This window comes from Leucopleurus acutus, assembly GCF_964270905.1.
Source record: "Leucopleurus acutus genome assembly, chromosome: 11".
In the NCBI taxonomy this organism is placed as follows: Eukaryota; Metazoa; Chordata; class Mammalia; order Artiodactyla; family Delphinidae; genus Leucopleurus; species Leucopleurus acutus.
In genome coordinates, this window is record NC_139152.1 from 72,078,584 (window position 1) to 72,366,941 (window position 288,358).

General features: G+C 35.4%; 3 protein-coding genes across 4 annotated transcripts; 2 read left to right on the forward strand and 1 right to left on the reverse strand.

Annotated features, from left to right (window-relative positions):
* Positions 1–3,187: 3,187 nt before the first annotated feature.
* RLIG1 (RNA 5'-phosphate and 3'-OH ligase 1) lies at positions 3,188–14,772 on the forward strand. The gene is made up of 7 exons (XM_082849410.1): positions 3,188–3,419; positions 6,471–6,588; positions 9,199–9,294; positions 10,074–10,190; positions 11,825–12,022; positions 13,101–13,270; positions 14,568–14,772. Exons 1-7 carry the CDS (start codon positions 3,330–3,332, stop codon positions 14,754–14,756), a joined length of 978 nt encoding a protein of 325 aa, XP_082705536.1. The 5' UTR covers positions 3,188–3,329; the 3' UTR covers positions 14,757–14,772.
* Positions 14,773–15,487: 715 nt separating this feature from the next.
* CEP290 (centrosomal protein 290) lies at positions 15,488–118,793 on the reverse strand. Of its 2 annotated transcripts, none has more exons than XM_082849407.1 (53): positions 118,638–118,793; positions 117,975–118,104; positions 117,746–117,823; positions 116,692–116,761; positions 116,280–116,326; positions 114,442–114,585; positions 110,226–110,279; positions 109,336–109,485; positions 108,759–108,941; positions 108,033–108,122; positions 105,165–105,287; positions 104,095–104,218; positions 99,827–99,999; positions 98,935–99,097; positions 97,332–97,432; positions 97,172–97,259; positions 95,346–95,458; positions 93,705–93,789; positions 93,019–93,161; positions 73,494–73,658; positions 72,948–73,097; positions 71,242–71,357; positions 69,654–69,756; positions 69,333–69,563; positions 65,504–65,677; positions 61,287–61,398; positions 57,403–57,608; positions 56,315–56,466; positions 54,614–54,725; positions 53,546–54,001; positions 52,579–52,743; positions 51,507–51,614; positions 51,153–51,287; positions 49,673–49,939; positions 48,952–49,059; positions 48,095–48,294; positions 45,508–45,721; positions 44,420–44,557; positions 42,269–42,490; positions 41,797–41,919; positions 37,711–37,856; positions 37,223–37,378; positions 34,532–34,655; positions 30,030–30,164; positions 28,548–28,634; positions 27,697–27,861; positions 27,058–27,180; positions 24,866–25,038; positions 21,555–21,696; positions 20,339–20,412; positions 19,675–19,769; positions 16,718–16,797; positions 15,488–15,751 (listed from the first exon to the last, which is right to left on the reverse strand). In XM_082849407.1, the coding sequence occupies exons 2-53, from the start codon at positions 118,074–118,076 to the stop codon at positions 15,506–15,508; spliced, it is 7,434 nt and encodes a 2,477-aa protein (XP_082705533.1). In that variant the 5' UTR covers positions 118,077–118,104; positions 118,638–118,793; the 3' UTR covers positions 15,488–15,505. The 2 variants fall into 2 exon arrangements, with proteins under 2 accessions (XP_082705533.1, XP_082705534.1); XM_082849408.1 differs by lacking the exon at positions 118,638–118,793 and adding an exon at positions 118,376–118,395.
* Positions 118,794–119,073: 280 nt separating this feature from the next.
* Positions 119,074–183,859, forward strand: TMTC3 (transmembrane O-mannosyltransferase targeting cadherins 3). Its single transcript, XM_082849409.1, has 14 exons — positions 119,074–119,224; positions 132,892–133,108; positions 135,749–135,967; positions 137,323–137,422; positions 142,402–142,517; positions 142,969–143,141; positions 149,219–149,471; positions 154,586–154,734; positions 163,500–163,620; positions 165,078–165,189; positions 172,796–172,899; positions 174,182–174,351; positions 176,282–176,508; positions 179,669–183,859. Exons 2-14 carry the CDS (start codon positions 132,920–132,922, stop codon positions 180,481–180,483), a joined length of 2,748 nt encoding a protein of 915 aa, XP_082705535.1. The 5' UTR covers positions 119,074–119,224; positions 132,892–132,919; the 3' UTR covers positions 180,484–183,859.
* Positions 183,860–288,358: the final 104,499 nt, after the last annotated feature.

Below are 288,358 nucleotides of genomic sequence, written 5' to 3' on the forward strand. Positions count from 1 at the left end.
CATAATTAAGAAGTATTAAGTATTTCACAAGTAAATATTTTCTAAACTCTTATTTCTATACATGATTTGGAAACAAAACTAAAAATTTTAAATAGGTAAATATACTAATCTATATTTCAAGATAAAAGTAAAATTATTTAATTATGTACTCACCGCTATCCACTGATTTGAAAAAAATCATTCAGATTGTGATATTTAATAGATGCCTGAAAATAAATTGGACTACTTATTCATCTTGTAGCTATATTCCATTCACTCTTCATCCATCATTAAAAGGGGAATAGCTTCTTCCTATAGCAGAAAGATTCCAGAATGCTTGCAAATTTTGAGAATTTGTTGAAAGCAAAATGAAGTACTCTGATTCCCAGAATGAGACATTTCAATCAGTAGTTACTGAGGTCTTCATCTTAGTATCTTTACTAAAAGAACTAGAACCTAGCAGAAATTAATAAAAATATCCATAGAAGGTAACTTAGAAAATGCCATAGAGAAGACAAATTACAGTAGGTCAAAATATATTTTTAAATTGCAGTGTACTTTTAATTGTAAATTTAAAAGATCAAGACATATAGATTTTCATTTTGGTTAAGTAAAAAAGACTAAGTTGGTATGAACTTTTTGAATACACTGCTTTAGGATAAAAATCTAGGAAATAAGCTAAAATTTAGAAAAGAGTTATTCACCTATAACTGTAAATAAAAGAAAATAATAAAAAGAACTGTGCATTAGAAGTAAATCAAGTAGAGAATAAAGACTTGACTAAAACCTTGGAAATAATAGCAATGATATATAGAAAAATCTAATATCTCAACTTTTGTTTTGCCCTACCTTCTAACTCTAGAATAACAATGTACCCATCTTAAGCACATAGGTTACTGGGAGAAACACCCCTAAGAAATAGCTTTAAGTGGTCTTTGCCTCCAGATAACCTTCCTCTCCACCTATGAACTTTTAGCTGCATTGGACTATTTTCAAATACTGTTACCAAACACCATTGTTGCATGATTACATTAACATCATGATTAAAGCCATTGTGAGAACCCATGTTTTACACAGGGGAAAGCCTGAAGAAATGCTTTTACCTCTTGAAGTTAGTTTTGAACAATTATGTTCCATTAGAAACAGCAAAAACACATCAAACCCAGAAGGGAATTTTTTTTTTTTTTTTGCCATTGTAAATAGATCTGTGCATTTTGGTAGTGTCTAGAATGCCTGGAACCCTAATTTCTTCTTTTTTTCCAACTCTCTTTTCCTTTCCTTTCTTTCTACCCTTCCTCTCCCCCGCCACACACACCTTTTCCTTATTCTCTTCACTCCTTTCCTGTTGTGAAATTCATTCTAGTTTTTCAGGGAAAGCTATGACTATACCCAGGACGATTTTTTTCTCCCTGTAATGAGTAAAGAAGAGTTATGAGAAATTTGCCTGGACAGTTCATGGTAGGCCTGAAAATTCTGTGTTTTTGTGTTGGCCAGAGTACACTCTGCACTGAATCTTTCATTTTGGGTTCATGTCAGAACACTAACACATGAGAGAAAAAAGGCTTTCTTCCAGTTTGTGTTAACACCACTTTAAGTACTGGGGCTGGTAGTCACTCCTTGCTGACTCTTCAGACTTATGAGAATTGGGCAAAGGGGTTGGCTGCTACCCATCAGAGAGAGTAGGAGTCCAGACTGTAACTGTGAATGGGTTCTGTGGCTGTCCCCTGTGTTGGACTCCCCTGCTTCTGCCAGAAGCTTTTTGCTCCAGGCACTGATGAAATCAAAGCACTAGAAATAGAGTGCTTCCTAAAAAATGGTTAGCTTTGCTGCTACTTTCAAACAGCAAGTGGAATGTTTTGCAAGATGATCTTTTCTCAGAAATGATAGAATGTTGGAACTAAAAGACTGTGGCAGTTTGGGAAATGACAGTTGAGAGTTGTGACGGTTATTTAATTGTTGTCTCCTTGAGACCAATGAAACAAGCTGCTTTTTAGGATGCTTCTGGAGGAACAAAGTCACTGGTTTTTGACTACAAAATGCTAAGACGTTTCTGGTCCCAGGATCTCACATCAGGTGTTTTCGCCCCCAACTCCCTTATTTATTTATTTAGTTTATTTTTCCTATGAGAAAATCAAAGACAGCAGAAGAGAAAGTAAATACTTTTATGCAGCAAATCTCTTCCATCCCTCCCCTCTGAATCCAGCAATCAAAAACCAGTGAATTTTTCGGAGGGTTATTTTATTCTTTGGGAATTTCCTTATACATGGAACACTCCAAGTGAGATATAGTCGTTTAATTTCATGAGGGCTAAATCAGGAAACTGCTGGGCAGTCTGATACCTGCAGATAAGACAATTATAGGAATGAGACCTGGGCATTGTCCAGACACATAAAAGATGGCAGTAATCAAAACTCTCCTACTAGGGACTACTAGCTTCAATGAGATAGAAAGGCTACTATTACTAAATACTGAATATTTATTAATTTTTATTCAGTCATTGACTGTCATTACTTACCCTCCAAAGTTCTTTTGAGCAATAAGTCAAAGCTGTTTTTACCTCTGCAGGTGATTGACGACAGGTACTCAAGCCATTCGGACTCTGTTGGAGCTCATACTTAACTAAGGTAAATGAGGTTCCTATGAAAGATGGAGATTGAAAGCTGAATGTTGGTATTCGTGTGGTTTTGGATTGGTCTAAGGCTACACTTTGCATTCACTCTGGAAAAGACACCAGAACCAATTATGACCATATTATGCCGCACAATGAGGCGTAATACAAACGGTAATTTTTCTTTTTTGGGAGGGTCCTAGATGTTTTAATTGTAGCGTTTTCTAACATTTTTCCAGGGGAATTACTTTTCATTTCGCCTTGAGATGTCTCCGGATATTTCTAAGCTTCTACAGTGCTTCTCCCAGGAACATATTAAAGGGAACAGGCAAATCGGTTTCATCAAAATGGTGTTAAATCGCCACCTAAAATCACTCATTACTTATCACTTCATACATTTAATTTTCATAAATATCATCGGCTACTAATACACACACACCAGAAACGGATCTTTGTGTTTTCAATGTCATCACAACCCTGAGGGACGCTCGCGAGAGCACACACGGAGGTACCTTTTGTTTCCGCACTACAACTTCCAGAAGGCTCCGCGGCCAGGAGGCCGCTTCCGGGCGTGCGTCCCGGCCCACCTCGGTGCCGGGGGACGCGGGAGCGCGGCCGTTGGGCCAGCGCGCGGAACGTGCGTGGCTTGAGCAACTCGGCTGACTGCTGTGGATGTTGTCCTGGTACGGACCCGGCGCTGTTCGTAAGCGCGCTTTCCACTCGCACTGCCTGTGGACCCACCATGAGGCGCCTGGGCTCGGTGCAGCGGAAAATGCCGTGTGTGTTTGTGACGGAGGTGAAAGAGGAGCCTTCCACCAAAAGGGAGCATCAGGTACCGAGGAGCGCGGGGCCCGCGGGGCGGCCACGGGTGGGCTGCTCCCCGCGGCGCGGGCTGCGTTTGAATTCGGAGAGGGCTCCCAGGCGCGGTGGAGCCGCCCTGTAGACTGGGGGCGGGGGCGGGGGCGGTTTGCAGGTTTCGCTGGGGCGGTCTAGGGTACGGGTCTTCTACGCCCCGAGCTCCAGGTTCTTGTACCTTCTTAGTTGCAAGGGAGGGAATCTGCGGGAGAATTTTTCTGATCCGGCGATTCAAACTTGCCATCGCATGGAAATTGAAAACCCGCATCTTAAATAATGTTCCTTTCTTCTTGGGTTACCACCTTTTGAGGAAAGTCTCTTAAGTAGTCGTATAGTCACCGCAAAACAAGCTTTCCTACTTTTCACGAGTGTGGTGTCAAAGTGGAGATTTTAGAAGACTTGCTTCACCTGTTCAAACCTGGGAACCGATGACAGTGTTGACAACTAACCTAAACAGGTCACTAAAGATCAGACCTCGTGTATTGTTACCAGTAATTAACTACTTGATTCTAATTTTGGTGTTTCTATCTCAAGGTTTTCTATTCTCGCAGCAACGTGTTTTACACATGGAGAGGGCCCTTAATAAATACTGGTGAATGGTCCTGTATCAGGATAACTCTTTAATACATAGTAAAGTCCTTGATAGCAAAATCACCACTTATCGGTTGGGTGCTTCAATTCATCATACAAAATCAGCATGTGCATTTGACTCCACCTCCACTTCCCGTTAACATCGTTCACACTGGCCTTCTTGTCTCCCAGGCTAAAAGACTTTTAAGGCCAAGACTGCTGTGTTATTTCTAGTCCCAGTTTTTAGGACCTGACACATGGTAGGCACTGGATAAACCCTGGTGTCATTTCATGCCAGCTTTCCATTTACCTTGATGCTTTTTACCTTATAACATCTCACTGCCACCGCTATTATAGTTCTTAATATTTTACGCCCTTCTTGCACTAAATTGTTCTTTCTTGCCACTGAGAATGATCATCATTATTCTTTCCTAGTCAAAACCCTGCAGTTACTACTAAATGTCTGTAGCAGTAGTTGTCAAGATTTTATTTTTTAAGCCCTAACAAACTTAATTCATACGAAACAATGGCATCCTGAATAGTGGTTCGCTCTAGCTGTGATCCTCAACTTTGTATGTTGTGGGTGGGAGGCGAGTAGTTTGTAAAAGCACTCTCCGCCAGGAAAATAAGCCCCTTCTCTTGTCCCTCTGCAGTCAAGTATAGCTTATAGTGTTGTTTATAGCATAGCATTCAAATTCTTAACTGCAATTCAAGGATTCTCATTAATCAGGCCCAGTCGTAAAGTGCCTGTTAGGCCCACAGTGAGGTGCCTGAGCTCAGTGTAGTGAAAAATGCCATGTGTGTTTGTGACAGAGGTGCCTACTTAAAGTGACATATCTGTTCTAGCAAAGTCTGTTTCATCCTGTGAACATAGCAAGCACAATCCTGTCTCTATGCTCAGGCTACGCACCCTGCCTGGATCACTTCCAGGATTTTAAAAATTTGGAATCAGAAGTTCTCTATGAAATCTTTCATCAGCTTACTTATTCTAGTGATTTCCCCTACCAAGAAATTGTAGAGGATCACTCAGTTGATACTAGCTATTACTTTTTATACACACATGCCTTCTGTTTCCAGTCAGAGTTTAAAGATTTAAGTGACAGAGAAGGAGAACTTTGCGTACCCCTTGGTATCTTATGCTGTCCTTTGGACATGTCAGTAGCATGGAGTGGTAGGTAATTCATTCTTATGGAAGGGATATTTGTCCTTATCAAGAACTCCATAAAGTCATCTCCTCCCTAGAATCTTTAATAAATTTAAACACACACACACGCGCGGAGAGCTATTGGGCCAAACCTTGGTCCTACTGCCACAGGTTAAATTGATATCCTCTGAACCAGTGTTATAAGTTACTGATAAATCCCTAACCATTCAGCTTTATCTTAAAAATACTGAATCAGTACCAGAGTGGGGCTAATTTCCTAAGTTTGCCAGACTCTGAAACAGTACTTCATTTTTTAGTCTTAAGCCTATCACACCAGTATGTTTATATTTTACAGTGTTTTTTCACATTATGTAAGGTGAGTATTACTTCAGATAATTTAGACTGTAAAACAGTGGCATAGTCTTTTCTCATAAATGAAAATAAATTACAGATAAAAAGTTGGTAGGAATCCTAGAAAATGTCTTTTCCTCCATTCTTGATACTCTTGGCTTGTCTTCCTGACAGTAGAAAAACCGTAAGTTAAATATGCAAACAGTTCACTACTGATAAAGCTGAAAGGGCCCCCATTTGTTTTTCTCCTCAGCACTTACCATAGCTAACATTGTACTATATACATTTTGTTGCTGTTATCATCTCCCTCCTTAAAATGAACCTTCCACCAAAGGCAGGTCCTTTTTTGTTCACCTCTATCCCAGTGCTGAGGACAATACTTAACCCATAGGAGGCATTTAGCAAATAATTGTCAAGTAAATGACTGAACACACTTAACACCTGTGCTAGGGATGCAGCTCTGCATAGGACATGGTTCCTGGTGTCAGGCTTATTATGGTGGATAAAGAAACATGTGAATACAGTTGACCCATGAGCAATGCCAGGGTTAGGGGCTTGGATCATACAGCAGTGGAAAATCCGAGTATAACTTGTGGTTGGCCCTCATATTCGAGTTTCCTCCATAACCAGGGCTCTGCATCCAGGATTCAACCAACCTTGAATGTGTAGTACTGCAGTATTTACTATTGAAAAAAAAATCTGCATATAAGTGGTCTCATGCAGTTCAAACCTGTGTTGTTCAAGTCGACTCTGATTACAAATCTGTGTGGAAAAACATGTATTGCTATGATAGCATAGAAGGGGAGTGGGTGATTTGTAAGAACTTCACAGGAGAAATATTTTGAAGGATAAACTGGTGATCATCCCTTAGAGCTAGTGAAATTAAGAACTTCCAGGTAAGAGTGTGTGTGAAGGTATAGAGGCTATTTATCTTAAACCAGTTTTCTCTTTCTCTTTTTTAAGCCATTTAAAGTTTTGGCAACTGAAACTATAAGTCACAAGGCATTAGAGGCAGATATACACAGTGCAATTCCAACAGAAAAAGTGGATGGAACATGTTGTTATGTTACTACTTACAAAGGTAATATAAAACTGTACTACAAATATTACTTATTTTTCTTAGTCACTTAAACTATATATATCTGAAATGGGGCATTGCTCTTCATAAACCCTTGGAAACCTAAGTATAATAGGAAAATAATAAAATCACAATTGGTACATTATACTTATTATATCATTGTATCTTTCTCTTGGGGGAAGAAGGAAAGATAACTAATATTTACTTAATACCCATTAAGGGCCAGACAGTATGATAAATGCTTTATATGTGTTATCTCTAATTTGCACAATAAGCCTCTCCATTTCACAGAAACGGAAACTGAAGCTCAGAGAACGTAAATAATTTGTTCGAGACCATATAATTAATGAAGGCTCAACTGGTAATAGAGTTTATCTGACCCTAAAGCTTGTTCTTATTCCACTGGTCCCAGTGCTGATTCCATTGTTTTTATTACTATTGGCAATGTCTCTAATTTATTTCATTTTAATGTACTTTAAACTCAAATAGAAATTGTCAACTATGTTAAGGAAAAAAATGCATTGAAAAGAGAGAAATAATCTTTGTGATTTTTTTCTGGATAGTGAAATTACCTCTCAATTCCAGCAAGAGAAATAGAACAGTTAAATGCATATTGAACACATTCTTTATATCAGGAAATCTCTTCTGAAGTGCATCTTTTGTCATGTTTAATTGTGATAAAATACATATGACATAAAATTTACCATGTTAACCATTTTTAAGTGTACAGTTCAGTGGTGTGTACAGTTCTCATCGTTGTGCTGCTATCGACACATCCATCTCCAGAACTCTTTTCATCTTGCAAAACTGAAACTTCCTACCCATTAAACAACTCAGCATCCCCACCTTCTTCCAGACACCATTCTACTTTGTCTGTAGGGTTTTGACTACTCTAGGTAACTCATATAAGTGGAGTCTTAACAGTAGTTGTCTTTTTGTGGCTGGCTTATTTCACTTAGCATATTGTCCTCAAGAGTCATCCATGTTGAAGTACATGTCAGAATTTCCTTCCTTTATAAAAGGATGAATAATATTTCATTGTATGTATATACCACAAGTTTGTATATACTACATAATTGTGTGTATATACCATTCATCCATCAGTGTGTACTTGGGATGCTTCCATCTGTTGGCTGTTGGGAACAGTGGTGCTGTGAACATGGTGTACAAATATCTGAGTCCCTGCTTTCAATTCTTTGGGGTATGTATCAAAAAATGGAATTCCTGGATCATACACTAATTCTTTTTAAAATTTTTTGAGGAACCGTCATACTGTTTTCTGTAGCAGCTGCAGTATTTACATTCCTAGCAGGACTTCAGAAGGGTTCCAGCTTCTCCATATCCTCACCAACACTTGTTTCTTTCTATTTTTTTGATAGTAGCCATCTTAATGGGTGTGAGTGCAATGCGTTCTTTTATGTTTATTGTGAAAAGAACAAAAGGTCCATTCAACAGAAATGACAATGTAGTTTTAATCTGGTTCTTCATATTATTTATTGGTATAGCTAATGAGTAATATATAGTGCCTAAACCAAACTTTAATCAGTAATTTTTAAGATAAGTCTCTGATTTATATGTTTGAAGAAACTAAAAGATTTTTTTAGACTTAATTAAGAAACTTCAGTGTGCATCATATGTGTAATCATGTATAATGGTAGCAGTTAAACAAGATTGGATTGCTAAAGAGAACTTACAGAACCCAGAGTGACAGTGCTTGCAGATTCACAGTTTATTACAGGTAAAGGATAGGCAGTGCAGCAAAGGCATTAAAAGGATGCGCGTCACAACTAAAGACTCTCTCACAGCAAAGCGTCTGGTGAGACCAGGTGAAAGCTTCTATGGTCCCCCGCCCCGACTCCTCCCCCACCTTCCTGACAAATCCAGGCAGGACACACTTTCTTAAAGCAGGGACCACCACTGATATAGACAGGGAACACCTCAGAAACCGGGAATCTGAAATGGAGTCTCAGCTGGGGATTTTTATATTTTGCTGGCCCTGAAGGTATCTTCCTGCTAAGTAACCAGCCTCAACATCAGCCCTCCAGGAGTCTCACTGAGACCAGGTGCAACTCATTAGCCTCACTGTTGTCAATAAAGAGTGCTGGCACCCGCCCTGAAACTTCTCAGATCCCTGACTGTAAAGCATTGCTATTAATCAATGTTCCTTGCCTTGACCCCAGGGGTCAGAGCCATGCAAAACAGTTTAGCCTCACTCCACATTTTTGGGAATTAACCCTCATAGCACATAGTTCGGTTTCAGGGGAAGTGTGAATACAATATTCTGGTTATGTTTCCATTTAGTATAGAGGTAGCTTCAGTTTCTCACAATTGCTAGTTTCTAATAAAATATGGCTGTGGAATGTCCTTATGAAAGTCACATTTGCTTTTCATCTCATCCCCATCACTCTCTAACCAAAGACTTAAGTCTTATACATCAGGTACTGTTAGGTAGGATGTCTGTTATACTGCTTATCTCCCTTTGTCTTCTGGGTTGCTTCTCTTAGAGGAGATGACTCCTACTGTTTATTGAAAAATTTTATACGGAAATGTCTTTCAAGATAAATTTTATTGTTTGCCTCTTAAACTTTTTTTTTTCCTTTCATTATTTTTTAGGTCAGCCATACCTTTGGGCTCGGCTAGATAGAAAACCTAACAAACTAGCTGAGAAAAGGTTTAAAAATTTTCTACATTCAAAACAAAACTCTAAAGGTTAGTGGGTCCTTTTTTTTCTTTTTTTTTAAAGCTTTTCATGATTTAAGTTGAAATTTTTGGCTTATTTCTTGCTATGGTGTTCTTTATATTATATGCTTCTTTACAATTTAAGCACTTTGGGAAAAGAAAAAATTATAATTGAATATCTTTATATGTAAAAGCATATTCTTGAAAAATATTTCAAAATATTTTCCTAACACTTCTGTGACTCTTCATTGTAGCATGTCCATTTTATTAAAACATACAAATTATTGTGTGTGTGTATATATACATATATACACACACACATATATATATATAATGAGTGACACATTTTGGTTTTGTCTACCTAAGAGACAAATGGGTAATTTTATAAATCAGGCACAAATCTCAAAGGATTATTAATATTTTTAATTATTACAGTAGATACTTCTAAATATTATATAAGTAGATACATACATTTATTGTTATATATCCACTCATTCATACATATAATCTTTATATATTTATATTCATAGTGCATTAAAAATTTACCATAAATCACACATGCTGGAACATTGGTTGCTTTAGTTAGACTGTTACTACTGTTACAGATAGTGGTGGGTTCAAAATTGAAAATTTAAAGTGTTAGTACCTTAACCCTGAGAAGTAGTCACATTGTGGTGGTAGTGAATGGAGACTAATTATATGATACCTGGCATTATGGGGTTCATTAGCTGTTCCCACTTTGAATTTGTTCAGTGTTATATGTATTTTTTTAAAGTATCGCCACACATAAGATTATTTAACTCTTTTAGAATTTTTTTGGAATGTTGAGGAGGACTTCAAACCTGTTCCAGAGTGCTGGATACCAGCGAAGGAAATAGAACAATTAAATGGGAATCCAATGCCTGATGAAAATGGACACATTCCTGGTATTATTATACATTCAATTGGAAATTACAGAACTTAATTTTAATATGGTTCTTCATGGTATTTATCTGTATAGCACAAATTTTCTAAGTCTAATTTAAGTTTAACGATACCAAAGATGTTTCATATCAAGAACGTCCTCTCAAGTTTAGAATCTTTTCTCAGGTGGACAGTTTACTACCTGTAGTCTGTGAAGATTAATAAAGCATTGAGTGTGGGAATAGCCTTGAAGTGTTGTCACGATGACGGTATGTTCTAATCTGAAATGGGATATTAAGCTTTTTACTTTTTAGACTGGGGATAACAATATGTATATATTTTTTGCAAAGATCCTAGAAGACTGTCTTGAAGGGAAGTGAAAATAGGTGTCTCACAGTAGTTTTTCTGGAGATGAGAAAATTTTGCAGAAGTGTGCTGAGTAGAAGGATAACTCCAGATTAAAAGAGCCTATAATGTGCAAAGTACTCTTTGATTCTGGTAATGCAAAAGTGAGGAGGATCAGAACCTTTATCCTTGATGATCTTTGATGATCTTTTAGACAATAGGAAAAATCTACCAATAATAGTATGATTTAAGAACTAAAAGGAAATAATACACAGGGTACAATTGGAGAAAAGAGGAAGAACTCCTAGTTCAACCTGTGGTGGCTAGAGGAGGCTTCCAAGGAGAGTGGACATTGAAACTGAAGCTTAAGAACCAGGAAGTTAGTTGGCGAAGGAAGGGAGAAGGTCAGCTTAGGCAAACTCCCACGAAGGGGAGAGATCATGGAGTCTTTGAAAAATTTTAAATAACACCTTATTGTGGCTGGAATGTTTAGAGTGTATGACACTTGAAGCTATAAAAGTAGAGGCTGGAGATGTGGAATGGGCTCAGATCTTAAAGGGGTTTATATTCCATCTGAAGAAGTTTGAAATTTATCCTGAAGATGATTAGTAAGCAGAGCTACAGCAGAACTAAATTTAAATTCTTGAAATAGAATTACAAGGGAGATAGTAGATCAGCAAAGAGGTTATTATAGTAATCTGGGTGAATAATGAATGCCAAAGATGTGACGGTCATAATAGTGTTTATGCCCTAGTTTGTCTTTTTTTTTTTTTTTTTTTTTTTTTTGGTAAGGAATTCTCCACAACAAAGAAGCCTAATCTGCCATCAGTAGTTAGGAAGGGAATAGCAGTAACATTCAATAAATGTAGAATCAATAAATTGTTCAATAAATACTGGAACAATACAGTAAATTGCAGAACACTTGCATCTGTCTATCGTCCCTGAAACTGGAGAGAAGGTAGAGAGAAAACTTAATTTAAAAAAAGGTTTTGGTGCTGTGTCTTAGAATGGTGCTCAATTCTTATTGAAAATGTGAATTTTCTATTAAAATAATGCTGAGTGCTCTGAAGTGACTAATCAAACAGGTTAATTCCTCAGCAGAATCAAGAATGAGACCTTATGATTAAAGAAAAAGATTACGATTTACAAAGTAGTAAAACTGCTAACATTTCCACTGATGTTAAAAGTGATACCTATGTGTGATAGAACATCCAGAAAATACAGAGAATTTGCAACAAAAATTAAAATTACCTTAGGTCTTAATCCAAAGAAAAACAGTGCAATAAAAAACACTTCTTTCTTTAAATGATAGGTTGGGTACCAGTGGAGAAAAACAACAAACAGTATTGCTGGCATTCCTCTGTAGTAAATTATGAATTTGAAATCGCCCTGATACTGAGGCATCATTCTGATGATCCTGGTCTTTTGGAAATTAGTGCAGTGCCACTCTCAGATCTGTTAGAACAAACACTGGAGCTTATAGGAACCAATATTAATGGAAACCCATATGGTGAGTAAAGCCTTTTTCTTGTTTAGTTACAGTAGTCATTTTTAAAGAAAACTTCCTAGGTTCAACTGAAAAGAAAATACACACTAAAGAAATGACTAATAAACTTGAGTTATTTGTTTTGGTTTTTAGATTCCATATATAAGTGAAATCATACAGTATTTGTCTTTTTCTTCTTTCATTTAGCATAATATCCTTTAGGTCTATCCATGTTGTTGCAATTGGCAGGATTTCATTCTTTTTTTATGGCTGAGTTTTATTCCATTTTCTGTGTGTGTGTGTGTGTGTGTGTGTGTGTGTGTGTGTGTACACACACCCCATATCTTTATCCATTCATCTATTGATGGGCACTTAGGTTCCTTTTCATGGCTAGGTAATTAGTTTAGCATTAATTAACAGCTAGGAGTAAAGTAAATAAAAGAATTAGCAATGAATAGCATATCAAGCATTAGAATATATACCATGATGATTTGAGTACAAGTCCTGAGGGCACTATGGAGTATTGTTAACCCAGGGATGAAGACAGACCCAAGGTCATTAAAGCTGGAATAGCAAAATCCTATATAGAGATCAGAAGCAGACTGATTGGCAGGTGAAAAGAATCTAAGACAGTAATTATACAAGTTATCAGATACAGCGTGGCTGTTTGGTAAATACTGAATGATAGTTGAATTGTGGCTAATGGTGTAGAGCGGCAGTTGGTGGACTTTTCTATAAAAGGCTAGACAGTAAATATTTAGGATTTTGGGGCCGTATCTCTGAAACAGGCCATAGAGAGTACTTAAATGAATGGGTTGGCTGTGTTCCATTGAAACAATTTACAAAAACAGGCACCTGGCTGGGTTTAGTCGAAGGTCATAGTTTGCCAATTCCTGGTATAGAGCACACAAAGGTGGAATTTAGATTGAATGGGATAAGGTGCCGACTTTTGAGTGAGGGCACCTGTCTCTGTTCAAGGAGTTAAACTTTTTGGTAAATTTATTCCTCAGTGTTTTAGAGGCTTTTTTTAATTTGGAGGGAGAAATTTCCTCATTCTTTTTGAAACTTCTGTATGGCTAATGGCAAAGTTTTACAATTTTAGGGTTAGGAAGCAAGAAGCATCCGTTACATCTTCTTATACCACATGGAGCATTTCAAATAAGAAATCTACCTACTTTGAAGCACAATGATCTGTTGTCCTGGTTTGAAGGTTGCAGAGAGGGTAAAATTGAAGGAATAGTGTGGCACTGCAGTGATGGCTGTTTAATCAAGGTAATGGCAGAAAATAATTAGTGGGATTATGTCATTTTATGTTCTTAAAGTAGAAGTGGCACTAAAATGCTCTACAAATTGCAGTAATTCTGATATGCAGTAATTTAATTTCTTCATCTCACATGCCACCATCTTTATATGATAAAGTTGTGTTTCCCAATATGTATTTATTCTGTGGGGCGTTGGTTCGTCTAGATGTGCTTCAGAATTAAAGTGATGAAAATGTCCGGAAAACCCTGCATACTATGTATTGCCTTCTTGGAAATTCATGTTGAACATTAGTGTTCTCTAAGACATCTGTACTAATAACTTAGTTTAACGCAGCATTTCTCAAAGGTACCTGATTATAGAATTCGTTGAGTTAAAAGAGTGCCAAGGTGACTGTTAATATATACAGAATGAATTATTTTACCCTTTGCACCCTTTCTGTCTCCTGGACTTGTCTGTTTGATTTCACATAGATTCTAGTTTGTAATGTTCAAAACTGGACCCTAGTCCAGTTTGGACCAACCCCAACTCCAAACAATTCACTGAAGCCAAAAACTTAGATATCATTTTTAACCCCTCTCTCCATCACTTCCTACATCCAATTATCAGTTCTAAAAGAGTCTCATCTCTTGCATCTGTGTACTTCTTACCAACCAGTTGGCTGTTGATTTTAATTTAAAACAAGATTCATGCCTGAATTATTTTGTCACCCTCCTCAGCGTTATCTTTCAGTCTTATCCCTGTCCTGTCCATGCTTCACAAATGAATGAGAATACTACTTCCCTGCGTAAAAGTGTTCAGTGACATTAAGATTTTTCATGATCTGGCCCCAGCTCAAACTTCCAGAACTCTTTACCCCCATCTCCCAAACACACCCACGCTGTATATGTTCTTAACTAAATGCAACCAGAGCAAAAACACGATTCTATCACATGATATTTCTTTTGGTTAGAATGCCTTCCGCCCACATTTTTCAATTGGCTAACTTCTGCACTCAGCAATAGATTCTATTATTCATTACATTTTTATGGAGCCCCTGATTATGTTCCTGGCATGTTTCCAGGTGCTGGAAATAGAGTCAACAAAACAATGTCTGTGCCTTCATGAAGCTTACATTCTAATGGGGAAGATAGACAATAAGCAAGTAAATATGTAATATGTCAGGAGAACAGCTATGAAAAAAAAAAAAGGGTAAGATGACATGGAGCCTTAAATAGTGCCTGGGAGATAGTAGGCACTCAAAAGATTTGTAAGTGAATGAAGATAATACAGGCTAAAAGCTAATGCCCTTTTTTGTTTTTCTTTGCAGGTCCATCGCCATCATCTTGGTTTATGCTGGCCAATCCCAGATACCTATATGAATTCAAAACCAGTTATTATCAACATGAATCTGAACAATTATGTGTATGCCTTTGATGCTAAGTGTTTATTTAATCACTTTTCAAAAATAGATAATCAGAAATTTGGTAGGCTCAAAGATATAATACTCAATGTATAAACTGGAAATGCAATTACAAACCAGCTTCTTTGTTATTATATTTCAATATTGAATACTCTGCCATGTTTAGAAGGTAAAAATATCTGAGTTTCTATTTATTGTTCTCTGTCTAATATAGCATCATGTCTTCTAGCATTTGAAGAAATGAATTTCCCACCTGCAAATATCTATTCAAAATTTTATTGAGAAACAGCAAGTGAGTTTTTAACCTCTGGAATTTAAAATATAATAGTAAGCTGCCCAGCTTGTACAAAGGTTAGATTCAGTCCATTATACATGGGTAGTAGCATAAAGACAAACCAACAATTCTGGACTGTTTACTTTAAAAATTAGTTTAAGCTGAATTTAATATTGCTAGACATTTAAGAAAACTTATGGCTCAACTTCATAATGTATTTTTATCTATATATACACACACACACACATATATAATTTGAGACTATGTAAGTATATATAAAACCCCAGTTTTAAATGTTTAAGAAACTTAAAACATTATGAATGTATAGGAATTCACCATAGATCATTGCCTATTTGACAGATATAACTTATCCTAAAAGTCTTCAAAAATACACTTTTCTAATACGTTGAAATTTTCGTATAATTTTATTTACTAAAAATTCCAATTTAGGTAAAGGTACAAGGTATTGGGAAGGAAATCATGTAGGTCAGAGACTTGCCTGATTTCCAGATGGAACTTCCAGATGGAATTTTAACTTATAAAGTTAATAAACAGTTAAATAAAACTATAGTTAGAGGTGGCCCTTAGTATATGGGAAATTAACAGGATTTTCCTCCTCTTCATCTTCAAACTCTTCAGAAGCAGCAACAGGACTAGTTAATTCAACTCCAAATTGTTCAGAAAGCTTTTTTAACTTCTCTTCTAAGAGAATATTTTTTTTCACTTCTTCTTTGTAATTATACTTCAGATCTTCGATTTCTTCAAAAAATGAAGGATCAAAATTTTCCAGTTCTTTTTTCAGCTTTTTTATTTCCTCCTAATAAGAACATATTATCTTTAAAAGGTATATATAGGAAAAAATATATTCCTTAGGTGTGAACTAAAGAGATTAATTACAAACATGAAAGCCAAAGTAACCTGAATAGTCAAATACATGGCAGAAGTATTTTCTTAAGATTTTATTAATAAGGTTTCATTGTACAGTGTAAGTACCTAACTTGTTAACTGTCAAATTATTTGTTCTCTAAGTTATGTCCTGGTCTTGGACTAAAATTTATCAGCTCTTAAATCAGAGGGGATTTAATCTTTCTTCAGAAGAATATTAAGATACTCTCAATGAGGCAATCAAAAAACTTGGCTATTCACAACATTGAAGTTATTTTGGTTAAGATTCTTTGGTTAGGCTTTACTTGTATTTTCTTTACAAATATCTAATTTTCAATGAATAATGGTCACTTGTTGTAAATATATTTATGATCAGGTAAACTGTTGGGCTTCTGCCTGGCTAAAAGTTAGGCATCTGGTAAAGGAACAATTTGAGCTTTAATGACCATGTAGAATAGCCAGTGATCACTAGTTAATTTTCATATTTATGCTCTTTTGTTCTGTTTACAGATTCTTAAAGAGATAAAGCATATCAAATATCTTTCTTTAAGGGAACTATTCCTGAAAAGAATTTCTAAAGGAAATAAAAGACACTTCCCAATGTGACCCAAAACTTAGAAAAATATTAAAATAATGAGCTATATTTGTGACAATTAAAAATAATTTACTCTTTAATCCTATTTGTCTCAATTTTTTGATGGTTCTGTTTTAATAAATATTTTTAATACAGTCAGATGAATATAATCAACTTTGTAATATCAAGGTTAAATGTAAGTATAAAATGTGATCCCAGGAATATTTAGGATACATACTTAAAACTCAGAGATGGTGAGCATAAAAACAGTTTTCAACAGCTGTTTTCACAAAACATTTATAATACTATAATTAAAATAGTTACCTTCAAATGCTGCTTTTCTAGATCTGAGGTTTTGAGCTGTGTCTCTAGATCTTTGACCTTTTCCTTTAGTTGATCAGGATCTGCCTCCAAAAAAGTGAAAATTAGACTAAGCTTTTCCTACTCTGAATGAGGTCAAGATAAAGGACTTATTTTAGAGGATAAGGAGGAAATTTATGAAACTAGAGCCTGGAAAATGTTGTCTTTTATGGTCGAAACACTTTTCAGGCTGTGAATTCTATATGCTACCTCTATATCAGGTATTATAATTCCATAAGCAGACAAAGAGAAGAGGCATACGTTAGATGTTTGTTAGAAGTATAGATCCAGGTTGATTTTTTACATGGAAGAAACCATTATTTTCAGAGAAAAATTCTAGAACCGAGAAAATTTGTTAGGTGCTAATAGTACAACATTAGAATAAGTAGACTGTTAGGGAAGGGGCTACAACCATAAGGTGGCCAAATGCTCCTGTTACCCAACAGCTTTGACTATTCCGTGTACTTCAGTGCGTATTTACTGTAATTATTGGGTTGGCCAAAAAGTTCATTTGGGTTTTTCCGTAAGATGTTATAGAAAAACCTGAACGAACTTTTTGGCCAACCCAATACTATGTGAAAAATGTGCTGGGCAGGATGGATAACACAAAGATGAATAAGTCCTGATATTTTGGTAGGAAAACATAAAAAGCACAAGGGCTTTAATTTATTGATTTCCCCCAGAGTTAACATATCTCTAACTTTATAATGAGAATCAATGGGCAATAGTATTTTTGCTTTAATTGCCATCTTTGCTAGAAACATACTTTCTTTAAACTGCATATAATGTGTCATGTGGTCATATTTTACATCCATTGAGGGGTAAAATTTTTAAAATAATGCTGAATTTTGAGAAAATAATGGTCAGCAAATACATTTTCATGAATGGGACAGGAAGCATATTCTATTAAGGTGACCTTGGAATGGTCCTCCAATTACTGTAAGTTGGAGACAGATATTTTCCTCATACTTTTCAAAGCTTCCCTCACCTCTGCAGAAAGTACTCATGATTTTTTTACAGAGTTGATTTTTGATCACTGGAGTGCTATATTGAGTTGTCTTAATCAGTGGGATGCTATATATTACATAGCTTGGTAATGAAATTATGCAGTAAAAGTGATTATTATGTATAGCACTTTCCAAAAGTTAGCTTAATGATCACGTATACTTAAATAGTGCTGTAAAATTTCCAAAAAAGTTTTGGTTTGATTTTGAGCCTTAACAGTCTTTGGTAGATATCCTTATTTTTATATAGAAGATGAGGAAATGAGGGTTCAGAAATTCCTTCTCGGGAAACTGAGGTTTAGAAAGAGAACTTGCCTAACATCAACAGCATTAACTGCTCTTTGGTGCTGTGTCTGGTTTAGTACACCAAGCTGGCTGCTGGAGATGTTATCAAGAGAGGTTTACGTATGTACTTCTAGTCACCAAGAGAGGAGGCAGTCTAATGGTCAATAGCAGGAAATGGCAAGGAGCTTTGGAGTTTCACAGATTTAGGCTTCATCCTGCCTCTGCCACTTCCTAGCTGCTTTGAATCTGTTTAACACAGGTAGAATGGAGACAGAGGTACTCAAAATTCAGGGCTATAAGAATTAAATTATAAAACGCTTGTAAAGCATTTAGCACAGTGTCTGGAATGACTCATACATGACAGCCTTAATACAAAGTAGCAACAAGACTACTTGGTAGGATATGGAAAAGCTATGTGAAATAGTCAAAAACTGTTTAGATATAAATTAGTATAACCCTTTGGAACAGAATTTGGCATTTTCATAAAAGCTATCAAATACAATATGCATACAAACAATCGATTCTTATTATTTGCAGTAGTTATGTTCTATAAAGTCAACATGAACAATGAATTAGTGAATACTGAACCACTGCTCTTAGGGAAAATAAACCTACATACACATACATCTCACATAGATTTCATAATCTTAAATCCTGGAAACAACTCATCCTGGTAGGTCCTATTTTCTTTGTTATACAGGAGAGAACAAGGTTCGGAAGTATCAAGTGACTCCTGAGGCTGCCCTAATGACAGGCATCAGAGCTGAAATTTAAACCCAGTCCAGCTGGTCCCAGAACCAGAGGTTCCTGCCCTGTGCAGCAGTGCCGCCTGTTGTCTCTTCCTCTGGTCATCCTTGTATGAGAGCTGAAACAATGCAGAGCATCACCTTGCTGAATCTCATCTAGGAAAGTGTGGATCATAGAACTTAAATTTTTCACTGCTCTGTGTGTATGTCTGCAAAAGTACCACACAGTACTGATTTGGGGTTACAAGTAAATTTACTGAGTAGGTGAATATGCAAATACAGAATCTGCAAATAATAAGGATCAACTATTCACTGTATGTGTGTTCATGCATATACATATACATTACATACCTATGTGTATATGTGCATACCTATGCACACAGGAACAGGGGAATGATTAGTAATCACTTTTGAATGCAAATGGAAGAGGGTAGGATAGACTTTTTTACTTTGTAAAAGGAAAAAAGAAAGGATATAGGCAATGTTTACTTATATACATTTAGTTTTTAAATTAATAACAAGATGAAAGTAACATTTAGAAGAAAATGTTCAAAGGGCTTAAAAGGGCCTATACTGAGAAACTGGAAGCAACAGACCCAATATTTATTACTTAGCATTGTATCATGGTTGAATCCGTAACATCCAGATGGAATACAAGGAGAAAGACACTTGAATACTTGCTACTCAATATTACAGACAACTCAAAGGGCTCAATGGGAATATTGTTTTGTGGAAGACAGAGACAGCTTTAAAAACTTAAATCAAGGATTTGATTTTATAAAAGGAAGACAGTTATCAGAAATGTGTGAACAAACAAGAAAGGCAAACCCTAATTCAAAAACTTGGGTTATCTAACATGCTATGAGTGTGTTAAAAAATATACTACCGGGTATGGTGCTTTGAGGTCCATTCTGGTCTTTGTTAACTTCTATCTGATGGATTAATTCTTCTTTTTCTTTTTCCAGCTGTCTGTTAGCTAATCTAGAACACAATGATAATGTGTTAAAAAAAGGCCAGACATTGCTCCACAAAATACATGAGCATTTCTTTAATTGTGTGATGTACAGTGCTTAGAACTTGCTGATATTTATAAAGGTAAACATTTGTCCATTTACTCTCCCTGCTGCAATGCTACCATTCTCAGAGTTCAGAGAATCAAAATCCTTCATGTTCTTAAAATCTGATCTGATGTCATTTTCAAGAGTAGTTTTTCTCTTGCAGGGAGGAGCCTCACAAAAGTATGCTACACAGAGCCTTGGAAGAATTTTTTTTCCTCATTTCAATTAACATTTGCCTTTGGAAGCTAAGGTTTAATATATTCTACGCGATTAAGAAAGTTTAAATTACAAACTTGACACCTATATTAAGATCTGGTTTACCCTTTTTTTAGCATCCATTATATAAAAGAGTGATTGGCATTAGAAGGATGAAATAAGGCTGAAAAACCTATTAGGCAGCAAGGTTGAAAAATCTTAACTGTCTAGATATAGCAAATGTGGTTATATTAAAAAATAATTTTTAAAAAGTAGTCATATGAACAAATAATATACCTAAGAACTTGAAGCTCCCATTGAAGGCCTTGCTCTGTTTCATCACCTTCAGGAACATGTTTGAGAATCTCAATCTTTGGGCACAATGAAAAGTTAGAAGACAAAGTTTGACATGGAAATATGAGGTTTTATAAAGATACTTTCAATGAAGCATAATTTTAAAAGTTGAGTTTTCAAAAGTTCATATGATTGTACATCTATGGTGATCTATCCACTATTTATTCAACAATTATTTATTGAGGAACTACTGCATGCCAGGCATTGTCCTAGGCACACTGGATAGCAGTGAATAAGCAAAATCCCTTCCTTCATGATCCTGTGGTCCTTACATTTTTAGTGGGGGAAGACAAACAGTGAGCATGTGATGTGACTTGATAACACTTCAAGATGGTGGGAAGGGCTATTAAGAAAAATAACCTAGGGTAAGAGGACAGAGTGATGGAAAGTAGTATAGGTTTGGGAGGGTCTGAGGAGCTTGCATTTAAGCAGAGACATGAAGTGCAGAGGTGAGCTATGAGAATATTTGGGTAAACAGTATTCTAAACAAGGGAAACAAAAGCAAGGCCCAGAAGTTTGGATGAGTTTGGTTTTCCCGAGGATTGAAAGAATGTCAGCGTGGCTAGAGCACTATGAGTGCTGGAGAAAGTAAAGGTGAGGCTAGAGAGGAAACCAGATGCCATACCATGTAGGTCTTTGCAGGCTATGAAAAGAACTTTAGGATTTTGTTCTGGGGTAATGGGAACCACTGGAAGATTCTAAGGATGAGACTGCTATGATTTGCTTTATACCTTTAAAAGGATTACTTGGCAACTATGTGGAAAATAGGTCAGGGATAAGGAGAAGGTGAAACAAGGCAAGAGCGGAAGCAGGGAGACCAGTTAGGAAATTACTGCTATTCAGGTGTGAGAGAATAGCTTAGACTAGACTGGCAGTGTTGGAGGTGCTGAGACATCATCAGATTTGGGATACATCTGAAATAGAGCTGACAGGATTTAATGAAAAAGACACGGGGTATGAGTGAAAAGAAAGGAGTCTATGATCCAAGGTTTTTGACTTAAACAAATAGGTGAATGGTGGGGCCATTCACTTAGATGGAACTTGTAGGAGAGGAATTAGTCCAGAGTTCATTTTTACCTACATAAGACAATGAATGCCGAGGGGTGGTTTGAAATACGATGCATTATTTTATCACATAAAGAAAAATGACATTACTTGCCTGTTGCTCAAGATCTTCCGTGTATTTCTTAACTTTTTGTTCCCTCTCTGTTGCTTGTCTTACAAGCTGTTTAAGATCAGTAAGGCTTTTAGTTTTGTTGGCAATATCAGTTTCCAATTCTTTCAACTTGGTTTCATACATTCTAAAAGTATAAAGAAAAAAAATGGTGTAGACGTGGAAAATAATTTCTCTAATTCATTTAAAAGCTAGTTCAAGTTACTGCACTAAAAATAAAGAATATCTTATTATACTGTGTCTTCTAGTCAAATCTTTTCCTACATATTTACTTAGCATTAGGTGACAGCAAGGGATAAGTACCCCTAATTAACAGGCCAATTAAATAGAGGATTTAGATGTTTCCCAAAGTTATAACAAGGATGGAACCTGAATTTTACCACTGTCAAAGATTAAAATCAATACCTTTTTCAATCACAAATAGAAATTAAATTCATAAGAATATAAAATTCTGTATTATTGAATATTCTTAGGAATATACTTAGAGATAACAAACTAAAGCATTTAATACACACACACACACACACACACACACATATACACACACGTAGGAGGTATCCAGGTAGAGCAAAACCAAAAGAACACTGCTGGGAGAGGGAAAAGAATGTGTAAAAGCAGGGGTAAGAAAAATGGCATAAGATGCGGGAGGGATGAAGCTTGTAAAAATCTAAATAGATTTGTAAATTTTCAAGAAATGATCAATAGTTCAAAAAAAAAATCCAGACTCCAAAAGAAACTTCTAAAACACTGAGCCAAAATGGCTTTACAAACCCATCATACCACCTTAAAGGAGACAATGCTTATAACATTCAAATTTTTTCAGAGAAAAGGAAAGAAGGAACACTTTGGCAACAAAATCAGGTAAGGACAGGATAAAGAAGGAAAATTATTATCTCAGTATTACAACAAAATAATACAATTATTATCAAAGAGCTTGTGATAAACCTTAGGAACCTAGATTAGAAGGCAACGTTCTTAACCTGACAAAAGCCATCGAAGTGGTGCAATATCTGAAGCTCACTCTGTCATTCAATTCCCAGCTCTAAATGCCACCCGGTCAGAGAGGCCTTCTCTGACCACCCTATCTAAAACAGCTCCTGCATCACCCCGGCCTGTCTCAGCAGTCAGTACTATAAAGCTGGATGTGGAATAGATGTTATCAGTTTGTTGAATAAATAACAGAGCAACTATAAAGATTTCAGTGTGAACATAATGGTTAATGGGTACCAAAAGATTATCTCCAAACCACTTTACCAAACTGGGTGTCTAATCCCATCTGCAGACTTTAGCAATTTTTTTGGTGGATTTAGAGAGGCTTGAGGCCAAAGATCAGAATTAGCCTTCTGTCAAGTGGATTCTACTAGGACTTAGTTGTTTTAAAAAATGCTTACTGAAGGCCTACTCTATACTCAGTTATCTGTACAGTTCTCAGATGAAAAACACATAAATGATCTAAAGGGCAAAGTCATTTTCAGTTATGGTTAAATCTCATCACCCCTTCAAATATTTATAAACTTTATAAACCCTTTTCACATTAATAATCTTTTCTGCAGCCCCAAAGAGCCCTTTTTTAGAAAAGAAGAGGACAGGGATTATCATTTCCACAGCTTTAAAAAACCTTAAATTCACAGAAGAACTGTAATTTACTTAAGGGCATAGTGAGAAATAGGTATTTCTAAGCCCTGGAAGCTACCTGGCTCTCTGAAGGAACCTAGTCAAAGCAGGCCTTTTAGAAATACATCTAGGGCTTCCCTGGTGGCGCAGTGGTTGAGAGTCTGCCTGCCGATGCAGGGGACACGGGTTTGTGCCCCGGTCTGGGAAGATCCCATATGCCGCGGAGCAGCTGGGCTCGTGAGCCATGGCCGCTGAGCCTGCGCGTCCAGAGCCTGTGCTCCACAATGGGAGAGGCCACAACAGTGAGAGGCCCGCATACCGCAAAAAAAAAACATAAAGCAGAGTCTGGCATGCAGCAGGTACTGAGTAAATACCTGCTGGATAAATACATCTCGAAGCAACTCAAAATTCTTTGAGTCCACGTGTGATTGTAGAAGGAAATAAAGGGCCAACCAGGAAATCAACTGATAGGGATGCTGGTTGAGAGCCTCTGCTGGAGTCCAAGCAGGCAAAAGAAGACCCCTTCTCCCCTTTATACTATCACACATATTATTTCATTTAGCCCTCACACCAGCCCTCTGACAGAATTAAGAAACAGTTATGGGGGAAGAGTAGATTCTGAGTACTCTCAGTATGATGTTGGGACAGGAACCAAGGACCCTTCTCCAAGACTGCCTGGCCACCTGGGCCTTCTAATCTACCTGCAAAACCTTTCTCTTTTCTCCTTAGACTTGTCTGACAGGGTCAAGTGAGTGCAACAGGCCCACTATGGGACCTGCTGTAGCCTCACAGCGCTAAGATTGCCATCCCAGCTGTAGTGATGGTGACTGCCAATCCACATCAAGTCCATTCTAAGCAGCAGGTAGATATCCAAGGGGATACTGAGATGCACAGACAGAAGGAACTCTAGGAATATGGTAAAATAAAGATATGTTTGCCTTCTGAAATGGGGCCAGTAGATGTCAAGAACACCCCTTCATACAGGATGACTTTATTGGGACAGGACATGGGCAGGATGTCACTGGTCTCTGGCTTCTACATATACTCCTTGAAGCAGCTGCTTAACGTTGGAAGTGAGAATGACACCAAAGCCTTTTACTGACTCATCGGAGTTATGATGAACCACCTCTGGGGACAGTGACAATGAACATATGAATGTTTACTAGTGAATTCCTATCACCTCTTTCATAGCCACAAAGTTGATTTGACAGGCAGGAATTCCACATACTTTCAGAAAAGGCTCAAGGGATGGGAGAAAATCAAGTGCCAGAAAGCAGAGGCCAGTAAGACATTAAAACTGTTTGCTGAATTCATCTGTTGAGGCTATTTGAAGAGCAAGATGCCCAGAACATAACTCCAAAATTGCAGTTGTAGCTGGAGAAAAGCAGCACCCGGGAGAAGCTGGGCACCATCAGTCCAGGCTCATGGCTGACAGCAGCTTCACGATGCCTACCCAGCTCCAACACCCTTAGCCCAGCCCCAGCTCTCCTCTGTCCCATGCCGACACCCCAATTAGTTAAATATTTTAAGGAAGAAAAAGTGAGGATCATGTTAAAACAAACAACCAAACAGTTCTTTATGAAAGAACTAAGTGAATCACAATACTGTCATATTCTTTAAAAACAATAATGGCAGAATTAGAGCTCATTAAACTGTGCAAATTTTAAACTGTTTGTTCCTACCTTGTAACAACAATTGATTTCCATCTCTTGCTGTCAGCACCTTCAAGCTGTGGACCTCTACTTTCTGCCAACAGTAATCTCTTACCAGTCTCTTCTAGTTGAACTGTCATCTTCTCATTTAATATCTCCAAATTATTCTTAGCTATCCGTAATTTTTCTGCAGCTTCAGTTTCCTATCATTAAAAGCTAATTAGTATATTATGCCAAAATGTAATATTGTTCTCATGGATATAGTATATTCAAAATTATCAATCACTACAAACTAGAAAGAAAATAACCTGGAGTTCTAAATGCTGATTAAAATTCCAACAAAAATCCAATGTTTCTTTTACTCTAAAACAGCAATATGGCCATAATAATTAGAACAGATCATGTAAATGAGGTTAGAAAAATACATTTACAATATTTTACTCTAGTGGTTACTTTAAATTTGTCACATTTGTAATAGTTAGAGAAAATGGGATAGTTTATGTCTTTAGATTTTTTTCATCATTCACTGAGTATTTTAATTTCAATACCATTACCCAAACATAATTTTTCTAAGTATTTAAATAAATTCATAAGGTACATATATCCAGTTAATTAGTTAATGGGATTAGATTTCAAGTTGTTTTAAAATGCCGTGGGGGAAATGTCTTTAGATTTTTAAAAGATGTTTTGACTTTTTAGTACCTGAGAGACATAACTGTAAGTATAAACTATGTGTAATTACCACAGATTATTTCCACTATTAAACATCCACATTCACAGCACAGTATCACTCTGGCCTCACAATACATTCATATACCACTGTAACTAGTTTAAAAATATAATTGCAATTTATTCACTGGATCATCCATATAAATAACAACACCTATTTTTCTGGGGCAAGGAATATATTTTGCCACTTAAATAGAAAGGAATCTTACTGTTTAACAAAATAGTTTCATATACTCTTTTTTTTTTTTTTGCGGTATGCTGGCCTCTCACTGCTGTGGCCTCTCCCGTTGCAGAGCACAGGCTCCGGACGCGCAGGCTCAGCGGCCATGGCTCACGGGCCCAGGCACTGCGCGGCATGTGGGATCTTCCCGGACCGGGGCAAGTACCCGCATCCCCTGCATCGGCAGGCGGACTCTCAACCACTGCGCCACCAGGGAAGCACCATATACTCTTTACTGTACATCAAGCATTATTCTAAGACATGTGCATAAATATTAACTTATTTAAAGCCTGTAGCAGCTCTGTGAAATATACTCAATATTCCCAGTTTTACAGATGAGGAAATTGAGAGGAGAGGGAATAGTAGATTCCCCTAGCTCCCACAGTTAAGAAGTAATAAAGCAGGCTTCCCTGGTGGCGCAGTGGTTAAGAATCCACCTGCCTATGCAGGGGACACGGGTTCAAGCCCTGGTCCAGGAAGATCCCACATGCCACGGAGCAACTAAGCCCATGAGCCACAACTACTGAGCCTGCTCTCTAGAGCCCACGAGCCACAACTACTGAGCCCACGCGCCACATCTACTGAAGTCCACGCGCTCTAGAGCCTGTGCTCTGCAACAAGAGAAGCCACCGCAATGAAAAGCCCGCGCACCACAACAAAGAGTAGCCCCCGCTCACTGCAACTAGAGAAAGCCCGCGCACAGCAACAAAGACCGAACACAGCCAAAAATAAGTAAATTTATTTTTAAAAAAAAAAGAAGTAATAAAGCTAGAATTTGAATACTGGCTATGTGGCTTCTACATTATACTGCCTCTGAATTTATTAATTTTTTATTTTCAATGTTCCTCATAGTGAAAGGATGGTGGGCATAAAAACACAATTCCTGGATGAATTGGGAGATTGGGATTGACATATATACACTAATATGTATAAAATAGATAACTAATGAGAACCTGCTGTATAGCACAGGGAACTCTTACTCAGTGCTCTGTGGTGACCTAAATGGGAAGGAAATCCAAAAAAGAGGGGATATATGTACACATATAGCTGCTTCACTTCGCTGTACAGCAGAAATTAACATAACATTGTAAAGCAACTATACTCCAATTAAAAAATAAATAAATAAAAACCAAACAAAACAAAACAGCACAATTCCTAAATCTCTTAATACCTACTCTGAGTAGGTACTCTCATCAACTTTTTCATTCTGTTTTCCCAAAATGTAGCAGTTAATTAACATAAAAATAAGTATAGTCAATAATGAAAGCCATACTTTTTTAAGTTCTTTACGAAGCCTTTCATTTTCAGCAACAATTTTCTCTGTGCCTTTGGTCTTGGATTCATAGTGCATGCTCAACTGACGTCCAAAATGAACTCTGAGTTTTTCTGATTCAGCCTAGTAATTAAAAAAACCCTACATTATCAAAACAAGGAAATTAACGATGATCTTGTAAACTCATAAAACTTAGTTTAATGTGGTTTTAGAGACCATATTTGATATAATTAGAATTAAATTCTTCCCTTTAATACTGGTCATCTAGAGTAGAGGTTCCCAATCTTGGCTTAGAATGAGCTGATGACTTTAAAAAAGAATCACAATACCAATGGTAGGACCAATCCCAAAATAATCTGATCAATCTCAAAATTGGGGGCTTAGGCAGATGTATTTTTGAAAATAGATACAGTTAATTATTTTATGCTGCCAGATTGAGAAGCAATGGTCTGGAAATAATAAAATGACCAAGTGGTGCTACTCTAACTACTCTTAGCCTTGTCTCCAACATTTTTTTTTCTGTATGTGTAAAATATCTACTGCATCCATTAAAGCCACTTTATACACTATATTTTAAATTGTCTTTAAAAATTATATCAGTAAAACATTCTGTACAAATGACCACATTAAGAATATTACCTTCAGTTTTTCGTTTTCCATTTCAATATTAGCCATTTTTTCACTGGTTAACATTCCTGATGCTTTTTTCAGCTGTTCATTTTCCCTTTGGACTTTTTCAACTACTTTTTTCATTAAACCAATGGTTTTTTCTAGTTCTGGGATTGTCTTTCCACTTCTACCAGACTAGGAAAAAATGTTAACTTTTTATTTAATCAAATATTTTAGAGAGTATAACATAAAGTACCAAGAATATAAGAGGTTTATTATTAAACTCATTGTTGATTCCTAACATTTGAAGCCAAGGCTTGTACAACTTCAACTCGTTATAATAACCCTGTGAAAGAGGAATTACCCTTACTTTGCATATAAGAAAATCAAGACTCAGAGAATTTGATATTCCTAAAGTCATGCAGCTAATAAGTAACACCTTAAACCCTAGTATACTGGAAAGAACATTAGTATAGTAGCATTATAACTAGGAAGCTGCCATGGATATCATAAAAAAATAATTATAAAATGTTAGAATCAGACCAAGGAGCAGTTAGCGGTTACCTCAATGAACAGATGGAAGATTCCTGGAAGTTAAATGTTTTCAAGGTGTAGAGGGATATGCAATGAAAAAAGAGATGGTATAGAGTCCAAGTGGGATAAAAAGCATGTAAGATGAGACAGATGATAAAATACATTAACTTGAGACAGAGAAAGCTTAATGATGTTTTACATTATAGATGCAGTGGAATAAAATTGAAACTAGAGGCACTAGTAAAGGCATATCAATACTGTTATGACATATCCAAACTTTTTTTTTCATTTCCAGCTTATCACTTCTGAAGCCAAAACAAACATATGGCATATTCTCACATACTCACCCCTCTAACGTGGCCAAGTTTCCTCTCTACTTCTGCTTTTTCTTTCTTAAGAAATTCACACATTTCCTTCAAATCCCTTACCTGATTCTAAAAAATTAAAGAAAACATGTAACAATTTAACATAGCTATAGCCATTGAAAAGGAAAGGCAAACAATTCATCTGAACTACCAGTCTCTTCAACTGTATAGCTGAATTAAACAAGTGGGTCTTTACACCAATGAGGAGGATTTTGAACCATGACATATGCTGAGTTAATACAACAGCATTTTGTATATGAATTTCAAGAAATATCTCCTGCATTATTGCCTTAGTATACAATAGAAATTTGAGTTTAGAACTCCTGATTTCAACTCTCCCAGAGACTACATATGTAGAACCTTACCCACATAGTACAGAGAAAGAGACAACTGATCTTCTGACACTGGTTCTAAGTGTAAAAATCAGAATGAGAGAAGCAGGATATAGCTTAATTATACTGTTACCAGTGGAATTAACAGATTGCTGATATTCTAAGTTAAAAAACACAAATGAAACAGTCAGTCAAGAGAAAAGGACTCCCTTAAATAGGATAAGATTTGGAAAACCAAAAATAAACTTATTATAAACATCAAAATAAATTTCTAAAAGAGACAATTATCCTAAAATATTTCAATTTAAAGACTATATTTTTAGAGCTATCCTAATATTTTAAAGTGTGACAACTGTTAATTAAATACACCAACCATCATCTTGCCACATACATGACATTTGAACTTGCTATTTCTGTTGCCTGGAACTCTTTTTCTAGTATCTGTATGACCTACTTCCTTACCTGTCCCCTAGCTCTCTGCTAAAATATCACTTTATTAACGAAGCCTCCCCTTACTACCCTATTTTAAAGAGCAATCCCATATTCAGTTGACCCTTGAACAATGTGGAGGTATAACTTATAGTTGGTCCTCTATATCTGCAGTTCCTTTGCATCCGTGGGTTCAACCAACCACAGAAAAGGCAGTACAGCAGTATCTACTACTGAAAAATATCCCCATGTAAGTGGACCCTCGCAGTTCAAGGGTCAGCTATACCCCTATGCAACACACACATACACACACACACACACACACACACACACACACACACACACACACACACACACCCTTCACACTAACTGTGCTTTTTCTTCTTAGCATTTTAACATCAGCTGACATACTACATATTGACTTGCTTACCTATTATGAGCCTTCCCTTACTGGAATGTAAGCTCTACAAGTGCAAGAATTTTTTTGATTGCTGTTTACCAGCACCTAGAAGAGTACCTCACACAAAAAAGGCCCTCAACAAATAACTGTTAAATGAGCAAATGTAGAAAGTATAACACTACCATGATATTTTATGAATATGAGTTTCTGACTTCTTCATAAGCTAACATGGTAAACATAACAATTAAGTAGGGAGAAAAAGGCATTAGATTTCCTAACTATAATAAAGAATATTAAATTTACCTTTAATCTTGGCAAATCTTTATTTGCTTGTTCAAGCTGAAATTTTAATTCAATATTTTCAGATGACAACTTCAAGTTTTCCCTCTGGAGCTCCTGTTCTCTTTGATAATGATCATCTGACTCTATTCCTGAAGTCTTCAGGAAAATGAAGTTAGGAATATTTTTAAGGTGTAACAAATAAAAGCTACGCTGAAACACTACGCTGAAAGGGAACATTTTTCCTCAAAGGAATGAGAAAATTGGAGAGCTCTAGAGAAAACAACCATAAACGAACAAACAAACTCACATGAGAAAAGGTAATCAGTCTGTTGTAATTAATACAGAAAGCAAAGTCAGTGTGATTTAATAATGTCCACACATATAATGCCTCCATATATACTCTCATAATGACTAAACGAATTTGTAGTGGTCCTTCCATCCAAAAATAAAGTACTGTTACCTGTTACAGATTGTCTCATGCCCCAACCCCTACCCAGCCCCAAATTCATATGTGAAGTCCTAACTCTCAGTACCTCAGAATGACCTTATTTGAGGATAGGGCCTTTTCAGAGATAACTAAGTTAAAACAGGGTCATTAGGGTGGGCCTTAATCCAACAAGGTCTGATGTTCTTATACCAAAGGGAAATGTGAACATACAGACATACATAGAAGGGAGACACTGTAGAGACGGGGAGAAGCTAGCCATCTATGAGCCAAGGAGAGAGGCCTGGAACAGATCCTTCCCCCAAGGCCTAAAGAAGCAATCAACTCTGCCGATACCTTGATTTTGGACTTCCGCCTTTCAGAAGTGAGAGAATACATTTCTGTTGTTTAAGCCATCAACTCCGTGGTGTTTTGTTACGGTGGCCCTAGCAAACAAATCTACAAGCCTACAAAAAGTGCCTCAATTCCTCCTCCTTTAGAAAGCTATTCATCATTCCTTGAGCTAAAGTAATCACTCCCTCCTCTGAAATCCAGTAACACTTTATTTGCATTTCTTTTGGCATGAATCCACCTTGGGTTATTATTTATGTTCAATTTCAGTTCTCATTCTAAGCTATAGATTATTTGAAAGAGAAATCTGTGCTTGGTTACTTTTTCCTATAAAGTGGGTAGAATACCCCTTACCCTCATAAACTTGTTAAGAGCATTATATGAGATAATTTTGTGAAAGCACTCAGAACAGCTTTAGTTTTTTTCTCCCCCATTCCATTCTCTATTGGCTTGATTGACGATCAACTCAATAACTCCACAGACATTATGATGATTATCATATTATTATATAATGTATTTATATATTACACATTACATTATTATTAAAGTATAATATTCTATAAATACATTTATTATACATGGCTCTGTAACATCCTTTTAGTTAGCAGTAGGTTAAATACATTCTGACATATTCACCATTAGGTTAAAAAAAAAGTAAAAAAAAGAAAAAGTTTTCTTAGGTAAAACGCAGTAAAAGTAAAGAAATTAGAAAATAGGAGACAGAAATGTAAAGAAATTCTGGGCTGACCTTTTATTCTGACCTGAGGGCATACACTGCATGTATCTACCTGATTTCTAACTGTTTGAGGGAATGTGTGTGTGTATGAACATATACAGTGGCAAGAAAAAGAAGACGGACATATTTCATGGTGTCAGTAAACTATAGCAATATGTTCCTACTTATTCTCTGTCAGATAACCCAAGTATACATTCTGATTCTACTACTATTAAGGTTAACCCTAGGCAAATCATGCCACTTGCAACATCCTCTGTTTTTTGTTGTTTTTGTTTTTTTTGCGGTACGTGGGCCTCTCCCGTTGCGGACCCCAGGCTCCGGACGCGCAGGCTCAGCGGCCATGGCTCACGGGCCCAGCCGCTCCGCGGCACGTGGGAATCTTCCCAGACCGGGGCACGAACCCATGTCCCCTGCATCGGCAGGCGGACTCTCAACCACCAGGGAAGCCCCCGGGTCCTCTGTTTTTGCATCTTACAAATGAAGGCACTAGACAGGATGATTTTTAAGGTCTCTTCAGACATGGAAATCTATAGTTCCCTATCCCTGAGCTCTTCTGTCTCCCTTACTTCACCTCTTCAGTCTATGATAGCTATTTAATAAGTGATAATAAGTACCCCTAACTGATAGATATAAAATGTACTAAATTTCATTCACAGAAGAGAATAATTCTATCTGATGATATTACATGAACTGCTGAATGTTTTCAACAGTTCTCCTCACTAAAATATGGATGCAATTCTTTGTGTAAGTGAATGTGGATCATTTTTTTCCTCCTATTCTCAGAAAACAAAACTAAAAGTATTAGTTGAGATTGTCCAAATTTTTGGAAAATAAATTCTAGTGAAACTTCTATAAAAGTAAAATAAATAACATTCTTGTGTAATCAATTTTGGGGGGACTTCCAAATTGCTCTATAGAAGAAGAATCCTGTTAAAAGGTATACACTGCCAAAAGTCAAATTCTTAGTGGATGAGAGTTAGTGATAACACACAGTGGAAGTCTCAAATTCTCAATTACTTATTATCAAGTGAAAAAAAGAAGCATTATGTACCTGGATAAGGAAACGAAATAAGAATTAAGACATTTTCATCCATTTTCTCTTAATTTAAATGTCTGATTTAATGAGAATGAGGACTTAGGTGACTAGAATATCTGAAGTGGAAAGGAATGAATGAATGAATGAATGCTATTTGATTTCAACTGGGAACAAACTTCTTATTCTGTTGAATAAATTGACCAAACTTAGTGTGTGTATGTAGAAAGTTCATAAACTGTAGAATCAGACCTCCATTTAAATCCTGGTTCTGCATCTTCTTGATCACTAGAGATGTTACTTATTCTCCAAGCTTCCCACATAAAGTAGAAATAATTCTCTGCAGAGTATTGTGAAAACTATACCTAGGCAATACATGTAAGCTTCCTTTTCTCATTATAAAAAAGTATCTGTTACAAGGCAAAAAGACCATTAAAGGAACTTGCTATATATGTTAGAATGTTACACAGCATCATAACAGATTTTTACTGATATTATTCATTGTCGTGAAATTTTACTCGCAGTGAGATTTTTACAGCATGCTGAAGTAGGAATTTCTAAGGCAAAACGAACTCATCTAAAGTGCCTTATTTTCGTTATTCTGTTACCTAATCTAATACTTGGTAAAACAGTGAGTACTAATGGTAATACCAATACCAATGGTAAAACAGTGAGTACTAAAATGAATCGGGAAATGTACAACCACTAAGTTTTTGTAGGAACTAGTCAAATATTAGGGTTTAAGGAGAAGTTTATTAACAATTAATATTCTTTACAAATCCTACACAATTTGTTTCCATTTGCACCATATATGTACACCACTTGCTATGAGAAAACTCAGCCAAGAGAGAAATAAAGGACTGCCATGTACTCAAACCTGGGACGCTTCATTTCTTGGCTGGACTGACACATCAGTTTCAGAGTTTGCCTGTGCATCCTCCTCAGCACACTGCCTCACTGCAGCAGCACTTGTGGCGTAACCACAGTCCTCCCCAGCAGATTCTTCTGGATCCATGTGGTTGTTGTGACTCACATCTTCAGCTATGTGTCCCTTTTCTTTCTCATTCTTGCCTAGCTCATTCTCTTCCTTGTTTTTAGATTCCTGTTTATTATTTTCACAACAGTCTTGATTAATTTTTTCAACTTTACAATCTGGTTCCTTTTCAAAATTGGAGTTAAAATCCGTCAAGGTACCATTAGTTGACCTAAATGGACTTGATTTATTATTTGGTCTTGACTCAGATTTATTTAACTCCGTAGGATCTACAATATCTTCTGCTTTGTGTTTTTCTTCATTACTGTAACACTGTAGAATATTCCTAGGTACCTGATGATATAAGTTGTCCCTAACATCTATTCCTTTCCTATTTTTAATTCTGAGTACTGTTATGGGTTTTTTTTGGTTCCTGTGTAAATTGTTCTTTTTGTGAAAAATATTATGCCTGTATTTATTAACACTGGTAGCAAGAGGAGAAAGCGTAGCTGCATCACATAACAGATTCTGCTTGAAGCAGACGAAAGAGAAGAAACAGGAAAAGAAAAGGAAAAAAAAATAATAAAAATATACACATGAATGTTTTAAAATAAGATACAACAAATAATTCTACATTAATGAGACTTTATAAAGAAAAATGAGAAATGTATCACATATTTGAATGGAAATAATGTTATAACATACCTTCCTATTTTATCTAACTATATGTTCTTGTCACAGCAAAACTCATAACTACATTTAAAAATCTCCAGAAATCATTTGTAATGATATTTTATGCAAAGCATAAGAATCATAAGTTTACCATTATTATGTAAAAAGGATTATAGAAGTTAACATACATCATTACCTAGTAAAAATAAAAGTTGGATTTATTGCATTAATATGAATGAGAAGGATCTACTGTTTTTAGCTAGCTAAAGGTAGAAGTTGCTTTCACTTTTAAACTTTAGAATACAAAAAATGAAAAGAAAAGATGTGCACTTACTGAAGGCCTAGAATATGCATCCTTTGAAAACTGTTTTTCTAAAGCATGAAGTTTTTCTTGGAGGTATTTATTTTGTAAACGTAAATCTTCTATAACAGAATCTCGAGGAAGAGCCTGATGGGTCCTATGAACAACAATCACAGACTCTTTACTGTTCAAACTTCCAACTTTTTACTGTTTTATCATATTAAAAAATAGAAAAAAATATTTTAACACTGTATTTCTTTTAAATTCTACAAAACTTGAAAACTTTACAAAATTAAATTAAAACATGACTATATTATAAACTGATCCTCTACAGAGGATTCACGGCTGGCCTCCTTTAAACTATGAATTAAAAAGGGTATTTTGATTTTAAAAAAATACATTAATATATGTAAAGAACATGCATCTATTTTGGGGACTGTGTAAAATAGCTGAATAAAAATACCTACTATTTTTAAAACATTATATAATAATTTCATAACATCCATGCACTTCTCAAGATGGTCAAGCATTTTATAAGGTTCTTAGTGGAGCCAGATAATAATCTATTTCTTCAATCTATACTACTCACCTGCATGGCCTACAAGGCCCTCCGCTATCTGGCACAAGCACACCTGTTCAGCACATTTGTCCAGGACTCTTCCCTTACTTTGGCAAATAAATCCACTCTTACCCACACATGAAAGATTCACTCCTGCCACTATGTCTCTGCTAGGGTTCTGCTTTCTCGGAATGTCCCTTCCACCTTTAAAATCTAGATCTGATTCATAAAATTCGGAAATTCACATTTGAACTGAGAAGACAAGTTCAATCTCTTTTATAAAGTCTTCTCCAATTACTTCAGCCTCCACAGATTCATATTAGAAAAACAGCTATTAACGAAATTGAGTCATTTGTAGTGAGGTGGATGGACCTAGAGTCTGTCATACAGAGTGAAGTAAGTCAGAAAGAGAAAAACAAATACCGTATGCTAACACATATATATGGAATCTGAAAAAAAACAAAAGGTTCTGAAGAACCTAGGGGCAAGATGGGAATAAAGACACAGACCTACTAGAGAATGGACTTGAGGATGTGGGGAGGGGGAAGGGTAAGCTGTGACAAAGTGAGAGAATGGCATGGACATATATACACTACCAAACGTAAAATAGCTAGCTAGTGGGAAGCAGCCGCATAGCACAGGGAGATCAGCTCCATGCTTTGTGACCACCTAGAGGGGTGGGATAGGGAGGGTGGGAGGGAGGGAGACGCAAGAGGGAAGAGATATGGGAATATATGTATATGTATAACTGATTCACTTTGTTATAAAGCAGAAACTAACACACCATTGTAAAGTAATTATACTCCAATAAAGATGTTTAAAAAAAGCTATTAAATATCTAAAAGTATTAGAAGGTTTCAAAACTAAAATATTTTGATCCTTGAGAAAACTGCAAAGGAGAATAAAAGGATTCGGTTTTATTCTGAACATATGTTTAGACTAAGAAAAACAGGGAGGCTAGGACCAGACAGTAGCTATAAATAGATGTCAAAACAAAGAAAAATGTTTCATTTTGTTCTTCTCCATCAAGGAAAATTCTGAAGAATTTAAGAAACAATGACTTAGAAGGAAATGAGATGGAACGTAGGTTGAAAGCTCACAAGGACCTTGAAAAGTAAATATTTTATAGATTGGGACAAAACACGAGAATCTGAAATATCAGCAAACAGGTGGTAAATTTACCTTTTCCTTTCCTCTAGTATTTCCTGACCTGAACACAACACAGCTTGAAACCTGAAGATGAGCCTCAGCACAGAGGGAGAGAGCTCCACAGGCAAGGCTTAAAGTTCTAGCTCCAGTAAGGAGAAAGGGTGCTTAACAACTCTCACAGACAGTGCAAAAATCCCTCTTATTTTTCTCTCCTATGCATTCTCTCATATCCCAACCCTCAGGCAATTCCAAGGCAGTGGTGGCAGAGGCTGCAAGGGGAACTCACAGGAGCCAAAATTTTTAGGGAGAGGAATCTTCTTCTCCAATTGGTAGAGCTGTAATTAATAAGGTGGGAAGGCAAAGTAGTGCCCCTCCCCCTCCGCCACCTCCCCTTTCTGCCCTCCAGCTGCTGGCTTAGCTGCAGACAAGATCACAATAGCTGAAGTGCACGGCGCAACAGGTCAACAGATTTGGTTCGAAGTACCAGAAAGGGGAGTCCGAGAGAAACCAAATGTATCAGGGAGATCACAGAAGGAAAGGAGCTCAAGAAAGGAACCTTATAAAGTTGCTTATGATCTTCTGGGCTCACCCCTGAGCATGAATGTATGGATCTGATCCTAATCAGAATATTAAAGAGTCTGAGAACTGAATAGAAGACAGCCCACATAGCAGACTGTCAATAGGGAGTTGCATAGGCAGAACAGAGCCAAAGAGCATTGTAAAAGCTTTGAAAATAATACCGGAACCATAGCCCACATAAAGCAGGTTAGCACACGGGGCCTGAACCTATCCAGACTTGCTAAAACAAAAATATATCTGCATTTTCCATACAATTTAACCAAGATCCAGAGTCACAGAATATAATATTCAAAAGTTCAAGAATATAATCCATATTCATGTGGCATAAAAAGAAGCAGGAATATCTCAACTCACATAGGAAAAGAATCACCAGAACGCAAGCTTAAGATGACACACATTTATTATATCAGTTTCTATATTTCCACGTATTAGCTTACCTCATATATGATATGTCATTTTCTAGGTCAAGATTTCTCTTTTTTAATTCTTCTAACTCTTTTTCTGACTCCAATGCTCGCACTTCCATAACATGATCAACAGTCATGCCAGTTGTTTTTAGTTTCCTCTGCAAAGTAAGTTTCTCTTTATCAGCTCTGTGGGATTTAATACAGAATCATGAAAATATACCATTCACTGTTTGGCTCGTTCAATTTATTAAATTGCAGCTTCCTTATTGTAAGGCCAATATACAAAAATTGGATCATTCTGTATTTGCTATGAGCTAACTTATTTCAAAATTATAGGAAACTACACTTATAAATTGTTAAAATATATTTAATACACATTTTAAAGAAAATAAAAATTGAACTATAGATAATAAATGATAATTAAAACTAAAAAATTTTTCATATTATCAAAAAACTAACTTCCAGGTCAATTAAAGACTATACATAATTAATTAGGTTTACATTAAATTTAAACTCACTTGGCAAAAAGATCCTTCAAAGTATTCAATTGCTTTGTTAGAATACAGACTTCCCCCTCTTTCTCTTTTAACCTGTTTCGAATTCCCTCTATTTTGGTTTGCCATTTTTTACCTTCTTCCCACCTAATTACTTCTTCTCTGGCACCCTGTAAATAATAATAAAGGAGGAAGAAAATTACCAATATTGTTTCTTAGAATGATCAATTACAATTTACTAGAACAATGGTAAACCAATACTTCCTAAAGAATATGTAAACAGGTTCATTTTGCTATGTCACTTCTAGAATCTTTAGGCCTGCTAAGCTGTAAGCAAAAATGCCCTTCAGTCTAAGATTCTGTATTCTATAACTTGACAGATAAAATTCTGGGGAACAGTCTGGACTAATGGCAACACTCCTAAAGGAGTCTAATACAAATGGATGATGACTAACGTAAACTTCCAACAAAAAATGTATATGTATAAATGACCAACCCGATCTTGTCAGCCCATAGCAATCTCCTAGTATCACAACTCCTTCAAATCTTCAATGCACATTATTTCTCTTATTCAACAGATATTTACTCAGCATGAATCATGCACCAGGTACTACTCTAAGTACTAGGAATAGAAACAATGAATAAACCAGACAAAAAAGGCTTATCTTCATGGGTATTACAGTCTAGTTTACGTTGGTTGGTTGGTTGGTTGGCTGGATTAGGGGAAGGGAGCAAAATACAGACAAAGAACAAGAAAAAAAATTTTTTGAAGTATGTTAGCTGGTGATAAGTGCTTTAAAAAAAAAAAAGGGGGGAAGGAACTAGGATACTTCAGGGCTAGGTGTTATGGTTTGTTATAATTGAGATAAGGTGTCCAAGGAAAGTCTATGTAATGCAGAACAGTCCCATGTACTGAAGAAATATCAAGTGTCCTACTGAACATTCATATAGTTAAAAATTCTGTTCACAATTGTCTGAGCTAAGAATTTATGTCCTTTCCACCAAGCAATTTTTTAATGGTTTTATTATGTACTGAATTTTCTAGGAATACAGCAGTCTTATAAAAGTAAAGACTACAGACGTCATTTTGCTGAGAACTACAGAAACAACTGTTTACCATTTTGGAAATCAAATTAACAAATGGCAATGCCTTTGTGACATGTGGGGAGCCAACAGACCACATTTGTATTAGCCTGCATTTGTAGCTCTGAATTCACATCGATGTTTCCAAAAGGTGGAAGCACATGACTATTTCATTATGTTTTCTATGAAGCATTTACATGGTGAATTATGAAAAATATATTAATATGTTTATTATTTTTATAAATTATTTTCCTTCTATGTTTCTCCTTCATATTTCATTTAGGGCATTTACGGTGAAATTTTGAAATTATGCACGTAGGTAGTTTATATTAACTAAAAATTTCATTTGGAATAGTAAAGGGGACACTATGAAACACTGTATTTACTATAAAAGAGAATGTTGGGGCTGAAAGGATTAAAAGCCACAGTTTAAAGTCAAATACCCAACTAAGATAAGTAGCCCTATCAAAACGATCTTCTCCCATACTGGCCAATTTTTTACCTTATTTATCTAGTTCAGCTAACATGTATCCTTTAAAAAAATGTAAAAAACTTCAGTAAGTGTTTGATAGTTATTAACTTCTATTTTTTCTAAAATACGTACAAGGAATTTTGTGTATTTCCAGAAATGTAAGTATTAGTTGAGGGCAAAAGGTATATGTAAACAATTCTGCAGCATGGTGTATTCTGTAGAGATTGGGGAGTTCTATCCCATCTGATATTATTCTCTGAAGTAGGAGTGAAGTAGGGAAACAAGACTGAAGTAATTTAAAAATAAACAGAAAAACCACAAAGGCAAATGTCACCAATGGTCTGATCTTGACTGGGGGAGAAAAGAGGAGAAGAGAGGACGAGAAGTTCTCTTTTTGTATTTTCTGTACCAATAGCTTCTTATCATAAATTTCAGGATAATGTTATTGCATTTTAAAATTTTCATTCATCCAACGAATACTGAACATCTACTACATGACAGGGACTGTTCCCGTGGCTGAGGATACAAAAATAAACAAAACCAGCAAAGTTCCTGCCATCAAAGTTAACAGTCCAAAAGATGAACACATGGATAAGTAAATTTCTAGTATGTCAGATAGTAATAAATGCTACAGAGACAAGCAGAGAAGTGTAAGAAACACAGGAATGCAAGGACTGGGGGTGGGTTTTGTTACCTTATATAGATAGGCCTCAAACATTGTTTCTTTTTAAAATTAATTAATTAATTTTTAAATTAATTAATTTTTAAATTAATTAGTTTATTTTTGGCTGCGTTGGGTCTTCGTTGCTGCGTGCGGGCTTTCTCTAGCTGTGGCGAGCAGGGGCTACTCTTCGTTGCACTGTGTGGGTTTCTCATTGCAGTGGCTTCTCTTGTTGCGGAGCACGGGCTCTAGGTGCGCAGGTTTCAGTAGTTGTGGCACGCAGGCTCTAGAGCACAGCCTCAGTAGTTGTGGCACACAGGCTTAGTTGCTCCATGGCATGTGGGATCTTTGCGGACCAGAGCTCGAACCCGTGTCTCCTGCATTGGCAGGTGGATTCTTTAACCACTGCGCAACCAGGGAAGCCCCTCAAACATTGTTTACAGAGAAAAAGGTGTTGAAATTTCAATATGAAACCATTTTTTGAGTAAAAAAAAATTAGAAATGACCAGTGCTGTGGAATCCGAAAGAATAGTCTCATCAAATTCCTGAATATAGATTGTAATGTTATTGTAGCTCTCTGTGTTCTCATTCTTTTTCTAATATCATACCCTCGTATAGACTTGATGGCTTACAAAGACTTTCATATATTATTTCATTTCATGTCAAAATAATCTTGAGAAGCTGGAATTACAAATAGTATTATTTCTATTTTAAGGAGAAATAAACTGAAGCACAGAAGTTAGAGGTCTAGTCAAAGCCACAAGGCTACTGAGGTATTTTGATAGGAATCAGGTTAGGAACTAGTACCCAAGGATTAGACTTATGGCCAAGAAGGGAGGCAGCAAAGAAAGCAATCCTGAAGAGTAAGGACATTTTGACCTTGCAGTTTTCACCAGCAAAGCTTCTGACAAGTATGTTGTGGTTCCATGTATATAAATGCAAACATTTAGATCAAAATTATACTGACAATGATAAATTTTCATAAGGAAAATGTTTTTCTAGAATATATCCTACTAAAACATTTTAATCCCATTACCTATTTTCTATTCAGTGCCATTAAAGATACTTAATTTTCTTTCATGTTATTGAAATTATCTTATAGATATGAATATTTTCTGGGTAAACATTACAATAAAAATTCTTCCTAACTATGGCTCCTCCACTGAGATTTTCTTCAGGGGCAAACATTACTACTAACACCAATATTTCCAAGGTCACTTTTGATCTTTTCAATGCTACTTATATCTTGTCTCCAGTTTATTATTTACAACATATTTAATTATGTGGATTTTAGCCAGTTTTAGTTTTTCCTTGGGTAATGTCTATCAGTAATTTTTATTACAAAATAGCTTACTAGTTAACTTGTAAGAAAATTTTAAGCTATTTTTCTCACATTACAGAATCAATTTATGAGTGGGTTGGTTATTGATTATTACTGCAAATATTGAATATACTCCAAGTCACTTTGTTTACCCTGAAATAATAGTCCAGTTCATTGAAGGATTAAAAAGGACACATGTGGGTCAAGATAGTAGAATAAAAATGCCCAGTTTTCTTTCCCAAAGGTCTATATAAACCAATCTATATAAACAATTATATTGAGAAAAGTGATAAATACAGCTGGGTATGTATGGTATGAAGGGATTTGGGATGTACTGTAACGTCAGGAAGATGATATAGTAATTTCTGAATAAGAGTTACATTATTGGTGTCTCTTCAAGCAGACCTGTAAATTCCTAAAGGACTGAAACTTGTCTTAAACTTCTCTATGTTATCCAGTACCATTTATGGTATATGTATCAGGTCCTCAGATCAATGAATTATCTGTTCTTCAATTACATATTTAACTAAGTCTATCACTACCTTAAACATATCAGTACATTTCTTCACGTACCTTTTCTTTCATAGGTTTTATTTCTACCTCATCCACCTTTTTTTCCAGTTGGCTTTCTAGCTTTTTAATTTTCTTTTGGAGTTCTTCAATTAAACTTTGTTTGTTATCTATCAGAGCTTTGCCCTGAAAAATAAGATGTATTTTTACATTTTACAAATAAAAAAGTATCAAACAAAATACACAACAAATACTCCAGTTGTAGAAACTTTCTGAGACTACAGCTAACCATGCTTTCTAAATGACACTATTGATATTTAAGAATAACATAGTAGCTACTTCTGTATTTTAATAAGATATGCTACCCTGAAACTACAAATACAGTAAAGGTCACTGAGAGAATTAGCAACTACATTAATCAAAGTGATTTGAAAGCTAGTTTCAGCAAATATTATAGACAGAATTAAAAAGTGGGAATAAACTACTACCTGTATATTATAAATCAAAACATTATCACAATTAAATATAAAATTACCTGTAATCCACTGGTTAATCGTTTAATTTGCCTTTTCAGTTCATCATTCTCTTGATCAATTCCATCTTTCTCTCTAAGCATTTTATTATAGGCTTTTTGGTTTTTTTGTAGTTCACTGGTTAGGTCATTCAAATTATCAGTTAGTAAGTTCTCTCTGTTTTTACTTGTTTTAAGAGCTTCTTTAAGTTTTAAAATTTTTTCACATAAATCTTCAACTTGTGACTAATACAAGATAAAGAAAGGTTTAATTCATGAATCTTCAGCAAGTATCAATGATAAAAGCAACAATAATAGAGAAAGTACACCATTAATACTTACTAAAAAGAAAGTTTCAGTCTAAATTTTTAAGTACATACATGCAAAAAAAACCACCACAAACTACATACATTTTTCTAGCTTCATTTCAAATAAACCAAGTTTACTTTGAGGGGAAAAAAAAAAAAAAACATGAAGAAGCTGTCTAAAGCAATTCATCTTTAACAAACACCTAGAACCAAAATTTTATCCAATAAGCAAATGTTTCATTATGGCTGAATTAATTTATTAGAAAAACAAGTACATATCAACGTACACAGCAATTTCTTTTTTGAACACTGAAGCATAAGAGTAGTATAAAACAAAATCTTTTACTCTAAGTAGTTTCTAATCTACTTTGTAAAGACAAGACATAAAAGGGTAGCTCACAATACTAGACAGTATATATAAGCCACTAGAAAGGAGTTCTTAGCTGTCCCATATAGTAACATTGATGGGAATACTGGTACTTATTATACATCTTGTTGAATAAATTATTACAGGCCAAAAGGGATTACCAATAGCACTAATAGGAAACTAGTAGTATTATAGTGCAGTTACGAGACAAACAAACTCTCCTGGAGAGTCAAAAAAGGCTTCAAGAAAAATGACTGGAAGAATGTAAAGAATTCAGAGAAGAAATTTCAGGCAAAGAGAAAGGTACTGAAGAAGACATCATCAAAGGGCTATACCTATTTATAAATTTATTACTGAATGGATTTTTACTGTCAACTATGCTAATAATCTTGACAGGCACAAGAGATTTTAAAAATCTGACTAAAATCCAGTCCTTACATGGTTTAATGGCAATGAAGGGTATATGGTTTAATGGCGATGAAGGGTATATACAAATAAACCAAGAGCAAATAAAAATTACAAACAAAACATATACAAAGTAGATTTTTCATTTTACTCAAAATATACTATATGAAACTTTATGTGAAGAAATTTGAAAATCATCATTAAATGTATACGTTTTGGAGAAAAAATTTTATACAGTTCCAAACGTAACAACTGGGTAAGAAAATAATAAAATACATTGTCAAAAAATAATAAATAACTTCAAAAAAAGGCTTTAAAGTTAGACAGCTCTGTAGATTAAATGTCAAGGACCACATGATTTCCATAAACTATTTCAGGGGCTAAAAAGGGAAAGCTAACTAACTCATATTATGAACTTAGCAAAAACTAAATGGAAAATTCTGAAAAGGCAAAAGAAATAAACAAAACAAAGGAATCTGTACACCTATCTTGCTTATCAATATAGAATTTAAAATCCTAAGAAAAATGTTTCTTAAATTTAATTCTGTTAGGAGAAATAGCTTATAATGGCCTATCTTTGCTAATCCCCAAGATGCTATTCAGTGAGTACAATAAACATGCTTAGTGTTCAAAACTGTGTGTAGGATTTCCCTGGTGGCGCAGTGGTTAAGAATCTGCCTGCCAATGCAGGGGACACAGGTTTGATCCCTGGTCTGGGAAGATCGCACATGCCACAGAGCAACTAAGCCCGTGCACCACAACTACTGAAGCCCTTGCGCCTAGAGCCCATGCTCCACAACAAGAGAAGCCACTGCAATGAGAAGTCTGCGCACTGCAACGAAGAGTGGCCCCTGCTCACTGCAACTAGAGAAAGCCTGCCCACAGCAATGAAAACCCAAGCAGTCAAAATTAAATAAATAAAATAAATGAATTTATTTTAAAAAACCCCAACTGTGTGGACATGTGTATATCCACCAATAATTCATTAGAATAAATTCCCTATTCATTTTTAAAATTATTATATATCCAAGTGGATTCTCTTCCAATGGGAATTAGCAGGAATTCTGTTATATTAACGCACATGTCGATACTCACCTTTAGCTCTTTAGTATGTTGATCAACAATCTGTTGAACATTGAGATTTGCCTCTTTCTGAGAAGTCGTGGAAATAATACGTTCTTCAGCTGCTGCTGTCATTTCTGCCCGAAGTTCCAAAAGTGCCCGACTAAGGGCCTAAAAGTTACAACATACGTAATATTTTTAAAAAATTGGTATTTCATATAAGCAATACAAAATATACATAAGCTTTATTACTTTAAACTGTTTTCCTAAAATACCATGTGTTTAATCAAACAGAATTCACAAACTAACAACCCAACTTTTTCAAATGAATTTCCTTTAGTAAGTGAATTCAATTCTTTCCAAATTGAGTGTGAATTCAAAATCTTGATAATAATAATTGTGAGAACCCAGCATCGAATCAAGCAATCTGTACTACAAAACCCAGGCATGTTTTGTTTTCAAACTTCCAAGTTGAAATATTTATTTAAATTACTCACTTAGTACATACTTCCATGTGAAATTAATTGAATGTAAGTAGACAAGGAAAGTTACAAGATGAGAAGACTTAAAATTTGCCAATAAATTTCATGAGCTAGCACAGAAAAAAAGCAGCACCTTCTAAAACAGTTAAGTATATAAAATGAGATAAATACAAAAACTAATAAATCTGTTAATCCACTGACCAACTCCTTTTCATAACACTATCTCTGCGATCTCCTTCTTTAATCTTTCCTCCTCTTATCCTAACTCCCTCTTAATCCCCAGAGTTACTTAAAATTTTTCAATTATTCAAATTGTTCAAAATAGCCTCAGTAACATACAATCCTAATAGGAAAGGAGAGAAAATAAATAATGTAATGAAGATTTCCCTTTATTTCCTACAGCTAACCCACAAATCAGGTTGAAAACATAAAAAGATAAATTAGACTATATCTGAACTTAAAAACAACCCCTATCTATAAAGCTATTTAAAAGAATTATAAAAACCCAACCCTGCTCAAGATAAGGCTTATACTTTTTATTACGAGAGAGATACATGCTATCATCTTCTACAAATCTTTTGTAAAAGCAATCTACCACATGTTTTTCTTAAATACTGATAATTTTCTATTGTTACTTACTTTTTGTTGTTTCTCTTTCAAGGCTAATTGGCTCTTCAGCCTTTCTACTAGATTCCTCATTGTAGTTGTTGGAGCTCTTGAATTTGCTTCTTTTTGAGCCTGAAGTTCAGATTTTAAATTCTGCGACTCTTTTTGTGACTGGGCCAGAAGACACCTCAAATCCTCTACTTGTGCTTTTATTTGTTTCACTTCATCTGCATGATTTTCTTGGAGCCTAATATAAAGCAAACATATGTACTTAATAGAGTAGTTGCTGCAATTAACAATTTGATTGACACAAATTTTACAAAGAACAAATGTTTGGTCCTCAGCATCCTTAAAATCTAAGATTTGATCCAAATCCAAAAGATGAACAATTCTTTATTCTACTTAACTACTCTTAAACTTAACATAAAATAGAGTTTTTTCTTCCAGTTTCTACTATTTTTTGCAGCAATTGCATCAAGTAATTTGTGGCTCTAGATGAAATAATATAGAGAATGAACAAAATAACACTTTAAATATTATGGTTCCTGCGAGATGTGACTGCTTCCTTTGTATCAGGGATTTCTCAACCATGGCACTATTGACATTTCTGACTGGATAATTCTTTATTGGGGCGGGGGTTACTGTCCTATGCATTTTATTTTATTTTATTTTATTTTATTTTATTTTATTTTTTGCGGTACACGGGCCTCTCACTGTTGTGGCCTCTCCCGTTGCGGAGCACAGGCTCTGGACGCGCAGGCTCAGCGGCCATGGCTCACAGGACCAGCCGCTCCGCGGCATGTGGGATCTTCACGGACTGGGGCACGAACCCGTGTCCCCTGCATCGGCAGGCGGACTCTCAACCACTGCGCCACCAGGGAAGCCCTGTCCTATGCATTTTAAAGCATATTTAGCAGCATTCCTTGCTTCTACCAACCAGATGCCAGTAGTACCTCCTAGTTGTTCATCAAAAATGTCTACAGACAATAACAAATGTCCCTGGAGCGGGGAGAGGAGAGCAAAATTACTTCCGCTTGAGAACCACTGCCCTATAACAACATGTTACAAAGACAAAATGTAAACCTTCACAGAAATCACATGTATTATGGTTCTAAAGTCACTAGTATTGTATCTATAACTCTATCTATAGCTGTATACTATATAGAAGTAGATACTATCAAAAGACTTAGTTAATTCAATTAATCCTACTGCTCAGTCAGTATTAATTACCCTTATAAACTGAATTATATCCAGTTCACTGTGCCTATATAGACACTGCATTAATAAGGTCACCAATATGGAGATTCAAATGATTAAACTTTGATCAGTGAGAGGAAGGTCTGTTAAACCACGAACAGGTATTAAACACTCTGAGACTTGTTGCTTATAGCAAAAACTTAAGTCACTTTAAATAATCATCAAAGTGTAAAAATACAAGCTTTCACTAAAAAAATGACAAAGAACTATAATTTCTTAAGACACATTAAAATATGTATGCCAATGTGCACACAGAGAATAGAAGTATAATTTTAGGCTAAAATGACATGGTAAGGTACAAAACAACAACTTCAAGTATTTCATGTGGCAAAAAATTATATATACAAGGTAATGTCAAAAAAATGATTATTTTCTACATCCAGGAATTAGATTCAAAATGCAAGAAATTTTATGCTCTAAAATATGACAGAAACTTACTATATCAAAAATAGCATCTCATGTATAAAATTTAACAGAATGGGGAAAATTAGATTGAAAATATACCATATGCTATTGCTAATTCTCTTTTCTCTTAGAGAATAACTTATTTAAAGTAGCAGCTTCTTAAGCACAAATAGTGTTAGTTTTGTCAGAAGCATCTTGGATAAATGAAAAAAGAAGCAAAGGTTCTAATAAGGGCTTCAGAGATGGAATGGAATTATAAGTCAAGTAGTTAGCTTTCTTATTTTTTTCAGATACGAAACTGAGCCTCAGAGAGATAGTTCTACAATGATTACAAAATACCTAAATATAAACCTATTTTAGTTTAAAAATACACATTCTGATAAATGGTTGAACAATGTTTAGAATCTCTAACATAGAGAATGCTGTGAGCCCTCTACCGTCACTGTGGTTAATAAAAAAGATTGGTTAATTTTTCATTCAACAAATATTTGAGCCTTTAACGTATGCCAGAAACTGTTATAGGTATGTAAATAAAAGTTTTATATTTATATGTTACTTTACAATTTTCAAATTACTTCCACATACATCATCATTTGGCCTTTATATAACCACCTTGAAAGAGCCAGGGTAAGTACTGTCATTTCACTTTTTAGATAATAAAATGGAAATTTAAAAAGGTTAAAGATGAGATTCTATATAAGAATCTGAGTTGGCTCTTGAGTCAGACTGACTAGATTCAAATCGTGGCTTTCCCATCTTCTCCTAGGCATGTAACTGAGGCTTCCTATAGCCTAGTTTCCTAACTGCAAAATGGAGTGAATATGCTATGTCACAAGTAGTATAAAATGAGATAATATATTCAACATTTTTAGAACAGTGCATGACATAACAAATGCTTACATTTATCTTTATTATATCATTATTCCCATTTGCCAATATCTACACTTCTAAGACTTACCGTAATTTGATATTTTCAAACTCTTTGACTTTTAATTCAGTGACTTCTCTTTGTCTCTCTAAATCCTGAGATACATTTTTTAGTTTGATCACAAGTGAGGAGAGAGAGTCATCTTGTTCTGCTACTCTCTGTTCCATCTCAGCCAAATGAATAAAATGCTTGTTGGTAGGAACTGGAGTAGGAGACTGTTTTATTAAATCCTATGAAATATGGTTGGTTATATTAGCCATGAGCAGGTACAATGCAATGCCATACTTACTCCATAATTTTAACTTGGTTCCTTAAATGATCAAAATATAATATCAAATCTAAAATGTAATGATTTAATAGGTAATGAAGGCTTAAAGAAGATAGGAAATATAGATCTTATTCTTTGTTTTCCCAGTATATGGCAAAGTGCCTACATGTAGTGGGGGATCAATAAATAAATGTTGATTGAATTAATGAGTTAAGGCTTGAGGAAGCTAATGTTTGCTTAAGGTCATTTCGCACATATAGAATACAATGATCAAAAGAGGCAAGAATGAACTGAATTCAGAACATGGAAAGCAGTTAGACACAGGTAAACTTAATGTGCAGATTTGAAAAGAAAGATTGAGGTCAGATCATGGAAGGCTTTGAGTACGTGGCTAAGAAACATAAACATGATTTTGTAGGCAGCAGTAAGCTACTAACAAATGTCGGTTTAGGGAAAAAAATGATTACAGCTGTGTCTTCAGAAGATTATTCTGGCAAAAAAAAAAAAAAAAGGTAGGATGGCTTCTAGTCCAAAAAAAAAAAAAAAAAGGAGAGCTAAATTTTCAATTGCACGGTCTCAAAAATCAATAAAGAATAGAACAAAGTTCTTAGAATCTTACCCAAGTTGCTTCTTTGAATTTACTGAGTGAACTATCAGCCTGTAGTTCTAATTTATGATGAAGAATATGAAGTTCCTCTTCATGTTTCTTAACAATTTCTCTTTGTTCCTGTTTTACAAGAAATCAAAACTATATCTTATGATTCAAATAAATTCACATTCTAAAGGTCTTAAATATTTTCTTATCTTTACCTTCTAAAATCCTTATGAGATAGGGAAGGAACAACATCTGCATGTATTTATTTATACCTGTATACATTTCCCCTAGCACATGTTCAAACTGACAAGCCCAGCCTTAGAGAATAATTTATTGTTAATATTAGAATAATATGTATCCATCAGCTTTTAACTTGTTTCTAGCAAATTTTTAAATGTCAGATTTTTTTCCCCTCCAAGTTCTAACAAATTTGATTTCCGCTGATACCTGTGTGACAGATTTCATTCTAACTTACTGCCTCAGTCTTTACCTATTAACTCAAATGATATTTTTCAAAATCACACAGTTTCACCATGAAAGCCTAATTTAGCAATTTAGGCGGTCCATAACACAACTGCCAGTTTTACTGACAGATCTGTAATCCAATCACGTGAAAGTAACAATACCTGAATAGAATCATTTGAAAACAAGAAATGAAATACCACTTCAGGGCAGAACAGTATTTGGCATTTGTCTAAAAAACATCATAATAAATAAAAGAGCATAACATAATATAATAAAATACCTCTCTGGCTTTTTCTAGAAGATGTTGATACTTCTTTAACACTTCTTCCTTTTGATTTAACCTTGCTTGCATGTTTGCAATGGTCTGATGAGCAAGTTTCAATGTGTGATGAGATTTTGGTTCCACCTCTTTTCTTCCTAGCTCAGCTATAAGCTTTTCTCGTTCTGCAGTGGCAGGCAATCGAAGCCTCAGTTCATTAATTACTTTGTCTCTTGACAGAATATTTTCCTCTGCTAACCGTAAAGCAGATTCTTTTTTTTTTAGCTTCTGCAATGATCAAATCATAAAAAAATACATTTTTATTTTAAAAATGCTTCATCTGAATTTTAGTCAGATTAGCTATAAGCAAGGAAAGGAGTTTCATTTTATTTTTCACATCATACTTATAATAGCCAAATGATACTTAATAAGGTTAATCGACTGTATTTCTATGCGACAGCAGTTATCTACATGTATATTTTACTTATTTGTAAGATTATCACATGTGTTAGAAATTTCACTGTTATGATGAAAATGAAATTTACTTACAGTACTTTATTTAGGTCTTATAGATTTAGAACTAGAAATGTGTGGTGGTGATAGATTTAGAAAGAAAATGTAATAAACCATTCCTTTTATTTTAGTCCACTGACTATTAAAGCACTAGAAGAGTAACCTATAAAGTCAACAAAGTATAAAAATTGGAATTTTAGTGGCCTGAGTCAATGGGTCACCATTATAAAATCTGCAGCTTATCAAAACAAAACAGAAGAAAGTGTGTTCTCCTCAACAGAATTAAGGCAGATATTTAAAATCTAGTAACTCAGTGGCAATACACATAAACAACAAATTTACAATTACAGAAGACAATCTAAGTTTCCTCAGTTGGTTTAAAAGTGCACAATATAAAAAATTATTTTAAATGTATTTACAGTTAATATGGTTTTCATTTTAGTTGACATCTAAACATACTCGGTTTATACTATTTTCTGTAGAATTTAATAAATAAGACAGATCTAATCATCTATTAACCAAATTTAAGACCTAGATTAAACTAAGAAATAATTTCTAATTTACCTTCAAGTCCTTTAACTATCTACAAAAAGGAATAAACTGAAAATTGATTCAGAGTATAAAACATGCACTTCAAAATAAAACATAAAAATAAACAAGGATGAAAACAATTCTTCATCATGGAGAGGAAAGAAATACATTGCTCATAAAGCTACAGTCAAATGCTCTTTTTGTTTCCTTTCACACTAGCAACTGAAGAACATGCCCAAAAGTGGCAAATAATGATTAAAAGGAGAGTAATTTCAAATTAGCCATATCTGCTGTTCTTTATCAGCTACTAGAAACATTATAGGAGAATAAAAAAGGAGAACAGAATAAGCAACAGATTCATCATTTTATGCTTCATCCTCATTTAAAAATATTACTTAGAAAATGCCACAAGCATACCTAATAATGCACTAATCAAAATGCAAATTCTTCTAATTACCTCTTCTAGTGATTTGCACGTTGCCTGTGTTTCTAGGATTATTCGAATATTCTCCTTAATTTTTCTTAGCGCAATCTCAAGTTGATTTGGAAGGGGCAAACTAGGGTCTGGCATTGATCCTGTAGCCTCTTCAAACTATTGAGAAATAGAATTTTTTTAAAAAAGCATTTGCAGCATTGAGAAGAACAATATTAATTTCTACAACTATATGACATGATATGGTTAAACTCCACTTACAGTTGAAACATAAAAAGATACCATCAATTAAAATTTCATCTGACCTTAGAAAATATTTCTATTTGTTAACATTATAGGCCGTGCTACAGAGTAGCAAACAAGACTAATCATTCATACCTTTTGTGCTGCATTTAGTATTTCATTTTGCTGACGGTCAAAAACATCTAGTTGACGTTCTAGCTCAACTTCTCTCTGATCCCAGGCCATTTGTCTTTCTTCGTGAAACTGAAAAAGACAGTTTGGGTCAGACACACACAGAGATACTCACCAGGAATTTTTACACACATTTTTCTTATTTAATCCTCACAACAACCCTTTGAGGTCACTATTATTTTCATTTTATGGAAAAAGGAAGTAAATTCAGAGATGAAGTGATTTGCCTAAGATCACAGAGACAGGCAGATATGGAGTCAGGATTTCAATCCATCCATATACCCATCCATCCATTCATCCAAAACATGTTTAATGACACATTCTGTGTGGCAAGCACTATTCAAGACAATGAGAACGCAGCAGTGAACAAAACCAAGTACCTTTCACTACAGAACTTACACACTAGTGAGGGGGAGAGAGTCAATAAACAAGTAAGTATGTAATATGTCAGAGGGTGATGAGTGCTATGGAGTAAAATGAAACTAGGTAATCCCTATTCAGGGAATCTTGATGATAAGATTTACTGTTGTAGACTGAGTGGCTAGTGAAGGCCTCACTGATAAGGTAAGACATTTGAGCTAAGACCAGAAGGCAATGAAAGCATTATCAATACTGTTATCTGGGGTAAGAACAATCTAAGCAGAAGGAACAACAGAATTTCTGAAGCAAGCAAGCATGTGCTTAGTGAATATCATCTGCCTCCAAAGCCTTTGTGCTTTATTCTACACCAAGCTGCCTTCTCCTATTCCATCAGTGAGAGCCAGTAGAAACTTGTAAACATGAAAAGTCAAATAACTAATATTGAAATAAAAATTAACTTACCAAATAAGTTTGCTTATGAATTATTCCTTTTAAGACTATTAATGCAACTAAATAAATATGTATTTTTAGAATAGTTTAAAAAATAAGAAACAGAATATTTTATAACAATAATAATGGGAACTACACTCAATTAGGAAAATAATGTAGTCACCCATGCAATGTTGTTATGTTAAAAATCTTAGCAACAAATACGAAAGTAAATATAACATGAAACCTTATTCTGCTGCACAATATCTTCCTCCAGACTACTGATTGTATGCTCATATTCAGAAATTATATTATTCAAATATTTTATTTCTTCTTTATCTTTGACTAATTCTCGACTGAGTTTAAGCTCTTGAAGACGGAGTTCTTCTATCTTCGTATGCCAAATGATTACCTGAAGATTTACAAATTATACATACAAATGTAAATACTATATAAACAAATATTTCTCCACTGATCTTAATGATTTTAATTCAAATTAATGGACATTCTATAACAAAATAAGATACAAAATTATCCTTGGTTGTTCCACAAGGAAAAGTTTATTTAGAATTTCCAGACTTTTCTAATATGTGGGATCTTAACATAAAACATTTTTCAAATGATGTTGGAATGGATATCACTAACATTCACTTTCATTTATTCATTTACTTTCATATATTTACTGGGTCCTTAGTGTATGTATGTAATCGCAACATTCATTTTACTTTCATAAATAAAAATCCTAAATGTTTCTAGCCTAGAGAATAAAATTTAATTTCAAAATAATTATTTTTCGTTTAATTCCTTCCAAATGAGGGCAAAAACAAATTTATATTAAAAAATAAATGTGGGCCTACTACTTGTAAATAATTTTAAACATAATAATTATGAAGAGTAGAATTCAACTAATCACTATAATGTTTAAGAATAATTATAATTAGTATTTAATTAATATATAAACTTTCCTAGAGTGTTTAAAATTCTTTGATATTATACAATCTAAGCATTTCTATTGAAACCATGGCTTAGAGGAGTCTCATTTTATTTATAAAAAGATATCCAAATAGCCCAAACTCCTAATTTATAAAACCTGAATTAATAAATTATACATGGAATTTTGTTCATATATTAAGCATTATTCACATAGGCACATATTAACTCAAAGTTATTACATAACTCTTTTGAAAATACTGAACTTAAAATCAATGTTTTACCTTTTGGGCTCCCCTGGCATCCTTTAAAGTGCTTATTAACTCTTCCAGCCCCTTTAACTTTAATTCCATCTCCAGTGTTTTGTTCTTCATATTTCTATGTTCTTGTTGAGAATTTTTCATTTCTTGCATTATCTTCAGTTTGTCGTTTTGTAACTGAATCATTGTTTTAGAGAACGTTTCCTGCTGTGCCAAGGGTAAAGCTCCACTAAATTGCTGTCGTAGAGACTGAATTGTTTGGCGCAGATGTGTCGCTCTGTTTCTCCCCTCCAAACGGGCAGAATAGAGAGCTTGTTCTTTTTCATCAAGTTTCTGCTCTAAGCGCAAATTATGGGCCTCCATCTTCTGCAGCTTAGACGTAACCGACTCCAACTTACCAAGAGCGGTAGCCTCACTAACTTGAAGAGAGACAACGTGTTGGTGCAGCTTGGCAATTAGTGCCTTTTCATCAGACTGTGCCTAATATAAAAAATATATGTTTGTAGGAAGTTTCAAGTTTTCCCAATGAAACTTATCATGGTTTTAAAATCACAATTTACTAAATAAAATTTAAAACAGGGTGCTACATGAGATCCTACAAAAATCTAACCTTGTTTTAATTGCAAAAGTGTAGAAACCTAGAATCAAACTTATTTAAAATCTAAATCTGGCATCTAACAGTTGGAATATTACTATTTTTTTGAAAACTTCCATATGTTAATAACAGTATTGATAATAATACTAATGCAGACAATGTGGGGTTTTTTAATCCTAAAAGAACTTATAATGTGAGAATATGTGAAAAACTATATATAAATACAAGAGAAAATATTGTTATGAAAGACATGTTTCTCCTCACTGTCTGGACTTTGATCAGCAGCCAGCACAATGCATCTGTAAGCATTTAAATGCTTTTCTGTGTTATGAATGGCATTTCAAATTAACGAGTTTTTCTAATCAACTTACAACTAACAAAAATAGGAGTCTCTATCTGATATATCCTCTGATTAAAACTACAAAATCATCCCAATATCTAATGTAAATTTAGGAAAAAGAAAAGAATCTATATAGAAGAGTTAATACTGCACATACCTGATAGTCTAACAGCTGCATTCTGAAGGACTCTACTTCCTTTTCCCTGGACTGTTGTTGTGCATTCAAAATTTCAACTTGCCTTTTGGCAATGTCAGAAATCTCTTTTAGTCTAGGAAGTGATAAGATACTTCAGATGCAACTGGGTACATTTTCTAAGTAAATAAATATTAAAATTTCAAATTTCTAGACCCTTGGAAAAGCCATTAGTTTGCAGCATCTCTTCTTTGTATGAAATACTGAAGTTTCCTGAACTGTTTCATGAAACATAATTCCATGAGGAGTTAACAAATGTTCTGTAAAAAATACTCCATTCCCAACATTCCTCTCCCTTGAAGACTCATATACATATCATATCAAATGCTCTGAGAAGTTCTAGAGTAAAAAATTATTTCAACCTGTACATTTTTTGCATTTTCCAAATGTATATGGTCAAAGAAGTCCTCTCTCACACTTTTTTTCATGAGATGCTTATTATCATGGTTTGGTATAGACGGAATAAGGTATTAAGTAGGCTTACTTGATAAACTGTACAGTTAAGAATACAGAAATTTAAAATTGCCAGGTTCCCTAGATCAATTAATGTATGTTTTGATTTGCTTTAATTTGCTAGTTACCAGAAATGTGAAAAAGAGATTACACAATTACTACAATTGCAAAAAAAGGGTGGAGCTTGATGGTAAGTTATTAAATTTCCTATATGACTATTTTGATAAGATTAAACAGGTAAAATAAAATGCATTTTACTTTGGGCTGGAATAATTTTAGTTCAGCGTAACAGATAAGTCAGGTTTCCTCATATTGATTAGAAGCTCTTACCGCCAGTTATGTAAGTTTTCACCAATTAAAATATAACAAAATGAGTAATTATAAATTAGTTTACTTCAAAAGATGAAGTACATGAGGTGAAAGGAAGAATAAAAAATGGGGTCATTCATAGTGAAAAGGGCTGGGAATAACTGATATTCTCAAAAGGACTATCAAGACTCTAAAACAATGGCTATAACTTTATGGGTAAGCCATAAACCCTTTTTACTAATTATCTGTGCTAGACAGATCAACTCAGGGATCCTCATACTTTTCTAATGAAGTAACACATAATTACAAAAGAGTGATTAGACAGCATCTACCTGGTATACACAGTATTTCCTCCTTACATATATTGATACTTTGAATTCTAAGAGAATAAACTGTTTCCTTATGTAAAATGAAAACAATACTGTTATCAGGGTTATTAAGTGTAATTAGATGAGTCAGTATATGTTTAATAGATGTAAACTGAATCAAAATCTGTATTTTATTTCTATTTTTACAGCAACCTTATGAAATAAGTATTATTACTCCCTTAATAAATTAAGTTTAAACAAATTAAATGGCCACAACCCTTCCCTCCAAAAACATATTAGTATGTGGAAAAACTAGATCTCAGAGAGTCTTGATTTCAAGTTCAGTATTTCCTGTAATACTATTCCTGGGCGCTGAAAAATGTAAATCTTGAGAAGTTATTTCCTCTTCAATATTATTACTTATGCTAGTTAAAAATCAATCTTGTTAATATTGTTTAACCCTGTTCTAATAAAAAGAAACCAGTAACAATTGCCACTAAGGATACTACCCCTTTACCACTGTAATTAGAGTTCATAAACACAAATTAGAGTAGACACAGCTAACCAAATGACTAAAAACTCCACATGAACTTACTTTGATACTTCAACTTTTAGTTCCATTTCACTCTTCTCTAATTCTAGAATATGTTGCCTATCAGCGTCACTTACTGTCTTGCTCACACTATCAGCTAATTCATCTCTTAACATCTGTTCCACTTTCTGCGCTTCCAAATTGATTTTGGTAAGCTGAGAAAAAGTAACAAAAACCGTTCAGAAACGTTAGTTTTTGGTGACATTTTCCTTTTATTATACCTTTCAGCACACTGCAGTCCTCTTTACTTTGCATTAGTCCAGATACTGCATTGGGTGTGAAGTATTAAGAATAGATTGACAAAGATAAGGGGAGAAAAAGCCAGGAACAAATTATGAAAATTCTAGTTGTATGTCAACCCACCCAAAGTCATTTATATTAATCAACTCACAATCTAATAAGATATGAATCTCTGATATTCTTAATTTACTTGAAATGCCATATGCTCATTATATTTTACTTCAACTATATCATCTATAAATAAATCTAAATAGTTAATAAAATCTTATTAATATATAATGACATTTAAAATAAACAAAATAACATGAATGATTTGAGAAATACACATTCTCAAGGTAAAGGAATATTATGAGTGCTACTTCATCATAAATTATTGAATATTTGCAAACTATATTATTGCCAGCCAATTTAGTAATTTTGACCATATCAAAAGTCTAAAACTTCCTATTAGAATGAAGTCCCTGAAAGGAGAGATTACTGTCTATTTTATTTCATGCTATAACTCCAGTTCCCATACAGCATCTGGCATGTACTAGGCACTCAGAAATAATAACTGTTAAATGAAGGGATGGTAGTGGAAGGCAATTCCATTATTAGGCAAATAACATCTTTTTGCACATTAAATCTAATAATGTAATGCTGGTGAGAAATAAAAACTCAATCACAAAAATACCTGCTTTCTTTTTAAACATTTCAGATTTAAAAATATATTATTTACCCATTACATGAAACACAAGCACTATATTAATATGCTACTTCAGAGTTACAAACAAACCTCTTCCAATAATACAATGGCTACCATGACTAATTTTTTACTCTCTAACTGCATGAAAAAGATTATAATATCAAACCTCAGCAAATTTGGTTTCCAATTCAAAATTACGTTCTTCCACTTGCTTCAATGAAGTCTTCACATGTTCATACATTTTTTGAGAATGTTCGGCCCGCTGCCTTTCATTTAATTCCTTCATCTCCAGCATAGTGATTTTTTTTGAAATAGAAACAATCTCACTATTGGTTATTGATTTCTTTGCCTTATCCATGTTAGATTCATTTCCTAAATGCAACAATACTTCAGTAAATCTCACGCTGTTCTTATCTAAAGTTTATCCCAGATATTTTAGACATTGTATGTAAGGAGGCAATATTGTTCTGCAGAAAACACACGAGCCTTTTGAATTATGACAGACCTGCACTCTAGTCTCAGCTCTGTTACTTCTTATCCGTATGCTGCCTATCCTAATCTCTCTGGGATTTACATGTTTCGTCAATCAAATGATAACACAAATTATTCTTCATAGGATTACAGGCATACCTTGTTTCATTGTGCTTTGCTTTATGGAGCTTCGCAAATACTGCATTTTTTTGTTTTTGTTTGTTTTTAAATTGAAGGTCTGTGGCAAACAACCCTGAGTCAAGCAAGTCTGTCAGTGCCATGTTTCCAACAGCATTTGCTCACTTCATGTCTCTGTGTCACACTGGTAATCCTCACAATATTTCAAACTTTTTTATTATATTTGTTATGGTATCTATGATCAGTGATCTTTGATGTTAATATTAAGACAAAATGAAGGTTCAGATGATGGCTAGCATTTTTTAGCAATAAAGTATTTTAAAATTAAGGTATGTACTTTTTTTTTTAGACATAATACTGTTGCACACTAATAGACTATAGTATAGTGTAAACATAACTTTTATAGGTACTGGGAGACCAAAAAATTCCTGTGACTCATTTATTGCAGTATTTGTTTTGTTGTGCCAATCTGGAGCCAAACGTGCAATATGTCCAAGGTATGCCTGAACTGAAATAACAATGTAAAAGATGTAGTGTAGGAGGTGTCACATGTAGATAGTCAAAAAAGGGCAAATAAATATATTTTGTTAACTGAAAGGAGATAAACTGTATTAAGAGGCAATACAGTGAAGCAACACTACTTTGTGAATACAAGTGCAATGACTCAGAGTAAAAAAGTAAAATCTGAAGCCATGTGATTTAGGGATTTTGCCAAGTATCTTCTTTAACCCTGACCTTTATCTGGCCTTTGTATACATCTAATATCAAATATTTTACTTTAAATTACCCTTATCTCATATATGCAGTTGTATAGCTTATCTTTGGACACATGTGGTTAAATGAAAAGAGAACGAAAGCCCCCTCATTGACCATGAAAAGGCATCACGTAGGATTATCATTAGTTAGTCACCTTTTAAGAAGAGAAAACTAATACTTTTGCTTTGCATAACAGACATGCTCCAGGAAAAAAAATGTGGTAGTTTTATTTTTTTTTAGAGAGTCAATTAACCATATGTTCAGGGAAGTCAATTATTTTAAGGAACTAATAAGCAGTGATTTACTCTGTAAACAGTCGTAACACCAATAATGCCACGTCCTATCTTTCTAGCTTCACAAGCTTGAGTTTTATAACTGAGTTTGCTCAAAGAAATATATATATTTTTGAAACTAAACTGTTTTGGTGTCTGTCTCAGCTTTAAGAAGTGCTTCATTTTGTTCTGTGTCTTTAAATAGTATATGATTTTAGAATAGCTGCTGCAAGCAGTGATCAAATAGCTAACAGTAATGTTACTGAAAGAAGCTAAAAGTGTTAGGAAACCATTATGGTACAGAGATTCATTCAGGCAACCCTAAGCACCATGAAGGAAAGAAAAAAAAATTGTAGTAAATACAGATATACTAGGAACATAAAAACTCTTCTCCATTCTCTTTAGTGCTAAACTTTGATAATGAAAAGAGGCACATCACAGGGGCTGCAATAGACACTAGTCTACTCTATATTCTTGTGTTTGGAGTGTCCTAGAGAGAGGGTAACAGCCCAACACCAATCAATTCCCGCATGGAAAAAGCTAAAAAAGTGACACTTTTAAACAAAGATATAAGGGCACCAGGAAATAAAAGCTTTTAAACTTCAGTGATGTACTGTGGAGTTCCAGAATTTGGACCGAATCTTCTCATGTCTCTGTTCAGAATTGAGGGGTTGACATTCGAACCTTGGCTTTGGAAGACAGGCAATGGTGAGGTCATTCCAAGATAAGGAAACAACTTAAACAAAGGTATTTAAACCACCTCAGAGCTGCCTCTCCACAGGACGTTGCTGGAGGCTGTACTCCTTCTCTGGCTTGTCACAGAGCACTACAGGATGCATTCAGTGTGCTTTTCTGGCAGCCCAGTTAACCTTTATTTTTCCTCTATAAGATTTGGACCCTGGAGCCAAACCAGGGAGCTAGCAAGAATAAGGCATGCTTGTAAAATTATAGCCATGTGCAGCTGTACAACAACAGTACTACCACTAGCAGCTGTGTTAAAGTATTTATAGAGAGAAAACTTCAGAACTAAGCTGAGTAATGTAGTGGATAAATATCTGTGAAAAAATTTATTTTTTACTTATTTTTTCTGAGAAGGATCGAAACTGTAAGCCTCATCTGATGGAAGATATGAATAATTCACCTATGCATGTTTGAGGTTGACAGACTTGTAAAATCTTTTAAAAAATAAAGCTAGACTTTATATTAAAAAAAAAACTTCAGTGCTATAAAGCCATGTATCGGAGAGATTAAGGTATTTGAAAATTAAGTAATTTCTATAGGGAATTCAGCACTTATTAAAGAAACACAGGATAGAATGAACAAAGAACTTACTAAAACTGTATATAATATCCTTTTCTATATCTTAGTTAAAATGGTATCTTCTTTTATGTAAGAGCTACATGGAAGTCAATTCACTTTTAATCTCTTAATGAATTAAAAAGTACATTTCTAAGAGTAGCTTATTTTAGACTTCCCAATGTTAAGCCTCTCTAAGCTACATGTCTCAGTTACCAATTTAATAGTAACAGAAACGTTGAATAGCATTAGCACTCTAAGGTCTAGAAAACAAATTAAAACATTTTATCCAAAGGGGCAAATTTATTTGAAAATTATAAAGCATAATGCTAGTGAGATAAAGTTATTTAAATGTTGTGAACTAGGATAACCATTTGAAAAACTAATATGGAAAATCCTAGCAGAAGCCACAAAGATTTTAATACCGTTTAAGACAATATCTCTGTTAGATGTAAATGAAGATGTTCACTGCAGCACTATAAGCAATAGCAAAAATTAGAAAAGCTAGTGATTTAATCACCCAAACACAGTAACTTACTGCATGAATATTTATAAGTATGATGAATAAAAAATGAAATATTTTGATATCTACTAAATATAGCATATAATGTTTATTATAATTTAAAGTATATAAAATGTATAAGCATGTATAAGGTCATACAAAAAAATGATACAGTAGTGGAACTATGAGCAATATAAATTCTTCTCAAATTTTTCTGATGTTCTAGGTGATCTTTTAATTTAAAAATATAAAATGATATATTCCTAATATAACTCTATACAGTGAAAAAACTCATAATACTATCATTAAAATACAGGTATTTCAAAATTATCATCAGTCTTAATTGTTAAATGGTTCAGTATAGCTAATGCTCAGTCATACATTTTTAACATATGATTTCATTAGAAACAAATCCAATTTAATAACTAAAAACCTAACTTTGGTAAAGGTTAGTATAAGATATTATTCATCAACTGCCTGTTAAATTAAACTGTTAGGCAGAGAGTGAATTTTTATCAAAATATTTCCTTTTTATCTGGTACAGAAAGGCACTTTAAATGAAAAATATTCACTATTGGATCTTAATCATTTTATATTATGAGTCATAATACTTACCTAATTTAGTTTCTTGTTCCCAGGCTTGTTCAATAGTGTGAAGTTTTTCCTTGGTAATCTCCAGCTCTTTACTTACAGACTCCATTTGTTCTTTTAGGGATGCATTTTCACACTGAATAAAATAGAAACATCACTGAGCAACTACATTGTAATTCAGATTAATACCACAGATGTGACACTGTCTGAACTTTATATAATAATCTCCTAAAGCTCACAATCTAGTTTTTTTTAACAAATGTAGAAGTTCCTCTGCATGTAATACAGATAGACATACACATAACATATATGTTGTATACACACACATATATTATTTTAAAATAATCATCAAAACCTTGTATATCCGATATGTGGCCCTAAACTCCTGAGTATTAGCTTCTGCCATGTTCACTTTGGCCAACGTGGAACACTCCAGAGTCTCACAATCTTCATAAACCAGTGCTTACTTCCCTCATTCATACCAAGGGTTACTGAGCATCCACAGCATGCCATCGGTGACAGGTACTGTATGTTCATGATAAAAAGAAACAGACAAACTTCTGGCCTTCATAGGCCTCACCATTTGGTGTCTGTGGATATATGTGTGGTAGGAGTTGGGGAGAGTGTGGAATGCAGCAGAATGTGAACAGATAATCAAAGAAAAAAATTCACTAAACAGGTCAAGATCTAGAAAGAAACAGAGTACAAAATGAAAGAATAATAAAAAGTAGCATATCCAGATAGAGTGCTTAAAGAAAGTATTAACCACTGAAGAGGTGGTATTTAAGCTGAAACTGATGGTAAGAGAAGGAGCCAATCTTGACAAGAAACCAGCCATGGAAAGAACTGATATACTACTGGTAAACCCAGATGCTCCAAAGCAGGAAAGAGTCTGGAGTATTAGAGGACTTGAACACAGTGAGCAACAATCAGAGTGAAGAGGAATAAAAAAAAAAAGTTGGAGAGATAATAGGGGGCCATACCAGGCAAGGCATGGTATGTCAAGACAAGTAACTGGAATGTAACTTAATGTATAATAGGAAATCATTTAAAGATTTAAAGGAAGAAGTTTTAACAAATCATTCTGAATAAAATGTGGAGAATCAATAAAGGGGTAAATAGAGAAATGAGAAATTAGTCAGGAAGATACTGTAAAGTCCAGATGAGAGATGACACTGGTTTAGATTACAGTTATAGCAGGGAAGATGGAGAAAAGAGGACACATAAGAATTAATTACATTTGGGTGGAAAATGATAAAGGAAAGGAATGACTAGAGAATAATTCTAAGATATCTGCCTTAACTAAATGAGTATATAATAGTGGCATACACGGAAACAGAAACAACTATGAGAGAAATAGACATCAGGAATTAAATTTGGACACGTTAAATTAAAGATCACCTTGAAACATGAGTTGTTAAGTAGGTAATTCCATACAGAAGAACAGAGTTCTGAGAAGTCAGGCTGGAAACATAAAATGTAGGAGTTGGCACATAAGTATAATATTTTAAGCTCATTTATTCTTCATTTTAACAAATAGAATGTCTACTACATGCCAGGTATTCTAAGCACTGGACTGCAATGGTAAACAAATTCCATCCTAAAACTTGTATTTTAATGGAGCAATTTGAAAATAAGCCAATATATAACATACTGTCAGGTAATAACCATTATGAAGAAAAATAAAACAGGGTAATGAAATTTTTTTTAAAATAAATTTATTTATTTATTTTTGGCTAGGTTGGATCCTCGTTGCTGCATACAGGCTTTCTCTAGTTGCGATGAGCGGAGGCTACTCTTTGTTGCAGTCCACGGGCTTACTCATTGTGGTGACTTCTCTTGTTGCAGAGCACCGGCTCTAAGCGCACGGGCTTCAATAGTTGTGGCGCACGGGCTTAGCTGCTCCACAGCACGTGGGATCTTCCCGGACCAGAGCTCGAACCCGTGTCCCCTGCATTAGCAGGTGGATTCTTAACCACTGCGCCACCAGGGAAGTCCCGAGATTTTTTTTTTTTTTGAAGGGCGATGTTATAATGAAAAGGAAGATAAGGGAATAAAACATGACTCTCTGGTAACATGCACAATTACAGCCCAGTTCCTAGGTACTGTAAATTCGTAGGAGAAAAACAAAAAAGGGCTTAAGGTGTTTTAAATATCTTGCTACCCTTTTTGCTTCTCTTACTTCCAGACACTTTCAAAGGATAACTGTGGCCTTGCTCCATATCCCATTTTCATACCCCTGCCCTGGTACTGCACCCTCATTTATTACCACTCTTACCTCTAATATTCAATCATTCTCTCCCCTTTAGCTCTAAATTTTCTTTTCCTCTCCTCTCAAACTTCATTGGTCTCCTTATTAAAAAAATTTTTTTGAAAAAACACAGCAAATCCTCTTCTTAATTTTACCTTAGTCCATATCTATTTCTCTTGTCTGCTATTATCAAAATTTCCATTTTTTTAATTGCCTTATCACCCATTCGGTTTTTGTATTTCTTTACCACCCACTCTGTTTTTCATCTTCTAAAATTTGATTTTCATCACCTTTATTCAATCCCTGAAGTTAACATCTATTAGCTCTAACTCTGTGCCAAACAGCAGGTACCAAACCCACAAAAATGAACTAAGTAGAGTTTCTGATATCCAGAGGCTTATATTCCTGTAGGAGAGGCACACATATAAACACATATAATATGATGTGATATAAATAGCAGAACTAGGTACAAAATATAGAAATAACAGAGAGGGTGAGTTTTTTCTATAAAGAAGGATGCTACAGAAAAAAAGGTAGTGTCTGAAAAAAGTTTTGAAACATGAATAGAAATTCACTGAGCAGAAAAACTGGGAGAGGAGGAAGGGCTTTCTAAACAAAGAAAACTGCATGTACAGAAGAACATACGAAACACTGTGGTGGAGAAAACTGGTAGTTCACTTTCTAAAACATTAATTGTGAAACTCCTTAGAATGTCACAGTAGATGACATGAGTTATGTGCGAGCTAATCACAAAAGTCACTTATTCTTTAAGTGACTGGCAACTTTTGAGAGGTTTTAAGCAAGGGAAGGACATGGTCAGATGCAGGTTTAGAATGATCACTTTGGTGGCAGCAAGGAGGATACAACACTGGAGGTAATGGTATGGGTAATGGTCACCACAGTGAAGATAATAAAGAATAAAACTAAGACATTGCCAACAGATAGAGACATATGTTCAGAATTATAACTGAGATACAGGAAGTAAAGGAGAGAAAAGGATATAATACAGAGACAAAATTTTTTAAGGTTTGAGTAGAGATGAAAAATATTATCTGGGAAAATAAGTTTTAAAAGTTAAAAATTACTCATTGATACGCTACCTGCAGGAGATTTCTTATCTATGATTGTCTAATGCTAGAGAAGAGAAGACAACAGACATGAAAGATGGGAAAAAATAAATTTTTATCACACTTAAATATTTATAATTTTCCATAAAAATTAACATAATCATCTCTCTTCAAAAATAATAAAAAGTAAACTGATCATGATTATTTCTAGTTAATATTAATAAATAATGACTCAGATAATTTTGTAGGAGTCATTGAAAGCTATTCAGAATGTTTTCTTGAACGTGTCCCCCTAAGCAAGTGAGAGCTTTTGAGCCAAAAGAATTATATCTCCTTCCATTCCAATGAGAGGATCATAAAAGAGAATGAACCAAAAGACATAAGCCTTTATTTTTCATAAAGATAAACAAAATCAGGAGTTTGTTTTGCCTGCTGTAAAAGGTACGAAGGTCGAGTGGCTAGAAGACAATTACAAAGGGTCTGGGCCACATTCATAGACTCCTTTAATTAAACTAATGATACTCCATCCTATTCTTCTCTCTCTCTACAGTAAGAAAGGATAGGGATTTGCAGAACTCATCCAAGGTCCAGGAAGAACCATGGATATCTCATCTACTCTCTGCTACATCCACCCCAAAGAGCCATGGACCATGAGGGAATAATTTACACTGGGATCAGGGCAAGAGAAAGGAATGGGTACTTAATAATGCTTCCTCTTCTGACTACATTATCCTATCTGTTCCATGTTCTTTTTTCTTTTTTAAGTACCTGATGGAAAGAGATTTCATTCAGCTAAATCACACAAGTGGGCTAAGGAAGATAACCTGGAAGAAGTCATCCAGAAGTCATTTTGCACCTATAGATAAGATATCACCAAAGAAGAATGGCTAAAATCACAAGGTTTAAGGATCACACATACTTACCTCTAGGTGTTCCAAGTTATTTGTTCTTTGAACAAGCATATTATCTTTTTGCAAGATGTCTCTGTACTTAGCAGTCAGTTCATTGTATTGTTTATTGGCCAGTGCTAGTTCAGACAGAGAGACACTATTATCTATAACTTTTTGGAGTGCTGCAATCTTGAAAACAGCCATTTCCTATGTAAATAAAGATACACTGGATTAAGGTGGTGTATTTTTTTCTGGTAAAGGCACTAGCCACTTATGAGGATAAGATAATATAGCTGAAAGCAAAACAGATTTTAGAATAATTTAAAAAATTAGATTTCTCAAGAATTGCATATATTGCATATATTACAATATATTACAATAACTATTAAATACTTTCATACAAGAAATAATATTTGGAAATTTTAAATCATAATAAAAATACAGTGAATCCTTTTATAACTCCTGTCATAGTTAAATGAAATTCAGTTAATTTGAGAAACACATAATATACAGCAGCAAAAAAACATATCACTTAGAATATATCTTTGGATGGCTTTTCTAAATTTCATAAGATTAAAAAAAAACTTGTCTTTTAAATGGCAAAATTTGCATCATCACAGGTAACATTTCCAACTTTGCTATTTCTGCTTATTTATAATTAATAACAAACTAGCTTTATAATAAAAGAAAATTTTTTGTTCACAGGAAAGAAACATTATTTAGGGAAAAAAAACTTCTCTGCATCATAGCTATCTGTAACAAATAATATCAAAGGCTTTAAATTACTCGGTTCATCTTCAACTCTTTAGCTACAGAGCTATAAGAGTCACTATTCAAAGACACTGTATTAACACCAAAAAGAAATGACTGAACATAAAACCAAATTTATGAAATGAGGAAGATAAGGAATTTATGAGTTCCCTGGAGGACTCATAAATTGGTTAGGACTCAGTGCTTTCACTGTGGTGGCCTGGGTTCAATCCCCGGTCGGGGAACTATGATCCTGCAAACTGTGCGGCTTGGCCAAAAAATTTTTTAAATAAAAAAATTTAAAAAAAAATAAAAAGAATTTATGGTTATAATTCATTCTGAAGTAGAGTAATGAGGGGAAAATATTTGTAATAGTGCTTCAGATCTCAATTTGAAAACTTCTCTATATAAATAAATACACCCTAGTCTACCTTACCCTTGGGATTCAGTTTCAATTTTGCTTTGTGGTAAGGGAAATCATGTTTCCCATCCTTAAAAATATCCCTTTTTTTGGCTTTCCAATTGTTGCAAAAACAAACAAAAAATCCAGGTTGAACAATCAGGTTGAAGAGGAAGAAGATTCTAGTTCTTTCTTCCCTTCTATCTCAAACATTAGCTATATTTGTAATACTCTAAGAAAAGTACATTCTACAAAATCTAACACAAAATAAAAACAAGAACATTTCATATTGAAAATAGGTTTATTAGCATGACAATTTCACCCATTATTATATTTAAAAGGGGGTAGCAAGGAACTCAAGTTCATTCTAATTTTACTTTGAATTCTTCTATTTACATGCTCCTATGTAAATTTAGACATGTCAAATGAACATATACATGCTTAAATAAGATCTGATCAGATGTAAAGCAAGGTGCAGAAGAGTTGCATGGCATGCAACTTTTTGTGTCTTTGTTAATCACTTGCAAAAGGAAACATTAGAAGGATTATCAGTTACCTAAAGGGGGTGAAAGGATGAAGTAGAATGAAGTGAAAGGTACAAGGACAGACATAAGATTTCTCTGCTGACATCTTTTGTACATGTGAATGTTTTATATATTCAAATTTAATTTTTTAAAAAGTTATCCCTAAAACTGAAAACAAATGTAAAATAAATGAACCTAACTATATAGCAATTGTATAGCATAACCACACAAAGAGGAGAATTACTTCAAGTCACTATAGAATATGTTACCATGATGATACATCCCTAGTGAGAGATATTCTAAAGAAAATAAGAACTGTAAAGAAACTTTATATCTAGTAGCACTGGTATTGTTATTGTTAATACCAATACAAGATTACTGTTTTCAAATTAATGTATGAATATTGTAGTATAAAAAAATATTATTTTAATGTTATTTTAATAGATTTCCATGTTAAAAAAATAAAGTACAAAATCAAAGGTTAGTAAAAACTCCATACTCTTACTTATCCTAAAATGTTAAATTTGAATTAAAAATAACAATATGAACTCATGATTTAAATCTATACATATTTTCCTAACTGGACTAGTAGCAATGACACTCCAAGAGCAATGACACCTAGGACTGGTTTTTGGTATCTAAATGCTGTCCTCACTAAAAAGAACCAGGGCTCTTTAGAGAAATGGCTTATTCCAAGCCTGCCTAAGAAGTATACAAGGTACATCTTGGACATATGTTGTTCCAGAAAACAAACTAAGTTTTGCAGCTTGGTTCAAAGACTAACGTATTTCTGTCAAATAGGATACAAGAACCTTCTTTAAAGGGCTCTCACTGGCCAAAGTTGAGACAAAAGAATAATGACTACACCTGAGTAAAACACACTGAATATTTAAAAGTGTGTGAGTCTGTTATGATACTTAAAGAAGAGAAAGCTGGAGGGTGCAGTGGGTGGGAGGGGATAGGCAGAAGCAGACTATACAAACTCTGTATTCTGAAAACTGGTCATTAAAAGGAAAGAATGACCAGTTTTTATCTTGCCTTTCTAGTTAGGAACCATACTTCAAGATAACCAAAGAGCTTGGGCTAATGAGGAGAAGCTCTTTATTTTATAAAGAATACCTGCTAGTAAATGAAGAGAACATAATATAATTAGAAAACCATGATTTTTGCAACTCTTAATGAAATAATTGGGTCAGGCAACAACAATCACCAGTGGACACTAAAACCATTAGGAGAAATGATGAAGAACTGGTTATTTGCATGGTATCAAAATATCACCAAAGAATTAACTAAATCACTTAATAATAGAGATATATGGCTGTCTCCCCCTTAACAAAGTAATCAATCATGAAACATGGGACTACCAGACATTCCATCTCTTGAAGTGATACACTATAAAGTATTACTTATAAAGTACAAAACATTACTTATGAAGTGTTCTTGCCAAAAATGTTTAACCTTAATATAACCAAGGCGTCAAAGCTAACTTTTAGTAAATACAATGGATACAGGAACAAGTAAAATTATCAAAGAAAATAATCAGATAAATATTCATTATTTTTCAGAGAGAGGAGGAAAAAAAGGGGGAGATTCTATATTTAAAAGACTTAGGACATGTAACATCTAAATACAATGCAGGGTCCTTGACTGGATCCTGGGACAACTGAGGAAATGTGAATATGATCTGGACGTTAGATAATATAAGGTATTGTTGTCAATTTTGTTAAGTGTGATAAAGTTATTGTGGTTATGTAAACAGAAAAAGACTTTTTTAGAGATGCACACTAAAATATTTAGGGGAGAAATGTCTGCAATTAAAATATTCTTACAAAAAAACAGATGAAGCAATTAGAGTGGAATGTTAATAAATGTTAACTATTAATCCAGGTGATGGGTATTCATCATACTATCCTTTCTTCTTTTTTTTTTTTTTTTTTTTTTGCGGTATGTGGGCCTCTCACTGTTGTGGCCTCTCCTGTTGCAGAGCACAGGCTCCAGACGCGCAGGCTCAGTGGCCATGGCTCACGGGCCCAGCTGTTCCGCGGCATGTGGGATCCTCCTGGACCGGGGCACGAACCCGTGTACCCTGCATCGGCAGGCGGACTCTCAACCACTGCGCCACCAGGGAAGCCCTATACTTTCTTCTTCACATTTGAAAATTTTCAGAGTTGAAAAAAATCAGACGTACCTTAAAACGTTGCAAACGTCCAATTTTTTCACCAACTTCAGCCTCCATTGATATCAATTCATTCTTCTGTTTCCAATTTTCTTTCCTAAGCTGTCTCTCCATTTCTACTAAAGTAGTATATTGCCTTATGAGTGACTTTTCATTCACTTGTAAGACTGTGAGCTTTCTGCTATTTTCTGAAAGTGTTTTTTTCATTTCATCTGAATCCATCTGAAGAGCACTGAGCAAATTCTGCACAAAGTCACATTTATATTACTTGTTAAATCTAGCTATCTTAGTTTGTACAGTATTATATATTGATCTTAAAAGTGCTTTACTTACATTATATTCTTTTATTTTTATAGCATCTTGTTGGATTTGATCCTCAAGTTTTCTCTTTTCCTCTTTCATTGTTTCAGATTCTGTTTTCCAGGTCTTCTTTTCACTTAAAAAAATAAAAATGACAATACAGTAAACCTAATAAAATATTTAACTATAGGAAGAGATAGCTATAGATTATGGAAATTTAGTTTCTATAAAATAAGAGAAATCATAACTAGTCAATATCTGATAACATAAGTAGAAATGCCACTTGAAAGGATTTATCCTGAAAGTTATATTTTTATTTAATAAATGAAAGGTAAAGAAATTATTTTATCAAATTATTTCATTAATCTACAAATTGTTACTTTACAATTGTTACAATATAACAATTGCAGCTGAATCTTATAAACATTTTATTAAAAACAGAAAACAATTAAGAAAATAATCAATACCCCAAACTAATTCTGGAAATCAAGTCTCAGTATTCTGACCCTACTCTTATAGTAAAATTCTTTTTTTTTTTTTGGTACACGGGCCCCTCACTGTTGTGGCCTCTCCCGTTGCGGACCACAGGCTCCGGACATGCAGGCTCAGCGGCCATGGCCCATGGGCCCAGCCGCTCCGCAGCATGTGGGATCCTCCCAGACTGGGGCACGAACCCGTGTCGTGTCCCCTGCATCGGCAGGCGGACTCTCAACCACTGCGCCACCAGGAAAGCCCCTGACTGTACTCTTAAATTTGAGTGTTAAATACTTATAAAATATCTAGAATACAAACAAAATGAGAAATAATTAGACTTAAAAGAAGGTGTATAAGACATTGTTGCCTACCCAGACCTGCAATCTGCTTGGCATAAACCAATTATGGTGTCAGCATTCTCTTTGAACTGAATGATTCAAACCTGGACATATGACTTGGACAGCTCATTAACCCAATTCTGACTAATGAGATCTAAGTCTGCCAGCAGCCTCTGGAAAAAATTTCATGTAAAAATAAAAAGTTATGTGAAAAAAAAAATGCCCCTCTTCTTCAATGGTCATGGTTCCATCTTCCTTGAACTCCTTCCTTCAGCTATTTTATAACCAACATAGGAGATAATATGACCTATACTATAAGACTCCCAAACATGACCTACCCTATAATTAGCTTTGGTTTTCTTGTTAGATCAAATTGTAGTCACTCTTAGTGTTTAAATCACTTTTAATCAGGTATTCTAACTATTACTAAGGATGTTAGTCCATTGGTACAGATGAGATGGCAGAGATAAGCACAAACAGGTTAGTTCCCCATGAAAATATATGAATAATGATGATGGTGATGATGAAGAATGATGCTAACAGCTGACATTTATAAACAGTTCATATGTGCTATAATATTCACAAAATGCTCATATCTGGGCATTTTCACATAATTCATTTAAGTTTCATAATAACCCTATGAAAAAGTATTACTATCACAGAATTTTATAGATAAGGAACTAAGACACAAAGCGGAGGTGAAGAGGCAGGAAGAAAAAGTAAAAGAAAATATCTAAATATTTTTTGTTACTTAGCTTTAACACGAATATTCTTCAATTATATTTATAAAGTTTTGCTAACACCTATACCTTAGGTATTCTTTATATAATAAGCTCTGTTGATGACGAATTACTGCAAATTTTCTGTTATAGTCTTCAAGAGAATCTTCTAAATTCTTTAACTTATTTTCTTTATATTCTAGTTCCTAAAAATTGGTTTAAAAATGAGAATGAAAAAAGCATCAGGATATATTTTAAATTTGAAGGTATAAATTCATATTCTGACAAGATTATAGAAAAATATACAAAAGATAATAGCAAATCCATAAGCAGCATAGGTCATTTCTATGATTATTCTGAATACCTTATGGCATATGGAATGAGGTAATATGTGTAAATGAGAAGTGCTATGAAACAGATAAAATTATTTTCATCATACAGAATAGTTACAGTAACCATACAAATGATCAGATACAGTGGTTACAAACTTACCTTTAGCCACTCAGTCCCACATACCCTTTAATGAACATATGCATTCATAGCTCCAGTCAAATTGTCCTTTCCAATTATTTCATTTTGAAGATGAAGAAACTTGAGACTTAGAAAGATCAAGTAACTTACTCAACATTAAAAAACTCATTAATACTACCCTTGGTAACCATTTTCTAAGCACACATGCCAAGCTCAGTGCCAGGTGCTTTACATATTGCAGATCTAACACTTGCAGTCAGGTCTGGCTGACTCCAAAGACCTTGCTACTTCTATCACTCTATGCTGCCTTAGGATTGGGAGTCCAAGTACTTGTTTTGCCACTTTGAACAGGTTTTCAGATTCCAAATTGGTTCTCTAATCTACCACAATGCTTCTCATGTGTTTTTTATATAAAGATGAAAAAAATGAATCTTATCACAAGTAACATGACAATGCAATACTTCTATCACTTATTGACAATGTTCCTGTATTGAAGAAGAATAAATTCATGAAGAATGCTAAAATTATAAATTTAAAAGTAATGATATAACATGAATTATAATGTTCTAATAAGTAAATTCTAATACTCAAAAAATGATTAATATAATATACAAATACAAGCATCTGATAATCATAACTCAAGTATATTCACAAATGGATTATTTAGGAAAGGGAAACAGCAGTGCTTATAATCAAAAACTTACTTTCATTGATTCTGAACACATTTTTGTGATTATATTTGCAATGTATGTGATATTACGGGTATTCACACTCAAATGAAATAATGAAAAGCATCCCTCATTATGCCATTCATAATGACTGTAATATAGACAGCAAAACTGAGAAACAAACACAAGGCAAGCAGTATCCTTTCTAATTTGCTAACAGATTAACTAATACCTTACAGGGTAAAGGGAAGAAAGAGATAAAAGACATTTTGTTTAAAAGTTTCTTCTTGTAGTTAACACACAAAAAAAGGAACGATTCTAATCACTACACAAAAAGCTGTGTCAGACTTTATTCATGTGAATTGCTTTTCCAACCAGCAATAAATAAAAGAGCTCACCTTATTTATACATTACTACCTCATAGTAGCTGCATGTTATTCTATCTGTCAATCATATATTTCATATGAATGGCACATATGCTTCTCATTCAGATGAATGGAATAAACTACTTTTATTCATAACATTCCATCTAATATCAAAATCATTAAAAAAACATTTCACTGTTAATATTCTAAGAACACAAAGGAATATATGATGATTAAATTATAAAACATACTATCAACTATTTTTGTTACTCACATATAAAATTTTCAGTACCTGTAAGATATGTATTAAATATTTATTCTGAGAATTAATGATATTGGCACTAGATGGTGCTACCCCATCAGGTAAGTCTACTCCTTTAAACACAACATTTGATCCTTCTGATTGTCGTAAAAGACTGGTCTCTTTTTCAAGATGATCTATCTGCAAACGAACAGTTCAGAAATGAGAATCTCATCTCTTACACCCAAAGAAAGACAAATTTAAAAGCAGTAACTAACACTTCCTACTGAATGTCTTGAACAAGTAGATATATGAATGCTCTGCCAAGTATTAATTAAATTATAATTTAATTTATAATTACTACTACTTAGAAATGTCTAGGAATATATTTAGAATTTTTGTATCCTTTTATGTTACACAGTACTTATTTTTCCACTAATTTAACTTAAAATTTCAAGCAGAAGGTTTCCGAATGTTGAAAGAATTAATTCAAGGGGCATTTTCTCATTAAATAGTCATTTAAAAAAAAATTAAATGTTTCACATTAAATCTTCATTCATATGCTTAGCATTTTCTTTTATATAATAAAATTCTCACCTTTAAATTTGCTTTTGTCAACTGCTGAGAATAATTTATAGCCTCCTTCCGAGATTCCCTGAGCTCCTGTCTTAATTCTTCATTCCTTCCAGTAAGTTGATCAACTTGGGCTTTTAAATGCAGATTGGCATCAAATATTCCTTCTGCATTCTTTGATTCTATAGCCTAATATATTTAAATTATATAGAAGAAATGTGAAGAAAAACACTAAAGTCATAGTAAAATATCTATGTTTAAGTCAAATTCACATTTAAGCATTTTACTATTCCCATGTATAATAAAATATACCAAATCTATCTCTTATTTATAAATTTAAATTTATAAAATACCAGTTTAACCTACAACAGTATTACCAAGCATACTAATCACTTCCTTCTAACAATTAACAATATCTAGCTAATCCAAATAGACTGGTAGATCAGAAAAACAACTAGACAGGAACAACATGACTAGGGTTGAAATATTAACCAATCTCTTATTTGCTGGGCAAGTGACTTGAAATTCCTTATACCTTAGCTTCCTTAACTCTAAAGAAGAGGAAATAATGTTAGCTCTGTCAACTTCACAAGGTTTTTATACAGTCAAAATGAGATAATTTATATGTAAATGCTTTGAAACCATGAAGCATCTGAATTTAAAGCATGAGCAAAGGAACGAAATAGCTACTACATTTAATTAATTAAATTTTTCATTGCTTCCTCTCCAGTTGAAGCATACATAATAACAAAGGCAAAGTATGATACAATAGTGTTATCCAAGAGTGCTGGATAAGCAAAAATAATCTGTCAAATATTAAAATACTATCCAAGAGGCTTCACTGCTCCTAATTCCCCAATAATGGCATATATAAATATACCTACCCCCATGTACACATATACACAATACATACGTACCAATAGATCTGGACTTTATGGAACAAAACTGTTAAATGCAAAGTAAAGCTTCAGAAATTAAGGCAGAAGACAAAGAAAGTAAGATGAGTAAAATCATATGTAATATCCTATTCAGGAGGGTGATCTGGGATTTAACTCAAGGCAGTAGGTCTGTAAGAGTAAGCCTTTACCCTAAGGAGATGAGAGCAGGCCATGTGGAGTAATAATTCATACTAATTCAAAGGGGATAGCAGAAAGAAGTAGGCAGAAGGAGGTATTCTGACAGATGACAAAGTAGTCTAGTTAGTTGTCTTGCTGAAAAATAGCAACATGTTATCTATAAATCCTTGTGGTAAAATGAGATTGAATTAGATGATGATTAGAGGCCCTGAAAAACACCCTATAGCAATAAAAAGTGAACTAAAGTGCAGAAGCCGGAATTATCTGATCTAAAGTGTCATTGATTCTGATGATTTCTTAGAGGACGTAGTGTTAGGTCATTCAGATGGGGCATATCAATCAGAAAAAAAAATGATAACCCAGAAGAGAAGCAGACAAAATCGACAGAAACAAGAATCCTAGGAAGGCCACAGGCTGTCAATTAAAATAAAAAAATTTAAAAAACAAAAATAAAAAAACGTAGAATCTTTCTGGGCTATTATTCTGTTTCTATTTGGTCACTAAATAGAGTTTCCCTTGTAGAACAGTGTTTGATCTGAGTATTAGTAGCGGGCAGCATCTCAGACAAAAGATGTTCACATAAGAAAGTATGAAGAATCATTTTAGATACTTAAAATAGTGGAGAAAAAACAAAGTCACCAACCAGAGAAGAAAAGTCAGAATTATAAAGGGATATATAGGGAACAAAGGGAATCAAAAGGGTTTCATAAATTTTGTTAAATGATTTTCTACCTCAGAAAGATTTTAACATACTAGTATCACTCTCTGCTAATAAAATGGTATTATTATAAAAAAAAAAACATTGCATGCAAATGGGAATCAAAAGAAAGCTGGAGTAGCAATACTCATATCAGATAAAATAGACTTTAAAATAAAGAATGTTACAAGAGACAAGGAAGGACACCACATAATGATCAAGGGATCAATCCAAGAAGTAGATATAACAATTAGAAATATATATGCACCCAACATAGGAGCACCTCAATACATAAGGCAACAGCTAACAGCTATAAAAGAGGAAATCGAGAGTAACACAATAATAGTGGGGGACTTAAACACCTCACTTCACCAATGGACAGATCATCCAGACAGAAAATTAATAAGGAAAGACAAGCTTTAAATGACACAATAGACCAGTTAGATTTAATTGATATTTGTAGGACATTCCATCCAAAAACAGCAGATTACACTTTCTTCTCAAGTGCACACAGAACATTCTCCAGGATGGATCACATCTTGGGTCACAAATCAAGCCTCAGTAAATTTAAGAAAATTGAAATCATATCAAACATCTTTTCCGACCACAATACTATGAGATTAGAAGTCAATTACAAAGAAAAGAACATAAAAAACACAAACACATGGAGGCTAAACAATATGTTACTAAATAACCAAGAGATCACTGAAGAAATCAAAGACAAAATCAGAAAATACCTAGAGACAAATGACAATGAAAACACGATGATCCAAAACCTATGGGATGCAGCAAAAACAGTTCTAAGAGGGAAGTTTAGAGCAATACAAGCCTCAAGAAACCTCAAGAAACAAGAAAAATCTCAAATAAACAATCTAACCTTACACCTAAAGGAACTAGAGAAAGAAGAACAAACAAAACCGAAAGTTAGTAGAAGGAAAGAAATAATAAAGATTAGAGCAGACATCAATGAAACAGAAACAAAGAAAACAATAGCAAAGATCAATAAAACTAAAAGCTGGTTCTTTAAGAAGATAAACAAAATTGATAAACCTTTAGCCAGACTCATCAAGAAAAAGAGAGAGAGGACTCAAATCAATAAAATTAGAAACGAAAATGGAGAAGTTACAACTGACACTGCAGAAATACAAAGCATCCTAAGAGACTACTACAAGCAACTCTATGCCAATAAAATGGACAACCTTGAAGAAACAGACAAATTCTTAGAAAGGTATAACCTTCCAAGACTGAACCAGGAAAAAATAGAAAATATGAAGAGACCAATCACAAGCACTGAAATTGAAACTGTGATTAAAAATCTTCCAACAAACAAAAGTTCCAGGATCAGATGGCTTCACAGGTGAATTCTATCAAACATTTAGAGAAGAGGTAACACCAATTTTCTCAAACTCTTCCAAAAAATTGAAGAAGGAACACCCCCAAACTTATTCTATGAGGCCATCATCACCCTGATACCAAAACCAGACAAAGATACTACAAAAAAAGAAAATTACAGACCAGTATCACTGATGAATATAGATGCAAAAATCCTCAACAAAACACTAGCAAACAGAATCCAACAACACATTAAAAGGATCATACACCATGATCAAGTGGGATTTATCCAGGATACGCAAGGATTCTTCAATATACGCAAATCAATCAATGTGATACACCATATTAACAAATTGAAGAAGAAAAACCATATGATCATCTCAATAGATGCAGAAAAGGCTTTTGACAAAATTCAACATCCCATTTATGATAAAAACTCTCCAGAAAGTAGGCACAGAGGGAACCTACCTCAACATCATAAAGGCCATATACGACAAACCCACAGCAAACATCATTCTCAATGGTAAAAAACTGAAAGCCCTTCCTCTAAGATCAGGAAAAAGACAAGGATTTCCACTCTCGTCACTATTATTCAACATACTTTGTAAGTCCTAGCCACGGCAATCAGAGAAGGAAAACAAATAAAAGGAATACAAATTAGAAAAGAAGAAGTAAAACTGTCACTGTTTGCAGATGACATGATACTATACATAGAGAATCCTAAAGATGCCACCAGAAAACTACTAGAGCTAATCAATGAATTTGGTAAAGTTGCAGGAAACAAAATTAATGCACAGAAATCTTTTGCATTCCTGTACACTAACAACGAAAGATAAGAAAGAGAAATTAAGCAAACAATCCCATTCACCATTGCAACAAAAAGAATAAAATACCTAGGAATAAACCTACCTAAGGAGGTAAAAGACCTGTACTCAGAAAACTCTAAGACACTGGTGAAAGACATCAAAGATGATGCAAACAGATGGAGAGATAGACCATGTTCTTGGATTGGAAAAATCAATATTGTGAAAATGACTGTCCTACTCACAGCAATCTACAGATTCAATGCAATCCCTATCAAATTACCAGTGGCATGTTTTACAGAACTAGAACAAAAAATCTTAAAATGTGTACGGGAGGGAGGAGCTTCAAGATGGCGGAAGAGTAAGACATGGAGATCACCCTCCTCCCCACAAATACATCAGAAATACATCTACATGTGGAACAACTCCTACAGAACACCTACTGAAGGCTGGCAGAAGACCATAGACCTCCCAAAAGGCAAGAAACTCCCCACGTACCAGGGTAGGGCAAAAGAAAATAAATAAATAAAACAGAGACGAAAGAATAGGGACGGGATCTGCACCAGCGGGAGGGAGCTGTGAAGGAGGGAAAGCTTCCACACACTAGGAAGCCCCTTCGCGGGCGGAGACTGCAGGTGGCAGAGGGCGGAAGCTTCGGCGCCATCGGCGCCACTGAGGAGAGGACAGCAACAGGGGCGCGGAGGGCAAAGCGGAGAGATTCCTACGCAGAGGATCGGTGCCGACAAGCACTCACCAGCCGGAGAGGCTTGTCTGCTCCCCCGCCGGGGCGGGCGGGGATTGGGAGCTGAGGCTCGGGCTTCAGTCGGATTCCAGGGAGAGGACAGGGGTTGGCTGCGTGAACACAGCCTAAACAGGGCTAGTGCGCCATAGCTATCCAGGAGGGAGTCCGGGAAAATGTCTGGAATGGCCGAAGAGGCAAGAGACTTTTTCTTGCCTCTTTGTTTCCTGGTGCGTGAGGAGAGGGGATTAAGAGCGCTGCTTAAAGGAGCTCCAGAGACTGGCGCGAGCCGCAGCTATCAGTGCGGAGCCCAGAGACGGGCATGAGACGCTAAGGCGGCTGCCACCGCCACCAAGAAGCCTCTGTGCGAGCACAGGTCACTATCCACACCGCCCCTCCCAGGAGCCTGTGCAGCCCGCCACTGCTAGGGTCCCGTGATCCAGGGACAACTTCCCCGGGAGAACACAGATCCTCAGGCTGGTACAACGTCTCGTGGTCCTCTGCCGTCTCAGGCTCGCCCGACACTCCGTACCCCTCCCTCCCCGCAGCATTAGTGAGCCAGAGCCCAGAATCAGCAGCTCCTTTAACCCCATCCTGTCTGAGTGAGGAACAGATGCCCTTAGGTGAGGTACACGCAGAGGCGGGTACAAATCCAAAGCTAAACCCCAGGAGCTGGACGAACAAAGAGGAGAAAGGGAAATCTCTCCCAGCAGCCTCAGGAGCAGCGGATTAAATCTCCACAATCAATTTGATGTACCCTGCATCTATGGAATACCTGAATAGACAACAAATCATCCCAAATTGAGGATGTGGACTTGGGGAGCAATGATACATATTTTTTACCTTTTTCTCTATTTATGAGTGTGTATGTGTACGCTTCTGTGTGTGATTTTGTCTATATAGCTTTGCTTTTACCATTTGTCCTAGGGTTCTGTCTGTCTGTTTTTTCCTTCTTTTTCTCTTAGTATGGTTTTCAGCTCTTTTTATCATTGGTGGATTTATTTTTTGGTTTGGTTGCTCTCTTCTTTCTTTTTTTTGATTACATTAAAAAAATTTTAATATTTTTATTTTAATAACCATTTTATTTTATTTCATCTTTTTCATTCTTTCTTTCATCTGCTCTCCCTTTTATTCTGAGCTGTGTGGATAACAGGCTCTTGGTGCCCCACACAGGCGTCAGGGCTGTGTCTCTGAGGTGGGAGAGCCAAGTTCAGGACATTGGTCCACCAGAGACCTCTCAGCTCCACGTAATACCAAATGGCGAAAATCTCCCAGAAATCTCCATCTCAGCCAAGACCCAGCTCCACTCAATGACCAGCAAGCTACAGTGCTGGACACCCTATGCCAAACAACTAGCAAGACAGGAACACAACCCCACAGACTAGCAGAGAGGCTGCCTATAATCATAATAAGTCCACAGACACCCCAAAACACACCACCAGACGTGGACCTGCCGACCAGAAAGACAAGATCCAGCCTCATCCACAAGAACACAGGCACTAGTCCCCTCCACCAGGAAGCATACACAACCCACTGAACCAACCTTAGCCACTGAGGGCAGACACCAAAAACAACAGGAACTACGAACCAGCAGCCTGCGAAAAGGAGACCCCAAACACAGTAAGTTAAGCAAAATGAGAAGATAGAGAAACACATAGCAGATGAAGGAGCAAGGCAAAAACCCACCAGACGTAACAAATGAAGAGGAAATAGGCAGTGTACCTGAAAAAGAATTGAGAATATTATTAGTAAAGATGATCCAAAATCTTTGAAATAGAATGGAGAAAATACAAGAAACGTTTAACAAGCACCTAGAAGAACTAAAGAGTAAACAAACTGTGATGAACAACACAATAAATGAAATTAAAAATGCTCTAGAAGGGATCAATAGCAGAATAACTGAGACAGAAGAACGGATAAGTGACCTGTAAGATTAAATAGTTGAAATAACTATTGCAGAGCGGAATAAATAAAAAAGACTGAAAAGAATTGAGGACAGTCTCAGAGACATCTGGGACAACATTAAATGCAACAACATTCTAATTACAGGGGTCCCAGAAGAAGAGAAAAAGAATGGGACTGAGAAAATATTTGAAGCGATTATAGTTGAAAACTTCCCTGATATGGGAAAGGAAATAGTTAATCAAGTCCAGGAAGCACAGAGAGTCCCATACAGGATAAATTGAAGGAGAAACATGTCAAGACACATATTCATCGAACTATGAAAAATTAAATACAAACAAAAATTATTAAAAGCAGCAAGGGAAAAACAACAAATAACATGCAAGGGAATCCCCATAAGGTTAATAGCTGATCTGAATCAGCAGAAACTCTGCAAGCCAGAAGGGAGTGGCAGGACATATTTAAAGTGATGAAAGGGAAAAACCTACAACCAAGATTACTCTACCCAACAAGGACCTCATTCAGATCTGATGGAGAAATTAAAACCTTTACAGACAAGCAAAAGCTAAAAGAATTCAGCACCACCAAACAAGCTTTACAACAAATACTAAAGGAACTTCTCTAGGCAGGAAACTCAAGAGAAGGAAAAGACCTACAATAACAAACCCAAAACAATTAAGAAAATGGTAATAGGGACATACATATGGATAATTACCTTAAATGCAAATGGAGTAAATGCTCCAACCAAAAGACATAGACTGCCTGAATGGATACAAAAACAAGACCCGTATATATGCTGTCTACAAGAGACCCACTTCAGACCTAGGGACACATACAGACTGAAAGTGAGGGGAAAAAGATATTCCATGCAAATGGAAATCAAAAGAAAGCTGGAGTCGCAAATCTCATATCAGATAAAATACACTTTAAAACAAAGACTATTACTAGAGACAAAGAAGGACACTACATAATGATCAAGGGATCAATCCAAGAAGTAGATATAACAACTGTAAATATTTATGCACCCAACAGAGGAGCACCTCAATACATAAGGCAAATACTAATAGCCATAAAAAGGGAAATCGACAGTAACACAATCGACAGTAACACAATCATAGTAGGGGACTTTAACACCCCACTTTCACCAATGGACAGATCATCCAAAATGAAAATAAATAAGAAAACACAAGCTTTAAATGATACATTAAACAGGATGGACTTAATTGATATTTAAAGGACATTCCATCCAAAAACAACAGAATACACATTCTTCTCAAATGCTCATAGAACATTCTCCAGGATAGATCATATATTAGGTCACAAATCAAGCCCTGGTAAATTTAAGAAAATTGAAATCATATCAGGTATCTTTTCTGACCACAACGTTATGACTAGAAATCAATTACAGGAAAAAATCTGTAAAAAATATAAACACATGGAGGCTAAACAATACACTACTTAATAACCAAGAAATCAGTGAAGAAATCAAAGAGGAAATCAAAAAATACCTAGAAACAAATGACAATGAAAACACGACGACCAAAACCTATGGGATGAAGCAAAAGCAGTTTTAAGAGTGAAGTATAGGGGAGTTCCGGGAAGATGGCGGAAGAGTAAGACGCGGAGATCACCTTCCTCTCCACAGATACACCAGAAATACATCTACGCGTGGAACAACTCCTACGGAGCACCTACTGAACGCTGGCAGAAGACCTCAGACCTCCCAAAAGGCAAGGAACCCCCCACGTACCTGGTTAGGGCAAAAGAAAAAACTAAACAGAGACAAAAGAATAGGGACGGGTCCTGCACCAGCGGGAGAGAGCTGTGAAGGAGGAAAAGTGTCCACACACTAGGAGCCCCTTCGCGGGTGGAGACTTCGGGAGGCGGAGTGGGGGAGCTCGGGAGCCGCGGAGGAGAGCACAGCAACAGGGGTGCGGAGGGCAAAGCGGACAGATTCCAGCGCAGAGGATCAGGCCGACCGGCACTCACCAGCCGAGAGGCTTGTCTGCTCGCCCGCCGGGGCGGGCGGGACTGGGAGCTGAGGCTCCGGCTTTTGTCGGAGCGCCGGGAGAGGACTGAGGTTGGCGGCATGAACACAGCCTGCAGGGCGTTGGTGCGCCGCGGCTGGCCGGGAGAGAGTCTGGGGAGGGGTCTGGACCTGCCGAAGAGGCAAGAGACTTTTACGTCCCTCTTTGTTTCCTGGTGCACGAAGAGGGGGGATTGGGAACGCTGCTTGGGAGAGCTCCGGAGACGGGCGCGAGCCGCGGCTAAGAGTGCGGAGCCCAGAGACGGACATGGGACGCTAAGGCCGCTGCTGCCGCCGCCAGGAAGCCTGTGTGCGAGCGCAGGTCACTAGCCACACGCCCTTCCGGGGAGCCTGTGCAGCCCGCCGCTGCCGGGGTCCGGGGATCCGGGGACGGCTCCCCCGGGAGAGCGCACGGCGCGCCTCAGGCTGCAGCGTCACGCCGGCCTCTGCCGCTGCAGGCCCGCCCTGCACTCTGTGACCCTCCCTACCCCCCGGCCTGGGTGAGCCAGAGCCTCCGAATCAGCGGCTCCTTTAACCCCGTCCTGTCTGAGCAAAGAACAGACGCCCTCCGGCGACCTACACGCACAGGCGGGGCCAAATCCAAAGCTGAGCCCCTGGGAGCTGTGAGAACAAAGAAGAGAAAGGGAAATCTCTTCCAGCAGCCTCAGAAGCAGCGGATTAAAGCTCCACAATCAACTTGATATACCCTGCATCTGTGGAATACCTGAATAGACAACGAATCATCCCAAATTAAGGAGCCCTGTGGATGAAAGGCTCTTGTTGCTGCAGCCAGGACTCAGTGCTGTGCCTCTGAGGTGGGAGAGCCAACTTCAGGACACTGGTCCACAAGAGGCCTCCCAGCTGCACATAATATCAAACAGCAAAAATCTCCGAGAGATCTCCATCTCAACGCCAGCACCCAGCTTCACTCAACGACCAGCAAGCTACAGTGCTGGACATCCTATGCCAAACAACTAGCAAGACAGGAACACAACCCCACCCATTAGCAGAGAGGCTGCCCAAAATCATAATAAGTCTACAGACACCCCAAAACACACCACCAGACGTGGACCTGCCCACCAGAAAGACAAGATCCAGCCTCATACACCAGAACACAGGCACTAGTACCCTCCACCAGGAAGCCTACACAACCCACTGAACCAACCTTAGCCACTGGGGACAGACTCAAAAAACAACAGGAACTACGAACCTTCAGCCTGCAAAAAAAAAAAAAAGGAGACCCCAAACACAGTAAGATAAGCAAAATGAAAAGACAGAAAAACACACAGCAGATGAAGGAGCAAGATAAAAACCCACCAGACCTAACAAATGAAGAGGAAATAGGCAGTCTACCTGAAAAAGAATTCAGAATAATGATAGTAAGGTTGATCCGAAATCTTGGAGATAGAATGGACAATAGAATGGACAAATTGCAAGAATCAGTTAACAAGGACCTAGAAGAACTAAAGATGAAACAAGCAACGATGAACAACACAATAAATGAAATTAAAAGTACTCTAGATGGGATCAATAGCAGAATAACTGAGGCAGAAGAACGGATAAGTGACCTGGAAGATAAAATAGTGGAAATAACTACTGCAGAGCAGAATAAAGAAAAAAGAATGAAAAGAACTGAGGACAGTCTCAGAGACCTCTGGGACAACATTAAACGCACCAACATTCGAATTATAGGGGTTCCAGAAGAAGAAGAGAAAAAGAAAGGGACTGAGAAAATATTTGAAGAGATTATAGTTGAAAACTTCCCTAATATGGGAAAGGAAATAGTTAATCAAGTCCAGGAAGCACAGAGAGTCCCATACAGGATAAATCCAAGGAGAAATACGCCAAGACACATATTAATCAAACTGTCAAAAATTAAATACAAAGAAAACATATTAAAAGCAGCAAGGGAAAAACAACAAATAACACACAAGGGAATCCCCATAAGGTTAACAGCTGATCTTTCAGCAGAAACTCTGCAAGCCAGAAGGGAGTGGCAGGACATATTGAAAGTGTTGAAGGAGAAAAACCTGCAACCAAGATTACTCTACCCAGCAAGGATCTCATTCAGATTTGATGGAGAAATTAAAACCTTTACAGACAAGCAAAAGCTGAGAGAGTTCAGCACCACCAAACCACCTCTACAACAACTGCTAAAGGAACTTCTCTAGGCAAGAAACACAAAAGAAGGAAAGGACCTACAATAACAAACCCAAAACAATGAAGAAAATGGGAATAGGAACACACATATCGATAATTACCTTAAATGTAAATGGACTAAATGCTCCCACCAAAAGACACAGATTGGCTGAATGGATACAAAAACAAGACCCATATATTTGCTGTCTACAAGAGACCCACTTCAGACCTAGAGACACATACAGACTGAAAGTAAGGGGATGGAAAAAGGTATTTCATGCAAGTGGAAACCAAAAGAAAGCTGGAGTAGCAATTCTCATATCAGACAAAATAGACTTTAAAACAAAGACTATTAGAAGAGACAAAGAAGGACACTACATAATGATCAAGGGATCAATCCAAGAGGAAGATATAACAATTGTAAATATTTATGCACCCAACATAGGTGCACCTCAATACATAAGGCAAATACTGACAACCATAAAAGGGGAAATCGACAGTAACACATTCATAGTAGGGGACTTTAACACCCCACTTTCACCAATGGACAGACCATCCAAAATGAAAATAAATAAGGAAACACAAGCTTTAAATGATACATTAAACGAGATGGAGTTAATTGATATTTATAGGACATTCCATCCAAAAACAACAGAATACACATTTTTCTCAAGTGCTCATGGAACATTCTCCAGGATAGATCATATCTTGGGTCACAAATCAAGCCTTGGTAAATTTAAGAAAATTGAAATTGTATCAAGTATCTTTTCTGACCACAACGCCATGAGACTAGATATCAATTACAGGAAAAGATCTGTAAAAAATACAAACACATGGAGGCTAAACAATACACTACTTAATAATGAAGATATCACTGAAGAAATCAAAGAGGAAATCAAAAAATACCTAGAAACAAATGACAATGGAGACACAACGACCCAAAACCTGTGGGATGCAGCAAAAGCAGTTCTAAGGGGGAAGTTTATAGCAATACAAGCCCACCTTAAGAAGCAGGAAGCATCTCGAATAAACAACCTAACCTTGCACCTAAAGCAATTAGAGAAAGAAGAACAAAAAAACCCCAAAGCTAGCAGAAGGAAAGAAATCATAAAAATCAGATCAGAAATAAATGAAAAAGAAATGAAGGAAACAATAGCAAAGATCAATAAAACTAAAAGCTGGTTCTTTGAGAAGATAAACAAAATAGATAAACCACTAGCCAGACTCATCAAGAAAAAAAGGGAGAAGACCCAAATCAATAGAATTAGAAATGAAAAAGGAGAGGTAACAACTGACACTGCAGAAATAAAAGAGATCATGAGAGATTACTACAAGCAACTCTATGCCAATAAAATGGACAATCTGGAAGAAATGGACAAATTCTTAGAAAGGCACAACCTGCCAAGACTGAATCAGGAAGAAATAGAAAATATGAACAGACCAATCACAAGCACTGAAATTGAAACTGTGATTAAAAATCTTCCAACAAAGAAAAGCCCAGGACCAGATGGCTTCACAGGCAAATTCTATCAAACATTTAGAGAAGAGCTAACACCTATCCTTCTCAAACTCTTCCAAAATATAGCAGAGGGAGGAACACTCCCAAACTCCTTCTACGAGGCCACCATCACCTTGATACCAAAACCAGACAAGGATGTCACAAAGAAAGAAAACTACAGGCCAATATCACTGATGAACATAGATGCAAAAATCCTCAACAAAATACTAGCAAACAGAATCCAACAGCACATTAAAAAGATCATACACCATGATCAAGTGGGGTTTATTCCAGGAATGCAAGGATTCTTCAATATACGCAAATCTATCAATGTGATAAACCATATTAACAAACTGAAGGAGAAAAACCATATGATCATCTCAATAGATGCAGAGAAAGCTTTTGACAAAATTCAACACCCATTTATGATAAAAACCCTGCAGAAAGTAGGCATAGAGGGAACTTTCCTCAACATAATAAAGGCCATATATGACAAGCCCACAGCAAACATCATCCTCAATGGTGAAAAACTGAAAGCATTTCCACTAAGATCAGGAACAAGACAAGGTTGCCCACTCTCACCACTCTTATTCAACATAGTTTTGGAAGTTTTAGCCACAGCAATCAGAGAAGAAAAGGAAATAAAAGGAATCCAAATCGGAAAAGAAGAAGTAAAGCTGTCACTGTTTGCAGATGACATGATCCTATACATAGAGAACCCTAAAGATGCTACCAGAAAACTACTAGAGCTAATCAATGAATTTGGTAAAGTGGCAGGATACAAAATTAATGCACAGAAATCTCTGGCATTCCTATATACTAATGATGAAAAATCTGAAAGTGAAATCAAGAAAACACTCCCATTTACCATTGCAACAAAAAGAATAAAATATCTAGGAATAAACCTACCTAAGGAGACAAAAGATCTGTATGCAGAAAATTATAAGACACTGATGAAAGAAATTAAAGATGATACAAATAGATGGAGAGATATACCATGTTCTTGGATTGGAAGAATCAACATTGTGAAAATGACTCTACTACCGAAAGCAATCTATAGATTCAATGCAATCCCTATCAAACTACCACTGGCATTTTTCACAGAACTAGAACAAAAAATTTCGCAATTTGTATGGAAACACAAAAGACCCCGAATAGCCAAAGCAATCTTGAGAACGAAAGAAGGAACTGGAGGAATCAGGCTCCCAGACTTCAGACTATACTACAAAGCTACAGTTATCAAGACGGTATGGTACTGGCACAAAAACAGAAAGATAGATCAATGGAACAGGATAGAAAGCCCAGAGATAAACCCACGCACATATGGTCACCTTATCTTTGACAAAGGAGGCAGAAATGTACAGTGGAGAAAGGACAGCCTATTCAATAAGTGGTGCTGGGAAAACTGGACAGCTACATGTAAAAGTATGAAATTAGATCACTCCCTAACACCGTACACAAAAATAAGCTCAAAATGGATTAAAGACCTAAATGTAAGGCCAGAAACTATCAAACTCTTAGAGGAAAACATAGGCAGAACACTCTATGACATAAATCACAGCAAGGTCCTTTTTGACCCACCTCCTAGAGAAATGGAAATAAAAACAAGAATAAACAAATGGGACCTAATGAAACTTAAAAGCTTTTGCGCAGCAAAGGAAACCATAAAGAAGACCAAAAGACAACCCTCAGAATGGGAGAAAATATTTGCAAATGAAGCAACTGACAAAGGATTGATCTCCAAAATTTATAAGCAGCTCATGCAGCTTAATAACAAAAAAACAAACAACCCAATCCAAAAATGGGCAGAAGACCTAAATAGACATTTCTCCAAAGAAGATATACAGAGTGCCAACAAACACATGAAAGAATGCTCAACATCACTAATCATGAGAGAAATGCAAATCAAAACTACAATGAGATATCATCTCACACCAGTCAGAATGGCCATCATCAAAAAATCTAGAAACAATAAATGCTGGAGAGGGTGTGGAGAAAAGGGAACCCTCTTACACTGTTGGTGGGAATGTAAATTGATACAGCCACTGTGGAGAACAGTATGGAGGTTCCTTAAAAAGCTACAAATAGAACTAGCATATGACCCAGCAATCCCACTACTGGGCATATACCCTGAGAAAACCATAATTCAAAAAGAGTCATGTACCAAAATGTTCATTGCAGCTCTATTTACAATAGCCCAGAGATGGAAACAACCTAAGTGTCCATCATCGGATGAATGGATAAAGAAGATGTGGCACATATATACAATGGAATATTACTCAGCCATAAAAAGAGACGAAATTGAGCTATTTGTAATGAGGTGGATAGACCTAGAGTCTGTCATACAGAGTGAAGTAAGTCAGAAAGAGAGAGACAAATACCGTATGCTAACACATATATATGGAATTTAAAAAAAAAAAATGTCATGAAAAACCTAGGGGTGAAACAGGAATAAAGACACAGACTTACTAGAGAATGGACTTGAGGCTATGGGGAGGGGGAAGGGTAAACGGTGACAAAGCGATAAAGAGGCATGGACATATATACACTACCAAACGTAAGGTAGATAGCTAGTGGGAAGCAGCCGCATAGCACAGGGAGATCAGCTCGGTGCTTTGTGACCGCCTGGAGGGGGGGGATAGGGAGGGTGGGAGGGAGGGAGACGCAAGCGGGAAGAGATATGGGAATATATGTATATATATAATTGATTCATTTTGTTGTGAAGCTGAAACTAACATACCATTGTAAAGCAATTATACTCCAATAAAGATGTTAAAAAAAAAAAAAAAAAAAAAAAAGAGTGAAGTATAGGGGCTTCCCTGGTGGCGCAGTGCTTGAGAGTCCGCCTGCCGATGCAGGGGACACAGGTTCGTGCCCTGGTCCGGGAAGATCCCACATGCAGCGGAGCGGCTAGGCCCGTGAGCCATTGCCGCTGAGCCTGCTCATCCGGAACCTGTGCTCCGCAACTGCAGAGGCCACAACAGTGAGAGGCCTACGTACAGCAAAAAAAAAAAAAAAAAGAGTGAAGTTTATAGCAATACAATCCTACCTTAAAAAACAAGAAACATCTCAAATAAGCAAACTAACCTTACACCTAAAGCAGTCAGAGAAAGAAGAACAAAAACACCCTGAAGTTAGCAGAAGGAAAGAAATCATAAAGATCAGATCAGAAATAAATGAAAAAGAAATGAAGGAAATGATAGCAAAGATCAATAAAATTAAAAGCTGGGTCTTTAAGAAGATAAAGAAAATTGATAAACCATTAGCCAGACTCATCAAGAAAAAAAGGGAGAAGACTCAAATCAATAGAAGTAGAAATGGAAAAGGAGAAGTAACAACTGACACTGCAGAAATACAAAGGATCATGAGAGATTACTACAAGCAACTCTATGCCAATAAAATGGACAACCTGGAAGAAATGGACAAATTCTTAGAAATGTACAACCTTCCAAGACTGAACCGGGAAGAAATAGAAAATATGAACCGACAAATAACAAGCACTGAAATGGAAACTGTGATTAAAAATCTTCCAACAAACAAAAGTTCAGGACCAGATGCTTCACAGGAGAATTCTATCAAACATTTAGAGAAGACTTAACACCTATCCTTCTCAAACACTTCCAAAATATAGCAGAGGGAGGAACACTCCCAAACTCATTCTACGAAGCCACCATCACCCTGATACCAAAACCAGAAAAAAATGTCACAAAGAAAGAAAACTACAGGCCAATATCACTGATGAATATAGATGCAAAAATTCTCAACAAAATACTAGCAAACAGAATCCAACACTACATTAAAAAGATCATACACCATGATCAAGTGGGATTTATCCCAGGAATGCAAGGATTCTTCAATATATGCAAATCAATCAATGTGATACACCAAATTAAGAAATTGAAGGAGAAAAACCAGATGATCATCTCAATAGATGCAGAGAAAGATTCCGACAAAATTCAACACCAATTTATGAAAAACATCCTCCAGAAAGTAGGCAGAGAGCGAACTTACCTCAACATAATAAAGGCCATATATGACAAACCCACAGCCAACATCGTCCTCAATGGTGAAAAATTGAAACCATTTCCACTAAGATCAGGAACAAGACAAGGTTGCCTACTCTCACCACTATTATTCAACATAGTTTTGGAAGTTTTAACCACAGCAATCAGAGAAGAAAAAGAAATAAAAGGAATGCAAATTGGAAAAGAAGAAGTAAAGCTGTCACTGTTTGCAGATGACATTATACTACACGTAAAGAACCCTAAAGAGGCTACCAGAAACTACTAGAGCTAATCAATGAATTTGGCAAAGTAGCAGGATACAAAATTAATGCAGAGAAATCTCTTGAATTATTATACACTAATGATCAAAAATCTCAAAGTGAAATTAAGAAAACACTCCCACTTACCACTGCAACAAAAAGAATAAAATACCTAGGAATAAACCTCCCTAAGGAGACAAAAGACCTGTATGAAGAAAATTATAAGACACTGATGAAAGAAATTAAAGGTGATACAAATAGATGGAGAGATACACCATGTTCTTGGATTGGAAGAATCAACATTGTGAAAATGACTCTACTACCCAAAGCAATCTACAGATTCAATGCAATCCCTATCAAACTACCATTGGCATTTTTCACAGAACAAAAAATTTCACAATTTGTATGGAAACACAAAAGACCCCGAACAGCCAAAGCAATCTTGAGAAAGAAAAACGGAGCTTGAGGAATCAGGCTCCCTGACTTCAGACTATACTACAATGTGACAGTAATCAAGACAGTATGGTACTGGCACAAAAACAGAAACATAGAAACATAGAAACATATCAATGGAAAATGATAGAAAGCCCAGAGATAAACCACGCACCTATGGTCAACTAATCTATGACAAAGGAGGCAAGGATATACAATGGAGAAAAGACAGTCTCTTCAGTAAGTGGTGCTGGGAAAACTGGACAGCTACATGTAAAAGAATGAAATTAGAACACTCCCTAACACCATACACAAAAATAAACTCAAAATGGAATAGAGACCTAAATATAAGGCCAGATACTATAGAACTCTTAGAGGAAGACATAGGCAGAACACTGTTTGACATAAATCACAGCAAGATCTTTTTTGATCCACCTCCTAGAGTAATGTAAATAAAAACAAAAATAAACAAATGGGACCTAATGCAACTTTAAAGCTTCTGCAAATCAAAGGAAACTACAAACAAGACAAAAAGAGAACCCTCAGAACGGCAGAAAATATTTGCCAACGAATCAATGGACAAAGGATTAATCTCCGAAATATATAAACAGCTCATGCAGCTCAATATTAAAATAACAAACAACCGAATCCAAAAATGGGCAGAATACCTAAATAGACATTTCTCCGAAGAAGACATACAGATGGCCAAGAAGCACATGAAAAGCTGCTCAACATCACTAATTATTAGAGAAATGCAAATCAAAACTACAGTGAGGTATCTCCTCACATTGGTTAGAATGTGCATCAACAGAAAATCTACAAACGACAAATGCTGGAGAGGGTGTGGAGAAAAGGGAACCCTCTTGCACTGTTGGTGGGAATGTAAATTGATACAGCCACTATGGAGAACAGTATGGAGGTTCCTTAAAACACTAAAAATAGAATCACCATATGATCCAGCAATCCCACTACTGGGCATATACCCAGAGAAAACCATAATTCAAACAGACACATGCACCCCAATGTTCATTGCAGCACTCTTTACAATAGCCAGGTCATGGAAGCAACCTATATGTCCATTGACAGACAAATGGATAAAGAAGATGTGGTACATATATACAATGGGATATGACTCAGCCATAAAAAGGAACGAAATTGGGTCATTTGTTGAGATGTGGATGGATCTAGAGACTGTCATACAGAGTGAAGTAAGTTAGAAAGAGAAAAACAAATATCATCTATTAACACATATATGTGGAACCTAGAAAAATGGTACAGATGAACCGGTTTGCAGGGCAGAAATTGAGACACAGACGTAGAGAACAAACGTATGTACACCAAGGGGGGAAAGTGGCGGGAGTTGGTGGTGGTGGGATGAATTGGGAGATTGGGACTGACGTATATACACTAATATATATAAAATAGATAACTAATAAGAACCTGCTGCATAAAAAAATAAAATAAAATTCAAAAAAAAAGTATTCAACTATTGACTAATCATAAAAAAAGCAATTCAATGAATAAGACTTTTTTCTATATAAATCAAGCATAGTATAATAATGTATATTAAGTATGTTCAGATCATGTAAATGACATAGATTTAAATATTAAAAATCTAAAAATTTATGTTTTATTCAAGTTTATATAACAGACATTCATCAATACCGTAGAAGTCTTAAGTCCCTATATGGTAAATATAAATAGAACATCATTTAATGGCTAAAATCTTTCTCATAGTAATTCTTAAGTCTTTAAATATTCAAAATATTCTTACTACATCCTATTACACTTCTAGGTTTGTGGTGTAAGGTCCTAACAGACCTACCCTCCCACATTTAACAAGTGAATACAAAAAACTACTACATAAAAGTTCTAGAAAATGAACAAAAGCAACAGATTTTTGAGGGGACTTGAAACTTGGAAGACAGGACTAGCAAGCAGTAAATTTGTTGTTTTTAAGGCTTAACTGAGAGGGCAAGCTGCAGTTCCAGTGACCTGTCTTCTTTCTGGCCTAAAAACCAGAGGATAGGACCCAAAGCCACAGAATAGTGAGAGGGGAATTCCAGAAAGAAAAGAACCAACAAAAGGGATCTTCAAATTCTGTGTAAAAGCTCTGCCAGGTCTCAAGCTGACCATTAAAACAGAAAAATGGAGATGACAGAAGAAAGTATCAGTGAACTTGAAGATAAATCAATGGGAATTATCCAACTGGGAACAGAAAAGATAAAAAATTAGGAACGAAAAAATGAACAGAGCCTCAAGGAGTTGTGGGACAATATCAAAAGGTCTAACATGTTTCAGTGGAGTCCCAGAGAGAACGAGGCAAAAAAATGATTGAAGAAATTAATGTCAGAAAACTTCCCAATTGTTGAATAGCATAAGTGAACAGATTCAAGCTCAGCAAACCCCAAACAAGCTACACACACACACACCCTTGGCACATTGCAGTCAAACTGGCAAAAACCAAATAAAAAGAGAAAGTTTTGAATGTAGCCCAAGAAGAACTACACATTTCATACGGGAGAACAATGACTCAAATGACAACAAATGTTTCATCAGAAACTGTGGAGATCAATGAGAGTGGAACAACATCTTTGAAGTGATGAAACAAAATAAAACCATTAATATAAAAATAACTTACATTAACTAGTCTTTCAAGACTGGGAATAATTAGAGATGTTTCCCCTCCTTTAACATCAGGATCTTTCTGCATTTCCTTAATAGCTTGCAATATTTCTTTCATACCTTCTTCAAGTTGCTTATTTTCTTCAACTAATTCTTTTACTAAAATGAAATACTTTTTTCATTGAATGAATAGATTTTTTTACAATTTACACTATGCTATATAGATTACAAATATTTCACATACAGTAAATATAACCCATTTATAAAATGCAAATGCAAATAAATGTATAAAAAATTCAACTATAAATCCAATGTGTGAATGATGAAGTTAAATCACACACCTATTTAAATCCTGTGCATATACATATATATCTCATGGCTGAAAGAAATAAATCATAAGCATACTTTGCCTTTACTTTATATTAAAAATTTCTTAAATTTGTTTTTCTAACTGTACTTTCATTAGAGAACAAAAGAGAAAAAGACTTATTTATCATCACAATAAATTCAGATTAATAACATGCTCTGAAAATGAATATAGCAAGGCAAACCAAATAGATGAATGAGAGACTGAAGTCTATACATTATAGTTAGTTAAGGCTAAAACAGACTAGAAAACAGAATGTAGTAAAGTCCTTTCAATCCCATAATTTTCAGTACAGACTAAATAAATAAGAAAAATAAGAGATAATAGTGACTTACATTTATTCTGAAACTTGGCTATTATTGTTCTACTTCTTTCTAAATCTCTTTCTTTTTCAATTAGTTCTCTTGAAAGAAATTCATTCTAAACAAAACATAAAGAGAAAAAAATTGATTTTAAAAAAATGACAATAGTTTTGAAGTTTAAAGAAGTTTGACCAATTGAGGTTTAACATACCCACAGCAAGCTACAGAAACGTAGCAGCACTCACAAAAATAAAATAAAATCTAAAAGGTAAAACAGATAATGATCCTCCTCCCACCTTCTCCCCCCCGACCCCACACCCATGGCAAAAGGCAAACAGATAAGGAAGGTTTTTGTCTTTGGCACCACAATCATCTCTTTTAATGATCTGCCTTTACACTACCCGTTCTGCCTGGCTTCTATGACGTTCAAGCTCTATTTCTGCATTTCTACTTTGTGCTTCTTTGATCAATAAATCCTGTGCTATGGCTTCATTCTAAAGAAACATTTAATAAATTAGGCAAGTCAATGAGTTCATTTCAGATGTATTGCATTTTTAGATCTTTTAAAAGACAGAATGTGTATAAATTAGTGTTAATGTGCAAACATAAAAGAATTCTTATTATAATTGCTACTTATCGAATTTTATTAGTCATAAAAAAGAATTTAAAAAAAAATCCCAGGAATGTAATTTGGAGGAGAGCTCACCTGAGATCTAAGAAATACTAGTTCTGTCCATAGCTGTTCTATAAGATTTGCAAGTGGATCTATCTGAGATAATTTTGATTGTGCAGTAATTGGCACAGGGTCCAGAACATTAACTTCAAGATTACTTTTCAAAATCTCTGTCTGTACAGGTACTTCACTTTTTCCTACATCTTCTTTGAAATTGGTATAAGCGTAGTTTATTGGGGTACGAACCTGTTCATCTTCTGATGTTGCTACTTGTGATTTAGCCACGTCAGCTCTATTTTCATGAATTTGTTGACAAAGTATTGCAGATTTTTGCCTAAGTGATAACTTCTGCATTAAGTCTGAAGCTGTTGATAAGGCTCGTAAAGAAGAATCACTTTTTTGTGTGAAATTAGTCTTCTCAAGTGCCTGATGGCTTCCTGATACTTTCTTCATAGATTCATCAGAAACAGAGTATAAATGGTCATTTATTTCTTCATGATTCTCCCTACTAAAGGTATTGACTACTGATTCTAGATTTGTTAAAGACTATAGACAGGGTGCTTTAAAAATCTCTCTTATTGTAATAGTTTCTAGAGGTGAAATATTATCTTTCACTTGTATAGATGAAGAATGTCTAGTTAAAGAGACAAAAGGATCCACCTTCACTTTCTACACTATGACGAATTTCAGATAACATTCTTGATAATGATCCTGTGGTCATATTCTCTTCAGGCTCATTCTGACATGACTGTGGAATATTGAATGATGGTTTCCTATGCGGCAGCTCTACTTTATCTGAACTCCTAATCTGTATTCAGAGTAAATAATGTCTCATTAATGAATCTTGGGATTGACAGGTTATTGAAATAAAACATTTTCCTTTTATTTAACAAGTATAAAAAGAAGCAATGTCCAAAATGAGACAATGGGGGCAGAAATGAAAGCCCTGATAATAATATTTTTCTTTATTCTCTTCACCATAGCAGTACCTTACTATTTACCTTTGATTGTGCTTCACTCATATTTTTGAGGCTAATGAAATCAAATTTTCTTCCTTCTATTTTATTCTCTTGAGAAAAGTCTTCAGTTAGGTTCAGGTTCTCAATAGTTAATCCTACATATAAAAGAATTAACAAATGAGAAGCATAAAAATAACTCTGCTATTATTCCAATACTTTAACTCTTAAAAACTAGAATCAAATTTTAACTCAAACAAAATGTAGAATAATTATTTCCAAAATCCTTGATCTATATGTAGCCTCCTATACAACTTCCTGATTTAGCTCACTTTTAATAAGATATTAATAAGTTGTTTATTTTTTGATATTGAGCTCCATGAGCTGTTTGTATATTTTAGAGATTAATCTTTTGTCTGTTGTTTCATCTGCAAATATTTTCTCCCATTCTGAGGGTTGGCTTTTCATCTTGTTTATGGTTTCCTTTGCTGTGCAAAAGCTTTTAAGATACAATGGAATATTACTCAGCCATAAAAAGAAACGATATTGAGTTATTTGTAGTGAGGTGGATGGACCTAGAGTCTGTCATACAGAGTGAAGTAAGTCAGAAAGAGAAAAACAAATATTGTATGCTAATGCATATATATGGAATCTAAAAAAAAAAATGGTATTGATGAAACTAGTGGCAGGGCAGGAATAAAGATATAGACATAGAGAATGGACTTGAGGACACGGAGGGGGCATGGGGGGAAGCTGGGACAAAGTGAGAGTAGCATTGACATATACACTACCAAATGTAAAATAGATAGCTAGTGGGAAGCGGCTGCATAGCACAGGGAGATCAGCTCAGTGGTTTGCAACGACCTAGAGAGGTGGGATAGGGAGGGTGGGAGGGAGGCTCAAGAGGGAAGGGATATGGGGATATATGTATGCATATGGCTGATTCACTCTGTTGTACAACAGAAACTAACATAGTATTGTGAAGCAATTATACTCCAATAAAGATGTATTCAAAAAAATAAATAAAATAAAATTAAAATAATCTTAAAAAAAGATATTAATGAAAACAATTACAAATTTTATCTTCGCTATCATTCTTTTCCCATATTAATAAGTACTTAAATAGTTAAAAGACACATATTAAGAAAGCAGATAAGAATCATGAATAATGACTAAATTGCTTAATACACTAATAAATTATGAAGTTTTGCCCTTCTAGAAATTTTTGATGTACTATAGACAGCATAATGCTAAAAAAAAATAAAACAAAAACAAACAAAAAAACCTCTATTATTCATAGATAATTGTGGGCTTGAGCCAAGTTAGAAAAAAAAAGCCTTCTCTATGGTCTTACAAAAAAGCACTGTAATAGCTATTAAAAAATAAGCCAGCTGTTCTCTTTATACCATGTAAGATAAAACAAAACAAAAAATTGTTAATTTTTATTCAATAAAACATTACTTTCACTTAGTAAAGAATAATGTACAATTAAAGCTTCCAATGCATAGCTTTTAAAGAAAAAGAAAATATTAACAGTAACATATATTGACAAAAATTACTGTTTTATCATTACTAATCACAACATACTGGGATTGTCTAGAAATTAATACAGACTATATTGTAAATTTTTCAAAAGTCCATAATTCTGATGTTTGTTTTTTGTTCACTTATTATTCTTTTAACTGTTTAGATTTAGGACTAAACTCAGTGACACTCACTCATACACTCTTCATCAGGCCATTATTTTCATTTATCAAACTTGTAGCAAAACCACAGTAATACAGCAATACTATTTCTCACATACAGAAAATTACAGATCCAGACAATTCATTTTCCAATGATTCTTTTAAAGGTTTGGAATAACAGTATACCTGAAGTTGCAGTTCTTTTTCCTTTTTCTTGAGCCATTTGACGAATTTTTTTCTTCAGATCAAGTCTTTCTTCCTCTAGGCTTTCAATCTACAAAATTAAAATTGTTAGTATTTTTCTTTACTTCAACCAGGAAAATAACCAATTGACTACTGCACTTGCCTCTTTCAAAAGAATCTGGTTTTCAGCTCTGTACTGCTGCTGTTTTAAACTTTTGCTATTTCTGAATTCAGTTAAATCAATCATTGTCTTTGGTTCAAGGCCTAAAATAAAAAGCAGAATGATTAAAACCTTATTAATATTCAAATGAACTACAAAAACTTCATACGGCAACTGGTTATCATCAAGCAACTGGTTATAATCTATTTAGCCACCATCACTGAAGAATGGGGATTTTTGTGCAAGAATTTTTGAGGTATTTGAACTGTAACCATACAAGCTAAAATTTTATCACAATTATTAATGGAAATCCTGACAAAGACATATTATGATCTGTCTTCCATGTTGGACTGTCAGAGAGGTACTATAATGTACTAAGAACAGAAGCTTTGTAATAAAACAAAGTTGGGTTCAATTCCCACTATCAACTATTAACTGGTTGTAGGGATAATACTATATGTAAGTACATGTGTATGAATGTATACACGTATTTCTTTTTGGCTTGTTGTCAGGTGTATAATAAAATTAACCCAAATAAAGTACTTATAGCAGTGCTTGGCACATAGTAGTCAATATTAATATCAATATCAATTATATTTTGTCATGACTAGACTGACACTCTCAGTGTGCCTCTTTCCTAACTTCCCATTACTAAGCAGCTATGCTCTGAAAACCAGATATCAAGATTGTCTCAAGTAATTATAAAGCAAGATTTGGGGCCTTTAAAAAACAGAAAATCTGGTGTTTGTGACGGCTCAGTCACCTTTAGGAACGTCCATATTGAAGTTGGCCGTGATCTGGTAGATCAAGTTGATTAGACTAAGTCTAACTTGAGGTCCTGGCATTACTCTGGGTCCCAGATAGACACTTTTTTATGAATAAATAATATGTATAAAATATTTATTTTTCCTTCCTTTAGAGAATAGTTTTTACAGGTGATCATTTTAACTCTAAGAAAGCATTAACTGGTATTTACCAAGTATAATGAAATCATGATTTAGATATTTATTTCCATTTTAAAGTAGCAATTTAGATTGGATTGTCGTAACATTCAAACTAGTAATATTCACTAATGAACTATTTATTGATATCAATATATAAACTCTCAAGCTATATTTATTACTTCTTAGAATCAATAGTAACCTTAAAATACTCAACCCAAGTAAAACTTAGTGCCAATTATAAAAGTCAAGTATTTAAAAGTCTTAAAAAGGATTAAACAGTATTTCTAAATGTCCCCATGTATTCATCTGAAACTAGAGCATTTTGCAAACTAACACACTACTTTTGTTGGAAAAAAAAAAGCGTAATTTCTAATAGTGGTATTAACTAAGTAGCTTTCCTTTTTTTAAGCATGCAATTATTATTGAGGCGATCTCCGACTGAATATAGCACTGCTCCAGGTCTGTCCAACCACCATCGCAGCTCCATCAAATCCATGATCCCACTTCAACTGGAACAGCTCCACTTTTACTTGTTTTAAGTATTTTTATAGGAGGAATTATTAAATCAAAAAAGCATCCAAATATCTAAAAATAATCATAAGCCAAAAAAAATGACTTGACAATTAGGTTGAGCAAACTACATATCTTAAAAGATGACTTACCCATACGCTCTTTAAGTGCCTCATTCTCATCAAGGAAATCATTGATCTTCAATTCAAGTTTATTGATTTCCTTTGTCAATACTTCAATCTCTTGATCTCTTATTTTAATTTGGTTTTTACAATTCTTTATTTCAATAACAGCATCTTCTAAGCCATAAACTCCCTGAAAAATACCCAATATAATTTAAATATAACATTGTTTATTTGAATAAACTGTCAAATTCATGAATTTGTTTTCTTATTAAGTCTGAGGGGAAGTACACATATAACTAAGATTTACAACTATAAACTGTGTTTTTTACTGTACTTTTAAAAAACAAATCCAGTAATAATAATAACGGGAAATGGAACAGTTGAAATTTCCCAGTATAGCATCCTAATGGCAAAGTGACTCAGAATATTACACATAAAACACTTAACAAAATACAGAAAAGGAACAGTAAGGGAGAATCAGCAATACCATTAGAATATGTAGGTTATTAGTTGCCTGACTTAGCAGTAATCAGATTTAAAAATATAAAAAGTACAAAGTAAGGCTGTGTTGGCACAGTAGGTGGTAAAACTGCTTCTGTTACAACTTTTAGACAACTCATCAGTGGTGTCACATCTACATGGTGGTACAATGACACAGATTACAAAGAATCTAATCCTGCTGCCTCACCAAAGCTGATTATCTGGGCAAAATGCTTTAATCAAATGGTTTGAAAACAATTCTGCCAAAAAGTAAATGCTGCACAAAAGTTTGAACACTTCAGTATAAATCAATTAGGATAATCTTTATCACGAGATACTTCTGGAATGTTTTTAAATGGTATAAAGAAAATGGCACAGAACAGTCTATAAGTGGCAAGATAATTCTAAGCTCCTTGATTGACAAGATAAAAATACATACCGATTCATAATCTTTTAATCGCTTCAGAGTCTCAACTAGTTCTTTATCCTTTTCCCTAGCATCAGCCTCAGCCAGTTCAGCTGTTCTCTCAGCCTCTTTAGTTCTCTCTTCTAAAATTTGAACCTTAGACTGAATTTTCATATAATGAGTCCGTTGAGAAAGTGCTGAAGCTCCTACAGGGTAAAAATTAAAATCATGAATAAACTGAATTGACTACTTACTCCTATAAAACACTGGTTCCAGTATGGGAAGCAGGAAATGTGGTATGTCACTAAAAAAGGTCCATTTAATATTATAATTTTATATTTGTAAAATAAAGTTTTGATTTGGTTTTATTTATAAAGCTAAAAAGGAAATTTTAATAAAATCTTAGCTGAAAGGGTATGGATTATAAAAGACTGGAAAACACTGCTTTACAAAGAATGATAATTGTGGCAAAGGCTGCTGTTTCTAATAGTTAGCTCCCTTTCGTCCACTGTAATAGAACTATGGATTTTTAGACGGACACATGGCCACTTGAAATAACGACTAAATTTCCACTTACATTCCAGTAGCTAGGTGTGGTCATGAGACTAATAGGATATAAACAGAAAGACCATGTGCACATTTCAGGAAATGTTTTTAAAGGAGAGGAGTGAAATTTTCTTTTCTCCTTCCTCCTTGCTGCCAGCTGGAATATGGACATTAGGGCTGGAACTCAGTCTTCTTAGAACATGAGATGGAAACCTCATGCTGATAGTCAAAGCAACAAGATACAGGGTCCCTGGTATCTGGTATTTGTACAAGTAGCACACCTACACTAAACTAGTTGCCTCAACTTTGATTATATCACGGAAAAGTACATTTCCATCCTGTTTAAACCATTGTTACATTCGATTTTTTTCTGTCAGTTGCAGCTAAACTTAACTGTAACTAATAGTTAAAAAATTCCCGGGCTTCCCTGGTGGCGCAGTGGTTGAGAGTCCGCCTGCTGATGCAGGGGACACGGATTCGTGCCCCGGTCTGGGAAGATCCCACATGCCGCAGAGCGGCTGGGCCCGTGAGCCATGGCCACTGAGCCTGCGCGTCCGGAGCCTGTGCTCCGCAACAGGAGAAGCCACAACAGTGAGAGGCACGCGAACCGGGAAAAAAAAAAAAAAAAAATTCCTACTTGTACATCTTAACAAACTGTTGCTAAGACCAAAATATAGTATTCGTATCATTCTAAAATTTACTGACAATCATTCTTACACTCATCCATAATAAACATCTACTGATTTATAGGTCATATACTTACATACAGGCACTGGACTAGTGTGGGAGATCACACACGTTTATAAGAAGTGAGTCCTGTTCTCTGGAGTTAACAGCCTAGCTGGAGAATGTGACAGAGGCTCCTGTCCCCAAAATCTATTCTCCCTTTCTTCTGCAAGGCCCTCCACAATATATTACCTGCCTATCCTTCAGTACATGCTCTTTGCTTCTTGCCTCCTCTTCCTCTACCTCGCTGTTTGGGACTGGATGTGAGGGTAAAGTTCCATTTTGCATGAGGCAGATGAAGGCAATACCCTAGACTGCCTAACTAGACCAATACACAAGTGAGAAATAAACTTCTATCTTGATTTTGCCACCATTTTTCAGATGCTTCTACGAGCTAGAACTAATCTTAACCAATGAAAGGAGACCACCATTAACTGTCATGCACAAGTTAAATTCAATATACAGAGTATAGCTTAGTACACACACCTTCTGAGGACTTTAGGAATTACATGACTACGGACTGACAGAAGCGTCACTATATAAGACCTCTTCCTTATTTGACAGCAGAAATCAACCGCCACTTTTTCTCCTGGTGACGGGAATATGCAAACCCCACAACATCAGTGATCCTTTTAAGCAATTTAAGCTACTGTCAAAGAATAATTCTAGTACATACATAATACAGACACATGTAGAAATAAGTATAGCAAGTGGGGCTTGATGCTGCTCAACAGTCACACTATATTTCCCTAGTCTGGTTCATTCTTCCAGATGACCATTTCCCACCTTCTCTTTACTTCTCTCTCCTCAAACTTCTAATATATCTGCCTCTATCCTCACTTTCAGCTGAGAACCTTGCTTCCTCATTCACTGAGAAAACCAAAACTTTTACTGTCAGGACATCTACCCAGCCACATCGGACAGTAACTACACACCCCACCCTTCTTCCTGTTCCTATGGATGAACTCTCTGTGCTCCTAAGCCAACTACTCCACTGAACACTAGATCCCATCCCATTGCCTTCTCAGGAATATTACTCCAGAAGTCCTTCTCTCCCTCCCTTGCTTCATCAATTCATGACTTGCTTCCTCTTTAATGGATCTTTCCTATTAACTTAGAAGCATGATTATTTCTTCCATTTAAAAGAGAAAAACATTTTCTTTATCCCCCTTTCCCCTCAGGCTACCACTCTATTTTTCTCCTTTCCTTTTCCTCAAAAGTCTCTGTATTGGCTCTATTTCATCTCTATCCATTTTCTCTTGAACCAAAAATGACCACTGCTAAATCCAGTGGTCAATTTTTAGTACTCCTCTTGTCTTATCAGCAGCAATGAATATAGTATGGAACACAGTTGCTTATGCTCTTCCTTGATGACATTCCACATGTGAGTTTCAGGGCTCTACGTGCTCCTGGTTTTCCTCCCATCTCTCTGGTCATTCCTTCTCAGCCTTTTTGGTTGTTCCTTTTCATCTCCCCAAGTTCTAAAATAAAAGCATCCCAAGGCTCAGTCTTAAGATTTTTCTTTTTAACCAACATTTTCTGTTTTGATGATCTCAGCCAGCTTCATGATTTCAAGTACCATTTTTATGCATAAAGTTCCCAAATTAATATGTTTAACCCAGACTGTCCTCATTAACCTCAGACTTCTATATACAAGTACCTACTTAACATTTTCACTCAGATGTCTAATAGCCATCTCACACTTAACATGTCCTGTTTAACTAAGTACCTGACCATCTCTAAACCTGCTCTTTCCACAGCCCTCCCCAGCATTCAGACCAAAAGCTCTGATAACTTTCACATCCTACATCTGATCTGTCAGCAAATTTCATTTCTATCACCTTCAAAATACATCCAGAACTGACTACATATAACTCCACTGCTACCTCCGTGCTTTAAACTACCATCCCCTCTCTCCAGGTTATTGCAGTAGTCTTATAACAGGTTCCCTGCTTCTCTCCTTACCACTCCTAGAGTCTATGGCAGACACAGTCCAAGTCAAAATATATCACTCCTTTCTTCAGAAATTTTTTGATGTCCATTCTCACTTAAAAGAAAAACCGAAGTCCTTACAATGAACTGTAATGCCCCATATGATATGGCCCCTCGTTACCTCTCTGATCTCATCACCTACTACTGCCCACTTGCTCACCCTGCTCCAGCCACAAAGGCTTCTTTGTTGTTCCTCAAACATGCTCAGTACACTCCTGCTTCAGGGCCCTGCACTTATTCTCACTGCTTAGGGACATCCACATGGCTCACTCCCTCATCTTCTTTAAGTCTTTGTTCAAATATCTCCTCAGTGAGGCTTTTGCCTCACTACCTAAATTACAACCACACTACCATTATTTCACTTACACACAAACACACACATAGACTCACTCATTATTTCCCCTTTGTGTCTAATTTTTTTTTATCTTCAGCAATTACAATAAATATGTCATGAACTTATTATGAATAGTTTGCATTAATGTGTTCTGGTATATCTACAGTATATAGTCTTTTGGAAATATAAGATCACTAATGTTGTAAGGGCTTACATTCAAAGGATTTGATGAGTTAGGTAAGCTAGCATGACCCAAGGTAGGGAGAATATGATGACATATCAAGTTGGGTAAGGTTAATTCAAATGTTGACAAGTCAATTACTTCTGAAAAATCTCTGCGATGTTGCTACACTGATCAAAATTTTATTTTCTTCCATTCTTTGTTAATTACAAAAAGGAGGATAAATACAATTATATCACCATTTTTCATTTCTTTTATACAGCCAATCTGGTAATAGGGGTTAATGTAGTTTTCATCAGAGAAAAACTACAGAAAAACTGCCATCATTTACATGTGTAAATACTAATATATATACAGTAGTCAATAATACCTTGTACAGTTTTTTTAAGAATATAAAATTCAAATACAGAAAAATCACTAATATATCTGTTGGCATAATATAATTTCATTTTAATAAAAATAAAATATTTTAAAAACTTAATGGTATATAAAATGACTATATACTTATAAAACATTAATTACCTTTGTTTCTTTGGAGCTCATTTTTCAAATCTTCAATAATAAAAGTATTTTTTTCCATTTCTTTTGTATATTGCTCTACTTGGTCAGTGAGCATCTTAATTTGACTATCTCGTTCTTGTATACCCTATAAAATATTTTGAATATTACATATTATCACTTCATGAATATTAATCTACATTTTTAAAGTAAGAGAAAAGGTAGGTCTTGTTTTTTTCAACAAGACTATAGAATATATTTCTTGTGAGTCAAAACTGTGCCTTTTACTATTTTGTATACCTCAACTGCACTGATCACTGTAGGAATACTGCTGTCACTCTAGTACTTAAAGATGATATAAGGGCTAGCACTCTCACAAATACGAATTCCAGAACTCTCTAATATTTGTGGCTTCTAATAACTCCTTTTGTGTTACTTTTCCTCATCATCCAATTCTATCTTTTTACCATTTTATGTTTGTGTTTTACCTTGTGCTTTTTCCTTTACTCAACTTAGCTTTCACCCCTGCAGTACTTCATTCAAAAATCTTGTCCCTTGCGATCGTCCTTATTCTCCAAATACTTTCCAAATTTCCTTCTTTCTTTTGGACTATGACTAGAGAGCACAGCTGATGCAAGTGTAACTTCTTTCTATATGAATATATTTGTACTATCAATAAAAACAAAAATTTTATACAGTACAAATTATAACCATACTTTAGCTTATTTCACATTGTACAGGATATTTCAGCACTAAAACACAACACAATAGACTTTAGTAACAGAGAATTAAGATATTTTTAAAATTTCTAAAAGTTTTTAAAGTTTCTTATTAAATAATTCCCAAGCAAAACAATAAATGTATTATCTGCATCAATAGAGAAAAATACATAAAATAATTTTATCCCTAACTCTAAACTTAATTCTAATTTTTTCTTGGGACTGGACGGTGTAAGAAACTTCACAAGACTTTATTATATACCCAAAAGTGCAAGTGACTAGATTAGGCACAGGAAATAAATAAGACATAATTTAGAGTTTCATCGCCAACTTTAATAAACCTTGTTGATAAACCAAATTTTGAGAAAGTTTTACCTGTTGTAGAGCCATAATATTACTTTTATCGGCATCAAGCTGGGCATTTTTCAGTTTCTCCCTCAGGTTATGTAACATTTGCTGGTACTCAATAATTTCATCATCTTTAGAAGACAAAATTAACTAGAAATAAACAAAATAGAATCTGTTACATAAGAGCAAAATTAATAAACCATTCCTCATTTATGGTAAATATTTTAATATATACCATTAGCAGATTTAGAGAAAATACAGGAAATAAAATTCTTTGAAGTGAGAAAATAGCAACTATTGGAATGACCACTGTTCTTTTGTGCATACAACCTGAAATTCAAATAAGAAATGATTCAAAAATATACACTGTATTTTTTGCTTTTTAAGAAATTCAATCTTTAAACAATCTCTAGTTTCCAAAACCCATTCCTAGAACACTAAGCTATAAATAACTCCCTGCAATTACAAAAGGTTTTGTACAACTAATCTTTTATGAAGAAAACATTAAAATGACACTAAGAAGCATAAAATACCTTGAATGAATAAAAGGTATCTTGTTATGTTGCATGAAAGGAAAAGGCTAGCATTCCTCTGGACAAGAATGGAAGAGGGCCTCAGGCTTGACAACATGCATATGGTTAAGGCATTGCCATCCACTTCATGGCCTCTAATCATCATTTTTTTTTTTTTTTTTGCGGTACGCGGGACTCTCACTGCTGTGGCCTCTCCCGTTGTGGAGCACAGGCTCCGGACGCACAGGCTCAGCGGCCGAGGCTCACAGGCCCAGCCGCTCCGTGGCATGTGGGATCTTCCCGGACTGGGGCACAAACCTGTGTCCCCTGCATCGGCAGGTGGACTCTCAACCACTGTGCCACCAGGGAAGCCCCTAATCATCATTTTTTAATACTGTACTGCATATTTGAAAATAGCTAAGAGAGTGGATCTTCAAAGTTCTCATTACCAGAAAAAAAAAATTGTAACTATGTGTGGTTACAGATGTTAACTGAACTTACTGGGGTAATCATTTTGCAATACATACAAACATCGAATCATTACACTGTATACCTGAAACTAGTATCATGTTATGTCAATTTTACCTCAATTTTAAAAAAATGAAAGGTACCTTGTGTTCTTTGCTAGGACTAAATATCAAAATCAATCTATAAATTAATTTATAAATTTAATATATACCCAATAAAATAACTAAAATATTTTAAAGAACTATTTCTAAAATTTGTATTTAAAAAGCACATTTATAAGAATCTAAAAAACATAAATAATGGGAACAGCTTTTTCAAATATTTACGCATAATAATTAAAACAAGTGGGGCTTCCCTGGTGGCGCAGTGGTTGAGAGTCCGCCTGCCGATGCAGGGGACGCGGGTTCGTGCCCCGGTCCGGGAGGATCCCACATGCCGCGGAGCGGCTGGGCCCGTGACCCATGGCCGCCGAGCCTGCGCGTCCGGAGCCTGTGCTCCGCAACGGGAGAGGCCACAACAGTGAGAGGCCCGCGTACAACAACAACAACAACAACAACAACAACAACAAAAATCATAGTAAAAAACACCATAAAGCCAAAAGACAAGTGACCAACTAGAGGAATATATTTGCAATATATATCACAATTACACTTGTAGCATTTATTCTACAGATACACATTTTCAAAATAAATATACAAGGATATTCATTAAAACATTGTTTCTAATAGCAAATATTGGAAACCTCCTAAACGCCACATAATAGGGAATCAATAACATACACATCTACAAAGAAAAATTACATTAAAAAGAACAAAGTAATACCATACATACTGCTATAAACTAAGTAAAAGATACTAAGTAAAAATGAAGTGCAGAAGAATACATTTGCTAACATCTCTCTCCCAAAATTAAACGATTAAAAACAACTCTTTTTTTCCTGGGGTTGGTAAACTATGGCTCATAGGTCAAATTTGGCCTGCTGCCTGCTTCTGTAAAGTTTCATTGGGAAAACAGCCTTGCTCATTTATTTATGTATTGTCTATGGCTGCCTTCATATTATAATAGCAGAGTTGAATAGATACACCAGAAACCAAATATTCTAAAATATTTACTCCCTGGCCTTTTACAGAAAGTTTATTGACCTCTGATTGATTCTATAAACTTCATTTCCACTGCTACTGCTCTTGTTTAAAATATAGGTTAGCTGAGATTCCCACATGATAATTTCAAATAGCCAACAAGATTTATGTGAACCTTGTTAGAAACAATGACTATAAAAGTGATAGCTTTTAAAATTAGATTTATTCAGAATCATTTCAGACTTTTTTCAAAATATATAATCATCACAATCCTAACTTCTGATATGGTAAGGCTTGGGGTTGTGGTTGGAGTTAGAGAGTGGTGAGGAGGAACAGACTTTTGAAAAGACTTCTCAGGTGATTCTGAAAGATCCCTTCCCTTACTTCCATTCCTGATCCACTTCCTTACTCCCATTTCCACTGAATGCCAATAGCTTGATTAATCTAACATGGAAGGAGAGTCAGAAAAACTAAAATTAAACCTGGAACTATATAACTAATATATACAAGGTACCTATGGTTTACATGAAAACATTTAAATTTTATTTATAATTATCTATTTTAGATGACATATTATATTTTAGACTTAGATTTCTATCAGAAAACTAAAAATTTTAAATTTAACTCATTGATGTAGAAGAGCTCATTCAACAACAGATAAGCTAGAGGTCTACACACGGTTCTTAGAGTTTTCCAGCTAAAACATCTAATACACTTTTTAAAATGCCTAATAAAAATGTCATTAACTAGTACAAGAACTTTAAAGAAAATTAAGACTAAAAAATTGAAATCTAAAATGAAAATGAACAAGCTATTATAGCAATTGAAAGAAGCACCTTCCATTCTTCTACTTTTGCGTTGACAGCTGCCATGATTGGATCATCTTCTTCATTTTTTGCTTTCAGAAGATTTGTAAGCTCCTGCACCTAAAAGGCAACAACTATTTCAAGAACTGTTGCAAATTAGTGTACTATACATGTATTTGTTGTATGAATATTTACACACATGATAAGCATACACATGCACATATATACATATACATTACAAATGCATATCCATTATGGGAGCAGTTCTGTAGTTAAGGTGACCTTTAATTGTTTGTGCATCTTTACAGTTGTATAATTATTTTTTGTCATTAGAGAATTGTATTTTTAAGTATTACTCTATTTTTTAAACAAGTTTAATCCCATGTAAGTAGTAAACAATATATTGGTTTCTATGATATTTAGAGTGTATTTATTTTAAGGTATAAAATTAAGCTTGATGGTCCACAGGACTTCTAAGAGGCTTTAGCAGAAAATTTGCAGGATTGTTATCTACATATTCATTCAGGTATCACCCATATACTCTATATGGCAGTAATTACAAGGTATATGTAAGGGGACTAGAGAAACACATAGAGACAAATAATTACCATGGCAACATATTACAGTATAAGATGACATACTAGAGCATAAGACAAAAATTCATACCCTAGAAAGTTAAAAGTACTTTCTAGTTTCAAATAAATAGTAATGAGGCAATATGAAGTTTGCCCAAATAAGTCAAACAAGAATTCTTACTTGAAGCTGGTAATGATCATTTTCTTTTTTTAACTGGTCCATTATATTATCTGTCTGATGCACAATAGCTTTCATCCTATTATATTCATCAGTCATCTTCTCCATTTCCTGTACAGACTCTTCTAGATTTTTTCTCATTTCTTGATTCTGAAGTTCAAGTTTCTCGTTAGCTTCTGTTAAAGTCTAAGAAAGGTAAAGATGCTACAGTTAAAAACAATTTAAGAAACTAAAATTTAAATTAATACTAAATGGAGTCATACGTGTCTGCTGGAGAAAACAGAATTCTTCATAGATATTTAGTATCAATTGCTATTGGTCAATTAAACCAAATTAAATATCAAGAAAAGTGTAAGTAAGTATCTTAGTTCTTAAACAATGCCCAAGATAGGCATATAACAAGAATGAATTTGCAAGATTTGCAACCTCAAAGATGCAATTTATTTCATGTTTTACAAATACATAGTTGCAGATTTATACTAAATATATTGAAATGTAGGGCTAAATACTAATTTTATATTATAATGAAATTAAAGCTTTATAAAGATCATTGCTTTGAAATGACTTCTATCCATTTTACCTGAATTTCATCTAGATATTGGACAAGTTCATAGTTTTTTTTAGACAATTGTGACCGGTAGTCACTGTCTTCTCTTCTTGATGAAAGGGTTTCTTTTTGCGAATCTATTTGTTTTTGATAGTCAATAATATCCTGACGAAGCTGTTCATTCTGAAGGCAGATCAAACACAGTATTCTATTAAAAAAACTATCCAAAGAAACAAAATTTCACCCTCTGAATAGTGATCTCAAAACACATCTTTAAAATTCCAAGGTTTCACCACCCTTAAAGCCTCACCTTTTTCTTTAGACGTTTGTTCTCCAGAAGAGGACAGGAAAAAGGTAATTAGAAATAAGAAAGGCAATATATAATTAAATATAATAATTAGAAATTAAAGAAAAAAAATTTTTAGGAGAATGAGATATTATTTTGGATAATCAAAGAAAGCAAGAATATTAATTACCAACCAAAACAAAAAAATATTTTGATTATGATAAAAAGACAAGCACTATCAGGATAAACAATGTACAAACATTATTTGGCTCAGAAGAACCAAATAATAATCAGAATTTGTAATATTTAATAAGAAACAAAAGTTTTAAAAGAATGCCAGATAAAGTAAGAGGAAAAAGGGAGAAATCCAGTCATATATTCAGTTAGCAAACTAGCAAAGAACAGCTTAAAAAACAAAGCAAGATTTACCCACATAGACCTAAGAGATGAATGTAGTACTTAACGGCTTCACCTTTCAACTTATTTTCTATTTCCGTAAGACAAAGTCATATCATAAAACATGGTTTGAAAACATCAATTACTTAGACGATTCCAGTTCTGGTTACAGAATTAATTTATGAACACTTTTTTAATAAGTATCTTTGTTGAACCACCACAACTACTAAAATTTACCAACCTCTCTCCTTAATTTGCTGTTTTCATTTTCTGCCTCCTCATTTCGAAGAGCCAACTAAAACAGCAAAAAACAAATAAGATAAAATTCAGCAGTAGTTCTATGTAATGCCAGGTTTTCAGTTCCTTTCCAATAACACAGAGAATGTTTAACTACTGAGGATTTCATGTCGACCCAAGACATGAATAATACGCCAAAATTTTGAAAACTAACTAAGGATTAAGAAGGATGAAGCAGGATGAGTTTAAAAGATTATAAAACAAAAAACAAAAACCTCTAACCAAAGGATACAGAAAACAAAACATTACCCTCTTCCCCCAGCGTAAAACCTAATAATGAGTAGTCTTCCAACCAAGATCTTCATTATTTTGCAGTTCTATTACCAGAGCTAGAATACTCTTTGCTCTCAGTGAGCATTAAATTACTTAGAAATACAAAGCAGTAGAATATAATGGTTAAAAAGAAGCATGGATGCTTGGATATTGGGTGGGGAGACTAAAAGGACATTATTGGGCCAATAGAGGAAATCTGATTATGGACTACATATTAGACAACAGTACTGAATTGATATTACATTCCTGAGTATGCTAATTATATAAGTAGTTATATTGGAAAATATAACTACTTATATAGTTATAAAGGAAATATAACTACTTCCTTTCAGTGGAAACACACTGAAATATTTAAGAATGAAATATCATGATATTTGCAATATTTAAGTATGAAGTATCATGATATCTGCAATTAACTCTGATGTCTCAGCAAAAAAGAAAGGAGGGGAGGGGAGGGGAGGAGAATAAGTCTGTGTGTGCAAAGATAAAGCATATGTGGCACAGTGTTAACAGGTGAATCTATATGAAGACTATGTGTTTACTGTTTTTCTTACCATCTTTATGAAGATAAAGTTTTCAAAAAAAAAGTTTAAAGAAAGTTCATAATAAAATGCAATGTGCTATACGAATCTTAGAATTTTACCATTATTATTATTATCATCTGGGAGTTAAGAAACAGTCCCATCCTGTTTTGAATTGGAAAATTTTAACAAGAAGAGACATGTCAGGAACTTAAGGCTAAAGCATTTAATACTACTGATGCTCCTTTTCCTTGGTTTTGAAACATCATACTCTTGATATTTGTCCTTTCTTGGTCTATTCCTTGAAGCACCACTTCCTCTTGCATTAGACATTTCTATACCTAGACATCTGCCTTACAATCACTTCTATTGCTTCAGTATCTATGCTGATGACCCACAAATTCTTATCATCTATCCGGTATCTCTGAGTTTCTTATCCAGATATCCTTTCTGAATATGCCCACAGGGACCTCAAACTCAACATGTACAAAACAAATAATAATCACAAGCCTTCTAAACTCCCCTTGTGTCACTTCTAAGTGAATGGCGCTATCTACCTATCCAGTGGCCCAACCCAGAAAATTAGGTGGACTACCCATTCCTCCCTCTTCACCAACAACCAATCATTCATCATATCCAATTACATCTACATCCCTCAAACATGTCTATGTCCCTAATCCCCCTCAGTCACTAATTAGTCCATCGTCACACTGACTTAGCACAAATGTCTCCTTACTAGTCTTGGCCCCCTTCAATCCACTCTCCACAAAGGAGAGTAAACTTGCAAAGTACCGATCTGATCATGATATCCCTGAGTTCAAAATCCTTCATTGGCTCCTTTTTGGAAAAAGGACCAAATTCCTCAGGTACTGGCCTTTGCTTATCTCTCTAGAGGATCATAAATGTTAAAGCTGGAAAGGTAGGGTAGCACAGCAGATAAGAGCACAGAATTTGAGTAAATCTGGATCAAATCCTGGCTTTATCATTTATTAGTTGTGTAACCATGGGCAATTACCTACCCTTTCTGTGTCTGTTTCTTCATCTGTAGCCTGGGGGAAATGTCACCTCTCTCATATAAGTATCAAATGAGGAATAATGAATTAATGCATATAAAGTATCTGGCACATAGTAAGGACTCTACACTAGCTATTTTTACCTATATTCCAGCCAGAATGAATAACTGTAGTTCCCTGAATACACCATGCTATCTCTTACCTCTAGGTCTTAGTAAACACTGTATTTTCTACCCAGAATGCCTTTTCCTTAACCAGCACCTACATCTCATTCCCTCTTCCAGGCTAACTCTTATTTCAGGTCTCAGTTTACAGATCATTTCTTGAACCTCAAGACTGACTCAGGTATACCCCTCCAGAGTACTCCAGAGTATTCTTATATCCTTATGTATCCCCAGACTATCATATTATCTTATGTTACCTTTGTTATTGACAGTGAATAACGTTGAGAAGCAGAATAGCGTTGCCCACTGTATCCTCAGTATTTAGCACAGTCTCTGGCATGCTATAAGTACTCAGTAAAACTGAATGACTGGTTAAGGGCAAAGAAGAAATTGCTAAAGCAACTCATATCCATATTCTACTTCAAGAAATCTAGCAGCTGGAAAGGTACATAAGCCATATATTCAAGTTGTCTGTGTGTGTGCCTATGAATGAAGATAGTAGTCTAAGATATGAATAGACATGGTGGTTCTGATTAGCTAACAGTGTGTGGTATCAATGGTGAGAAGTTGACTAATATATGGGCTAGACAAAAGAACAATAGCCCAGAAAAACACATACACGGCCACCTCCCTAAGCAATTCTATTACTGTATAGCATAGGTTGGACCCTTCATGATTAAGAAATCTATAGATCTGTTATGTTTCACTGAGTCAACTAAACACATAATCCTCTAAGAGCTTATTCCTAACCTTCAGGTGGCATCAATCCATACTTTTTCCACCGCAAAAACTGTACAGATGGCTCACTTTTACGTGACTTCCAAACTATATAATAAAATAGATATATCAAGAATGGGGATGCTTTTCCTTACAAATCAGTCTATGATGAATTCTTTTTAAATAGCAATGTTACCTCATAATCAATGTCATTTACTTAAAATTTATAACCATCTATTTCCAAGAGAACAATGGACAAAATGAGATTATCAGGATGTGATACAATATTGACCTTATAAAGGACACAAAGGTAGAAAAAGCTTCTGGGCACCAGGGATGGGACAGTTAATACATGTAGGCACCAAATTTTGTACTAAGTTCACTGACAGCTGAGGCAAAAAAAGAAAGCATACTATTTTCTGACAGGAAATACAATCTTATCAGCAAAAAAATAATTTTTTCCTCAAACTAAATTTAAGTGAACATTGCATGAGTTATTTTGTAAATAACAAGTATAACGTAAGAGGTAATAATAAACTATGCTTGTATAAAAGATGACATGTCATGGTTTAAAATATGAATTGATTTACAAAATGGTGAGATTAACACTTTTTAAGAATCTACGTATTACATAAAGCGAGGTACACCTGAAAATAAAAAACTTATTATTGAATACATCACTAAAAGATTAATTTCTAAGTCTACTACTAATATAGATACAAATAAATACCTTTTTTCCCAAAATATATTATGAAAAATAAGAAAATCAAAAAATTTTAAAAATTTTATTTATTTATGTTTGGCTGCATTGGGTCTTCATTGCTGTGCACAGGCTTTCTCTAGTTGCAGTGAGCGGGAGCTACTCTTCATTGCGGTGCACAGTCTTCTCATTGTGGTGGCTTCTCTTGTTGTGGAGCATGGGCTCTAGGGCACGGGCTTCAACAGTTGTAGCAAGCGGACTCAGTAGTGTGGCGCACACGCTCTATTGAGCGCAGGCTCAATAGTCATGGTGCATGGGCTTAGTTGCTCTGCGACATGTGGGATCTTCCCGGACCAGGGCTCGAACCTGTGTCCTCTGCATTGGCAGGCAGATTCTTAACCATTGTGCCATCAGCGAAGCCCAAATCAATTGTTTCTGAATGCCTATTAATTTCTTCATACCAATATTCCAGATCAAATCATCAACTTTATGTGAAGAATTCTAACACCCGGAGAAAAAGTTACCTCCATGTATAAAGAATTAATCTCTAGGTCATATTCATTCACTAGATGTACCTGATCCATTACATTTTAAAGACATGATGACAACATGAACTGTTATATAAAACCTTATCAATAAGCATACATCAATTCCCACAAATAACATAAAACATAAAAATTGAAACTGTCAGTAATAATTATAAAAAGCATAAACAGGTGGTGTTTTTTTGGTAACTTGAACAGTTAAGAGTCATTAAAAAACTGTGCCTTACTTGCTCATTAACTTTCTTTTCTTTCTCTAACTCTTTTTCCATGTCCTCCAATTCTCTATCTTTTTGTTCCAATTGCTTTTCAAGTTGGCGAATTTCATCACGTAAAAAGCGAGTGTCACGTCCACCTGCAGAGTGCTGTGCCATCTTAAAGTAATAAACCCAAAGTATAAATTAATTCCATTATATCTGGAGATTCAAATGAATCAACAACAAAAATAATTATCTTGACTTTAAATTTTATCATAATCAGCACGAGATGTTTAAAATCATGTTGCTTAAAAACAATTTTTTAAATTAAGCATATTTAAGCTTTAGTTCACAGGCTGACAACCCCTTAAGCTCTTCCTGAGCCATCCAGAGTATGAAGAATTAACAGTCAATCACTCAGGCTTTGTTATAGCCGCTGAGCCACAGACACCAGGGTAAAGTGCAAAGGCATACAATGATCCTTGAGATGAACTATCTAGGCTTCCCCTGAGTATCAGAGCTCTGAAACCAGGCTACAAATCACCAGAGCCTCCACCCTAGCCACTGAGCCATGGTGCTCTTAACCTGTCCTTTCCCTCATACCACTGACTATTTAGACCAGTGTTAGGATAAAGGAAATGTTCTCTACACTGCCCAATACAGTAGCCACTATCTACATGTGTCTACTGAGCACTTGAAATGTGGCTAGTGAAACTAAAGAATTGAATTCTTAACTTTAATTAATTTAAATGCTAATGGCCACATGTAGCTAGTGCTACCATATTGAACACCCAAAATTAGATTATCTTTAAAATTTTGCAGCAGACTAAATACATTTTGCTTCATTTTCCTGTTACTTTAGGTCATAGTCAAAAACATCAAAAATCCTTTAGTCATCTAATCTGTCTCACATTCATCTCCCTAGCATACAGTTCTGTTACTCTTCTACCTTAACTAAACTTTTCTTACTCTTAACCTCCTTCAAAAAGCACTTTCTTACCAACATCTCCAACTGTCCTATCCTTCTATTCTGTAGTAGTTGCCTTGCTAAACACTAACACAGAATCGACCTTACTTCATAACTCACTTAACAAGTATTTATTGAGAATGACTGGTATTTCCCTAGAAGCTGGATATACGACAGGGAATAGAAAATAAACCATCTAAATTCGCAGAGTTAACATGCTAAAAAACCAGGGTTTGAATGTAAACTATCTGACTCCAGATCCTGAAATCTCCAGTTCATTCCCCACTATATTTCTGGTTTTATCTGACTTCTTTAAAATTTGACCACACATCTTTCACTCTTATTTTTAGCAGATGACCTCTCCATCCTCTCAAATTTCAGGCACTAAACCTACAAACATCAAAAGCTTCTGTTCATATCCATTCTTCCTTCCTCCCTTTTACCAAGGAAAAAGGTCCTTCCTCCTTATAAGGGCTAATCCATTTGTATCACATTCTTTCCCACAGTCTCAGTAATCTCAATGTATTCAGTTCCTTAACAATACATTCACATTTTGGCTCTTGGCTTTCTCAAAAGCTACCTCTTCTCCTATACCCTTCTGTCACTGTTCCTCAAATTCCAACATGCCTCATTCCACCTCAGTTATAGTAATCTCTCTGTATATTTCTCTGTACTACAAGCTCCATGAGGTTATTCAATGTTTTTATTTTGTTCACAATTGGATGTGCAATCCTTAGCAGAATTTAAGATACATAAATAGGCACGTAAAATATATACTGAACAATTATAAACACAATATCATTCCAGTGACTTTTTCCAGCTAATTACAATGAAAAAATTTAAAAATAATAATCGAAAATAATATTTACAATGATTACACCCTAAGGAATACAAAAGAACATACCTCCAGTTCATTTTCCAGTTTCATTACTTTAGTTTTTAATTGATTTTCTATTAAAAAAAGATAAATATTTCAATTGGTCAGATTTATCTCAAAACAAACTTTTCAATAATTTTCAATAAAATAATAAAATTAATTTTTAAAGATTCCATCATGGTTGTAATGATAAGGTAACATAAGAAAATAACTATTTTGTACCTGATCCATGAAATAGGAGTTCTAGAAAAATATTTCAAAATAAACTGAGTATACACACTTTATAAAATATTGGGTTGGCCAGAAAGTTTGTTTGGATTTGTCCATAAGATCTTACTTTTTGGTCAACCCAATATATTAAAGCTAATTCTTCACTGCTTAGTGAATAAATGAAATCTACTATTTAACACCATAATAATCTTTTCCCCAAGGCATTTACCAAATTTTGCTTGTTCTTCTCCAGCTTTTTCAACTTCTTCCAAAGCTAGCTCTACTTCTTGAGCTTTCATCTAAACGTTAAGAATAAAAAAAGCTATTTCAGTATGCCTTTACACTAGAATGTAAGCACTGAAAATAAGAATTTTGTTTTGTATTTGCTATCCCAGTACTTACTGCCTGCAATGCCTGGCACAAGGAGAGATTCAGCAAACATTTGTTGAATGAATAGATGATTTTCTTAAGGCTGTAATTTCTAGATTCCTAAGAGTTTGAAATATCTTTTATTCCTTTTTTCCCTCAAGTCTTACATCTAGTATTGCAACTTTTCTCTTCGTAATGTTTTCAACTATCTCTTTTATTCTATTCTAATTTTCATTATTCTAGTCCATAATTTTGTCTAACTTCCTTCATAAGTTTAACCCTCTTAAGGCATATTTTTGTATCTACCAATTAGAGATCAAAAACCTTTAATGGCTGCTAATTGCTGATATCATAAAATACGTCTTTAAAGGCCCTAGACAGCCTATTCTAAACTATACCCAACATTGTTTCCTCTACAACCTGCTATTATAAACTTTCTGCACTTGTCTCCTTAAATGTAAAGAACATGCATACTTTCTATTCCCAGTTTTTATTTATAGTAACCTCCAGCTCTAGAATCTCCTTAACACTTTACCACTGCCCTCCACTTACCTAAAACTATTCATCAGTCTTTCACCTTTACAGTCTTCTCACACCTAAATCTCTTCCCCTCCTAACAAATCCCAACAGTAGTCAGCTACTGTAACAAGCTGTAACATAATTAACATAGGACCTCCCTATGCTTTTTTAAACATAACCATTCTGTTTCCCCTACACACTCTTTTAGGAACTTTAGAGCAGAAAGCAGTAATGTTTTTCACCTAAAATTCTCAGTTGACATTTGAAGATATCTCATTTTTTAGTGGTCATTTAGATTTTACAAAGTACTTTCACAGAGATTAAATTATCTAAGAAAAGATTCTTACACTTTCTCTAATAGTCAAAGCTATTATTAAAACCTACTGTATACAAACCTTCATTAGAGACTGAGTAATTCTGAAAAGGTGTATCATATTTTCTTGACTTTCACTTTTTAGCTCATTTACTTCCACCTAAGTAAAGAGAAAAGCAACTATTTCATATTTTATAACCCTTAAGCAAAATACAAGAAATCTTCCAGTTGTACCATTCAGTGATTTCAGGGACAACTTAGACTATCATAGTTGTATGTATATATCTATGCATTATTTATCAATTAAGTACCTTAGATAAGGAAATCAATAAATTATCTGCCAATTCTTCTTGACGAGGCAACTCATCTGGGTCAACTTTTCTTATTTCTTTCCAGTTTATATTAGGTGGCATCTTGAATTCTTTCACTGTGCTTTACTTTCTGTAACAATACAAGTGGGTATTAGCATTTTCAAGGTAAACAGCATTACTGTTTTTACAGATTACGCTATTACAACTCTCCACGATGTTAGCAAAGAGGTATGGCTCCTTAACTGTATAACAGATATGTGGGTAAAATAGCCTTGATCAAAATTACAGCAGTTGCGACAAATCATCAGATATTTTATCGGCTAAATTATGACGGCTTCCATGGTTAAACTAATGTAAGCTAGAACTAGGATTCTGTGCCCCCTTCCTCCACCCCCCCTTACCACCAAAGCGTGCGATGCTTGGAAGGCTGAAATTGACCACTGATTCTGAGAGACAGGAGCTAGGATTAAGGGGGAAAAAAAAAAGCGAGAAAGTAAACGATTGAAATGAGTGCAGCTGGGCCGAAGAAACCAGGGCTGAAGCGAGGGGAAGGCAGATGGACTGCAAATCAAAGGCTAAGGGTCTGTTGTTTATTTGGGCCGTTAGGCTTAAAGAACCTTTGCGGGAAGAACTCTCTGTCCGCGCTCTCCAGGATCCACCCACCTAAACCAAACCTGGCATCCAGCGGCGGCCCCTCAGCTACCGCACCCACCCAGCCGAGCCCCGCCGCCACGCCTGACGGCTCCCCAGCGCGGTTCCAATCGGACACTAGATACCGCCAACTGATCTCTAGCGAGTAATAGCGGCAGCGGCTGCTAAGCGACGCATTTCCCACCTAGCCGAGGCCGGAACAAGAGCCCGGATGCAAGCGTCGCCTACATTTCACGACCGTGGGCGACGCTTTACGTTTAGATTCCGCAGCAAGGTCCCTGGATTCTGTGTTAAGGGCGGAGAGAAGACCTGGGATGAGGACTGCAAATCCCAGAGTGCAGTTCTGCTTGGAGGCCGGGGCGTCCTGGACGCTGAAGTCTGAGAAGTGGAGATAGGCCGTTCCCGGCGTGCAGTGCGGGAGGCTGCGACTATACCGGGGTGCGGGGGAACCGCCTCGAGGCGGGAGGCGCGGCGGCCGAGGCGTGTCTGCACTGGTCGGCTGAACGAGGCGGACCATGACTCTGCCTTCGGTGGCGTCTCTCGCCGGACCGCTCTTCCCGAGGTTTCTCTAAGCCATTCCCTGGTGGAACCGCTTCCAGGTGAGGTCGGGCTGTCGGTCAGCGGTGGGGGAGGAGTTGAGGTTAGCGATCCCGGCTGAAAGAAGCTCTTAACGTTGGGGCCGGAGTCTGAAGAGGTGGGAAGACCCCGCCCTCTCCTAGGGCGTTTGCCGGCGACGCTCCGGGTGGTGCCCTCTGTAAGAAGAAAAAGTTTTAGCCTTCTTCTGTATCAGAATCTGTCTGTATAGTGGACTGGGGGCCGCGATCATGGTTTGGCGGCGAGTGAGGAATTGGGGACACCGCATCTTCTGACCCTGGTCGCCTTAGCTGTAGCGCTATTACCTTCGCGGATTGAAGAACTTGAAGGTTGAGGAGCTAGTAGGTGTAGAGGGAAGGTTCTAGAGAGGAGAGGTTATAACTTGCCCAGGCCACTGCGGGGGGTGGAGAGAGAAGGGGCCTCAGTACTCACCAGCCCTGTTGCTGTCACTTGTTTGCTGACGGAGAGTGCCTTCCTATGAAAACGCCTTCTCAGGTGTTTACAGCTCTTATTTGTGCAAGTTTTGCTCATCTGGCTGCTCAGCCGTGCTGGAGTATGATACACCACTAGGAAAACTTTCTTAAGAAGATGTAGACTTGAAAACCAAATGACATTTTCAACTCTTTGGAGCAGTGCCTCTCATCTTTATTTATGTATTTATTTTAAGCACTCTCTTGCATTTATTCCCTGTAATTGATATTGAAGTTTACTTTTGAAAACAATAGATTTCTTTCCAAACCGTTCAGTAGAAATAGCTCAGTAGAAAATAAAAACAGATATACTGATTTTGTGAGATACATTTAAAGACATTCATCAGATTTGTAGGAAGTATAATTTTGTCTAGTCCTTTACTGAAAGATGATATGTCAAACACTGTTCATTAACGTTTTTTTAAACCATGCTGTACATTATATCCCCAGAAATTATATATCTTTTAAATGAAAGTTTGTACCTGTTGATGGATCTGTTTGTTTCTATGAATTCGGTTTTTTTAGATCCCACGTATAAACGAGATCACTCAGTATTTGTCCTTCTCTGTCTGGCATTTCACTTAGCGTAATGCCCTCATGGTCCATCCGTGTTGTCATGGTGTTACAAATGGTAAGATTTATTTTTTGTGGCTGAATAATATTCCATTGTGTGTATGTACTACATTTTCTTTATCCTTTCATCCATCGATTTATACTTAGGTTGTTTCTATGGGTTGGCTATTGTAAATAATGCTGAATGAATATCACTTTAAAATAGTGATTTTGTTTTTTTTGGATATATACCCAGAAGTGGAATTGCTGGAAAGTATGGTAGTTCTGTTTTTAATTTTTTGAGGAACCCCATACTGTTTTCTGTGATGGCTGCATCAATTTACATTCCCACCAACAGTGCACAGGTGTTCCCTTTTCTCCACATCCTTGCTGCCAATGCTTGTTATCTCTTTTTGATGATGGCCATTCTTAGCAGGTGTAAAGTAATTGATAATCTCATTGTAATTTTGCTTTGCATTTCACTGATGATTAGTGCTGGTGAGCACCTTTTCATGTACCTGTCGGCCATTACGTGTCTTCTTGGGAAGAAGTTCCTGTGCCCATTTTTTAATCAGTTTTTTTTTTTTTTTTTTTTGCTATTCAGTTGTAAGAGTTCTTTATATATTTTGGATATTAACCTGCTTTCATATATATATTTTTGCAAATATTTCCCCTCATTCCATAAGTTGCCTCTTCATTTTGTTGGTGTCCTTTTTTGTGCAGAAGCTTTTTAGTTTGACATAGGCCCACTTATTTATTTTTGCTTTTGTTGCCTTTGCTTTTGGTTTCAAATCCAAAAAATCATTGCCAAGACCAGTGTCAGGGAGCTTACCCCCTTGTTTACTACCAGGAGGTTTATGGTTTTAGGTCTTACGTTCAGTTCTTTAATCCATTTTGAGTTGATTTTTGTGAGTGGTATAAAATAGGGGTTCAGTTTATTCTTTTGCATGTGGTTCTCCAGTTTTCCCAACACTATATATTAAAGAGACTATTCTTTCCCCATTGTATATTCTTGGTTCCTTTGTTTATTTCTGGCCTCCCTATTCTGTTCTGTTGATCTGCGTGTTTGTTTTTATGCTAGCTACAAGCTATTTTGATTACTATAGCTTTTTCATTATTTAATCTTCATAACAATCCAATGAAATAGCTGCTTAATTTGTCCTCATTTTCCAGCTAAGTTAAGAAAGCAAAGTTTGGAAAGGTTAAATACTCTGCTCAAACTTAAATAGTATGATGGAACACGAATCTTTCTGGCTAAAGGATATGTTCATAACTGCTATATTGCCTTCTCAGGCATGCTGGGAACCAGTACTTGTAACGTGCTTATTCTTCAGTCTTACAATCTACATTAAATATCATTATATTCTAATTATGTAACTTTGATTACTCAAGAATTTGAATTAGATACTCTTCATGTTCAGTGTTTTTTGTTTGTTTGTTTGTTTGTTTTTTGACTACACTGCATGGCTTGTGGGATCTTAGTTTCCCAACCAGGGATCGAACCCACGCCCTTGGCTCTGAGTGTGCAAAGTCCTAATCACTGGACCACCAGGGAATTCCCACATTCATTGTTTTTATTTGTTTTTATTTTTTTTCATTCATTGTTTTTAATTCATAATTTAGCAAGGGAAGGCAGAGATGAAAGCTAATGTTTCTGGAGCACATATTATGTCATTTACTATGCTTAAAATTGCATATTTATTTTTGTAGTAGTAATCTGTTATTTTTATTGCAACACCTTATTTTTCTTCTTGTTTTTTCATTCATTACAACTGTTATTTTCTATTTATTTATTTATTCGTTTCGTTTTGTCTGTGTTGGTCTTTTCTACCCTTACTTCCTTCACCTTCTTATTCACATTTATATTCTCAGGAACTGAAGGCACCTGGCGTAATGGCAGGTTTTATTCATTTTTCTGAAGTGAAAACAGGTTCTGAGAACCTAAGCAATTTCATAATAATTAATGAAGCTAAGGTTGTAAGCCAGGTCTCAATTACAGTCCCGACTAAGTGCAAAATCTTGCTTAAATTTTTTTTTTTTTTTTTTTTTTTGCGGTACGCGGGCCTCTCACTGTTGTGGCCTCTCCCGTTGCAGAGCACAGGCTCCGGACTCGCAGGCTCAGCAGCCATGGCTCACGGGCCTAGCCGCTCCGCGGCATGTGGGATCTTCCCGGACCGGGGCACGAACCCGTGTCCCCTGCATCGGCAGGCAGACTCTCAACCACTGCGCCACCAGGGAAGCCCCAAAATCTTGCTTAAATTTTATTACTTTACTCATTCTAACAATATTTTGGGGCTTATACACTGTGCTAGACACCAGGGATGCAGTAGGAAACAAGTTAGCTAGGGTCTAGGCTCTAATGCACTAAAATATGTTTGTATCTAACTGTTAACTAAGAAATTTAACTCAAGTTCTAGTTCAGTTGCTCACTATATATAATTTTGAGAAAATCACTAAAACCCACTATTATTTTTCATGAAGTTTTCTGAATCATTCAGTTTTCACCAAGGGAAGTTATCTGACAATTTTATAAATGGCTTTACTACAGGAACGCTTGCCTGAATCTGCCTTCTTTCATCTCTGTTGTTTTATGAGCAGTATTATCTGACCAAAATCACTTCACAAGAAAGACTTGCTTTTTAAAAGTCTACAAACAATAAATGCTGGAGAGGGTGTGGAGAAAAGGGAACCCTCTTACACTGTTGGTAGGAATGTAAATTGATACAGCCGCCAGGAGAACAGTATGGAGGTTCCTTAAAAAGCTAAAAATAGAACTACCATCCCACCCAGCAATCCCACTACAGGGCATATACCCAGAGAAAAGCATAATTCAAACAGAGTCATGTACCACAATGTTCATTGCAGCACTATTTACAATAGCCAGGACTGGAAGCAACCTAAGTGTCCATCGACAGATGAATGGATAAAGAAGGTGTGGCCCATATATACAATGGAATATTGCTCAGCCATAAAAAGAAACAAAACTGAGTTATTTGTAGTGAGGTGGATGGACCTAGAGTCTGTCATACAGAGTAAAGTAAGTCAGAAAGAGAAAACACACTGTATGCTAACATATATATGGAATCTTAAAAAAAAAAATGGTTCTGAAGAACCTAGGGGCAGGACAGGAATAAAGATGCAGATGTAGAGGATGGACTTGAGGACACGGGGAGGGGGAAGGGTAAGCTGGGACGAAGTGAGAGAGTGTCATGGACATATATACACTACCAAATGTAAAATAGATAGCTAGTGGGAAGCAGCCGCATGGCACAGGGAGATCAGCTTGGTGCTTTGTGACCACCTGGAGGGGTGGGATATGGAGGGTGGGAGGGAGATGCAACAGGAGGGGATATGGGGATATATGTATACGAGTAGCTGATTCACTTTGTGATACAGCAGAAACTAACACACCATTGTAAAGCAATAATACTCCAGTAAAGAAGTTAAAAAAAAAAAAGACTTGCCTTTTATAATTGCTACCTCTGTTCTATGTACCAATCAACCTATATTCCAAATGTTAATCTCCATTCCTTTTATGCTGTCTTATCAAGAAAATGAATGGTAGCTTACTTTTCCAGCTTCTAACATAAAGCATGGCCATGAGAAATTTAGTCTCCACTGTGTACAGAAAATGTTTTGTTTTGCCTTGTTCTTGTGGAGAGGAATCAGTGTGCAGCAAGCAAACACTTGTCTTCTCCCAACATGAGGAGACTGGAAAGATTAGTAGGAGTCATTGTGAATACAGACTTTGCAAACTATGCAAGCCAAAGTTTTACTTATTGAAAAAGATATAATCATGAAATTATTGAGCTGAGAAGACTATCCTTTCCAGACTAAATATTCCCAGATTTCATATAAACTTTTCCTCTAGGCTTGTTTTTTCCATAATTGTACTGTGGGAGTATTAGGAAAAGTGAGCATTCAGTACAATTTTGTTGAAGGAATTATATTGTTTTGTATGCCTGTAATGTGCTCATGAGTGGTCTTCAATTGTGTTTGGATTCTTTGCACATATATAGTGACATCCTTTGACATTGCGGAGCACAGGCTCCGGATGCGCAGGCTCAGCGGCCATGGCTCACAGGCCCAGCCGCTCCACGGCATGTGGGATCTTCCCAGACCGGGGCACGAGTCTGTGTCCCCTGCGTCGGCAGGCGGACTCTCAACCACTGCGCCACCAGGGAAGCCCTGTCTTGACTCTTTATAACCTCTCCCACATTGCTTCTGGGTTTACCTTGCTTGCTTGATTAATAGTAAAAATTATGCAGTAAGCAGAGACTTGAAAAGTGCTTGTCCGTTGGGATTTGCCCTCCAGCTCTCCTGAGGACACCATTTAAAGAAGTTTAGGCTACCTGTTGAAGGATATGACCACAAGTAGCAGAGGCTAGCTTTCCAAGCTGAGACTCCCCCCCCCACACCCTTTAGATATCCAGCTTTAATCAAACCAGATAACTAAGCATATATCAAATATATATCAAATCAAGACATTTATATGAAAGGATGGACTTAGAGGATTTTGGAACTGGTGAATCCAAAATCCGTAGAGTAGGCTGGCAGGCTAGAAACTCTTCAGCAGGACCTGATAATGCAGTCATGAGGTAGAGTTTCTTCTCAGGGAAACTTCAATTTTGCTTTTAAGGTGATTCAACTGATTGGATGAGTTCCATCCACATTATGGAGTATAATCTCCTTTACGTAAAATCATCAGGCTATAGGTGTTAACCACATCTACAAAATACCTTCAGGGGGCTTCCCTGGTGGCGCAGTGGTTGAGAGTCCGCCTGCCGATGCAGGGTCCACAGGTTCATGCCCTGGTCCGGGAGGATCCCACATGCTGTGGAGCGGCTGGGCCCGTGAGCCATGGCCGCTGAGCCTGCGCATCCGGAGCCTGTGCTCCGCAACGGGAGAGGCCACAACAGTGAGAGGCCCGCGTACGGCAAAAAAAAAAACCTTCACAACACCTAGATTAGTGTTTGAATACTACTATAGCCTAGGCAAGTTGATACATAAAACTAACCATAATGGTGGTAGTCATGAACAGTAAACATTTTGCGATGCCATTGGCTCAGTGAAGATTAGCACCCCATTGATAAATCTGCTTGGTTCTGCTTAAACACCTCACCCATACCAAGTTTATAAAAGGCCAAGAAAACAGAATTTTAAAACATTACCCCAGGGAGCTTAATAATGAGAGAAAAGGAGAGAGCTAGTTTTAGTGCTTGCTCATGAGCTCAGTTGTGGACTCATCTGAAGTTCTGCCCCAAAAAGCCACTTGTGGGAGTAGAGCTTGGAGGTAGGGGTGGTGGTTGCAAAGGGACCCAGCAAAGAAAAGCTGGATACTACCAGTTTCCAAGGAAGAAGTAGACATAAAGGGAATTTCGGGTGACAGTCCCTAATGATGTGGGGTTTGTCCCCAAAGAACCCTCAAACACCTATAAGAGATTCATCTTGAATATAGTGGTCAAGTAAGCTCTTTTGCTTTCCTTCCTTTCTTCTCTCTCCATTCTGCTCTAACACTATAGTGCTCAGAAATTATGTTTAACAAGAATGTAGGTAAAGAAAGAGAAGAATAAACTGTATCCTCATTCCATAACAACACGCTTCTCCTACGCAGTGATCCCAAGCCTAGAGCAGAGGACAGTGCCCAAAAGTTAAATCAAGTTCAGGGTCTTGATTATTATCTTGGAGTTGAGTATTTCAATTACTGAATGAATTTGCTTTGCAGCTTAAAGTGACTGCATAACTTTTTATTACTTAATTGTATTTAGAAATCATGAGATCAGTCCAAGTTTCTTTAAGTAACATTTTATAACCTTGTGTTCTTTAAGCCTTTAAATTCAACCTACAAATCTTATTCTGTTTATAAAGTAACATACCCCTTTTCAACGTATAACAAATAAATAATGATTGAAAGGACTGAATACCCTTAATCAGCTACATTTAAAACCTAATTAAGTTGCCTGAATTTAAAACTGCATTTATAGTTTTAGTATATTCATTTTTATTTGAGGACTTCAGATGCCTAACTTAACAAGCAAGACCTTCTCAAACAACTTTTATAAAGCTAGTAAACTAAACTTAAAGCCGTAGCAACTCCCAAGGTCTTATAAAAATTTCAGTATTTATTTGTAAACTTGTCTAAATTCTTTATATTTTTCAACTAAAAGTCTTAAATCCAAAAATAGCATGGTCAATAATTTAATATTATGTATGTTATATATATTATTATATAACGTTGTATTTAAAATTACAGTTTTGAAGCTAATATATCAGAATCTCGAGTGTATGTTTATTACTCTTTTTTTTTCCTTTTATTTCTTTTTCTTCTCTGATTGCCGTGGCTAGGACTTCCAAAACTGTGTTGAATAACAGTGGCAAGAATGGACATCCTTGTCTTGTTTCTGATCTTAGAGGAAATGCTTTCAGTTTTTCACCATCGAGAATAATGTTTGCTGTGCGTTTGTCATATATGGCCTTTATTATGTTGAAGTAGGTTCCCTCTATGCCCACTTTCTGGAGAGTATTTATCATAAATGGGTGTTGAATTTTGTCAAAAACTTTTTCTGCATCTATTGAGATGATCATATGGTTTTTCTTCTTCAGTTTGTTAATATGGTGTATCACATTGATTGATTTACATATATTGAAGAATCCTTGCATCTCTGGGATAAATCCCACTTGATCATGGTGTATGATCCTTTTAATGTGTTGTTAGATTCTGTTTGCTAGTATTTTGTTGAGGATTTTTGCATCTATATTCATCAGTGATACTGGTCTGTAATTTTCTTTTTTTGTAGTGTCTTTTTTCTGGTTTTGGTATCAGGGTGATGGTGGCCTCATAGAATGAGTTTGGGAGTTTTCCTTCCTCTGCAATTTTTGGAAGAGTTTGAGAAGGACGGATGTTAGCGCTTCTCTAAATGTTTGATAGAATTCACCTGTGAAGCCATCTGGTCCTGGACTTTTGTTTGTTGGAAGATTTTTAATCACAGTTTCCATTTCATTACTTGTGATTGGTCTGTTCATATTTTCTATTTCTTCCTGGTTCAGTCTTGGAAGGTTATACCTTTCTAAGAATTTGTCTGTTTCTTCCAGGTTGTCCATTTTATTGGCATGGAGTTGCTTGTAGTAATCTCTTAGGATGCTTTGTGTTTCTGCAATGTCTGTTGTAACTTCTCCTTTTTCATTTCTAATTTTATTGATTTGAGTCCTTTCCCTCTTTTTCTTGATGAGTCTGGCTAATGGTTTATCAGTTTTGTTTATCTTCTCAAAAAACCAGCTTTTAGTTTTATTGATCTTTGCCATTGTTTTCTTTGTCTCTATTTCATTGATTTCTGCTTTGGTCTTTATGATTTCTTTCCTTCTACTAACTTTGGGTTTTGTTTGTTCTTCTTTCTCTAGTTCCTTTAGGTGTAAGGTTAGATTGTTTATTTGAGATTTTTCTTGTTCCTTGAGGTAGGCTTGTATAGCTATAAACTTCCCTCTTATAACTGCTTTTGTTGCATCCCATAGATTTTGGATCGTCGTGTTTTCATTGTCATTTGTCTCTAGGTATTTTTTGATTTCCTCTTTGATTTCTTCAGTGATCACTTCATTATTAAGTAGTGTATTGTTTAGCCTCCATGTTTGTGTTTTTTTACGTTTTCTTCCCTGTAATTCATTTCTAATCTCATAGAGTTGTGGTCAGAAAAGATGCTTGGTATGATTTCAATTTTCTTAAATTTACTGAGGCTTGATTTGTGACCCAAGATGTGATCTATCCTGGAGAATGTTCCATGCGCACTTGAGAAGAAAGTGTAATCTGCTGTTTTGGGATGGAATGTCCTATAAATATTAAATCTGTCTGGTCTATTGTGTCATTTAAAGCTTGTGTTTCCTTATTTATTTTCATTTTGGATGATCTGTCCATTGGTGTAAGTGAGGTGTTAAAGTCCCCCACTATTACTGTGTTACTGTCGATTTCCTCTTTTATAGCTGTTAGCACTTGCCTTATGTATTGAGGTGCTCCTATGTTGGGTGCATATATATTTCTAGTTGTTAAATGTTCTTCTTGTATTGATCCCTTGATCATTATGTAGTGTCCTTCCTTGTCTCTTGTAACATTCTTTATTTTAAAGTCTATTTTATCTGATATGAGTATTGCTACTCCAGCTTTCTTTGGATTTCCATTAGCATGGAATATCTTTTTCCATCCCCTCACTTTCATCCTGTATGTGTCCCTATGTCTGAAGTGGGTCTCTTGTAGACAGCATGTATATGGGTCTTGTTTTTGTATCTATTCAGCAAACCTGTGTCTTTTGGTTGGAGCATTTACTCCATTCACATTTAAGGTAATTATCGATATGTATGTTCCTATTACCATTTTCTTAATTTTGGGGGGTTTGTTTTTGTAGGTCCTTTTCTTCTCTTGTGTTTTCCACTTAGAGAAGTTCCTTTAGCATTTGTTGTAGAGCTGGTTTGGTGGTGCTGAATTCTCTTAGCTTTTGCTTGTCTGTAAAGCTTTTGATTTCCCCATCGAATCTGAATGAGATCCTTGCTGGGTAGAGTATTCTTGGTTGTAGGTACTCCCCTTTCATCACTTTAAGTATATCATGCCACTCCCTTCTGGCTTGTCAAGTTTCTGCTGAGAAATCATCTGTTAACCTTAATGGGAGTTCCCTTGTATGTTATTTATCATTTTTCCCTTGGTGCTTTCAATAATTTTTCTTTGTCTTTAATTTTTGCCAATTTGATTACTATGTGTCTTGGTGTGTTTCTCCTTGTGTTTATCCTGTTTGGGACTCTCTGCGCTTCCTGGACTTGGGTGGCTATTTCCTTTCCCATGTTAGGGAAGTCTTCTGCTATAATCTCTTCAAATATTTTCTCAGGTCCCTTCTCTCTCTCTTCTCCTTCTGGGACCCCTATAATGAGAATGTTGTTGTGTTTAATGTCCCAGAGGTCTCTTAGGCTGTCTTCATTTCTTTTCATTCCTTTTTCTTTATTCTGTTCTGCAGCAGTGAATTCCACCATTCTGTCTTCCAGGTCACTTATCCGTTCTTCTGCCTCAGTTATTCTGCTATTGATTCCTTCTAGTGCATTTTTCACTTCAGTTATTGTATTGTTCATCTCTGTTTGTTTGTTCTTTATTTCTTCTAGATCTTTGTGAAACATTTCTTGCATCTTCTCAATCTTTGCTTCCATTCTTTTTCCGAGGTCCTGGATCCTCTTCACTATCATTATTCTGAATTCTTTTTCCGGAAGGTTGCCTATCTCCTTTTCATTTAGTTGTTTTTCTGGGGTTTTATCTTGTTCATTCATCTGGTACATAGCCCTCTGCCTTTTCATCTTGTCTGTCTCTCTGTGAATGTGGTTTTTGTTCCACAGGCTGCAGGATTGTAGTTCTTCTTGCTTCTGCTGTCTGCCCTATGTAAATACTCTTAAACATTATATGTACTCTAAAAATCAAATATATCTTATACCCAAATATAATTTCAAAGTATTAAAACCATAGTTTTAATTTACTTATTTTTCCTCTATTAATTTTAAAGTTTCTTTTTGTGAGAACATTTAACCAAACAGTAGTTTGTCACCCCAACCTGAGAGGTTTCTGACCCCATACACAAGACTTGATTTTCACTACCCGATGGTGGATATCCTGACTTGTTTTGTTTTTCTGAATTACAATTACACACACACAGTTTAAAGGGAAAATAGTTCTTTATGCTGTGTTTAAACACATCACGTGTTCTGTCAGTTATATCCTCTTGGGACTGTCATTCAGGAATGTGCTGACCTATCTCATTGTTGCCTGGGTAGTAGACCTGCTTGCATGGCTATAGTTCTGTGTAGCATCCCTTATCTCCTGATTTCCCTATCTTTATGTTTCTTAGTATACTTCCTCATGTTATTGGGGTATCTCTTCTATTAGTTTCCTGAGAAGAAGAACATTAGAGGTACATTTTTGAGACCTTGAATGTTTTAAAGTATTTTTATTCTACTTTCTACTTGGCAAATTTGGGTTTATTAATATAGAATTTTAAGGTGGAAATTATTATCCATCAGAAATTTGAAGCATTATTCCCTTTTTGTTTTCTGAATTTCACCCCCCCACCCCCCCCCGCCAGCCTCTAACGTTGTTGGTAAAAAAAAAAAGTGATTTATTTGGATTCGTAACCTTTGGTATGGAACCTGCATTATTTCTTTCTGGAAGCTTTTAGTACCCTCTCTTTGTTTCCAGTGTTGTAAAATTTTATAAGATTCTGTTTTCAATTGGTAGAAGATAGCTGGAGGGTCTAAAACTATACTAAGAAGGGTATCGAGGGTTACTCTTCATTGCAGTGCAAGGGCTTCTCATTGCGGTGGCTTCTCTTGTGGATCATGGGCTCTAGGCATGCCGGCTTCAGTATTTGCAGCACAAGGGCTCAGTAGTTGTGGCACACAGGCTTAGTTGCTCCGCGGCATGTGGGATCTTCCCAGAACAGGGATCAAACCCATGTCCCCTGCATTGGCAGGCAGATTCTTAGCCACTGCCCCACCTGGGAGGTCCATCTGTTCCTAGCCCTACTTCCTGAGATCCTTGGCATCAGTTTTTGAGATGATGCCGGCAGGAGTGCAGAAAACTTTTTAGCTTTTCCCCCTTCAGGTAAGGATTCACTTTCTTGATCTCTATTGAGTCACTTATTAAACATTTTACCTTTCCAGCTTCCAAAATGTGCTGTGGTTTCCTCTCCAATTGTCTTTATCCTTGTGAATTTATAGCCTTCCTTTTTAAAAAAAATATTGACTGTCATTTTACTGTGGTTGAGAAGTTGAGCCAGATCTCTCCAATCTTTAAACACACACCATCAACTTTTTTTTTGATAATAATGTGTACAAGACCATACCATTTAGAGATGATAAATTTCTTCTGGATTCAAGATAAACTCTTAGGTAATTTTTCTGTTAATTGACAACCAGACTTCTTCAAAAGGAACAGCTAATTTCCTTTCTGATTTGTTGGTTTCAGTTTAACATTTCTTTTAAAAGTCTAATGTATTCTGAAATTTTTCTGTCTCATTCTAAAGAAACTTCAATACCTTCCCATAGGTGTTTATGTGTATATATATATATATATATACTTATACAGCTCATATCTTGTTTAAGGTCTCTACCTTATTCTTCTCTGATCTGACAAGAATTCCTGCAGATATATCTCTGGTTCCAGATCTTCTGGCTCTGTGAGTGATATATTAATTTCCTATTGCTCCTATAACAAATTAACACAAATGTAGTAGCTTAAAATAGCAAATTTATTATTTTACAGTTCTGGAAGCCAGAAGTCCAAAATGGATCTCACTAGACTAAAATTGAGATGTCAGTAGGGCTGTGGTCCTTTTAGAAGCTCTAATGAAGAATGTGTTTCTTTGTCTTTTCCAGCTTCTAGAGGCTGCTGTCAATCCTTGGCTTGTGGCCCACAGGCAGCCATCATATCACTCTGACCTCTGCTTTTTCAAGTCTCCTGCTTCCCTCATTCATTTGTGAGGTCTCTTATCATTGAATTGGCCCACCCAAGAAAATCTAGGATAATTTCCTTATCTCAAAATCCTCAATTTAATCACACCTGTAAAGTTTCTTTTGCTCTGTAAGGTAACATATTCACAGGTTCAGATGATTTACATATTTGGGGGACCATTATTCTTCCCTCCACAAGTGATAACACTAAAGTGATACTAATGACACTACTCAAGCTAGAAAAGTATCTCATCAGCTTGTTTTTTTAGAGTATACCTTCAAACCTTATTTTTATAGTAGGGTGGATTCACCAGTATCCTCCAGTTCATATAGTTCTTTTTACTCTATAAACATTCCCTCACTGAATCTTTTCTAAAGCAATGACTTAGTTATGAATTGTCATGTATGAAGACCTGTCTCTAGATTAAAAGCTTTTGTTGCAATGGGAAGAAGAAAAACCATAGTTTATATCTGTTTCATAAACTACTCCTATGCCTCAGGGGCCAAGCAGATAAGATAAGTCCATCAAATAACTCAATCCAGTAAAAGATAAAGGAACAGTAGTTAAACTGGCTAGTATACAGTTAGCATAAAGGCATGCAAGACAAATATGTTTAAAAGGTTTTTGATCAAGCTGAACAGGGCTTCAGGCTACAAGTTTGGACTCCTGATTTAGGTAATAGTTGATCTTTATAGTCATAAGGTACTTAAACAGCTTTATTTACATTTCAGAAAACCCATGATCAGTGTCTTTTTAAGTATGTATTTGTTTTCCCACAAGGATTCATTTAGATACTGCTGGAGCACATCATGCCAGGTTTTTTTTTAGATATCTTATATATATTTGTTTCCCAGGTGACCTGACCTGTGACAGTTGATAAGGAGTTCACTATCTAGTTAGCTAAAGAGATAGGTTTAAAGATTGAGTGATGTGATAAAAGGCTGTATTAGAGGTATGAAAACACATATGAAAGAGCAATTAATTCTGTCTTAGGTTAGGACTATGGAGAGGTGGTCAGCTAATACTCCTTAAGTGGATGGAATTTGAACTGAGCTTTAAAGAATTAATTCTCTGTGAGAATTAGCATTCTATCTTTATTTTGCTCATTCTTCTATTAAAACTATACTTATTAGAGAAAAAAATGTTGCTTACTTCATTTTATCTTCATGATTTTCCCTTCCAGATTTTGTCCACAAGTGCTTGTGGAAAAGATGGCTGATATTAACCTAAAAGAAGTAACCTTAATAATAGGCGTAGTTGCTGCTTGCTATTGGAACAGCCTCTTTTGTGGTTTTGTTTTTGATGATGTGTCAGCAATACTGGATAATAAAGACCTGCATCCATCTACACCTTTAAAAACTTTATTTCAGAATGATTTCTGGGGAACCCCTATGTCTGAAGTAAGTATATATTACTTATATGTATCTCAGATTTTAAATTATTCCGGTAGTTTAGTATTCCTAATTTTTTATCAACATTGCATTGCCATCATCATAGTAATTATGGATTTTTTTCCTCAAAAATTTTATACGAGACATGTTTGTAATAAATTAGATAGGAAGTTGAAAATGTGATCATATTTTTTATAGTACTTGATTCTTTCCTTGGTTGTGTACCTTGGTTTAATCTCTTTAAAAATAATATATGTGTGTAAAAACCAAATGTGTTAGAACAGTAGGCGTAACACAAATCTAACTGAATTTATTTCTCTTTTTTCTCTCTTATGAGTCAGGCAGAAGAGATGACTGCTTGTGGTATTTAACCATTTAAAAATATATGTAACTTCAATATAAATAGATTAGACTTTAAGGGTAAAAATGCTAAGTATACATATTGCCTACTTTTCTGCAGAAAAAATGATTTATTAAAAATTTTAATTTGTGCCATATCTCCTACCTAATATTTAATTTGATTTTATATTGAGAACCCAAAAGTTTAGTTCATGTTTATGGAGATATTTTTACTTTGCCAGTAACTTTATTTTGAAGGTCACTGGATTAAATCTTTGTTAGCTTGGGATCATATAGATAGATTCTAATTTTAGTTCTATCATGTAAAAGCTGTGTGAAATAGGTGGGAACACAGCTTTTAGATGACTGAGGCATTTTCCTGATCTATAAAAGAATAATACCTTGAGGATTAATTAATCTGTCTGTAGTACATAGCACATAGTTGTTATGTGCTAACAACTTAACATAACATATAAACATAACATAACATATAACACTTTTTGTCATTTGTCATTCTTGGCCCCTTTCTGCATTCTCCAAATCTGGAAGCTTCTCAAGGAGGGGTATGGAATCTTTCATTCCTCTCGTCACAAACAAATATTTTTTCTTATTAAATAAGCAGATTATTTATTTTCCTGCAACCTTTCCTATTCTCACCGAATTCTAGCCTTTAGAAGAAATAAGTCTTTTGATAACAAGGGGAAAATATGGTACTATTATAACATATATTCTAGATAATTTATTCCCCTCTACCCATACCCTTTATCCCCAGAGACTCTTAGAAATATGTCCATTCCCCCAATTTATGCTAATATCTATTTTGATTTTAATCATGTCATTAGATTTTGACCTGAAAGGTTTGAAACCAAAAGGTTTCTACAACATTTTTCTGCTTTCTGTTACAAGTCATTTCAGTTCAATACATTGCCTTTAAAAACAATTTTGTATGCTTGGGGTGAAATTCGAAGGATGTAACAGGAATTAGCCAAGCAGGAAAATGCATTCTAGGTAGATAGCACTCATGTTGTGTATAGTGAATACAGACAGAGTTATTACAATGCTTTTAATTTCAAAATGGGAACTGTTTGTTTCTTGTGCTTCCTAATGTTCCCTATTGGGATGAGCAGGCTTAAGTCTATAGCTATATACCAGAGTTACAGCAAAATATGGTAAGAAGTAGGAGAGCAAAGAAGGTGAGTGTGGATGCCTTTATAAAAAATTACAAGAATAGGGCTTCCCTGGTGGCGCAGTGGTTGAGAATCTGCCTGCTAATGCAGGGGACACAGCTTCGAGCCCTGGTCTGGGAGGATCCCACATGCTGCAGAGCAACTAGGCCTGTGAGCCACAACTACTGAGCCTGCGCGTCTGGAGCCTGTGCTCTGCAACAAGAGAGGCTGCAATAGTGATAGGCCCGCACACCGCGATGAAGAGTGGCCCCTGCTTGCCACAACTAGAGAAAGCCCTCGCACAGAAACGAAGACCCAACACAGCAAAAATTAATTAATTAATTAATAAACTCCTACTCCCAACATCTTAAAAAAAAATTACAAAAAATAAATAGGATAATATTTTATATCTTTTTAACTTGTGTGTTTTATTCTTAAATCTGGTTTGATTTTGTCTTAGAGTAAAAATATTTCTTGTTAAATATAACTTTTAGTTTATAAGGAAATTCAGTACCTCACATAGAATTTGATTTATTGCCAATATAGACTGCAATAACAAAGGTATCCATTCTCTAAGAAAGTTTTTGCTCTTGTATTACTCTCTGTGTAGTATGTTTGGTTTAATATATTCAGGTTTATACATTATGGAGGTGTCGTTTCAAAAGACAACTAGACAGTACCTTTTTGAGTCATCATTGTTTAAACTGCACTGGGTAAGCATTCTGTTCTTATGTTTTCTTTTGAAGATCTAGCCAGCAGTTACATGAATGCTTGTATTGGTAATAGTTTGGGTAGCCGGTTTTGGAGAGAAATCCTATGCTACAACTTGATTAATATCACTATTGTCCTACTTTTTTAAATTTGTGTATTGAAGAGGAATTAGTAGTTAGGTCTTCTTTTACTGTTAATTCTTTGACTACTATATATCAGAGATGAAATTGCCTTGTTTTTGTACAAAGGAAATAGGAAAACACAAAAAAAACCCACATAGAGCTATCTTTTATGTTTGTATTATTCTTGGGGCATTTCATTATTTTACTGTTATTTCTCAGCCAAATGTAGTAAAAGCAGTGATTAGTTCATGTACCCAGAAGGACCGAGATACTTTAATAATCAATGATTGATGATTCTTTTTTCCTTTTAGGAGAGAAGCCACAAGTCTTACCGTCCCTTAACAGTATTGACGTTTCGCTTAAATTATTTGTTTAGTGAACTGAAACCTATGTCATATCATCTCCTAAATATGATTTTTCATGCTGTGGTTAGTGTGATATTTCTTAAAGTCTGCAAACTCTTTCTGGATAACCGGAGTAGTGTGATTGCTTCTTTACTTTTTGCAGTGCACCCAATACACACAGAAGCAGTAAGTAAAACTATAAATTGATGTTTTTTGCATTATTCCTATACGTGTCTATAATGGTATATATTTTTAAGGAAAAAAAAAATTAACCATGACTTTAATCCAAGTATTTGAAGACTCCTATTGGTACAGTGTCTTAACTTATTAGTGTAGAGTCTAACTTTCCTACTATGTAAAATTTTTTAAAACAAATTTTGAAACAAACATTTATTCAAGAACATAAGATGTAATCACTCAACTTTAGTGATGTAAAATATAAATGAATACAGTAATTTTCTTTGCTAATTTTTATATGAATAAAGATTTTAAATATTTGTCAACTTGGCTTTTTTTTTGTTTCAAAGGACAGAAAATAATAAGAGAAACTTATGTAAGGGATGAAAATTTATCAAAATACATGCAGACATGGACAGATATCGTAACAGATGATGCTCAGTAATTTCTTATTGTCTATTGCCATGTGTTTAAAAATTGTGAGCTGTCTCTACTATTGCCAATATGCTCATCACCAGCACATTCACAAACTATAACTGTATTTTTCTTGGTAATCTTGAGACTCCAGAATTGCCTCTCAGCAGAGCAAAGAGGACTCTATTCAGTTGCTTTGTTACAAGCTTTCAATTTTAAACAAGAGTCTGTATGCTTAAACTCTGCCGGGGTATGTGTGTCTGTGTCTGTATGTGTGTGTGTGTGTGTGTGTGTGTGTGTGTGTGTGTATGTATGTATGTGTTGGAGGGGAGTTGTGCGTCTCTCCCAGTATCTTGAAACTTTTGGTGTCTAGCTGAACATTTTTCTATACAGCTACAAAAATAATAGGTTGCTTTAAGTTTTATAGTGAGTTCAGAATACTTTAAAGGGATTTGGGGGCTTTATATTTAAATTTTTTGAATTTAAAAGGATGTTTTAAAGTTTATTGTCTTTTTAAATTTTAGTTTGCAGGTTTATTTGTGAGCTATAATGTATTGAGTTTATTATATTTTTGTATTTTAAGAACACTTGTATTTTAAGAAAACATGTAAGAACTACATCTAGATAGTGTACTATAATTGTGTAAGATGTTACCATCAGAGGAAGCTGGGTAAAGGGTAAACAGGACTTCTCTATACTATTTTTGCGACTTCCTCTGAGTCTATAATTACTCCAGAATAATAAAAGAACTGTTACAGTCACTGATAAATTTACTTTTATAGAAGACATACAAATTCACCACATGAGGGCACTCAAAGAATGCTTAAAAAACAGAAATGTGCACTTGAAAAGTTATGGCAGTTTAATTTCTAATTCAACTGCTGTTACAATTATAGTTAAATTTTCAAGATGCTTTTTATTAATATGAACCCCTCTCCTTCCCTTTCTAGGTAACAGGTGTTGTAGGAAGAGCAGAACTTTTGTCATCTATCTTTTTTCTAGCTGCATTTTTGTCGTATACCAAATCAAAAGGACCAGATAATTCCATAGGTAAATGTCTAACATTTAAGTTTTTACTTTAGCTATAAAACTCGATCAAGTAATTTCTGTTTACTTCAAGTGGTTCTTATAAAACATATGCCATTTTTGGTATTTATCTTTATATATCATGCTATTGCACTTTAGCATCTATGGACATAAGAAAAGTATGTGACATTGTCAATATTAAAAATTACTGTTTGTAGTTTATATTTTATCATGACTAACAGTTTCTATTTGATCTAATTTTTAAAAATTTCCCTAGAATATAAGGGTTTTAGGATCATTCTTAGTTCCATTTGCTGTTACCTGTAAATGATGAAGTACCAATACTCCAGTTGTCTTTATATAGGTAACACATGTGAAGGCTATGAATTGTATTGTTTAGGCAAAGTTAAAAGCCTGTTAGAGTATAACTTTTATTATGTGTTGATCATAGTTCAGCTATTTAATGAGTCCCCTCCATGTAGCCCACCCTGGAAAATGCTTTGTATACATTAACCCATTAGCGCTAATGATGTCAGAAAACAAATTCCAGGCAATAAAATGATTTTTTAAGAGTGTGGGCCCAATGTGCATGAAAGGGCACATACTGTGAAGCGCATTATGACCTTAACCTGTACTTGGTTAATCTTAAAATTTAATGCTGAGTTTTTTTTCTGTGTTGTTGGAGAATTTTCTCACTATAAACCCAAGGCACTGATGATAAGGAGCTTAATTTTGTATGTATGAAAACAGAGTTTCAAGAGAGAAGCAATTTAGTTAAACAGCTTCTTAGATTTGTAATATGAGTAGGTTTCCCTCTTGATGCTATATGCACAATGCCTTCTTAAAACAGTTTTGAGTTCAGTATAACATAGTGGTTCAAAGCATGGACTCTGGAGTCTGGTTTCACATTTCAGGTCCACCATTTAGTAGTTCCATTTACTATGTTGGTCAGATTACATAACCTCTGTGTGCTTTAGTTTCTTTATAAAATGTAGATAATAATAGTCCCTACCTGTTGAGAAGGATTAGTTGAGTTAAGCATGTTAAGGGATTTAAAGAAGTACTTGGCTCATAGGAAGTGGTGTCCCTATTTTTCCTGTTGCCTGTAATGCAGTGAGAGGTAGTTCAGTAGCTAATATAGAATAGCAAACTAATATCATCTTTAAATACCATCCTAAGCAAAACATGAATGATAAACTTAGAAAATACTGTGAACTTCAAGACCATGATCAGGCTCCTGCCTATCTCTCTAAACATGTCTCCTGCAGTTTTGCCCTAGTCACTTCACTATAGCCAAGCAGACCTTCTTGCTACTCTTAAACAAGTGAAGCACTGGCCTTTATACTTGTTGTACCCTCTTTCTTGAATTTTCTTCTTTTAGATCTTCACATAGTTGTTTCATTTATATTCTTTACATCATCAGGCCTCAGCTCAACGGTCTCCCTCTTAGAGAAGTTCTTCATTCTAACTAAAATATCCTTTCATTTTATTATATTTTTGATCCTTAATAATTTTACTTGGTCCTTTTTAATGATTTCATATTCTTTATAACTCCAGTATCTTTCCTTTAGAATTACTTATTTTAAATTCTTAGTCTTTTCAGTTAATTCTTAATTAGTCATGTATGTTGTTATATTTGTGCTCTCTCTTTTATAACTGTGGTACCCTTCAGGTATCTACTTAGTTTGGCTTGTGAGCTCAGGCCACATGTTCTCTGAAAGTTATCAACCACTGTGAGAAAGTGATAAAGAGAAAGACCAGCGCCACTCTGTCCATCTGGTGACTCATTAAAATCCAGGGTGGAGATCTCCAGGTTCCCCAGGGCCACTGTTGATCACTATTGTTACCATTCTACCAACTACCTGCTCTAGTCTCTTAAAGAGAATCAGCGTTAAGAACAGGCCAGTCTACCACCCCCCTGCATTTAGATGGAAGGTCTGTGGGTGGAAGAGACTGCTGAAGAGTGGTTGGTCATTTTGTACCTTTAAAAAAAAATCTTACTCCTTATCCCAGCAGGGCTTCGGAAGTATTCTCATTTAATCCCTGGAACACCCACAACCTACGGTAGCTGCAGATTTCTACAGTAAAGGCGCAAATAATGATTTACCCAGGGCAGTCAGGATTGGCTAGGAAAAACGTTTAAAAAAAATCTTCTCACTCTCTGCTTTAGATGTAGTCCCTCGAAACACCCATGCAAACATACATGATGTTTAAGATAACCTTCAATGCCCAGGAATTTCTCTCTTTTTTTGTTTTTAATATCTTAGAAGCCATATTTTCCTCTCACTTAATCTTTCTAGGCTTGATTTTGGGGAAAGGGGCTAACAGATCAACAGGTCATGCTAGTTTACCACTTGACCAAAACAAAAACCAAATCATGTTGCTTTCTATCCCTTTAACCTACATTTCTCATAAAACTCATTTTTGATCTAAAAATACATAATTTTTTTAACCCATTTATTGTTCTCTTACAATAGGATATAACCTTCATTAGAGTAGGTAACTTTCTCTCACTTTCTTATCTCCATTTCCTAGATGGTTCCTGGTATATAGTGAGTGTTCAGTATATATTTGTTGAGGAAATGATTAGGTGAATGAATATAATATATTTTAAATTCTAATTGAAAACATACTGAAACTTGCTCAGGACCTCTCCCTGTCCTCTTTTCCGCTATGGTATTTTGTACGCCACATTTCATTATTTCACTCCTGAGACCACAGTTCTGTCATCATCTTTGTATTCTCCATTCTATCTAAGGTATTTGTCCTATGCAAAGATTTTCAATTTGTAATTATTTAATCACTTCAAATTCTGGGTTATTCATGTCCCGCACCCTTTTCACAAGCATCGTTCATCTTAGGCCCTTTGCACTTGATTTTTCATTACTTTAGGTTTCTGCTCAAATGTCATCAGTAGCACCACTCATTTTCCCCCCTCCATTTTATTTCCCTTCACTTTCTGTTTTTCTCTATAATACTTAGGTCACCATTTGACAAAAAATATTTATTTATTGTTATCTCTCTCCCCTACAAATGCAGTAAATACTTAAAATAACTATTTAAATACATGATTACTGAAGGTGTGTACCTTTACACATGTAAAGTCAGCTTGGAAACATATTTTGAAATTGGAATAGATTTTGATGATTGAAATTGATTACACTTATACATGTATTTTTTTTTTCAGTGTCAACTTATTTAGCAGGGGTACTTGTTTTGGACAAAATCACACATGGTAACTTTAGCCACAGAGACCTGATTATAAAAATCAAAGTGTATATGTTCATAAAGTAATTTAGTCACCAAAGAACTGAAATGACTGGTTTCAGCAAAACGTTTGCCTTTATTAGAACTATTAGTTGCTTACATTGAATCCAGCATCTTGGAAGGCAGCTGTTTGATTTCTCTTCCTTGGAGTGAAAATACAAATTAGTGAGAAGCTCTGAATTTAGTATCAGAAGAACCAAGTTAAAGTCATGGTCTCCTTATTGTGCATGACTCTTTTTAAACCTTCAAAATTCTTTCCTCATCTTAAAAATGAGTACGATTGCACCTGCCCTCATATCCCATAAGGTGATTGAAATGCAATGAAATATGCTAAACTGGTTATATAAACTGTTTAATATACCTATTTTCAAGGCCATTGTTTCCCACTAGTTTTTAATCTGTGCATACCCATTCAGGCATACCATTCTGTATCATCTGTATCATTCATTTGCCAAGTTTATTCCCTCCTCTATTCCCTTTATTCATACATACCCCTTTCCCAATTCTTTCATGTCCTGTATATCCTTCAAGGTCCAACTTAGGTTCAACTTGTTTTGTAAATAATCATCTACTAATTTCTTTGCTCTGTGAATTTCTTGGTGACTTTAGCAGGATAGTTCAACCCTTGATATAATCTGTTACATTAATATTGATGGTTTAGGCCTAACTAGAATATGAGATACTTTTTTGAGGAAGGAATACTATTATATCAATACTTAGTATTTCCAATAGTGTTCTCATTTTTTTTTTTCCAGTTGTTTTTCCTTTCGGTAATGTTACTCTATAGAGTATTTTAAAATTGAAAATGATTTCAAAAACAGATGTTTCTATATGAAGCCCAGTGACAAAAGAAAAATGTATTAGATTCATGAATTCTGTTCTTTTTTATACCTGGATTTAAGTCAGTTATTTGAGTTTACTTTGATTAATGTCCTTAATAAAAACTGAGGTCACACAATCAAAGTACCATATATTTCTTAAACTGGAAAAGAATTAGAAATCATATTTGCCAATAAGAAAACTAAAGCTCAGAAAAGTTGCCCAGAATCACAAAGCAAGTTAGTAGTAGATCCAGATTTACTCTCACAATTCATGGTTCTTTAATCAAATTACTACTGAGTAGTAGACATTTACTTAAAATTGATGAAGTAGGTTTTCCACTTAAATAGAACTTGTGAATATTCTGTTACAAATTTTTTAAAGAATAGTATTGATTTAAATGCTTATTGCTAACATGTTTTAGTTTTTATAGTCTTTTTTTAGTAAGAATCGTACTGTAGTTTGCCCAGTATTTTTCACTTTCAAGTTTTTTTTTTAATTACTCACAGATATAATAAAGTATATAGGTACCTCTATGATAATTTCAGGTATTTATCTTCATTTCAAATTGATAGTTCATTAATTACCACACTCAACCCTGTAAGTTTCTCTTCTCCAGATTGGCCACTCTACCTTTGTTTTTAAATGTTAGCATTTGGTTAGATAATTTTCCTGTCCACAAAAATTTTTTAGTTCAAATTATATATCTTGATTTTTTTAATATATAAAGCAAAAATTACAGCATTTCAATATGTTTTAAAATATAAAGTATGTCAGTGGAAAATAACAAATGTGAATATAGAATCACAAGTAAAGTTTTTCAGTAATGTCTAATAGTTATCTAACTTAAAATATCCTTTTATGATATTATAAAATTGTTTTGTGTGTTTTTATATTTTTCTGTTCTTAAATTGCAGTGTGGACTCCTATCGCGTTGACAGTGTTTTTAGTGGCTGTTGCAACACTGTGTAAAGAGCAGGGAATAACAGTTGTGGGAATTTGCTGTGTGTATGAAGTATTTATTGCCCAGGGGGTAAGGAGAAATCTAAATTTCCTTGTTGCTATCTTTTATCCTATTTGAATCAGATTATAATAAACTTATTTTCTAAATGTATTATTATATAAATTGGTCTGTTTACCAATTATGATTACTAAAAATTTGCAAGAAACAAGCATGTTTTGCCTTCATACCCACTGAAAATTTCTTAACATTTTATATTATACCTTCAGTTTTTTAAGGAAGTTTCAATAATGAAACCATTAAGCAACTTGGGAAAGCACACAGTAATACTGTACAGTATAATTAATTATTGGATAAGATTATTGGGCTCAGTTTTATTCATTATCAGCTCCACCATTTGCTCCATGTTGGTTTTATAATTTTGGTCAATTTTTATTTAATCTTGCATTTAGAAAGTATGATAATTGTTGAAAAATTACAGTAAAGTGCTATTTGTTACTTAAACATTTTTTTTCTTTTCTAGTATACTTTGCCATTATTATGTACTACTGCTGGACAGTTTCTTCGTGGAAAGGGTAGTATTCCATTTTCTATGCTGCAGACACTAATAAAACTCATTGTTTTGATGTTCAGTACACTATTACTTGTTGTGATTAGAGTCCAGGTTATTCAATCCCAACTTCCAGTATTCACCAGGTATGATATTCTGGTTCTTTTGTTTTCTTCCATCTTTTTTTTTTTTAACTTTGCATTTTAAGTGATTGTAAATGTTCCAGAAAGTCTTTAATTTACATTGAGGTTTTTTAACAGCTTTATTGAGGTATAATTAATACTTTTTTAAAACCTGCATATATATAAAATGTACAAATTAATAGGTTTTGACATACATGTACACTCATGAAAACATCACAGTCAAGATAATGACCCCCCAAAATTGGTTAAGTCTTCTATATCCTTAGTGAGTTTTGTCTACTTGTTTTATTAATCATTGAGAGAAGGATGTTGAAATCGCTGACTATAGCTGTAGATTTGTCTATTTTGCCTTGCAGTTTTATCAGTTTTTGCTTCATGTTCTTTAAAGCTCTATTATAAAGTGTATCAGTGTTTAGGATTGTGATGTCCTCTTAATGAATTGATCCCTTTATCATTATTAAATGAGCTTCATCTCCAGTAGTAGTCTTTACTAAGACATTGATTTTGCCTTATATTAATGTAACCACTCCAACTATCTTTTGTTCGTGTTACATGGTTTATCTTTTACTTTTTAAATCTATCTATATCTTTATTATTTAAAGTAGATTTCTTGTAGGCTGCATATAGTTGGGTCTTCCTTTTTTGTTTGGTCAGATAATCTGTCTTTTATATGGGGGGGTTCAACTATTAATAGTTTGTTGTAAATCTACCATCTTGCTAATCGTTTTCTCTCTGTCTTGTCTGTTCTGTGTTCCCTTTTTTTCTCTCTCTCTTCTTTTGAATTGAGTATATTGTAATACTCTGTTCTTAGCTCCTTGTTGGCTTATTAGCTGTATATCTTTGCTGTGTATTTTTAGTGATTGCTTTAGGGTTTTTTGTTTATGTCCTTTGCTTATCACAGTTTATCTGAAAGGCATATTATAATTGCAAGTATATATAGTATAAATGTCAGCATATATAGTACAAATATATACAATAAATTTTTATGTAAATATATAAACTTATTATAAATAAGAACTTAGCCTTGGTGCTATTTGCATACATTTTTATTGAGTATACATTGTAAATCTGACAATACATTGTTAACTTTTGCTTTCAACAATTATCTTTGGAAGAGATTTAAATTTTAAATTCTTTTATGTTACCCCATAAAGTTACCATTTCTAGTGTTCTTCATTTCTTTGTTAGATCAAGATTTTCATCTGGCACCATTTTTCCTTGTGACTGAAGGACTTCCTTTGACATTTCTTGACATGTAGGACTGCTGGTGATGAATTCTTTAAGCTTTTGTATATTAAAAAATCTTTATTTTACCTTCATTTTTGAAAAATATTTCCCGTGAGTGTAGAATTCTACATTGACTGTTTTTCATTCACTAATATAAAAATGTTGCTCTGTATTCTCTGGCTTGTGTTATTTTAAATGGGAAATCTTATCCTTATCTTTATGCCTCTGCATGTAGTATCTTTTTTTTTCTATGCCTGCTTTTAATAGTTTCTCTTTATCATTGTTTCTCTTCTTATATATTTTTTTAAATTGAGACATAATTGACATATAGCATTGTATTAATTTTAGGTGTACAATATAATGGCTTTATACACACACACACACACAAATGATTATCATAATAAGTTTAGTTAACATCCATCATCACACATAATTACAAAAATTTTTTTTCCTTTTGATGAGAACTTCTGAGATCTACTTTCTTAGCAGCTTTCAAATATACAATACAGTCTTGTTAACTACAGTCATCATGCTGTACATTACATCCCCAGGACTTATTTATCTTATAACTGGAAGTTTGGGTGAAGATGGGCAAAAGGTACAAACTTTCAGTTAATGTTTCTTTTATCTTCTTGTTTCTTATGCTTAGGTTAATTGAGCTTTTTAGAATCTGTAGGTCTTACTTTATATAAATTTTGGAAATTACTTCTTGAAATATTTTTTACTTTGCTCTCCACTCTTCTTGTAGGACTCCAGTTACATGTATTTTAGGCTTCTTGAAGTCATACTGATGCTCTGTTTATTCCCCTTCCCTCCAAAGCTATTTTCCCCATTTTCATTTTGGATAGTTTCTTTTGTTGTATCTTCAAGTTTACTAATCTTTTTTCTGCATAGTCTAATCTGCCCTTAATTTTTTCTAGTTATTTTTCATCTCAGACATTGTTTTCATCTCTGTTTGAGTTCTTTTGGGGCCTTTTTTGTGTATTCCATGTTTCTGCATGTTCCAGTACTTTAATGTCTTTATCTACTAATTGTATCATTTGTTGGTCAATTTAGATTGTATAGTTTTTCTCCTCATGGATTGTATTTTTCTACTTCTTCACATGCCTGGTAGTTTTTTAATAGGTGCCATATGTGAACTTTACCTTAATGTATTCCTGTATTGTAGACCATTGTTCTGGGATGCATGTAAGTTATTTGAAAAATGTTTCATCTTCAAGTCTTGCTTTTAAGCTTTGTTTTGGGAGACCACAGTAGCATTTAGGATAGGGCTAATTTTGCTTCCTTGCTGACACAAGACCCTTCTGACCACTCTACCAATAGACTATGAATTATGAGGATTTCCACTCTGGCTGCTGAGGAACTATTCCCAGTTGTATTTGATATTTGTGAATGTTTATCTAATCCTTTCAGAAGGTATTTTCCTAACTGTATTAGTTTTCTTAGATATGATTTAACAAATTACCAGAAACAGAGTGGCTTAAAGCAGCAGGAATTTATTCTCTCACAGTGCTGGAGGCCAGAGTCCAAAATCAAGGTGTCAGGCATAGTTGGTTCCTTCTGAAGGCCCTGGGAAAGAATCTGTTCTGTGCCTCTTTCCTAGCTTCTGGTATTGACATTCCTTGGCATGTTGCTGCATCACTGTAATCTGCTCCATCTTTACCTGGCCTTCTTCCATGTTTGTTTCTCTGTATTTTCTCTTCTTTGTATAAGGACCTCAGTCATTGAATAGTGGGCCCATCCTCATCCAGTATGACCTCACCTTAACTGTAATTACATTGGCAAAGACCCTACTTCCAAATAAAGTCACATTCTGAGGTTATTGATAGACATGAACTTTGGGGAGACATGAATCAACCCACTACACTGTCCCCTAGGTATTTCCCCACATATGTGTGCTGATCAGTTCTCATTAGTACTGGAAGCTGGAGAGAGATCCTCTACAGATCTGAGTTCTCTCTCAGCAGCTTTCTTCTCTCTGATATTCTGCCCACTAATTCTAACCCCCTGGACTTCTAGGACTCCCAGCTCTATCTTCTCAACTCAGAGATCCAAGTGGATTCCACTCAGGTTCTCTCTTGCTGCACAGACTAAAAACTCTATTGAGGTACTAATCTCTCCAGGTAGGGCTCCCCTCATTTGTTTTTTTTTCCTATCAGGTATTGTCCTTCTTTGCCTGATACTCAGTATATTAAAAGAAGTTTTAGGGCTTCCCTGGTGGCGCAGTGGTTGAGAGTCCGCCTGCCGATTCAGGGGACACAGGTTCGTGCCCCAGTCCGGGAAGATCCCACATGCCACGGAGCGGCTGGGCCCATGAGCCATGGCCGCTGAGCCTGCGCATCCGGAGCCTGTGCTCCGCAACGGGAGAAGCCGCAACAGTGAGAGGCCCGCGTACCACAAAAAAAAAAGAAGTTTTATATATATTGTCTATTTTTTAGTTGTTTAAGGCTAGAAGCAAAAGTTTTACTGAATTTTAACAGTCTTCTTATCGTTTTTTTCCCTGCTCTAAGATTAGCATTATTCCATTTCACCTTACTTATCTAAAGTTTAAGAGGAAACTTAGACTAGTTCCCTATTCAGTTTTAAGTGACAGACGTTACATGCAAGAACTTTTTTTTTAAACAAAAGCCCAAAATATTGTTCATGTTGCTATCCATGATAGTTCATTTCTGGCCCTGGTTAGAATAAATTTTATTCAGATAATTTCTTTTATGCCCAACACATTCTTTGTGATTTTCACATAATTATCCTTTTTTTCTCTCTCTCTCTTTCCTTTTTCTTTTTTAAATTGAGATATAGTTGATTTACAATGTGTTAGTTTTTGGTGTATAGCAAAGTAATCAGTTTTACATAAATATATATATATATTCTTTTTTAGATTTTTTTCCATTATAGGTTATTACAAGGTATTGAATATAGTTCCCTATGCTATACAGTGGGACCTTGTTTATCTGTTTTATCAGTATATGTAGTAGTGTGTATCTGTTAAACCCAGGCTCCTAATTTATCCCTTTCCCACCTTTTCCCCTTTGGTAACCATAAATTTGTTTCCTATGCCTGTGAGTTTGTTTCTGTTTTATAAATAAGTTCATTTGTATCATTATTTTAGATTCCACATATAAGTGATACCATGTGATACTTGTCTTTCTCTGCCTGACTTACTTCACTAAGTATGATAATCTCGAGGTCTATCCATGTTGCTGCAAATGGCATTATTTCATTGTTTTTTATGGCTGTGTAGTATTCCATTGTGTAATAATTATCCTTCTTAACAGCATTTTTTTTCTTTAAAAAATAATTACTTTTTAACTTCCAGAATTTCTGAGTCTAGCCATGCTAAACTAAACAGCTCATTTAAGCATGATAGTATGGGAAATAAATTGAATTGTAGATAGATATTTTATATTTCCTTCTTCATTAGTTTCAGTGTTTTTGTTCTGTTTATCATTCCTTTCAGAAAATTTGAATCAACTGTTTTCTATCTCTAGTTTTACAATATGAAAATGTGGTTTATAGGTGTGAATGTATTTGTTTTGTATATGTGTGTGTGGATGACTGTATGGGGTATGTTATAAATATATATTTTCCAAATGTAAGCATTTAAAAATGTGTGTGTGTGTATGTATTTGTGTGTGTTATATAAATTTTATTCTATTACCCTTTGAGGTTGATTGTAATATGATTTGACTTGCTTTGACATGTACTCTTTGACTGCAGTTCAATTATTAAATCACCTATCTAGATAAACTGTTAATTTTTTAAAATGAACTCTGAAAGTGGATTACAGGGGAAAAGCTTTGTATTCAGTTCTGTTGATTATTTTGAGAATTCAAGTCCTGAGTTTCAAGACTTAGTATTTTTCATATATGTATATATTCAAATATGAAAGTTTAGAAAATATTATTCGTTCAAAAACTGTGTACTTTTTCTCAACCATTTGATATTTTTAAGAAGACCAAGTCAAATAAGTAGTAGAGGTTGATTTTTCATTGGCTTATTCATTTTAAAATGAGAAATAGGGTTTTTAAAGGACTACATGTTAATATAGCCAATACAATTTAGAACATAGCCTAAAGAAGTAAAAATCTGAAATGATTCATTTAAATGTACTTTTAAAAAAATGATTTGACTTAATATGCAGAAAATAGACTAAATTAATGAAATGTACATTTAATGTATCATGGCCTATATAAACTAGGATATAAGTTTATATTAAGTAGAACACAAATAAAATGTTACATAGGTACAGTTACTCCTCTGTACTGGGAATTTGGTTTTTAGCTTTCTAGAAGTCTAAGCAAAGAGGAAAAGCCCATAGGTAATATAGTTTTTTCTGTTCATGACAAAAGAAAAACATAGTAATTCTTTCTAGGAAGCATAAGTTTTATTAGCACTTAGTGGTGAAAGAAACGTCTCATGTAGGAAAACATTGGTTAGTGTTCTCAGAAGCATTCATAAACACATGCAACAATGAATCTTATAAAACTTTTCTTATGACTTTTAATCAGAAGGTCATAATTTAATGAAAGTGCTTCTGCAGAATGTCATAATATTATAGAATGCATGTCTGAATCATAATAATAAACTAAAAATAGATCACCTGCTTGCCCTTCAAACAGTTCTTCATAAATATCATTGCTCTCAACTAGGCATTTCATAAAGGTTAGACAGTTTGAACTTTGGCAAGAGTCTGAAATATCCATAAAAATATTTGTCTTCGGTTTAACAAGATTACATGTAGAATATTGCTTTTATTATTATTGTTCAGTACTTTATTTATATCTGTTATATATTAACTTTGTGTTTAAAAAATGTTTTAGTTTAAATAACTTTCTTTTTCATTCTTTACACAGGTTTGATAACCCAGCTGCTGTAAGCCCAACTCCTACAAGGCAGCTAACTTTTAACTACCTCCTTCCTGTGAATGCTTGGCTTTTGTTAAACCCTTCAGAGCTCTGCTGCGATTGGACCATGGGAACAATACCACTTATAGAGTCATTTCTAGATATTCGAAATCTTGCCACATTTATTTTTTTTTGCTTTTTGGGGGCTTTGGGAGTATTCAGTCTCAGATACCCTGGTAATTCCTCCAAGACTGTTTTAATGGTAAGAAAGTTTCTTAAATTTTTAGGTGATATTATATTCAGTTTATTAATTAAGAGTGCCTTTAATTCATCAAAAGCATCTTTAAAGAACTACTGTCTTTCTTTGTTCATGTCATCCTAATTTATGAACTTATTTTAGGTTATCCTAGAATTATATATCAGAATTTGACTAATGCTGCACTTTCAGCATATGAAACAAAGAGTGATTATGAATTTCCATAATTTGATGGGAACTCTGAAATCATGAAGCATTCTTTTTAGCATCATTTTTTAAAATATATTTCTTACCTTTACCCAACTAGATTATACACTCTTTAAAGAAATGAGTCATATTATATACTTCTTTGTTTTCTTGGCACAGAGAAGAGTGTCAGGTAAGATAAGCAACTAGAAATACATAGCTCTTTATTTTTCATTAGCAAGACTTTCATTACTCCCTGAGGTTTTTCTTACTGTGTTCAGAGAACTCTGATTAAAGTTTTTTCTTGTTTTTCTGAGATCTGTTTCTTTGTAATTTTCTTAACTCTGCCCTCACATCTTACTCATAATAATTCTGTTGCCTCTTACTTTAAATTGTGGAAGAAGATAATAATCTTTAACTTTTCTTGAGCATTTACTATATGCCAAAAAGTGGTTTTAATACTTTGCAAATATATTATTTCTGGCTGCAGCCACTAGATTCACTTAATCATTCAATAAAAATTTTTGATTTTCAGCCTATGTACCAGGTAGCATTTTAGGCACTGAGTATATGATAATAAAAGGAAATACAGGGTCCCCATTTCTAGAGAACTTGCATTCTAGAGAGATTTGAAAGAATATAGGGTTTGAAAAAAGAATATTTACTATTCTTTTTGGACCTGTTGAGTTTGAGGTACCTATAAAACAATATGATAGAGATTTCGAATAGCACTTTGTATATGGAGTTCAGTGGCGAAGACTGAGCTACACGTAAAAATTTGATTGATTACCATAGAGAAACTTGATAATTGCCATAGAGATAGTAATTGAAACCAGGATGTGGAGAAGAAGGCCTATGGAGAGGTTATAGAGCAGCCTTTCTCAACTGGGATTTTGTCATATTTCTTAGAGATGGTAACTAGCTGGCACCGTTCTAGGTGTACAGAAGTTAATTCATACACATAATGCATGCCTTAGAGTATTTGGTCTTAATTTTCCCTCAATAAATAGTTGAAGGGGCTTTATAGAATGAAAGAGAAGAAGCCTATATCTAAGTCTTGAAAAGCTTCCACATTACATACCATATAAAGGAAAATGAACCTAAATGGGAGGTACACGAAATGTACAGAAAGGTAGGAAAGTGTTTCAAGAAAGAATGGTTAACACTAACAGCTGCTGTCAAGTAGAGAAGTGAGATCAGTTGAATTTGACCTCTTTTACGTATATTAGTTACTTAAATGAAATTTATTTCTGTGGAGTGATTTGATTAGGAAGTGAGGAAGTGAAGATTGCTAGTGTAGGTAACCTGTAGGGGTGATTTAACTTTGAATATTTTGAAGGATGAGACAAGCTTGAATTTCCTAACTTAGGAAAGACAGCCAGTCAGGCAAGGGCTTCAAGTATAATAAACTGCTGATCTTCTGTAGGGCTTGGGGGAAGCACAGAGATCTGGAATTGATGGACCTTCAGAGTCTGGAATGGGTTGATGGTGGGGGAAGACTATTGCTTGGTTTGCATGTAGAATCACTTTCATTGGAGCACTCAGTTGGCTGTCTCTTTTTGACACAAAGAGATATCACTAATGGGTTGGCTTACAAAAACATTCATTGAGTTGAAATGTTTATATCACTAATGGGTTGGCTTACAAAAACATATTCATTGAGTTGAAATGTTGATTAAATGAGGTTACAACCAATTACTTGTTGCCATGGCTCCAAAAATCTTTTCCTAAGAGTGTGGGAACTTGTTTTATACTTAAGGGGCATAATGAATTGGGTAAGATAACTTAAAGATGTGTTGTCAGAAGAGAAGATTTTTAAGGTTGGAGAGGCAAGAGCATTTTTAACATAGGTAGAAAGTTCATAAGAAAGTGATTAAGTAAATGAAAGAAGAGATGATTGATAGTGAGATTAGAGGTATAGAGCTCAGGTTTGGCCTGAGATAGATGGAGACACCACTTATGGTTACAGGAAGGATGGAAATGAACATGAATGTGGATGTTGGTAGGTTTAGTAGCGGAGAATTGAAGGAAATCTTGTTTTATTGTTTTAATTTTCTCTGAAAATTTGCAAGTGTGGTCACCTGCTGAAAGTGACATGGGTCAAAATTTTGAGAAAGGTAGTCAAGATTCAAAATAGTCAAAGAGAGTGGGAGTGAGCCTACCAAAGAAACCTAGGAATCCTCAGCAGTCTTAAGGATCAGTTTGAAGTTGATCACGAGTTTATGATGATATTAATCTATTTTGCTTTGGGACTTTCTAGTAGCGCTTTTGCTGCTCACATAAATAAAGACGAAGCATATATGTGGTAGAATACATCCAAAGCCGGGGTTCTAACTAAAAGAAAGGCAAAAAAGGAGGGGTGGGTAAATACACAGAGTTTTGGCAAATAAAATAATGATTTGTGTAGTTCAAGCTGAATGAAAAATAGGATATTGCCAATGAAATAAACATACTTATATTAATTAATGACATTAATTATGTTTTATATGTATAAAAAAGGAACACTTGTGACCTTAGGTATAACTGCTTTAAGTATAGTCCTAAGCATACTTTTTTTAAACTTTTTTTAATTTGAAATATAGTTGATTTACAGTATTGTGTTAATTTCATAGAAAACAAACTTATGGCTTCCAAAGGGAAAGGGGAGGGAAGGGTGGGATAAATTAGGAGTATAGGATTAACAGATACAAACTACTATACATAAAATAGATAAACAACAGGAAACTATATTCAATATATTGTAATAACCTATAATAGAAAATAATCTGAAAATATGTATAAAACTAAACATGCTGTTTTTTAATGGTGATAATTTTCTGAAGATCTCTGAACAAGATACATAGATCAAAGGAGTATCTCAAGTACCAGATACCACGTTAAGCACTTATTAAATAAGATGTCATATGTATCTCAACAATATTAGTAAGTAGTTATTAATCCCTTATTTATTTATAATGAAATGAAGTCACGAGGTGATATGAATAGTTTTCCTTATGTTATATAACAAGAAGTGAAACAGATTTGCCTCCAAACTCTTGGCTTATTCCACTACCATCCTTCCTTTTTTTTTTTTTTTAATTTATTTACTTATTTGTTTTTATTTTTGGCTGTGTTGGGTCTTCTTTGCTTTGCGCGGGCTTTCTCTTGTTGGCGGCGAGCAGGGGCTACTCTTTGTTGTGGTGCCCGGGCTTCTCATTGTCATGGCATCTCGTTGCAGAGCATGGGCTCTAGGTGCGCAGGCTTCAGTAGTTGTGGCACCTGGGCTCAGTGGTTTGCGGGCTTTGCGGGCTCTAGAGCACAGGCTCAGTAGTTGTGGTGCACGGGCTTAGTTGCTCCGCAGCATGAGGGATCTTCCCGGACCAGGGCTCGAACCCATGTCCCCTGCATTGGCAGGCAGATTCATAACCACTGCGCCCCTAGGGAAGCCCCCTCGTTCCTTTTAAGGAGAGTTTACATCACTGGAAGAAGGATATTATGTTCGTTACAGTAAACTTGGTTGGCATACGTTAATAGAGAGCATACTAGAACTTCTGAGTAAGTTAATCATTGAGACATTTCTTATTCAAAAAACAGATTTTTTTGAGAGATGGTTTTTCTTTTTTTGTGTAGCTTACGCATCAGTCTGTGATGCATCTTTGGCTGAATTTAAAACTTTTAATTTTTTCCGGTGAAATTGCCTTAGGGCATCCATGAATTAATAGGGAATATTTTTTTTTTAAAGGATCATGTATTTAGAAACAAGTCTCTGTTTCACAGCTAGCTGGTTGTTTTTAAATCAAGCATTTCTGGGATGTGGAAAGTGAATTATGCACTCTTAATGTTTTACCTTTTTGATTAAAAAGAAAACACTAAAATTTCAGACATATAAGTTGATATGATACTGAGCAATTTGATGGTAGTGCTTTTCTTCAGATTCAGTCTTTTGTATTATTATAAGTTATTAATTTGTGATTCATGGAGAAAGTATTCTTTTCACTGTATTTACATTTCTACATCGATTTTTACTAATAAAGTATAAAATAGGCATTCCTTCCTCTCAAACTGTTAGAGGACTCTCAAACTTCTGAAGTTTATTCCATTAGGTACTATAAAACAAATCAGGGTAATGAAATATGGAAGCAGATGTCCATAGAAACAGATGTCCTAATGACAACCAACTTTCTTCTTTCCATAAGTTATTTGTGTGCTAGTTATTTGTGTCTTATCTTTTGTAATGGCTTTGTAATTGGAAGCCATATGCCATCCCATTTTCAAAATGGCAAAAAGTCTAAGCATTTTGTGATGTTTATTTCTAACACAGTGTACAGCGTTAGAATTTTAGAAATTCTTATAGAATAAAAGACTGTTGATTTAAAGGGACCAGGTTTATTTTTATACATATACTAAGTCTCCGTTAATTGTATGTGACCCATCAGAATACTATGCAAAGTAACGCTGAAGTAATGTATAGAAGTAGTCTGCTGTCTTGTCTGAAATGTACCTTATCAATTTCCAGTATTACAGATAGTAGTAAAATAATAAAAACTGATATGTTTGGCTGTTTTATCAACCTACAATTTGTAGTTTTATTAAAACCTAATATATTTTACTCTCAATTTATTTTTACCACAAGCACATAAGTTAGATATATAAAAATTACTGTTTTTTATTTTAGATATATTTTCAAAAAATATTTTTTATTTATTGATAATTGAATGAGCCTTAGGTATAAGTTCTAGCATTCAAGAAGACTTCATTCCACCTTGCTGACATACCTCCTCATGTTTGTTGTTACCATCCTTAAGCATCCTTCTTTATGTTTAAATCAGTATCCATTATAGTATTAAAAATGGTCCACCAGTACATTATCCAAATTAAATGATAAAATATTTGGATTTGACTGTTTATGTGCATATATTTTTTAATTTAATAAAATGTCTTTTTTTTCTTTGTAGGCACTTTGTTTAATGGCATTACCGTTTATTCCTGCATCAAACCTTTTTTTCCCAGTTGGATTTGTTGTTGCTGAGAGAGTATTATATGTTCCTAGCATGGGGTTCTGTATTTTGGTAGCCCATGGATGGCAGAAAATATCAAACAAAAGGTGAATTAAAATGTTAGTGCATTTAATGCTTATTAACTATAGAATTCAGTATGATACATTTAAGTATTTAAAATGTTTATTTAGTTTTTATGTCATATTTTATACCTTCTTGTTTTTCACATTGACAGTCTCCTCATTGTCTGTAATTCAGGTTAGGAAAGCTACATAACCCCTACCTCATCCTGTGGTCTTCCTCATATTTATATAATTTTATTTTACAGCCTGAGACATAACAAACTTTCAGTCAGACCCAAATGCAAAATAGAATATTATTGAGACTAAAGTTTCAGGTGATCATTGCTACTTCCATATGCAGTGAACTCAGATAACAGTCTTCTTCCTTAAGTGAGTTATATCAGGTTAATATATGTAAAATGCATATAGAAGGCAATCTGTAATTTCTTGCTTCATCGTAACCACCATGTCCTAATTACCTTAAACCAATAGTTAAGGAACAGAATAGTCACTATCTCCTTTTTCTTACTTTCCAGTCACCCTTCAACCCACAGAATTCTGACTTCTCTCTACGTCACTTTACTAACATGTAACAAATTTCCTCTCATAGCTAAATCCAGTCAATGCTTTTATTTAAATTTTATTTCCCTGGCATGTATAAAAAGTCTCTGTCCTGATTCTCTTCCACATTTGTTCGTTTCTGCTCAGTTTTCAGATTCTCCCTGCTGCACCTGCTCTTTAAATATTTTTTATTTCTCAGAGTTTTACCAATAGCCATTTTCCTCACATTGCATGTTCTCCCTGGATGATCTCATCCATGATTACAATTTTCAATGCCATCTACCAAACCTTTTCTCTTAGCTTCTATCCATATATCCAGTTATACTCTACCAATTTTGGAGTGCCTATCACGTACCAACTCCAGGATACACTCTTTAGATTTTTCTCATTTAATCTTGACACTCCTTAATTCCATTTTGCACATTTGAAAATTGAAGCTCATACAGGTTACCTGAATTACACAAGACCATGCAGCTAGTCAACAGCAGAGTCTTGATTCAGATTTACACCTGACTACTTCCAATGTCCATGTTCCTTCTGATCCACGCACTATTATCCTGGTTAAGTGGATCTATCAAAATGAAAGAAATTGAACTCTGTTACTGAGACAAAAAGCACAGACTCAGAGAACATTAATACTATTAATACTAAATAAGATCATAGGAATTATTGAATTATAACCATCATTTTAATTTTTTAAAATATTTTTGAATTTTATTTTATTTTTTTATACAGCAGGTTCTTATTAGTTATCCACTTTATAGATATTAGTGTATATATGTCATCGCCAATCTCCCAATTCATCACACCACATCCCCCATCCCCACTCCCCACTGTTTACCCCCTGTTGGTTTCCAGACGTTTGTTCTCTATATCTGTGTCTCAGTTTCTGCCCTGCAAACCGGTTCATCTGTGCCATTTTTCTAGGTTCCACATTTATGCGTTAATATACGATATTTGTTTTTCTCTTTCTGACTTACCTCACTCTGTATGACAGTCTCTAGATTCATGCATGTCTCTACATATGACCCAATTTCGTTCTTTTTTATGGCTGAGTAATATTCCATTGTATATATGTACCACATCTTAATCCATTCATTTGTCGATGGGCATTTAGGTTGCTTCCATGACGTAGCTGTTGTACATAGTGCTGCAGTGAACATTGGGGTGCATGCGTCTTTTTTTGTTTTGTTTTAATGCAAATTTAATATACAGTAGTTAAATTAATCATTTTTCTCAGTTTTTTTTAACATCTTTATTGGAGTATAATTGCTTCACATTGCTGTGTTAGTTTCTGCTTTATAACAAAGTGAATCAATTATACATATACATAAGTTCCCATTTCTCTTCCCTCTTGCGTCTCCCTCCCTCCCACCCTCCTATCCCACCCCTCTAGGTGGTCACAGAGCACCAAGCTGATCTCCCTGTGCTATGCAGCTGCTTGCCACTACCTATCTATTTTACATTTGGTAGTGTATATGTCCATGCCAGTCTCTCACTTTGTCACAGCTTACCCTTCCCCCTGCCCGTATCCTCAAGTCCATTCTCTAGTAGGTCTGTGTCTTTCTTCCTGTCTTGCCACTAGGTTCTTCATGACCATTTTTTTTCTTAGATTCCATATATGTGTGTTAGCGTATGGTATTTGTTCTTCTCTTTCTGACTTATTTCACTCTGTATAACAGACTCTAGGTCCATCCACCTCACTACAAATAACCCAATTTCGTTTCTTTTTATGGCTGAGTAGTATTCCATTGTATATATGTGCCACATCTTCTTTATCCATTCATCTGTTGATGGACACTTAGGTTGCTTCCATGTCCTGGCCAGTGTAAATAGAGCTGCAATGAACATTTTGGTACATGTCTCTTGTTGAATTATGGTTTCCTCAGGGTATATGCCCAGTAGTGGGATTGCTGGGTCATATGTTAGTTCTATTTTTAGTTTTTTAAGGAATCTCCATACTGTTCTCCATAGTGGCTGTATCAATTTACATTCCCAACAACAGTGCAAGAGGGTTTCCTTTTCTCCACACCCTCTCCAGCATTTCTTGTTTTTAGCTTTTCTGATGATGCCCATTGTAACTGGTGTGCGGTGATACCTCATTGTAGTTTTGATTTGCATTTCTCTAATAATTTGTGATGTTGAACAGCTTTTCATGTGCTTCTTGGCCATCTGTATGTCTTTTTTGGAGAAATGTCTATTTAGGTGTTCTGCCCATTTTTGGATTGGGTTGTTTGGTTTTTTAATATTGAGCTGCATGAACTGTTTATATATTCTGGAGATTAATCCTGTGTCCGTTGATTCATTTGCAAATATTTTCTCCCATATTGAGGGTTGTATGTGCGTCTTGTTTATGGTTTCCTTTGCTGTGCAAAAGCTTTGAAGTTTCATTAGGTCCCATTTGTTTATTGTTGTTTTTATTGCCATTACTCTAGGAGGTGGATCAAAAAAGATCTTGCTGTGATTTATGACAAAGAGTGTTCTTCCTATGTTTTCCTCTAAGAGTTTGATAGTGTCCAGTCTCACATTTAGGTCTCGAATCCATTTTTTTTTTTTTTTTGCGGGCCTCTCACTGTTGTGGCCTCTCCTGTCGTGGAGCACAGGCTCCGGACACGCAGGCTCAGCGGCCATGGCTCACGGGCTCAGCCACTCTGTGGCATGTGGGATCCTTCCGGACCAGGCCATGAACCTGTGTCCCCTGCATCGGCAGGCAGACTCTCAACCACTGCGCCACCAGGGAAGCCCTCTAATCCATTTTGAGTTTATTTTTGTGTATGGTGTTAGGGAGTGTTCTAATTTCACTCTTTTACATGTAGCTGTCCAGTTTTCCCAGCACCACTTATTGAAGAGGCTGTCTTTTCTCCATTGTATATTCTTGCATCCTTTGTCATAGATTAGTTGACCCTAGGTGCGTGGATTTATCTCTGGGCTTTCTGTCCTGTTCCATTGATCTATATTTCTGTTTTTGTGCCATAACCATATTGTCTTGATTACTGTAGCTTTGTAGTATAGTCTGAAGTCAGGGAGTCTGATTCCTCCAGCTCTGATTTTTTCCCTCAGGACTGCTGTGGCTATTCAGCATCTTTTGTGTCTCCATATAAATTTTAAGATTTTTTTGTTCTAGTTCTAGTAAAAAATGCCAATGGTAATTTGATAGGGATTGCATTGAATCTGTAGATTGCTTTGGATAGTATAGTCATTTTCACAATATTGATTCTTCCAATCCAAGAACATGGTATATCTCTCCATCTGTTGGTATCATCTTTAATTTCTTTCATCAGTGTCTTATAGTCTTCTGAATAGGAGTCTTTTGTCTCCCTAGGTAGGTTTATTCCTAGGTGTTGTATTCTTTTTGTTGCAGTAGTAAATGGGATTGTTTCCTTAATTTCTCTTTCAGATTTTTCATCATTAGTGTATCAGAATACAAGAGATTTCTGTGCATTAATTTTGTGTCCTGCAACTTTACCAAATTCATTGATTAGCTCTTGTAGTTTTCTGGTGGCATCTTTAGGATTCTCTATGTATAGTATCATGTCATCTGCAAACAGTGACAGCTTTACTTCGTCTTTTCCAATTTGTATTCCTTTTATTTCTTTTTCTTCTCTGATTGCCGTGGCTAGGACTTCCAAAACTATGTTGAATATAGTGGTGAGAGGGGACATCCTTGTCTTGTTCCTGGTCTTGCAGGAAATGCTTTCAGGTTTTCACCATTGAGAATGATGTTTGCTGTGGGTTTGTCGTATATGGCCTTTATGATGTTGAGGTAGGTTCCCTCTATGCCCACTTTCTGGATAGTTTTTATCATAAATGGGGTGTTGAATTTTGTCAAATGCTTTTTCTACATCTATTGAGATGATCATATGGTTTTCTTCAATTTGTTAATATGGTGTATCACATTGATTGATTTGCGTATATTGAAGAATCCTTGCATCTCTGGGATATATCCCACTTGATCATGGTGTGTGATCCTTTTAATGTGTTGTTGGATTTTGTTTGCTAGTATTTTGTTGAAGGTTTTTGCATTTATATTCATCAGTGATATTGGCCCGTAATTTTCTTTTTTTGTAGTATCTTTGGTTTTGGTATCAGGGTGATGGTGGCCTCATAGAATGAGTTTGGCAGTGTTCCTTCCTCTGCAATTTTTTGGAAGAGTTTGAGAAGGTTGGGTGTTAGCTCTTCTCTAAATGTTTGATAGAATTCACCTGTGAAGCCATCTGGTCCTGGACTTCTGTTTGTTGGAAGATTTTTAATCACAATTTCAATTTTATTACTTGTGATTGGTCTGTTCATATTTTCTATTTCTTCCTGGTTCAGTCTTGGAAGGTTATACCTTTCTATGAATTTGTCCATTTCTTCCAGGTTGTCCATTTTATTGGCATAGAGTTGCTTGTAGTTGTCTCGTAGGATGCTTTGTATTTCTGTGGTGTCTGTTGTAACTTCTCCTTTTTCATGTCTAATTTTATTGATTTGAGTCCTCTCCCTCTTTTTCTTTTTTTTTTTTTGCGGTACGCGGGCCTCTCACTGTTGTGGCCTCTCCCGTTGCGGAGCACAGGCTGCGGACGCCCAGGCTCAGCGGCCATGGCTCACGGGCCCAGCCGCTCTGTGGCATGTGGGATTTTCCCGGACTGGGGCATGAACCCGTGTCCCTTGCATCGGCAGGTGGACTCTCAACCACTGCACCACCTGGGAAGCCCTCCCTCCTTTTCTTGATGAGTCTGGCTAATGGTTTATCAATTTTGTTTATCTTCTCAAAGAACCAGATTTAGGTTTATTGGTCTTTGCTATTGTTTTCTTTGTTTCTATTTCATTGATTTCTGCTCTGGTCTTTATGATTTCTTTCCTTCTGCTAAGTTTGGATTTTGTTTGTTCTTCTTTCTCTACTTCCTTTAAGTGTAAGGTTAGATTATTTATTTGAGATTTTTCTTGTTTCTTGAGGTAGGCTTGCATTGCTATAAACTTCCCTCTTAGAACTGCTTTTGCTGCATCCTATAGTTTTTGGGTCATCCTGTTTTCATTGTCATTTGACTCTAGTTATTTTTTGATTTCCTCTTTGATTTCTTCAGTGATCTCTTGGTTATTTAGTAACGTATTGTTTGGCCTCCATGTGTTTGTGTTTTTTACTTTTTTTTCCCTGTAATTCATTTCTAATCTCATAACGCTGTCGTGAGAAAACATGCTTGATATGATTTCAATTTTCTTAAATTTACTGAGGCTTGATTTGTGACCCAAGATGTGATCTATCCTGGAGAATGTTCCATGCACGCTTGAGAAGAATGTGTAATCTGCTGCTTTTGGATGGAATGTCCTATAAATATCAATTAAATCTGTCTGATCTATTGTGTCATTTAAAGCTTGTGTTTCCTTATTAATTTTGTTTGGATGATCTGTCCATTGGTGAAGTGAGGTGTTAAAGTCCCCCTCTATTACTGTGTTACTGTTGATTTCCTCTTTTATAGCTGTTAGCAGTTTCCTTATGTATTGAGGTGCTCTTATGTTGGGTGCATGTATATTTCTAATTGTTATATCTTCTTCTTGGATTCGTCCCTTGATCATTATGTGGTGTCCTTCCTTGCCTCTTGTAACATTCTTCATTTTAAAGTATTTTGTCTGATATGAGTATTGCTACTCCAGCTTTCTTTTGATTTCCATTTACATGGAATATCTTTTTCCATCCCCTCACTTTCAGTCTGCATGTGTCCCTAGGTCTGAAGTGGGTCTCTTGTAGACGGCATATATATGGGTCTTGTTTTTGTATCCATTCAGCAGGCCTGTGTCTTTTGGTTGGAGCATTAAATCCATTCACGTTTAAGATAATTATCGATATGTATTTTCCTATTACCATTTTCTTAATTTTGGGGGTTTTGTTTTTGTTGGTCCTTTTCTTCTCTTGTGTTTCCCACTTAGAGAAGTTCCTTTAGCATTTGTTGTAGAGCTGGTTTGGTGGTGCTGAGTTCTCTTAGCCATTGCTTGTCTGTAAAGCTTTTGATTTTTCCATGGAATCTGAATGAGATCCTTGCTGGGTAGAGTAACCTTGGTTGTAGGTTTTTCCCTTTCATCACTTTAAGTATATCATGCCACTCCCCTCTGGCTTGTAGAGTTTCTGCTCAGAAATCAGCTCTTAAACTTATGGGAGTTCCCTTATATGTTATTTGTTGTTTTTCCCTTCCTGCTTTCAGTAATTTTTCTTTGTCTTTAATTTTTGCCAATTTGATTAATATGTCTCTCGTCTTGTGTCTCCTTGGGTTTATCCTGTATGGGACTCTGCGCTTCCTGGACTTGGGTGGCTATTTTCTTTCCCATGTTAGGGAATTTTTCGACTATAATCTCTTCAAATATTTTCTCGGGTCCCTTCTCTCTCTCTTCTCCTTCTGGCACCCCTATAATGCGAGTGTTGTTGTGTTTAATGTTGTCCCAGAGGTCTCTTAAGCTGTCTTCATTTCTTTTCATTCCTTTTTCTTTATTCTGCTGCACAGCAGTGAATTCCACCGTTCTGTCTTCCAGGTCACTTATCCGTACTTCTGCCTCAGTTATTCTGCTATTGATTCCTTCTAGTGTAGTTTTCATTTCAGTTATTGTATTGTTCATCTCTGTTTGCTTGTTCTTTAATTCTTCTAGGTCTTTGTTAAACATTTCTTGCATCTTCTCGATCGTTGCCTCCATTCTTTTTCCGAGGTCCTGGATCATCTTCACTATCGTTATTCTGAATTCTTTTTCTGGAAGGTTGCCTATCTCCACTTCATTTAGTTGTTTTTCTGGGGTTTTATCTTGTTCCTTCATCTGGTACATAGCCCTCTGCCTTTTCATTTTGTCTATCTTTCTGTGAATGTGGTTTTTGTTCCACAGGCTGTAGGATTGTAGTTTTTCTTGCTTCTGGTGGATGAGGCTGTCTCAGAGGCTTTGCAAGTTTCCTGATGGGAGAGGCTGGTGATGGGTAGAGTTCAGTAAAACTTTAATCTGCTTCTCTACTGATGGGTGGTGCTGGGTTTCCTCCCTGTTGGTTGTTTGGCCTGAGGCCACCCAACACTGGAGCCTACTCAGCTCTTTGGTGGGGTAATGGCGGTAATGGAGGTCTCCTGCCAAGGGGTACTTCCCAGAACTTCTGCTGCCAGTGTCCTTGTCCTCACGGTGAGCCACAGCCTCACCCTGCCTCTGCAGGAGACCCTCCAGCACTAGCAGATAGGTCTGGTTCAGTCTCCTATGAGGTCACTCCTCCTTCCCCTGTGTCCCAGTGCACACACTACTTTGTGTGTGCCCTCCAAGAGTATAGTCTCTGTTTCCCTCAGTCCTGTCAGAGTCCTTCAGTCAAATCCCACTAGCCTTCAAAGTCTGATGCTCTAGGAATTCCTTTCCCGTTGCTGGATCCCCAGGTTGGGAAGCCTGACATGGGGCTTAGAACCTTCTCTCCAGTGGGTGGACTTCTGTGGTATAAGTATTCTCTAGTTTGTGAGTCACCTACCCAGCAGTTATGGGATTTGATTTTATTGTGATCGTGCCCCCCCCCCCCACTGTCTCATTGGCTTCTCATTTGTCTTTGGATATGGGGTATCTTTTTTGGTGACTTCCAGTGTCTTCCTGTTGGTGATTGTTCAGCAGTTAGTTGTGATTCCAGTGTTCTCACAAGAGGGGGTGAGAGCACATCCTTCTACTCTGCCATCTTGAACTGATCTCTGCATAACCATCATTTTTAACTGAGAAATTCAGTCCCAAGTGATTAACCTAAAGCTATATAAGTAATTTACATCTATTTTATAGAGTTAATTTTACTATGACTTTTAATAAATAATTCTACTTTAAAGTGTAAAATTCTTCAAGAATACCGTGATAATCTGTGGTGTTTATTGTAAAACAATAATGTTTTTAAATATAGCCGGGGATAAGATTGACCCTTTATAAACACTACTAATATGGAAGTTATAGGTAAATGGTACAAAAGAACTCTAAATATAAAAATTCACAATTAAAAATTGGTTTTATCAATTTTTTGTCATTAAATCAAAACAAAATTTTTGAAATAAAGGCAAATATTGAAATATTTAATGTAATTGAAGAGTGAAGTATAAGTGTATAAGTGTTCATAATATTTAATTTTTCGGTGTTGTTCCCTCTCAAGTTGGATGATTATTAGAACAATCCCTAATCTTTAGAATAAATTCAAACATTATATTTAGAGATATTTAGCATATTTCTTACCTCTGTTTTGGTGATGTAGACAATGTTTCTTTTGTTCTGCTTTTTTTTTTCTTAAATAGTGTATTAAAAAAGTTATCCTGGGTTTGTCTGTCTATGGTGATACTCACTCATGCCTTAAAAACACTCCATAGAAATTGGGATTGGGAGTCTGAATATACGCTGTTTATGTCAGCCTTGAAGGTAAAGTATTATTCAGAATATGTCATCAATTATTTCTTATAGCCATCCCTGATACAGTGTTTTAACTTTACTTTTAACTAGGCAGTTAACTGTCAATGTTAAGTACTTCACCACAAAATTAATAAAAAGAATTTTTTCTTTGTATAATATATACCATAACTAGTGCCCTGACTAGTGCTTAGGTGTATGTCTAGAGCATATGTGAATAATTGCACAAATGCTATACCGTTGTTAGACACTCAAATGATAAAATGTTTAAATATGAATGCTTTTGTTTCATTGGTTCTTAAGGTGTACCTTTTTATTTATTTAAACCTTTTAACATCTCTGAAATCAGAATAAATCTTACAGTAAAAGGCATTTTACAATTAATTAGTGACCTTTTTTCTTTCTTAATGGTACCTAAAATAATGGTGAGCCTTATAATTGATGGCATCTTAGATTGAATGAAATAAAATACATGGCAAAAAATGGCGCCCTTCCATATGGAGAATAACCAATGGTTATAATACTGTAGGAAAGATAGGAACTGACAGAAAGGAGTGATACTGCATTTTTATAGAATGGGCAGCATAAATGAGAATAAGTCACAAAATTTGTTTTCTGCAAAAGTTATAAGCAGTGATTTTTTTTCAGATGCTCCCTGTCTTCAAATCTCTGAATTCTTAACTTCCTTTTGGCTGTTTCTGTGCTCGCCAGGGTTCCCATTACCATAATAGACTACATAAATAGCTTTATGTCGAGCCTCAAAATAAGTCATCAGTGCAGTGTTTAAACATATTCACTTGTTCAAATTCTGTCTTTCCCAAAAGAACATAAATAATAGAGCAGGAGTTTTCAAACAGTTCTATGTTTTGATGAAATAAAAGTTTTAGTAAAATTTTAACATGTAAAGTAGATAAACTGTGGTTTTAGTATTTTAATGTTGAAAGGGAGGAGAGGGTAAACTTCATGAAGCAGTGTTCTTTTGACTTCTTCCTTATCTCCATGGAACACTCCATTCCTAATAATATACCAAACAGATATCCATGTTAATTGGAGTTGTATGTATACATACAAGACACATATATATACACATTTTTTTTCTGGAAGAAATCGGAATGATTATTTTCCAGTTTTATTGAGATATAATTGACATATAACTTTGTCTTTAAGGTGTACAATATAATGATTATATGCATGTGTGTGTGTGTGTATAAAATGACTACCAGAATAAGTTAACATCCATTACCTCATATAGTTACAGTATTGTTAACTATAGTCACCATGCTGTACATTACATCCTCAGACCTTACTTATCTAAAAGCTAGAAGTTTGTACCTTTTTACCCTCTTCATCTGTTCATGGACATTTCTATGGCGTACTCCATTCCTAATAGTATACCAAACAAAATCTGTGTTAATTAGACTCATTTTTTTTTAATTTAACTAATTTCTATCTGTACTTCCATATTTAAGGTAAATAAAAATAATGCCAAATTATGGAATAATGTGGGTCATGCTCTGGAAAATGAAAAGAACTTTGAGAGAGCTTTGAAATACTTCTTACAGGCTACCCATGTTCAGCCAGGTAAGCATTATTAACTAATAAAGCTATTGTGGTAGTTTATTTTCTTTTTAAAAACATGATTATATTTGTGGAAAATAGGTAGAGTTTATTTTCAAGCTTTATTCCAACTGACTGGAATGGTACAGTGTTTGGTGCTGGCTTATTTCTGAAATGGATTATATGTTAGGGCTATTTATATCAGACATTTAAGGAGTCTTTTTTAAACAGAGTTGTTGGGTGGCATTGATGAGCAGTTTTAGTGAAGGGATAGATGCAAAAGCTTGATAGTGAGTTTAAGAGAGTGGGAGAAGAATAATTGGAGACAGTTGATACTAAAAACTCTTTTAAAGGGTGTTGATAAGAAATGTTGGTGCTGAGTATGGGGTCAAGAGAGGGTAGTAGGATGATGTGTTTTTTTTTTGTTTTTTGGGAATTTTAGGGGTTTTGTTTTAAGGTGAGAGAAACAAAGCATGTGTGTGACTAATCCATTGAAGGTGGGAAAAATAATTATTCAAGGTGGGGAACCGAAGTACTGGGTCAATGTCCTTGAACAGATGAGAATAGATAAATAGGATCTAGTGCTCAGGGTGAGGATTTCATTCAGTCAATTGAACCAATAGTTAACCTATGTTAACAGGGAAAGCAGAGTGTAGAGACATGATATAGGCAGGTGAATAATAGATGAATAGCTTCTGGAAGTTGTCCTTTGTTTGCTTCTGTTTTCTCAGTGAACCAGAAAGTAAAATCAATAGTAGAGTGTGGGGAATGGAGAGGAAGTGCTGGAAATCTAAGACCAGGAGAGGGTCTGAAGTAATCATCTAGGACATAGCTTCACAAACTTTAATGTACCTGTAAATCACCTGGAGATCATATGGTTCATGTTCTGATATATAGGGATTAGAGTAGGGCTTGAATTTCTGCATTTCTAGTAAGTTCCTAGGTGATACTTAGTCCATGAATCACGTGTTGAGAAACAAAGATCTAGGAAAATGTGTAGAGTAGGAAAATACGGTATGACTGTCAAGCAGCTCTAACACCCTACTTGAGCTTAGCAGTACTTAATTACAATTAAACCAGTTGATGTGGTTAAAAGTTTTCTCCCACTACTTTATAAGTGCAGTGGTACAGGCATGGAGAATTTGGTTAAACAGGATTAGAATTTTGTCAGATGTGTATTACTAAACAAAGGGATAAGGGAATATTGAGATACAACCTAAGCTGGTTATGAAGGGATGTGAGAGAGGATGAAAGATGAGGAAAAGGTGATCAGATCAGTTGTTTATAGATCTGAAAAATTGTTGGTGTCTGAGTAAGGTCTAGCTAGAGCATTTTTAGTTTTCAGTGTTCCAGGATATGTACCAAACGTGGCCACCACCTACCAAGTACAATCATTACTTTCCATTCAGTATGATGACCAAAAAGTACTTCCCCACACACACATTTCTAAATATACTTGGAGGGGTGGGGAGTGGTGGGCAGTGCCCCCTGTATTTCGACTAGATATGACTGTGGCCATTGAACTGACTAGTTAAAGGAGAATGGAGGTGAAAATTATTGGAAGAAAGGATATTAAGGCAACTATTGGAAGATACATCTATATAGATTTTGAAATTACTAAGAATTTTGACAACTGTGTGATGTTGGAAAGAACAACAAGGAACCAGGAGCTATATATGAGATCGGTGACTGCAATAAGGAAGGGTAGTGGACAATAGAGTTTAATGATCTGGAATTCAGAGCTGAGTGATTTTAAGGAATTACAGAGGTCTGGAAGTGGTAAGGATCAAGGAGGATACCTAACTCCAGGCCCAGTGTTGCAAGAGATAAGAAAAAGACCACAGTCACCACTTGGAAAAGCTGCCAGTGTCCCCAAGGCAAAGCCAAATTCCTGTTAGAGAATGTTGTAGAAATATATAACTGATGGTCTAGCTATCTTTCCAATTTTATCTCTCCTGGCTCTTCATGTAGTTTAGTTTTTCTTGAAATCTAGGATACATGTCATGAGCTTCCTCACCTCTTTGCATTTTTTCGTGTTCTTTCTTGAGCCTAGAATTCCTCCCTTCTCCTTTCCTTGCCATCCACCTACCACACCCTACCGATCTTTTGCAACCCATCTCACATGGCTTCTTTTCTAAACAAAACAAAAAAACCCTCCTATCTTTCCAGTTAGAAGCAAATATTTCTCCTCTTTAAGACTCCTTACAACTTTTGTATCTTTTCTGTGATATTTGTTATTTAAATGTTCGTTTAAAATATTTATTTATTTAAAATATCTATGTATTTAAACTGAGGAGCTTCCTAGGGGTAGCATGAACATCTGATTCATCTTCATAGGCCCTGCGTCATCTAGCATAGTCTTAACACACAGTCAGTGGTCACTAACTGTGGCAGTTTCAATTCATTGCTTTCTGAAGCCTTTTAGGTTCATTCTGGGAGTTTTTAAAAAGAGAAGCAACGTCATCTTTATGTCAGACACACAGGGACCTGGAGACTTAGAAGATGATATTTAGGCCCCTTCAGCCCTATCTTTCCCATTTCTAAGTCGGGGCAGTAATTTCTATCTCATTGTATTGTCAGGACAAAATGAAATCGTGTTGGTGGGTGGGTGTGATTGTGGATGTTTGGTTTAAAATCATTTTTCCTCTCGTTGTCAGTTGTCACTTTTGACTGTTTTTAAGATACTTACTTGGGGCTTCCTTGGTGGCGCAGTGGTTGAGAGTCCGCCTGCCGATGCAGGGGACACGGGGTCGTGCCCCAGTCCGGGAAGATCCCACATGCCGCGGAGCGGCTGGGCCCGTGAGCCATGGCCACTGAGCCTGCGTATCCGGAGCCTGTGCTCCGCAACGGGAGAGACCACGACAGTGAGAGGCCCGCATACCGCAAAAAAAAAAAAAAGATACTTACTTGAACCTATCTCCTTTAGTTAGTATGACTTACCTACCATACTCTCAAAATTGCAGTCTCTAATAAACAGTGGGCTAGGAAAACAGGCAAATCATTTTATTACAATTTATTATGAAAAAGTACATAATCTTGGAAAAATTGAATTTGTCATTCAGAGACTTCTTGGCTCATTCTGTGTTTTTCAGCTGTGTTCTTCATAGATAGATTTGACAGCTAAAACGACATGTAGGGAAGGAAATCAAGAGTCTTTTTCGTCCCTGTTAGATATACAGATGGAGATAGAACTATAAGTCTGAAGATAAGGGGAATGGTCAGGACTAGAGATAAAAATTTGAAGTAACAAGCATATAGATGGTATTTAAAATCCTAGAACAGTATAGGATCACAGAGAGCAGAGATTCTTAACATTTAAAGTAGCTTAAAAAAAAAAAAAGACATTCAGTCTGAAGGCTTTTTTTGCTTAGCCAGAATAAGAATATAAACTATACAATGGTCGCTGACCAGGCAACATGAATGACATGTTAGACAAACAGTTGATTACAGTCTTTTGTTTGTTTTGGGTTACAAGTTTTTTTGTTTGTTTTATTATTTTTTTTACAACTTTATTGGAGTATAATTGCTTTACAGTGGTGTGTTAGTTTCTGCTTTATAACAAAGTGAATCAGTTATACATATACATATGTTCCCATATCTCTTCCCTCTTGCGTCTCCCTCCCTCCCACCCTCCCTATCCCACCCCTCCAGGTGGTCACAAAGCACCGAGCTGATCTCCCTGTGCTATGCGGCTGCTTCCCACTAGCTATCTACCTTATGTTTGGTAGTGTATATATGTCCATGCCTCTCTCTCGCTTTGTCACAGCTTACCCTTCCCCCTCCCCATATCCTCAAGTCCATTCTCTCGTAGGTCTGTGTCTTTATTCCTGTCTTACCCTTAGGTTCTTCATGACATTTATTTTTCTTAAATTCCATATATATGTGTTAGCATACGGTATTTGTCTTTCTCTTTCTGACTTGCTTCACTCTGTATGACAGACTCTAGGTCTATCCACCTCATTACAAATAGCTCAATTTCATTTCTTTTTATGGCTGAGTAATATTCCATTGTATATACGTGCCACATCTTCATCCATTCATCCGACGATGGGCACTTAGGTTGTTTCCATCTCTGGGCTATTGTAAATAGAGCTGCAGTGAACATTGTGGTACATGACTCTTTTTGAATTATGGTTTTCTCAGGGTATATGCCCAGTAGTGGGATTGCTGGGTCATACGGTAGTTCTATTTGTAGTTTTTTAAGGAACCTCCATACTCTTCTCCACAGTGGCTGTATCAATTTACATTCCCACCAACAGTGCAAGAGGGTTCCCTTTTCTCCACACCCTCTCCAGCATTTATTGTTTCTAGATTTTTTGATGATGGCCATTCTGACTGGTGTGAGATGATATCTCATTGTAGTTTTGATTTGCATTTCTCTAATGATTAATGAAGTTGGGCATTCTTTCATGTGTTTGTTGGCAGTCTGTATATCTTCTTTGGAGAAATGTCTATTTAGGTCTTCTGCCCATTTTTGGATTGAGTTGGTTGTTTTTTTGTTACTGAGTTGGATGAGCTGCTTATAAATTTTGGAGATTAATCCTTTGTCAGTTGCTTCATTTGCAAATATTTTCTCCCATTCTGAGGGTTGTCTTTTGGTCTTGTTTATGGTTTCCTTTGCTGTGCAAAAGCTTTGAAGTTTTATTAGGTCCCATTTGTTTATTTTTGTTTTTATTTCCATTTCTCTGGGAGGTGGGTCAAAAAGGATCTTGCTGTGATTTATGTCATAGAGTGTTCTACCTATGTTTTCCTCTAAGAGTTTGATAGTTTCTGGCCTTACATTTAGGTCTTTAATCCATTTTGAGCTTATTTTTGTGTATGGTGTTAGGGAGTGATCTAGTCTCATACTTTTACATGTACCTGTCCAGTTTTCCCAACATCACTTATTGAAGAGGCTGTCCTTTCTCCACTGTACATTCCTGCCTCCTTTATCAAGGTTACAAGTTTTTTAAAAAAATCAATTCACAAGATAAAATTTTTGCAGATTGAATTACAGTTTCCGTAAACACCTTTATAAGACGAGGGTAGGTTTTTCTCGAGAAACACCAGATTTCTCCAAGGTTAATTTTTGCCTTAAAATCAATGATTTCATTTTTATCTAACTTCAAATCTTTGAAACGAAAATAATCATGGATTTCTAGTTCAACTTTGATGCCATCAAGGTAGAAATGATTTTTAGAGTTTTCAGGAGTTTCCAGATATTTATAAATATATCTTTTTAAATAAATTGACAAATTTGTGAGTAGGAAATAACTGGAAAGCAACACATATGCCTGGGCCATCAGTGTGACAGTACTTAACTTCACTGTTGGTGGCTGAAGAATTATTAGGCACAGAGTTGCCTGATATTTGCCAGTCCTCGTTTACATTGAATTAAAGACAGACTGCTAGATTCAGGCTGCTGTTGGTTTGGATAGCGCACTCATAATAGCAAGATTGTTTTTTGAAAGTCTGTAGCTTTTTAGTCATTCAAATGTAATTGATTTTTATATCTTGCCTGCTTTCTTACCTTTTTTTTTTTTCGAATATAGATTTACCTTACCAGTAATGCTGTTTCCTCCTAGAATCTTAAACTTTGTAACTTATTTTAAAAATTGTTTCATTTTATTAGCTGTGTTGTGTAGGTTTTTTTGACGCTAAATGCTCTCTGATTGCTATCTTAGTTCTTTGAGAAAGTAAGGGTGCCTTACTCTAGTGTCTGTAGTCTTCACTGATGAGAGTATCTCCTTGCCATAGTTCTAAGAACCTGATTAGTAGATAGTAATTTGCCTTGTCTTTCATCCTAATGGATAACCTCTTTTCTAAGGTTGGTTGGGGCTCTTTTCAGTAACATTTTAAATACTTACCTGACATAATTTCACTTTTATTTACTTAAACTTTCAGTTTGTTCTTTTCTTAGATTAAATTTTTACTGTATAAATAATTTTTTCAGGTTCTATATACCCTTAGTTTTTTCTGGGTAACTTTCTGATCTCTATAGTAAATGGTATAGATTTATCTGATGTTTAAAAAAAAAGAGCTTAGATAAACAAGGTCCTATTGTATATAGCACAGGGAACTATATTCGATATCCTGTGATAAACCATAATGGAAAAGAATAGGAAAAAGAATGTATATATGTATAACTGAGTCACTTTGCTGTACAGCAGTAATTAACACAATGCTGTAATTCAACTATACTTCAATAAAAAAGTTTTTTTTTAAAAGAGCTGTATAAGAGCAAAAACTCTATATACTCTTGGTAATGCAATGTATTTCAACCTTGGATCTACATCAGAATTGCCTCTGAGACTTTTTAAAAACATTTTTGCAATCCTATTCCTGAAGATTCTGTTTTGATCGAGCTGGGTAGGGTAAGGTATCTGAATTTTTCAAAGCTACACAAGTATTCTGAATTGCTGCCAGTATTGGACCTTTTTTCCTCTTCTTTCTTTTTTTTTTTTTGGCTTGACCGCCTCCTGAGACCCCATGAGATTCAGCAATATGTCTAAAAACAAGAAATCAACCTCTTTCCCCCAATCCTGTCCCCTAGTTCTCTAACTAAACCCATATGGCATCTAACAGTTTTTGTACAGTGCACACAATTGCCAACCTGAAACATAATTTAGCAAGATCTTAGGACTGTTACTCTCCTCCTAGAGGAATGCCTAAAATATATATGCTTGGCCCCTATGTGTCCTGGGAGTTGCAGGCAGAGAACTATTCCACAACTGCAAAATCATCATTGGTGTCACAGGCAAGTAGTAATCATAATTTGAAACCTTGTCATGTCTGTTAGAGATTCATGTTGAGTAAAATTTGTCTAATTTAAGATCTCCCTTCTTTCTATCTTTATTCCAAAGCTTTGAAATATTTACTGGGAAGTATATCTTAAAACTAGTGTACAATGAACCCTCATATCTTTTTTATTTTAATTTTATATTTTTCTATCCCTGAATAAATTTGCTGAGGATTTGATATTAAGACAACCTTTTTAAAAGTTTTAATTAAATTATATGGGAATGTATCATCATTTAAGAGATCTGGGCTGCTGCATCTTAAGTAATATTATAGAATCCAGATAACTTGCACTCCAACCACATTCACAAAAATTTTTAAAAACAAAGTCACAAAGTTTTTTTCACAGGCTCTTTGCCCCTATGGCACCATGGATTCATTTTTGTTATTTATAATACTTGAAATAATTCTCGTAATCATGGTGATCCTTTTCACTTGTAAATCCTTTTTGCTTTTGAGTGAATTCCAAAGCTATGAGATTAAGGAAATAAGAGTAAGCCTTAGTATAGGATAGTAAAATATAGTGGAAAAAAAAAGATGTAAATTTAATCATTACCTTTATTTCTCCCCTCTCATATCTTAACCCTTCCAGGAGCCATTCAAATAGTTTTTTCATGTCATATGTGTATTTTCTGTTCTTATGGTACTTTATTTAATAATTTTCTAGTGTAGCCTTGCTCATAAGTTATAATAAGTTGTGTTAGAAGAGCTTTAAGGAGGAAGCAGGACCTATTGCCTCCTTTTACATTCTTTTGCTTTAGTGTGTTTGTTTCTAGAAACATGTCTTCTTAGTAGTTTACAATGAATGCTATTTAGTGTATTTGCCAACAAATGATTTTTTTTTTAATTTTAGATGATATTGGTGCCCACATGAATGTAGGAAGAACTTATAAAAATTTAAATAGAACCAAAGCAGCTGAAGAATCTTATATGACAGCTAAGTCGCTGATGCCTCAAGTAAGTAGTCATAAATTATTTCTATTGTGTCATGTCTGCTAGATGTCCATATTGAATAGAATTATCCAAATGGAAAATCTTTATCTATTCTTCAATTTGTTGATATTAAAAGTAAGTTGTCCAGTGAACCATCTATTACTGTAAGTGTTATAAAAGATTACATTCACTTTCATAGCTCACTTAATTAAAATTTATAGTCTGTGAAAACCAAATTATGATATTATGAATTTTAGATATTTTTGATTACAAGTTATTTATGAGTTAAGTGACTTTAAATGAAAAGAATTTTATTTATGTGCAGTAAGCACTAAATTCAACATTACTCCTATCAAGAAATAAATGAAGAAAACAAAGTGATAAAATGAGTGGATACATCTCTGTTGCTGTCCTGTGCCCATCATTTGCTATAATGTCACAAGTACAAGATTTCTTGGATATCCGCAATACAAAGTCAAAGTTAGAAAATCTGATACTGCCCTTGGCCAGCTAGCTGTGTGTAATCTGCAAAGATAGTTTACCCTGGGCTACAGTTTTCTCAATTGTAGTTTATATTAATACTGTATTAATAACAGTAGTAATATTGAAATGATTTGACAGTTTGCTAAATGTTTTAAAAATAGAGTTGGACCACATGATACATTAAGAATTATTTCAGTCCTAAGATCCTAAAGTTAAATTCTGTTCAATAAAGATTTTTATCAGATATAATTTATGTTCATTGAGAATTTGGGTTCATATATATTATATATAATAACCTTTACTTAACCTGAATAATCAGTTAATTAGAGAATTTTATTTCCTAACTCCACCAAACAAGTGAGGGTTTACTATAGCTCTGAAGTAAAATTAACTACCCTGTTATCACAACCAGTAAATATTTTGCTGACAACATGAAAGCTGACATAGTGTAACAAATACAGTAGACTGAGAGAAAAGATCCAAGTTCTATTCCTGGTCTGACTCAAACATACTAAGGGACCTTAGCCTCTAGAAGTTCTGATTTCTATGACTTCATAAAATAATACATATATAAAAATCTAACAGTAATCTGTTGAGCTGGCATGAATGAAAAAATACAACCTTCATTGCTACTAAACATTAATTATTTTACTTACATTTTGTGGATACTGCAGATTATTTCACATTTTTTATGTATTATTTTAGTATTGCAGTGTGTCTTTTTATGTTCTATGTAAATTTTAAATAAAACACTAGGACTACTTACTTCAGATTTTATTTGGTACTGAAATGTCAAATTATAAAAACCCCTTTTTTTTAACAGATTATTCCTGGTAAAAAATATGCAGCCAGAATTGCACCTAACCACTTAAATGTCTACATTAATCTGGCCAACCTGATACGAGCAAATGAGTCCCGACTGGAAGAAGCGGATCAGCTGTACCGACAAGCAATAAGCATGAGACCCGACTTCAAGCAGGCTTACATTAGCAGGTGTTGTAGTTCGCTTTAGGCTTTCACTATAGAAGATTAAAGCTGCACCTGCATATACTTTTAAGCTATTTTGACTAATTTGGCTTTTTTTTCTTCTTCTAGTAAATCTTAGTTAGCAACCAAGAGCATAGAAATACAGCCTGTTTTAGACTAACAAATTTAATTGATTTCATTTTAAATTGACAAGGAAGTCCATAACTTATAATAGCAAACTTAGGTTTATTTATACAAAAGGAAGGGTAGGAAAAGCTCCTCTTTAATTTCATTTGCTTCTCATCACAAATTCACTTTTATTTAAAACAGCTGAAATTTACCTTTATAATTCTTAATTATTACAAAATAATTATTTTTACAAGAAGTTATTCTTAATTATTATAGAATAATTAAGAAATCATTGTATAATTAAGAAATCATTATATATAAAATTAATTAAGAAATAATTATATAATATCAAACTCTCAAGAGCTTTCTTAAATTAATACTGAGAATTGACTGGTTATTGTTACTACAAAGAAACTTTTTAGTTGCCCGTAAAAATTTTTGTAATATTAGAATTTGATATTAGAAGTTGATATATTTTCTCATGTAAGTCTTATCGTTTGTATTGTACCTGAGGAAAATTTTATGTTAAACTTTGTTTTTCAGCGTGCTCCAGAAACCTAATTATAATTTGTCACATTGTTTATATGGGGAAAATGCATTCAGAATTTAAGTTTTTGAAATGAAATCCGTTCATAGCTGGAAGCTGTCTTTGTTCAGCCTTATCTAGTACTTGCTGAAATTCACTAAGTTTACTGGGGTTGTTTCTATAAATAAAACCTGTCATATGTTAATTTATAAAGAATTAATAATCTCTGCATTTAAAGAAATCACATTTTGGGGCTTCCCTGGTGGCGCAGTGGTTGAGAGTCCGCCTGCCGATGCAGGGGACCACGGGTTCGTGCCCCGGTCCGGGAAGATCCCACATGCCGCGGAGCTGCTGCGCCCATGAGCCATGGCCGCTGAGCCTGCGCGTCCGGAGCCTGTGCTCCGCGACGGGAGAGGCCACAACAGTGAGAGGCCCGTGTAACGCAAAAAAAAAATCACATTTTGGACACTTATTCTAGAAATTGGGAATATTAGTTTATTTGATTTCATGCCTATGCTAATACTTCAAGAAAGAGTAGTATTATAATAAAAGTAACTCATTTCAGTACTTAAACTGATTTGCACATATGTAAAAATGACTTTTTTAAGCTCTGTAACAGAAAATGTAACCATATTAGAATGATTTCTAAAATGATTTTCAAACTGTGATCATTAGTTTCAGATGTGTTCCTCAAAAGTATCTACAGGTGGCACTATTGCCCTTCCATCCTACCAGATCGGCTTTTTAAATTCCTTTTCTTTTTAATGAATGGTCATTTTATAAGAATACATCGAAGAAAACTAAATAATTTTAAGGGGTAAACAATTTCTAATGTTCTTCTTTTTGTATAGTGAGACATTGCTAACAGATTTGAATACTGGAATTTCCCCATCACTACTGTATTTATATTCCTTCTTCAAATGCTGTTACTTCATCTGACAAATTAATCTCCCACTCTAGTTGCTATCATTTTTCTGATGTAGACTAGACTGCTGTTTTTCAAGATATATTCAAAGAATATATTTTCTCTGTTCCCCTTTCTTTGATACCTCCCGACATCTTACTCTCTAGCGTCAGGCATGCTCTTTCCTTCTTTAAAAATATTTGAAAACGTATCAAGCCAAATTTGCTAAACTAATGTGTTCAGGTTTAAGGACAGTTTGTTATTTTTAAAAGAAAATTTTAAAAACCTAAGTTAAAAGGAAAGCTGTGAATATGTGGAAAAGCTTAAAACTTGTGAAAAATAGTATCTATAGACTGACACAGTAATGTAAGTAAAGCTTGTGTTTGATTTTTCCACAGAGGAGAATTGCTTTTAAAAATGAATAAACCTGTCAAAGCAAAAGAAGCATATCTTAAAGCACTAGAGCTGGACAAAAACAATGCAGATCTTTGGTACAACTTGGCGATTGTTCATATTGAACTTAAAGAACCAAATGAAGCCCTAAAAAACTTTAATCATGCTTTAGAACTAAATCCAAAGCATAAGCTAGCGTTATTCAATTCTGCTATATTAATGCAAGAATCAGGTATGTTTTTTCAAAATATTTCTATATTTAAACATATTCTAGTTTGAAATATAATAAAACCTAATCTTACCCCCAGCAAACATTTATGAATGGATGGTTTACATCAAAACTGCATAAATAATTTATAAGAAGAATATTTAAAATACTTGAAGTAAACTTTTCAAGTAATAGCCTTAACATATATGACAATACTAATTGTTAGTTCTTCTGGTATATGTTAAAACTGATTTTTCAGACAGTCTATTAAGCAATACCATATTTATCTATTTTGTCATTTTATTCATGGAAATATATCTTATATATAAATATCATACTATTCAAATAATCTGAATTTGTAAAAATTTTTAGGTAATTATTTCTAGGGAGCCAAGAGCATTATATGTTTTAGACAAAATAGTATTCTATTTTCTCTTGATTTATAAGTCCAAATACTTTTGATATCATTTTGTATCGTTTTACTGTTTTCTGAGACGTTATTATAATTTCCTATATTTTCTATAAATTTAGCAAAACTAAATTATTCATCACAATAAATCAGGATCTTTGATATATTTTAGTACGGCTTCAGAAGGCAATATATATAATTTATAATCTTAATTTTTATGTTTGGAAAAATCTCTATATTAATTGTTAGATACTTTTATAAAACTTTTGCAAAAAATGTAAGAATCATATTTTATAGCTAAAGAGGGCCTTTGAGTTTGTTTTTGCCAGTCATCTGTTTTGTAGATTAGAGAGTCAGGACCAAACAGATGTAATAACTACCCTAACTTTATATGGCTAGGTTAGTAACTAGTCCAAGACAAGAACTTAAGCCTACTGATTTATTTCACATTTTCTTTATTTATCATATTGTCACATAAAAGAATAGAGGAAGATCTTTATGTCTGTTATTCAAAAAAGCTAAGTTTAGGAAACTAATGTTTTTGTAAAGTTAGCTAACCTTAGTAATCATGAAAGGTGCCCATTATCTGACACAAGATTGCACCCTGGGGTGTGTAGTTTTAGAAATTGAATTTTTTTGTATTTATTTGCAATAGAAATTATCTCAATAAAATATTTGTTTCCTAAAACCTGATTTATGTGTAGTGAGACATTGGACATAGGCTTTATATATAATGGTGTATTTTTACCTTTGAAAAGTACTAAAAAATTTTAAATAACATACAGAAAATATCTGATTTAATAAGACTAGAACATTTTGTTTATCCAGTCATAGTTACTATTTACTGAGCATTTTTTATATATCTCATGTAATTATTAGAAAATTCAGTAGGTTAACCCAGACAAGTTAATAATTTGTTTAGTGCATAAAATTAACAGAATCAAGATTGAACATTTGTTTTTGTTGGCAAATCCCATGCCTCTTCCTCTTAATTCTTATTCTTCGTCTACTCCCAGTTAGAATCTAAACTATCAGGAGATATTTCATCCCTTTTAGTTTGTATTTTTGTTTGTTTATTTGTTTTCGTGTTTTTTTAAAATTTATATTTTATACAGCAGGTTCTTATTAGTTATCTATTTTATACATGGCAATCCCAATCTCCCAATTCATCCCACAACCACCAACCCCCAACTTGCCCCCCTTGGTGTCCATACATTTTTCTCTACATCTCTGTCTCTATTTCTGCCTTGCAAACCGGTTCATCTGTACCATTTTTCTAGATTCCACATATATGTGTTAATATACGATATTTGTTTTTCTCTTTCTGACTTACTTCACTCTGTATCAGTCTCTAGGTCCATCCACATCTCTACAAATGACCCAATTTCATTCCTTTTTATGGCTGAGTAATATTCCATTTTATATATGTAGCACATCTTCTTTATCCATTTGCCGGTTGATGGGCATTTAGGTTACTTCCATGACCTGGCTATTGTAAATAGTGGTGCAGTGAACATTGGGGCACATGTGTCTTTCTGAATTATGGTTTTCTCTGGGTAAATGCCCAGTAGTGGGATTGCTGGGTCACATGGTAATTCTATTTTTAGTTTTTTAAGGAACCTCCATACTGTTCTCCATAGTGGCTGTATCAATTTACATTCCCACCAACAGTGCAAGAGGCTTCCCTTTTCTGCACACCCTCTCCAGCATTTGTTGTTTGTAGATTTTCTGATAATGCCCATTCTAACCGGTGTGAGATGATACCTCATTGTAGTTTTGATTTGCATTTCTCTAATAATTTGTGATGTTGAGCAGCTTTTCATGTGCCTCTTGGCCATCTGTATGTCTTCTTTGGAGAGATAGCTATTTAGGTCTTCTGCCCATTTTTTGATTGGGTTTTTTTTTTTAATATTGAGCTACATGAGCTATTTATATATTTTGGAGATTAATCCTTTATCTGTTGATTCATTGGCAAATATTTTCTCCCATTCTGAGGGTTGTCTTTTCATTTTGTATATAGTTTCCTTTGCTGTGTAAAAGCTTTTAAGTTTCAGTAGGTCCCATCTGTTTATTTTTGGTTGTATTTCCATTACTCTAGGAGGTGGGTCATAAAAGATCTTGCTGTGATTTATGTCAAAGAGTGTTCTTCCTATGTTTTCCTCTAAGAGTTTTATCATGTCCGGTCTTACATTTAGGTCTCTTATCCATTTTGAGTTTATTCTTGTGTATGGTGTTAGGGAGTGTTCTAATTTCATTCTTTTATGTGTAGCTGTCCAGTTTTCCCAGCACCACTTATTGAAGAGACTGTCTTTTCGCCATTTTTTATCCTTGCCTCCTTTGTCGTAGATTAGTTGACCGTATATGTGTGGGTTTATCTCTCAGCTTTCTATCCTGTTCCACTGATCTATATTTCTGTTTTTGTGACAGTACCATATTGTCTTGATTACTGTGGCTTTGTAATATAGTCTGAAGTCAGGGAGTCTGATTCCTCCAGCTCCGTTTTTTTCCCCTCAAGATTGCTTTGGCTCCCCTTTTAGTTTTTGAGGCACTTTTACTGTTTTAAAGGAAAGGAAATGAGCTACCATTTCAGTGCTTCATATACATCTTTCCTGTGAAAACTTTGAGATTTTTTCTTTCTGCTTTTTAATTTAGGGACAGCAATTAATTGTTTTGATGCTGTCTTTTTGTAATCTAGATAAATACTTGCAAGTGGCTTTGTTCCTCAGACTTATTCATTTGCTCATAGTATAATTTTTTTTCTTTTTAAATTCTTAGGTGAGGTTAAACTCAGACCTGAGGCTAGAAAACGACTTCTAAGCTATGTAAATGAGGAGCCACTAGATGCTAATGGTTATTTCAATCTGGGAATGCTTGCCATGGATGACAAAAAGGACACTGAAGCAGAGATGTGGATGAAGAAAGCCATAAAATTACAAGCCGATTTCAGAAGTGCTCTGTTTAATCTGGCTCTCCTGTATTCTCAGACTGCAAAGGAATTAATGGCTTTGCCAATCTTGGAAGAGTTACTCAGATACTATCCTGATCATATCAAAGGTCTCATTTTAAAAGGAGACATTCTGATGAATCAAAAGAAAGATATACTTGGAGCAAAAAAATGTTTTGAAAAGATTTTGGAGATGGATCCAAGCAATGTGCAAGGAAAACACAATCTTTGTGTTGTTTATTTTGAAGAGAAGGACTTATTAAAAGCTGAAAGATGCCTGGTTGAAACATTGGCATTAGCACCACATGAAGAATATATTCAACGCCATTTGAATATAGTCAGGGATAAAATTTCTTCATCTAGTTTTGTAGAACAGCCAGTATTCCCAGCTGGTAAGACTTCAGGTATAGAAGGAGACAAAATTCCAACTGAAAATGAAAAAGAAATCAAAAGTAAACCCAGACCCATACAGATAATAAAAACAAGTGATAATAAAAGTCAGTCGAAATCCAACAAACAGTTAGGAAAAAATACAGACAAAGAAACCCCCCACAAAACAACAAAAGAAATCAAAGAAATTGAGAAGAAAAGAGTTGCTGCTTTAAAAAGACTAGAAGAGATTGAACGTATTTTAAATGGTGAATAGCATTACCCTTTATCACGTGACAGTGGTTTCAAAGAACTTCAGTCTATATCATGTGATTACTTATACTGAGAGCTTTGAAAAATAGCAAGGATACTAACAGTCTATCATAAGCTGCCTCTACGTAGGATCAAAATAAGATTTTCATTAAAGACCCTTTCATTGCCCCAGGGTATGTATTATATATGACAGTATTTTTTAGAGTTTTGGTGACTATAGCAGAAATTACAGGTGGCAAATTTGTATCTTTTCTTATAGAAGGAAGATTCTTTCAGCAGAATAATATTGATTACCCTCAGTTAAAAATAATCTGAGGCCTGAATGGTAATCCCATAGGGGCAAATCCAACATGCGCTGGTTTATTCTGTGAATTCATATTTATTAGTTAACTTCATTTTTCCTTTAAATATTGGAATTTGACTATGGATTTGAAAACACTTATTGAACACATTCTTTTTCTTCAGTAACCTTCTATTTCCAAGGGACTTTGCACTACAAAAGAATGCTGGCTTGGCTTTCTTTATGTTGTATTCTTTTTTTGATTTTTAGAAGGAACGCCAGATTAAACATTTTAAAATAAGTCGTATGACATGTTAGCTTAAGAATGTATTTTCGTAACTGTGTGCTTGTCCTTCACTCTAAATGGCAATTTTTAATCAGGTAAAGTTTTAAATACATATACGCACACACATTTCTGATGGTGCTCATATATACTGTATTTTCACTTTTTTACGTACTGAGGGTTTCACAGCATGAACCACATAATCATGACTCTTTGACTTTTGTTTCCCAAACTGTTCCTGTTTATGAGAGTCATAGTCATATTGAGAAGTCCCAGTAGCTATAACTTGATTAAACTTTTGAGCTAAAACATAGTAAGTTTCTCTTTCATCTTAGTGTTATCTTTCTAGTGTTACTTGAATTTTAATTTTGTTTCCAAAAACATACCTTAATTATTCTTAGATACCTTAGGTACCTAAATTGAGTTCTGTTTAACTGAAGGCAAAACAATGTGACAAAGTTTATTTTTAAACACTAAGTTCTTGATATCTTATGGTGTATATTTTTATTAAGTATTTATTTTGACTACTGAGCTTCCACAAAAAATTTAACGCTGTTGGGGCTTCCCTGGTGGCGCAGTGGTTGAGAGTCTGCCTGCTGATGCAGGGGACACGGGTTCGTACCCCGGTCTGGGAAGATCCCACATGCCGCGGAGTGGCTAGCCCCCTGAGCCATGGCCGCTGAGCCTGCGTGTCCGGAGCCTGTGCTCCACAACGGGAGAGGCCGCAACAGTGAGAGGCCCGCGTACAGCAAAAAAAAAAAAAAAAAAAAAAAAAAAAATTTAATGCTGTTTTAAGTCCATCAAGTATGGAAAATAAATTGCTATTGCATTTTTCTATACATGCATATATTATGGTTGAACCAAAATTTCGTCAGTTTTGGCCTGTTGTCCAGCTAGAAAAAAGATAATTAGCCTAGTATATGATTAATAAATTAATCAGTTGGTTTTAGCAAATTTAAACCTGAAAAATGTTAGTTTGAAGAGTAGATACAAATCAAATTTATTAAATCTGACTTTTTTCATGAGTTAAAATGCATTTTTATAATACCTAATAAAGTTGGCTTTAATTTAAAATGTTAAAGCTGAAGCTATCGTCTTGGGATAGTAACTAATTTCTAATTATGTAGCATTTCAAAAACTATATTTCTGTTCCTTTGAAATAATTAATTTCTAATTATGTTTCAAAACCCATATTCCTGTAACTTTTTTCTTAAAAGGATGTTTTATAAATAGGTCATAAGAAACATGGTCTGTATTAAAGACCTACTCTTACTAGGTTGTCTGAGGCGCTGTCATAGATTATTTTTTAGGCAATATAAAGCAAGCACTGACATCAATGGTAGTACATTTTTGATTCATTAAAGCAATACCTGATTTCAGTTTTTAAATTATAGCTTTGTGACTCCAGATATAAGGTGGAGAATACCTCATATACCATGACTTGAAAAATGAAACTATTATTGTTACATTCTCTACATATATCTTGAGAAGAAGTTTGAGTTTGATCTATTCTGTTATAATATCAACTGAGGATAGTTCAAAAAAGTAGAAGGAAATCTTTTATGACAGCAGACCGTAATAAAAGCTTTGAGTAATAATTTAATAAAATTATGTAACTATTCAAAAGATAAAAGATATATTAATATCCAATGATTTTTATAGAAAAAAGAATTTTCTCCACATTAGCACTTAGAACAGTGCCTATCATGTAGGAAGTGCTCATATTTTGAATAATTTATTTAAATCAAATTCACCCTGAGTAATCAATAACTTTTCCAAATCAGTTGTTTCTCAACCCTCATTTCATATTAGAATCATCTAGACCCCACCCTACAACAATTAAATCTGAATTTCTTATGGGTAGAGCCATGCTTCAGTTTTTCCAAAGGCTCTCTAATTTGTAGTCAGGGTTAGGGACCACTGCTCTAAATTCGTTCAAGAAAATCCTCTTATCTCTCCTGTGTTAACTTTTAAATTAGTGACATAATCCAATTAATTTTGATGTTTTAACTTCCATTAAGGAATATGCTCTTCTGATACCTAGTATTTATTCCATCTTAAGTTCCATCAAGTTTGCTTATGTGTGAGGTGATTATTTTTTCTCTTTAAATTCATAATATAAATTTTATTCAAGCTGTTGAGGTGAAAAAGTCAATGGATAGTTTTTCCTTTGAAGCTGCCATTTGGGGGAAATGGAGGGTAGGGACATTTTAGCCCAATTCACTAACCTGTGTTTCACAGTTGTGAGCATCTGTAAGTTTGAAAAAGAAAGCTTATCATAGGTTTATGTACTAATAAGGGGATGTAGTTTTAGTTCTTGCTGTTTTACAAAAGAAACTTTTTCTCATATTGCTCCTATATGTGTGTCCTTACTAACATTCAGAATTGGGAATTTTATCTTATAATAATTATTCCAGTAAGTAATTTTATGAAGTTGATGACTTGGAGGATAAAGCAAATATGTTTGCAATTTTGTCTTTACTTTTATGTAGATGTTTGGTATGTGAATTACTCAGTTCTATTAAAACCTCATGCCTTTCATCTAATTTGAGCTCTCAACTTCATGCTACAGAATGCTTCTTTAAGGATGCTTTAATGAAAAATATGAAAATATATAGATTTGTATGTCAGTTTATACTTCAGAAATCCATATATTTGTCATATTTATTTTTTTAAAAACCTAATTGCATGACTAAATCATATTTAAAATGAAAACTCAAATATATCTGGTACCTTTGTCTAGAGTTTTATCTGTTGGAAGATGTCAGCCATCCATGTTAAGTTTTCATAAAATAGTTGATAATTGTACGCATTTTATATTACTGTGGTGTCTGTGTGTACCATATTTCTAAATATTCAGTATTAAATTGATACTTTTTAAAACCTTATCCTGAATTGCCTTTTAGTGTTAAAATGAAAAATATAATAGCATATCAAGAAATTTCTTCCCCCACAAAGAAAGAAGAGCTGGCCAGTAGTTTTATAAGCAATGACCTGAGAAAGGTACATGTTAACTTAGTTCCTAACAGTGATACATTTCCAACCCAGAGTGACAGAAACTCAGTTAAGAAAATGAGACAAACTCAAATGTGAAATTTTATAGACATACACAGTTGAAAGTCAGTGTAGTGAAATAATTAGGAGTTTAAGTTATGAATCTACTTGGATTCACATACTGGTACCACACTTGCTAGTATAACTTAGGGGAAGTTGTTTAACCTATATGTCCTCAGTTTCCCCATCTGCAGGTTGGGGAAAATACTTTCCTCATAAAGTTATTAAAAGGGGATATATACATATATATGTAAAATGTATGTTACATATTTATGTGTTATAATAGATATATATATCATAACAAATCGGCAAGTATCTTTTTTCTTTTAAAAATTTATTTTTATACAGCAGGTTCTTATTAGTTATCCATTTTATACATATTAGTGTATATATGTCAATCCCAATTGCCCAATTCATCCCACCGCCACTACCCCCCAACCCCTGCTTTCCCCCCTTGGTGTCCATATGTTTGTTCTCTGCATCTCTGTCTCAATTTCTGCCCTACAAACCGGTTCATCTGTACCATTTTTCTAGATTCCACATATATGTGTTAATATACGATATTTGTTTTTCTCTTTCTGACTTACTTCACCCTGTATCACAGTCTCTAGATCCATCCACGTCTCTACAAATGACCCAATTTCGTTCCTTTTTATGGCTGAATATTCCATTGTATATATGTACCACATCTTTTTTTGGCAAGTATCTTTATAAATGGTGCGTGCTCAGCCATGCACACTGTAAATAGCCTTTACCAAAAGTTTTGACCACAACCATAATTAACATCACTCAGTGAATTGTGATTTTTTTTTAAGCCATGAAAATTATTTGATGTGTTTGGCTTAATTGTTTTTATGTGTCTCCAAGAACTAAACAGTTTTAACAGCTGTAACCAGTGGTACTGATGGATCCATCCAATGTTGTCTTTATTATATTTGATTATAGTTTGATAGTATTGCATTGTCATACTAGAAAAGCTAAAGAAACAAAATATTTTTAGTTTTGCTGAAGACTAGCCTTATTTATGGACAGCTTTCCAACAAGCAGTTATTAACTTTTATCAGGTATCGTCTGTTTCAGGAACATGACAGTATGTTTACATGTCAAGTTGTGTTTAATTCTATGACATTTCTAAATTGGTTTGTTTAAATAAATTCAGCAAATGGAAATATGTTATATATTTATATTAAATATATTAATAGATTTAAATTGCTTAGGACAGTTCTTGGCACATAGTAAATAATAGATGTTAGTTATTAATGTAATTGCAAGATTACGGCTTGCATTTGATGTATATTATTTTATTTATATATGTGTTAGCAGAAGTAATGTCAATGATGGTCATGATAGCAAACAAATTATTAGAAATATAATATGAATGCTTGTTCCATAGGCATCAGGTACATAACCTAAAATAATATATATTTATTAAATATTAAGTGTATAAATTTATTTAATAAATTATTAAAATGCACAAATAAGAACTCAAACTAAGACCTTAAAATTGTCCTACCTCACTGTTTCTCTTCACTGCCATTAAGAGGTAGCATAAGATGAAATATTAACACCTAAAAGTGTCTGAAAACTTGATACTTTTCTTGATGAATTCTGTGACTATAGTAATGGGTAGCATATTTCCCATTAAGTAGCATATATATTCTGTAAGATCCTGTTACCTTCATGTTTCTGCCTTGAGCGGAATACCCCTTACCAAACCATTCTACTTTGCCCTTTCTTAAAGACTTACATGGTTAAAACTCAGTCTTCTTTACTCCTTCTTTCTCCTGTGGCTTTAGTTTCTGATATTAGGAGCATAGTCTGATTAAATTAATCCTTACTAAAGTATGGGTGATGGGTGGCCATCTCAACAGTTAATTCAAGTGAACCTCTTGCTTTGTAAAGTTGCAGGCAGTGTAGTAGGATCTATTTGAGGAATATGGAGTTTCTCCCCCATTCTTCCTAAGAATTGAGGGAGAATTCTGCATAGAATTGAAAGAGGCCACAAAAAAGATCTGTAACCACAGCAAGGCCACTCCTGACCAGAGTCCTGTTTTTGATGGGCTCTGGCAGGTGCTGCCCCTTGGAAGTGGAATCAGCATAACTGGGCTGTCAGCAGAATTGCACCTACACCTAATAGCGATATCTGTAAAATTAATTCCTGGGCAGTAGATATAGTGTGTACATTTAAAATGGCCCGTTTATATGACACCATTTCCTTAGGTGGATCTACAGTGTCATTTGCAGGCTTTTTCTCTGCTTATACCTTAAAATCTAGTGTTCTCTCTTCCATCCTTTCTTCCCCCTCTTCTTGGAGCAATGGTTTTAGCTATATGTGATTCCAATGTCCAGCCCAGATTTTCTCTATGCCCCCGACCTATGAGTCCAGTGGTCTACTGAACATTACATCCACAGGCATTCATTTCTCCCATCCTCTCTTCCAAATCTCATGCCTACTGGATAATAAGTTTACTCTAAGAAAGAAAATATATCCAGCTTAAAGCAGGGAAGGGAGGTAGAGTCCAAAGGGACATGAGATCTTGATAATGGTATAGTATCTACTCAAATACTCAAAACAAAGTTTAAGACAGCAATAGGGTAAATAAACATGATTATGGGACTTAGGTTAAACTTAGGTTAAAAATAGATACTCTAATTATACACTAAAAATTTATGATTTGTAATCCATCAGAAGTAAATTCACTATCCAATGAAATGTAGTAATGAGGACAGGGCAAATAAATAGAAAGTGCAGTACAAAAGAAGGTGTTAAACTAAAGGGCTAATGTAGCAGTAATTAAAGTGAATGTAAATGGGTTAAACCTAACAAAATAGTTTTTTTTAATATTTTAATTATATTCAATTAAATTATATGTATATTACATTGAATTATAAATACAAGGTCCAACAATAAAACTATGACAAGAAGTCTACCAGTAAATATGAACTAAAACAAGCTGGGGTAGCAATTTTAATACACAACAAAATAGAATTTAAGGCCAAACAAGAAAATAAAATAAGGGAAAATGAGTGGTGTATACTGGTAAAAGGAACAATAGAACAACAAGATATGTCCATCACGAATGTACATGTCTCCTAACATTACAATCTAAAAATAAACCAAGCAACAACAAACAACAGTACAGGGAAATAGATAAATTGTAACTGGATATGTTAAAACCCTCTGAGAAACTAATGAATGCAGCAGAGGAAAAAATAGGCAGATAAATGCCTAAATAATAAGTTTGAACTACTAAATTTATGTAGAATTACTTGACACATGGAGAATACACATTTCCTAGCACATATGGAATATTTACAGGAGTAGATTATGTATCAGGCTCCAAAGGAAACCTTAATAAATTCCAAAAGATGATGTTCTTTGACCATAATGCAAATGTTCTTAGCAGTTTTATTCATAGTAACACAAAACTGGAAACAAGCCAAATGCTCGTCAGCAAGTAAATGGAAAAAAGGTTGTAATATATTCCAACAATGAATATGTTTCAGCAATTACAAAAAAAAAAAACTGACACATACAACTACATAGATGAATCTCTGAGCAGATGAAGCCATACACAAGAGTACATTATATACAATTTCATTTATATGAAATCCCATAACAGTTACAACTAATCTATAGCGGCTGTCTAGAACTACAGGGTTGGGGCCAGGAGCAAAGGAGCCCAAGGGAACTTTTTAAGAGTATGTAAATATCCATGACCTAGTATTCCCACTCTGAGTTGCATAGATGAAAGAAATACATATAATGTGCACTAAAAGACAGCTATAAGAATATTCTTAGCAGGATTCTTAGGGCCACAGCAAATAACCAAAATATGCATGAAAAGTGGAATATTTAAGTTGTATAAGCTTTGAAACAAATAACACACCTGTGAAAAAATCACCACAGTTATGATAGTGAACTTATTTATCACTGCTCAAAATTTCCTCATGCCCTTTGAAACCTTTCCAGTTCCATCCCTGCCTTCTAGCCCTGTCCCTAAACTACTGATCTGCTTTCTGTCTCTATAGATTAGTTTACCTTTTCTACAGTTTTATATAATGGAATCGTACATTTTGTCTGACTTTTCACTCTGCAGTGAACTGAATGTGTTTATGCCAAAATCATATGTTGTAGCTCTAACTCTCAATGTGATGGTATTTAGAGGTGGAGCCTTTGGGAGGTAATTAGGTTTAGATGAGGTCATGAGGGTGGGGCCCACATGATAGGATTAGTGTCCTTAGAAGAAGAGGAAGAGAGACCAGAGTTCTCTCTCTCCCCCCACCATATGAAGACACAGCAAAAAGGTGGCCGTCTGCATGCCAGGGAGAGGGTTCTCACCAGGAACCAAACCTGCTGACACTTTGATCTTGGACTTCTCAGTCTCCAAAACTGTCAGAAATAAATGTGTATTGTTTAAGCCACCCAGTCTGTGGCATTTTGTTACAGCAGCCCAAAGCTGACTAAGACACACTCAGAATAATTATTCTGAGATTCATCCCAGTTGCTACCTGTATCATTAATTCATTTCTTTTTATTACTAAGTAGTATTCCATATACTACAGTCTTTATTCATTTATCTTTTGATGGACCTGCAAATGTAGATTTTCATCTCTGGTGTAGTGATTTTTATTTTCTCTTTTACGCATTATTTTTCAAATACCAATCAATAGAAGTATTTTAATTCCATTATTTGTAGTGCATATTTTCTGACTGTTAGCTTCAATTACACCATTTCTACAAATGGCCATTTGGGAATTTAGTCCTCATTCACTACTAGTCCATGTGTTTCTGGAGGTGTGGAAGCCAGAGCATATGACTCAGACCTAAGTCATTCAGCACTTGGTATTGACCCATCTACTGTGATTCTTTTGGAAATGGGAATTTGACCAAACCAAAACAAATGGAATTACCCATGATTTTGCTAACATTTTATTGACTTAAACTGAGAAAGAATGTAAGTTTATATTTGTGGCAGCCATCTTCCCACCATAAAGAGAGGTCCTATTAAGAATGGAGTCAGGACAGAGTTAGGCAGATGATTGAGGTAGGAAATTGGGTCACAGAGATATTGTTGGAGACCTGGTCCAACTGCATCTGAAAAGACAATAAAGATAACCAAAGTGGAAGCAACTTGAGCTATATCTGAGTGGTTGTGTGAACTTTTGAACAGGGACTAGACCTTTTATGTAGTCTAGCCAAGCTCATGAAGTCATGTGAAGGGCAGTGTGGGCCACTCAGTCCAAGTCTTGGAAGTTAGCAGTTTTAAGTGTAAGACAACTGGTTAAACTGACTGTCTTGTGCTGAGTAAGGAAACAGGGTGAGACACTGGTTTTGAAAAATTCAACTTATTAGAGCCTTTAAGAAGGTCAAACAAGAAAAAGAAAGTTTTAAGGTGGATCTGTTCTCTCTGCAAGCGGATCAGAGAATATTATTTTAGTATAACGATCCTTTCTACCTGCAGTCTGAAGTCTGAGACAGCTGCTACTACAGTAGCTGGATTGGCAAGGGTTAGCAAGCCAAAGTCTCTGCCCCAAACTAACATTGACTGAAGCAAAAGCAGAGGTGGGAGACCTAGCAAGAATGGTAGATGAGGAAATTGTAACCTAGTATCTCAGGTCCCTTTCACATTGTTCCATTTAAGCCGACATTGCCCGAGGCAGGGACAAATTACTCCTATTGAGAAGATGCAGTCCAGAGGCACAAATACTAAGGAAAAGGACATTCAGGTCAGGGCCAAAGAGATTGGCGGTGCATTGTGGCTGTATTAGGTTCCTGGGGCTGCTGTAACAACATACATAAACTTGGATGGTTAAAACAACAGAAATGTATTGTCTCACAGTTCCAGAGACTAGAAGTTTGAAATCAAGCTGTTGGCAAGGTTGATTCCTCTGGAAGCACTAAAAGAAAATCTGTTTCATAACTTCCTCCTAGCTTCTGACAGTTGTTGGCAATCCTTTAGAAGACAGAAAATCCAAGGATGATTTCCAGATTTAAAGATCAACTCTTCTTGATATCTCTATCCCTTGATATAGAGTGAATGGAAATAGATTGAAAGTATATCAAGAGTTTAAATAAATTTTATTATTAGAGAAATCCCAAGCCTTACAAACAAGAGGCTAGGGTTGCTCAAACCTTAAAATAGTCCTCAGGCTCCAGAACCTGAAGTTAAAGTACACTGATAAAGAATTACAAGAGGCATCTCAGATGTGGTCATGGAAAACAATCGTGTTAACTCAATAGATTGGATTGTCAAAGCAGTCTCGTACAAATCATAGATCTTACTTTACACCAACCTTTATATGAAAAGATATAAGCAAACACCAAGTATAGGTAAGAATCCATAAATTTCAGGTTTGCCTACAATAAGAAAAACAGATGGGTCAGAAATATCCTACTAAAACATTTTGTAGGTAGGGAATCCCTGTGTGGTGGAAGTCATTCTTTCCTGTTGTCTCCACTAGGGAAGAAGTGGTTTATTGACCTGTGATTAACCATTTTCTCCTCAACAGTGGAAGAAAGATCCTTCCAGAGAGCAGATCTAGAACAGCCAGACTCGTTGACAAAGGAACTGCATTTCACTTCTAGACTGAGGGGTCCTTGCCTTATACTTCACATAAGATACAATGTAAGTTATATACCAGAAACTGTGTTGTTTTCCTTCCCCAATGGCAGCCTAGGAAAAAAAGTGTGTTTTAGATGTTTGGGGATTCATTAAACTTACTATTTAGCATTAGTTTTCTAGGCCAAGAGGAGTTAGAGAGAAGTCTGACTGAGATGACTGTGCACTAAACAGATATTTTGGGCTTTGAGCTGTATCTGTAAATGAATGGGACTTTAAGTGTTATTGCTTTGGGAAGGTAGAGGAGAGTGTGTTTTCCTTGGGACATAGCATAGGTTTATTACGGAGGCAGAGATATTTTTGAAGGTGATTGAATGGGAAGATGGGGTAGACAAATGAATGGATATTTCCTTGGTTGTGTTTGCTTGCTATTCAACACCAATTCACCCTGTTTCTAGTACTGCCATTTGGAGATTCGTTCAGGGATGCACTATTAGAGGGAAGAAAGTGATCCACGCTGAAAGAAATAAGTGTATTTCATCCCCTGGACTATAGCCATTTGTAGCCATGAGTTCAGGAATTTGTATGTGACAGAATAAGTAAGATGCTGGAATTTCCCAAAATCTCTTCCTCTTTTCCATTGGATTTGACTGAGAGACAATCTAAGTCTGGAGTTAGAGCAGCCACCTCCAAAGAGAAAGCATGGAATCTGGCAGTAAAGGAGCATGATGAATGAAGAGAATCGAACAGAAAGAATCTGGGTCCAGGTGACATCATTTGGTCCTCAGTCAAGATGCAGTAGAACCCCAAAACTGGATTTTTTAGATACATGAAGCAATTATTTTCCTTTTGTTCTTAAACCCCCTGGATTGGATATCCTGTCATATGAAATTAAATAAAACCCACTGATATAGTTTTTTTTTTTTAAATATTTTATTGGAATAATTATTCAATTGTTAGCATGATATTCACGATAACATTATTCATAGGGTGATTCTTTCCACTTTAAGGAGATCTATTTTTATTTTATTTATTTATTTTTGGCTGTGTTGGGTCTTCGTTTCTGTGCGAGGGCTTTCTCTAGTTGTGGCAAGCGGGGGCCACTCTTCATCGCGGTGCGCGGGCCTCTCACTATCGCGGCCTCTCTTGTTGTGGAGCACAAGCTCCAGACGCGCAGGCTCAGTAGTTGTGGCTCACGGGCCTAGTTGCTCCGCGGCATGTGGGATCTTCCCAGACCAGGGCTCGAACCCGTGTCCCCTGCATTGGCAGGCAGATTCTCAACCACTGCGCCACCAGGGAAGCCCCTGATATAGTTTTTTAAACATTTAAATACATTTTCAATGCTTTGTAATCCAAGAAAAACTTTTTTCAAAGCAACATGTTTTTCTGGAGTCAAGTCTGACATTAATCAAAGACAGATTGGAATGGATAAAATTGCTCAACAGGAGGGAATATAAGGATTATTTTGCACATTTTCTGGGTTTTGTACCCTCTTTTAAAAATCTGCAAAAAAATGTCTGATTAATATGCCTTTAAAAGTCCTACATGATCCTCCTCCTGGCTTAATCTCCTGTCTCTCTCCACTTCACCCATTTCACTCCATCTCTACCAGCCTTCTTGCTGAGCTCCCACCCCAGAGCCTTTGCACTTCCCATTCTCTCTGCCTAGAAACACTTCTTCCACGTATCCACATGGGTTCCAAAAGTCATTTAGATTTCTTCTTCTCAAACAAAACTGAACACCAAAAACAATGAAAAATTGAAGAATGCATAAGTGTAAAGACCTATAAAAGAGGTAACAATTGATTATAGGCCAGACCATAATAAATGGAAAACTAAGTTCTTGAAAGAGAATTATTAAAAATGAAAAATGGAAATTAATTACCATGGAGGCCATGTCTTCGAAGTCCACGGTTTAGGAAACTGCCTGCCTAGAATGTATGTCCCTAGGGTCAGAATATACAAGGGTAACTGTGGGAGGTTGTGGAAATTTCAGGGACCAGAGTAAACATATTATGATTCTATAAAATATGTTCTTTTAATAATTCTCTCCTCTGCATAATGCTTTCTTCTTTTTGGTATGTTTTGTTTTGATCAGTATTCCTTTGTCCTTAGTTATCTTCCTTCCAAGTTAGCTTATATATGGGAGCATATCTAGGAACACTCCTGAGAAGAAGGTCTTTGAAAATCTTGAATAGCCAGAGATGACTGAGGTGTAGCTCAGAGGATAGGGTCTGTGAGGTAGACAACATTTTACTTGCTACTTTTAGGCATAGCTGGAAGGATGAGACATACAAATGTAGGCCCAAGTTTCCATGCAGTGGCAAGTAGGAAAGGAACAAGTAGTCCCTACTCATGCCTTTAAGCAGAAAAAGGCAAAAAAGCCCTTGAGGCTTATACATAGTTTAGAGCTAGGGCATGGGTGGACAGCAGAGGTAGTTATTGAAGTTCTGAAAGCATGCAGACACATTTTGAAGATAGATTTTTTTTTTTCATTTTGTGGTCAGCATTGCTCCTGGCTGGTATGGATGGGATCAGGGATGAACAGGAGCCAGAGGTAATTTTCCTTTTCTTTTTTTAAATTTATTTTATTGAAGTATAGTTGATTTACAATGTTGTGTTAATTTCTACTGTACAGCAAAGTGTTCAGTTATACTTATATATACATTCTTTTTCATATTCTTTTTCATTATGGTTTATCACAGGATAGTGAATAATTCCCTGTGCTATACAGTAGGACCTTATTGTTTATCTATTTTACATATAGTAGTTCGTATCTGTTAATCCCAAACTCCTAATTTATCCCCCACCCCCCACCCCTGCTTTCCCCTTTGGTAACCATAAGTTTGTTTTCTATGTCTGTGAGTCTGTTTCTGTTTTGTAAATAAATTCCTTTGTATTATTTTTTTAGATTCCACATGTCAGTGATTTCATATGATATTTGTCTTTGTCTGACTTACTTCACTTAGTATGATAATCTCTAGGTCCATCCATGTTGCTGCAAATGGCATTATTTAATTTTTTTTATGGCTGAGTGATATTCCATTGTTTATATGTGCCACTTCTTCTTTATCCATTCATCTGTCAATGGACATCTAGGTTGTTTCCATGTCTTGGCTGTTGTGAATCAGAGATAATTTTTAAATGACTCAGCAAGAGGAAACTCAAGTACCTTTGTGGTGGCTTGAGTACTTTCCAAATTAAATGTTTGGTGAAAACAGAGAAGTTGGGTCAATCAAGCCACAGTTATTGAATAGAGAGACACTGAGTCCCTTATCTTTAGATCCTACTGCATTTCCCAGTCTCAGAAGATCTAGAACAGGGATTGACTGTGCTGTTGCTAACATTAAGAACAGTGCTACTAGTATTTCTTTGTATTCTCATAAACCCCTTTATTGAAGGTACATTAGTGATTGTGCATGTGACTTAAATAGCCTGACCGATACAAGTACTCAAAATCCACTTAGTAATAAACAATTTGTAATGGGCCATAGGTCCTTTAAGTTCATATGCTTCAGAAACCTAGGTGATTAGATGGAATTTAAATAATTCTATTTTTTCTATCTATAATACCTATATTTATTATTCAGAAAGTTGTTTGCTAAATATATTTAAATTAAGAAAATATTTATTTAGGTAATAATAATTATCATTTATTGACAGAAACTATTCTAGGAGTCTAAGTACATTTCTCATGTGATCCTCACATCTAAATAGATCAGATTATAATTTCTATTTTTAAAATGATAGATTGAGGTTTAGAGAGGTTAAGGAAAATATCCAAGGAAACAGCTAATGGAAAACTCAGGACTTGAACTCAGATGTATCTGACTTTGAAATTTGTTCATTCCACTAGGCTGTTCTCCCTCAATTACATGTTCCCAGTTTATTGGTGAGCACTTGTTTTTAAACAAATATTTATTTGCATAATAATAGGTGTCATATATTGAACATCAACTACATGCCAGGTATTGTCTTAAACTAATATTCTTGTCAAGTTTACTTCATAGTGTAAAAACAGACATTTAATGAAGAATTAATTGCAATAATATCTGAAAGAGTACATATATTTAAACAATTGATCTCAAAAGGTTCATGCTATGGGAGGCATGAGAAAATAGAGCCTAACTCAGAAAGAGTAGAAGCAAGTAGTCTATAGTCACTCTTTCATGTGCCCATTGGGTGGAATGATAGGTAGAATGGCATATATTATTTACATTATTTATCTCTCTCTCTTCAAGAATGCAAGTTAATTCAAGTAATTTCCATGTAACTAGAATGAAATTTCAGTGTACTGCAAACATGCAACAAAAGTATTAAGTGTATTCCTTTTGCCCTCAAGAGTCACTTTTTAGCACAATGCCCACAGTACTCTTACATGATGGAGTGGAAACAGCTTTTTATACACTATGTCATTTAGTCCTCAGAACATCTCTATTATGTAAGTAGGCATTAGTTCCATTTTACAGGTGAAGGACACACAGGGTTCAGAGAACTGGCACTTGCCCAAATGTGCAACCATACAATGAACTGTTTTTTAAAAAGTAGGTTAAATATGAGTAAATAAGTGTGTGGATCAGCTGAGTGTCTTCTCCAGTTAGTTATGAGTTCCCTGCTATAGTGATTGTGGTAGGCTGAATAATGGCCACCAAAAGATGTCCATGTCCTTATCCCTGTAATGCGTAAAGATGTCACTTTATATGGCCAAGAGGGCGTTTATAGATATGATTAAATTAAGGATCTTTAGACGGAAGATTAGCCTAGCTTATCTGGGTGGATCCAATATAATCACAAGGGTCCTTATGAGAGGGAGACAGGAAGGTCAGAAGCTGAAAAGGGATTAACAATGGAAGCAGAGGTGGTTGTGATATGCCAAGAAGTGCCACGAGCCAAGGAGTGCCAGCAGCCTTTAGAAACTGGAACAGGCAGAAACCTCCAGAAGGAAGATAGCCTTAGAAACACCTCGATTTTAGACCTTTGACCTCCAGAGCTGTGAAAGAATACATTTGTTTTAAACCACTATGTTTGTGGTAATTTGTTACAGCAGTAGTAAGAAACTTACAGTGATTTTGTCTTATACACCATGGGAATGGATAGACCTGGGGTTCAAAATCCAGATCTGTTTCTTTCCAAGAGTCCATTCCTTTTCAAACGTGATACATTTTCCCTGCTTATATTTGTCCCTCTTGGGCAGTACAGTGTAAATATTGACAAATCCAAATGTTCAATTCCTCTTTTCAAAAATCTATCAGCAAACAAACACATCTGCTTTATGCTGTATGTCAAGTGGTATAATTAAAGTGTTTTTTTTTTAAATCGAACATGATTTATTCAAGAAGAGGACTGAATTCCAGCCTTGTAAGATATACTCAAGAGTATTGTCATAAGAATATAAAAAAATGTATCCTTTGATACTGTAATCAATAAATTCAATGTTAAAATGGATGAAATGAGCCATGAGTAGATATAAACTAGATTTAATGATATGTTGCTAAAGATATGTTGCTATTGAACAAAGTTGTCTTCAGAACCAAATAAAAAGTAAAGGGTATCTTAAAAACTTTTATCTTGATAAACAGGTCAGATCCTCAGAAAGATGTGACTGTAGGCTAATTGATCAGGGACCAGTGCTGATTTGCTCAACCATATATTGATACCTTCAGATCCTAGCTGTTAGAGACAAGTAAAAGGCATTCAACAAATATTTTTGAGTGGTTGAATAAAATTGCTCTATTAGATGTTTAAAAGTACTTAATACTACAAAATAATCAAACTATGACATGATGCAAAAATAGATACACTAATCAGTGAAGAAGATAAAAAATCAAAACCCATACTCTAGTATAAAAGTAACAATGCTATGAACTACTAATGCTTACTGTGAGCCAAGCACTGTGCTTTAAATGCATTATGTAATTTAATACAATAAGCTATTGCTATTTTGCTATTTTCATGTTTCCCTCTCAAGGAAGCTAAGATTTGAAGAGGTCAAAGTGGTAAAAATAGGTTTTCTGTGATGCCAAAGCATATGTGTTCATTTACTCTGTGAAACTGACTTTAATAATCTAAAATGTGATAAAGTTGGTGTTTAAGTTTCATAAGGAAAACTAATTTTTAAATATATGATATTGGGATGACTGTTTAAAACCCTTTGTCATGTCATTTATCAAAATTAATTTCAGATGCAATAAAATCACCAAGTTAAAAACAACTTGATGGATTTTATTATCAAAAAATTAAATTTTTATACTCTAAGAACATCTTAAATAAAAATCAAACCTGGAAGAATATTTGGAATATATAATGTATAATATGCTTACATATTATGTATTTATACATTGTATAAAGTTGAAAGTTTACTCAAATATTTAAAGCACTCTTGTAAATAAAAAAGAAAAGCATATGGGATTTCCCTGGTCGTCCAGTGGTTAAAACTCCATGCTCCCAATGGAGGGGGCCCAGGTGCAATCCCTGGTCAGGCAACTAGATCCCGTATGCCACAACTAAAGATCCCACATGCTGCAATGAAGACCCGGCACAGCCAAAATAAATAAATATTTTTTAAAAGAAAAGAAAAGAAAAGCATAATCCCTTCAGTAGAAAATGAATGGATAATATCCCCCAAAGATACAAAACAAATATAAAAAATATTTAACCTCAGCAGTAATCAACAAGTACCAAAGAAAATTACAGTGAAGTCTTCCTCCCAAACAACTTGGCGAGGATTTAAGAAATGATAACACAAAATATTGCAGAAATGGAAGGAACATAGCATTCCTCCCATGAATGCTAACAGAAATGTAAATGGATACAGCCTTTTAGAGAGAATAATTAGAAAATGGGAACATAAGATTTAAAATATGCATGCTCTTTGATCCACCAATTCTATTTCTGTGAATTAGTCCTAGAAAAATAGATATATAAGAATATAAATACAAAGAACATCATTTCAGGATTGTTTATGATCTTGAAAAATTGAAAATAATGTTCATTTACTGAAAAGATGTTTACAGTATAGTATTAGGTGGAAAAAGTAAATTTTAAAAAGTTTTGTATAATAGGACTCATTAAAATGTATAATTACTTTTAAATATATCATGAGTATATTTATATTTATCCTGATTCATGGGGAAAAGTACTTTATATTAGCTGACAAAACTTTAAGAGATTCATCTCTGAGTGCATAGGACTGTAGTTGATTTTTATTTTCCATGATTTTACTTATCTTTATTTATAATTTTAAACATAAATAGATACTGTTTTCTGATAATAATAAAAGAAGAAAAACCAAAACTGATAAAAAGGTTACACTCACCTCCACTCCAAATCTGATTATGTACTTACTACCCAGCTTAAGAAATCTCTACTGACTCATTTACTGCATAAATATCCAAACACTTTACTTGGCACCCAAAGTTGTTTCACATCTGATCTTACAAATGATATTGACTTCATTATTCACCTCTGTATCCCATGCATCGTCCTCTGAATACTTTTGGAAACTGCCAAGCCCTTTTTTTCCCCTCTGCTGAAGAACCTCTAACCTTATTTTTCCATAAAACGTCACCTCTTCTGTGAAGGCTTTCTTTCCCCCTTAAGAAGAGTAAGTGACCTCTCAGCTTTGCTCTTACAGCATATTTTTAAGCGACTTGTCTATTTTAAGTGACTTGTCTATTGTCTTCCTAGCTCCTGCCACTGAGAATCACATATTAGCAACATTCTAGGTAAATGCAAGTACATCCATGGTAGCTATGCTTTCCCTATCTCTTGGGAGTTCAAAGAGTTGGCCCTGGAGGATGCTGCAGATTAGATGAAATAAAGCAGAAATTTGTAAAAAAAAAAAAAAAAAAAATCACAGCAAAGCCAATATAAGACCATCACAAATGTAATTAGGAATTCTTCACATGTAAACAAAGTTTATACAATATAATTAATTGTATTTTTTCACTCAAATTAGTGAAATTCAAAATGACAATTTTAAGCTCTTTCTAAAACAGTAGCTCACAGGAGCTTGTGCTAAGGGGAAATGTAACAAAAAGTAGATAGATTGATGGAAGGATGGATGGATGGCTAGATGATAGATAGATAGAAAGAAAGAAAGGTAGACAGATATGAGAGATAATAGTGTGCCATTCTTCTTGATTACGGATTCATGAAACTATGGGCATATACTATTCTGAAAATACATTAAAATAATCCATTTCAAACTCTTTTCCTGGATAACTTTTGAATGTTTGGGGGATGGTGATTTGTTTTCAAATATTTAGCAAGCTAGCTCAGATCGGTTGGTAGTGGATGACTAGAGTCCTACGCTGGCTCATCCCTATTCAGCAGAAAGGAGGAGAATGATCAATGGTAATGGGCAAGGGACAAGGGATTGGCAGTATATGCCATCCCTGGGCATATCAACCTCTGAAACACTTTGATAACGGGAAATTAAGAGTTGCAGGACTGTATAAACTTTCTTCTTTTGCTTTTTCATTCCTTGATTCTTGTCTCTTCTTGCAGGGTCTATGTTCTTGGATAACATCCCCAAATGATGTTTTTTTTCATAGTCAATTCTATATAAATTCATGTTGATGATTAAAGTACCTTTAGTCTTTAGCTACTTCAACATAAATAAAAAGATTGGATTATCATGGTTCATTTTAATGAGTCAGTAGGTAAAATCACTTAAAGCAATTCATTTTGTGGCTGAATAAGCACAAACTATTTCTCTGCTATTGCTGTAGTTTGGCTACCAGCTTACACTAATGAGCCATTTTAAGAATAAGAAATTTGGGAAGTTATTTGGCTGGGGTATGCAAAAATAAGATGTCATGCTAAGGCTTGTTAAAAGTTCCTCCATGACAAATTCAAAGATACACAATATTATTAACTGTATCTTGGCAGCTCATTTTCTTCTTTTATAAACAGTCCAAAAAGCTGCTCTGGTTTATTTAATTCCCAGAAAAGAAAAATTGGAACCATTTAGCCTGCTTAATATCAAAACCTACCTGACCCAAGGGAGAATCAGGAGGAATTTCACAGAACACTTTATTTTAGTTACATCATCCCATACACAAACTCTCTGACTGCAAATAATATAGAATTTTTTAAACAGCCCTAATGCAAATTTTATAACATTCATTTCTTCTATAATTTCTTCCTTTAATGCTCTTTCTCTGATTCCTTTTCTTTTCTACCATCCTTTAGGAATTCTCAAGAATTAATGTCTTATTCTTTGCTCCTTTCCCGTAACATTTATTCTTTTCAGAAGCGCCTCCATTCTCATGGTATGAATTACAAACTTTGTTTGGATTGATTGCTAAATGTTTACCATAAGTTCCAAACTCTGAATAATTTTCTGTAGATCAATCATGCTAATATCAAATACTAAACTCTTTCTTTACCGAAAGTGATGCCTTTAAAAAATATATTCATCCACTCATTCTCCATTATATTACTACCTATTATCTTTTACCAGAATCATAAAAGCGATCAAGTGCTAGTCATGTCCTGAACTCTTCCCCATCTCTGTCTAAACTTTTCTTAGTTTCACTTCAGCTCTTCTTTTAGGGCCCTGAAAAATTGTTCATTGAATAGTAAATATGAGAAGATGATGAGAATTACGATTTTAGAATATCACTCTGGCAATAGTGTAGAAAATGGATAGTTGGAACATACCTTAAAGGTGATTTTAATTCTTCAGTGAAGTTAGGGGTGAGGGAGGAGAGGAAGGTGCAGGTCATAATTATGTGTTAGCATCTGTTAATGACTTTCTATGTTATCTCTTCCTGGGAACAATCATACTTAAAATGGCCCAAAACTGAAAGAAAGGAGGAAGAAAAGAAAATACTTGCGCTGGCACCCATACAACTTGGTGTGTGGTATTCAATAAGTGTTTTCTGGTTAAATGAATAGCTAATGGGTTGGATTAATGGTGAAAATTTAAGTCATCTTGGAGGGCTGGCAGGGGGCATATTTTTTCTCTAAAAGTGGCTTTCTCAGCACATCTCCATTTGCATCATGCACCTGGCAACACAATTTACTTCTGGGATGGGTGCCCATCTCTTATCTTCCCTGACTAATCACATTTTACTCTTATCAGTCTTCTACGTCATTTTGATATTGTACACTTCTTAATAATTGCCATGTAGTAATTCTCTGTCATTTTGCTTGCACTTATCTTGCCTCCCCGCAAAGAGTATTTAAACTCCTTAATGTCAGAGACTGGATTTTCTGAATCAACCACAATACCTAAAAGAGTCTCTGTACACTGGAGATCTAAATATGCTGGATGCCTTATTATGGAGTTCTAATTAAATATGTTAACAAATACTATGTTATGATAGAAGATATTCAGTTTATTCAGTTACAGGTGTTTCGTTTTGAGTATGTTAGCCTGTTTTATTTTATTCTATTCTGGTTTTGTATTTAATTCGAAACATTTCTCACTTTATAGGAAAATTGCCTTTAGTTTCCAGGAAGCAAACATTTCCAGAAGATTAGTATTTCAATTCCTTTGTTGTCATTACACTATCTCTTCCCATGATTTTAGTTTCCAGATGTTGTTGTGTTTCTTCAACATCTGTGAATCTTGATATTTGGTTTTATTCATACGCAAAAGTCCTGGAATTGAAATGCATCTAGTACAGTCACAAACAGCTTTAATTGAATAATTTATTTAAGCCTTAATAAGACTATTTCATCACTTGGGACTTAGTTATGACTAGTATAGAGTCTGAGAGTTAGTAAAGGAAATTAATCCGGTAGTTCCTTTGTGACAGGAGATATTGCATATTATTTTACAATTTATATAATATTAATTCTTTGGTATTATGAAAGCACTTTCTTTTGAATTTTTATATTTTTCCAGTTTTATTGATATATAATTGACATATAACATTGTATTAGTTTAAGGTATACAGTATAATGATTTGATATATGAATATATTGTGAAATGATTACCACAGTAAATTTAGTTAGCATCCATCACTTCACATAGTTACAATTTTTTTCTTGTCATGAGAACTTTTAAGATCTACTCTCTTAGCAACTTTCAAATATGCAATACAGTATTTTTAACTATAGTCATCTTATACATTATATTACCAGAACTTAGTTATCTTATAACTGGAAGTTTCTTTTGAGTTTTAGAACTTACTTGTCATGAAGATAACTGTTTGCCTTCTTGTGAGTAAAGACTTTGCTTTAAAGTCATCACCTTTGCAAGCTGGATCCTGAGCCCCTGGCTTCCTCAGAAAGTAGGAGTGGTGGTATCTGTCTCTCTGGGCACGAAGACGACAGGAGAACACATGAGGAAGGCGCACTCTGAGTTCACCTTTAAGACAGCTCAAGGTTGTCTTCTCCCTTTTGAGGGACTTTACAGAACAAACAGCTCTGCCTCTCTGGGTCTGTTCTAGACCTGTCATATAAAATACTGAAAATTTTTAATTACTTACTCTTTCTATTATGGAAAATATTTTCACCATGATAATTTCTATTTTAACACAGTTGGAACACTAAAGGAAAGCAAAGATTATAAAATTTATTAAAGTTTGTGTGTTAGTATTCTATTACTGCCATAACATATTACCACCAGTATAATGACGTAAAGCAACGGAAATTTCTTATCTTGCAGTTCTGTGGATCAGAAGTCGAACAGAAGCCTGAGTCTCACTGGGCTAAAATCAAGGTGTTGACAGGGCTGTGTTCCTGTCTGGGGATTCTAGGGAAGAATTCATTTCTTTGCCTTTTCCAGCTTTTAGAGGTCACTGCATTCCGTGCCTTGTGCTCCCCTTCCTCCATCCCCAAAGCCAGCAATGTTGGGTTAAGTCCTTCTCATGTTGCATCTCACCGATCCTTCTGTCTGTTGCATCTCTCTCATCACAGCCAAGAAATGGTCTCCATTTTTGAAAGATTCACGTGATTATATTGGGCCCCCACATCTACAAGACACCAGCTTTGTTTTCACATATGAAACTTTAAAAATTATAGTTTACTGTACTAAAAAATCCCTACTTTCAATCTATTTCTGGTATTAAAAGATAGCAAGTTCGGGCTTCCCTGATGGCGCAGTGGTTGAGAATCCGCCTGCCGATGCAGGGGACGGGACGCGGGTTCGTGTCCCGGTCCGGGAAGATCCCACATGCCGCAGAGCGGCTAGGCCCGTGAGCCATGGCCGCTGATCTACGTCCGGAGCCTGTGCTCCGCAACGGGAGAGGCCACAACAGTGAGAGGCCCGCGTATGGCAAAAAAAAAAAAAAAAAATAGATAGCAAACTCAGTTTCAAACCTGATCCCTTTCCTTGAAGTCTTCAAGCAAATACCTGAACATGATACTGCACGTGTTATTCCTGGTCAAGGACTCTTGTGGAAGTTTGCCTGTAGTTCTAAAGATAGATTTAGGCTAAAAGCCCAAAGAAGACCACAGAGAGGAAGAGAGTAGAGTCAATGGAAGAAGCCAGGCGAAGTGTCGGTTCATAACATCAACACTTCATGACACACAGAAGTTTACCTCAACTATGAATTTTACTCTGTTTTTTCACTTGGCATAGATCAGCTAGCACTAGTAGAAATGTCTTTGCAATGTGGATGGCAGATATAATAGGAATTGGTGGCTTCAAAGGTGGAACTTTAGATTCCAGTTCTTCTTTATGTTTCTTGAAGCTAGTGCCGCTTCAAATTGCTCACCTGTACTATACACTATATAATACACTCATACTGAATAGTATATATATACTATATGCACTATATACCTCCTCTATAAAAACAACAAGAATAATAAAATGTACAACTCTTCAGGAGTACAAAATATTATGATGGGTAGCCAAAGTTAATAACTACCATAGAGCACCATGTTTGAGTGAGGTATTAGATTAAGCACTTGATATTATCTAATTTAGTTCTCACAAAAAACTTATCAGGAAGACATTAGTTGTCTTCACTTTATAAAGGAGGAAATCAAGGCAACTTTCTCTAGGTCTCACAGCTAATAAGTGGCAGAGCCCAAATTGAATCCAGGTTTACTTGGCGCCAAAGTTTTTCCTCTTACATGCTAATCAGTGTGGTTACATTTAATAATAATGAAACTTCTAATAACACATTATTCCAAATTTCACTTTCAGGTCAGCTGGAACACTACTTAAGTTCTAATTTTTTTTGTCACTTTAGTCTTTCACATTTACTCTTTGGTCTCTACTGAAATTTTAACTCAAAATCATCTGATGTGAGCAAATTTTTACTGAGCCTGAGAACAAAAGTGTGAAGGAAATTTCTAGTTAAATATTACAGGTGAATTCTTGTTTGCCCTCTCTGTTTCCAAAACGATTGTAAAGGAATAGCAATGTATAAATTAGAAGGGCAAAAGGAATGGGAGATGATGTAACATAAAATATGTCAACAAATTTTTGAATATGGAAAGCTGACAGATGAATTGGTAACTGATTTAATCAAAGAAGAAAAAGCAGAAATCTGTTTTTGTAGAGAGAGATGTCAAATGACACAAGAGGATAAGTGTCATAGAACCATAAAGTTTCAGGAATCAGAGACATTAGGTACCCAAGAAGATACAAAGATTGTTTGAAAGTCTCTTTAAGATGTAGTTAGGCATCTTGATTTCATCCTTACCTTTTGCTAGTATCTACCTTCCTGCATCCTGGTATTAAAAATAAATTTGTTGTCTGGAGAAATTGAATTCAACGGCACTAAACTTAGAGACATACTAAAGATTTGATGATTAATTGAAAGTATACAGAGTGAACTATGAGACCCCAACCCTCTTCCCATATTTAGCTTCAAGAATACTGACAGCTAAGCCTATGCCATCCATAACATGCATTCCTTAGTCAAAGATTGGAGCAGTACTTTCTGAGGAAACAGACCAGTCTAAATGGAAAACCCCACAGATACTATGATTTGAGGACCCTAAAACAAGCATCTACAATCACCACGTGATCTAACCACCCAATCAACACATCTCACCCCTGGACATACAATATCCAGTCAGCATTTTAGGGCTTCATTCTTAAGTATGAATAAATAGCCAAGAAGGAGGAAGAGGCAAGATTTTCTATGACCTTTTGGTGCATATATATTGTGTTCTATTATGTTCATGTATCTCAAAGTGCTCTTATGAGCAAAACAAAAATATCATCAACACACCTGATGCAGACATTGAATGCCTGCCTGAAAGTTGATTATCTAGCTCATTCTGCACTGCGTTTCAAAGAATTGCTTCCTTGTACCTTCTTCCACCATCCACCATTCACTGTCAAGTCTACTCTTCCTCCCTTGGTGAGTACAGTAAATGTTTATTTTATTAACAACATTTTATTAAATGTTTATACTATTGGGTGGGCCAAAAAGTGCCTTCAGTTTTTAAATTAAAAATAAAAGACATTTTTCATTTCACCAAGAACTTTATTGAACAACGTATTCACTCTTTTGTTCCACTACCTTCTGCTATTTTTCAGGCAACTTCATAATTCCATCTTCCCAAAACTTTTTATCTTTTTGAGCAAATAACTGTTCCAGGGAAGACTTTCAGTCTTCCAGGGAATTGAAATTTTTTCCATTAAGAGAATTTTGTAAAGACCGAACTAAATTGAAATCCAAAGGTACAATGTCTGGTGAATACGGAGGATGAATCAGAACTTCCCAGCCAAGCTGTAACAGTTTTTGCCTGGTCATCAAAGAAACATGCAGTCTTGTGTTATCCTGATGGAAGATTATGTGTTTTCTGTTGACTAATTCGGGACGCTTTTCATTGAGTGCCACTTTCAGTTGGTCTAATTGGGAGCAGTACTTTTTGGAATTAATCGTTTGGTTTTCCGGAAGGAGCTCATAATAGAGGAGTCCCTTCCAATCCCACCATATACACATCACCTTCTTTGGATGAAGACTGGCCTTTGGTGTGGTTGGTGGTGGTTCATTTCCCTTGCCCCACAATCTCTTTCATTCCACATTGTTGTACAATATCCACTTTTCATCACCCGTCACAATTTGTTTTAAAAACAGAACGTTTTCATTAGAGAATTTTATGCGGAAACGTGGTCAAGAAGGGTTTTTTCACTTATGTGGAACTCAAACATCAAAGCGATTCACATAACTGAGCTGGTGCAAATGATTTTCAGTGCTTGATTTGGATATTTTGAATATGTCGGCTCTCTCCCGTGTGGTATAACACTGATTGTTCTCAATTATTGTTTCAATTTGATCGCTATCAACTTCAACTGGTCTACCCAACGAGCAAGAAATCTCCGGCATGAAACTTTGCAAACCACTTTTTTTTTTTTTTTTTTTTTTGCGGTACACGGGCCTCTCACTGTTGTGGCCTCTCCCATTGCGGAGCACAGGCTCCGGACGCGCAGGCTCAGCGGCCATGGCTCACGGGCTCAGCCGCTCCGCGGCATGTGGGATCTTCCCGGACCGGGGCATGAACCCGCGTCCCCTGCATCGGCAGGCGGACTCTCAACCACTGCGCCACCAGGGAAGCCCGCAAACCACTTTTGACACGTTTGATCAGTCACAGCACCTTCTCCATACACTGCACAAATCTTTTTGTGCATTCCAGTTGCATTTTTACCTTTCTTGAAATAATAAAGCATAATATGATGAAAATGTTGCTTTTTTTCTTCCATCTTCAGTATTAAAATGGCTACACAAAAATTTACCAATTTTGAAGTCTTTTTTAAAATGCACACTGATATGACAGCTGTCACATACTATCTAACAAAATTGTTTCAAATGAAGTTAAAGACAACTAAGTGCTACTAGAGCCATCTTACGGAAAAAAACGAGCGAACCTTTTGGCCCACCCAATACATTTTACATTTATTCATTTTCAAATTGTTATATTTTAGTTATATAAACATTTTTATTGCTCAATTGATATATCTGTGAAAATCATATGTGTATTTTGGATTGGGAAAGAATGTATCATCATTTTCCCCATTAAATTAATGGGACTAGTTTTTCATTTAACAACTGTTTACTTAGCAACAGGGTTCTCAGAAATAAACTAAAACTGTTAATTGGGGGATAAGTGTATAATAAAGACATTTTCAGATACCCAAGTACTCAAAAACTTTTCCTCCCAAACACCCCTTTTCAGGCTCCAGAAAATATTGAGGGTGAAAACAAAGAAATATGGGATTCAAGAAACAAGTGTTCCAACCCAGGGAAAGTGTAAGGAATTCCCAAGATGGTGTTGTAAAGAAGTCTTAGGATAGCTGTGGAGCATGCCTGGCTAGCTTCTGGTCTCAGTTATAGCAGTCTCTGGTCTGTAGGGAATGTAACTCATAAACTAGCACCTCTTGTCTTGGCCAGATTTTGATGGCATTGCCTAGTTGAGTTCATCTCCTGCTGGCTGCAGACCCAAGAGGCACTTGCACGTCCTCTTACTGTCAACCCTAAGCCTCTGCAGGGGTTCTTGTGCCCCTTCCAGCCGACCCCATGGCAAGCCATCTACTGTCAATGCTCACTCGTGTCATTCAAGCTGGAAAGCAGCTTGAGAACATTAATCCCTAAGGTCCCTCTTTCTCCTATCTCATAGAACATCAAGGACGTATGGCCCAGCCCCAGACTGGTACAAGAGCATTACACAAGGTAAACCCTTTCTACAACTTAAATAAGAGATTGGGGAACAGCCATGCTATTCCCCCCATGTTGACTTCACTTTTCTAAATCAGCTATTCCTCTTTCTTAAACTAAGTCAGGGGCTGGAGGGCGAGGGGAAGTTGTCATACACTCATGCTTACCTTTCTTTCTTACTGCCTCTTCCTGTTCTCCCCTGGGACCAGAAAATGGGCTTTTTGTTTGTTTTCCTTTCCCTGTGTCATATCTCCCTTCTGCTACTGAGCAGCAGCAAGCTTGGCTGCTTTTCTTTTATGGGGCAGAAGTGTCTCTGTACTACAGGAGAGCTCTATGAGACGGTCCTTCAAGCCCTCGATATTCTAATGGAGGAAATGAAGCAACTGAACAATTTTCTGTCTTGACTTGCTCTCTCCGCTGTAGTCTTGCTTCTTGACTAGATGCCTCTTTCTCCAGCCACTCCAGTGGTTGCTCAATGAGCTCACAGGAAAGTGGCCATGGTGACAAGGATAGAGGCTATGCATGGGCTCGACAACCTGAACTTCCTCTGACCAAGGCTGACCTGGCTACTGTTTCTCATTAAGTTCCTACCTATCAACAGCAAACAAACCATTATACTCTTGATAGGGTTATATCTATGTATATAATAAACTATACCAGCTCTTTAGTAGACATAAATTTTATAAATATTTTTTCACATTTTGTATCTTGCCTATTAATTTTCTTAATGATGTCTTTTGATGAGTAGAAATTATTATTTTGATTAGAGCTAAGCTATCATTTTTTTGTTTTACGGTTATTATTGCCTTTTTTGTCTTATCTGAGAAACCTTTGTCTACCCCCAGGTCACAAATATATTTTGTTATATTTCTTTCTAAAAATTTTATAACATTAGCTTTTACATTTAGATCTTTGATCCATGTCAAATTAATTTTTGTATATGGTGTAAGTTAGGGGTTTTCATATGGATATCTGTTTTTTCTAGCACCATTTGCTGAAAAGACTTTGTCAAAAACCAAAAAACTGAATGAAAGTGTAAGTCAGTTTTTTCTGGGTTTTTTTTTGCGGTACGCGGGCCGCTCACAGCTGTGGCCTCTTTTGCTGCGGAGCACAGGCTCCGGACGCGCAGGCTCAGCGGCCATGGCCCACGGGCCCAGCCGCTCCGCGGCATGTGGGATCTTCCCGGACCAGGGCACGAATCCGCGTCCCCTGCATCGGCAGGTGGACCCCCAACCACTGCACCACCAGGGAAGCCCGTAAGTCAGTTTTTGAGCTCTCTATTCTGTCATTGATCTACTTGTTGATCCCTATACCAGTATGCTATTTAAATATTGTAGCTTTATATTACATTTTGAAATCAGGTAATATAAGCACTCCAACTGCAGTCTCTCCTTTCTCATGACTGTGTTGGATATGCTGGGTTCTTGCATTTCTATATATATTTTAAAATCAGCGTCTCAATTTTTACAAAAAAAAGCCAGCTGGGATTGATTGAGATTGATGCTATCCTTAATTTCTTGCTGGTGAATGAGGAGTGCCCTTGTTTTTCTAGTAGGAATAACTGTTTAATTACTGAACATTATAGGATTTTTAAAATTAGAATTCAGTGCTAATCCAGTACATTGCCTACACTGTCACCCTTTCATTATCTGAGGATATCCGTGACAGTGTTGTCTCCTGTGTGTGGCCTAGACTGAAAAGATCAGTGTAATCCCAAACTAATTCTTTATCTTTTGTACCTAGCCAAAATTTTCATAGTTTCCATCTAAACAAATACCAGTAAAAACGCTTCAAGGAGGAAACTATAATAAATGTGCTAGGAACAAATGGTTATAAATACTATAAAAAGGAAAAGCTTGTTTCTGGTCAGTCTAATTATCACCATGTGTTCATGATTATTGGAACTTTTCCACAAGTGAGCTAGGTTTTTGTAAGCAACTTTAATTAGGGTACTTCAAAATAAAGTCACATCAGTAGAAGACTTCAGGACTTCCTGTTGTCAATTGGGCATTATTTAATCACAATATATTCTTTTACTCTTACAAGGGTTATAAAGATGAACTCCTTTAATAATCAGTAAGAAGCCCTGTAAAACCCTTTATCAGGTATTCAGAAGGACATGACCCATCACATAAGGTGCTTCAGTAGCTGCTTACATTTTTTTTTCATTTGTTTGTTAATGGTTGGTTGTTTCTTAATGGTTGATCTGTTTCCTGATAAATCATAGCACTTTTAAATAAAATACAGTTAAAAAGCTTGATCCAGACATATAATCTATTTTATATTACATTTTATAGTTTATTTCCTTAGCTGTAAAAAGGTGTCAAATTCTGAGACTTGCTTAAAGAGCTCCTAACAGAAGGGAAGTCTGTTTAAGTCAGTAGGTATTTTGTCTTTTGGCTGAGCATAATCCACAGAGAATTTTGAAAATAAAGATGCATGTGGAGAATGAACAAAGAGACAAAAGATAAACAATGTAGAATTTTCATGGCTAAAAACTGTTATTAATGGCAGCTGCGGGTATAATCCATGGTCACTTTTTAGTGGAACTAGCTGCATAGCCACCATTCCACCAAACCCCATATTTAATGAGTGACCACTCAGTTTTAGACACTGTATTAAGCACTAAGATAAACATACTAATAAAATGCTGTTCATCCCTTAGATAATTTCGCAGCTAGTGGAAAAAGATTATGTAACAACAACTAACTAATAAATTATGACAGAGTTATGTACAAAGGGTTCTAAGAACCCATGTGGAGAACAGTGAGTACTGCTGGAGAAGGTGTGTGTATTCGCAGAGAGAAGACAAAGACAGCTTCAGCAAAGAGGTGGTACTTGAAGTAGGTCTTAATTGAGTAAGAGTGGCTAGTACATCTGAAATCAGGAGAAAACAAATGCACCTTAAGTCTAGCACAAATTTTAGGATGCATTAAATTCTCAGTTCCACCATTGACTTAGCTAATATTTTAAATTAAAGTACTTTTAAAATCTATATTCTGAATCTGTATCTTTTATGATTATGTTAAGTGCTGGTAATTTTTATTACTACTTATTATTCCTTCTCTTACAGTTTTGTTTAGAGAACCAGAAATCCTCTCAGTGACAATGGAGGTACATAAACATTTTAGCTCACTGACAATCCAAATTACTGTACAAAGTTGACTCCTATTGGCCAACTGATAGCAGGATCTATGAAAGGTTGCCGCACAACTCAGTAGGAATCAGTTGTATTAAAACATTATTCTCAGAGGGCTCTGCTTCCCTAGCCATTCAGGACATCTGAATGTTAGCAATTCCTTTGTTTCTATTGGAATACCTAATTGCCTTTAATAAAAATGTAGAATTATTTTACTTGGGACTTTATTAAAAAAGTAAGAATATCTTGAAACTAACCAAATATTCACTGACTTGAAAATATATATAAATTCCTATACAATTACATTAAGAATAACCATAAATACAATCTGCTCTAAACAATGAAGTCCTTAGGAACCTCCATCATTAATTCTCTGGTGAAACCCTTAGCCATATGTGGCCAAAGAAAATCTCTAAAGAGATTAAAGAGATTAAATCTCTTATAAGATTATTGAATCATTTCATTCATTTCTCCATCTTCCAAGTCTGTGTCGAATCTTGTCTGAATTGGAATAGCCACTTCCTTTGTATCAGGGAGGTGTCTCGGGGCTTTAAATACAATTGCCCAATACTCTCAATGTCCCCATCAGGAATTGTTCATCATTCAGACTTTAAAACAGAGAGTCAGAATCATTTGTTGCTCAGCAATATTTATCTCAGAGATATGGACAAAGATAGAATTGATTGCCTCCTTTCTGTAAAAGCTTGACAGCAGCTTTTTATTACCCAAGAATTTCTTTCAATTAGGTGCTCTGTCTCTCTCTTTCTTCTGTTTGGTTCAACAATGCCATGACTAAGATTTTCTCAAACACTGGATTTCCTTTAATCTTATTCTTTTCAGTAAAGCTAACTTCCCATGCTCTTATCACTTTAGCTTCAGAGAGAGGCTAGTGATATGGAATGGTTTCTTAACAGATACACAGTGTGATCTCTATACTAGGATGGAGTTTTGAGGGGAAGAGAAGAGAGTCAGAGTTCCCTTTCTCCTTGTGATTTATCTTCAACAATGGAATGTTATGATTGCATTGGTAATTTCTTCTTTGGAAAAGATTCTGTGATAGGAGACTAATACCTCCCAATAGGATTATAAAACATTCTGGGAGATCCTCAACTCTGGATGGCCATTTGGAGCCAGCATAGGGTCAAGGGCAGATGGACTAGCTGTGAACTAAACTTTAAGGAATAGATTTTTTTAAAAAAGAAAAGTGTGGGGGGGTGCGGGGGGGGAGGTGGAATCTTTGATATTTATGACTTATCCAACCAAACTTGTTATGGAAGGGATTTGGCGAAGGAGCCCTGGCAAGGAATAATGTACACACACTTTGCTGAGGTGTAGCTAGTATCATAGAGCTTAGCCATCTTTAGTGGCCAAGCCACGTAACAGGGTACAGATGCAGTGCAGGAATGGGAGCTTTAATATCCTGGAAACCTCACTAACAAAGACAACGAGTTCAATAGAGAAAATGAAATTTAATACAGGATTTCAAAGAAATGTTCCTTTGTCAGTTTGTCTACATAAATTCTCTCTCCCTTCACTCCTATCCCTCCCCAGATCATTTTTATAGACAATGAATACATTGTCTCTCTTCATTGACAATACTCTAAATATAGGAAATACTTCCTCAGGACAAGGTAAATGGCTCTCATCTCTATCTTTTTTCACTAACACTCCCCCCCCCCTTTCTTAATGGCTTTGTAAATCTATTAGCACATTTTGGAGCTGTCTTCATTATAGAAACAGACAAGTTACTAATTGATCTTTTCTGAAGATGCTATCCAGTACAAATGAAGAAATTTTAAGATTCATGAATGTAATGAGGATGTCTTATTTCCATATTTTGGTACTTAATATAAATTTTAATACTTAATACAATGTCTGTTGAATGTGTGAATGAATGAATGAAAAGAGCTTAGAGATTTGGTCTTCACCAACATGATCAAAAAGACACAACAGTGCTTTTTTTTTTTTTTTTTTTTTTTTTTTGCCGTACGCGGGCCTCTCACTGTTGTGGCCTCTCCCGCTGCGGAGCACAGGCTCCGGACGCGCAGGCCCAGCGGCCACGGCTCACGGGCCCAGCCGCTCCGCGGCACGTGGGATCTTCCCGGACCAGGGCACGAACCCGTGTCCCCTGCATCGGCAGGCGGACTCCCAACCACTGCCCCACCAGGGAAGCCCCCAACAGTGCTTTTTTTTTAAAAAAAATAACATTTTAAGCTTATAGTTCCTAATCATTTCACCAAAAGACTGTTCTCTTGATTCTCAGAAGTTCCTACCAGTTTGATTCTGATTTAGAAATGGAGAAATCTCTCTTTTTGATGCCTGTGTTTGCCTTACCTGAGTATTTGGAAGTACTCTGACCAAAAGCAGAATGGAATCCAATCTTTCACTGGAGATTTAAAATTACTGAATACTGGTATTAAAGTAATATTTTAGTAAATTCAAAGTCTTCAGTCAGCTGCTGACTGAACTAATTTATCACTTAAGTGAAAAAATATGTTTAGCTTAATAAACGTTAACAAAGCATGCTGAGTTAAATTGTGTGAGGGAGTGGTGAGAAGTGTTGTGAACAGAGTGAAGAGTAAGAACCAAGACCTCCTAGGAAGTCACAGCTACTGTCATTTTCTCATATCTGGAGTCAAAATCACTTCAAAGTTAGAAAACATTCAAGGATGTAATTCCTTATTTTACAGATGAGGAAGCTGAAAGTTAAAGTAATCCACACCCTGGTGGGTTTTTAGTAACTAGACTATTCAGAGAGAGGTCGAACTATTCGTATGTTGAGGCTTTAGTTTAACTAATCTGAATGAAATAAACAGGGAAAGTATTGACTGATTCTCATACTGTTATTTTACCACACTCTTCAGCTCTGAGGAAAGGGGCATAAAACCTTGAATTTTATTCCTGTTGCTCAGTGACAGTGTTCAGAGAAATGTGGCATTTTTGCCATCATTTTGGCAAACTTGGTTATTTTTGTATGGCTGTCTGTCCCTAAACTAGATTATTAAGGATATTCTTAACTTTGTTCTTTTTAATGTAAAAACTAGAAGAAATATTTTAAAAGCACTGAAATATTTTCCTATGCTATATCCAGGTGAGTGGAGGGGGAAAGTGAAGGAGGGGGAAGGTAAAAGGATATGCTTTAAATATTATTCAATTATAAGATAGGTATTAAAATTTTAACTTTTACAAAGTTAATGCTACTTAAAGGACATAGCACTTTTAAAATTTTTCTGTTAAATCTTCTAAACTACATATAGACTTCCTGTGATTTGCCTCTTTAAATATTGTACTATTTATTTTTTACTGATATATGCAATGTTAATCTGATTTAGAAAAATACTTTTTTATGAATAATAATTACTTAGTAATATCCTGGCACAAAAGCTATATATCTGCACAAGGTAATTAGACATTACAGATAAGGGGGAAAAAAAGAGAGAAAATAAAAATCACATACAATTCCCCCATCTAGAAATATTTCTCTTATAATGTAGATATTTGCTGTTAAAAATGATGTTTCTGACAACCTGGATCAATTGTCAGCGTGTGAGTGAGCCCCCTGGCACATTCCAGCCCAAATGAGCACCCAGATTGAAACAGGAGGGAAGGGAGCAGGGGACAACCTTTAAAAGAATGACATAGACATGGGACATGACAAAACCTGGTTAGAACTAACTAGATCCAAGATGGGAGAAGATTTGACTTCCAGTAAACCTTGAGCCTCATTATACACTCATTGTAATATATTAGCATGCTAAATGACATGTGCCACATCATGGCCACCGGTGCCATGACAGTTCTTAGGCCAACCAAAAAAGGCCAAAAAGTGGGCGGTGGCCCAGGGGAAATCTCCACCCTTTCCCCAAAATATTGATAGTTGGAGTAATCCTCTCACTCATTAGCCTATGAAATTACCCAGCCCATAAAAACTAACCATCCCATATTAGGGACCTCTTGCCTTCTGAGATGGCCCACACTCTGTCGGTGGAGTGTGTTTCTCTCTAAATAAATCTGCTTCTTACCTATCACTCTGTCTCTCAATGAATTCTTTCTGCGTTGAGACATAAGGAACCTGAACTTCATTAAGTTCTGAGACTAGGTGTGTGATCTCAATTAAAAGACCATGGGTTCTGGCTGGTTCAAGTCCCAATCTGGGTTTCAGCTGAGTCCAAGTCCCAGTACGTGCAATCAAGTCCAATCTGAGGTGTATGGTTTCAGCATGACTGAGGCCACAGTCAACATGATGTAGTCCATTAGAACTTCCGAGCTGAGCCCAGTCAACCCACAGAATTATGAGACACAATAAAATAGTTGCTGCTTTAAGCCATAGTCTTTAAGTTCCTCTGGTGTGCAGTAGTAGATAACTGAAAAAGCTAATAAACACTGTTAGAAAATCAAAGCTCTTCAAGAATAGACTTTGATGATGTGAGAAAGTGTCGATTTTAAATATTAAAACAGATGCAAAAGAGACAAGGTGTGGTTGATATTGTTTAAAAATGTGTGGTAAAGATACTATAATTTAGTACTTCATTTATATATATAAGATCTTAGATAATCATCTTGGTTTTTCACAATTGTATGACTAGAAGGAAATACAGTATGTTACCAGTGTTTGAATAATTTATTTTCCTAAATCTCTTTACCTTTTACAATTAGCAGGTAACACTAATTGTAACACATTAACAACAGACAGAATAAATTTGGTAGTGTGAAAAAAAGTAATGTATATAACAGTAATTAGATCTCAGTTTGTAAGAGAAATTCAGAGTACTAGATCATACAATGCTATGATATAATTTATGATAACCAAGTATTTATTTAATTTAACGTGTCAATGCGTAAATAAACACAGCTCTTAATGAGCAGATTATGAGTTTAATCCATGATCAAATAACTTCTGTTTTACAGTTAAAATTATTTTTAGAAACAGATGTTTTAAAAAAAAAAGTAGTTTGAAATGTTTTATCTTCAATTATATAATTATGCTAGTTAGAATTTCCAAGAGATAATATATTATATAAAATCATAGAGAGTAGGACATGAATGAGAACTTTGTTCCTATCTAGTTAACCTCTTAATTTAGAGAGAGAGTAATGTAAGCTAAGGAATTGATCAGATCCATAATACAAAGTGGAAACTAAAAAGAGTGTAGCAGAGAGATTAAATTTGATCATCCAAGTTGGATCATGGAATATTATCCAGACTTCCTGAGCTCTTGAAGTGGTTGTTGAGTGGTGGGTAGGGACAAGAGGCAGATCATTCCACTAAGGAGGAGTTTCAGTTAGAGGCAAAGTAAAGCACTGAGAAATAGCAATATATATAGTTTTGCTCATGCAGGTCATCATTTGGAAAACCAATTTATCTAACCTTGGAGGAGAATTTTGAATATTACACTAGGTTATACAACATGCTCATATTAGATAAGTGACATCTTAGGAGGTGAGAACTCTAAATATTTTCCACATAATGCCATATTATCTTCCTGAACGCTTGAAGGATTTTTCTAGCATTGAAATAAAATTCATTAGTTCTCTATTATAAGCCAACTATTTACAAGGTACAATAATTTTCTGGAGGGTGAGAATATTCTGGCTCTCAACAACAACTTCTGCTAGGTAAGATAAACAGTATTTCATTCATTTAGTCAAATAATTTTTACTGCTCACGTTTGTATTCCAGTCACTTTAATAGATTCTGGGATACACTAGTAAATAAAACAGAGTCTCTACTTACATGGAACTTATATTATTGAGAGGGAAAAAGGTAAGCATACAAATAAATATAAAATATTAGATAGTCATAAAGTTCTTTAAACAAAAGTAATGTAAGGTAATGGGACTATTTTAAATAGGATGATTTGGGAAAACCTTTTCCAAATGCTTATTTTTGAGTAAAAGCTTAAATGAAGTGAGAAACATATAAATAATAAATAAATAAATGTTTGTTTATGTATTTATTTATATTGAGGTACAAACAAAGTGAAGGATATATACATATCACATCACTGTTTATTTGACATATAAATATTTCCAAAGATTTATATTCTCTAGCCAACCTCAGTAACTTACTCTAGTGCCAGTCTTCTCTCAACAGAGAAAATCTTGCTGTGTAACTTAGAAAATTTTTCATGTAAGATGAATTAATTTTTTTGCATCTACGATTTAATGTATACTTCACTTAATGAAATATTTGTTATTCCTTAGTTACTTACATATAAATTTTAATTATAAATTAATATTGTCTCACTGACATATAAAAATCAGATGGTTAGAAATGTTCCCACAATGGAAGCAACCTAAGTGTCCATCAACAGATGAATGGATAAAAAGATGTGGCACATATATACAATGGAATACTACTCAGCCATAAAAAGAAATGAAATTGAGTTATTTGTAGTGAGGTGGATGGACCTAGAGTCTGTCATACAGAGTGAAGTAAGTCAGAAAGAGAAAAACAAATACTATATGCTAACACATATATATGGAATCTGAAAAAAAAAATGGTTCTGAAGAACCTAAGGGCAGGACAGGAATAGAGATGCAGACGTAGAGAATGGTCTTGAGGACACGGGGAGAGGGAAGGGTAAGCTGGGACGAAGTGAGAGAGTGGCATGGACATATATACACTACCAAATGTAAAATAACTAGCTAGTGGGAAGCAACTGCATAGCACAGGGAGATCAGCTCAGTGCTTTGTGACCACCTAGAGGGGTGGGATAGGGAGGGTGGGAGAGAGACACAAGAGGGAGGAGATATGGGGATATATGTATATTTATAGCTGATTCACTTTGTTATAAAGCAGAAACTAACACACCATTGTAAAGCAATTATACTCCAATAAAGATGTTAGAAAAAAAAAAGAAATGTTACCATTGAGAAAAATTCACCCAACTCCATAAAATAACATTTACAGGTATAGCATAATTTTATAAATTATACAAAATGAAAGTGTTTTATGATAAGAATGATTACTTTATACTTTTCCATGTTTTCTTTTATTTTATTTTTGACTTTTAAAATAATAATAGTAGTAGTACCAGAATAATTTAAAATTTCCCCAATAAAAATAACATTCCCACACCGCTTTCCCATGGAGGGTACTTCAAATTGGAAGGGAAACACCATAAGACTTGCATGTTTCTATAAATATTTTCTAAGAAATTAGATGCTCTTTTGCCCACACATCTGATTCTGTATCCCAACTAAGTGTATGTTTTAAAAACCTCAAAACTGTGGTGTGTCTTCCATTTATTGTCTATTAGCTTTCAATCTATATTTAGTTTATGTTAAAAAAATTTTTTATCTAAGTTTGTTTGAGACAACTCTCTACATTTTGTTGGTTTTCTTGAGTCATTTTTTCCAGTTGAATTTTTTTCTTAATTAGTGCATAATTAGAGTAAATATTTTCAGATGTTTCTGAAAGCAAGTGTACCTGTTCACATAATTTAGTGAAAACTAAATAAATGGAGCTACAGTGTTTTCATCAGGACAAAGAAGGTCAAGATATCAAGAGGCAGTTCTCCAAAACAATTGTTTTATATCAGATTTTATGAAGAATTACTCTAAAAATTCTCAAACAGTAGGCCAAGAAAATGTCAAAACAAAAATGTTTAACTTTGGCCATACATGTAAACTATTCAAGTCTGTGTGACTCAACCTAAGTGTGCCAAATAATGTTCAAATACTTGAAAAATGATTTTTTTTCTTAATAGTTTACAGAATGTTTTTTTCAACTAAACTTTTTCTGTTACTTATGGGAGAAAATGAGATTCTTGTCACTTGGCATGTTTTTTTTTTTTCTCCCCAGACATAACTGACTATTCATTAATTTTATATTGCATAAAGAGATGCAGTATATTTGAATAGTAGCATTTGAGGGCTAAAAATGTACTAAAAATATGAGAAAATTCAGTCCAAATGACTTTACTGATGCAGCTCTGCTAGTTAGCAAATGATACAAACTTGGAGAGGAGCTCTCTTTACTCCTAGATTATTATTTTTTTTCCCACTGCATTGTATCAGAGGAATTAGGAAACTGGACTGAAGAAAGGAAATCATTATCGTCATCAAACTTTTGTTGAGGACTTAACTCAGTCCTTGTTCTTACAGCATCATTTTTATTACATCATTTAATCCTCACAAACACTCCAGAATGTAGGTTGCTATCACTATTCCAATCTTGTGAAGGGGATATCTGAGGCTTCAGGAGATTAAATTACCAGTTTCTAAGTGGCAGACACTTATTGCCTAGATGTCTTTGGTATAAGAGCCCTAATCAGAAAAATTAGTAATAAATGTTTCCTTCTCCCTCTTATCCCATTTTTTAGTTTGTTGTCTTTGAATTATATATATATTTATATATACATATTTTTTTTCTTCTTAAATACTACATGGTTGATTTTATCACGTCAACCATACTTAGTGTTAGTATTTGCTCATCTGTTTTCTTTGTGATTCCAAAAGTGTCAGGGCTCAGGACTCAGGATTTAAGTTTTTGTGTGTTTGATTGCTTAAGTTGATTTTTTTGGTATGAAAATTGGCTCATCCAGTAAACTCTCATCCAACATACTTAAAATTTTTGTCTTTAGTATTTAGGACCCTGAGGAGGAACAGTGAGCCACTTCTAAGTTTTGACATCTCTAAAAACCTCTTTCTTTTACCTTAGCTGACTCCAGAAATTCTAGAGATATGCTGTTAACTGGATGTAGTTTTATTTTTTCCCATTTTATTGAGGAATAATTGACATATATCACTGTATAAGTTTGAGGAGTACGGCATGATGGTTTGATTTACATATATTGTAAAATGATTACCACAATAGGTTCAGCTAACATTTATCTTCTTATATAGATAGAATAAAAAGAAAAGAAAAAAGGAAAAAATTTTTTTTCTCCTTGTGATGAGCACTCTTAGGATTAACTCAGTTAACAACTTTACTATGCATCATGCAGGAGTGTTAGCTCTAGTCATCATGTTGTACTCTGTATCCCCAGCTGGAAGTCTGTACCTTTTGACTCCCTTCTCCAGTTCCCCCTTGCCCCACCCTGTGCCTCTGATAACCACAAGTTTGATCTCTTTTTCTATGAGTTTGGTTTTTTTTAATTTTTTTTTTTAGATTCCACATATAAGTGAGATTATACAGTATTTGTCCGTCCATGGCTGACTTATTTCACTTAACACAATGCCTTCAAGCTCCATCCATGTTGTTACAAATGGTAGGATTTCCTCATTTTATATGGCTGAATAATATTCCATTGCATATAGTATTTACCACAACTTCTTTATCCATTCATTCATCAATGGACACTTAGGTTGTTTTCCTATGTTGGCTATTGTAAATAATGCTATGAACATGGGGATGTAGATATCTTTTTAAGTTAGTATTTCTGTTTCCTTTGGATATATTCCCAGAAGTAGAATTGCTAATAATATACAGTAGTTCTATCTTTAATTTTTTGAGAACCCTCCATACTGCTTTCTATAGTGGCTGCACCAATTTACAATCCCGCCAGCAGTGCACAAGGCTCCCCTTTTCTCCACATCTATGCCAGCATTTACTCTGTCTTGTTTTTTTGAGGATGACCATTCTAACAGGCCTGAGGTGATATCTCATTGTGGTTTTAATTTGCATTTCCTAATGATGAGTGATGCTGAACATCTTTACATGTACCTATTGTCCCTTCGTATATATTTTTTGGAGAAGTGTCTATTCAGGTCCTTTGCCCATTTTTTAATTGAGTTATTTGGGTTTTTGCTATTGAGTTATATGAATTCTTTATATATTTTGGATATTAACCTCATATCAGATATATGGCTTACAAATATTTTCCCCATTCCATAGGTTGTATTTTCACTTTGTTGATTTTTTTATTCTGTGCAGAAGTATTTTAGTTTGATTTTTATTTTTTTATTTTGTGGCTTGTGCTTTAGGTGTCATATCCAAAAAATCATTACCAAGACCCATGTAAGGAGCTTTACTCCTGTGTTTTCTTCTAGGAGTTTTGTGGTTTTAGATCTTAAAACCTTTTAGATCTTTAAACCTTTAATCCATTTTGACTTAACTTTTGCAAGTGGTATAAGGTTATGTAATTTTATTTATCTCTTATATAATAAGTACGGATTTAACTAAAGCACCCTTAGGAACATTTACGAAGCAGTAATTTTGAGAAATAAATAATAGCAATTATTTTAAAACATCTGAAAATCAAATCCATGTTCTAAATATTTTAAAGTAGAGCTTTAATGCTGCCTACCAATCCTATAAATTCCTCAGATCACATTTCTTTCTCTCTTAATTCTTTTTCTAATTCGGTCTTTTAGAGAGAATTGGCTATAACTGCTCTTTCTAATAACCAACTGCTATCAGCTTCTGACACACTGAAACTTTTGTCATTACCAGCAACCTTTGACAGTCATATCTAGAGGAAGCATTTCTGTTGGTGTCTTTTACTTCCTCTCTTTTGATCTCTGTCACTGTTGAGCACCCTAATCCTTGCAAGATCCCGTTCTCTTGAAGTCTGTTATATCATTGTTTCCTGGATTGTCTTCTACATAGCTCTCTTGTGTCCATCATTGTCTTCTCACATTTTACTTAATAATTATCAGCGTTTCACATAGCAGCATTCTAAGCTTTTAATATTTTTCATTCTCCTTGTGATAAGTCATCCATATCCACACATTTTATTAATGTTTTATGAGCCAGTAACAACCAAATTTGTATCTTTAACCCAGACCTAATTGTTGAACTCCAAATGATTAATGGACCTCTCTATTTAAAAAAATTTCAAACAAGGATTTACCTCTTATTCCAAATCTTCTCTTCTTCTGAGTCTATCTTGATGAATGATACCTGCAGATATCTACTCTTTAACCCAAATACCTGGGAATTTTCTTAGTACACATATTCAACACATTTAAGCTAGTGTCATGTTTTTTCTTTTTTAAAAAAATAAATTTATTTATTATATTTATTTACTTTTGGCTGCATTGGGTCTTCGTTGCTGTGTGCAGGCTTTATCTAGTTGCAACGTGCAGAGGCTACTCTTCATTGCAGTGTGCGGGCTTCTCACTGCTGTGGCTTCTCTTGTTGCGGAGCATGGGCTCTAGGCACACGGGCTTCAGTAGTTGTAGCATGCGGGCTCCGTAGTTGTGGCTAATGGGCTCTGGAGTGCAGGCTCAATAGTTATGGCTCACAGGATTAGTTGCTACTCAGCATGTGGGATCTTCCCGGACCAGGGTTCAAACCCGTGTCCCTTGCATTGGCAGGTGATTCTTAACCACTGTGCCACCAGGGAAGCCTAGTGTCAAGTGTTTTCAATTCTCCCTTTTTAATATCTTTTCCAACTGCTCCAAACTCTCCATTACCACTAATACTGCCTTAACTGAGAATAATCAGAGTTTATAAAACACTTTCAAGCCAGGAGAAAACAATTGAAAATAAAATGGCATATGGAAGCCCATATATACCAGATAAAAGCATATTTATTCTGATCACGTAGGAGTGGAAAGAGACTCAAAGTGCTGTTCATTATATATCCCTCTCACCTCCTGCTGGAATTTCTGTGATACCTCTGTATCCTCTGGGGCTTAGTAGAAATACCTTTAAAATGTTATGTTCATTTTGCTATGTGAAAGAAGCTAGGCTCCAGAAAGACTACAACTGTATGTCCCCTTTATATGGCATTCTTAAGAAAGAAAACTATAGAAGTAAACAACACATGATTAGTTGAAAAAAGGAAGGAAATGACCATGCAGGAGCAACACAATGGAATTTTGGGGGTGATAGAACTGTTCTGTATGGTACTCTTGTTGTGTAAGTTTTCTCACTGTCAGAAAAAAAGAATTTACAAATAAGCAAGTAGGAAGAAGACTAGAAGTGCTGGATTGAGGTTGGAGATAAGGGCATAAGCTCATGTTTACTATAATAGATATACAGATAGATAGATATGAGAAATGAAATATTTCCTGCCATATCAGTAAACAAAGGATGTCACAGTCCTCAGCAATTTCAGCCCTCCAGTGTGAGCCAGTGAGCCCTGAGGAAACTCAGGATGTGAAAATACAGGATACTGGCCCCAGATAGTTGAGGTGCATATCAAAGGAATGACTTCAGGCCTTCCCTGGTGGCGCAGTGGTTGAGAGTCTTCCTGCCGATTCAGGGGACACGGGTTCGTGCCCCGGTGCGGGAAGATCTCACATGCCGCGGAGCGGCTGGGCCCGTGAGCCATGGCTGCTGGGCCTGCGCGTTCGGAGCCTGTGCTCCGCAACGAGAGAGGCCAGAGAGCTCAGACTCTTGCATTTTGCCATATAGAAAAGTGCTAAATTCCTTAACTGAGGTTATCTGGTTCAATTAACAATAATCTTTTGATGTTCCCGACTACCTGCCCTTTGTTGCAAAACGTCTATAAAACCTGGCTCCCCGCTTCTCATCCTTGGAGTAGTTTTCTCAGGGTTACCTGAGATGCTGCCTCCCGGGCTTGAAGTCCTAAAAATTCCCACTGAATAAAACATAACTCTCAACTTTTAGGTTGTGAATAATTTTTTAAGTCCACAGTTAGATACAGAAATATGGATATGTGTGCATAGGTAGTTAGTATACAAATGCATATTTCCTAGTTCTGTCTGCTGAGAAGGCCTATAAGTAGTAACATCCTAGTAGCAATGAATTCACCTGGTACCTGGATCTTGATTTCTAAATACAGTTCATCAGTAAAAGAGACCTGGGCTCCTTGGAGAAACAGTTGATATTAGGACTTGTCAGGGAAAATGCAAAATAAGCCTAAAGAATAGTATAATACTAGAAAGTTAGGAACAACAACAAAAAAGGATGCAGAGATAGAGTCATATCAAAAAGACAAAGGAGCCTACCTGAAAGAGTTCCCAATGGCCAATGCTAGAACAATTTGAACAAGATAAGTAACAATATTATTGGATTATAACACCTCTCCCCTAAAATATATGGGTATACACTGATATAAGTGAATCATTGAAGAAATAAATAAATAAATAAATGGAGGAAAGGGAAGAGATATATCTTTCTTACAGAAGGATTCCAAATAATAGATGAAGAAGAAATGAGGGAAATAGAAAATCACCATTAGAACATCACAGTAATACTTACTATAGACAAGATCCACTGATGAATGCTGTATGTATTTAGTGGGCAAAACTTTAAGGGGAAACAGGGTATTTACATAGACTCAAATGATTAGGGGATGTTACAGAAATTTTCAGTGTCCTGTGAATGGGTTCTCTAAGAATGTTTTCCAAGATTCAAGTATAGAATTTGTTTTATTTTTAGTTACATTTAACTTTATACCTTTAGTTCCTTGATTGTGACTTGCACTACATAGCCCACTAAATATTAGTGTTTCTCATACAATAGTGAAAAATCAAAACAATGTAAATGCCTAATAATAGAGTTTCATCATGTTATATTTATATGTTGAAATGTACAGCCATTAAAAAGCTTTTTTTTGCCGAAACTAATAATACTGGGAAATGATCATGGTAAAATGATAAGTATGTAAAAGCAAACATATAAACTGTATATGTACTATGAAACAATTTTATTTTTAAAAATATGTGTATAAACAAATATATAGAAAAAAGACTAGAAAGAAATACATCAACAGGTTAATAGTGTTTATCTTGAACAGTAGAACGGCAGTTGATTTTTCTCTTCTTTTTTATACTTTCCTCCAATGAACATGTGTTTGTTTTATTACCAGAAAAAAATAGCAATAACACAAAAGTCACTTCCATGGTTGACGTTGTCCAAATCCTTCCTCATGTGGATCTGTGTTAGGCTACTCTGGCTATCAACCAATTCTGGCACTGGGAGTGGATCTCAAAGGGCCAAAACAAAGGAGAGCCATCCTACCAGAGACAGTCTAGAGTTGGAAGTGTCACAGGGTTGAGTATATATCAAAAAATTATTAAGGAGGATTAATAACCAAAAATCGGGAAGACTGAATATAGACATCCAAATCCAAAGGTAAATCATGTAGCTTCAAATAAGAGCCAGGGCTAAGAGTCAGAGCCATACTGAAAATAAGAATGAGAATAGGAGCGGGTTAGAGAGGAATTGATGGGACGCTTGATGATTGTCATGAATTCCCCAAATGGGTCTGTGGCTCATTTTCATTTGGGTTACTTGTTCTAAGGAGTTCAGGCTACCTTAAATGCATAGTGTTAAGATAGCAAGGAAAGAGAAAAAACTGATTTCAAAATATCAATTTCATTTTACAATGTTTAATGTATCTTGAGAAACACATATTTCCAGACTTTTTCTTTCTGCCACATCCTTACCTGTCAAAGTTCTTGATGGTCTAGCTCAAGTTCCACCTCCTCTTTAAAATCTTCTTTAGTCCCCCGATTGGATGTGATTTCTCACTCCCCCCTTTAAAGTCCTGCAGATTCTCTTTATACTATTTGTAAAGAATACAAGTTTGTCAGCACATTGAAATAGCAAACTGGCCTTTTGGGTTTGAAAACTTACAGAAGCCTGGGTTGACATATATTATACTGTTTTATGTGACACGTTGTGTGTAACTTTTAGTGAACTAGCTAAGTGACAAAGTGCTACAAACATACACATATTAAGATAAAAATAAGGAAGGTTGTCACCCACTGCAAATATACTCCTCTTGGAAGATATATTTTATCTTAGTAGCTATACTTTCACATACCTACTAGGTACTTTCCTGCTTGCTTTTGAGTCATAAATTATTCTTTAAAACCTGGCATACTTCCCACTGTCAGAGTTTACCCATTAAATTATAATCTCGAACATTTCCTTTACCTAGCCTGGTAAGGTTTTATTTAGGCCTCCAAGACACTGACATTTTCCAGTTAATCATGTAACAGTACTGCTGTTGAGATTAGGGCAGAGGAGGGCAATGGGATAATCTGTCACAGTCTCATTTAAAGACATATAGATAGCAGCAAATTATTGTCATTGCTGCTTTTTCCCACATTATGCAGATTTTCAAATTAATGAAATGACTTTGATATTTCTGATTCCTAAAATTTTTCTTCTAGGATATGGTAGTCTTTTTATGAGAATATTGCTATTTCTTACTATGTTGTGTTGCCTCTAATAATCTGGAAATCAACTTTCTTTTCTTGTTGACTTATGAAATATGTATTCTGATATGAATTTTCAGCACCACACATAACAAGGCTCTTCTTATAACTTCTTACTTGATGTCTCCATACAGAGCCCCACAGATGCCTTGAGCTCAAAGAACAGAATTATGGTATTCTACCCTTTCTGCCACTTCTGAAAGGTTCTGTTTTAGCATCTGGGAATCATTCTAGTTCTCTCTCCCTCACTTCCCATATCCAACCAACCACCACTTCTCACAGCACACAAAAAAGAATTACAAGTGGGATAAAATTACTGGGATTTTAGGTGGTCAGTAACATAGTACCCCCTTTTCTTTGTCCATGGCAGAACCAATTGAGAAATATAGCGTATCAGAAAGTGGAGATCATAATTTTTTTTTATATGTAGTAGTTTGTATCTCTTAATCCCCTATTCCTGTATTGCCCCTCCTCCTTTCCCTCTCCCCACCGGTAACCACTAGTTTGTTCTCTATATCTGTAAGTCTGTTTCTGTTTTGTTATATTTATTCATTTGTTTTATTTTTTAGATTCCACATGTAAATGATAACACAGTATTTATCTTTTTCTATGACTTATTTCACTAAGTATAATATCCTACAGGTCCATCCCTGTTGTGGCAAATGGAAAAATTTTATTCTTTTTTACAGCTAAGTAATATTTCAATCTATATGTACCACATCTTCTTATCCATTCATCTGTCGATAGACACTGAGGTTGCTTCCACATCTTGGCTATTGTAAATAACACTGCTACAAACATTGAGGTGCATGTATCTTTTCAAATTAGTGCTTTTGTTTTCTTCAGATGTATACCCAGCAGTGGGATTGCTAGATCATATGGTAGTTGTATTTTCAGTTTTTTGAGGAACCTCCACCCTGTTTTCTGTAATAGCTGCACTATTAAATATTACCTTAATTGCTGCTAAACTCCTGAAGCTGTATGAGCTAAACTGACTGACTAGAAAGTAGTGGTAGCCCCTGGCTCCTCTCATACATCCCATCTATGTCTTAAGAAAGTTCTTCTAGGAGTAAATTTGGTGTTGAAAAACTAACGTAATAAGCTTTCTGCCTCCCACTGAGAGAAAGAAGAGAAAGAAGAAGAGAAAGAAGAGAAAAAAGAGAAAGAAGAGAAAGAAGAGAAAGAGAGAAAGAGAGAAAGAAGAAGAGAAGAAAGAAAGAAGAGAAAGAAGAGAAGAAAGAAAGAAGAGAAAGAAGAGAAGAAAGAAAGAAGAGAAAGAAGAGAAAGAGAGAAAGAAGAGAAAGAAGAAGAGACATTCAAATCCTCAGTGATAGCAGATGATTAACATAAAAGATGGACCACTGACTTTCACCCATAACAGAATCTGCTGTCTTCACAGGGAGGAGTAGTTAATGGGTGAGGCAAGAGGCCAGGAGTTTATGTTAGTGAAGTCCATTCACTGGAAACAAGAAAAATGGAAAATACATATACTCCTCCTCCAAAAAGAGACAGGAGGAAAATAGGGAGAGTTTACAGTCTTGGAAATCAAGAGAAGAGAATGTTTCAAGAGGAAAACTGTTTATCACTGTTCAAATGCCACACTTGCACCTGATACTCTGTGCCTGGAATTCTTTAAGCTCGTGGGCTATCTAACAAGCTCATATTTCTCCTTGCAGACTCAGACAAGTGAGATCTCTGTGAGACCTTCACTGGTAGGCAGAAGGCAGGTAGTTCTGCATCCATCACCTATACTTGCATTGCAGTTGATATTTACCTTTTAAAATTTACCATATGTCAAAGCAATTATTTATACCTCTTTTTTTCCCACCAGAGTAAGAACTCTTTGAAAGCACAGATTATATGTTACACTATAAATGACCCGTACATTTTTTTTAATATAATTTTTATTTATTTATTTTTGCTGTGTTAGGTCTTCGTTTCTGTGCGAGGGCTTTCTCTAGTTGTGGCAAGCGGGGGCCACTCTTCATCGTGATGCGCAGGCCTCTCACTATCGCGGCCTCTCTTGTTGCGGAGCACAGGCTCCAGACGCGCAGGCTCAGTAGTTGTGGCTCATGGGCCTAGTTGCTCCGCGGCATGTGGGATCCTCCCAGACCAGGGCTCGAACCTGTCTCCCCTGCTTTAGCAGGCAGATTCTCAACCACTGCGCCACCAGGGAAGCCCGACCCGTACATTTTTGCTTTAGGATGTTTATCACTACATGAATATCAAAGATAAACAAAATAAATATTTAGGTTGGAAATAACCTAATATCCATTATATGAGCAGATTTAATGATGCATATTTTAATGTAAATTAATAATATAATATATAATTACAATTATGTTAACATATTAAATTGTTAATGAATATAATTAAATTAATTTGTTATAACCACAAATAGAATACTAAATATATTCTAAGTCATGGTTTTAAAAGGATATTCAGTAACATAAGAAAAAAAACCCTGACATCATAACTGGGAAAAAAGAAAGGTGCAAAATATTTTTTAAAAATTATATACCAATATTTAAAATTTACAGACACATATTCATATGTAAAAACACATATAATTTTTATTAGAAAACACAGCAAAATGTAAAACTATGTTTTTTGTGAGTGATTTTACATTTTCTTTATACTCCTCAATATTTTTCCAAATAATAACTAGAAAAATATTATTGTAAAACAAAATAACTATGTAAACCATGGTTCATTGGCTTCCTGTGGTGCACAGTGCTCTTCACATTGTTAACATTCAATAAATCTTGGTGAATTGCTAGGAATATTGTTTCATTGACATTTAAAAAAAATCTTTCAATCATTATGTTCCTATAAATTCTCTGGTGAATTGATCTGAAAGTGTTTATTTAAAATTTTTTTCCCACATTTCCAAGTAGGGCACCCGTGTATTATTACTGACTTCACCTATCCATTCTTCCTCTTGAAGCAAAACATATAAGAGAGCTTCCTGTCATCTGAAGGGTGAATCTTCAGCGTGGCTAGTGGGGTAGACTACCTGCCAATTCTTAAGAAAAACATGCCATGTTGATTTTAACATCTCCAAATTGGATGTATTAAGTTGTTCTTCCAATGTCTGTTAATTTTCTTTCTCTGTTTACTTCTCAGCTACTCCACCCATCCCAAACAGCATTCATTCTGGGTATGTGTATCAGAGTAGTTCATTAAAAAGATTAGTATATCTAAATATGATCATTCTTATTTCATTGTTAAGGAAATTATTTATCCTCCTTGTTTTTTATTATGAAGAAGTATAATTGGTTAGTCTCCTCTAGAGCTGAAAGAGGCCCATAGATCTTGAACTTCTTTGCCTGAAAATATTTTGCTTTTGTGTTACTGTAAGTTGTTTAAATTGTTGCATTTTTTCTTTCTATAGATCTTTCTTATGTAAGCTTTTCTTGTTAAAATTAATACTTTTTCACACTTTCTTCTTGCGTTGACAAAGTTTTCTCTTACAGGGCATTTCTATATTGCCAATGTCTTTACTCAACTCTTTGTACTGGTAAGCACAACTCATGATGGACAGCTACTCTTGTAAAAGGTAACTAGGTGCATTCTTAACACTTGTACAGAAATCTATGGCCTAGTGAATCTTTGGAGTAAATGTTTGGTGTAAAATTTCTCATGCTTGTGGATGAAAATCTGTCTTAGCAATCAAACCACTTTCCCTTCTGGTTTATAGAACCATATTAGTAAATGCTTTTCATTTTTATCCAAAGTCTCTCCTCAGTTTTTTGTTTTTTGTTTTTTGGGTTTTTTCTGCGGTACGTGGGACTCTCACTGTTGTGGCCTCTCCCGTTGCGGAGCACAGGCTCCGGACGCGCAGGCTCAGCGGCCATGGCTCACGGGCCCAGCTGCTCCGCGGCACGTGGGATCTTCCCGGACCGGGGCACGAACCCGTGTGCCCTGCACCAGCAGGCGGACTCTCAACCACTGCGCCACCAGGGAAGCCCTCTCCTCAGTTTTAATGTTCGTTTTTGGGCATTACCTTACCACTTTTCTTCTATTTCCTAAATGTCAGAATATACCTGTAATTCCAATTACAGGAATTACAGATCTGGTTTTCCCTGGTGTAATAAGCAGACTCTAAGAGAGCTCCCAATAATTGTTGCTTCCTGGGATTTGCAACCTTGTGTAATACTTTCCTCTTAAGTGTAGGTTGGATCTAGTGATTCACTTCTAATGAGTAGCATGTAACAGAGATGATGAGGTGTCACTTATGAGATTAGGTTGCAAAAAGACTGTTGTTTCTGTCTTGGCAGTCTCTCTTACTTTCTCACTTGCTTGCTGATAGAAGCCAGATGGCATACTTTGGGCTGCTCTCTGGAGAGTCTCATGTGGCAAGGGAAAGAGGGAGGTTTCTGGCCATCAGCCAGTAAAGAACTGAGGCCAACGACAGCCCACGAGGAACTAAATCCTGTCAATGACCATACTGAGGGAGCTTGGAAGCAGATCCTCTGCTGGTTGAACCTTCAAGTGAGATCACAGTCTTAGCTGCCACCCTAACTACAACCTTATGAAAATCCTTGATCCCAGAGGCACCCAACTAAGCTGTACTTGGATTCCTGACCCACAGAGACAATGAGATAATAAATGTGTGTTTTTTATACTACTAACTTTTGGGATAATGCATTGTGAACTAATAGATAACAAACATCTGGCCATGTCTCTTTTCTGATATTCCTATTTAAAGGAAGTTTTATAAGTATATTGTTATGACTATCTCACTTTAAAAGAGGAAAAAAATGAGAATTATAAGCTGTTAGGCTATGCTCAAGTTCAAACTATACCATTTTTGGTTAAAAGAGGTAGATATGATACTGCATTTTTTAGGAAATGATTACCACAATATTGACTAATAATTCCTAGCGTGAGCAATGAGCCGACAAGATGTAGTCCTTTCCTGTCTAATGAGCTAAACACAGAACTGCATAAGTCAATGAGAAAACAGCTCTCATTTCTTATGAAGCAATCTTGAGAAAAATGAAACAAAGAGAATGTGGCCACTGTTTCTATGAACAGAAGCTGGAGGAAGTGGAAAGAGGGAGGAATGCTGATATTAAATCTGAGTCATAGGTCGGGGCTGTAGGATTTGGCAAACTACATTCTGCTTATTCAAATCAATTTAAGAGATATAAATCTACTTGGTTTAGTCTTAGAGCAAACCCAACTACGGTCAAGTCACATTCTGAGAGGACTCTTCATGCATCACAATCCACTTCTACCCCAAGAGAACATGTTCTGACCAGGAGGATTACCCATTGCAGTGATACAAATTGGGACAATAGCTCATTTTTCAGTTTTTACCTTGTGGTTGTGTCAATGTCACCACCCTCTGCCCCCAAACACTTGTTTGGCTAATTTATCAAAGACAGAAATGTCTGATCTAAGTTGAGCAAATCCAGTTTTCTTGGAAATATGACACTTGAACAAAGCCACATAGAGAATGAAGGTTACGAGTGTTTGCCATAGCTAAAATCAACAATCAAGAGAAGATTCAACAGTTTTTGATGCTGAAGACCCAGAGCAGCCTTTGTTCCCAGACTTTGTCAAGGCAGGATGATGGTTCAATACGTTTTACACTTCTGTGTGTTATCTTAGTAATCTAAAAAATTTAACTTTCTTGCTTGTGTTAGTCAGAATAATTTTCAGTTTTTTAATAGTTATGCCTTGACCTACCTTATTTATATAGTACATCCCTTGTAAATAAACCTCTGCTTTAAGATTGTGGTTATTAAAAGTCTGTCATTTAGTCTTCCACACAGGTGAGTTATAAAAAAAAGACAAATGGACTGTTTTTATGGCTAAATTAGTTATGACTTTTTTGAGTAAGTAAATAAGTATAAATTTATAATAGATTGATGAGAGCAGGGATATGTGGGATATAAAGATGAATAATTAAGGCATTTCTACTTGATATCTTGTTGGTTAGTTTTTCCATAATCCCAACTAACACTTTATTCCCACTTATTTTTCTCATTTATTTTGATTTGACTTCTGATGTAATTTTACATACACACATAATTACAGATGTGGCATAATATATATACACGTGTTTCATGATTCCACTTACATGAGGTATCTAAAGTACTCAAACTCATAGAAGCAGAAAATAGAATGTGGCTGTGAGGGGCTGGGGGAAGGGGAAATGGGAGTTGCTATTGAGTAGGTATAAAGTTTCAGTCCTGCAAGACGAAAAAGTCCTAGAGATCCTTTGTACACCATAGTGCCCATCATTAACAATACTGTATCGTACACTTAAAAATCTGTTAAAAGAGTAGATCTCATGTGTTTTTTCCACAATTCAAAAAAAAACAAAAACAAAAACCTACTGTCAAAGTGACATTGACAAATGTGTAACCAAAATAAGTTGCAGTTATTTTTTTTAAATTATTATTATTTTTTTGCTGTATGCGGGCCTCTCACTGTTGTGGCCTCTCCCGTTGCAGAGCACAGGCTCCAGATGCGCAGGCTCAGTGGCCATGGCTCATGGGCCCAGCTGCTCCGCAGCATGTGGGATCCTCCCGGACCGGGGCACGAACCTGTGTACCCTGCATCGGCAGGCGGACTCTCAACCACTGCACCACCAGGGAAGCCCTAAGATGCAGTATGACTTTTGATGAGCTTGTACCTTCACAACAAATATAGAATAAAATATGTAAAATATTCTTAGAAGGCAAGGCCATAAAATCTTGAGTCCATTCTAAACCCAGCAGGACTTTGTGACCTCTTGATGCCATAGGACACAGCTTGAGACCAGATCTTGGTAAGGTTGCACACTGACTTCCTGTGGGTCTCATGTAGCCTTTGTGTAGTCTCTCAGGAGGTGGTCTGAATCACCAAGTCTTTGATTAAAACTGCATCAGAGAAATTCTCTTATTACTCTAATTAATTTAGGGCCATCTAGAAGAGCAAAGTAATATTTTAGTCTAATGTTGTCTTATGACATCTATTATTATAATTTAGTCGTTGGGAAGATTACTTATATTCTCCTTAGAAAAAGCAGCTGTTCAATGCAATGATTAAAAGCATGATATTTCGAGTTATTTCAAATCTTAAGTCTCCTGGATTTCAGCTGTCCCTCCATTTTAGAGAGTCTGGTTCAGGTCATCCTAAGATTTCAATATCAGTGTAATGCAGTGTATATCAGTGTAATGCTCGAAGGCTGACAAGATTTTTTACTTGATGGATGAATATTTATTTATGTCTGTTTGGTTAACTTTGCTTTGTGGCTGAGCAGCTGTTTCCTCCTGGATATGAAACTATGTTGGGTAAATTGAATGGCACTGCCATTTTCTTTCTCTTTCCACTGCTGCCATTATGTGGGCAGGAAAACAACTCCAGGCATTTATTCAACAAATATTTATTCAGCCCTTATTATACTCCAGAAACTGTGGATAAGGTTGCTAACAAAAAAAATTACAGTTCCTGACTTCACAGAGCTTGTGATCTAGAGTATCCCAAATGGTGACACATGCTTCTACAACTCACCCAACAAACTACAAGGGATCCTATCTCCAAATAAAGGATTTTTTACTTTCTTCCCCAAACAGCATCGCACTTTTGACTGTGGAAAATGTGTGTCAAACTGAGCCTCTTCCTCTTATTTAGATCAAATATCATTGTAAACAGCAAATATAGATTCTGCTGTTTGGGATTTTGGTAATTTACTAACTTCCTTATAAATGGAGATTCTTTTATTGTTCTCTGTTGTGCTTGTTATTTTGGTTAGTGTGCTCTGCAAACATATACTCATATAATTATTTTTCCTGGAAATCTAATTTGATTCAAGTTTGCACATTAAAAAAGCAAACTCATGGGCTTCCCTGGTGGCGCAGTGGTTGAGAGTCTGCCTGCCGATGCAGGGGAAGTGGGTTCGTGCCCCGGTCCAGGAAGATCCCACATGCCGCGGAGCTGCTGGGCCCGTGAGCCATGGCTGCTGAGCCTGCGCGTCCGGAGCCTGTGCTCTGCAATGGGAGAGGCCACAATAGTGAGAGGCCCGCGTACCGCAAAAAAAAAAAAAAAAACAAAAAAAAACACAAAAGCAAACTCATTCTGCTAATCTTTGCCATCTATTTTGGTCACTATTTCAACTGCTGTTTAAAAATGATTCATATAGGGCTTCCCTGGTGGCGCAGTGGTTGAGAGTCTGCCTGCCGATGCAGGGGACATGGGTTCGTGCCCCGGTCCGGGAAGATCCCACATGCCGCGGAGCTGCTGGGCCCGTGAGCCATGGCCGCTGAGCCTGTGCGTCCGGAGCCTGTGCTCCGCAATGGGAGAGGCCACAACAGAGAGAGGCCTGTGTATCGCAAAAAAAAAAAAAAAAGATTCATATAAATGCAGAATCAGATTTTACATTTTATGAGTAAAATTAACTTTTTTCAACCAAACTATTTTAAAAATAGAAATTGCCTTTTGGCTTTTTCTCTTTGAACTCATAATAAACATATGTTTATAAAATTTTAGATTATGGTAATAATAACAAATAATTTAAAAGAAAAATATCATTGTTAATCCTATCATCCAAAGATGAACAGTATTAACATTTTCATATACATCTTTCCAAAATGTTTAATAGACATACACACACACAGGGACACACAAAATCTTGCCCTCTACTTTAATTTAAATAATTAAAATTATTTAATGCTATAAAACCACCTTATAAGCAGCTTTTATCACAAAACATATATCATATTTAGACATATTTAGATATTTAGATTTCAAAAAATATAGAGCTATAGCATATTTTAATGGCTGTATTATAGTCCATTTCATGCCATAATTTATTTACCCAACCCTCACTTTAGTTTTCATTAAATTTTTTGTTGTTAGGAAATCTCATTCAGGTACCTGTGGTTCCTTATAAGACTTGATGTCTGTTGTAAATTTTTTGTTTATGTGTAATCTTTTATTAAAGATAAAAGATCGAGATAAAATATGTCTCTACTTAATAGAGACTCATCTAGCCCATGAGTATTTGATTAAGTATGTATAAAATTAGAAATAATTACACATCAGTATTGTATTATGAAGTAACATTGATTTCATACTTTTCCTTTTCCCTATGCAACAGACACTGGTAATTTGGATTTTGCATTTTGCTCTGGTCACTTTCCATTAGTTTCAAACTGCTTTCCTTCCAAATTTAGTAATGTTTATTCCAGAATGAAGGTATTCAAACTGAACTGTTTCATTAAAGCAGCCAACCTCCAAAGTCAGAATAAAGGGAAATGCAAACATACCACTCATCTAAGAGCCAGGGCATTACCAAGGTAATTCTATCATCTATGTCTTTCTTCCACAATGTGAGTCTCGGCATTCTTGACTACTTGTTTCCCAGGCCACAGCCAGGATAACGAAAGAAGAGAGGTATCTCCCTTACCCCCCATACACACTCAAGCAAGCACACACAAAGGCAAAAGTATTGAGAATTTATCACTGAGTGACATCTAGTCCTGTCTCCCATTCCTGGTACTTTCATTATGGTCTTAGTTTAGGGGGACAGGATTAGAAAACAAGGGAGGCCTTATAAACTCTCCTTAATAAGGCATGTAATAATAATTACCAGTATTTATTTAATTTTTATTTAGTACCAGGAATTGGCCTAAGTCTTTTTTATGTGTTAATCATTCTACAAATTCCATGAAGACGTTATCATTAGCAGTTTATAGATGAGGAAATTGAGGCACAGAGGAATTTAGCAACTAGAGTCAAACAGCTAACGAATGGCAGAACAGGATTCAAATCCAGTCTAATTTTAGAGTCTCCCGTCCCAACCAATTTGGTGTGTCTCTGTCTATAGTTTTATCAAGTCAACTAAATGAAATGCATACTTAGCAGCTCAGGAATCTAAATTTGTGACGAGATTGATCTATTTAACTTGGATTAAGAATTTATCTCCTTACCTTGGATTAAGATTAATCATTAGAATCAAGCAACATTTTAAAAATTGATGATTATTAGTCCTCATAAACACTGTTGTAGCTCTATGACCTCAAATTATGTTGTCAGTGCCACCACACCCTGTGGGGCCAGGGGCATCTTTCCAAATGTTGATACTCCTTATCTTTCAAAACTCTCAGCTGTTGGTCCTGCCACTGCCAATTCCATTGCATGCTATCGTAAATCCTCCACAGCCACCATTTTGTCCCATTGGTGTAAATGTTGTCATTACCACCACCATCCCTTGCCACAGATTCCAGGCGCCATGCACCAGGATGGGCCCAGTGAGGCCTGAGTCTCACTTGCATACTTCCTGAGGCAAAGCTTTATCTTCCTTTGGAACTGGGGTTTCATGTTGGGGCCACATCTCTAATTTTCCCTTGATACTCCCTCCTCTTGAACAGAGTTTCACCTTCAGCCAGAGAAACTCCATCTTCATTCTTCAATCTTACTTCCTAAGAGTTAACCTAATCCCCCATCTCCAGTCCCACCGTTAACCTCTCATCCCCTACTTTGGTTTCCCTATTTTTTTAATAGAGAGGAGGAGAATTTTCTTTAGTAGTTTTATGTCCACATGGACCTAAGCTGTATTATAGGTCCTTTTCCAAACTTGTGTGCTTGGCTTCCGAACATGCACTTAACATATTTAACTTGTAAACTTCACTTTATGATGTTTAGGATGTCCTTTTGTCCTTTAAGGAGCTAATCCTCTTTCAAAACAAAACTAACTATAATTGTTCATGATACAAGGAGATTCGTGTGCTTAGACAAACTTGAGCATGAATATTTTGCCTAAATATCTCAAGCAATACCTTTGTGCCATTCAGAAAAGGTCACACATAAGCGCACAACAAGGTAAGCCCATGCATATCAAGCAGTGAATGTTTGTGCTCTGCTACATTTCTGTTGGCACTTCTCTCAGCTTAAAGTGTCAAGGGACAAAGGAATGAAATAATGCCTGTGTGTTCCGCTGTAGATTTTCCATTTGTATTTAATATTAATTGGAGCCGAGTCAGCAAGAGGTCAATAACCAGTCAGTATGCATCATGTTGTCTAAACTCAGGATACTGGTCAAGGACCAAGAGGAACAAAAGAAAGTTTTGGCTACATTCAATCAGAAGTCCTAATGTGAATGTATTTTTATTTAGAGAATGGCTGAAAATAGAACACTCTTTAAAGATATGCAGTTGAAAAGTCAAGACTAGTTAAACATAATGAAATTAATTAGATCATTAGCTGCTTTGTATCTTTAATTAAGATATATTTTAAGATAAATTTCACCTTTCTAAACTGGCTAAAATAGCACAAGTTGATCTAGTGTAGCAGTTTTCTGTTAGCAATGATATTTTAATGACCAATAGAGCTCATTTTGTTCTGTCTGGTTCCTTCCAGCCAAAAATGCTCTTCAGTTCTCTCCCATACATAGGTATTTAACCAAATCCCAGAGATGTTAGTACACGTGTTTTTAGCTTGTGACACAATTTTACAAACTTTCTGATTGTGGCTTTCCAGAGAGGAGTTGAATTCCACCTTCTAGAATAACCCAATCACTTACTTTCTTCTCTTTTGCTATAGAGCACCATGTAACTATAAATTTAGGGGTTTTATTCTCATCTTGACTTTGGCTACAAGGTAAATCTTTCACTTATACTTGGTAAATTTTCCTTCTCATTCTCCATGTTCAAATGGTCTCCCCAATCCCTATCCACTTTTCTTAACCTCAGCCTGACCTTACCCTGAACTCAGCAGGTAACAATGCCTCTTCTTATCAGAGGAAGGAAAGTTCCTTAGAGAATTCCTTCAGTTTCCTCACTCTCCACCTCTAGGCTCCTATGTGTACCACTTTCATTTTCAGAGCCAGAAGAACCTCTCCCTGCACACTGGATCATGCATTGGAAAATCAACCACTTGAAATGTCCTCTTTCATTTCTTTAATACCTGTAAAGATACCTAGAATTTAAATTTGCAAAGTAGACATCTTTTTCCTTCCTAAAACTTTCTTAGCTCCTGAAACTACTTGTCTCCTGAATCGTTCATCTAAGTCAATGATGTTGCTTAGGTTTCAAGCTGAAAATCTTCTCAGTCTTCTTGATTCTTACATTTTATTCTTTGTCTCTTGTTATGTTACTCTCCAAACAAACTCACTCATGTCCTAACCAAACTCTACGACTTCTACCCCAGAAATGCTTTTCTATTTTGTCTTCACCTCTTCATTTCCACTGTCACTGCCTTTTTCCAGATGCTTCTTGTTGTTCATTTGAACTTCAGCAACTATCTCCTAACTGGGTTTTCTCTCCTCTATGTCTCCTTTCACTCCCTTTCATTTTCTACAGAACAGTGGAAGGAAAGAAAGAAGGAAGGGAGGGAGTTATGAGAGGTAGGAAGGAAGGAATGAAGGAAGGAAAGAAGAGAGAGAGAGAGAAAGAGAGAGACAGGGAAAAAGAAAATATTGATCATATTCTTCCTCTGCTTAAATAGTTATTTTGGCTCCCTGCCTACAGGAAAAAGTGCATCTCTTTTCTGACTTATTCCAAATCACCTTTCACATTCTGTAACTAAGCTCTCATTCTGGTGTCATTTACACCACTCCCTGATATGTACCTTACTGTTCTTCTTAGTGTTACCTGAGCAAGTCAGGCTTGTTGACAGATTTATGGCTTCTGATACGTTGTTCCTTCTGTCACCCCCACCTGAATTGTTTTCACCTGGCATATCCTACACAACTTTTCTACCACAGCTCAAATATCACCTTCTCCAGGAAGCCTTCCCTGACTTTTCCAGTAAGTGTTTTGAAGGCCTTTATGCTCCCACATCACATATTTATACTCTTATTGTTGTACTTAATTTTGAATTGCAAATGACCTGTGTGTCAGTGATCAGCTATTTTTCATAGCACCCAGTTAATACCTCCTTAGTGTCTATTAAACCATATGGTAATTGCTTCTTTATATTCTGTGCCCCCACCCAATGCTGAACTTCTTTAAGCTGGGTCTGGGTCTGTCTTCTCCATTTCTTCAACTTCAGAAACTGTCATATGTTTAGCACATAGTAAATGTTCAGATGTGTTTGTGGAATTAAAAGATCTGTTCATTTCTCTCCATTCTTTACTAGAGAAAGAAGGGGTCATTCCTTTATTTTTTTCTTTGTGGTATCTAATACTATGCCTGCCATAAGATGCATTCATACATGGTTTTTAAACTAATTAATTCCCTATGGTTATATGATAAATCCATTTCTTTGAGCTGGTTTTCAGAGAAAGTTAATTTAGGAGCTAAGGATCTGAAAAAAAAATGTTCTCATTGGTTAGACATAGTCAAACTCTACATTATTTACTTTACACATCTGAATTTTTCTGAGTCTTTTCCCAAGGACAGTCTCTTGATTTTAGAGTCATTGAGATGTCATTAATTTACTCAGATCCTGGCTAGATTAGAATTATATGTCTGAACCCCATTTTTGAGTCATTTTAGGCACAATAAATTCTACGGGGGCACTTAATCTTGAAAGTAACGTACAGGAAAGCAATTGTTATGCTTAGGAGAAGTTAAACATCGGTGACAAAGGAGAGGAGAATGCTCTGACTCATTATCACACTCCTTTTATTAATTATTTTAGCACCTGGAGATCTCCCCTCGATAGCCTGACCTATGAGTTGCCTGAGCTTGGCAGGGTAACCGTGGGTGGATGCTGCATGTACAGCATCAAATGGAACCATCTCACAGGAAAAATATGAGCCCCTTCTGCTGTAGCTTGTGCAACTTTGTGAAAAATACATTATTTTTCTTTTTCATAGCTTGGAATTTCTCTAAAAGAAAACAAAAATCTCCCATATATCTTGTATACTTGATTATTTCTAACAAACAATGTGTATTTGTTGGATGCTTACCACGTACCCACTGCTGGAGTAGATTCAGGAGAAGATTCAAAAGCAATGCCATATAAAATTTAGTCCCTGACCTCCTCCAGCAGTTGATAGTTCCCTTGAAGACACAATATCTTGTTATGAAGTTATCTTTTTATCCCCTTAACTTCTCCCTCCCTCCTTCCCTGTATTTTTTCTTTCCCTTTTTTTCTCTCTCTCCCCTTCCTTCTTTCTTTCCTTCCTTCCTTCCTCCCTCCTATTTAGAAAACTCCAGTTGTGTATTAGTATATATTTATCCTCAAGACATCTGAGTAATTTACTTCAACTCCTTTAGTCTTTATCTAACTCCTTATTTTTTTTTCACTTTCACAAAAGAAAATGAATTGACATCTAAGTAAATCAGTTTCCTTCCCATGGGTCCTATAGGCAAGTTCAAATATCCTGCCCCGTTGAAAAATTAACTATCCCTCTATTTACAATTAAGTATGGTCTAAAACCAGGAGATAAAAGCAAGGCAAATAGATACAAAGAGGCGAAATTGTGTATATTCCTTTTTCATGGAATTTCTCAATTTGCAACTTGATCTTTAGAAATAAATATGGTTGAAAAAAATTTTCAGATTTCCTAAGAGAGACTGTCAGTAATGTTTGCCTTAGGATGAATCAGCCTAATCAGAATTATTACTATTTTCTCTAATTCACCACTCTTAACTATGCCGTCTTCACATACTGATGTAGTGATCAGTTGAGAAGTATTACAACTTTTGCTACTAGTGATAGTACTACTAATGCTAATGATATACTTTAAAAACCAGAGAGGATTTTTTTTTCTTGGACCCATATCCCTTTCAGTCCTCTGCATCCTGTAATTGTTTCTTGAGAGAAGAAGGAAGAGTCAAATCTCTCATGCTCAGAATGCCCATGGGAGCCTGCTGCAGATGTGAACTTCAACTGTTAGATGTGTCATAGCTGAAAATGCCATAAGTCACAAGCGGAAATCCTTAAACTTTGAAAAGAAAGTATGAAGTTATTTTGGAACTTGGGACAGTGCTTGAATGAGGCAAACTTGGGAGAAGAGAGTAAAGATGGGGGATTAGGATTGATGCCTAGAAAAAGAGAGCAAAAGCAAAAAGAGAAGTAACAAAAGAAGGAATAGGAAGCCTTTGAAAGCAAACTTAATGTATATAATAATTGTAATTAAAACTGAGCTTGAATGCCTTCAGGAAAAGTTAAGATAATAGGTTAGTCCTCACAATACACATGCTTTGTAGGATAGTGGAGTTTTCTGAGTTTTTGTTGTTGCTGTTGTTGTTTTACAGAATTATTTGATAAGTTACCTCAACTCATCATCTTCCTTGTGTGAATGTAATCTTTAAATCCATTAAAATGGAATCTTTCTCCTTCTCACACTTCTAACATGCTATGTTTCCTACCTCACCAAGCAGAAATCAACTTAATTTACCTCCTTCCTTTATTTAGACAAGAGTATATGCTTCAATAGTTAAAGCACAAACTTCTTTAATAAAAATTATACAGAGGCATTGTGATAACAATAAGTCCTTGTTCTACTATAAATAACTTGTTTCAAATATCTGGGGTTACCAGTGAATCTCCATTTTAACTCAAGGGTTTAACCATGGCTGTGTAGCATCACCAATACCTTAGACACACTGAGATTTGACATAGAGGGAATCGTTTTGCACATGGAGCAGTTAAGGAAAGAAAATGTGATAAACGATTTATATCTTGCATATATTGTTAACCTTATTTAAACTATCAAGTTTAAGGAAGTTGTCCTCCAAAATGCATTTTAACTATTTCAACAGAAAATAAACTGTGAAATGGAACACTTCCCTTCTTCATTTAGACGGCTCAATACTTCCTAGCTGATTGTGATGAGATTACCCAGGACAGTGGATGGGGTGGATCCAGAGGAGGCCAAGTGTTGTCCAATAAGGCACCTGCCTTGTCTTCCCACCATATAAAACATCATTTTCCCTGCAATCTACAAGTTTAAACTTGGGATATTTTTGTTATCAAATGCTTTGACCACCTGTTAATTGTTTTAGGCTTTCTCTTTATGATTCCATTTTTTTCTAAGCTATATTGCTATATGAAATTGTCCTTTCATCCAAGTTTTCAAATATATTGGCTTAGAGTTGTTGCTAAAAATACTCTTATTCTCATTTAACTTTGCATTAATTGGTGGTTTTGATTTATACATTTACTTGCATCTTCTAGTTTTTCTCTTAATTAATCTCACCAGAGATGCATCTACTTGGTTGGTTTCTTGATCCTCTGTATTATTTTCAGTTTCATTGATTTCTGTTCTTTCCCTAGTACCTTCCTACTTCTTTCCTTGGATTTATTGTGTTCGCTTTTTAAACTTATTAAATTGTGCACTTCGCTCACTTCAGGCTCCCTTATACTCTAATAGAAACATCCAAAGCTACAAATTCTTCTCAAAGCACCATCTTCCCTGCATTCCATAGTTTTAAATATGGAATATTTTTATGATTCAATTCAAAATCTTTCTAATTTACCTACTGATTTCTTTTTTAACCATGAAAAATTAGAAGTATACTTTTAAATGTTCAAATATGTATTTTAAAATTTATTTTTAACTTAATTGAATTGTGGCCAGAAAATGTGTGGCATAGAATACCTTTATTTTGAAATTTGTTAAGACATGTTATAACCCAATCAATCTATGTAAAGTTCCAGGTGTGTTTGAAATAGTAAAATTTGCATATTTTGGAGGTTAATTTGACTACTGCTTCCATTTCCGTAATGATTGTTGATCTATTAATGTTTCCTGTTTTTAGTTGGGTCAATTTTGATAATGTTTTTTCTGGAACTTTTCTCTAGATTTTAATAGGCAAGTACCATGCTGTTGAAAGTAAGAGTATGGTAGATTAGGAATCTCTGGCAGGAGAGCTGCAGACCAGATCCATTGGCTTCTAGAGCAGGGCCATACTTCTTGTGGCATAGAAAGCAGAACCTATTCAACATTCCAAAAAAAAGCTCTTGGCATACTACTGGGGACCATGGGATATCATCATGATGTAACTCCTTATGCTCTGACCCGCAAAATCATAAGGTTGGACAGGTAAAGCAGCAATCCATCAAACTATGGAGATAGTCCATTTGGGGTTGGGCCTGGGCAATCAAGTAGCCAAGACCTTCACATCCCCTGTATTGAAGCAACGTGTCTCTCTCAAGTCACCCTGCAGGTGTCCCCATAACCACTTAAGGAAGGAGGAAAAATTCTGGGTCTTTGTCTTTTCCTGCATTTCATGACAATATTTTTTAGAATTTTAGTGTTATGATGGCTTTTAAATTTTGATATATATTTAAATATAATGTCAAGTATATATCCTACTAGGCCTAACATAATAATGTTTAAAAAAATAGTAATGGCTAGCAGATACATCAAATTCCTTTTTGACGTCTGTGAAGATGATTAAAGCTTTTTCTTTTAACCCATTATTAAGGAAATGATATTAATAGATATCCTAAGATTAAATCTTTCTTTCATTCCTGAAATTAATTTCTCTTTATTATACTGTATTATTCCTGTAATAGGCAGGTGAGTTCTATTTTCTAATATTAAAAGTTTTGGAATAATGTTGCATTTGAACTATATTTTTCTTTTTGTATTCATTGTTATATAGACTATAGAATTTTTCTTTCTTTTTCTATGATCTGAAATATTTTAAATAGTATCAAACCTCTCTGTTCCTTTTAAAGCTTTGACAGACTTTGCTACTGATGTGTTGAAATATTTGCATTTTTATTATTTATAAACTTCCTGATTGCATTAAGCACATCCTTTCAATTTAGCAAATACTTTTATTAGAAACAATTACCTTCTTTAGGACTTCAGAGTTGGATAAAATATTTATTTCCAGAAAAGACCTACATTTATAATAAAGCCATAATGCCTGAGATTAATAAAACACATCCTACTAAATTTGAAAAAATCTTAAAAATCAGAACTCTACACTGTAAACGATTCTTATTATCTAGACTTATCTGTCTCATAGTTGTTTTTCTCAGCATGTCGGTGCAATGACTTGCACAAGCCTGAAAACAAATTGCTAAAATTACAACCACTAAAATTTTCCAAATTTTAGGAAGCTGTTTGCAGCAGGTATTTTGTTCTTTTCCATGATGGAAATGTTCTGGATAAAGTAGATCAGGTAAAACTATCTTCAGGTTCCTCTGCTAACCTATGTTTACTGTTAAACTTTGTGAATTGGCTTGGAAGTATGAAAAATATTATAACTAAAATAGCAAAGGAAATTTAGCAAAGAAGTACAAAGTTTAATATTTCCTTCTCTGTACATGTGTGTTCTTGAGCATGTTCTTTAACTATTCATGATTTTCTTCATAATATTGGAAAAATACTGGCTAAATCTACTTCATACTTTTTGGGTTGTGTGAACTAGATGTGAAAAAAAATATTATGCTGGTCTTTTTACTTTGATCTATTAATTAAAACATTTAGAATAATTAAAATAATAAATATTACAATAAAACTTCTATAAAAATCCAGGATTTTTATAGAAAAACAAAAGGAAAAATAAAGACAGATAAGGAACAAGGTATGCTGTCTCTGCCTCTCCCTAGAAGAGATGAAGGCTAAAGTGGGTGGGAAAGGGATTGTATGTATTATGTCTTTACTTAGACACCTACTGTTTAGCTAAGTAGAGGCTTCATAATTGGTTATTCAGTGATTCTGCTTCTATAGCTTGCCAAGAAATTTTATATTATCTGCATGACTAGGTGGTCAAGAAGAAGAATGATTTAGATGGAGACAAATCACTTTAGAAACAACTATAATATTCTAGTGAGAAAGTAACACACACTGATTTGATGAAGGAACGATTTCAGTTGCTCTGAAGAATGTTCCACATTCTACGTTGTTGGAATGTTTCCTCATCGTATTACCTAACTTTTCTTAAATAGTCTGTTATTTCCAGAGAATTTAGATGTAAGTCTTGATTAGATTTAGATTCTTTCTTTTTTAAAGTCAGACTATTTCAAAGGTCATTCTGTGCTGATCGTATTGCCTCACATCAGATAGCACTGAGTTTCTGGCTTTTAATGACGCTGAGATTGTTCACTCAGTTCAAATGGTGGAAGCTTGATCTCTTCACTTCAAATTTCCCCATCAACTTTTCATTTATTTTGTTTTAACTGTCCATTAATGATCCTTGCCTGAGTCACTTACTTCTTGCAGGATTGCAAAATGGGGATTTTCTGATGATATCATTTGCTTGCTTGTGTTACCAGGAATTTTTCACTGAAAGAACATTTCCTTCATCTACTAGGGCTATTCGCTTTCCCTATCATGTATTTCCTATAAAAAGTCGGGATAAAGTCTTAACATCTTTCCTTAATTATCAATTTACAGACATAAATTGGTGCCACAGCACCCCCAATGGTAAATGGTTTTGAAAAATTCTCCCTATGGAAGATGAAGGTGAAGATGTTGGGGACATTTGCTTATCCATTTTTCTTTTTATTCTTAACAATTGGGTTGTAAATTTTTTTTAAGATGATCTCAAACTCTGCATTTAATTTTGCAAATCTATTTGAAATACTGTTTACATGTATATTTGTGTTTCACTGGTTTCAGTGTTCACTGTTAAAAATATCAAGCAGTGATTCCTACCTTGCTGATTTCTTAATCTGGCTTCACCCATTGCGTTCAGACACAAACAATATTTACATTGTATATTCTTTGTTCCAGTGCATAACACATTCAGGTGCACACACACAAATATATCATACAACTTCAACTTCACTGGTCATACAATTCTTCATTTAATAAGTTATTTTTAGATTCCACATATAAGCGATATATATTTGTCTTTCTCTGTCTGACTTACTTCACTCAGTATGACAAATCCTAGGTTGTTGCAAATGGCATTATTTCATTCTTTTTTTTTTTTACTTTTCCCAAGTTTGCATTTATATGTGAGGCTTGTTATATTTTGATTAAAAACATTTGTTGCAAACCTATTACATCTTTTTAAAAATTTTTTAACATCTTTATTGGAGTATAATTGCTTTAAAATAGTGTGTTAATTTCTGCTTTATAAAAAAGTGGATCAGTTATACATATACATATATCCCCATATCTCTTCCCTCTTGCGTCACCTTCCTTCCCCCCCCTCACTATCTCACCCCTCTAGGTGGTCACAAAGCACCGAGCTGATCTCCCTGTGCTAGGCGGCTGCTTCCCACTAGCTATCTATTTTACACTTGGTAGTGTATATATGTCCATGCCACTCTCTCACTTTGTCCCAGCTTACCCTTCCCCCACCCCGTATCCTCAAGTCCATTCTCTAGAAGGTATGCGTCTTTATTACCATCTTGCCGCTAGGTTCCTCATGACCTTTTTTTTGGTTGCTTTTTAGATTCCATATATATGTGTTAGCATACGGTATTTGTCTTTCTCTTTCTGACTTACTTCACTCTGAATGACAGACTCTAGGTCCATCCACCTTACTACAAATAACTCAATTTCGTTTCCATTTATGGCTGAGGAATATTCCATTGTATATATGTGCCACATCTTCTTTATCCATTCATCTGTTGATGGACACCTAGGTTGCTTCCATGTCCTGGCTATTGTAAATAGAGCTGCAATGAACATTGTGGTACATGACCCTTTTTGAATTCTGGTTCTGTCAGGGTATATGCCCAGTAGTGGGATTGCCGGGTCATATGGTAGATCTATTTTTAGTTTTTTAAGAAAACTCCATACTGTTTTCCATAGTGGCTGTATCAGTTTACATTCCCACCAACAGTGCAAGAGGTTGCCTTTTCTCCACACGCTCTCCAGCATTTATTGTTTCTAGATTTTTTGATGATGGCCATTCTGACCAGTGTGAGATGATATCTCATTGTACTTTTGATTTAAATTTCTTTAATGATTAATGATGTTGAGCGTTCTTTCATGTGTTTGTTGGCAATCTGTATAGCTTCTTTGGAGAAATGTCTATTTAGGTCTTCTGCCCATTTTTGGATTGGGTTGTTTGTTTTTTTGATATTGAACTGCATGAGCTGCTTCTAAATTTTGGAGATTGGTCCTTTGTCAGTTGCTTCGTTTGCAAATATTTTCTCCCATTCGGAGGGTTGTCTTTTCATCTTGTTTATGGTTTCCTTTGCTGTGCAAAAGCTTTTAAGTTTCATTAGGTCCCATATGCTTATTTTTGTTTTTATTTCCATTTCTCTAGGAGGTGGGTCAAAAAGGATCTTGCTGTGATTTATATCATAGAGTGTTCTACCTATGTTTTCCTCTAAGAGTTTGATAGTGTCTGGCCTTATATTTAGGTCTTTAATCCATTTTGAGCTTATTTTTGTATATGGTGTTAGGGAGTGTTCTAATTTCACTCTTTTACACGTAGCTGTCCAGTTTTCCCAGCACCACTTATTGAAGAGGCTGTCTTTTCTACATTGTATATTCTAGCCTCCTTTATGAAAAATAAGGTGACCATATGTGTGTGGGTTTATCTCTGGGCTTTCTGGCCTATTCCATTGATCTATATTTCTATTTAATGTAGCTTTGTAGTATAGTCTGAAGTCTGGGAGCCTGATTCCTCCAGCTTCATTTTTCTTTCTCAAGATTGCTATGGCTATTTGGGGTCTTTGTGTTTCCATACAAATTGTGAAATTTTTTGTTCTAGTTCTGTGAAAAATACCAGTGGTAGTTTGATAGGGATTGCATTGAATCTGTAGATTGCTTTGGGTAGTATAGCTATTTTCACAATGTTGATTCTTCCAATCCAAGAACATGGTATACTTCTCCATCTGTTTGTATCATCTTTAATTTCTTTCATCAGTGTCTTATAATTTTCTGCATACAGGTCTTTTGTCTCCCTAGTAGGTTTATTCCTAGATATTTTATTCTTTTTGTTGCAATCGTAAATGGGAATGTTTTCTTAAATTCACTTTCAGATTTTTCATCATTAGTATATAGGAATGCAACAGATTTCTGTGCATTAATTTTGTATCCTGCTACTTTACCAAATTCATTGATTAGCTCTAGTAGTTTTCTAATAGCATCTTTAGGATTCTCTATGTATAGTATCATGTCATCTGCAAACAGTGACAGCTTTACTTCTTTTCTGATTTGGATTCCTTTTATTTCTTTTTCTTCTCTGATTGCTGTGGCTAAAACTTCCAAAACTATGTTGAATAATAGTCATGAGAGTGGGCAGCCTTGTCTTGTTCCTGACCTTAGTGGAAGTGGTTTCAGTTTTTCACCATTGAGGACAATGTTGGCTGTGGGTTTGTCATATATGGCTTTTATTATGTTGAGGAAAGTTCCCTCTATGCCTACTTTCTGGAGGGTTTTTATCATAAATGGGTGTTGAATTTCATTGAAAGCTTTCTCTGCATCTATTGAGATGATCATATGGTTTTTATTCTTCAATTTGTTAATATGGTGTATTACATTGATTGATTTGCATATATTGAAGAATCCTTGCATTCCTGGGATAAACCCCACTTGATCATGGTGTATGAGCCTTTTAATGTGCTGTTGGACTCTGTTCGCTAGTATTTTGTTGAGGATTTTTGCATCTATATTCATCAGTGATATTGGCCTGTAGTTTTCTTTCTTTGTGACATCCTTGTCTGGTTTTGGTATCAGGGTGATGGTGGCCTCATAGAATGAGTTTGGGTGTGTTCCTCCCTCTGCTATATTTTGGAAGAGTTTGAGAAGGATAGGTGTTAGCTCTTCTCTAAATGTTTGATAGAATTCGCCTGTGAAGCCATCTGGTCCTGGGCTTTTGTTTGTTGCAAGATTTTTAATCACAGTTTCCATTTCAGTGCTTGTGATTGGTCTGTTCATATTTTCTATTTCTTTCTGGTTCAGTCTCAGAAGGTTGTGCATATCTAAGAATTTGCCCATTTCTTCCAGGTTGTCCATTTTATTGGCATAGAGTTGCTTGTAGTAGTCTCTCATGATCCTTTGTATTTCTGCAGTGTCAGTTGTTACTTCTCCTTTTTCATTTCTAATTCTATTGATTTGAGTCTTCTCCCTTTTTTTCTTGATGATTCTAGCTAATGGTTTATCAATTTTGTTTATCTTCTCAAAGAACCAGCTTTTAGTTTTATTGATCTTTACTATCGTTTCCTTCATTTCTTTTTCATTTATTTCTGATCTGATCTTTATGATTTCTTTCCTTCTGCTAACTTTGGGGGTTTTTTGTTCTACTTTCTCTAATTGCTTTAGGTGTAAGTTTAGGTTGTTTATTTGAGATGTTTGTTTCTTAACGTAGGATTGTATTGCTATAAACTTCCCTCTTAGAACTGCTTTTGCTGCATCCCATAGGTTTTGGGTCATTGTGTTTTCATTGTCATTTGTTTCTAGGTAATTTTTGGTTTCCTCTTTGATTTCTTCATTGATCTTTTGGTTATTAAGTAGTGTATGGTTTGGCCTCCATGTGTTTGTATTTTTTACATATATTTTTCTTGTAATTGATATCTAGTCTCATAGTGTTGTGGTTGGAAAAGATACTTGATATGATTTCAATTTTCTTAAATTTAACAAGGCTTGATTTATGACCCACAATATGATCTATCATAGAGAAAGTTGTGTGAGCACTTGAGAAGAAAATGTATTTTGTTGCTTTTGGATGGAATGACCTATAAATATCAATTAAATCTACCTGGTCTCTTGTGTTATTTAAAACTTGTGTTTACTTATTTATTTTCATTTTGGATGATTTGTCCATTGGTGAAAGTGGGATGTTAAAGTCCCCTTTTATGATTGTGTTACTGTCAGTTTCCCTTTTTATGGCTGTTATTTGCCTTATGTATTGAGGTGTTCCTATATTGGGTGCAAAAATATTTAAAATTGTTTTATCTTCTTCTTGGAGTGATCCCTTGATCATTATGTAGTGTCTTTCTTTGTCTCTAGTAATAGTCTTGTTTTAAAGTCTATTTTGTCTGATATGAGAATTGCTACTCCAGCCTTCTTTTGATTTCCATTTGCATGGAATATCTTTTTCCATCCCCTCACTTTCAGTCTGTATGTGTCCCTAGGTCTGAAGTGGGTCTCTTGTAGACAACATATATACGGGTCTTGGTTTTGTATCCATTCAGCCAGTGTATGTCTTTTGGTTGAAGCAATTACTCCATTTATTTTAAGGTAATTATTGATATGTAGTTCCTATTACCATTTTCTTAATTGTTTTGGGTTTGTTATTGTAGGTCTTTTCCTTCTCTTGTGTTTCCTGCCTAGAGAAGTTCCTTTAGCATTTGTTGTAAAGCTGGTTTGGTGGTGCTGAATTCTCTTAGCTTTTGCTTGTTGTAAAGGTTTTAATTTCTCCATCAAATCTGACTGAGATCCTTGCTGGGTAGAGAAATCTTGGTTGTAGGTTTTTCCCCTTCATCACTTTAAATATGTCCTGCCACTCCCTTCTGGTTTGCAAAGTTTCTGCTGAAAGATCAGCTGTTAACCTTATGGGGATTCCCTTGTATGTTATTTGCTGTTTCTCTGTTGCTGCTTTTAATATTTTTTCTTTGTTTTTAATTTTTGACCATTTGATTAATATGTGTCTTGGTGTGTTTCTCCTTGGATTTATCCTGTATGGGGCTCTCTGTGCTTCCTGGACTTGATTAACTATTTTCTTTCCCATATTAGGGAAGTTTTCAACTATAATCTCTTCAAATATTTTCTCAGTCCCTTTCTTTTTCTCTTCTTCTTCTGGGACCCCTATAGTTCCAGTGTTCGTACGTTTAATGTTGTCCCAGAGGTCTCTGAGACCGTCCTAAATTCTTTTCATTCTTTTTTCTTTATTCTGTGCTGCAGTAGTTATTTCCACTATTTTATCTTCCAGGTCACTTATCCGTTCTTCTACCTCAGTTATTCTATTGGTCTCTTCTAGAGAATTTTTAATTTCATTTATTGTGTTGTTCATCACAGTTTGTTTGCTCTTTAGTTCTTCTAGGTGCTTGTTAAACGTTTCTTGTATTTTCTCCATTCTATTTCCAAGATTTTGGATCATCTTTAGTATCATTCTGAATTCTTTTTCAGGTAGACTGCCTATTTCCTCTTCATTTGTTAGGTCTGGTGGGTTTTTACCTTGCTCCTTCATCTGCTGTGTGTTTCTCTGTCTTCTCATTTTGCTTAACTTACTGTGTTTGGGGTCTCCTTTTCACAGGCTGCATGTTCATAGTTCACATTGTTTTTGGTGTCTGCCCCCAGTGGCTAAGGTTGGTTCAGTGGGTTGTGTAGGCTTCCTGGTTGAGGGGACTAGTGCCTGTGTTCTTGTGGATGAGGCTGGATCTTGTCTTTCTGGTGGGCAGGTCCATGTCTTGTGGTGTGTTTTGGGGTGTCTGTGGCCTTATTATGATTTTAGGCAGCCTCTATACTAATGGATGGGGTTGTGTTCCTGGCTTGCTAGTTGTTTTGCAACTAGGGTGTCCAGCACTGTAGCTTGCTGGTCGTTGAGTGGAGCTGGGTCTTGGCATTGAGATGGAAATCTCTGGGAGATTTTTGCCTTTTGATATTACATGGAGCTGGGAGGTCTCTTGTGGACCAATGTCCTGTACTTGGCTCTTCCACCTCAGAGGCACAGCTCTGATGCCTGGCTGGAGCACCAAGAGCCTGTCATTCACACAGCTCAGAATAAAAGGAGGAAAAAAAGAAAGAAAGAAGAAGATAAAACATAATAAAATAAAATTTTAAGGTTATTAAAATAAAAAATAATTATTAAAAAAATTTTTAAGTAATAAAAAAAAAGAAGAGAGCAACCCAACCAAAACACAAATCCACCAATGATAACAAGTGCTAAAAACTATACTTAAAAAACAAAAACAAAAACGTACAGACAGAACCGTAGGACAAATGGTAAAAGCAAAGCTATACAGACAGAACAACACACAGAAGCGTACACATATACACCCGTAAAAAGAGAAAAAGGGGAAAAAAAATATATATCCTAGCTCCCAAAGTCCACCTCCTCAATTTGGGATGATTCGTTGTCTATTCAGTTGTTCCACAGATGCAGCGTACATCAAGTTGATTGTGGAGATTTAATCTGCTGCTCCTGAGGCTGCTGGAAGAAATTTCCCTTTCTTTTCTTTGTTCGCACAGCTCCCGGGTTCAGCTTTGGATTTGGAACCGCCTCTGTGTGTAGGTCGCCTGAAGGCATCTGTTCTTTGCTCAGGCAGGACGGGGTTAAAGGAGCAGCTGATTCGGGGGCTCTGGCTCGCTCAGGCCGGGAGCAGGGAGGGGTACAGAGTTCGGGGCGAGCCTGTCGCGGCAGAGCCCAGCGTGACGTTGCACTGGCCTGAGGCGCGCCGTGTGTTCTCCTGGGGAAGTTTTCCCTGGATCACGGGACTCTGGCAGTGGCGGGCTGCACAGGCTCCCGGGAGGGACGCTGTGGATAGTGATCTGTGCTTGCACACAGGCTTCTTGGCGGCCGCAACAGCAGCCTTAGCATCTCATGCCCGTCTCTTGGGTCCACGCTGATAGCTGCGGCTCACTCCCGTCTCTCGAGCTCCTTTAAGCAGCGCTCTTAAACCCCTCTCCTCGCGCACCAGGAAACAAAGAGGCAAGAAAACATCTTTTGCCTCTTCGGCAGCTCCAGACTTTTTCCTGGACTCCTCCCAGCTAGCCGTGGTGCACTAGCCCCCTTCATGCTGTGTTCACGCAGCCAACCCCAGTCCTCTCCCTGGGGTCTGACCTCTGAAGCCCGAGTCAGCTCCCAGCCCCCACCCGCCCTGGCGGGTGAGCAGACAAGCCTCTCGGGTTGGTGAGTGCTGGTCGGCACCAGTCCTCTGTGCAGGAATCTCTCCGCTTTGCCCTTTGCAGCCCTGTTGCTGTGCTCTCCTCCATGCCTCCGAAGCTTCCCCCTTCTGCCACACGCAGTCTCCGCCCGCGAAGGGGCTTCCTAGTGTGTGGAAACCTTTCCTCCTTCACAGCTCCCTCCCACTGGTGCAGGTCCCGTCCCTATTTTTTGTCTCTGTTATTTCTTTTTTCTTTTGCCCTACCCAGGTACGTGGGGAGTTTCTTGCCTTTTGGAAGGTCTGAGGTCTTCTGCCAGCGTTCAGTAGGTGTTCTGTAGGAGTTGTTCCACATGTAGATGTATTTCTGATGTATTTGTGGCAAGGAAGGTGATCTCCACGTCCTACTCTTCCGCCATCTTGAAGCTCCACCTCGTTCTTTTTTATGGCTGAGTAATATTCCATGGTATATATGTACCACATCTTCTTTATCCGTTCCTCTGTCAATGGACATTTACGTAAATTCTGTGTCCTGGCTATTTTATATAAATAGTGCTGCAATGAACGTTGGGGTGCATGTATCCTTTTGTATCAACACTGGAGTGATCATAATAAATTAGTAAAATACATTATAAGAAGAAGGGGAAGTGGTGGATAGGGATGGGGTGAGAATAAAACTATATAGTTTTAATTTTTGAATCATGTGGATGCACTAACCATTTGAAAGTAAAATACAATATAAAACAATAACAACAAAACATTAACCCCACCTACTAATGCCTCTATATGGTCAAAGAGTTCTTTGGGTTGCTCAGGTGCTTATCACTGTGGCTTAAATTTTCTCTTGATTTCTGATACCTGGGATTTAAATATTTTTTTTCTTTTTCTTGTGAGCTCAGGTATGTATTTAAAACTTTAAAAAAAAAGTATTATCCAGCATTATCATGAATTGGTAGCAGGAGAGATGCTACAGTTGGTTGGCTTTCATATCACTGGAGGCCCAGATTATTCATACAGTTAAGCAGCCAAAGATATTTTTCAACAGTCAAAGAGCATAAGCATTCTAACTCTGTGAACTCACACAAAGCTTATTTATGTGGGTGTGTGGGAGGCTACGTAACTGGCTCTTTGTGATCATCCCTTTCACTTCCCTTCGTAAGTGAAAACGAAAGTCAATGTTGGCTTGCATTTATCATGAAATTCTGAAGTATGATGTTATGTCTATTTTCCCTTGTTAATAGAGAAGAGTTCTACTCCGTGTGCTTAGTTTCAGATAATGAGTGTATTTAAATACACACTACAGGGCTTCCCTGGTGGCGCAATGGTTGAGAGTCCGCCTGTCGGTGCAGGCGACGCGGGTTCGTGCCCCGGTCCGGGAAGATCCCACATGCCGCAGAGTGGCTGGGCCCATGAGCCATGACCACTGAGCCTGCGTGTCCGGAGCCTATGCTCCACAACGGGAGAGGCCACAATAGTGAGAGGCCCGCATACCGCCAAAAAAAAAAAAAATACACACTACATCAGAGATCATTAGTTTCATATAGCAAGTTCAAGCCATAAAAATGTTTTAATTCCTGAGTATTATCATCCTAAATAATATAAAGTTGTTGAACCAAGGATCTTTAAGTATTTCCCTCTTCACATTGGGTTTTAGGAAGTGTTAAGCCCAGTGAAAGATAAGCCTCCACTTCTGATATAAATACACTGTGAGAGAAGTGTCCTTGAGGAGGATGGGGAAGAGCAGCACAAGAAGCCTTGAACCCCATTGGAAACTGAGATTGCTGTGGGATCAACACTGCTGATTCAGCTGCTACATGGATCTGTACATAATTCTTTAGGATTCTTCTCATGGAATAAGCAATTTAAAATGGAGGATCTAAAACAAATCAAGTTGTTGTGGGTTAAATTGTGTCCCACCAAAAACATATGTTGAAGCCCTAACTCCCAGTACCTGTGAATGTGAATTTATTCGGACAGAGTTTTTACCGATGTAATCAAGTTACTATGGAGTCATACTGGATTAGGGCCCACCTTAATCCTCTCTGACTTTTGTAAGAAGGGTACAGTGACAGGCACAGGGGAAAAAGCCATGTAAAGACTGAGGCAAAGATTGGACTGAGCTGCAAGCCAAAGAATGCCAAGGGTTGCGAACAATGACCAGCAGCTAGGAAGACGCAAGGGAAGATTCTCCCCTAAAGCCTCCAGAGAGAGCATGGCCCTGCCATCACTTTAATTTTGGACTTCTAATGTCCAGAATTGTGAGAGAATAATTTTTTGTTGTTTTAAGCCACCCAGCTTGCAGTAATCTCTTACAGCAGCCCTAGGAAATTTAAAATGCGAGTCAAGATCAAAAGATGTCATTTACATGATCTCCATTTTCAATTACAGTCATCCCCTAGGGGATGCCTGAACCTTCAGAGGAACCTGCATGGACTCAAGATTGAGAGAGCAGTGGCATGGGAAAGTGGTGCCGGTATTTTCTTCTGGGATCCCTACATCCAGTAAAAATACGTCTTTTCTCTGTTTAGGGGCTTGGTGTTAGGAGTGCTTAATTTTATGAAACTCTTTGGTCAATAACGTGGAAAACATATACTAAACTCCATATATATATATATATATATATATATATATATGTCTTTACTGAATTTGTTACAATATTACTTCTGTTTTGTTTTTTTGGCTGGGAGGCATGTGGAATCTTAGCTCCCCGACCAGGGACTGAACCTGCATCCCCTGCATTGGAAGGTGAAGTCTTAACCACTGGACTGCCAGGGAAGTCCCCTAAACTTCTTATTATAAAAATAATACATGGTTAACAATGTCAACCAATGCAGACTTTATACATGAAAAGCATCCTTCCTTCCTCCTACCTCGATCATATTCTCCAGAGATAAGCACTGTAAGCCATATCTTTCATATCCTTCTAGAAATGTTCTATGCACATACAAGCATTTTCAAAGACATACATTTAAACACAAATGTGATTGTATTATACACAATAATCTATGCCTTGTTTTCTTTAATATATTTTGGATATCTCTTTATAGTGATTCTTACAGAATCTACCTCATTCTTTTTAAAATTGCTTAGTATTCTATTGCAAGGTTGCTAAACTAATATACCAAATGTCTCTTTATGGGCATTTAAACTATTTCCAATATGCCAGTTATGCTGCAATAAATGTGCTTTTGTGTATACCTTTAAGGATTTGTACATGTATATCTAAGGACAAATTCATATAAATAGGAATGCCAGGGCATGTACAATTAAAAATTTGATAAGTACTACCAAATAACTCCTAAGGGGAAATGTTGATACATTTCCATATGACCTAATTCCTACAGCTAATTCAGAGTGCATGAAAGTATTAAACTATAAAATCATAACAAAATTGATTCAGATAACACTATCAAGGATATATTCAATTTTTAATCAAATTACATAATCATAGAGTAAGTGTTTTAGGGATGAAGAAAGGAAAGTCTTTTCTTTAGATCTTGTCCTTTATGTTCTCTTTCCACCAATAGTCAGAAAAGTCTTTAAGCAACCTTCTAGGAAAGCACTGAGAAATTATTTTGTAACAGATATTTTTCAGAAAATGACTCAGAAGAAAATTAACCTAGTGAAATCCTTGTATTTGCAAAAATCTATGTTGTAGGAAAGAAAGACAGATGCAGCTAAAGCAAGAGAACGACCATTGTTGAAGTCAGTTCTTATGCCTTAAATTTGAACATTTAGGTTTAACTTAGAGACATAGAAATAGTTGTGATTTCTATGTTACCTCTAGTGAAAGGAGTTGACCACTCCAGGATGAATCGTCTCTGTCATTAACATGAGAAGTAGAAGAGAAGGAGTGGATAAAAGTGTCACAAATATCCTTGGGAGGAGTTGATTAGTGACACTAGAATCACACTCTTTTATAGCTCTAAATTATTAGTTGTTTGATATGTATTATGCCCAAGTTTTAGGTGTCTATTAAATAACATATATTCTCTATGTAGTTGTATAGTCACCCTGCATATCATAGACCATCAATGTATATCAGTATCTCTCTTATTCTTCTAAAATTAATTCTTTAATATGGGTTGCACGTTTCACTCATAAAATGCTGCATCTTTGTTAAACCTAGAAGGTAAAGATTCCCTTTCAGCTATTGTTCAGAGAGAAATACTCAAGTAGGAAGATCCAATAGAGATTTGCAATTCTCTGAGTTTCAGAATGAAAACTGCTGTTAAAAAACCTGTTTTCCTTATAAAACAGTGCCTGAACAAGATGCATATAGGAAGACTGTCAAGCTACCTGTCCTGTTTTGTCCATATTTTAAAATTGTGAAAGGACAAGCACATTCCTGCAAAATACACATGCCTGTATATATGTGTGTATGATGGTTATGATGGGGGCCTGTGGGAAATGACATATGTTCCTTTGTGCCAGGTCATCTCACTATCCAGGGTTTCTTTGCTTTTCCAACCCTGAGCACTTGTGGTGGGCAGACATGACTCTGACTCAACCAGTTGGCTTGAGACTGTGTCCATTTACACTTGTCCTAGACGTATTTTCTAGAGCTGGACCCCATCCATGTTCTCACGTGTCTCATTTCCTGCCATGTGATTCACCTCTGTAGCTCACTTTATCTCCCCTAAATACTCTCTGGCCCATAAATATCCTGCATTTGCTTGAGTTTCTTGGAGACTGTCACTGTTACCTCCCCTCCACCATTAGGGCCACAGCTTTAATCCATGTTTTGCCTCCTACTCATTTTCCTCATATGTACTGATACTAATTCCACTCCAGAATATAGACCCCATTTCCTTCCCACCAGGCTTTATGGTCTGCAGAGCAAGTGGTGTTAACACCCTGCTGGAAGCTAGAGTTGATTGTTATTATTTTTTTTTGATGCATAAATAGCAAAATATTTATTTAATATAGGAGTGGTTTATCACTCCTGTTATTTTTAGTGAGTATATTTGCCTTTTTTTTTTTTTTTAGTCTTTACTGGAATATAATTGCTTTACATTGTTGTGTTAGTTGCTGCTGTATAACAAAATGAATCAGCTATTAGAGTTGATTTTTTCTTTTTTTTTTTTTGTGGTATGCGGGCCTCTCACTGTTGTGGCCTCTTCCGTTGCGGAGCACAGGCTCTGGATGCGCAGGCTCAGCGGTCATGGCTCATGGGCCCAGCCACTCCGCGGCATGTGGGATGTGGGATGTGGGATCCTCCCGGACCGGGGCACGAACCCACTTCCCCTGCATCGGCAGGCAGACTCTCAACCACTGTGGCACCAGGTAAGCCCTTAGAGTTGATTATTTTATGGCTTGTATAACAAAGGGGTAGGATTCCTAGCATTTCCAGATGGTAGGTAGGGATAGGTGCCCAAACAATACTTTCCTCCAAAGTCCTTCTATCCGGAAGCGTCTGTTTTCCCAAAATTATCGACTCCAGCTATCAAAACAAGTACTTTCAAATGGTAGATTATTGCATAACAAGGAGGAAATGATGGTTCAAATATTTTAATTTTGTAAACAGTTTATCATATATTATGAAAGAGTAGAAAGATTTTCAAGAGTATTGTAACTATTTGATTTGCCAAACTTTGTCTTTCAGCAAAAGGCAGAATAACAAAGATCTGGAAATGTTATCCTCAGCACAATTCAATTATTGTTTGTATCTGGTTAAGAATTTGCTTAAACGGGCTTCCCTGGCTGTCCAGTGGTTAAGACTTCGCCTTCCAATGCAGGGGGTGCGGGTTCAATCCCTGGTCGGGGAGCTAAGATCCCACATGCCTTGGGGCCAAAAAACCAAAACATAAAACTGAAGCAATATTGTAACAAATTCAATAAAGACTTTTAAATGGTCCACATCAAAAAAAATCTTTAAAAAAAAAGAATTTGCTTAAAGACAGTACACATAAATGTGAATGTGTGAATGGCTTTCATACAGTAAATGTTCATCCTGGTGTGCTGGAAAGACCAGGGACGTACTAGTCACACAGATCTGAGCTGGGTTAAAAATTTAGCTGGCCACTTATAAGTTGTGTGACATTGAAGAGCTAGCTCACTTGACTTCTCTGAGGCTCATGTTGTCTCCCCTCTATTACTGGTAGTTAGATGTTCTTTTTTTCAAAGATTTAAATAGGAAAAGATTCACCAAGGCATTTAGCATGGTGCTGGTCCGTGTAGGTGTCCAAAATGCATAAGTTATTTTTTTCAAAAATAACAACTCTTCATTCAAATCCACAGATCACCAAAAGTCAGATTTGGGGAAGAGTCTTTGTTAAGTATGTAAGAGTTGATATGGTTAGAAAACGAAACAAAACTTAAGGTCACCTCACTAGGTCATCAAGATTTCACCTCATAAATAGAGATGATACTTTGCTCCCACCCCACTGTAGTTTCAATGATTGGATACTTGACATCAGTAGCAAGCAGAATATTAAGTTATTGTCCTTCTATCATGCATTTACTGCATTTTGGGACAACTAAAATTGTGTGGTTACACTTTTTTCTGTTTTCTTTTTTTTGCCTCCTGACTTCTATTCTTTATCTAATCAAAGACGGAAAATCCCAGAAAGTCAGCTGGACAATAGAGGTTTAGTAATAAAACATTATTGCCTAAGAGATAGTTTCCGCAAATAAAACGCTGTAGCAAGAACTGGAGACTATCAGAAATTCCTAGAAAGAGTATGTCCTAGGAATTGCAGTAATTTATCTAGCTTGTCATTCAGAATAGAAGAGAACAGGAAAATTTCTGTAGGATAAATAGCCACCACAGTGGTACATAGCCGAACTAGACATATTCTTGCAAGAAACTGAGAATTGACCCAGGAGATGTTTATACCAGCCTTCCCTTCCAGTTGTAGATTTGAAAAAGAGATTTAACCATTATCCAAGAATGTATGAATTGAACCAAGGGTAATCCACACAATTTGTTGGTTGACAAGTATAAAATTTGAAAACATTTGGCTTCATTCAGGGAATTTCTGGCAGTCCAGTGGTTAGGACTCAGCGCTTTCACCACCAAGGCCCAAGTTCAATCCCTGGTCGGGGAATTAAGATCCTGCAAGCCAGGTGGTGCAGTCAAAAAAAAAAAAAAAAGATTTGGCTTCATTCAATGGTGGCTAAAGAAAAAGAAGCAAGAGAGAGCAATGTAAAACTACTGCAGAGCAAGGGAAAGGAAACTAAAACCTCATAGGAAGAGAATATTTCTGAAAATAAACTAAGATATAATCCATTCTAAGGTTTAGAAAAATGAGTAGACATTCTCAATAAAATGCAAAAACTCTTGCCTTTTCATAAGGGGAAAATCTGATCAGTTAAAAGGGTAACACAAACAGGTAAAAAGGGAGATGACTAAATAAGGATTTCAAGGAAATAAGAAAAATTAGCATGATTAAAACTTATTGCAGAAGCAAAGAAGCAGAAATGATATTGCATAAAATTAAATCAGTGATTTAAAGAAACTTCCAAAGCTTTTCCAAAACACAGTAGGAAAGGGCAAAGGTAAGAAAATTACGATACAGAAGATGAAACATGGAGTAAAAAGAATACAGAATATATACATAATAGATTTAGCAGAAAAAACCTCATCAAAATCAGACTAAGTAATAAAGAAAAATGTAAATAAAAAATTTTCTGATATATATATCCTGGAGTAATTTTTGATTTATAACCATAAAAGTCCTCTTTTTGTCCAAAATATAGAAAATAAATAAATAAGCAACAACATCTTGACCCCAGCATAGGAATTAAGATACACTCAGACTGCTTATACAACCCTCAGTATCAGTATAATAAACAACATCTAATAATAATCATAGTTACCATTTAACTGGGTGCCTTCTACATGCCACATGATTACACATTTTATCTTCTTAATTAAAACAACAGCCCTGTGAGATAGGTAATCTCATTTGCAGAAATTGAGATTCAGACAATTAACATAACCAAGATCCTACAGCCAGAAAGTTGTCATAGAATTAAAATCTAACCTATGTTTATTTGATTCCAAAATGTGCTCTTTTTATTGTAGTGTGTGGCCTCTATAATACTTAGGTGGAAATGCCTTTGATTTAAAATTTAGTACTTAACTAAGTTATTTTTAGCAATGCAGGCAAAAAAAAAGGCATCAGTAGATAAGCAAAGATTCAGAAAATATGCCACTTATACTCTCAGGAAAAAATATATTAGTACAGGATTGACTCCAGCTATACTAGAGAATAATAAAAATTAAAACAGAAAAATCAGGTTTAATAGAACGGCATTGGGGCTGAGCTTTGGAACCATTCATGAAGTTGCTGGAAATAATTATGATGAATCAGGGCTATGGTATCAGAGACAAAAAGGAGAAAATGGATTTGCAAGAATTAATGAGATATTGACTAACCCTGTATGGGGAGTAATGAATTAGGGACAGTCTAGGACAACTCCCAGATTTATGACTTTAGTATCTGGATTGATGTTGGTAATGACTGGGATACAGGAGGAAGAACAGAATTTTATAAGAAGATGATTAATTTTTAGACACAGAGTTCAAGATTTCTCTGTAATATAGTGGTAGGCAGGGAGTTAAACAGGACTAGTATTCATGAGAAAGGTTTTGGGTGGAGATGTAGACATGGGAGGTAGTCTTAAATTTGGGGGAGTGAGTGAAATCACTTAAATCACTTAAGAATAGCATAAAGAGTGTGAAGAGAACAAAGGACAAAGTGTGGGAATGTTAGCATGGAGGAACTGAGGAATTGTTACGGGATAACAAAGATTCAGTGAAAGAAAATTTTAGATAGAAAGCAATAACAATGCCAGAGACTCTGCTGAGAGGACAGTAAGATGAAGCATGAAGTATGTCCATTGAAACCAGCACTTGAGAACCTTAGAGAGGCACTTTCAGTGGAGCTGTGTTACTGGGAGTCTAACTCCAGTGAGTTGAGGTAGTGTGGGAAAGTGGAGATGAAGGAACACGCTTGATTTTAAAAGACTGAAGATATACGAGCACATTTATAGACTGGACAGAAGGATCTCATAGAAAGAGATCGTATTATTGGTGAAACATGAAGCAAAGTCCTGAATGAGATACAAAAGATTGAATTAAGACCAGTGTTGAAGAATTACCTTAGAAAAGAAGAATGAACACCCTGAACATGAATAGCTGCAGATCTGAATGATTTTGTGAAGGGGAGTTGAGACATTTTCCTTCTGACACTTTTCTCTGAGATATTGGATCTAAGGTCATGTGTTGAAATTGCATGAAGTAGAGACCATGAAGAGAATATGGAGAGACTTTCTTTTCTAATTACCACTATTTTCTACACTTAAAGTTATATATGTAATATATATGTAATGCAAAACAAGAGAGTAAACATCAGGAATTCACTATCCAGCTTATGTTCTAGAAGACTCTTTACATGTTCGTTACCAATCCCATCACTCAGCCTCTGCTACAGCTTCAATAAAGGTTTGTGATAGCAGTGCAGAGGAATAGAAGAAAAAAAAAAAGATAATCCAGGAAAATGGAACAATTGTCAAGTGGCACCATGGATCTAGATGTAAATTGCTACTATAAATCTGTAGGAGCACAGATCTTCATGGCTGTCAGATTTTGTTAAGCTGCATTAGTAGCTCAAGTGTATTTAAAAAGAAGCCAGCTCATAGAACTGCTACAGAAGAATAAAGAAGCTAGAAGTTTACAAAACATTAAGAGAGTACTTCAAATGATCTTCAATGAATCTGCATTCAATACAAAAGGAAGTTTGGTGAAGAATTGGTTGAGAGCTCAAGGACAGTGAAGTTCAACAGACTAAAGCAGGGTTCCACAATAAAATGAAACAGTAGGTTTCATGGAAGGAAGAAAGTAAGGCAGGAGAATCATAAGAGTTTTTGGTTAAGATGGAATATTGAAGCCTAAAAGTTTATAGGTGGAGTAGTTTCAGATGATGACTGAAATCTCAGGTCATCTAGTTGTGCTCCTGATGTGGAATGCAGACTCACGTCAGTAGTTCTGAAGGCAAAGAATTATGAAATTACTATACTGGATGTATTTTCCCTATGAATGCTGAAATTATCTAGGATAACTGCAAAGCTGGATTTGAGAGAAAGACACTGAACCATGTGCCTTAAAATCTCAGAGGTGAGGAGAATCTAAGGAGATCCAAATAACCATCCCTTCTAGAAGCAGACCATGCCCTTGCTGGATGTCAAGAACCTCAGGTAAGAGTTTAACATGAGTGTGACTAGTTAGGAAGTTTCCATAGATGTTAGGAAGATTTTATTCCATTGTGTAGGAGAGGGATGATGGAGAGATAAAGAACAGTTTTTGGTTTTGTTTTTCCAGAAGGTTGAGGCAGAGAAGTGCAGTGCAGTGTAAAGATGAGAATCCTGGAGAGAATAGGTGATCAAAAGAAACTACACTTTGAATACAGTCCTGATATTTCTTCAGTCTTGATGTTAAAGAAACAAGCATCATGGATGTAGTTCATCTGACAATATTGTTGCAAATTTGCCTTGGTGCCAGAATTGGATGTGCATCTGCAGTGATGCTGCTGTGAACTTCCTGCAGAATTTGCCTCTTTTGTACCAGTTTAGAATGATGATTATCCAGATGGAAACATTGAAGCATGGGGAATTCTCAGTTGTAGAGATAAAGTAGTTTGGGTTTAAAGTTTTTCTATTTATTCATTTTTAGTAAGCAATATTTTCACAGACTTAAATAAAGTCCGTTGCTACAATCTTCACAATTTCCTCCTCTGAGGTAATTTAATTGATAAATTATTTCCTTATTGTTAATATATCTTTTAATCGGACAAGGAATAGAAAAGAAATACATGTCAATGTTACACCAAATGAGACTACAGTTAAGCAGAACCTCATCCCTTGGCTCTCAAGGTGGAAGAGTTACGGTAGGGGGTTGCAGTTGAACACAACAAATGAGATAAACATGTTGCTTGGTATTTTTTTTTAAAAAGGTAAAGAAAAGCATAGCTGAGAAAGAACTACAGCTGAGAGAGTGGAAGAGAGCTCTGGTTGTTACAAGAAAAATGAAAACTATGTTAACATTAGGTAAGAACAAGGATTGCAGAAAAGTGATGTTAAAGCGTGAAGATAATTCAAAGAATATTGAGAAGACTATACTGAATATAAATATTTGAAAGCATAACCACTTCAACTGAGCTCAAATCTGTTTTCCAGCTCATTTCTAAAATGTAGTTTAGAACATCTTAGGATAGAAGAGATAGATGGAAATACACATGCAAATACTAACACTGCACAGAAGAATGAGTTCTCAGCATCTGGACATTTAAAAATATAATTGATTGGAGGGGAGTGATTTGAGGGGACTTGGAGTTTCCAGAACATTTCTAATTTTGCAATACATATTTTGTTTCATCAATAAATTATTTAACCAATTTGATCAATGTATTACAAGGTTTTTTCAGAAAAAATAAGATCATCATAGCTATAAATTACTGTAACAGTTGAAAGAGAAAATATAAAAGAAGACAATTGAAATAGAAATGAAGATTGCTGAGGACTCACTCAGATATATGTATATACATATAGCATGAATATATTTGCCTTTTACCATCGCCATTTAAAAATGCTTTGAAAAGTTGATGTTGAAAAGTTGTAAGGACTTAAGAAAGCATATACTTGTGGTTCAGTTGGATAAATTGTTTAATTACCTTTAATATGGCTGGCTTCCATTAATATACAGAACGTTGTCCTAGCAGGATGTTTGCAATAAAAATATTGACATAGTAATTTAAACTGTTGATTGTATCCAGTAAATTTGATAATGCTGTATATGTGACGAGAGAACTGGTTGGAAAGATCTGATTGGTTCAGTTTTCTTTGCTCAGCAAGAGTAGCATTTAATGGGGAAAAGCTTGAATAACACATTTGCTGAGGGCCTATTTTCCATACCAAAAGAACCTCACAGTCACAATATGTGGTTACAATATGTGTTACAAAGCTCATAAAAATCAGCCACCTGATCATAAAATCATCTTAATAAAGAACAGAAGATCAAACAGATTAGACTGTTTCCATCAGATATTGCCATAAATATTTTCTTGATATAGGTCATTGAGTAGTCATTAATATTTTAGATTATGAAGCCTCCCAATACTTTGATCATATCTATGGGCCCTCACCTCAGGAAAAATACACGTGTCCATGAAACACTCACATGTTTTTGAGCCTATTCCTGGACCTCAGGGGTTCTTGGATAACAGGTTAAGAATATTTATTGTTGATTAATATCTGAAATATTACCTTTTGGTGCTCATAAAATAACTAAACTTCACCATTAATTCTCCCTTCCTATAATCACTAACTCCTCTTCCCTCCTCTTCCCAGCAACACATCTATTCTTTTTTGTTCATTGAATTTTAGAGCACTAAATAAATGTGTTCGGACATCTGAGAGATGATAATGTCTAAGAATCCTTAAATAATCACATAGATCTTAGCTCTTCCTTAAGTATCATTAAGTTTGTTTCTGATTCGTTTCAGATTCATTGCTCAGAAGTTCCACAAGTGTTTAAATTCTGTGGAGTCTGATCCACGGTTAACCTTCGGTAGCATGATTCTTGAGGTCAAACATCTTGGATATGTATCCAAATTTTCAGATACAAGATAAGCTAGCACACTTACTGTTTGTTGTAATATTAATTTTATATTTTGGAACATGAAAGACCAACAACTGTTAAAGGATTTAGTTAATCTGGTTTAAAGTTTTATTGAGGTATTATCGACACAATAACTGCACATATTTAAGTGTACAATTTGAGGTTTTCTCATGTATAGACACCCATTAAACCATAACTGAAGTCAGGATAATAAACATATTCATTCCTCCCCTAAGTGTTCTCATGCCCATTTGTAATATCTCCCTGTAGACACTTTCCACTCCTTCCATCCCCCCACCATCCTCAGGCAATCACTAATTTGGTTTCCATCATTACAGATTTGTTGGTAATTTCTAGAATTTTAGTAAATGAAATCATAGTGCGTGTATTCTTTTCTTGTTTGGTTTTTGTCACTCAGCAAAGTTATTTTAGGATTCATCCATGTTTTTATGTGTATCAGTAGTTCATTTCTCTTTTACTGTTGTATAGTATTATACTGCATGGATGTACCACAATGTATTTATCTGTTCACCACAAGCCAAAGAATGTAGGGGAGCCTCTAGAATCTGAAAAAGAAGGGACAATGGATTATTCCCCGGAACCACCAGAAGAAAGAGCCCTGCCAACTATTTTAAACTTCTGACCTCCAGAACTATCAGATAACATATTGTGTTGTTTTAAGCCACTAAGTTTGTGGCATTTGTTATTGTAGCAATAAAAATATTAATGCAATGCCTTTATCAGGTTGAAGAAGTTCCTTTATATTTCTAGTTTGCTGACAGCTTTTATAAGAATTGGTGTGAGATTGTCAAACGCTTTATCTGAATCTACTGTGATGGTGATACGGTTTTCATTTTTTATTTTCTGTTGATATGGTGAAGTATGTTAATTAATTTCTAATGTTAAACTAATTATGCATTAGAGTATTAACCTCATTTGGTCATAGTATATTATCCTTTTTATTTATTTTATGATTTGATTTGATAAAACTTTTTTAAGAACATGAGGATAGTGGTTTGTTGTTTTCTTTTCTTTTCAAAAATTATTTAAAATTGAACTATAGTTGATTTACAATGTTTCAGGTGTACAGAAAAGTGATTCAGTTATATATATATATATTTTTTTCTTTTTCACATTCTTTTCCATTATAGTTTATTACAAGGTATTGAATATAGTTCCCTATGCTATACAGTAGGTCCTCATTGGTTGTCTATTTTATATATAGTAGTGTGTATCTATTAATCTCAAATTCCTAATTTATCCCTCCCTCCACCTTTCCCCTTTTGTAACCATAAGTTTGTTTTCTATGTCTGTGAGTCTATTTCTGTTTTGTAAATAAGTTCCTTTGTATTATTTTTTTAGATTCCACATGTCAGTGATCTCATATGATATCTGTCTTTCTCTGTCTGACTTACTTCACTTAGTATGATAAGCTCTAGGTCCATCCATGTTGCTGCAAGTGGCATTATTTCATTCTTCTTTACGGCTGAGTAGTATTCCATTGTATATATATATATATATATATACACATCTTTATCCATTCATCTATTGATGGACAATTAGGTTGCTTTCATGTCTTGGCTATTGTAAATAGTGCTGCTATGTCCTACTTGGGTGTGTGTATCTTTTCAAATTAGCGTTTTTGTCTTTACCAGGTATGTGCCCAGGAGTGGGATTGTAGGATCATATGGTAACTCTACTTTTAGTGTTTTAAGGAACCTCCATACTGTTCTCCATAGTGACTGCAACAATTTACATTCCAACAGTGTAGGAGGGTTCCCTTTTCTCCACGCTCTTTCTTACATTTATTATTTGTAGATTTTTTGATGTTGGCCATTCTAACTGGTATGTGTTATTTTCTTTTCTACTAATGTTTTTGGTTGTAATATTGGATTTCCTTAACTTCAGTTTTCTGGATGAATTTGTGTAGAATCAGAATTACTTCTTCCTAAATAATTGGTAGAATTCACGAGTCAAACTATCTGGACCTAGAATTTTCTATGTGGGAAGTTTGTAAACTACAAGTTCAGTTCCTTTAGTAGATATATTGTTATTCACATTAAATATTACTTTTTGAGTGAGATTTGATAGTTTATTTCAAGGAATTTGTCCATTTTATCTAACTTAAATTTATTCATATTCTTTACTTATTATTCTTTTTACATCATGGAATTTCTAGTGATGTCATTTCCCTCGTTTTTGGTATTGGCAATCTTCTTTTTTTCTTTTTCCCTAGTAAGTCTGGTTATAGACTGATCTTCTTGAGGAAGCATTTTTTGGTTTCATTGATTTTCTATACTGTTTTTCTGTTTCTAATTCATTGAATCATTGATCTACACACTGATCTTTATTGTTTCCTTTTTTCCTCACATAGGGTTTTATTTGCTCTTTTTTTTCCTGTATCAAGATGACCCTATAGTTTCAATTAATTGATTTTTTTAATATAGTAAGGTATGTTGATTTTTCATAGGTGTCTCATAAGGTGGAAGCTGAATCCTTCATTTAAGATCTACTTTCATTTCTAATACAGGCATTTACTACTATAAATTTCCCTCTAAGTACTGATTTAGCTGTATGCGACAAATTTTAGCATATTGTGTTTTTATTTTCATTCAGTTCAAAATACTTTCTTGTTTCTCATTTGTTTTTTTTCTTTAACTCATGAGTTATTTAGAATTATGTTGTTTAGTTTCCAAATATTTAGGGATTTTTTGAAATGTCTTTCTGTAGTTGATTTCAAGTTTAATATCGTTATGATCAGAGAACATACTTTGTATGATATGAGTCATTTTAAATTATTGAGACTTCTTTTATGGTTCAGAATAGACGTCATCTTCCATTTACACTTAAAAAGAATATATATTATAATGTTGGCTGTAGTCAACAAAAGCATACATTCTATACATGTCAATTAGGTCAAGTTGCTTGGTTTAATCCATCCACTCAATCCATTATGGAGAAGGAAGCATCAAAATTAACAAATTTATTGTCTCACGGGTCTGGAGGCCAGAAGTTTTAAACCAAGGTGTAAGTAGGGCCATGCTCCCTTCTGTAGTGCTAGAGGAAGAACTAAATATTCCATGCTTCTGTCCTAGCTCCGGATAGCCTCAGGCATTCTTTGGCTTGCAGATACATCACTCTAGTCTTCCATCTTCACATGGTGCTTTCCCTGTATCTCATATTTTCTTCTCTCTGTGTGTGTTTTCTCTTGTCTTTCTTTCCAGTTTCCCTTATAAGAGACACCAATCATTTTGGATTAGAACCCACCCTAATGACCTTGTTTTAATTTAATTGCCTCTGTAAAGATCCTTTCTCCAAATAAGATCACATTCTGAGGTACTGGAGGTTAAGACTTCAATGTATCTTTTTTTTTTTTTTTTAACATCTTTATTGGAGTATAATTGCTTTACAATGGTATGTTAGTTTCAGCTTCACAACAAAATGAATCAGTTATATATATACATATATTCCCATATCTCTTCCCGCCAATGTATCTTTTTTGAGGTAACATAATTCAACTCATAACACAGGTCTTGCTTTTTTGAAATTCAATCTGGCAATCAGTGCCTTTTAGTTGAGATAGGTTGACCATTTACAATGTGATTATTGATATGGTTAAGTTTAAATAAATAATCTTGCTATTTGCTATTTTCTTTCTATTTGTTCCATATGTTATTTTGCCCCCTTTCTCTACTTTTCTGCCTTTTTGGGGGATTACTTTAGTATCAATTGATTCTATTTTATCTTCTTTATTGCCTTTTAATATATACTTTTTGTTGTGTCATTTAATGATTGCTCTATGACTTATGGCATACAACTTTAATTTAGTATAGTCTACTTTCAAGTAGTATGAGAATCTTACATTTGCATTTCTTTCTTCTGGGCCTTTGTGTTGCTGTTGTCATATGTTTTAATTTATGCTCATTAGAAACCCCCCACTAGATTGTTATTATTTTTGCTTTAAACAATTGGTTATTTTTTTAAGAAATCTACATAAGAAGAAAAATATTTTATATTTGCCTGTGTATTTACTTATTCTAGTACTCTTAATTCCTTTTTGTGAATCCAGATTTTATTTATAATAAAAAAAATTAATTAGATAAATAAGATATCCCTAATCATCTAACAGTAAGTAAGAATGATGATATATAATCTCATTCTCTTGAGCTTATGTGAAGGAATTTTATATTTTTATAGGAATATTTATTGTTATAAAATATTTTTTGAATTTATATATACAGGCTATTCACTTACTTCAAAAAATGGTAATTATAATATTTAATTTATACCAGTGGGAGTATATGAAAAACTGAAAGTGTAATCATTGAGAAAGAATTTCTTTGATTCATTTTTTAATACATTAGGTCAGTTATTTACAATCATTTCTATATTATGGTACACAGAGAATATGATCTTATCAGTGTGATATACTGAAGTAAACTGATGAGGCTGCTTGATGGGCCCAGGAGCTCTGACTGTCCTTGGCTCTACAAAGTCGTCCAAGGGGTATGAGTATCAATATCAGTATAATGTTTACCTATTGAGAAATTCCACGTTAAGCCACAGTACTTCACTGTGGTTATTATTGATACAATGACCATCAGCCTTATTCTAGCTTCATTTAACAAATCCTTATCATTTCATGTTGGGTGGTAGGAAACAGCAATAAAACCTAACCTGTGACACAATTTTTTATCAAACTTTGGCAGACTTGATGCTCCAACCATAAGTACCATGAAAAATGGTAGCCACATGGGAATAATAACCAAAAGCAGAAAATATATAACTTATCATAGGGTCAATACCTGATAATTTCTGAGACTCATGCATATCTTTATTCCATGATTGTGTCTGACAAAGAAAACAGATTTATAACTGAATGAAAGACATAAAAATTCTTAGTGACATTGTCTTTTTTCCCCCTCAATTCACTGAAAGTAGAAAGTTTCTCTTTCTAAAAGAAGCAAAGGAGATCCAAACTATATGTCATCACTGAATGACAGTGAATTTCTTTCCACTGAATATTTGGAAAGAAGACTGGAAATATTTAACAGGTAAATTTGCTTATCTTTATATTCAGGTTGATCAAGTTTTACTCAGACTTTAAAGTTCTTAATAATACTGGCCAATGATTCCAGTTGCTGGGTTAAAGTTGTAGCTCATCATTTCCCTTCTGAACTTTTTATAAAACTTTATCTAAAGAATCAGTAGTCATTGTTGGCAAAGCACATGCTCCTCGCAGAGAAGTGCTTTGATCAACAATAATGTCAATGAAGATATTAGTCTTCCCTTTCTAAGTTCAATACTATCACAGTCTCCTAAAAATAATAAAAATAAAGTATAATGCTTGGGTTTGTACAATGAAGCTGTTATGTTAGAATACTGAGAGTGATCAGAGGGCTGCTGAGAGAAAACTTAACCTAATAAATCACTGGCCTCTATTCCAAGTGTAAAATCCTTCCTGATTGAAAAAGAGAAATGTTTGAGCTTGAGTCACATTCTTTTTTAGAAAAGAATCAGCATCAGCTTTGACTTTAAGGCATCAATCAATTTTAGTGCCAGCCATCTGTCAGCTTTCAATTAACTAAATAGTTATTATTAGTCATTTGTTGGACTGATACTTGGTTTCTTTGATTTTTTTTGCATTAATACCAAAATCAGCAATTAAATTTTAAATAACTGAATCCTAAAATTGAGAAGATTATGCATTGAGCAAATATGTATTTTAAGGCTATATGTTATAACTTAGAAATGGGGGCCTGAAGTCCAAGGACTGAAGGACCTCTGCTCAATTTCATCTAATACAAGAGTCTGTAACCTCTTTTTGCAGTGATTTTAATAAATTACCTTAAAAATTTTAGAAATAATATCTTTTTTACAAGGAACTATTTCCACTTTTTTTGTTGTTGTTGAATAACATTTTTTAGCTGTTTTATTCACACAAACACTTAATTGTTCATTAATACTTATTCATTAGATGTGCATTTATTAAATACCTACTATGTAGCCAGCCTGTCTTTTATAGTTGAGAAAACTAATGAAAAGTCATGGTGTCTGTTCTCTAAAACTTTTTGGTTTTCTTGGGGGCTGGATATTTAAGTTACTAATTATGGCTATGTAGTAAGTGTTCTCAGAGAGGTAGATTTTATGAACTAAGTGAAATGAACTATGTGAATGAAGTTTAGAGTTTCAACGTTGGGTGAAAAGCAAATCCCAGATGATTACTTAAACTCTGACAATATTTCTGAAAAGCTAAAAAACAAGCACAACCAAATATTTAGGGATACCTCTGAAACACACTGAAATAATAACGTTGATTATTATAATGACGATGAAAGCTTTAGGGATAAAGCTCTTTTAGGGATAAGTCAGGATAATGGCTAAAGGGGAAGAGATCACTGAGAAACACCAGCTAGATGTAACAGTATTGGTATTGTAACCTAAACTAGGTGGTAAAATGTGCTAATTTTATTATTATAATTCTTAGCATGAGCATGTGTTTTCTGGGTATGTATGATTTTGTTGAATTGTTTTACTTTTTATTGAGGAAAATTTCAATCTTATACAAATGTAGAGAGACTAGTATAATATACCTCATGTTCATGTCACCAGCATCAGTGTGGATTAATTTATGGAAAATTTCATTTAATCCAACGCCCCACCCACATTATTCCCTTGATAATTTTTTTTAATATATACATATATCCACCCTTTTTCTGATTCCTTTCCTATATAGGCAATTACAGAGTATTGAGTAGAGTTCCCTATGCTATACAGTATGTTCTTATTAGTTATCTATTTTATAAATAGTAATGTGTATATGTCAGTCCCAGTCTCCCAATTTATCCCTCCCCCTCCCTTACCCCTTGGTAACTGTAAGTTTGTTTTCTACATCTGTGACTCTATTTCTGTTTTGTAAATATGTTCATTTGTACTGTTCTTTTAGATTCCACATATAAGTGATATCATATATTTGTCTTCCTGTCTGGCTTACTTCACTCAGTATGACAATCTCTAGGTCCATCCATGTTGCTGCAAATGGCATTATTTTTGTTCTTTCTTATGGCTGAGTAATATTCCATTGTATATATGTACCACATCTTCTTTATCCATTCCTCTGTTGATGGACATTTAGGTTGCTTTCATGTCCTGTCTATTTTAAATAGTGTTGCAGTGAACATTGGGGTGCAGGTATCTTTTCAAATTATGGTTTTCTATGGGTATATGTCCAGGAATGGAATTGCTGGGTCATATGGTAGTTATTTTTAGTTTTTTAAGGAACCTGCATGCTATTCTCCATAGTGGCTGTACCAGTTTACATACCCACCAACCGTGTAGGAGTGTTCCCTTTTCTCCACACCCTTTCCAGCATTTATTGTTTTTAGATTTTTTGATGATGGCCATTCTGACCGATATGAGGTGATACCTTATTGTAGTTTTGATTTGCATTTCTCTAAAAATTAGTGATGTTGAGCATTTTCTCATGTGCTTTTTGGCCATCTGTATGTCTTCTTTGGAGAAATGTCTATTTAGCTGTTCCACCCATTTTTTGATTGGGTTGTTTTTTAATATTGAGCTGCATGAGCTGTTTGTATATTCTGGAGATTAATCCCTTGTTGGTTGCTTTGTTTGCAAATATTTTCCACAATTCCATTATCATTCTTTAAAAAATTAAACCTAATTCCTCAGAATTATCAAATATCCAGTGTTTAAATTCAAATTTCCCATTATCTCATTATTTTAAAAGTATATATATATATATATATATATATATATATATATACAGTTAAAATTAGGATCCATACAAGGGACAATCATATATTAAATCTATAGGTTCCCTTTCATATGTTTTTTCTTCATTTTAAAAATTGACTTTTTTCAAACAGAAGTTTTAGGCTCACAGCCATATTAAGCAGAAGATACAGAGATTTCCCACATACTCCCTGCCCCCACTTATGCATTATCCCCCATTATCAACATCCTCCACCAGAGTGGTACATTTGTTATAACTGATGAACATACACTCACCCATCATAATCACTTAATTCATAATTGATATTATGGTTTACACAGTCTGTGGTTTGTACAAATGTATCCACCATTATGGTATCTATACAGTGTATTTTCACTGCTCTAAAAATCTGTGTTCTACCTCTTCATGCCTCCCTCCTCCATAACTCCTGACAATCACTGATTTTTTTACTTTCCCCATAGTTTTGCTTTTTCCAGAATGTCACATAGTTGGAATCATACAGCATGTGGCCTTTTCAGATTGGCTTCTTTCACTTAGTAATATGTATTTAAGGTTCTTCTATGTCTTTTCCTGGCTTGATAAATCTTTTCTCTTTAGTGATGAATAATATTCCATTGTCTGAATGTACCATAGTTTATTTATTTATTCACCTATTGAAGGACAGCTGAGTTTCTCCCAAGTTTTGGCAATTATGAACAGAGTTGCTATATATATCTGGGCACAGGTTTTTGTGTGGACATAATTTTCAATCCTTTGGGTAAATACCAAGGAGCATGATTGCTGGATCATCTGTGAGGTTGTATAGTGTTATTTGAAAATGTATTTGGATTAGTTATAATGTATATTGCAAACTCTAGGGCAACCACTGAAATAAAGTTTAAAAAAAAGTATAACTGATATGCTCACAGTGTGAGTACACCAGATCATCCTAATTCCTCCTTCCATACCTTGTATAACTGCTGTCATTCATTTCACTTATACATAGGCATATATATATATATGTCTATATATACATACATAGTTGAATACATTGTTACTATTATTATTTTGAACAATTAGTTCAATTGAAAATAAGAAAAATAAAAGTTTTTATTTTACCTTCACTTGTTTCTTCTCTGATGCTCTTCCTTTCTTCATGGATACAAGTTTCTGTCCTATAGCATTTTTTATCTGTCTAAAGAATTTCTTTTAACATTTCTTGCAGTATAGATCTCTGATAACAAATTCCCTCAATTTTTGTTTCTCTCAGAAAGTCTTTCTTTCTCATTCACTTTTGAAGAATAATTTCACACAGTATGGAGTTCTAGGCTGATGTTTTTTTGTTTTCTCAATACTTTAAATATTTCACTCCACTCTTGCACTGCTTGCATGGTCTCTGAGAAGTTAGAAGTAATTCTTATCTTTGTTCCTCTGTAGTAAAATGTTTTTCCTCTGGCTTCTTTCAGGATTTTTTTTTATCTTTGATTTTTTGTAGTTTGAAAATGATACGCCTAGGTTAGGTTGTTTGTTTGGGGCTTTTTTTGTGGGTTTTTTTTTTTTTTTTTTTTTTGGTGGGGACAGTTGGTCATTTATATGGTTTCGTGTTCTCTGAGCTTATCAGATTGGTGGTTTGTTATCTGACAATTTGTGGAAATTCTCAGGGGGAGAGGAAAAATGTAGAGAGTAGTACATTATTTTTCCAGACATTTCTTTTGTTCAATTCTCTCTTTTCCTTTTGGAATTCCCATTACCTCTATGTTACACCATTTGTAATTGTTCCATAGTTTTGGGATATCCTGTTCTTTTTTTAAATCTTTTTGCTCTTTGCTTTTCAGGTTTGGATGTTTTTAGTGAGATATTCTCAAGCACGGAGGTTCTTTCCTCAGCTCTGTCCAGTCTACTAATGAGCCCATCAAAGGCATTCTTTATTTCTGTTACAGTGTTTTTTTAATCTCTGGCATTTCTTTTTGGTTCTTTCTTAGAATTTCCATCTCTCTGCTTACATATTCGATCTATTATTGCTCTATAAGAGCCTTAGCAGCTTTATTGAGATAGTTGACATAAAACATTGTATAAGTTTAATGTGTATAATGTGATTATTTGATACACATATACATTGTGAAATGATTACCATACTAAATTAATGCATACATCATCTCAAATAATTACCATTTTTTAAGCAGCCACATAGCACAGGGAGATCAGCTCTGTGCTTTGTGACCACCTAGAGGGGTGGGATAGGGAGGATGGGAGGGAGACTCAAGAGGGAGGAGATATGGGGATATATGTATATGTATAGTTGACTCACTTTGTTATACAGCAGCAACTAACACAACATTGTAAGTAATTATACTCCAATAAAGATGTTAAAAAAAAACAGTGAGATACCATTATGTACCTATTAAAATGGATAAACTGGGAAAAAAAATACCATTTTTTGTTGTTAGTGGTGAGAACATTTAGGATGTACTCTTTTAGGAACTTTCAAAAATACTATACGGTATTGTTAATTATGAACACTATGGTGTACATTAGATCTCTAGAAGCTATTCATCTTACTGGAAGTTTATACTCTTTGATCAACATCTTCCCTTTTCGCTCACCTCCCAGCCCCTGGCAGTTACTCTCTGTTTCTATGAGGTTGAGCCTGTGGCATCTTAATCACAGCTGTTTTAAATTCCAAGTCTGTTAATTCCAACATGTCTGCCATATCTGAGTCTGATTCTGATGCTTGCTTTGGCTCTTCAAACGGTGTTTTGTTTTTTTGCCTTTTTGTATGATTAGTAATCTTTTTCTTGATAGCTAGAAATGATCTACTGGGTAAAAGGAACTTCCGTAAATAGGCCTTTCATAATGAGGTGGTGAGTTGTGGAGGGAGGGGTAGCATTCTATAGACCTAGGTCTCAGTCTTTAAGTGAGTTTGTATCCCTGGGCTGTGAACCATACACAGCTTCACATTTTCCTTAGGTGGGATAGGATGACTACAGGCAGCTGGAGTTGCGAATTTCCTCTCCCCCAGGTCAATTAGGCTCAGATAAAACCTCAGCAGTTTAGCTGCTAGTTAAATAGTTTCAGCTGTGGACAGACCTAGTTAAGAGCAGAATGCTGTGGCAGGTTTCAGAATGGTTCCTTTTCCCTTTCCCCTGCCAGAAGCACAAGGTGATTTTTCTCCCATATTCACTGTGAGAAGCTGGTGGAACTCTTGGAGGTAAAATTCACAGAAGTGCGGCGTCCCCCTAATGACTGGTCCTCCTCTGGTTTTTATCTCTCAGAGGCGTCCATGTTGAGCCTTCGCCAGTTCGTCAGTTACAGTTTGGATTTCCCTGCCTGGTTCCTGCAGAGGCTTGTGCTCCTGGTAAGTTGTGATTCTTTATATTCCTCTGTTGATATCTACAATCTTGGGAACAGCGGTTTGCCTTGTGACCTTACTTCTCTTACGGAGCTAAGAAAAGTTGTTGGTTTTTCAGTTTGTTCTGCTTTTTACTTTTTGTTCGGAAGATGTTAGCGACTTCTAAATTCTTACATGTCAGACTGAAAACCAGACTAGAAGTCTCTTTTTTCTTAACCAGTCTGTTGTAGAGTCTTTAGTTATCTATCTGAATTTTATTGCATTTTGCTGGGTCTGTCCTTATAATAGCATTTAACATCTTTCTCTGTACTCTGCAAATTGGTAATTGGCGGACGAAGTTTGATCTCATTTCATTTTAAATTTTTGGCAAAATTGCTTACAGATGGTATATATAGTTCTCTAAGGAAGTTTGCGATATCTGGATAGCTCTCTTTTTGTGATGTTAGCAGCCGTTGATATTGCACAGATTCATTAATTCACTTGGGGTTGTAAAATGATGATATTCTATTGCCTTTTGCATTTATTTGATTAACTTCTCTAAAAAGAAACCTCCCCTCATCAGCTATTTGGTTACCAAAAGATGCAGTTGGTATAGGAAAGGCAGAACAAAGGCTTGTTTTGCTTTACCAGTTTTCAAGGAAATGAGTGATTCTCAAGCATTCTGCATTGATGCACAATACGTTTTACTTATCCCTGTAAATTCAAGGTTTAAGTGCATTCAGTATGATTCAATCTGTTGCAATTCTTGTCCTCATTGAGGTTCAAGTTTTCCCACCTTTGGCCAGGATGGTTTGGGCTTTTTTTTTTTGACATGATTTAATAGTCTTTGATATCTTTTCTATCTGGTACATCAAGTTACTTCACGTGTTCGTCTTATATATTTCCTGACACAAACCTGGATTGGGAGTCATCTATTTTGTTAAACCTTGTTTATTTTCATAAGAAATGTATTGTAAGATCACAGCCAGGATAGTAGGGATATTCATCACAGCTGAGTAGGTTATTTGGTAATTGTTTTGGGGCCTTTTTACTGGAAAACCCAGACTATCTTTCCATCTATCTAGAGATAGGTAAAGTTAGAATTCCCTACATATTTGGTCGGTTGTATTCCAGTTGCTCCCTACCTTAAGGCGACATCTATCTAGAAGTTGATTTATATTCAGTCCATGTTTTAAAATTGGGTTTAAATCTTAACTTTGCCACTTAACTATGTGGCCTAGGGCAAGTTTCTTGGCCTCTCTTTGGGTCAAGTTCATCATTTATATTAAAAAGGACTACTGAACTAGTGTGCCAATCTCCAAATTATCTTGTAATAAGTGTATAGTTAGTGTATATAATATACTTAGAAGAGGATCTGGCATATAAAAGCAGTATGTGTTAGTTATTATTATTATTAATCATCTAAAAGCAATATATAGATTTAGTGTATTTTTAAATTTATATAAATGCTCTCATATTTGTGTAAAATTCTGAAACTTTCTTTTTTCACTCAATATTACATTTTCATATTCTATCCATGTTGATATTTAAAGAGTGGTTCATTCATTATGAAATATGTGGTAATAAATATATATATGTAATATACTTTAAAATATGTATGGTAATATACATGGTAAAGAGATACATGTGTATACGTGTGTTTAGTTCTCCCAAGAAATTTAATTCATTCTTACAATTTCAGTTATAACATATGTACTGATAACTACAAAATATGTTTTTAATTTCAACTTTCTCCTAAACTCCAAATCCTTGTGCCTCCCTGTGGTAGACTGAAATAATGGCCGTAATATTTCCTCTGTTTCCCTATCCCTTGAATATGGGCTGACCTTGAGACTCACGTTGACTGATCAAATGTGGTGGAAATTATGTTGTACAACTGTGACCCTAGGCCTTAAGAGGCCTAACAGTTAACATTTTCACTCTCTTGGAACACTATTTTGTAAAAAACAAAACAAAAAACTGAAATCAAAAAACCAGTGTAGCCTATTGGTGGATGAGAGGACATGTAGGGGAATACCAGGTGCTGAAAACAAAAGCCAGAACCAATTTCAACCATATGAATGAGACCATGTTGTACTATCCACCCCAGCTGAGCTGTTAGAATGACTACAGCTACATGGGATAGCAAAGTACACCTCATGGGCTAAATCCAGTCTACTGCTTGTTTTTTATTTTCCTTGGTTGCTTTTGTGCTACAATAGCAGAGTTGAAGAGATGTGACAGAAACTGTATGACCCAGAGTTAAAATAGTAGCTATCTTGTTCTTTATGAAAAAATTTGCCACTGTTATTTTAAGCCAATAGTTTGTTTGGCTTTGGGTTTTGGGGTTTGTTTCTTTGCTTGTTTGTTCAACAGAGCAATATATAGCCAATGTACTCTGCTATTCTCCAGATCTAAGTTTGCCCTTTCTCCTGCATTTACTAGCTCTAACAATATTATCCCTATCCATTTACCTAAACTAAAACATTAGAAAGCATGTAAGCATTTCTGCATTCCTTCTCTTCCATACCTCCCTATCTAATTTATCACCAAATCTTGTTGAATATGTATTTTATATCTTTTTGGATACACCTCTTTTACAACGCTCTTCTTCAAGATCCTATAAAATCCTTCCAGGATAACTATATTTGTCTCATTTATTCATTTATTTACTTATGAAACAAACCATTTTTTTGGTTAGGTACTGGACATAAAGAGATTAATAATCATACTCCATGTAATTAACAATAAAATAGTAAAGTGAAAATGACAAGTTAATAAGTGCTGATGGAGAAAAACAGATAAAATTATGGAAGCACAGAGGAGGGGCATTTAATTCAGTCCAGTTCATTCAGTCAGGGAAGAGCTTTCTAGTTAAGGTGATGCTTAAAATGATATGGAGTAGAAATGGGATTCTATGCAGAGAAGACACTAATAATTAAAAGTACAGTGGTGAGAAACAATGGAATTTGTGGAAAAAAACAGAAAGAAGTTTGATACTCCTGGAGCAGGGAGAAATGAAGGTAGAGAGGTAGGCATGCATGAGCTGAATCACAGAGGGCTTTTATGCTGAAGATGCACAAACACTTTCTATGGAAATATCCAGACACATTTTGTTTCAAAGTAATTTTGATAGCTTCACTTTCCATGTTTACTAAACTTGATCAGTCTGTGAATGGTATGTAGTCCAACCATTCATGTTGGTTCTTACTTCCTATCTCCTTTCATAGTCACACTTATCCCTCCGGGAAGTGAGAAGAAGGAAAGAAAGAATAACATGGGTCATTTGTCAGATTATTGCTTCTTCATTCCAAGTTCAGCCTGCTTGTGATACTGGAGCTCAATCTTGTAAACATTTCTCCTTTGCCAGTAGAGGGCTATGGAGTAAAACTACAGGAGGGAGGGGCTTCTCCTTCGGATTCAAGTACACCCACTCTCAGCTGGCTACTGCAGTGTGTGGCAAACAGCAGGATGCAGAACCCACAGTGGTTCTCACCTTCAAGTGTGCCAGTCTCAGCCTGTATTTTCCTATCTGGCAGCCTTGGCCTAGTGATCATGGACCAACTCTGACCCATGGTAACCCTGCTAACTTCACCACCATCTAGTAGGCGCAACCACACCTTCTCCAAAGAGGTCTGGATTCCAGCTTTGAGAAGGGGGCCCCTTTTCAAGCTTATTCCTTCCCTCAGTCCTACCATATTTTTTAACATTCTTTTTCATTTCATTTTAGTAGCTAATTCTGTGTGAAAAGTTAGTTCTTTTTTTCTCATACCTACTCAAATTACTGAGTGGTTTCTTTCTCTTGATTGGACCCTAATGATACAAAATACTATTTATTTATTTATTTATTTTCCAAAATACTATTTAAACATCCAAAATATTTATATGGTGCATCCTCATTAAGAATAAAATTGTCAGGATGCCAAAAAGAGGAAAATTTGAAGTACTGAGAAGCGTAAAGTTTGTAATGTTAATAATTATAACCCATGGTCATATCTCATGTCTTTCCTGTCTTATATAAATTTTTGCTAAGAAGGATATGTGAAGTTGGGAGTTAGGATATATTCAAGAGTGGAAAAGTGAAACTTCCATGTTTGGTCATGATAGAGAAACAGGAAGCAGATACCTTCCCTCCCCCACTTAAACAACTGAAAAAGGGAAACCTTTTTTTCATGCATTGGACAACCGGCAGTGCAGGACAGTGATTCCTTAAGAAGAGGAAACAAATGAGTTGACCCATAGAATTGTCCTATTTTATTGTCTGCATTGAATTTCCAGGTCATAGGACAAGTAGCGGTATCCACACAGAGCCTCCTAACACACAGAATACTGAATAGTCCTCAGAAGAGTATTGCCTCAGTAGTGAGGCCAAATCAGCCCTAGATTAAAAAACTGTTTAGGAACACCTAACAGAGCTTGAAAGCATGTCCTGAAAGGATCTAATTATTTCCAAGTAACTTAATTGTCCCAGAAAAAAACGAAAAAACAAAAACAACAACAAAACTAAACAACTGATGAAACAAAACAAAATCTGACACCCAGCAACATAATACTCACTATGTCTAGAATCCAATAAGAAATTAACAGATATTCAAAGAAACGGGAAATTATGGCCCATAATGAGGAGAACAATCAGTCAATAAAGAAGCAAAATTACAGAGATAATATTGATAGAATCAGTAGGCAGGTGTTTGTTGTAAGGAGTCATGTTAAATCATTCAGTGTATTGGAAAATGAAGTGAGATATTTTCTAGAAAAAAGTCCGAATTGATTGATTGCCTTGATCATTAGGATTGACTTTACCAATTTATTTATATGCTGATCATTTTTCAATAATGAGCTAGTTACAATGTTTTGACAAAAATCAAATGTACAGCTTCCCTGGTGGCGCAGTGGTTAAGAATCTGCCTGCCAATGTACGGGACATGCATTCGAGGTCTGGTCCGGGAGGATCCCACATGCCGCGGAGCAGCTAAGCTCGTGCTCCACAACTACTGAGCCTGTGCTCTAGAGCCTGCGAGCCACAACTACTGAAGCCCATGCGCCTAGAGCCCGTGCTCCGCAGCAAGAGAAGCCACCACAATGAGAAGCCCGCGCACCGCAACTAAGAGTAGCCCCCACTCTCCACAACTAGAGAAAGCCGGCGGGCAGCAACAAAGACCCAATGCAGCCAAAAATAAATAAATAAAATAAATTTTTTTAAAAAAAGAAAAGAAAAGCATTAAAAATATATACCTTGGGCTTCCCTGGTGGCACAGTGGTTGAGAGTCCGCCTGCCGATGCAGGGGACACGGGTTCGTGCCCCAGTCTGGGAAGATCCCACATGCCGCAGAGTGGCTGGGCCCGTGAGCCATGGCCGCTGAGCCTGCGCGTCTGGAGCCTGTGCTCCGCAACGGGAGAGGCCACAACAGTGGGAGGCCCGCGTACCGCAAAAAGAAAAAAAAAAAAATATATATATATATATATCCCTTAAAAAAATCAAATGTAAAAATGTGATATAAAATTGTTCTGTTGGCAAATATATATTTATACAAATAATACTCAGATTTATCCTACTGTTTCTGTGTATATTAAGTTAAGCAAGTTGTCTCTAAGTGAAAGCATGATGGGTATAATTAATAGTTATTTGAAAAGTTTTGATAAAGTCTTTTTGGTAGACATTCCTAGAACTAAGAAATTGAGTGATTCAAATAACTGGGTAAAAAATCCTATTGAATGTCAAATGATTTAAAAATCTTGGCCTTCAGTGGAATTAATAAAGAAATAATTGAATTTTTAAATGTTGGTTTTTTATTTTTGATAATATATTGGCATGTGATTTTTTGCATGTTATTTGGAAGTGCTTCAAATAATTGAGTGAATTCTTCAACAAAGTTTCTTCCATTCTAATTTATTTATGTGACCAATGTTTCTCAGGATGTATATCAATAAAAGTGAAAAATATAACTGGATATGAATTCTATCTAATACTAACAAATTATTATCATCAAATATATAAACTGATAAAAAGCAGTTTCATCTATATCATATGTATATTCATTCCATTAACATTTACTTTGTTTTAAAATTATAAAAATTTATCTTTGACCAACTGTTTATTACTAATAATTATAATAATAATGAAATCCCGAAGAAATTTTTAACACATAGGCCTTTAGATCACAGGAATAAAAACAGCTCATATACAATTTTTTGTTGTTAAGAAGATTATCTTAGTATTTTGATTAAGATAATCAAAAAGCTCTTGAGACATAAAAATATATTTTATATAAGGTTGAAATCTCGTGCAGAAATGAAAAACTATGAGTTTAAGGAGCAAAAAGTTATATAAAATTTCTGACTGGTTTCTTTATAAATTCTTCATAGATGAATGTTGGTTTGAAATCACTATGCTGTTTAGATTCTACTGATATTTTTTTTGTTTTATTTATTTATTTATTTGCGGCACGCGGACCTCTCACTGTTGTGGCCTCTCCCGTTGCGGAGCACAGGCTCCAGACGCGCAGGCTCAGCGGCCATGGCTCATGGGCCTAGCCGCTCTGCAGCATGTGGGATCTTCCCGGACCGGGGCACAAACCCGTGTCCCCTGCATCAGCAGGTGGACTCTCAACCACTGCGCCACCAGGGAAGCCCCTCTACTGATATTTTTAAATGAGTGATATCAGTTTTAATAAACATCAATATTTTTAATATTTTGGAAATTTTATCCTTGCAACCATCCAAGTAGGATAAAAAATTTTAGAGGTAAGCTTTAAAATATGGAAGGGTTACAAAGCTTTTCAAAAATTCTTCAAGGACGTAAATAAGAAAACATTTGAAAAACACTTCTATAGCTGATAAAACTATTAGAGATTTTAATCAGAAAAAGGACCTGGTCACATTATATTTTAGATAAAAATCTGCCACTGTGTTAAAAGTAGATTTGAGGGGGACAAGAATTATAAGGAGAAAAAAGTTAGGTAGAAGATGGTTGAGATCTTACAGGTAATTGATGGTGAAGAAGTTGTATAAAGGAAGTAGCAATAGAATTTACAGGTTCTAAAACATTTAGGAGACATAGTCATCAGGAGTTGACTTCCTATGTGGTTCCCTAGTTTTAGGTTTTCTGCCCTCTAAGCCACCCTCCCTGTGTCTACTGAAATTAATCTTCTAAAACATATGTGATCACGTCCTTTACTTTGCTTAAGTTCTTGGTAGATTCCCATCTTTTTTTTAAGTCAGAGAGAGTAAAAGCTAAGATGCCGTAAAAAGATATCCCGAAGTTCAGTGACTTAATGAAAGAGATTGTTTCTCTCTTGTAACAATCCGACAGGCACAGGCAGATAGGGCTGCTTCTCTTTTACAAGGTTACCTGGGTTCCAAGGTTTCTTTCATCTTGCTAACTCTCATCCTCTAGGGTGTGACCTCAACTGCATGGTCAAGGCTGAATTGCCACCATGTTCATGTTTGAGGCCACTAGAAATGTGTGAGGAGAAATTAGTAAATCCAGACTAGCAATTTCCTTTTAATAAAGTGATGCCAATATTTCATGCATTACTTCCACCTACATTCCATTAGTGAGCACTTAGTTAAATGGCTACACCTATGTGCATAGGAAGCTGAGAAATGCAATCTAGCTAGCTGGTCATGTGTCAATGAAGGAGGAGAGAATAGATTTGAAAAGAAAACTACCAGTCTGCCAACCATATATACATAATTGTGTTCAAGGCAATATATTCACATCACCTTTTCATTCATTCAACAAGTATTTGGCTCTTCACCCTATCAAACTACCTCTGTATTTAATTTCAGTGGACTACATTTTCATGCACTCTTATGGTGTCATGCCTTTGTTCATAGAGCTGCTATTCACTACAATGCTGTCTTCCCCATTTTGTCTCTTTTCAGTAAATTGTGGATATCTTTTTCTTTAATAATGGATGTAGTTGGAACATGAACATTGGTCTTATGCTGAGTCAAGTGTAGCAGGTTACCAGAATGAGGTTTCTGAGGAGTGACTCCTGGTAGTGAAAGTGTGAATAGAATATTATCCTCAATATAGGGTTAGGCTACCCTTTTATAAACTTGGTGCTTAGGTGGGTGACAGTTTTACCCAAAAGTATGGAGAGCAGGTGGGAATCTGAGCTCAGATGTGTAGGAATTTGTTGAGGTTTTTTTCCCTTTTTCTCTCTCTTTGGTCAGCCATGTAGTGAAATTGGTATTTGATTGCTACGTTGGTCCTTGTTCATTATTGCTTTTTATATATTATTTAGTTTCACTATTATTGAGGATTGCTTTAAGAAAGAAAAAAAATCCGATGATATAATTATACATTCTTGTATTTTTTCTAAAAGGCGTTGAAATTGCTTCCTAAGCAATCTTTGAATTAGTATTTTGTTTTCTCCTATGGAATAGTGCCCTTTGGTAGAAAAGAGGGCTTCCAGTTGTAGTAAATGTTTTAGATTTCTACTTCCTCAGTTTATATGAACTCTCTATATTAATTGACGTCTACTTTTACTACGTTTATCTCCTATTTTATTCACTGGCAACAGTGTTTTGAAAAGTATGATTTCATTAGGAAAATACCTAACGGCCAATTTGGTGAGTGTATTAAATACTACAGAAAAATTATTAGAGTGCCTGTTTTCAATTTTCCCATGGGTGACACATAGCTAGTACCATTCTAAATGTATAAAAGATGAATTAATTCATTGCATGTGACAGAAATCTTAGGACGTTAGGGCTTAATTCTCACAGAAACCCAGTCCTAGACAAAGAATCTGGCCAAGGGATTCCAAAATTATTCTTGAGAAAGACGTCTTGCTAAAATAGAATCATGAGATTTTTATCTTGATTTTTGGTGATAAAAGTAGGCCGATGTGAGCTGAAGGGTTTATTTTGTGATTTAAGATGAATGAATTTTCTCTTTTCTACTTAACTACATCATAGGCAATAGTTTCAACATTACTTTAAGAAGTATTTAATACCAATAAAAAGAAATCTTTTTTTAAAGACTGCTAGTACTGGAAAGTTAAATAACAGAACCTTGGGAATAAGGGTAAAAATATTTCTTTAAATATTTAGAACAAGAAGAGTTTGCTTGTTGTAAGAGTTTTGAGCCATTTCTGTCTTTTTTTTTAACTTCTAAGAGCAGATACAAACTAATATCCCTGACTTCATATAAATTTGAATTTTTATATAACCATTGCAGCTCAAATTCTTCATGTCAAGCACAGTGCCTGTTACATAAAAGACGCTCAATAAATATTAGTTTTCTTCTCATCTTCCTCCTCTCTTCTTTCTTTTGCTTTTCTTCCCTCTAGCCTTCTCTTTTCTCAGGAAAAAAAATTATGAGAGTTTGCTCATATGTGTAAAAAGATTTTTAAAAGACATAGATGGCAAAAAAAAGAGGCTTTTCTAGAGTCATTGAGAAAGCATATTACAGCACCAAGATATCTAACATATATATATGTTTTTATCCCAGCAACTAGAACATGTTAGTTCAAGTTGATACATGTTATAATTGTATTGTGCTTTACATCACATATTTGTGTTGTTTGGTTTAGGTTTGTTCTAGCAGTCTTAGCTGCTATTATACTTCAATTTTTGTTTTAAGATGGCTGGAAGAAAATTAAAATAGGGACTTCCCTGGTGGTGCAGTGGTTAAGAATCCACCTGCCAATGCAGGTGACATGGGTTCGGTCCCTGGTCTAAAAAGATTCCACATGCCGCGGAGCAACTAAGCCCGTGTGCCACAACTACTGAGCCTGCACTCTAGAGCCTGCAAGCCACAACTACTGAGCCCACACACAACAACTACTGAAGCCTGCTTGCCTAGAGCCCATGCTCTGCAACAAGAGAAGCCACTGCAATGAGAAGCCTGCGCACCACAACGAAGATTAGCCCCCACTCGCCACAACTAGAGAAAGTCTGCGCGCAGCAACAAAGACCCAACACAGCCAAAAATAAAAAGATAAATTAATTAATTAAAAAAAGATTTAGTATAAAAAAGTAAAATACCTAAGTAAAATATTTTATATTGATTATGTGGTGAAATTGTAATCTTTTATATACTTTAGATTAATCAAAATATTAAATTTTCACTTGTTTCTTTTTATTTTTTAAAAACGTGGCTACAAGAAAGTTTAAAATCACATGCGTGGCTCACATTTCTGTTGGCTGATTAATTCTACAGTATCATGATACCTTCACGTATATGGGATTAGAGAACATATCTACCAGGAGAAAGCCCATTCATCCCTGTTTTATTTATCCGTCCATCCCTCCATCCTTCCAACCATCCACCTATTCATTCATTTAACATACACTCCCTAGGTTTTATAGATGTAATCATGGGGAAATAGACATGGTCATTCTCTTCATGAATCATACAGTTTAGTGAAGGAAAAATTCATTACCTAACTGTTCCACCAGTAAATGTGTAATTAGAACCTGTGTTAGGTTGGAAAGCTGTGTGGGTCATAAGAGCCATACAGAAGGAAACTAAGCTTAGACTGGGAATAGGGAGTATAAAAAGGTCTATACCTTTAAGGGATCAGGCATTTGGCCTCATAGCTAAAGGATGAGTGGAAATTAGTTAGGCCAGAGTGTGATGGGAAGAGAAGGAAGACCACCCCAGATGATTCTTTTCAGAGTCTTGGAGCAAGATGACCCATGGCACCAAAGGAGAACAGGAAGCATTCCCCAGGATGAGACTGGAGAGAGAGGTACAGGCCAAATCAAAGAATCTTGAGGAGACAAGTGGCTGAGAAGTAGAAAACGTCAGCAGTGGCTGTTACAAACTTGTATTGGCACGTGAGAAGCTAGTGGGCAATTTTTGTTAGGGTCGGGAACTCTGTAAAGTTCATTCTTGGTTGTTACATTGTTTGCTTTTGATATTTTAGCACCACATATAGATTTGGAAATGTGCTGTGGAATATGGTGGCTTTTATGCCAGATCTATTTTTTTCTTTAGTGTTTAATTGCAGAGCTGCCTTTAACAAGGTTATTCCGGTTTAGTCATGCCAAAATGAGCAAGGCCACAAGGACACAGAGAGAAGATACTCTCGGGAATTTATATGTAATCACTCTACCTCCTGCCATAAGAGCCAGATGGGAATCCAACCGACAAATATAAACAAAACAAAGAGTTCTTAAGAGGAAAGAAGGGACCATTTTTTGGTTATCCCTTCGATCAGAAGATTTTTCTGAGTTCTTTTCTGCCCACATCTTGGTGGATTGGGATTTGTTTTAATAAGGCAGGTTCTCTTGATCATCACTAAACACTGGCACTGATTCTGAGCATGATTGTGGCAATATATGCAAAAGCATAATATAGGTTGTAAAGTACCATATAAAAGTTATTTCTGTGGTCCTTGATCAGTGAGGATCACAGCTTCCCACTCAAAGGCTATCTGCATTATTTTTTCCATATCCCTTTTTTATTCAAATGAATAAGAAAAAAACCTCACAGTGAAGCCACTTCCTGTAGTTTTAAAGTTTATCTACTTAAACTACAAATTTTTCTGGGACAAGATCTATAAATAACTGTGCAGCTGAGGAATGCATGGGAAATTAAAGTTAATACGGAATGCACTGCTTATTTTTTGCGTTTTCAAGTAAACTGCTTTCTGTTTTGTTTGTTGGACAACACATGGTTAACTGGTTGGGGACATTATATAACATTGGGGAGCCTGACCTATTTTTTTAACACACAATTCAAATCGTGTTTAAAACATGCTTTAGCATATGTGATCTTGTGATTTATAACAGGAAATGTATATTTGGTCTTCCTCCCATGGCCCAGAGCTCCTAAAACCCTCGGAATTACCTAAGTGATAAGAGATAAAGGTGTCTTATGTTAATGACTGACTCTTGGACTGCACCTAAGCATCGGGCCGTTGCCAGGAGAACTAACCCTGTGATTAAAGGATTAGAACTTTTAGTCCCACCCCCAAACCCTGGGGAGAGTGGAGGGACTGGAGGTTGAATCAACTGCCAACAGCCAATGACTTAATCAATTGTGCCTATTTAATGAACCAGTAATCTAGTAAGTAAAATGTGTCTCTGAGTTCTGTGAGCTGTTTTAGCAAAGTAATCGAACCTAAGAGGGAGGTCATGGCAACCCCTTATTTATAGCCAGTTGGTCAGAGGACTGGGAAACAACCTGGAGGGGGTTGTAGAAACCTCTAGTCTATAGTTAGTTGGTCAGAGTGGCTGAAGACACAACTGGTGTCTGAAGTGTGTGTGTGTTGGGAGTGGAGGTGGGCGGGCGCAGTGTTGCAGGACTGAGCCCTCAACCTGTGGACCATGACACTATCTCTGAGTAGATAGCGTCAGAACTTAGCTGAATTCTGGGACACATTGCTGGTGTAGGATAATTGCTTGTTGGTGTGGGAACACCCAACTTTCCCTTTACCCCACTCCCCACACACACTGGAACTGGATCCAGGAACCCAAAAGAGCATACCTGCAGCAAAGCTAAGTACACACAGGAAACGTGTCACTGTGGCTTTTTTATGTGTTTGGGAAGACTGAAATATATTTATTTATTTATAAGACCTTTCAGAAAAATCTTTCAAAATAACATAAAAAGAAAATTTGGAGACAGAATTTTGCAAATGGAATAGAAGTTTTTAAAAGATTAGAGTATGAATAAGACTA

Excerpts from the sequence above, each read along its gene's own strand:
- CEP290 (XM_082849407.1), bottom strand. The coding sequence starts at position 118,076 with ATGCCACCTAATATAAACTGGAAAGAAATAAGAAAAGTTGACCCAGAT. Across the intron at positions 73,659-93,018 it reads GTCTTGAAAGACTAGTTAAT|GCTATAGAATCAAAGAATGC; the intron begins GTAAGTTATTTT and ends TAAATATATTAG. Across the intron at positions 69,564-69,653 it reads TAAAAATAAAAGAATATAAT|AATTTGCTCAGTGCTCTTCA; the intron begins GTAAGTAAAGCA and ends GACTTTGTGCAG.
- RLIG1 (XM_082849410.1), top strand. The coding sequence starts at position 3,330 with ATGAGGCGCCTGGGCTCGGTGCAGCGGAAAATGCCGTGTGTGTTTGTG. Across the intron at positions 10,191-11,824 it reads TGAAAATGGACACATTCCTG|GTTGGGTACCAGTGGAGAAA; the intron begins GTATTATTATAC and ends TTTAAATGATAG. Across the intron at positions 12,023-13,100 it reads TATTAATGGAAACCCATATG|GGTTAGGAAGCAAGAAGCAT; the intron begins GTGAGTAAAGCC and ends TTACAATTTTAG.
- TMTC3 (XM_082849409.1), top strand. The coding sequence starts at position 132,920 with ATGGCTGATATTAACCTAAAAGAAGTAACCTTAATAATAGGCGTAGTT. Across the intron at positions 137,423-142,401 it reads AGGACCAGATAATTCCATAG|TGTGGACTCCTATCGCGTTG; the intron begins GTAAATGTCTAA and ends CTTAAATTGCAG. Across the intron at positions 165,190-172,795 it reads GGCTACCCATGTTCAGCCAG|ATGATATTGGTGCCCACATG; the intron begins GTAAGCATTATT and ends TTTTAATTTTAG.